General features: G+C 39.8%; 12 protein-coding genes and 2 long non-coding RNA genes across 27 annotated transcripts in view; 7 read left to right on the plus strand and 7 right to left on the minus strand.

Moving 5' to 3' along the window:
• The first annotated feature begins 2,148 nt into the window (after nt 1-2,148).
• On the plus strand, nt 2,149-22,455 carry SSX2IP (SSX family member 2 interacting protein). Its single transcript, XM_059478223.1, has 14 exons — nt 2,149-2,294; nt 8,671-8,804; nt 9,527-9,690; nt 9,938-10,138; nt 11,768-11,878; nt 13,116-13,251; nt 14,845-14,920; nt 14,998-15,169; nt 15,934-16,084; nt 17,272-17,408; nt 17,813-17,980; nt 20,106-20,214; nt 21,071-21,191; nt 21,373-22,455. Exons 2-14 carry the CDS (start codon nt 8,762-8,764, stop codon nt 21,521-21,523), a joined length of 1,740 nt encoding a protein of 579 aa, XP_059334206.1. The 5' UTR covers nt 2,149-2,294; nt 8,671-8,761; the 3' UTR covers nt 21,524-22,455.
• Nucleotides 22,456-26,468: 4,013 nt separating this feature from the next.
• Nucleotides 26,469-48,709, plus strand: LOC132076910 (vitellogenin-2-like). Its single transcript, XM_059478322.1, has 35 exons — nt 26,469-26,538; nt 26,653-26,673; nt 26,779-26,930; nt 28,228-28,479; nt 28,994-29,155; nt 29,247-29,395; nt 29,992-30,142; nt 30,271-30,428; nt 30,517-30,682; nt 31,519-31,644; nt 31,994-32,212; nt 33,124-33,341; nt 33,475-33,572; nt 33,850-33,974; nt 34,085-34,186; nt 34,821-34,940; nt 35,024-35,213; nt 35,944-36,037; nt 36,149-36,334; nt 36,867-37,011; nt 37,128-37,350; nt 37,429-37,604; nt 37,987-38,766; nt 39,148-39,201; nt 40,046-40,132; nt 41,167-41,379; nt 41,469-41,611; nt 42,010-42,148; nt 42,628-42,763; nt 43,200-43,386; nt 43,703-43,791; nt 44,845-44,942; nt 45,687-45,846; nt 47,332-47,493; nt 48,369-48,709. The coding sequence occupies exons 1-35, from the start codon at nt 26,469-26,471 to the stop codon at nt 48,482-48,484; spliced, it is 5,667 nt and encodes a 1,888-aa protein (XP_059334305.1). The 3' UTR covers nt 48,485-48,709.
• A 3,441-nt stretch (nt 48,710-52,150) lies between these two features.
• On the plus strand, nt 52,151-73,785 carry LOC132076930 (vitellogenin-2-like). Its single transcript, XM_059478351.1, has 35 exons — nt 52,151-52,196; nt 52,547-52,567; nt 52,742-52,893; nt 54,543-54,794; nt 54,932-55,093; nt 55,197-55,345; nt 55,768-55,918; nt 56,024-56,181; nt 56,261-56,426; nt 56,915-57,040; nt 58,033-58,251; nt 58,658-58,875; nt 58,994-59,091; nt 59,517-59,641; nt 60,249-60,350; nt 60,945-61,064; nt 61,155-61,344; nt 61,682-61,775; nt 62,580-62,765; nt 62,971-63,109; nt 63,892-64,120; nt 64,203-64,378; nt 64,586-64,912; nt 65,194-65,241; nt 65,392-65,475; nt 66,004-66,216; nt 66,309-66,451; nt 67,790-67,928; nt 68,651-68,786; nt 69,997-70,183; nt 71,419-71,510; nt 71,979-72,076; nt 72,156-72,315; nt 73,398-73,559; nt 73,673-73,785. The coding sequence occupies exons 1-35, from the start codon at nt 52,157-52,159 to the stop codon at nt 73,783-73,785; spliced, it is 5,175 nt and encodes a 1,724-aa protein (XP_059334334.1). The 5' UTR covers nt 52,151-52,156.
• Nucleotides 73,786-73,971: 186 nt separating this feature from the next.
• Nucleotides 73,972-80,244, plus strand: CTBS (chitobiase). The gene is made up of 7 exons (XM_059478629.1): nt 73,972-74,168; nt 74,505-74,643; nt 75,576-75,784; nt 76,414-76,585; nt 77,135-77,232; nt 77,904-78,065; nt 79,030-80,244. Exons 1-7 carry the CDS (start codon nt 74,043-74,045, stop codon nt 79,213-79,215), a joined length of 1,092 nt encoding a protein of 363 aa, XP_059334612.1. The 5' UTR covers nt 73,972-74,042; the 3' UTR covers nt 79,216-80,244.
• Nucleotides 80,245-81,652: 1,408 nt separating this feature from the next.
• Nucleotides 81,653-95,519, minus strand: SPATA1 (spermatogenesis associated 1). The gene is made up of 13 exons (XM_059478550.1): nt 95,330-95,519; nt 94,373-94,479; nt 91,289-91,406; nt 89,240-89,293; nt 88,824-89,148; nt 88,488-88,694; nt 87,880-88,006; nt 87,676-87,736; nt 86,971-87,088; nt 86,056-86,181; nt 84,105-84,274; nt 83,070-83,168; nt 81,653-82,204 (listed from the first exon to the last, which is right to left on the minus strand). Exons 1-13 carry the CDS (start codon nt 95,363-95,365, stop codon nt 82,100-82,102), a joined length of 1,653 nt encoding a protein of 550 aa, XP_059334533.1. The 5' UTR covers nt 95,366-95,519; the 3' UTR covers nt 81,653-82,099.
• A 1,417-nt stretch (nt 95,520-96,936) lies between these two features.
• Nucleotides 96,937-101,341, plus strand: GNG5 (G protein subunit gamma 5). The gene is made up of 3 exons (XM_059478129.1): nt 96,937-97,097; nt 98,182-98,337; nt 100,315-101,341. The coding sequence occupies exons 1-2, from the start codon at nt 97,017-97,019 to the stop codon at nt 98,305-98,307; spliced, it is 207 nt and encodes a 68-aa protein (XP_059334112.1). The 5' UTR covers nt 96,937-97,016; the 3' UTR covers nt 98,308-98,337; nt 100,315-101,341.
• Nucleotides 101,342-101,500: 159 nt separating this feature from the next.
• Nucleotides 101,501-164,546, minus strand: RPF1 (ribosome production factor 1 homolog). The gene is made up of 10 exons (XM_059478128.1): nt 164,538-164,546; nt 106,772-106,940; nt 106,633-106,689; nt 105,443-105,523; nt 104,984-105,079; nt 104,140-104,293; nt 103,531-103,613; nt 102,489-102,670; nt 102,276-102,402; nt 101,501-101,925 (listed from the first exon to the last, which is right to left on the minus strand). Exons 2-10 carry the CDS (start codon nt 106,925-106,927, stop codon nt 101,884-101,886), a joined length of 978 nt encoding a protein of 325 aa, XP_059334111.1. The 5' UTR covers nt 106,928-106,940; nt 164,538-164,546; the 3' UTR covers nt 101,501-101,883.
• LOC132076675 (uncharacterized) lies at nt 119,987-125,256 on the minus strand. Its single transcript, XR_009418953.1, has 4 exons — nt 124,806-125,256; nt 121,389-121,452; nt 120,729-120,893; nt 119,987-120,640 (listed from the first exon to the last, which is right to left on the minus strand). It is a non-coding gene; the product is annotated as an uncharacterized LOC132076675 (long non-coding RNA).
• LOC132076672 (uricase-like) lies at nt 121,035-145,999 on the plus strand. The gene is made up of 8 exons (XM_059477920.1): nt 121,035-121,090; nt 138,020-138,238; nt 138,988-139,104; nt 139,233-139,311; nt 142,425-142,611; nt 143,085-143,208; nt 143,538-143,621; nt 144,378-145,999. Exons 1-8 carry the CDS (start codon nt 121,076-121,078, stop codon nt 144,513-144,515), a joined length of 963 nt encoding a protein of 320 aa, XP_059333903.1. The 5' UTR covers nt 121,035-121,075; the 3' UTR covers nt 144,516-145,999.
• Nucleotides 126,933-162,369, minus strand: DNASE2B (deoxyribonuclease 2 beta). 6 transcript variants are annotated; one of them, XM_059477919.1, is made up of 10 exons: nt 162,307-162,359; nt 158,233-158,344; nt 152,856-152,912; nt 139,213-139,356; nt 136,580-136,731; nt 132,742-132,919; nt 131,431-131,512; nt 130,265-130,426; nt 128,565-128,762; nt 126,933-128,005 (listed from the first exon to the last, which is right to left on the minus strand). In XM_059477919.1, the coding sequence occupies exons 5-10, from the start codon at nt 136,690-136,692 to the stop codon at nt 127,650-127,652; spliced, it is 1,089 nt and encodes a 362-aa protein (XP_059333902.1). In that variant the 5' UTR covers nt 136,693-136,731; nt 139,213-139,356; nt 152,856-152,912; nt 158,233-158,344; nt 162,307-162,359; the 3' UTR covers nt 126,933-127,649. The 6 variants fall into 6 exon arrangements, with proteins under 6 accessions (XP_059333902.1, XP_059333899.1, XP_059333900.1 ...); XM_059477916.1 differs by having other exon boundaries at nt 136,580-136,924; XM_059477917.1 differs by lacking the exon at nt 152,856-152,912 and having other exon boundaries at nt 136,580-136,924; nt 162,307-162,369.
• SAMD13 (sterile alpha motif domain containing 13) lies at nt 151,902-163,855 on the minus strand. Of its 2 annotated transcripts, XM_059477922.1 has the most exons (6): nt 163,740-163,855; nt 162,307-162,387; nt 158,233-158,344; nt 153,179-153,277; nt 152,856-152,912; nt 151,902-151,924 (listed from the first exon to the last, which is right to left on the minus strand). In XM_059477922.1, the coding sequence occupies exons 2-5, from the start codon at nt 162,357-162,359 to the stop codon at nt 152,886-152,888; spliced, it is 291 nt and encodes a 96-aa protein (XP_059333905.1). In that variant the 5' UTR covers nt 162,360-162,387; nt 163,740-163,855; the 3' UTR covers nt 151,902-151,924; nt 152,856-152,885. The 2 variants fall into 2 exon arrangements, with proteins under 2 accessions (XP_059333905.1, XP_059333904.1); XM_059477921.1 differs by lacking the exon at nt 151,902-151,924 and having other exon boundaries at nt 152,030-153,277.
• A 9,967-nt stretch (nt 164,547-174,513) lies between the features above and the next one.
• On the minus strand, nt 174,514-239,112 carry PRKACB (protein kinase cAMP-activated catalytic subunit beta). 3 transcript variants are annotated; one of them, XM_059478240.1, is made up of 10 exons: nt 238,936-239,112; nt 191,143-191,204; nt 190,095-190,223; nt 187,611-187,709; nt 186,527-186,609; nt 185,889-186,015; nt 183,662-183,757; nt 182,056-182,178; nt 179,869-180,033; nt 174,514-176,800 (listed from the first exon to the last, which is right to left on the minus strand). In XM_059478240.1, the coding sequence occupies exons 1-10, from the start codon at nt 238,979-238,981 to the stop codon at nt 176,675-176,677; spliced, it is 1,056 nt and encodes a 351-aa protein (XP_059334223.1). In that variant the 5' UTR covers nt 238,982-239,112; the 3' UTR covers nt 174,514-176,674. The 3 variants fall into 3 exon arrangements, with proteins under 3 accessions (XP_059334223.1, XP_059334222.1, XP_059334224.1); XM_059478239.1 differs by lacking the exon at nt 238,936-239,112 and adding an exon at nt 207,747-207,965; XM_059478241.1 differs by lacking the exon at nt 238,936-239,112 and adding an exon at nt 204,175-204,479.
• Nucleotides 239,113-243,936: 4,824 nt separating this feature from the next.
• On the minus strand, nt 243,937-254,277 carry LOC132076905 (uncharacterized). The gene is made up of 4 exons (XR_009418979.1): nt 254,202-254,277; nt 248,012-248,153; nt 245,714-245,947; nt 243,937-245,034 (listed from the first exon to the last, which is right to left on the minus strand). It is a non-coding gene; the product is annotated as an uncharacterized LOC132076905 (long non-coding RNA).
• Nucleotides 254,278-254,373: 96 nt separating this feature from the next.
• The window catches only part of TTLL7 (tubulin tyrosine ligase like 7), a 65,213-nt gene continuing 32,953 nt past the window's right edge, over nt 254,374-286,633 (plus strand). The window contains exons 1-10 of one of the 6 annotated variants that reach the window (XM_059478319.1): nt 254,374-254,458; nt 255,955-256,078; nt 274,122-274,297; nt 274,451-274,585; nt 275,489-275,610; nt 276,314-276,381; nt 280,358-280,516; nt 282,037-282,253; nt 284,662-284,826; nt 285,641-285,799. In XM_059478319.1, the coding sequence (XP_059334302.1) occupies nt 274,273-274,297; nt 274,451-274,585; nt 275,489-275,610; nt 276,314-276,381; nt 280,358-280,516; nt 282,037-282,253; nt 284,662-284,826; nt 285,641-285,799 (1,050 nt within the window). In that variant the 5' untranslated portion in view covers nt 254,374-254,458; nt 255,955-256,078; nt 274,122-274,272. Of the gene's footprint in view, nt 254,459-255,180; nt 255,200-255,954; nt 256,079-274,121; nt 274,298-274,450; nt 274,586-275,488; nt 275,611-276,313; nt 276,382-280,357; nt 280,517-282,036; nt 282,254-284,661; nt 284,827-285,640; nt 285,800-286,633 lie in introns of those variants that run through there. The other 5 variants (XM_059478318.1, XR_009418980.1, XM_059478315.1 and 2 more) reach the window with 5 other exon arrangements.

Below are 286,633 nucleotides of genomic sequence, written 5' to 3' on the forward strand. Positions count from 1 at the left end.
TACTCAGCATTTTTCCATTCTTAAGCTGACTTTTGAAAACAAGAAATGCTGAATGAAAGAGAATCTGGAAGCAGGGCAAGCAGTGTGAGAGAGACGTAGGGAGGTTTATCACAGCGGTGTTTGTGGCACGAAAACCTACAAGGTCCATTTGCTTTTGCAGCTCCATCCCTTGTTGCACACAGAGCATTGTTCTGTTTACATGGTGACCCTAACAGTGAAAATGCTAATGGTACTACTTGTGTCCTGTTACTACTTTCTTATACTGAAAATACTCAGAAAATAAGCAAAATTTGCCAACTTGGCTGGACAACTGAATTTAGGAAAATGTATGTAACTACAATCTATTAAAAATAAATATTTTATATCCTAATCACAGCTATTTCTCTGTGGTGGTGTCTTTGCAGTCACAATAGTCATTCTGTCTACTGCATTCTAAGTCTCTTTTCTGTAATTTTTTTTTCCTTTTTTTTAGTGTCTTGATCTGGTCTATAACACCCTAGCTTTTGAAGAAAAAATAGCAAGAACAATCATCAATCTCTTCCTGTCACCAAAACCCAGGAAATAAAGTCTCCCAATAAATTTACTAGGTTAGAAAGCTGGCAGTAGTTTATTAGCAGTGCTTGATGCATGGGGATTTCTCCTCAAAGCATTAATGAAGAGCAACCTAACAGGCCAGGTTATATCCATGGAACTAATGCATATTCATCAGATTTCTACTACATATTCATTACACTTCCTGAATACATATGTAGATGATAATTAATTCCATTAACTTATTTGAATATGAGGTCTTTTGAGCGTCTTTGGTGGTTGTTTGTGAACACCCCATGCCTCAAAATTTCCCTTTTATGGTCCTGGATTTTCTGATGAATCTCCTTTCCTTGAAATAGCTTTGTTTAATGCTTGTGATTACTTGCACCTAATCTTCCAACAAAGTGCTCTCCTCAAAACTAAATGTAAAGAGAATATTGGACGTGTTCTGGTGACCTCATCCTAATTAAAAAAATACCACAACAGGTTAAGGTTGATAATAACGAAAATTGTTGTTTATTAACTTAGAAATACATTAGGATGAAAACTTCCAATTTTGAAAGGCAACATGTCACATGTTTAATGGTGAGACATTGGAAAGTTTAATTGATGTTCTCTGGGGAATAAATCATGTGCCACGCTGAGTATCTTGGCGCTCCCACAGCATCACTCCCAGCCACAGAGAAGGCTGTCAGGTCTTCCAGAGGGACGCATTTTCGTGACATGGGACTGGGAGAAGAACCCATTGAGAGGAGCTGTGGAGAAGGACTTGGGGGTTCTTGTGGAGGAAAAGGTGGACACGAGTCAACCCAGAAAGCCAGCCCCGTCCTGGGCGGTATCCAAAGAGCCATGGCCAACAGGTCAGGGAGGGGATTCTCCCTCTCTGCTCCCGCGAGAGCCTGCCCGGAGCACTGCACCCAGCCCCGGTGTGCTCAGCACAAGAACGGTGCTGCCCTGGGACAGCGGGTCCTGAGGAGAGCACGAAGATGCTCAGAGCTGGAGCAGCTCTGCCCCTCAGGCTGAGAGTTGGACTTGTTGAGAGCCTGGAGATGGCTCAGGGCAAACCTCACCACACCTTCCCGCTCCTGAAGAGAGCTTTTCAAAGAGACAGAACGCCTTTGACACGGGCAGGGAGCGATGTCTCCAGCGGGCCGGGTTTCAGGGGGCCGGGTTTCCGCCGCCCGAGGAGCCGGGCCTGGCAGCGGCCGGGGCAGGTGGCGGAGGCACCGCTGGGCCCGCGGGGGGCGGCAGGTGCCGTTCAAGGTCTCCCGGCAACCGCGCGGCCAATGGCGGCGGGGCGGGGCGGGGCGCGGCGCGGGTTTAACCCCGCGGGGCCCGGCCGGGGCCGTGCCGGCCGCGGGGCTCGCTCGGGAGCCGCTTCCCTCCGCCTCCCTCCGCCTCCCTGCGGCCGCAGCAGGTGGGGGGTGCGCGGGCGGGCGGGGCGTTGGGCGCGGCGGGTAACGGCGGCCGGAGCGGAGGTAGCGGCGCTAGCGGCGCTGCTCTGCCGGGCTCCGCTGCCGAGCCCGGGGCTTGCGGCGCTCCCGTGGGCTGGGCTCGCCCCGGGCCGGGCAGGGCCCCGTGCGGGGGCGCAGGAGCCGCCGGCCCGGGCGGGTTGTGGGTGACATGTGCTCCGTTCTCTCAGGCTCCGGCTGATCCCCGGGACGCGGGAGAGCCGCGGCGGGGCTGGGGCTGCCGGCGCTCCCGGCGCTGTAAGGCCCAGCGTTTGCTATCTCTGTGAGGCTACAAGCGGCTGATGCTCGGAGGTGAGAGCCGTAAAGCTTTCTACTGAGTCAGGGAATCTGTGGCTGCTCGGGCTGAGCTGGGCTCACGTGATGTAGGAGTGTAGGTTTCGTGACTTGGTTTGTTTTTTTTTTTTTTTAAATTTTATTTATTCATAGCAAAGCTACTTTAAATTTGAAGATCAGATCGTAATGCGGGACTAGTTTGTAGTGTTCCTGCATCCCCAGATTGTGTAGAACGCTCAGCTGCTAGCGGTGGTGAGTGAAATAGTTAAGCCGAGCTCCATAGGCTGCCAAGGTATGATAGGAATTTCAGGGCAATGGCTTAAAATACGAAATATTGGAAGTGTAGTGTGAACGTATTAGGTGAATTTTAATAGTGAACTTGGAAAGGAGACCTAGAGGAAATTATTTGATACAATGAATGGGGATTTCAGATTATAGGTGTTTATGGAGGAAGATGTTGTTTCTAGGGTTTGTTTTTTTGGGGGGGGGGGATGGGGGGAGAAAGCTGTGATGCCAATATCAGTTATAATTTGGACTATAAAGATCACAGGAGAGGGTAACAGCAGACTCATGGGGCTCAGTATCTTGGTTCTGAAGCTGGCAGCAGATGCTAAGGAAAAGCTGTTAAGTACAGTTGGGTTGTACAGCAATGCTTTTATCTGTGTATCCTCCCAAGATGCTGCAGTCTGGAGTTGAAGGCTGCATCTGTCTTTTAAAATGTAATAGATGCTGATGGAGGCTTTTCAAAACATTGGAGGCAGTTTATGTATTAAGTATTCACAGCAGCTCGGGGTGATGCAAGTCCACAGTTTGTGTTTTATGTGGAAAAAATGCTCTTATTTCCCAGCTTGTGCACTGAATGTTTCATTGCGTTCTTTATAACTGCTGTGTTAAAAGAAGCAAAGAATATTTGTTTTCTGTATGTTGGTCCTGTTTCTCCAGCTGTTTCCTCTTCTCGTTGAAAAGTCACAGCTTATTAGTTTCTTGCACGAATGTATTGCTTGGTCTTTGTTGCACCATATTTAGGTATATTCTGTCTGTTTTTTTTTTCAGGGCAGGTTGTATCTCTGTGAGATGTTTAAGGTGTAGGAGCTTAGTATTCATCAGGAGACATTATGGTGGTCTGTTCTGTCCTCTGCCCCAGGGTTCTGCTAACAGCCTGGGAGCTGTTATTTCCAGAGACCAGTCATAGGGACTGGGATCTCTTCCTGCATGACAATGCCTAACTAGAGCCTGTTGGTTTAAGTGCATGGCAGAGTTGTCTTTTTCATTGTGCTTGTGTTTATGAACAAGGAATTTCAGCTGCTGGTTTTTATTATCCATGTGTTCAGTTTGAGGACAACCTTCTGCAGTTTGTCCTTCAGCCTGTGTTTATTTTTGTGAATAACTCTGTGTAGTACATGAGTATATCATGTGTTATGGAGAGATGCTTGCACAGACCCCTTTGGAGCTCTAATTTTTCTCTTTGTCACTTTCATACTCTGCTCAGCCATCTATAACTTGTTTGTACACTTTGCCCTTTCCATTTATAATTGGTCATTAATAAATTCCTTAACACCTTAATTTAAGAGCTTTTGGAGGGAACATTGTGAGAAGCTTTTTGAAAATCCAGTTATGCTGTCTTGCCCAGGTGTGTTGGATGATTCATTCTTCCAGAGCACTGTGGCTGACTGGTTAGTGTTCCTTGCTTCCACAGAAGGTATGCTGACACTTCACCAGTCCCATTTGTTTGTCAAGTCTTTTCTGTAACATGTTTTGATTAACAGAAACCTAGATTTTACAGGAGAGTTATTCCTTGAGTTCCCTGGTAATCTCTAGAGAAATTATGTAGTTATCTTCTTGCATTCCATGCCTGATTTAGCTTTCAGGTAACATGCTGCTGAAACATGTAAGTTTCCTAATTTCTGGTATTTGGACTACTAGTTGTGGCTCTGCCCAGTAAATATCTCACCAACTTTAGGAATTAATAAGACAGCAGTTTGCTTTTCTTTTAAAAACTTGTCCGCTTGCAGAGACAGCCAGCTGTAAAGTTTGGCTCAAGCTGACCTCAGGGAGAAGAGGAGAACATGCAGAAGATGGTTTCTGAGGTTCTCTTGTCTGTAACAAAATGTTCTGCTCTGGTTACATATAGTAAATGGGTTGTGAATGCAAAGGGAGAAATGCAGTTTTGAAGATTAACAATAGAGTAATTGTTTAGTGATAGGAAAATGCTAATGTGAAATCCATCGTGTTAGTTCAAAATGGGGTAGGAATTTGGGAGCCAGATAAAATGTTTCCATGTGTTTCAATTTTTCAGTGATTGAAGTAACAGAATTTCAGTCATCTCTGTATGTAGCATGTAGAGTTGAATCTTGAGGCAGTACATCAGATTATATTCCTTGTAACCTGAGTGTTTGAGGCAAAGACCATGGCAGATCAGACACTGAACACTGAATTTTATCAGATATAAGAGTATATTCTTGTGTAATTATGTGTGTTGAGAAGATTGAATACTTCTTTTCTTAAAGCCCTTGGTAATTTTAATTTGCTTTCCTGTGTGTTTTTTTTAAGTAAAATGGAGGAGAGAAATGAGTTGGGATTTTTGAGTATGATGTATTCAGAATGAATGGAGACTTCATACCCACAGGCTGGGTGGTTTGACTTGATTGTTTATGCTACTGGAAAATTCACCTGAAAATCTGATATTACTTAAAGTTTTCATGGAATGTGGATAAGTTGAGGGATTTCTTCACCCTCATTTTGAAGCTAATAGATTAATGATTAAATTGCCACAATTTTGTAAATGTGGGAAGAAAAATCTGGGCTCAGATTTAATTACAAGAGCCATCATTAAAATTACATTTTAAAATAAAGGTCACTAGAATGAATAGATTTTTAGGGAAAGGTATTCTCTTTACTGTACCATTGTCACTGGATATAATACATATATTAGTGCTAATGATAAACTGTTTTTAGGAATTGTGTAGAGAGACAATGAATGTCAAAACTCTAGGAAGGAAATGCAGGCACTTTTGTGGCACTTACATGAATTAAAGCAAGTATATATCATGGCATTATCAGGGATGTATTTGTGAACCTTCAGTGTCATGTCTAGAGTTTACATCCTAAATTTACCTAGAGTTCTCTGTCTCTTTGTCAATCCAGATAAAAGCCCTCTGTGTGACATCTGTGGATTACACTTAGACAAGTGTAAAAGCTTTAAGCAGCTCCATAGCTCCCTTTGGTATTATTTTGATAGAAAAGAAGCACATTGGTCTTCAAGTAAATGCTAAGTACCCCCACAGTTTTACAAGTTGAAACACATGCATGTCACAAGTTGTATTTGAAATATACAGAGAAGGAATGGTAGACTATTTCTGGTTGGTGATGACTTTCTTCTGAGGCACTGCACCTCTCCAGAGGTGCTTTTCCATCTCCTCCCTACCTTGGCAGGGGTAGAAGTTTTCTGTGTTAGCAGATACTGCATTTCCCACTTGTGTCACACCCTGTCTGGGTTGGGGATGACCAGATGGTGCAATATGATCACAGCTCAGCACTGTGGCAATTCTCTGCTGGTTGTTTGAGTGTGTTTTACAAACCCAGTTACGACTCCTTTTCAAGTTTAAACATGATATTTAGAAATTTTAAGTGTGCTTTTATGTTAAGTTTATAATTCTACTTCTTGTTGCTTATGACTTTCAAGTTTTTATATGGCCTGCACTCAGGCTTAAATTATCAGATTTCTATCTTAAATCTTGGCACATTTGTCAGTTCCTCTCCTGCCCCCAAAACACAAGCCAGTACTTTTATGAACAGCTTCTTTGAGCTCTTTGAACTTATGAAATATACTAATTTTGAACTTTAGTCGTGTTCTTGAAAAGAAAGATGTATTTATTAATGAATTATCTAGATGTTTCTGGAAATACTTGTGGTTTTTTTTCCAAAATTTCCCAAGGTGACTTTCAAAGAAGTTCTGGTATGTTATTACCGTGACAGTGCTTTTTTTAAAGTTCCTTGGGGTTTTTGTACTTCACTTGTTCCAACTAGCACTTAAATGCCTTTGTTTGATTACTACTTCCTTGGTGTAATCAAACCCTCTGTGATTTTAGTGGGGTGTATGTTTGGGTCTTTTTGTTGTATATAAGATTTCTTTTTTTCAGTGAGATGGCTCTGCTCTTGTATTCACACTTTGGAAGCTGGGTCCCAGAGGCTCATTCTTGCACAATCCATCTGTGTCTTGGCCTCCAGGAATTCCTTGCTTGGGAGAGGAAGTGACAATCCCAGCTGGGGCAGTTACCTCTAGAGAGCAGTGGGTGGTTGCAGGGTTTTGGGCAAGTCATTGAACCTCGTAGGGAATTAACTCTAAAAAATCCCTGTGCACAGGGTAGTCTTGCTAGGGCATCTGCTCTGAATGAGTCTGTGTGTGACTTGCAGGGTGCAAATTTAGAGAATCATTGCATTCCTACACCTGGATTAGTGCTGCTTCCAGTCAGACATTGTTTAGGGTGGCAGATGCTGTGTCAGAACAGTTCTGTCAGTGCAGAGAGACCTGGGGGTTGATAATTCTGTGTGTGCAGGGAGTGTGGGTGCAGTCTGTTAAAGAATAAAAGCCAGTTGGTTTGGAAGTAGCACCATATCTAAAATGAGATAAGTATTTTTGTGGATTTTCCAACAGTCCTTGATGGAACTTGTATACTTGTATCTTAAGATTCTTAATATTTTGGAGAATGTTATAAGATTGCAGGGTTGTGATGTCAGTAATGAAAACGTACTTGCATATTTATTTGCTGCCTTTTTTCTCTTGTGTTTGTGCATTTATCTGTCTGATGCATCCAGCAGAAATAAAGTAGAATGTAAGAGGTGTCTTCTCTTAATACTTACTGACTTTGAATTTTGTTTTAAAGGCACTGTTGTCTAGTTAATTTGTGAGCATCTTGCGTTTATGGGGGGGGGGGAAATTGAAAAATATGCATAAATCAAACGTAGAGAGAAAGCAGAACAAAATTTCTTTAACAAGAACAGCAACTAGATCATTACATTGACTGTTTTCTTGCTGGCTTGTGTGTACTTTCTGATCTGAAAAAGTTTTCAGGAGCTACTAAATTACAGCACATGAGGAATAACTGTTTACCTTTTTTCCCATGTCCGTTTATGAACCTGGGGAAAAAAATGTTCATTCACCTGGATAATTACTTAGAGGGTTTTTTAATGCTGAGCATTCTGTGACTGTGCACCAGTATGATCTCTTAAACTTGGTGTTTCTTTGGACACTGTATGTTGTGCTTTGTCATTTGATAAGCATTTTTACTGTCTTTGTCTGTTCTCAAGAGACCTTAGGGGTAACAAAACACTCCCCCCTGTCCTTTCCCTTCTTTGCCCACCCAAATGATATTTTTTCCACAGTGATAAAAATACAAGGTTTTGGTGTCAGAAATTTAGAAGTTGCTTAGCCAAAGTGTGTGTATTGGAACATTAGCAAGGGGTTAGAGAAGAACATGCATGTGCTCTAAAATCTACTGAATCCATCTAAAACAGACTTTAGACTTTGTTCCAAATTGTTGGTGGAAACAAAGGGGCCTTCTTTTCTGTCAGGTGGAAAGTTTGTTTCCCTGAAGTATCTTTGTTCCCCTGACAGCTGATGGGTTGTGCTGTCCAAATCTTTAGCATCCAAGCTGGATTTAAAGTTTCCAGCAGTGAGAGATAACTAATGCTATTATGTGCCTTCTGTGTGGTGGAGGTGGGGTGAGGGGACAATCAGTTTGTTCTTTCTTTAGAGTGGGTGGCTTCCCTTTGGTTTCCAGAGGGACAATGCTGTACTGAGCCTGTGCCAGCAAGGCAAGGCTTCTCCTGTTTGTTTCCTTCGACAGTTTTGGGGTTTCTGCAAGGAAGCAAGCAACTTGCTAGGGAAAGACAATATTAATAAATGTGTAAGTTAATTTAAATGGTTAAATATTTATTAAAAGCTCCTTTGTCCCCTGCTGATATATCCTCTCTGGAGCCTTTGTAATACCTCTCTTTAAGTAACAATGGGACAGACATATGTTAAAACTTCATGCAAGTTTACAGAAATAAAATTGCTTCCTGGTTATATATGGCAGGAAAAAATATTTGTCTTGCTCTGTGTTTTATGATGTACATCAACAGAAACAACTAGTTATCTGTGAGTCTTAATTTTCATGTGTGCCTGGCATTTTGGCTTTAGTTAATGGTTTACAAGACAGTTAAGGATAAATATAGATAGATGCATCATTTTTTACAGTATACTATTTGCTGTGCTTACTGTGTTCCAAATTTAGTGTAAAGAAGTAGAGAAATTTCACGTGGTTCAAGTTCAGTAGTCACTCTCCTGTGCTGCCTTTAACCTTCTAGCTGTATTAGCTGCTTTTGTTAATCTGAAATGCTCTTGCTATTTTAGGAGATGCCTACGTAACACACATTGCCAGCAATTGTACTGAATACTTTGCTGCTGAACCAGTTGCTCAGGTACCCAGCCTGTCTCTGTTGCTATGGGAGATTGGAGGACTGTTACTGTGCCGCTGCTGTCGTCAGGTAAACTGGGAATATTCTGAATTTAGTTGATTTCCTGACTTTACCAGCAATGTTATAGTAGCTAGAGAGAGGCTATAATTGTGCATGACATATTTGAGTAGTTAAACAGTGTGGTAAATAATACAAACAGTGCTTTGTCTTGGATTGAATCCTTACAGAAATGCTAATGTAAAATACTGTACTTGCACATGTATAGAAAGGCTAAGAGCTTGCAGTCACATTTTATTTTTTATAATCATGCCTATCAACGTGTCTTGTGTTTTCACAGATTTCTTTACTTGTTCTATATTCTTTTGCTTAATAAATTTGTTACAAATTTGTTAAAGGAGTAAATATTTTCTTGCCTATTTCTGCCTAGTGGAAGAGTAAATTTCAGCATATACTTAATAAGTGTAATAATACCATACATTCTATAAGAGTTTTACTGAATGCACATCTCTTCACCTGTGTTGTAGCAAGTCAATAAAAAGGAAGTGTGCTCAGTTTTTTCTTGGTGGATGAGTAAAATTTGAAAGGTAAAACACTTTAAAGTGTTGAGTCTAAATCTTCAGTGGAAATTTCTTTTTTTATATGTATCTTGTGAATGGTTTAATGTCATTCTAGATCAAATTCTCAGTTCTAGAATCTAAATTTCTGTAAATAACAACTTGAATACATAAGGGTTTGATTTTATGTGATGTGTTAAAATAATAGCTGATTTCTTCTTAATGTTTAACTTTTAGATAGCAAAAATATATTTCCATATACCTCAGAAAGGAAATCTCCTGCAAGCATGAGCTCAGAAGTGCTACGCTTGTCACTGCCTTCAGCCAAAAGCATGCACAGCTTTTTCAGTGCCTTCTGCACAGAAGAGAATATTGAACAGAGTATATCCTATATTGATAGGGTAAGCCAGATCTTTCTGTTTATTGGGGATTGTCACCTGCACACAATCAATTGTGGTAAAAAAGATTGACTGAATTAAGAATGCTTCTTCCTCAGTGCCCAGAAGCTGAAGTTGGTGGGAAGTAGAGTCACGTTTTCCCCCTTTATACAGGATTTCACCTGAAACTGTTTGTTTTTTAGAGAATGGTGGGAGATTGATCCAGTTATTGATCTCATTTCCCCCCTTCTCTCCCCTTGTCTTTTACCAGGAATTAACAACGATGGGGTTTCCCTCTATTTATGCGGAGTCCAAAGGAAAAGAATTAGATTTAGTGTCTATGGTCAATTGTATGAATGAATTGCTTGTACTGCAGCACAAGAACCTCCGAGCTCAGGAAGAAATAGAAATACAGCATCTCAAACTGGGAAGTGATATGGATCACTTGCAGAACTGCTATACTAAGTTAAAGGTAGAAAAAAAAGATCATTCCACTAGAATTATGTAGCTCTTCTTTTTTTGTTTTTTTTTTTTGTTTTTTTTTTCTACCCAGTACTAATTTACAGTTGTATTTTCATGTGTATTTTGGGGAATTTTGGAAGTCTTTTTTTCCAAATGAAAATGCCTTGGTGTTAATGAATTATGAGCTAACAAGAGAACTTCTAATTACTTGGAATTTTAGCCTGCTTAATCAAGGAAGGGGGAAGACTGTTTGAACTGGGAGTGTTAATGTACACTTAGAGTGAAAACATTAAACACTTCAGTTCCCATCACTTAGTATTGCTTATAAGGGTATGCCCAGCTCTTAAGGATAAATTCCCAATGTAATTGTAGCAAGTAAAAGCATGCATAACTCTTCTAGTGTGGAGTTTTTTAGTCTTTTTCCATATAAGTTTTTTAGCTTTTTCCATGTGTTATTTTTTGTTATTGGATGCCTCGAACATCCAACTACAAAGTCTCTTTGTTAGAATTGCTCAGAAACTGTTGTCAAACCACAAGTTACTAAGCTTCATTTTATCACAGGATAAACACATGCTCAAGGCCAGTCCCTGTGGAGTAGCTGATATATTGGAAGTTCCTGGGTGCACTTGTATGTGCAGTCATATTAGAAAAGACTTTCTCTTAATTCTGTCAAGAAAATAAAATATAAAAAAAGAGAAAATATTTCAGTGCATGATTCAGTGCTTTTTTAGGTTTGCTTTTCACTTGGGCTGGTCAGCACTGTCTCCTTGAAAAATACTGCTGTAGATTTTCAAAATCCCAGTAGCCCTCTTGCTGAGATTGGTCATTCATGTAGAAGGATTTTGATTACAGATTCAAAGTAATCTGTAACTGCACTGATTTTTATACAAACACTGTAAAATGCTAGGTTCTAGAACACTCCAGTTGCTTTCCCTAGATGAATAGCTGTAAGAGGAGAGAGGCAAATAATCTTAGTATTGCATGAATCCCAGGGCATCTAATTGGCTGTCAGATTGTGGAGTTCCTCATGTAGATTCTTTCAGCTACCATACAGCAATCCTCTTGACTTCCACTATTGTTACCTGTATTTCACTGTGGTGTGTTTAGAAGTTCTTGTTGCTTAAATATATCTACACATTTGTACCTCAGTAGGCATAGGAAGGAAAAGTTTGTATTTGGCTTGTCATTTAAGTTGCCAATTTTAGGTCTGAGTCTCATTCATGGACAAAACTGTTAAAAATGCTAGTTTGCATTGTCTGTTGTAACGAGATCATCTGTCTAGCCTTCTCTGTATATGTGAAATGTTCCATTTGCATTGTTATGGTCACAGTCTGTATTATCTGTGTAAATTGTACCCTTAATTATTCAACAGAAATGCTCCATTAAAACTGTAGTTCCAAACTCATCCAGGTTGCTTAATATCCACCTCACTCTCACAGTACAGATATGCTTACAGAATCCTGACTTAAGGAAAAAGTCCTAACTGTAAAAGATAATACCTGTTAAATACTAAGCCATATCTCATGTGAGGTGGTTTGGCAGTTTGGTTAATATGGCTTGTTTGTTTTGGTTGGTTGGGGTTTTTTAAAATCTTTGCTTTTAATTCCTATTGATACTGAACTATCAACACTTTTTCTAGGAACAGTTGGAATTATCTAAAAGGGAAATAGTTGGGCTTCAGGAAAGAGACAGACAACTGCAAAGCAAGAACAGAAATTTGCACCAGTTACTTAAAAATGAAAAGGATGAAGTGAGTTGTTTTGTACATTAACACAAGTCATTTATAGATATTGAAGAATATTTTTTATTATGCACGGAGTCTTGTAATTGCTCATTTTGAATGTGGTTTTTTGTTTGGTAAATGTTGTCTTTAAGTTGACTGGCTTGTTGCATATGGATAAATAGGTTCTATAAGGGATAGGTCCAAGTTACAACAATAGTAGAGAATAATGCAGAAATGCAGATGTGCAGTTTTCTGGGATTTTCTGTACAACTTTAGCTTAGAATGTTCAGATATATCAAAAAGTAGGAGGGGCAACAGGATTCAGTCACTTAAACATTTGTGTATAGAGGCTTTTTGGGTTTTCTTATTATATTATAGAGGGGAGCAAAAGACCAATAAGAAGGGAGGTGGAGAGAAACCCAGCTCAAAAACACCATCTCATTAAACTTAAATATCTTGAAGCAATTAAGATCAGAAAACACTGACATCCATGACACTTCTTAGTTTGGCATTTGTTTCCTTTATGCTCCTTCCCTAGCATTGTACTTTACATGGCTCCTGTGTTTTTGTGAATGTGGCTCCTCTAAGTTTCTGTGCATGTTCTGTGTTCATAAACATGTTCATACAGTTGGGAATAAAGTACTAACTGTTCATAATGAACTTCCTGGAATTCCAGTTTAAAATATTGAATGTGCTGTGTGTTTGTAAGGTTAAATCATAAAATTAGAAAAACCCAAACAATACAACCATAGGAATTAATAGTATATGTCAAAAATTTGCTTTATGATCTTTTAATGTTCTTTTAGACCAAATGTAATAATCGTTCTTTCAATGTTTTGCTGCCCCAAGGAAGAGGAGTTTATTTTTTAGTGTAAGCCTAACAGGCATGCTTTAGGATTGGAGTAAACCTAGATCCTGAATATGAATTACTGAAAGTAAAGATACATCTTTCTCTGCTCTCAATAAAGGCATTAAAGGCTATGTAACTTATCAGAACATGAATTCAGCTGTACTTCAGAGAAATTATAGTATTATAATCTGCTGTTTATGATATGGGTTTCTGCTGAGAACCTACCTCTCATGAGATAAGTCTGAGTTCAGAATCCATGGGGTGGGAGAGCTCTTCTCATTCCTTTTGTCACTTCCTTTCCCCAGAAGAACAGTTTAAAAGAAGTTTTGTTTTGCCTCATGTGTTTTGGTTTTTTGAAGAAATTTATGTTTATACTTTAGTAGAAGAAACATGCTTTTGTGGCATTGCTTTTAGGTTCAGAAGTTACAGAATGTAATTTCAAGTAGAGCTACACAATACAATCATGATATGAAGAGGAAAGAGAGAGAATATAACAAATTAAAGGAGCGCTTACATCAGTTAGTCATGAATAAAAAGGATAAAAAGTTAGGTAAGTAGCTCTTTGAATTTTACCACAGCAAAATTAGCATATTCTGTGTGTTAACCATAGCCATTTTTAAGTATTTTAATCATTAAAGGCAATGTGGCCCTCTTGCATATTTTAGTTGGATATTAGAATGTTAAAGAGAAGATGCAATATTTCATGTTAACTGACTGCGTAAGACTTTTCTACATTGTGTTCCATAAGATTTCTTACCAAGCATAAACCAAATGCTGATCTTTACCTAATGAGGTAGGGGGTTTTTTTGGGTTTTTTTTTTGCCCTTACTAAGTAAAATTTATTCCTAGGGTTCCATAGGAATCAATGCCTATGCCAGAGCCATCTTGCCTCCATTTTCTTGCTACTGTTGCTATCATAAGATTTTGGATAATGTCATAAAATGTGTTGTTCCAAGCATTTGCCATCAGGAAGGCACACTGCATAGGATTTTACTCTGGAGATGCTTTGCTTGTGGTTAGCACAAGTGATGAGAGGTTTGAGAGGAAGTAACACAAGGCAGATGTTCCATCCTGTACTATGTGAAATGAGGAGAAACCAGATCTCCTTTATCATGAGTACTTGTATGTTGTACTGCCCAAAATTTGTGTTCAAGACATTCATCAGTGCTATTTACCATAAATACATGGGTAACCATGTAGGTATTGTTAGGTATTAAAAAAAAATTTACCTTTTGGTTCATATATCTGCCCTTAAAGTATTTCTAGAATGTATCTCCAGTGGAAGGGACTCCTGCTCTTGTCCACCTGCTGCCCCCAAACTCAGCTGTTTGCCAGCTGTAGTCCATGTTTTAGTGAGCTCATTGAGGTCACGAAACCAGAAGAAAACTATTCCTGTTGTTGCAAAGATGGTTCTCTGCTTATTTAGTTTGCTGTAAGTCCTTCTGCTTAAGCAAAACCAGGTTAGGACACAGTGGGAGAATCACCTATTTTGGCTGCAGAAAATCTTAAGCTATCGTTTCAGTAAGCTCTAGAAACTTTGCCCTGAGGTCTGCAAAACTTAAACATTCTTGACTTCTGGTGGCCAGTACTAGTTCAAGTGTCAGTGAGGTAAAAATAGCAGGGGTTTAAAACTAGTTACTGTTTGGTTGATAGCTAACTAGCTTGGACCACCAATCTGTAGTCTTACATTGGGTTTGGGTTTCTGTTGTTGGTGTGGTAGGGGTTTTTTGATTTTGTTTTTATTCAAATGTGGACAGAAGTTTTGAGGAATGCCTCAAGAAACAATCTTAAGTTCCTTACCCTAAACAGGAGATAAAATGGCATTATTGTCAGAATGAGCATAGACTTGATACATTGATATAAAGGGTGAAATAGGGATGAAGGTGTTGTTAAAAAATGCATTAAAAAGACAGGATGAGAATATATCCTTCTGAGTTTCAGAACTCAAAAACTTTACCTTTTTTCCTTTGACTGTGTTATTTTTGCTTTAAGCAGGGCCATGTGATTTAATGAGTCTGAAGTTTGAGGGGGATATTTGAGTTATATGATCTTTTTATAATAACTACATACAAATGAAATGTCATCTAAATTTTGATATATTTGCATATTGTTTCACACTTTGAACTATCCTTTTCATTTGTAGCTATGGAAGTTCTAAATTATGTTGGTAGAGCTGATGGGAAGAGAGGTGCATGGAGGACTGATAAGACAGAAGCCAGGTAGTTGTCTTAGAACAACATTAATTGAAGCATGTATGAGGGCTGGTATGTTGTTACTGTGAGATTATTTCTTCCAGAAACGAGGAAGAAATGTACAAAGTTCTGTTAAGTGATTATGAACAACGCCAAAAACAGCTTTTACTGGAAAATACTGAGCTAAAGAAAGTTCTTCAGCAAATGAAGAAAGATATTATTTCACTTCTTCCACCACAGAAACAAAAACCTAAAGAAAGGTCTGAAGATGGGCCGGTAAGTATTCTTCAGTTAAAATTTAGTCTCCATGGTAGTTTGGTATAGTGCTGGAGTAATTTGATAGTTATTAAAACGAAAGTAAACTTCTTCTGAGAGTTGCAATGGATTGCACATCATGTACTTTGTGTGAAATTCATCCAATATAAATATTCTGCTCTCTGTGAACAATACACAGTGTATTCTTTCCAGTAAGTAAATTAAAAGCTTGAAAATCTTCTTTGAATGAATGTAAATCTAGTAGCTACTGGTATGTAATTCTGTGTTGCAAAATACTGGATTTTTGGTGCCTAGGGGCTTTTGTTTGTTTGTTTCCAGATCTTAAATATTTCTTTACACAGGATATTTTTATTGAAGAGCTTACTGCCATGGCTGTGTAGAACAGCCATGTAGGTTCTCTGTCACCTTCTTTATAAGGTGTGAGTACTGTTCTTGACTGGATGACTTCCCCCATACTGGGGCAGCTGCTGCCTAAGTCTGACAGCAGAACTCGGCAGTGTGACCCTGTCTGGGTTGGAGATGTGAGTGACTGAGCCTTGCTAGCTGTGATGGGGCTCTGGTATCTGCCTGCTCCCTTGCCTCCTCAGCATTATGCTGTCAGGGAGCTGAACTCCCTGAGAGTCAAATTTCCCTGGATGGAAAAATCCTTATGTAAGGATTTTCTTTCTCTTCAGTAAATTGAATCTATGCACGTATTTATATAAACAAATACACATATTTGGAGGGATGAAATTGTTTGCAGCTTCTTATTTCTGCTTCTACAGGTGCTGTCAGACCAGGAGGAAGATATTGGAGAATTAAACAAAGAGAATATGTGGGAATTATCTTGTGAAACTGTGCGAGAGCAGCTTACCAACAGCATTAGAAAGCAGTGGCGAATGTTGAAAAATCACGTTGAAAAGCTGGATAACCAAGGTTGGTGTTCAACTGCATTATGTGTACATCTAAAATATATTTTAGAAAACGTATTGCAGATGTGGCACTTTGAAATAATTAGATGCAAAATATATAATTCCCTCTAAAGATCCTAGTCATGTCACATCCTCTGGGACTTCTTGTGGCATTCTAAAACAAACCGACTGATGGTATGGTGCTGGACTCTCCTCATTTCCAGCTGTTAAACAGCATTAAGACAGCTAAAAATACATAAAATTCTTTCCTAGTATTATTTTTCCATGCAAGTAAATGCAGCTACTACCACAGTTTGCTGTCAAGAGTAAGATTGAGAAGGTCATGCATGCCCTTGCAAATAAAACAGCAGATGGCCTCTGAGAGTATGTTTACACCCTAGAAAGGATTTCAAGAATTCTTGTAATACTTTATTTGGTGTTACTAACTGAAAAGTAAGCATGAGAAAAAATGTTTGTTCTTTTTTTGGAGTCATCTTCTAGGTTTTTTTTTTTTAGTTTATAGGGGGTGACCATAGTATAGCCCTTCAGGATTCTATTAATGTTCAAATACTGGCTTTAGGGGACCAAAACTTGTCTTATTAATCATTGTGATTTAGCATGCATTGAGCTAAATAAGCCGGTGTGTAATTGTACAAAATACAACCATTTCTGTAATTCATTCCCTTACTGGAATGAAAACATGCTTTCAGTGTTGGTTAGCTCCATTTCTCCTTCACAAGACTTGAAGGAAAAGGCTTTCTTTTTATATCTGTGATAAATATAGTTACTGTCATATTTTTATGAACACATAAGCCCTTCAAAAATGGGCTCAGAAGAATGGGCTAACAGTATGTCAGTGAAAAAAAAATCTTTAGTTGTCTTGAGTTTTTCTTTTAAATGACTGCTGAAGCAATTGTGGATTTTGTGTAGCACTTCCTGCAGTGTAGATGGTTGGTTATCCTTGGGGAATGTGAAACAGCCATGTTTTCATTGCTTTTTCTTTTTTTTTTTTTTCACTGGATTTGATGCATAATTACTCTTGTAGCACCAATTTTGGAACTCTTGTCTCTGATAGAAATGCTTTTGAGTACGCTGTGTATCTGTCTTTCATGCTGAAACAAAGTCCAAAACCTTTTGCTCTTCCAAGCTGTCTCTGATATGAGGTGTTGTGTTTTTATAACTTGCTTTAAAGATGCTCTTTTTCTCCCTTAGTGTCACGTGGACATTCAGGAGCTTTGAATGAAAAAGATGTCATTTCAAGAGAAGACCATGAGCTAGAAACTGGAAAGTTAGAGTTAGAGATTCAGCAATGTAAAGAAATGATCAGAACTCAGCAACAGCTCTTACAGGTAGTAGGCTTTATTTTTTATTTTTCTTAATTGAATCAAAGTTTATTTTATTTAATTGTCCATTCTTCTTGCCTCTGAGCCTTTCTCCATTCCTTGATTGTACTTTTAAAATAAAACAACTTAGTGGGTGGTCTGAGTATAACTGTGCTAGTGGCTTGGTTAATAATATAAGGACTCTTTACTCCTGGTAGGAATAATTTTGGAGGCTAAACAAAGGTGAGGCTGTCTGAACAGGGACATTTTGATTGCTATCTGAAATCTGCCCCCCCATCCACCAACTTGATATGCATTATTTCCATATTAGACTTTCACCATTTTTCTGGTAAAACTGAAACTGTGGAAATACTGTACCTCTTAAGTCACTCCCAAATTAACATTTGTCTTTTGTTGCTTTATATCTACAGCAACAGCTTACCTGTGATGATGACACCACTCTGTTACTACAAGACTGCTATTTGTTGGAAGAAAGAGAGCGTCTCCAGGAAGAATGGAGGCTGTTTCGAGAGCAAAAAAGGAATTTTGAGAAGGAACGAAAAAGTTTTACAGAAGCTGCTATTAGATTAGGACTTGAGGTATTGGGAAAGGGAGCTCTTATGGAAGATGAATTACAAGTCCTTCTTTTATGTGTGACAAAGTGCAGCCATCCAGCAATGTCTGTTTATGATGTCTGTAGAGAAAGATCATTGCCATACTGTAAAAAACATATCTTTAGTTGTTCTGGAAGATCATTCTCTGGGCAATTGGAAAAGCCAAAGTTTTTGTGTATATTGGAAAATACAGTTTCTGCAACTGGAACCAAGCCATTTTTATTTCAGGTTTTGAAATATTTTAAGTGCTTCCAAAATTTATTACCTAAATCCCTTGGATACTTGTAAAGTTTGGTTTCCTACAAAAGTAAGGCCTATGCAAATTTCAGTCAAATTTGGCCTCAGGGTTGAATCTCAACGGTACTTGATTTCTAAGATTTGGTGAAAACCAGTTTTTTTGCAAAAACACCAAGTAATTATTATGCTTCCCTTAGCAGGGTCATTATCTGTTGGGGTTTTGTAGTTAAGCTGGCCAGTAAGCACAGGTACTGGCAGTCAGGGTAGATGTGTCTGTGAATGAGCTCTAGCACATGTCCTTTGGTCCAGCCCATAGTTTGGGTCAAAAATGTGAAGGGGCTTACAAGCTTGTCAGGGAAAGGTCATTATGATGTGATTGTGGAACTAGGATGGTGCAGATATGACAGGAAAAGAGAAATGGACTTCATTGCTTACAGAACAGCTTGCTTTGATGTGCAGAGCAGAAAGTTGGAGTGGGATGTGATTAAAATTTATAAAGCTGTGGATTCAGTTTGAGCAGATGAAAGCCCTACTGTTGTTCACCAAATCCCTCAAGTCTTGGACTAGAGGAGACTCTTAATTTTGAAATTAAATCAAAAACATACCCAAAAAGGTAGTTTTTTTATAGTTAGGTAGTTGATTTCTGGTTTTTTTGGAAGGAGATTGTAAAGGCACTGTGTACCATCAAGTTCAAAAAGCACTTTTCTGAGCTTATGGGCAGCACAGTCACAGATACTGAAAGGCACCCCCTTGTGCCCCATTTTTATTATCTATAATCAAATGGCTTTTGGGAATGGGAACCTGTGAGGGAATGTACTGCAGAAAGTGACTGTGCTCATAAATACCATCTCTTGTGGCCATGTTGGAGATAGAATACAGAGCTGACTGGCCAACCTGTCTGACCCAGAATATAAAATACTCCAGATTTTACTTAAGCTGCTGGGATAGCAGTAGTTCACATGGTAACAAATACAAATTATGACTAATTTAATTTTATTTGTGTTTTAGTGTGTGGGTTAATTTCATGTTGCACACTGAATTCAGCTTTAAAAGTAATGAGTGATAAAACACAATAATTGTTTGTCTGGAAATGTTTAGGACTCCATTGCAGCCTAAGTATAACTGCTCATGCTTCAGCTTGTCAGAATGCTGAGGTATGACATGAGATGCAATGCTGTGAGCTTTGTAGGTGTTTGTGAAAGTTTGCGTTGGAGTTCAGCTTCCTCTGTTTTTGTAGGTGTTTGTGAAAGTTTGCGTTGGAGTTCAGCTTCCTCTGTTTTTCTACTGACACAGAATAGGAGCATCCTGTTTCACTGATGGTTTTTGGAGATGAAATAGCTTGTTGCTTGATTCCAGAGCTGTTGGATCTCTTGGAGGTTGTCTGTTAGGCATTATTTTCTTTTTCTGTGCTTAGAGGGGTTGGAAAGGGAAACAACCTCTTTTTCTTGCCCCAGTTTTAGACAGAAGCAGTCAGGGATATTTTCAGTGTAATTTTTCCCTGTTTAGAAGGTTTAAGAAGTAATTGTTGCTGGTAGCTGCCTTGGATGAGAGCTGCTCCAAGAGGTGGTGGTGCTCTGGGGGAATGGGGAGCACAGGAGATGCTGTCACTGGGGGGGGTAGAGCAGTGAAGTGAAAGGATTACTGTGACCTCTGTGGAACAAACTGTGGGATTTGGCTGTAAGTGCCTCCTCAGCCAATCCTCCTTGGGCTAAAAGCTTGCTCACAGGCAGTATTTGCTGTGTTAATCTGCTGGCTCTCCTTGGTGACATGGACGTGCTGCAACTTTGGCTTTCTGAAATAGAATAGCATCAATTTAATGTGGGCTAGGTTTTTTCCTGTTGTCATAAGTGTAAACTGTCATTTCTTTTCCTAGAGAAAGGCATTTGAAGAAGATAGAGGAGCATGGCTGAAGCACCAGTTCTTAACTATGACTGCTGATTGCAAGTCTGAAAATTCAGCAACTCCAAGTGCCTTCTTAAGAAGCAAGTATTTGGTTCAGATTATGTTCTTGCACAGTTTCTTTCTCTTCCTTTCAAGAAGTCACAACTATGAACAAAACAATTAAAAAACCAAAAGGTCTCAAAAAAAATTTTACCATGCATCTGTATACCTCCACATATCAGGGCAACTGATGGTTCAAAATTTCCTTTGCAAAAAGGAATTGTAACTCCCTTCCTCATAATTACTTATGTAATGAATTTATATTTGTGAAACAATCTGGTGAATATCAAATACCTGACAGCACAGCAGGTAACTTTTCAGGTGCTTTCATAAATACTGAAGAACATGTAATAATTCTGGTTTTCCACTTCATATAAAAACTTTGAAATATAAATGTGAGAAGGGATTGATCTGGCCCTGCTAAGTTTGCCATGTCTTTCCATTGACTTGAGTGAAGGTTAGTTTCATGTAAACAGTAAGACATCTAACTTCATTTTGGTTTTGTTTTCAATATTCTGACCAGCTTGCAGGTTTCATGTTGGTGTTATGTCTGTGCATGCTGGAGAGGCCTTTACTTAAGGAATACAAAAGGTTTATTAATTGTAAAGTGAGAAATTACACTTGAGTGACTTCGTATGACTACCTTCAGTAGTAGCTATATATGCAAATGCTGCATTTTCAAATTTAGAGTCCTAATTTTAACGTAACTTCATTCAATAGCATTACAAATACTTTAAAAATGTTATCCCAGGTCTATATCAATGACAGTTTTATTACAGCTCTGCTTTAAGGTCTTTGTGTTTTTTTGTTTTTTTCTTTAAAGCAGAGGACACAAACCCTTGAAGGACTTGCTTATTTTCAGTGGGCTGCAGTTTAACTGGTGTGTGTCTCTCCTAGGTGCTGACACAGACCTTCGTTTAGTGAGATCTGCATCTCAGCAAAAGAGACCTCCCTCTGTGTTGAGTACTACTGCTTCACCAGAGCCTTGCCAGATATCCCAGTACATTACCCAAAACAGGTTTGTGAAACAGTGTTGTGGGTGGTTTGTGGAGTGCTGAACTCCATGCAGAGTGCAGCATAATCTAAAGCTTATGCTTGGTATATAACCAAGGCTATTAAACATTATATCATAAAAGCAATCCTCTGTTTCCATTCAAAGCATTATTTATTTGCATTGTAACTTCGTTTTCTGCTTCCAGTGTTGCATCAGAAAAACCTGCTGCAGATTACTTGCCAAATCTGTGGGTGGGAAGTGATGGCAAAGAAGAAACTGAAGAATGCACAAAGACATGGGAAGACTCTGGACTCGACACTCTATGTAGAAACTTGCACATGGAACAGCTGCCTTAGACTTCTAGGGTTGCCTGCTGGGATTTTTGTTAGAGACTTGTTCATAAACTTATCATTCTAAATGAAACAGAATGCTGTGAGTTTGATCATTCTTCTGGAGGATTATGTGGTGATCTGAATCGTGGTGTGTTTCTATGTGTGTGCACATGGCTTTTATTTTTTAGATAATTTTTTGCCTCTTTCTTGCAAGTCTTGAAAGAAAATTTAAGAATATATAAAAGCTTTGATATTTTTCTAGTAACAGAAGCTCTAATTCTGTGAATAAAGCAATGGTCTGAAACTTTGACTGTAATGAAATACTGGATCTTAATGTTACCTTTCATCACAAGCCGAGATAGCACTTTTAGAAATTGTTTAATTATTGGAAACATTCATTTAAGTCTCAAGTGTAACTGGCATTAAATCCTTTTTTGCCTCAACTTGAATGTACAGTATACTGTAGATTTTTAACAAAACAGGTTCTATATTTATTGTGTGATTTGAAAATACCTCTTTGATATCTCAATGATTTAAAGTGCAAATCTTTATATATGTGTAAATAGAACACGTGGTCATGCTGAGAAACCATGAAATGAGACACATGCATACATAAATATTATTTTACATGGCATTTTAAATTGTTTTCTAGTGATACTCAGTTTACAGATCCATTAGGACTTTCAGTGGTTCAGTCAGGAACCAAAGTATTTCAAATGTGAACAATAAACGTGAAATTCTATTCTAAAAAACCCTGGTTCTATGATTTGTGTGCAGTAAACTTTTAAGCTACCATGGTTATAGGGCTATATACAATGTATACAAATCTGGTGCTGGTTTTGTATTTTGTTTGTTTTTTTGTTTTAATTGACTCCAGAATGTTATTTTTTGTGTAGCCTTGAGGAAGTCTCTTGTTTATAATGTAATAAAAATAGCCAAGTTAGAGGCAAGATGTTTCAAGGTCTCCTTCACCTTACTCAGTGTGTGTGATTTTCCTTGCCCAGTACAGATCTATCTTCTCTTCTTGGGTTTTTGTGCATATGTGATCATACATAGCTCTGATCCTTGTGTAATTGGCCTTTTGGAAGATGTCTGAGTTTAAACTGCCTTTCTTGGGGTCAGAGGTGGGAAATTAACTCAAGTTTAGAATCCTTCACTGAAGGATATTGGTGCTCTGCCCATTCACTTCAGAGTTGGATGGAGTGTAGTGATTGGATTATCTGGAAAAATAGCAGTAGGATCATACAGGGAGAAGAAACTGCATTTCTCAAAGAAACTGATGTAAAAAGCTGCAGTTTCTGCTGCAGTGAATTCAGTCCATTGAGTTCCAGCTTGAGATGAAGTAATAGCCAATGTAAACTGCAGAGGATGATACTTGTGTGGTTTTCATGTAGCACCTGTAAGGGAGCAGAAGTGGATATAATGATAAACCAATACTATTGTCTTGGTGGGCTTTTTGCTGCATGGGTAGTCAGGTTGGAAAGACAGCATCATATTTCTGTTTCTCCTGTTCTTGCGCAATAAATGGGTGTTCAGAATCCTGTCATGCATTGCTTTTTAGCAGGGTACAGTTCCTGTTTGGTTTCCTATTTCCCAGCTATTGGGCAGCTCTTGCCTGAATTTTACTTGTGGAAGAATAAATACGCTTGCAAAAAACTTCAGTGAAAATTTAATATATTAAGGAGAGCAGGACTCTGCAAGCCGGATTATTTCCAAGCCAGTAGTGGCTGGAGATCTCCATGGCTGAGGCAGGATCCAGGTGCCACCAGGGGCTGCTGCTGCTCCATTGTGTGCTCATGGGTGCCCTGCTGGGACTGTCAATTGTGTTTGCTTTACTTGGGCTTTCCTGCTTCAGCCTGGTTTTCTTTAACTTTTGGGATAATAATGCCTTGAAGAACAAAATAACTAAAATATTTAAACTCTTGTTTCTATCTACTGAGTGGTTAGCAATTAATAAAGATTTTGTACTAATTTTTTGCTTTAGAGTTGTGTAACCTGTCTTGCAGAAGTGGAAATGTGTGACAGTCTCCATGGAAGAGCTAACTGTGCTAGAAGGGTGTATGCAGTTGAGTCCTGAGCTGGCCTCACTTGGTCTGGAAGTCTGGAGTACAGATTGGGTCCTGTCTGTGTAAAGAAGTAAAATATGGCTAGAGTTATGGATTTCTCTATATTCAGTATCTGGGAAGATTTTAAATCTGAAACTACTGCAAATAATGGTGTGAGCTCTGCAGAGGGTGACATTGTGGTACTTAGAGCTGTTTGAAACAACTACAGGATCTTACTCAGACTTGAAGAGCAAAAGGAGGGAGACTTCCTGCAGGAGTGTGATACAGGTGTGTCACTTCACATAGGTGTATATTTGAAATAATGTATTGAGTGCTCTTCTCAAGGAACAAGAAGTAGAGACTCCAGCAAATGAAGACAATACAGCTATTGTTAGCTACTCATGCATGATATTGAGAAGATGAGTGGCTCTCTTAAACTGTGGTGTTTCACAAGAATCTTTAGCTACAACATTCATTGCTGCTTTTTCAGGCTGTGATGAGTGTGCTTTTACCCTAAATATCAGTCTGATTAGGTCTGAGTACTTACTTTCCAGGATTATGTTGAAGATGTTAATTTTTTTCCCTTTCATCCCCAGTGGCTAATATATAGCTCCTGCAACACAAACTGTATAGCAGAAAAACCTAATAAATGGAAATTTTTCTTAAGAGAACCTTCTCCCTACAAAACAGCTGTTTTCTTCCTACTTTGAAGAGATCCTTCCACCAGATTCTGCAGGCATGCACTACTTCACTTGTAGCAGGACAAAAGAAAAAACAGACTGAATTTTAACTTATTTTCTGGGGCTTGTTTTGTGTCCAGGTAGGTTTCAACCAGGTCAAGGTAACTGATATATGTAGATAATACCAATACAATCACATTATTCTTGAAAGGAAAATGGAAGGATATGCAGAATAATGGCAATACTGTGCGTGTAGAATTAATTTAGTTATTATACAGGTTTATTTTTTTTTTAATTTGTAGTTATCACTAAGCCTTATGAGATATCTTGGTTTTAGATTTTTTCTGATTTGCAAGAGAATTTGATGAGAAGAAATGAAATGTTGACATAGCTGTATCAAAAAGCTGACCTCACAAGAAGTGTTCAGATTATCCAATGATTTATTTATTGCTTTCAGAAAATACATCTGATATCTAATGTTCACTATGCCCTACAAAGCTGCACTGCAATGAAAACCTAAGCTCCCATGGTGTGCATTTTGTTGTAGTTTTCATATTTTGTTGTCGTTTTCACGCTTGTCAGTGTTGGTTTCTTTATTCACATTTTGAGTTGTACAAGACGTACAACTATTTGGTACACATAACAGGTAAGTTTGTTTTAAATAAGTATTTACTAATAAAAATTTATTTATGACTGTATAAAAGAGCTTGTCACCTGAGGCACAAAACATGCTTGTTCCCTTGGACATAGATAATCGTGAGAAATGAGACATTTCTTGCAAGTGTCCACCCTTCATCCCTCAAATGTCTTCTGCAGTGAGCTGGGTGACGGTTCCCAAAATAGTTCATACAGCCTGAGGTGGATTTTCAGTCCATGTGGAATCTGAAATAGTCAAGGCCTATGGGACAGACAACCCAGGAACAGTACTTGCTAATGGAAGGCTGTAGAACTGTGAAATAGAAAATAAATGTTCATTGTGGGTGTTCAAATAACATTTGCCACAAAGCACACTCCTGTGGTTAATCATGTAACTATAGGAGTTGTGGGAGTAGAATAAAGTGTCTGATTAACCAGTTTGTCATAGATGTTGAATTTGAATGGGATTCATGACTTTTGTGTCACTTCAGGCAACACAATAAACTGTAGGCTTTGAGGTGCTCCTTCAGAAACATCCTCCAACTCAGAAGCCCCTGTGCATTTTTATTTCTGATTCAGATGCCACCTAGCTGGCTTTGGAAGACTGTGTCACTTGTGGGAGGAATGAGTCTGGTCAATCCCCCAGTCCCTCACCATGCTCAACCAGGCCAAGAGTGTTTTGTGCATCTCCACTTGCCTCTGTGGCCCTGAGGTTTCTAGAAGAGAACACCTGTGTGAATGTGTGCCTGGGCTCTCACTGTAAATCCATGGTGAAGCTGGCTGCAAGCCTGCAACTGTTCAGGTGATTCAGCTGCATTTTGGGATTGACTCCTTAGGAAATGCAAAAGTTCTAGCTGACCTGCACTCCCATTCCCCCTGCTTTGCTTGGAGGAGTCTGTGGCTTTTAATTGTTCAGATTTGGCTGTCATTTACCTTGAAAGATAAAATATTTACTGATGGCTTATGAAATCTTTGTTCATTTAAAAATATTCCTGGTCATTGTGACCAGAGTTGAAAGGACACACTGTTCCTCTGATTTATTTGAATAAAAATATTTATATGCCATATATATAGGTTTTCATTAGATTGTTAATGGGCTTTGGTGCACATAGGAGTATAATGGCAAGGGGATATCTGTCCGGATCTGCTGTCTGCAGGGGCAGCTGGAACCAGTGCTGAGGGAAGGGGAGGGACAGTGTCAGTGTGTGATACTGACTCTGCTAATTGGGCTGCTATCAGCTAGATAACAGTTTGGGTCAGGTGCCAGGTCAGCATAACCTGGGCAAATTCAACCTAGTCTATGGCAAGACCAAATATCAGCAGCCAGCAGTGACACAACCTAGGAAATGAAGTAATGTGTTTATTGTAAAATTATTGTAAGTGATCTAGTAAAAACTTATTAGGATAAGTTGAAACTTTTAAACAATTCAGCCAAGGGCTTATGAGATAATCAGTGATGTGCCAAGGTATGACTTGATTTCTGTTATTGAATCTGAAGAGAAAGTATGATTGCAAAAAGGGAAGTGTTTACATTAACTGATAAAAAACTTGAGAATTCAGCAGAACACAGCCACGTGTTCCTGAGCTTCCTTCCATAAAAGTCTCACCATGTCTGCCACAGCCCCATTCACCTTCACTATGAGGGGGATCATCCTTGCACTAGCGCTCACCCTTGTAGGTAAGGCTACATATCCCTGCTTCACCTTTCTTTTCCAAATTTTCCTTAAGTTCAGTGGCAGTGATTGGATCTAGATTGAACATTACTTACCTGGTTTTTCATCTCTTTTTGTAGGTAGTCAGAAGTTTGATATCGGTAAGTAAATTTCCTTCTATAACCTGTTTTCAGTGAATTTGCTGTTATTTCTATTTATTAGAACATGCTTACAAGTACTGTGAAAATGGCTATTATTTCCCTCAGAGCCTGGATTCAGTAGCAAAAAGACCTACGTGTACAGTTATGAAGGCTGGGTGTTGAATGGGCTTCAAGAAAAGAATTTGGCCAAAGCTGGCGTGCGCCTGAGCTGCAAACTGGAGATCAGTGGGCTGTCAGAGAACAGCTACCTCCTCAAGGTACTGCACCTCCTAAATGTGCAACAGTGAGCTAAAATCACAGCTTTAATTGCATCTGCCTGATGTGGGGTGTAGGAAAGCTGCAGGAAACACAACTGGAGGCTTATCACTGTAAGTGTCAGAGAATGAGAGGCAAGCTGCTGTTTCAGAGGGATGGGTCACTTACCTGTGCTCCTTGTGGAAGTTGTTGGTAGCAGCTGTTCCTCAAAACTTATTGTAAATACAGCTGCTGGGGGTTTGCTAGAAAATGGAAAACTAAAGACATTTAAACTTGCTCTAAGATTTGATTCTAGTCTTAGCACACATTTCCCACTCCTGTGGGAAGCCAGGACTTTGGTATGTAAAATCATTGTCATGAAGGCAACTAATAAAAATAGACTTAAAAAGTGATAAAAGCTAATGATAAAAAGTGATTCATTATAAAGGAAAGATTAAAAAGTGAATGTTGTGAAAAAGGAGTGTGTAATAATGTTTGGTGTTTGAATAATGCAGTAAAAGATCTATACATGTGAAATCATGTCTCTGCTGATGTCAGCAGTGATAGGAACTGGCTCAATTCAAAATAAATATGCTTCAGAAATGTACTTTTACCCCTTTAATTCAGTTACAAATCAGAGGTTCTTTGTCACTGATACTCAATTCAGTGACAGCTGTCACCAGTTGTATTGAACTGTAGATCTTTCAAAACTGCGGGCTAGGGATTGCATTTCACACTATAGACTGTCCTGAAATTCTTGTATGGTTTGTACCAGCCTGTGCTCTGAGGCACTTAAGCTGGCAGTAACTTTACCAAAGTTACTGAAATTGCTTCTTATTGACATTGTATCTCAGTGTTTATAAATATATTGTTCATTGCTTAAGTATTTTGGTTGATTTAAATAAGTAAAAAATAGGAAACAAATGTAGTAATTAGTTTAGTCCAAAAAAAGTTGTATAGGAATAAGTTAAAATGAAACATTCTAAAACTGCAAATTTTTTTACATTTAGAATGGTATAAGCTTTTTAAATGCTAAATATAAAGCAGAATATTTATTATAAGGCTGACAAAAAGGGAGACTTTATTTGATATGTTAACTGCTTCTGTAAGATAAAACAGTACTATTGAGCAGACAGGATTTGCACTGGTTTTACAATAGTGTAAACACAAGGCAAAAGAATAAACTGCTCTATGATTTTCTAAGCCTACATTTGGAAGAAAAGAGTATCTCACTAGTGGTTATATTAATTTCTTCCAATATGTTTGCATATTTAGTACCAAAGGGGTTTTATTCACCTAAGTATCTTGATTTCCTCCCAGATCCGCTCCCCACAGCTGGAGGAATACAATGGCATCTGGCCCAGGGACCCATTCACTCGATCTTCCAAAATCACCCAGATGGTTTCCTCATGCCTTACCCAGCCCTTCAAGTTTGAATACAGCAGTGGACGGGTTGGAAACATTTATGGCCCAGAAAACTGCCCTGATACTTGCATTAACATTGTGAGAGGAATACTGAACATGATACAAATAACCATTAAGAAGTCACAGAATGTGTATGAATTGCAAGAGGTGTGTTTCTTTCCATTCTAAAACTGTTTTGCTGAAAGAATGTGGTTTTTTTTCTCTTTAGCTGGTCTTCCTCTGAGTTTCTGTCTATCTGCATCTACTTTTGTGTGATTGCAGTAAGAAAAAGGTGATTTTTATTCATATAGAAGTAAATGTGTGCATGTGTGTTCAACAAATTACCTGGGCTGAATTCTTTTTAAGTCATATGTCTTTAAGTCTTAACATGCAGTTCTTTGGAGGAAAAGAATTATTATCCATTAGTTTATTTGTTATATGGCTTCCATAATACAGCTATTTGATCAATTTTATTTGTTAATTGTTGATATAAAGTGATTACTTTTCAAGTTCAAACTCCATCCCCTGACCGAGTATTGGTCACATACCTATTATTTAGTTCAGTAGGAATGATTGTATGTAATAGTAGCAGATTCATTGAGAATCTTCATGAAGTAAAACTTCTCACACAGTGAAATCCTGACATAATTGGGAAGTCTCATTTTCTGCATTCATCTGCCAGGCTGGGATTGGAGGTGTTTGCCATACAAGGTATGTCATCCAGGAAGACAAGAAGAACAACCGAGTCTCTGTGACCAAAACCGTAGACCAAAATAATTGCCAGGAAAAAGTGGTGAAGAGTCTTGGAATGGCTTACATCTACCCCTGCCCTGTTGACATGATGGTACGTGAGATGTGGAAAGATCTTCCTAATTACAAACACGGCCACTGTGTTCCCATTTATTCACTCTTTGGATCTCCCTGTTGTCCTACAGAAAGAAAGGATCATCAAGGGGACTGCAGCTTTCTCCTACAAGCTGAAGCAGTCGGACAGTGGTGCCCTGATCACAGAGGCTGTCTCTCAGCAGGTGTATCAGATCTCACCCTTCAGTGAACCCACCGGGGTCGCTGTCACGGAAGCAAAGTAGGTGGGACGTGGGCTTGCTTCACAAAGTGAGAATAATTAGAGGTTCTATCAGTTCCCTTCACCCCCAGCTGAAGTGAAATGAGAATTGGGCTCCACAACAGTTAAATGGAGATGTGTAATCACACTTGGAGTTTCCACAGTCCAAAAAGTTCAGCAAACCATTTTCTATTTGTACCCTGGTCAAACTGGCATTACAATTGCATGGAAGAAAAGGGGAAAAGCTGTTTTGTTCACTTATACCATAAGAATGCTGCTTTGCTGCTCTGTTTGTTCTGACCAGGGGCTAATTTGTAGTGTCAGGAGGAAGATAGTGTCTGTAGAAATATGATCATTCCTAACACCAGGTCAGTAGCTCTCATTCAGCAGACAGTGGTTTTGCTTCTCCTCGGAAACAATTTCATTGTAGATAACTCCAATGCCATTTTGTTCTAGATAGAAAGCTTTATTCATTAGCAAAAGGTTTTCTTTTGATAAGAAATTTTTTAAAGAGTGAGACAGTTACCATCTTAGTATCACTGAACAAACAAACAAGAGTTGGCACATGGGTGAAGAGAGATAATGCCTTGCTCCTGTGACTCTTGTCTCTTTGACAGACAACAACTCACCTTGCTGGAGGTGAAGAGTGAATGGGGGAGCTCCCCAGACATCTCCATGCAGAGCTATGGAAGCCTTCAATACCAGTTTCCAGCAGTACTGCCACAGATGTCAGTGCAGCTCATCAAGACCAAAAACCCTGAGCAACGGGTATTTTTTTCCAAATTGCTTTCCTAATTAAAAAAAAAAAAAAAAACAAACCAAAAAACAAACCAAACCTGATCATAAATTCCAAAGACTGTAATTATGCATGCCCTCTGTCTTGTGTTCTGTACTAGATAATTGAAACACTGCAACACATAGTCCTGAATAACCAGCAAGACTTCCATGATGATCTCCCATACCGCTTCCTGGAGCTCGTCCAGCTCTGCAAGCTGACAAGCGCTGACACCCTTGAGTCCATCTGGAGACAATGCTCAGACAAGCCCCGCTACAGGTATTTCATTGTACCAACCTATAAGAAACTCTTTTGGTTTTGTGACAACTGGGAGCTAAAATGAAGGATTTTAAAAATCTCTCTGCAGGCGGTGGCTGCTGAGCGCAGTCTCTGCGACGGGCACCCCAGAAGCTCTGAAATTCATCAAGAGCAGAATCCGCAGTGACGACCTCAGCTACCTTCAGGCTCTTCTCAGTGTTCCCTTTGCTCTCCATTTCACAAAAGCTGATGAACACACTGTTCCAATAGCAGCAGTGAGTAAAGCCACGTGAATCTTTCCTGTCTCACAACGAAAGGAATGATAATCAGCAACTGTGATTAAGTACATTAGAGGCTGGATTCTCCTCTTGTGAACACTAATTTTGTGGAAACATTGACCCGTGAATTTTTTTTGGCATAGCATTTATTAGAGGATAGTTCCATATCTTCATTTCTCTATATTGATGTAAAGTCCTTTTCGTATAAGAGCTTCTGTGAATAATTCCCATTTTAGTTTTCTGGGCTCACATGGCATGCCTTCTACAGACAAAACTTTGTCCCTTTAATCTCTTACTTCTGAAACAAATTATGATTGCTGTGTTATGTCACTTGAGCAGCTCTTTCGATTACAAACTAGTCCATGAAGTGGAAAATGCTGCAGGAAAGGTATTAGTGCAAGCATCAAATATGTTGACACAATAAAGAACCATTAATTCTGAACAGGATTTTTGCCATCTCTAGCCAATATTCTGAAGCAGAAAAAGCAGAAATTATGGGAAAGTGCATCATTAATATTATTGAGTTGCACATTTTGCTGGAGGTATTCCATTTATACATTGATGTTTATCCATAATCTTAATGTTTTCAGTGTTCAGTTGACAAAAATCAAAATGTAACTAGGTCAACTTATATGTGTATAAACTAGCGGGGAATTAAGCTTCTAACTAAAGCTTCCAAATATAATGTCTACAACCTACTTTAATTTGTTTAGATAAGAAGAGTAATCATTCTGAAATTGATCCCTTTAAATAAGATCTGATGGTTTTCCTGCTCTGAGAGCTTTGTGAAGCACTGTGTTAAATGACAATTTTTTTTTTTTTCTTCTTCACAGGATTTAGTGACAAGTTCTCGAGTCCAGAAAAATCCCTTACTTCAACAACTTGCCAGCTTGGGATACAGTTCTGTGGTGAATAGATACTGTTCTCAGACCTCAGCTTGTCCTAAAGAAGCTCTCCAGGTAGGCAACTTTTTGCCAAGCTTTTTTTTTTAATAGCTTAGTAATGTTCATCATATTAGCTTAATTCTTTGATATACAGTATAAAAAGGATGACTGGAAGTATAAATACACATTTTGTAGGTTTTCTTCAGAACAAAGGCATCAAATAATTTTGCAAATGTAATCATTTTCTTCATCATTGAAAACACAGTTTTCACATTGCAAGGGTGAAATCCTGAGAGAAACCAGCATTAAATTATTTTTATCAAAGCCAGTTGCTTTATTGTGACGGGCTTTTCAGTGGGTAAGGGGGACACTGTGGACAGTCTATAGATTAGAGTGAGAAGACTGAACTGTGCTTTGTTTGCAGCCCATCCATGACCTGGCAGACGAAGCACTCAGCAGGGGCCGTGAGGACAAAATGAAATTGGCTCTGAAGTGCATTGGCAACATGGGAGAACCAGCCAGCATCAAGCGCATCCTCAAGTTCCTCCCCATCTTTTCATCCAGTGCTTCTGATATCCCCATCCACATTCAGATTGATGCCATAATGGCCTTGAGAAAAATTGCTTGGAAGGACTGCAAAACAGTATGTAGGATCTGGTAGATTTTCTTAACTTAGTGAATTAGATATGTACCCTAAGTGTAATGGTTTTAATGGCACTGTGTGTGGATTCAGTTTTTTCAAAAAAAGATTATTTTTAAGAACAATACTACACAGTTTTATATTTAGCTGATGTTTTCTGCCAAGATGTAAGGATAATTAGTCAGTAGGAATCTTCCAGCAGTGTTGTTTTTCTCGTCTGTTGTAACCAAGTCCTGTGTTAGTTATAGTGAACACTTAGCCACCTAAAAGTCAGACTTATAATTTAAATTGCCTCTGTAATCAGGAGGAGAGACACTTTCTGTTAAACTCGTAGGCCAAATGTCAGCATTACTCTGCCTCTTTTAGACCCTTCCCTTGAGGCTGGGTGAGTCACCACTGACCCCACACCGAGGTTGCTGTCACAGAAAGTGTAGCAAGACTCCCGCCTTTCAGATGGTTTAGGTATAGGACCTATATAAGAAACCATTCACTCAGACTGTTTTTGGTGAACTGCTGAACCCTTTTAAAATGGTCTAAAATAATTAAGCATACTCACTGAGTCAGTGGAGTTGTTTCAAACAATGAATCTGTCTTATTATCTACATTTTTTTCTTCCATAGATGTTCACTGATGTTTGAATATCAGTAATGTACAAAGCAATGCTGGTGCCATTTGGATTGTCATGGGTTGATAGATGGACATTTATTTCCATTTCAGTGGTTTCATGGGGCTGTTCCACCATGGCCCCTTCAGTTATATTAGTAGTTATGTGGAACCCTGCAGTAAAAAAGATCAGGAAACTTTTCTGCAGGGATAATGATCCCCTTTCCCTATTTTCTGTGGGTTAGATGTGGATCCAGATTGCAGAATGGTTTCAGTTATTGTTAATTCCAGACCCTGTTTTGTCTGTGCAGGTGCAGGGATATCTCATCCAGATCCTGGCTGACGAGTCGCTTTCCCCCGAAGTGCGGATGATGGCTTGTGCTGTTATCTTTGAGACAAGGCCTGCCCTTCCCTTGATAACAACCATTGCCAACGTGGCCATGAAGGAGAGCAATTTGCAAGTGGCCAGTTTTGTGTATTCCCACATGAAGGCTTTGTCCAAGAGCAGGTTGCCATACACCTACAACATGTGAGTAGAGACAGCAACAAAGCAGGTGCTCTTGAGCAAATTATGATCTTCTGCATGTGCTGACAACTGAGGTCAGTTGATTTACTGACAGGAGCTTGTTTCTGGATGTTATTACCTTTTTCATTTTGTTTAGATCTTCAGCTTGCAATATTGCCCTTAAGCTGCTGGCCCCCAAATTGGACAGGCTGAGCTATCGCTACAGCAAGGTCATACGTGTTGGTGGCTACTTTGGTGAGTAAGTGTTTCAGGGATCAGGAAACTTTCACTTCAGAAATCCATTCCAAAAATATTAAGTCCTTTGCAGAAATATTGCATTCTTTTTTTCAGTGAGAAATTAAATTGAGATTCATATGTTTAGAGTAGCCATTTAATAATTTCTGCCTAAACAGTTAGAGTTTATGTAATGATATATCTTAAAGTTGGCGGTAGAAAAAGCAGCAGAAATATGATCTTGAATGGTAAACAGAATGGTTAGAAAAAAGATGTCTCTTGTTTTCTTCTGCCACAGATAACTATAAAGTTGGTGCTGCTGGAGAAGTCCTTGTTATGAACAGCCCAGGAACAATGTTCCCATCAGCAATCATTTCCAAGCTGATGGCATATTCTGCAGGGTCAGTGGCTGATTTGGTGGAGGTAAATATTTACCTAAGTCAATAATAAATCAAATTAAAATTAAAACTCCTCACAAAGTTTCCTCTCTGTAAGCATGTTTCAGACTGCTCCTTCTCGTGCTGTTTTGGTAGGCTGGTGTCCGTGTGGAAGGCCTCACAGATGTCATCATGAAACGAAATATCCCATTTGCTGAATATTCCACATACAAAAAGATAAAGGAGATTGGAAAAGCTGTAGGTATTTTCAGTAATACATGTGGGTTATGTGAAAAGGCATTGGTGATGCTTCTCACTCTAGCTAAGCCTTGTATCAGGAAGTTGAAGGAGTCAGCTCAAGTATTTCTGTGAATGAGAAATGTGCAGTGGAGACTGCAGGGGACATTTGCCATGGCTGCAATGGCTTCTGCCAGTTTTTGCTCTGGCTCTGCCTCTTCCCCACCTCAGAGATGGCTGCAGGAGGAGCACAGGAGGGAAGGGCATAGCAGGCATTGCAGCACAGTGTGTCACATGCCTGGCAGGCTTCCTACTCTCTCTCTTCACCTACCTCACCTAGTTTACAAGAATATGCCTTTGTCTCTAAGAGAAAAGACTTTTTTTTTTGCAGTGCTTTCAAACTGGGTTTAATGGTACTAATGGCTCAGACCCTGTGTGTGAATGTTACTGTATTGGGATACCAAACATTTGTGGGCATCTCAATGGTGGGAGAAAGTGTGAATTAGTGCCACAATGCTATTTACAATTGGAAATCTTACAAAGGAAAAGGGCAGCTTGGCCAGTGATGGGTTTAGTTATGGGTGGTTTAGGACGAGTTATCATTTATGAAGTGTTCTGTTAAGAAACTTTGCTTGTGTCTTTATCTGTTCCCCAGCTGCTGGGATGGAAGGAGCTGCCAACAGAAACCCCCTTGATATCAGCCTACTTTAAACTCTTTGGCCAAGAGCTGGCCTACATCAACATCAACAAGGAGGTGCTGCAGCAGGCCGTGAAGGTACCAGGGCCCCTGCTCTCTGTGCAGCACTGGCCAGCGTTCCAGCCCCCCGTGCCCACATTCTGCTCTCTGTTTTCCCACAGGCCGTGCTGGAGCCCGCAGGCCGGAGCACGCTGCTGAGGAGGGCGGCGGCCCAGCTGCGCGCCGGCACCGCGGCCCAGTGGGCGCAGCCGCTGTGGCTGGGAGAGCTGCGCTACATCGTCCCCACGGCCCCCGGGCTGCCCCTGGAGTACAGCTCCTACAGCACGGCCCTGGCCAGGGCTGCTGCCAGCGGTGAGCCCGGAGCGGGCACGGGGGGACAGCGCCTGGGAGAGCATGGAGAAAGGAGGGGAGAGCCAGGAGGTTAGAAATAGAGCTGGCTTGGGGATTGGAGAGTGGGCAGTGAAGGTGTTTGAAGAGAAGGTGGGTGCACTGGTTTGTGCATTGAGTTTGAAGGGAATGAAGACAGAAGAGGTGAGATGAGAACCTGGGAAACCAGAGAGAGAGAGGCCACAGCATTCAAAGCCAAAAAACCACAAGAGCTGCCTGGGGAGCTGATGCAGACATGGGTAGAAGGGGGTGGTTCCTGAGCGGTGCTCACACAAGCTAAGGAGGAATCAATGTTGATTTAAAAAGAGAAGAAAATAGAAAACAATCAAAAGTGCACTGTTAGTAACATTAAGAAGGAGGAAGAGAAGAGGGTCTTCTGACTCCCCATGTTTCTGAAATTTTAGTGTCACACCAATTATCAAACTTTCAATTTGGGTCAGCTCTTCATTTTCTTAGTATATTTTTATTTTCATTTTCAGTATGTTGCATCAGAACCTTTGCCTACATAACAAGCTTCCTCTGCATTTTCAGTTTTCTTCAGAATCATGAAAGGTTTCATGTACCCCAAAGTCTGTCTTGTTTTCCATCTGTATTTACTGTACTAACAAAAACACTTCCTCCTACTGGAAACTGCTTATGTTTGACTCCTTTCTTTCATTTTTACAATGTTTAAATATTGTTCTTGCATTTGCAGTTGATGGAAAGATATCTCCCCCTTTAACTGGAGATTTTAGACCTTCACAGTTGCTCGAATCCACTGTGCAGATTCGTTCTGACATAAACCCCAGGTATGGCAGGTTTTTGAGGCTTTCCCTATGAAGGAGGTTTTCAAGGGAAGGCAGAACCTCATGGGTGAAAAGAGCACCTTCCTTACACCTGACTGCTGCACTCTGTTTCAGTCTATACATACAGAAATTTGCAACAATGGGTGTCAACACAGAATACTTCCAGCAAGCTGTGGAAATTCAAGGCAAGGTCCTGACAAGAGTGCCAATCAAGTTTGATGCTAAGATAGACATGAAGCTGAAAAATATTAAGATTGAAACAAATCCATGCCATGAGGAAACTGAGCTAGTGGTTGGAAGGTATGGTAGCATTACTTCAGAATATTTTGTGTTGCTGAAGCCCCACAAAGTTCACTATTGACTGACCTCCCACAGAGGTCTCTAGAGAGGCAGAGTGACTCTTCAGTGTGTAGCAAAACCTTTGGGATAAAGCACAAAGAAGACAAATACAGGAGCTAAAAATCAGAAGATAACTGAATTATTTAGCAGTGTGATTTTTATATTAAATTGTTTATTATTTTGTGTTCTTATTATTTTTTATTATTTTATTGTCTTTTAAGGATTTTGATTTATGTGTTTGAAGGAATATTTTTGATGTTTTGGAACTTTTGTTGAAATTTATCTAGACTTTGAGAATTCCTGCAATATAAGAAAATTATATTTGTCATGTACTCTTTTTTTGTTTTCAATAATATTTATATTTCTAAATTCATATATAATCCCTATGTTCAAATATCTTACCTTTGTGCTGTCAAATGATACTCAGAAGGATGTATGAATCCAAAGACAAGGGGTTGGAATAATTTACTGTTTTTTGCATATATCTCAACAGACATAAGGCTTTTGCTGTATCAAGAAATTTAGGAGAGCTAGGTGTTGAAAAGAGAACTGCAATTCTCCCAGGAGATGCTTCATCAAATATTGTGGAAGAACCTTTCAAACCATCAGATAAAGCTTCCAGTGAAGACTTCACAAAGGTAACCTATTTTTTTGGCTTACACAGTAATATTCACCCTCTGTGCACTGGATGTCTGTAGTTTCACTCTTGCCTGTGACAGTCCCAGTGGCACTCACACCCTCATCTCTAACGCAGCCAGCAGCTGACAGCGCCCCAAGGAAACGTGCCCATGGCTCTCAAGAGGATCTTGGCCCCGTCGCAGAAAGGAAAGCTCATAAACGAGACATTTGTGTCAAGCTGCAGCACCTTGGCTGCCAGCTCTGCTTTGCCAGCAGGTCACGAGATGCCAGCTTCCTGAAGAACACCTATTTGCACAGGCTGATCGGAGAGCACGAGGCTAAAATAGTCTTGATCCCAGGTAAAATACTGAGCATCTTGGGCTCGTCAGTGCTGTCTGAAGCAGTATAACTCCCTAACATGTGCAATTGTTGTGTAGTTGAAACAGATGCTGATATTGACAAAATTCAGCTGGAGATTCAAGCAGGATCCAGAGCAGCTTCCAAAATAATTAATGAAGTAAACGCAGAGTCGGAGGAAGAGGGTGAATCATCTCTGTATGGGGACATTCAAGCTAAACTGAAGAAGATTCTGGGCATTGACAATGTGTTCAAGGCAAGTGACTGGGTATGGCAGTGGGGAACGTTTTCCCCTAAATGAGGGCAGGAATTAGAGGTACAGTGTGGGGAGCTGGCATGGCAAAGAAAGGCTGAGGCTGCTTTGGAAGGTGCCAGTGCCCCAGGCTGAGGTATTGCTCCTATGGCGTGCATCCAGCAGGGTGGGCTGGGCTGGGCTGGGCTGGATTTCAGCTGGATGGAGTGGATCTGAGGGAATTCTGCAGTTTCTGCTGTGAGTGAGGCAGGGAGATGGAGGTGGTTTTTTTCCTTGAAAAGCTGGTGTGAGAACCCAGCTTTGTCCAACACCCACAGAAGTTTTACTTTGCAAAAGCAGGACCAGATGTATTCTCTCTTTTGCACCTCTTGGATTGTGTTTGCAGATTGCAAATAAAACACGACACCCGAAGAAACAACCTTCAAAGAAAGAAAACACTGTGCTTACAGAGCTTGGGGCAGACCCTGACACAAAACATCCCTCCAGCTCATCTTCTGCCTCCTCAGCTGCCTCCTCTTCCTCATCGTCTGCTGTTTCTCCTCGTCGTAAAGAGGCTGGCGATGAAGATGAGAATAATCAAGAAGAGCAAGCGAAAAACAAAGATGCAAGCAGCAAGAGCAGCAGCAGCAGTGGCAGAAGCAACAGCAAGAGTAGCAGCAGTGAGAGCAGTAGCAAGAGCAGCAGCAGTGGCAAAAGCAGCAAGAGTAGCAGCAGTGACAGAAGTAGCAAGAGCAGCAGCAGCAGTAGTGACAGAAGTAGCAAGAGTAGTAGCAGTAGCAGCAGAAGCAGCAAGAGCAGCAGTAATAGTAGCAGCAGCAGTAGCAAAAGCAGTAGCAGCAGCAGCAGTAGCAAGAGCAGTAGCAGCAGTGACAGAAGTAGCAAGAGCAGCAGCAGTAGAAGCAGCAGCAAAAGCAGTAGCAGCAGCAGCAAAAGCAGTAGTAGTAGCAGTAGTAGTAGCAGCAAAAGCAGCAGCAGCAGTAGTAGTAGCAGAAGCAGCAGCAGCAGGAAGTCATCAAGTCATCACAGCCATGGGCATCACTCGAGGCATGTGAATGGCAGCAGCAGCAGCAGCAGTGAGTCACTGAGCCACCACAGCCATGAGCATCATTCAGGACATCTGGAAGGTGGCAGCAGCAGCAGCAGCAGTGCATATTCCAAAATATGGGTAAATCAACTGATGCTACTAATCACGCCCCTGGCTTTGCATGACAAGTCAGGACATTAGGAGATGACCAGTAGATTTTAGCAACATAAAATTGAAGAATTTATTCTACAAACACACCTGCAATCATTGGCACAGATGTCTGCTTCATCTCAAAAGTTTTCACAAGTTTGTTGAAAATTTTGCTACTGTCAGGAAATGGTGTTTTTGACAATTTGCTGTCCATAAACATTGCATATTTCTGTCTTAATAAGCATACAGGACTATGTATGAATGATAATCAGTAAATTTCTTATTTAATTTCCAGTTCTTAGATTTTCATACAATTGCAGCATTTCTTTTCCTCTGAGACTTCTAATCTTCTTGTTGTTGTCATTTTCAAAGGAAGCTCATGAGATTTATCAGTACCGCTTTAAATCAGCACACAGACAAGAAGAGGTGAGTTTTTCTTTCCTCACTAAAAGAAGTATGGAATCTGTCAAGAGTCAAATGGAGATTTTAATGGCAACATGTTATCTTTGTTGAGAAAAATTACAGTACTGATAACATTAGAACCATGGTAGTTCTTCTGAGATGGGTAAAGACAGTGAGCTGTGTTCCCTTTTGTGCTGTGCACATGAAGCCACTTGTGGCTCTGCAAAGGAGCTACAAAGCCTCTTCCAAAACAATAAAACAGATTGGAGCTGCACACTTTGAAGGAACCATGAGAAGCTTGATTCACTTGGTTGGCTTTGATCACCTGGTTTCTTGGGTTGGAATCACTGAGGTACACGAGGATAGTGATGGTGACAAATGTAGAAAGATACCTTATTTTATAGTATTTTGGTTGAGCAGATTCTTACTAGGGCATGAGCCAGCCAGAGCAGTGTACTTGGCACTGGTGCTCCTCAAAAGGTAACATTTGAGCAGTGTGTGTCCACTCAGATGCTCCTTTCCATTCAGTTAGTCCATTCAGTTCATCAGGCCTGTGCAGAATTTCTGGTCTGTCACATTGAGTGAGAAGCTGATTAAATCTGACTTGCTTTGGTCCATTGTTTTTTTCATATAGGGAATTCTCATCTACATATGGTCCTTATGGACTGTGAAGAGACAGATACGTTTGGGGAAACAAGATTTTTCAGAGTTAGATCCTATATAGTAAGCAGGACAAAGCCAAGTGCCATGAGAGAGAGCATTGTTCAGGACTGCCTCGTGCAATTTCTTCATGCATTCTTTAAAGTTACCCTCTTAAGCCTGTTGTGGTTTGATTTTTTGGGGAGTTTTTTGGATTTTTTTTTTGCAGGTCCCGAAAGGAAAACTCCCAGATGACCAAATTGACAGCTCACATTCCTCTGCCAGATCCAGTCATGCCACATCTCGAGCTTCATGGGTTAGTTGCATCATTTTTAGGGGGTTTTGACAGCTTGGAATTATCTCAGAGTGGCTGTGCACTGACAGTAATTGTATATAGTAATAATTACAATAATCATGGGAAGGGAGAAATGCCAACCTCTTGAGTCTCAGGTATCAGTCAAGACGTGCACCATAGCTCCCACATGCATTTTCCCCAGCAGTGAGGACCCTTCTTTCTTTCATCACAACCCTTCCCTCATGGAAAGCCCACCCAACAGATGCCTGCAGAGACTCATTTTGTGACCTCTGCATCCTGGAGGGAGATTGATTGAGCACTGCAGTGCCAGTGTGAGGACATTGATGGTAGCAAAAGGCATGTTCCAGAGGGGCATGGAGCACCTGGGCTCCTCACCACCAGGCAGAGGAGTGCAGGCTTGAGAACGAAGGAGAGAAGATATTGAAGGTCATGATGCACTTCAGGCTGTTCTCCAAGGGAAGGGGTTCTTGATGTTGGAGAGAATGTCCTGGGTTATATTCTGTGCTGAGTTGCTGTGCAAACACAGAACCTGACTGCTCCACAGAGCTCATAGCCCAAGTGTGAGCAGAAAGCCAGCACAGGACCCAGACAGATAAACAAGAGGAGATGAGTGGGGATGTTTCTGCTGTGGCAATGAGTGACGCATACCACTGACAGCTGATGTTCAAACTGAACCGCTTGCTTTTATTCACAGGCTGGATACTAACAATGAGGCCCCAATCATATAGTCATTACAGTGTTTTAATTATATGACTATTTCCATGGTATCAGCTGTAGCTCAGGAAATGGCACAAATTTTGGCTCATAAAAACACAGTGCTAAAAGCCATCTGGCATGCAGAGGCACGTGCACATTAGAGACATATGCATGAGGTTTTATAGGCATGTGTATGTGTGTAATACATATGCTGGTATATATTTGTGGTTCAGTTGTTTATTTTTTCCATTTATCCATCTAGATCTTGCATCTAAAATGTTCCATGGTAACTCTTCTATAATTATATGTTTTGCATACCTTCTCCCTCTTCCTCTTAGCCCAAGTTTTTGGGAGATGTTGAAGCCCCAGTGTTAGCAGTTTTCCTGCATGGCATCCGTGATGATAAGAAGATAGGAGGCCTCCAGCTCGTGGTGTATGCTGATATTGACTCCATCAAGCCTAGGATGCAGGTATTTGTGTCCAACCTCACAGATTCAAGCAAGTGGAAGCTCTGTGCTGATGCTTCAGTCCACAATGCTCACAAGGCAAAGGTAAGGCTCAAAACTGGCTTGTACAGCTCTGTATGCATCACAGGAATGCTCCAGGCACTAAAAAAGGAACCATTGTCCCTCCATCACAGGCCTACCTGAAATGGGGACGTAATTGCCAGGACTACAAGGTTTCATCTGAGCTGGTAACTGGGCAGTTTGCTGCCCACCCTGCTGTACAAGTGAAACTGGAGTGGCCTAAAGTTCCTTCCAGCATCAGATCCGTGGCAGAATGGTGAGAATTGAGTCTGCCGTGACACTTGTTAACAATGCTGGTCAACTGGGAAAAATCAGCATCTGCACACAAGGTTCTAGTGGCTTAAGTGCTGACTGATACTTTATTCTCTGATCTGTCCAAGTACTGCCTTTGGACATAAAAGCTGAGTGGGATTACATCTCATTTTAACGTACAGTAACTCTTGATATTTGCCATAATTACTGAAAACTGAGGAACAGATCCTTCCTTTCACTGAACACTTGATCAGTAGAGCAGAGAGTGGGTGTGAGGACATAACCAGGGATCCTGCAGACTATTATGCTGCTTACACACAGGTGTGAGACAATCTAGCTGGGATGTGTGCAGCCTTTTTTTTTCTCCATCTCACTAAATCTTTCTGATTTGAACTTTTGAAGGTTTTACAAGTTCGTCCCTGGGGCTGCATTTATGCTGGGATTCTCTGAAAAAGAGGACAAGAATCCTTCTCGACAAGCCAGGGTGATCGTGGCTCTAACTTCTCCAAGGACTTGTGATGTTGTTATCAAGCTTCCTGATGTAATTATGAAATATTTTTATCACTCTTCTATCTTATTCCTAGTAGAAAAATGTAACTGTTTAATTACAGTGGGTCAATTCTGAGAAAGAAAAATTAAGTTAGCATCAGCTTGGGTGCAAATGATGAAAATTGCTTTTATATATTTCGATCATTATATTTCATAGATGTCCATATAGTGATTCTTTTTATGGAGAGAGACGTGGGTACTCATAATGACATGAGTTTCCATCTGTAGTATCTCCCTAAGTGTTCACCTCCTCAGCTTTAAAAGGGAGCAATTCATTCTCTCCCAAACAATACCTGAATGACTTCTCTCACACCATGAGAGAAAACTGAGCAAAAGCAAAAACCTCATGGACAACGAGTCAGATGATTTATGCTCATGTAAATTCTTTGTAATGAAAGTAGAATAGGAAAAAAATCCTAGCTGTTTGCTGGCATGGGTACATTTTGAATGTGCTTTTGAATTCCTTTTCAGATTACCCTCTATGAAAAAGCCATGAGGCTTCCCCTGTCACTCCCTGTAGGGCCAAGGACATCAACGTCAGAGCTGCAGCCCCCCAGCTGGAATGTCTTTGCTAAAGCCCCTTCTGCAGTGCTCGAGAATTTGAAAGGTCAGATCTAACTGGGTTCAGAAGCATGACAACTTCAGTTTCACAATTCATTTGGGCACCTTGTAAATTTTTCTGGCATTGTTTATCTGAGTTAATTAGGAAATATTCTGTAATAATGTGAGGATGGTTCAACTGAGATAAAATACTGTGCATGTAGAACAGAAATCATCAGCATTTCAGGGATCAAGATACCAATTATCCAAATTGATAAGATTTTAAATTTCTGTCAATTATTTTTCTGTTAGATAGAAGAACACATTTTATATGCCTTTATGGGTGCTTACTAGCCAAAAGTCCCTGTGAACCATATGAAAATATCACATAATGAAACAAATACAAAGCTAAAATACTATGGCACTAAAAACAAACCACACAATTTAGTGGCTTTCTCTCATGGAAAACAAGAATAACACTTTTTTTTTTTTTTTTTAACCAGCTCAATGTTCAGTTTCCTACAACAAGGTCTCAACTTTCAATGAAGTTCGGTTTAACTACACAATGCCAGCAGACTGCTACCACATCTTGGCTCAGGACTGCAGCTCTGACCTGAAGTTCCTGGTGATGATGAAGAATGGAGATGAATCTGTGAACTTGAAAGTGATCAACATCAAGATTGGCAATCAGTAAGTAACTTCTGCCAGATGCTGGGAGCATGAGGGACCTCCCTGCCCACATCTAGCATGAGAGGAGCTCCAATCTGAGCTTTCCTGCAACGGCCAGCAGCCCATGGAGTTTCAGCACTCCCCTTATTTATTTTCCATGCATATTGAACATGACGCTGATTCTCTTATCCAGCATCTTGGGTGACAAGAGTACCCCTGCTGTAATTCAAGCATTTGAAATGAGCTTGTGCTCTGAGCAGTGATGTTGAGTGAGCAGGAAGCACTGTGAGTGTGTGAGGGTGGCACAGGCAGGGTGTGAGCACTCTTGTCCTTGCAGTGAGGTCGACATGCGCCCTGCCGACGGACGCGTGCAGCTGCTGGTGGATGGGGCTGAGAGCCCAGCCAACGTGTCCTTGACATCTGCTGGTGAGTGGTGCAGCACGGGCTGCTCAGTGGTCACATGTGCTTTGGGAGAAAGGAGGAAAGAGACGGAATCTGTGAAGGAGATTTGATCAGTTTGTATTCAATCCGTGTTTCTTTTGTTTTAAGGAAATATTTAAGAATATGTACTTTACTCATTTGCAGAGGGACACTTAGAAAGATTGGTTAGAGTGTGAAGCTCTTGAAGTAGCCTAAATAAGCAAGATATAATTAGCAGGAAGATCCCACCTTTTTGTACAACATTGCAGGTCCTGTTGTAGTTCCAAATTTGAGAAGGGTTTTGGCTATGCTATCAAATTTTGCTTGATTAAAAAAGTAGAGCTTTTCTAAAATCCACTACACGTGACTTGATTGATATTGATGTTTTTCCTGATTTGATTTGTAGGTATAAATTTGGCTTGCATTCTGCCAGGGATAGGTATGGAGAGCTGGTGAAACAGCCTGCTTGATTCTCCCAAAATAAGAATAGTTTGTTTCTGTGAAAAGTACAGGAGGACCTTGTTTCTTCCTGTGTAGTCAGGGGCTATATACAGTGTGGGTATTCTGACTGAAGAGCTGTAATATATGAATTGGGCTAAATCTTGCTGAAATTGGGTTAGCATGTACCAGTGCTGAGCTCTGTCCTATTTGTTATGTACTTGGGAAGTGATAACTGTGCCAGAAATGGCTCCAGTGGCAGTCAAGGTGTTCCTCATATTTCCATATTCCAATGCAGTGCACTTGGGGCCTTGTTGATCTGCACAACTACAGAGCTACTACAGACAGCTCAGTAATAATTTATAGATATAAATGTGATTATGTTAATAACCCCAAAAAACTTAATAAGTCTGTGACCATTAACATTCTCTTCCATCCTTTTGCAAGCACCCATTTTCTATATTTGCCCATTTCTACATTGCTTTCTTTTATATTTGTGTTTCTTGAATAGGGTAAGTGTGGAATTTTGAAGAAAAGAACATTTTAGAAACATGACAGTTGCTTTTTTTCTCTCCTGAAGAAGCGAAGTTTGGTCTGGTTTTGTTTTGTTTTTTCTTCTAGGTGCTTCTCTGTGGATCCACAGTGAAAATCAAGGGCTTGCACTCCTCGCCCCAGCCTATGGCATTGACAAACTGTACTTTGATGGATACACATTCAGGGTATCGTTCTCCCTCTTCATAAGATTAAGAAATTTCCATAGAATTCCCTTAAATCTGTGTGTATGGGGGCAAGGGTGTACAGTGGCAAAGGCAAGTGTGTGCAGGCACAAAAAACCCCAAAGGGCAGATGATGCTACAGGATTGCACAGTCCTGCTCTTTATTTCTGGGTGTGAGAAATAAGAACCTTTGATGAACACAAGTATTCTGTTCTTGCAGTACAGATGTGTGTTGGGAAGTGGGTCTGTGAGTGTACACACACTGAGTCAGCAGTGCCTTTGCAAGAAAAATTAGTTTTCAGCTCCTGACGCTGTTCTTGCAGCTGTATAATTCTTCAAAACAGCAAAAATGCAGCCATTCTTCCTAGATAAATGAGTGGTTTAAAGTGTGCACAGAAGTTAACATGAAGCTGGAACGTAAGGGGTTGGTAAACAGTTTCATGTCTGTCTCTTGTACCATCAAAATAACAACCAGAAAAAAGCTTCAGCATATTAATAATAGTCTACAGCATGAATAACTCAACATCCTAGACTGGCACAGTGGGTTATGAAGGCTGTATCAGTTACAGATTCTGCAGCCCCACAGGAGTTTGGCATCTGACTGTCAGACCCTTTTAAATTCTTATCAAAGAGATTTTAAATGTTTGTGCATTAACTTGCACTGGAAGGGACCTGCATAGCAAAAATGTGCTCCACAGGTATTACATTTTTTTAACTTGAAATCTCTCCTCTTCTTTTTCCTCCAAGATCCAAGTTGCTCTATGGATGGCAGGGAAAATGTGTGGACTGTGTGGAAAATACGATGCAGAATGCGAACAGGAATATCGGATGCCCAATGGATATGTAGCTAAAGATGCAGTGAGCTTTGGGCATTCTTGGATTTTGGAAGAAAGACCTTGTAGAGGAGGTATGCAAGCTCTAATAAATTTAATATAATATTACTGCAGTTGTTCCGGAATAGTGGGTTCTGTTCAGAAAATTTAAAATCCATATATATTTTGGGAGGAAAAAGCATATTAGGAGATTCATTATTAAGGTGATATATTAAGTTTTAAAATTACTTGCAAGTTGAGAAAGAAATAAGAAATCACAGGTTAAACAAGTCAAAATATACAACTTAGTTAAGTTCAAAAAATAATATGAATCAAAATCTTTATTTCAGTTTTGAAGTATTTTAAATGAGGATCAGAAAGAGGATAAGCTTCACACACAATGCTTTTATTTAAGCACAATTCCATTTTCTGGACATCAATTTTCAGCAATTAGTCCATCAAAAATCGGATGGGGATTAGTAGTTATTACCAGGGCTGACCACCTGGTTTTTGAACCAGTGCAACCTGTCAGACAAAGCATTCATGTTTGGTATGTACAAAGTAGATGAGCAGTCCAGGGATTTAATTACATGGTTGAAATTAAAAAGCTGCATTTTAAGTCTTTCATAGATTAGGATCTTTTGGTGTGCAGCTCTCACTGAGGTTATGATGCAACCTCACACCACAGTGCTTGAGGAGAGCAGGCACGTTGCATCTGCAGAGACTTGTCCTGTGGGAAGAACATCCTCAGTCCCTGCAGATGGCTCGTGCATGTCTAGCTCAGCATTAGCTGTTACCCTTCCATGTTTTTGTCACAAATTCTGGACAACAAACTTGCTTTAGATGGATATGGAGTCCACACGCACATCCACAAAAATATTCCTGTGGCTGGTGGTGAGCACATTCTGCTTCCATTTAACATATGGTGGAAGCTGCTGAAATTTGAAGACATAAAGCTTATATCTAGGAATAAATTGTGGTCTGTTTAGCTTCTCACATGTAACTGCTTGTCCTGGGAATCCAAAATGAGATCAATATTCCTTGTTGGCAGCAATGACTGTTGCTCTCTCTCTGACTAGTTCTGTGTCTGAATGACATCGTATTTGGTCAGAAATCTCCTCTTTAGTTCCACTGCTGAATATTCAACATTTTAAAATGTGGTTTGACAGCTATTCAGTAAAGAAAGTTATTGGTCACAGTTTTGATGTATGTAGTAATGGAGTGAGGAATAGAATGAGGTTTGAGGCAGCTAGGGCTAGTACGCCTCCTAGTTTGTTCGGAATGGATCGATGGATTTTGGAAGGATTTTCAGTTTACCTTGAAAAATGTTTATTAGAAAGTACTGTGTTTCTATATCCTGATCTAGAAGCAGACCAGTTGCATTTGAAATTAGCTTTCCAGGGCTCCATATCCAACAAGCTGATTTGAAAGATTGATCAGCCAGTAAAGCTTCTTCATTTATCACCAAAGCACAGTTTTCACAGAGGGGAGTTTGCAGACGGGCGGTGTGGGCAGACGGGTCCTTTGGGGGGGTCTGGAGCTGTGTCCCGTTGTCACAAGGCTGTCCCCGCCCGTTGCAGCCTGCAAGCTGCGGCACGCCTTCGTGAAGCTGGAGCGGGCGGTGCAGCTGGCCGGGGTCGAGTCGCGCTGCCTCTCCACGGAGCCCGTGCTGCGCTGCAACAAGGGCTGCGCCCCCACCCGCACCGCCCCGGTCACCGTGGGCTTCCACTGCGTCCCGGCAGGTAAGGCAACACCCGTCCCGCTGCCCAGGAGCTGGGCAGGAGCAGCAATACATTGTCACTTAGTTGTTCCACTTGAAAAACATCAATGCGGCACGGCCGTAGGTAGGCATGGACTTACTGCCCTATTGACTGAAGCCCTTTCCCTGTTTTGTTAATAGGCAAACATTCCTTCAGTGAGGGAGATGGTTCTCTGTCGTACATTTAATGGTTTTCATTGTGCTGGGATGTAAAATCTAAACTGAATTCTCCTTCGTGGTGCTTAGGGCTGGCAAAGTAAGGGCAGCACAACAGCGCAGTCAGCCCTGGGATTCGGCTGAAAAGCTGTGTGCAGGCTGAGCCATGGAGGAACAAGCACAGCACCCCAAAATGGGGATCCTTGCCTTGCATTTTTTATAAATCACTGCCTTTGGGTGTGATCCTACTTCACTGAGCTGATTTAAGTACTAGAAGAGCAGGTGTGGACAGGATTGTACTAGAAGGGCAGGTGTGCATACAGGTCCAGTGATATAGGAGGATTTATTTTCTATACATGTATTGTAGATTATAAGACACTAGATAAAATAGATATAGATTATATAGAGAATAGAGTTGTATCTGTTTTCCAAGTTTTTTTTCTTAAAGATTGTAATACCCTTTCCTAAGTGTATCATTAATAAAATTCTTCATGGAAGTAGTAGCTTTCAATGTAGAATTGACTTATTAATGAAGTGGATTTCCTGGAACATCTCTGTGTGACTTAGACAAATATGAATATGTAAATCAGTGAGGAACAGCCAAGCCTGCTGTAATTAATAACTAGTGCATGGTAAATGCTGTAGCTTGCAGAACTACTTGTCAAGTAAACTGTTTAATTTTCATTTCTTGTTCCCCATCAGATTCAGCCACCAGCCTGACAGACAAGCAGATGAAGTTTGACCAGAAGTCAGAGGATATGAAGGACACTGTTGATGCACACATAGCATGTACTTGTGAGAATGAAAACTGCATATGAAGCTGTACCTGTGCAGCATAGGAGAAAACAGAAACACTTTCATATTTTTATTGTGTAGTGTAAAAAACCTTGTCTTAAGGAATAATAGATACTAAATTAAGTACTTAAGGATCTTGTATGGGGAATCTTTCCAAGTAATTTAAAGTATTAAACTTTATTATTGTAGAAACTGTTATGATTGCCCATAAATATCTGATTTCATAATAAATCCATGCATGGAAAAAATTGTGAAGGTTTCCTTATTTCACTGGTGGTGGAAAGAGGTCTGCATAGGTTCTCCTTATCCCCCATTTTGTAGACTTCTTGAGTTCTGTGCACCGGGGTTCTGTTCAGGGCCACTGGGAATTGGGTCAGCAGGACCTGATCACCTTGGTGTGATGCTGCACCTCTGCAGCAGCCACACAGCTGTGGGGCTTGGCCAGAGCTCTGGGATGGGCCAGTGCTGCTGCAGGGAGCAGCAGGCTCAGGGAATAAACCTGAATCTCGTGTCCCTGGGCAGGGCTGCTCTGAGGGAGCCAGGAACACGTTAAGTTTCTGGTGTGCCACGTGCAGAAGCTACGGTGAATTGGTGTCCTGGAGCAGGACAGGGTGGGGCACACCAAGAATCATCAAGCACATCAAGCACAGCACCTGCCAAAGGCTCTGAACTGAGCCAGACCTCTGCACTCAGGGGGAGATGCCCCAACCTCTGTGCCCAGCAAGAGTCGTGGCTGCAGCCCCCCCCAGGTGGGCTCTGCCCCAGGTCAGTGTGGGCATGGCCAGGGACGAGCTCATCTGCCCTGAGCAGTGCAGCCAAAGGATCCCAGCAGACCTGGAGGGTGTTTTCTGCTTGCCTTGAGGCTCTGTTTGCAGGCTGGCTATGCACACTGGGTGAATGGGATTTTGAGAACACTTGAGAACATTCTGTAAAAATTGTGTTGTTTTGCTCTCCCCAGCAGCTTTTGCACATTCAATGGATGCACATACCTGAGTTTTCTCATTTGGGTATCAGTTTTATAGTTCAGAAAGGTACAGTCCTTAGTACCAAAAGAAATCTGTTTGAAAGGTCTAAATATACCATTCTATGCAGTTTAGATGCTGCCATGGTAACCTGCACTGCAGAATGCTGGGGAGCTGGCAGCAGCAGCAAAGCCATGAGCTGGTGGTTTGCTGCGTGCCTGGAACTCACACAGGGCGGTGATGGAAAGCACAGATTTCCAGGTAACCTCAGGCTGAATCCAGCAGAATCCAGGGCTTTATGTGGCCCCTGTGGGCAATGCTGGCACAAACTTCCAGCTCCAGTTGGGGCAGCCCGTGAGGCTCTTCTCTTCCCAACGTGCCAAGGCTGGAGCAGAGTTTTGGGGGAATTGTTTTCCAGCAGCCTCAGCATGCAGGTGTGCTGAACCCCAGCAGCACTGCCCTGGCAGGAGAGCCTGGGTGAGCATCAGCCAGGGCAGCCAGAGCCTCTGTGGGACTGCAGGCCAGGTGGGTGTAGGTGTCCATCTCATGAGAGCCTGTGGAGAGCCCTCAGCAGCCTCTGCTCCTCTCTCCACTGCCACAGCTCGAGGGAAATGGGCTCAGCCAAACTGTTTGTCACCCTCACAATTTTCTTAGTTTGGGGATTTTTTTTTCTCTCTTCTTTTTAATTCAGGTCATATCCTTCTGAGAAATACTAGTGCAAAAGGGCTGTGAATATATGGGGGCAAAGACTGGGATTTGAAATTGTTATTGAGGTACTGAAGAAGTGACCCAGAAAAGGAGAGGTTTCAGTTTCATAGAGAAGTCACTAGAGACAAAGCCCTTGCCAGCGGGTTTAGGTGACCCTTGAAGCAGAAGAACAGATGTCCCTGTGGCAGCAGCATGGCTGGGATGACCAGGGATGCAGCATGTGCTGCCCAGAGGGAGGGATGGGGACAAAATTCTGCAGTGCTGGTGATTCTGGGGAGACCCTGCCCTTGCAGCTGGGTGCAGCCTGTACAGCTGCCAGTGAGGACCTTTATTGAATGCTGTTTGACCTTTATTTTGAGAAGTCACTGTTAGAGTGTGATGTTGCAGTGATATAATGTTATAATTTTGAGAATACAAGCATTGTTGCATTTAATATTGCCATCACAGCAGCTTTCTACTTGCACTGCCACTGACCTCAAGTCCTTGCTTCTTGCAAGATGTTTTTTTTTTTTTAAACCCAAACCTGTGCAGCTGCTATAGCTATGCCATAATGGCTTTTGAGCCTTGAGTACCAGTGGCCAGTAGCTGTATACTCAAACCCTTAAGTACATTTACCAAATCTCCAAAGACATGACAAAACTCTCCAGTGGATAGCTTGGCTTTCTATCATGTGCTACCAGTTTTACAAGGGAAGGGGTTAAAAAAAACAGGACCTGAATACAGAGTCAGTAAAAACACGGTGAGGGATTTGTCATGCTTCAAATTTCTTTGTTTTTTTTTTCCCTGCAGATGTGGTCTTTGATCTAGGAAAAAAATCCACTGTTTGTCAGACATTATAAATTATGTCCCAAAGGCTAATTATAAAACCCCATTAGCTAAAGAACATTACAAAAACTAAGCTGTCTTGGAGAGGAGCCGCTGGTCTGTGGATGAGAAAATGAATCCAGTCCCTCCCCACAGAGAGGTGGGCTGCAGCGGCTTTGTTCCCACCCAGAGAGGAGAAGGGTGGTGGGGAAACAGTGGCCACACGGTGCCAAGGTGAACCCCCCAGCCCTGGGCTGCCTCAGCCCTCCCTGTGCTGATTCCTGATGGAGCACTCCATGACCTGACTGCAGGGAACTGGTGGGCTTGGGAACAGAGCCAAACCTGGAGCCCAGAGCAGCCTGAGAGATCTGTGGGTTTCCCTACACAGGGAAAATGCCTTCTGATGAGAGAAGGGGGCTCCACCATGGGCTGAAGATGTTCTCTTGTTGTGGGATGTGAAGAGTTTGGGTGGCCTGCACGTTGTCCACCTTTGTTAAGCCAAGAGGTCTGATCTGTAACACCTGTCAGCCTCTCTCTGTCCCCCTTGCCAGGCAGCCCCCACCAACACCTCTCTGTGCCTAAACACACCAGTGGAAGGGCTGGCACATCAGCCCTGGAAGAGAAGGCAGGAGAGGGAAGCGTGGACATCAGCAGCATTTAGCCATGGCCCTCGTGACAATGACAGCAGGTTTGTGTCACTGGGTGAAGTCCCTGCCCCAGAGAGCAGCTCTGTGCTGACAGCCTGTCCCACCCACAGCAGGGCAGGGGTGGGCACGGTGTCACAGGAGAGCTGGCCAGGGTTTGCACAATCCTGCTGGGGCACTATCACTTAGATAAGCTGTGTGTCTTATGGTCAGGTCAGGACAACCCAGACAGAGTCAGCACAGACTGCAATAGCACCAGGTGCTCTCAGGGAGTAAGGATAATTAGTAGTTTTGTTTACATAATAAAAATTTTGGCTTTAACTATGTTTTAATACTTCTAGGTAGTTGTTTCTAAAGGTACTTTCAAGACATTCAGTTGGTGAAGTGAGAACAACAGAACTTGTGATGGTTTTGGTTCAGCAAAAATATCCATTTCCCTGACCCCAACCCCCTCTCCCTCAAAGGGTTTGTTGGGTGGTTGATAAGAAGTTGATAATTCAACAAAATTCACTGTGCCTGTTAATAATTCTTCTATAAAAGCCACAGGTTTCCCCTGTGTGCTTCAGTCACTTTTAGCATGAAGGGACTCATCCTGGCCCTGGTGCTGGCCCTCGTGGGTAAGTAGAAGCTTTACCATCACTGCCGAGCTGTGACAGCCACTGTGATCCTGAGCAAATTGCATCTCCTTGGGGCTTTTCAGGGATATTTACAACTTCATTTGCTGAAGCCCTTAAACAGCTTCAGCTGTAAACTGTTAGATTTCTGTGCTAAGCTCAGCAGCAGAGAAAAGCCAAGCAAGCAGCAGCTAGTGAGCAGGGCTGGTATGGGCTTGGTGTCCTGGGGGTGTGGGGTGAGCCCCATTTCTGGTGGTTTGCCAACCATTAGCACGCTGACTTAATGAATAATGCATTAAAGGATCTACAGAAAAGTTTTTTTTTCATTAACACTTCTCTTTCCTTCCTCACAGAGGGCCAGAAGCAGGACCTTGGTAAGTGGCTCCCTGCCATGCAGCAGCTCCCTCGCTGCCTTCCCTCATAGCCTTGCCTTGCCCGCTGCTCACCCCTGCTTTGTGGCAGTGGCAGCTTCATCTTTCTTTGCTGGGCTGTTCAAGTAACATCACAACAGTCATGGAAGTGTTTGTCTTATATTTTTTCCCTGACAGAGCCTGTTTTTCACATGGGCAAGACCTACCTGTACAGCTATGAGAGCATCATTATGCATGGGTTCCCTGACAGGAGCATGGCCACGGCAGGGCTGAGGCTGGCCAGCAAGGTGGAGATCAGCCGCGTGTCCCTCAGTGAGCACCTTCTGCAGGTAAATCACCATGGCCATGGAAGCCCTCCCACCCTCCCACTGAGATCATGCAGCTAAAGATGCTTCCTTCACTCCTCCAGGCTGGCAGAACAAGTGACAAAAATATGTAGAACTCTCACAAAAGCTGTGGGCCCTACCCACTGCTGAGATGGGCCTCCAGGCCCCAGCAGTTTCCCTGAGGCAGTGAAGATTCCCCAGCAGGGACAGAGGTGTGGACATGGGCACTGAGCTCTGCACCCTGCACACCAGGTTATGGTGGGGAGAGCTGGGGGCACTGCTGAAGGGTCTGCAGCTCATCCAGAATGCTTTGGTCACTGGCAGGGACCTACAGAGAGCACCACAGGCTTGCTCACAGCCTCCTCCTTTGCAGGAAGGAGCTGGAGCTGCTTCTCTCTGCTGCCATCAGGGTCTGGGCCCCCTGGCTAAAGCTGCCTCAGGTTCACCTCCATACAAAATATGGTTGGCAGCTCTTTAAACAAATGTCCTAACATGATTTTACTAAGGCAACACTAAGATTGGGTATGAACATGAGCATTCTAGAATGAAATGTCCATGTTTTTTAACCTGGTCCATTGCCTAAAAAAGCTCAGCACTGGAATTCAGATATCACATGAGAAAGACCCAACTGTCTCCATTATCCCCCTTTTGATATTGTTACTCATCAAAAAGATTAAACCAAACAGTTTAAAATACTGGCATGGCACAAAAGACCACAGACTAGGGACTGAGAAGACAGCACATGGAGAAAAAGCTGTGGGAGCTGCCCTTAGCACTCACCTAGGAGTTTTCTCAGTCTGTAATCCTGCACATATGTAAGTGAAACAGTGAAGGAATACCTATTGTCAAACTTTGCACAGGGCTGCCGTTGCAGGCTCTGTGTAACCTCACTGGAGTTGAGACAGGAGCCTTGAGTAGGATTTAATTTGAGAAAATGTGACAAGAGGCAAGCCACCCTTACAGTATCGATTATAAATGCCTAAAATAAAACAGAGCACTGAGCCCACACCTTTTCCCTATGCAGGAACATGTACTTTAATGCACGAGGGTGGGAGGTGTGTGTGTGAGGGACTGGATGGGTCTGTGCTTGCAGGCACACACTTCCACTAGGTAGCAGTCAAGGACTTGAGCACAGGCTTTACAGCCAGAGGAGCTCAAGGGGTGTCAGCCACTTCCAAAGGTGTGAGCTCTGCTCCCTCATCAGCTCTGCTGTGCCTTTGGTGCTCGGGGACGTGCTGGACCTGGAGCAGCAGCCAGAACAGTCCCTGTGTGCTCAGGCAGGCAGCTTGGGCAGTAATGGCTTGGCTGCCTTGCAGACTGAAGGGAGATGTCACTTGTCATCTGTGGGAAAGGAGTGAGTATCCTGCTTGTACTGATTGTTGGTAGCTGGTGTTTCACTCAGTCTACAAACTTAATCAGACTTGCTGAACTTTTGAATTCTGCTCACATAATCTTATTTTTCTGGCAGAAATCCTTCATGGAAGTTTGCATTTCCTAGGCTGAGCACAGGAGTCCAAACTGGAAATTGTTTCCTGCAATGTTAGACAAGTGACTTTTGTCTTGCCATGGAAGAGGAGTGTCCAGTTTCTGTATGATAGACTATTTCAATCTGATGGTGAAAAATATGGTTGTTCTCCTATTTTTGTTCACAGATTCGATCTCCAAAGCTGGAGGAACACAATGGCTTCTGGCCCACTGACTCCTTCACTCCGTCTTCGAGGCTCTCAGAAACCATTGCTGCCTGTCTCAGCCAGCCCTTTAAGTTTGAATACACTGAAGGAAGGGTTGGGAGTATTTTTGCCCCTGAGGACTGTCCTGTTCTGTGCACTAACCTAGCGAGAGGGGTTCTGAACATGCTGCAGATAACCATCAAAAAGACACAAAATGTGTATGAGCTACAGGAGGTTTGTTTTTTCCATTCTGATTTTACTTTTAGTCTAATTTCAAATTAAAGAGTAAGTTATACTTCCCAGACCATTTTCTTTGACCTTTTTATTGCTGTTTCAAGTGGGCATTCACTGTGTTTAACCCACACTTGCAGGCTGGGATTGAAGGCATCTGTCAAACCAGATACGTTATCCAGGACGACAGCACGAATAAACGTGCCACAGTTTCCAAAAGCAAGGACCTGACAGACTGCCAGGACAAAGCAGTGAGGAACCTGGGGATGGCCTACGTGCGGCCCTGCCCCACCTGCGCCCTGGTACGAGGGCAGGAGCCACCCCTGCACTGCTGCTCGTGGGGCTTTGGCTCCTCTGGGCTCACCAGCCCACTCCTATTTCTGAGTGGTCTCTTTGCACTTCTAGAAAGCCAGAAACATTAAGGGCACGGTGACATCCACCTACAAGATCAGGTATGACGACAGCGGGGCATCGTTGACGTCCGCTATGTCGGACCAGGTGTACCAGATCTCTCCTTTCAATGAACCCAACGGGGCAGCAGTCGTGGAGGTGAGGTAGGCACTGTGCGTGTCCTTACATTATCACAGCCAGGAGGAGATGCTTAAAACTGATTATATATTTGCTGTTGATTTGTGAGAGAACAAGAAGTGTCTGGCCTGTGGCTGCCAAGGGCCAAAACACTGTACAGCTCCTGGGATGCCCAGCCCAGGATGCCCGGGGTGTTTCAGCTGGCCTGTGCTCTACTGTTTAGGCCACCCAAAACATCTGTCCAACCTCTCAGAGACTTTAACAAGCTCTCACAAAAGCTTTTGCAGTCTATGGCTTTTCCAGATAATCCTGAGCTATGGATGAACAGGGAAGTGCCCCTCCATTTGCAGTCCTGCTGGGTAGCCCTCAGTCTGCTCCAACGCTGTGCAAGCCCTTCATGCACAGTGTGCTTGCTGTCTACTGATGCATTTCCCTCTTTCCCTTGAAGACAAGAGCTATCCCTGGTCGGCACTAAAAGGCCTCCTCTCAGTGAACCAACAGTTCAGCTGCATAAACAGGGGAGTCTTCGTTACCATTTCTCAGGAGAGCTACTCCAGATGCCAATTCCTCTATTAAGGATAAAAAATCCAGATTTACAGGTATTAGAGGCTTACTTTCATCCACTTTCACTATTTATAAGATTAACAGGTCATCACATAATTACTTTAGACATGAATATTTCCAGCTGTCTGTTTTTCCCCCAGCTAACAGAGACGCTGCGGCAATTAGTTGAGAATAATGAGAAAGGAGCCACCAAAGAAGCTATAGCCAAGTTCTTACAAGTGATACAGCTTTTTCGTGTAGCAACCCTTGATCAAATCGAGTCTTTGTGGCTGCAGTTTGTCAAGGAACTCCCCTACAGGTAACTATGGCCTTCAGCCCGGGATTCTGACCAGAGGCACACTGGGCAGTGAGGTGATGAGTGCTCCTTTCCCTGGCAGGCCCTGGTTCCTGAGTGCCATCTGTGCTGCTGGAGCCACTGACACATTCAGATTCCTGAAGCAAAAAATCCATGACAAGAAGCTGAACATCTGGGAAGAAGCAGTGACTCTCCCTCTCGCCTTCCATTTTGTTACGCCAAACATAAAGACCCTGGAAATTGCCTCAGTGAGTACAGATCATTCGTCCTTTTGTTTTCCCTCTCACTCCTTTTTAAAGGTCAATTCATAGGATTATAAGTGAAAGATACAACACATTTCCATCTAAACTTATAAAATGCAATGTAGTAACAAAAATGGGAAATGCTTCAGAAAATGTTCCCAAACACTTGTTTCCAAAAGTTTGTACTTATATTTTATATTAAACACCACAAACTATAAAAAAACTACTGTTGATTCTTTTTGCCAAATCAGAAGTTAAAAAGAAAAAAGACAAACTCAAGAAAATAATATGTAATCAGTATCTAAAGAGCATACAGCATAACTGGGGCAAATCTACTTAATTTTCTTGTAGCTGAATGTCTAGCATTCAATTTAATTCCTGAAATTATTTAGAAACAGCACAAATCAATTTTATCTATTTCTCACATCCATTTATTGATAAATACAGCTCTAATTACTAGAAACAGTAAAAAATGATACTTCTCCCTTCTGCAGAGTTTTTTGACCTGTCCCCAAATCCAGAAAGTACTGATGCATAGGATAATTGTCTACCTAGGATATGGTAGCATGGTGAATAAATACTGTGCTCACGCTTTACTGTGTCCAAATGAACTTCTTCAGGTATGTGACTCTCATTTCTTACTCATAAAAGGTGAAAAATTTTTAAAAGTGCCTTTAATTTAGCTCTCACAATGCTGACAATTAGGTAACTCACTATTTGCATGCCTCACTCAGCAATGCAAAGGCAGAATGAAACACTGAGCTGATGCCTTTGAGAGAACAGGCTGGAATAGTTCAGAATTTCAAATGTAATACTAGAAGCCCATTGTGATAATGGATCCTGTAACCAGCCTGAAACTGAGTTAAGTTGTGACAAAACTCGGATTAAAGCAAAATAATCATGATTCTATGATTCCACTTTGACATTAGGTAGAATATACTTAAAAAGACAGTGAAGTGTGAATATAAGCAAAGCTCTAGGTATGTCATAGGTTAGGGCTTCCAAGGAAGCCCTGCTACACAATTGCAGAAATATTCAGGACATTGTTCTTGGACCGTGCAGTCCCAGCTCCTTGTTCAGCAGGATCACAGCACTGAGAAGGCCTTGCTGTGTTTGACATGTGTTTCAGTCTTCCAAAATAAAGTGAAATAAAGCCACGCCACCAGAATTGTAATTCTGCTTCTCAGAACAGCAGAACTGTTCAAGTAAACTTGAAATTATTGTAGAAGTGAAAAATGCAAGTGCAATTTGGCAGGGCTGGCAGAGGTGGCCCTGGGAACAACTGAGCTTGGCATGAGCTCAGCACTGCCTTTGGACTTGCAAAAGGCTCTTTGGTGCAGGCACCCACCTGGGATTGTCTCCTACACTCAGGCTCAGGCACAATTCAAAATCAACTACAACACCGTGCAAGGAGAAAACCAAGTTTATTTGTATGGTCCATGTTTAGCGTCCTGAAAAGGATGGGATTTTCCTGGGAGAAAAGCCTGAAGAGCTCAGTTCTGGGATTTGCAGCAGTAATTGTTCTGCTTGCTATGGAAAGCACATTTTATGCACTACTACAAGATCATTGACCATTACCTGGTGAGGTTAACAGTGTCTGCTTCATTTTCAGCCACTCCATGACCTTGCTACTGAAGCCACCAGCAGAGGTGATGCCAAAGACATGTCCTTGGCCCTGAAAGCCATGGGCAATGCAGGAGAGCCAGCCAGTATCAAACGCATCCTGAAGTTTTTGCCAACGTTTTCTGCAGCTGCAGCTTCATTACCAAACAGAATTCATGTTGATGCTGTTTTGGCTTTAAGGAAAATTGCAAGAAAAGACCCTGCAAAAGTAACTGCAATTATTATTTAAACAAACATCTTAAAGGGTATGGATTGGGTTTGCTTAGTGATTCAGGAATAACCAAGCCATCAGGTAACGTTAGCAACTCTGGACGGGCTTCTCAGTTACTGGTCTTCCTCCTGCCCATGCTGTAAACTCCTGACATCATCCCATCCTTGCTGATATCCTGGGAAAGAGTGCTTTAGTCCCTGTAATGCTCATCCTAATGGCTGTTTCTCCCAGCCCTGCTCACTGTGCACCCAGCAATATCTTCACTTTTGGTGACAGCTGCCGTGCCCACATCTCTTGTTTAGGGTTCTGTTCTCCATCCTCTGCAGAGCACATATGCACTGTTCTGGAAGCACTGCTCACAGGAAGTTATGGGCTTCTCAGAGGTTCTCTCTCCCCCCTGTAGGTAAGGGAGCTCACCCTGCAGGTGTTTATGGACAGCACGCTTGCTCCCAATGTCCGAATGGTGGCTTGTGTCGTTCTCTTCGAAACCAAGCCTGCTCTTCCAACAGTAACAGCTCTGGCCACCTCGCTGCTGACAGAGCCCAGCCTGCAAGTAGCCAGTTTTGCATATTCACACATGAAGGCTTTGGCAGCAGGCAGGATCCCACAGCTCCATAAACTGTAAGTAGAGGAAGAAGTATATTTTTAGTAGAAAACTGAGATTTTTTTTTTCCATGCAGTTTTCTAAGAATTTGGTCACAGTCGACTCTCTTCATATGATTTTAATTCTCTTACTCAGATCTGCTGCCTGCAACGTTGCCATTAAACTCCTGGGCCCCAGGCTTGACAGGCTGAGCTATCGCTACAGCAAGGTCATTCAGATCAGTGACTATTCCTGTGAGTACCAGCTGCCCTGTGCACTTCCTCAGCTTAGGTAGCCAAATGCCTCTATTGTGTTCTGTGATTTTCATCCAAAATCCAATGATAAACTGTGAATTTAGTGCACTCTTGAAATAGAAAAAGCAGAAGAACTTCCTAACATGCAAAATTTCCTGTGACTCTTCCAAATCCAAATCTCTGGTATCTGCTGGGGAAAGTGGTGCTTGCACACGGATTTAGGCCTCCTTTTTCAGTCCCTGGGGTTGTGTTGACTCTGCCCTAGAATAAAGTCCTCCTCTTGAGGTTGCAAGCTTGAGGACCTATGGGACTGAACCCTGACAGAGCCCCTTGTGATCTTGATCCCCCAGCACATAGCTGAGGTGGCTTATGTGCACCAGAACCTTGGAGACCCTAATTTCTGCTGTGCTTTATTCCTGTAACAGTTCAGTATCAGGCTGGTGCCATTTGGAGGGTCTATCTAATGAACAGTCCCAGCACCATGTTTCCATCTGACATAATCACAAAAGTAAGAGGCTATTATGCAAACACTGCAATGGATATTATCGAGGTAAGTATTGCATTAAGGCAGCCAGCTTTTGGACTGTGATGTAGTGTTTAACTCCAGTTCTGGCTGTGAGGACGGACGTGGAAGGGAAAATTTAGATAATGATTATGATTTTACTTCTTTTATTTGGGCTTCTTGACACACACATTCATCAATGAACACATCCAGTATAGGCATGTAAGTCTAGGAGTGGAGGAAAGCTTATGCAGCAGAACATCCATCTGCCCACCTAAAGTCACATGGGATCCAGGGTATTTTGCATAAGTACAGGGAAATTAAATTTCAGCCAGCAGCACAGCCAGGGCAGCACAAAGCTTCATGTAACAGCATGCAGGAATTCACACAGCTTCTTGAGCAAGCTTTGTAGCCTGGGCTGAGTTCTGCCCTACCCTAAAATTATCCCTGCTGACTAATTTAAGGCTGGCTGGCTCAGCACGTCCTCAGCATCTGCAGCCATAGCCTGCAGCCACCCACCAGGTACACATGTCCTTATAATGCAATGGCTTAATGAAACAAGTATTTCATGTGGCCTCAGTGAGTTAATCCCAGGCACATGAGTTTTCCTGAGCTCTCTTGTACTGGGGCTGTGCTGCCTGACTCTTTCCTACAGGTGGCTTTCCGGTCACAAGGCCTCACCAAGCTCCTGAGGAAGCAGAACATTCCCTTTGCTGACTATGACACGTACAAGACCCTGAAGGAGCTGGGTAAATCGGTATGTCTGGGCACCTTTCTGACCTGTCTGCATCAGACAGCTCCTCACAGCACCAGGGTTGCATCACTCACCCACTGAGCCATCCCTTTGATGTTTCTGGAAGAAAGGAGTCCGTCATCCTGCCCAGTCATGGAAAGCTGCACTTACATTGTACTTACTCTCTCAACAGATGCCACCTTTTCGCTCAACATGTGTTAGCTCTTAATGTATAGAACAAAAGATGAGGCTGCTGCTGAGAGCCAAAATGTTTTAAAGTGTATGTTAGAACACACTAAGTGGTTGTTCTTCTATTTTGAAATTATAATTGAATAAGGTTTTTCCTTCATGACTCCTTGGGTGTCACCTACTACTTACAGCAGCAGAAATTACCTTGCCCTTACCTCATCCTTACATGGGGAAACTCTTTCTGAAATCAGCTATGCAATTAAGAAAGGCCACATTTGTTCAGACCCATAACATGCCTATTGGGTTTTTGGCTAAGGAACCACAGTTCTCATCCTTCAGATGGGATCTACTCTTTGTTAATACATTGCTTCACTTTAAATGATATTTTCTGCTCCTTCCCTTTCTCCCCATGTCTCCTAAACACCACAGTTTCTGGGATGGAAAGAACTGCCGCCAGAAGACCCCCTGGTATCTGCTTACATCAAAGTATTTGGTCAAGAGATTGCCTTTGCTGACATTGACAAAGAGGCCATTCAACAGACTATGATGGTACTGACAAGGCTGTTGACTTTTTGTCTGCAATTCTGAATAACTTCCCTTCCGTGTCTCCTCTTACCTAACCTATTTCTCTGTTTCCAGAGTCTAACTGGATCATCAGACTGGCAGCCAGTAGTGAAAAAAGTGGTGGAGGAGGTCCAGAGAGGCATTTCAGGGCGATGGACCCTGCCAGTGCTGGTGGCTGAGATGAGGCACATCGTCCCCACCGTCACTGGGCTGCCCCTGGAGCTCGGGCTGTGCGGGGCCACAGTGGCCCAGGCTGCAGCTGATGGTGAGTGTGGGAAGCCAAACTGAGCAGGTTCCACACACAACTGTGGGTCCAATCCCTCTGCTCAAACTGAATCCTCTATAATCTTGAAAGATACCCCAGTAATGTTGAAACCTTAGTGACCATTTGCCTCCAAAGCGTTTGAGAAGTAATTAGGATATTTCACTTGAGATATATTTGTATAACTCTGGTTTGGTATTAGCAACCTTTAAATAACCATGTAAAGTATTTCAAAAAGTAAAAGCACTGCTCTTGCCTTAACTATTATGCTTACTGAAAGTATTTTTTCCCCAGAATTTATTGTTTCTCTGTTCATATAATTTTTGTCTGTCTTTTTCAGTGGATGTAAAGTTATCACCCCCAGTATCTGACAATTTTAAACCCTCACAGTTGTGGGAATCCAAGACGGATATTCATGCTGACATCAGGCCAAAGTAAATATTACATATATATTCACATACACACACAAACATTAATATTTATAGTTATAGTTATATCTGACATAGATATGTCGTGACACAGATATATGTCAGTCACATCTGACATAGATATGTATAGCTATGTGTAGCTATACAGGAATCTTACTTGTCCCAGATTTTGGACAAATCTGCTAGTCTAGAGAAAGTAACACAATCCCCCGATGCTTTACAACCCTGCAAATCCAGCAACGTGCATAGTATCCCACAAGATACTGTGCTATTCTGCCACTGCAAGAAATGCTTGCATTTGTACCTGTTCAATGACTAAAGATACTAAGATGTGAAAATACATTATCTTATGTATCAAGTTTTTTACAATTTCAGCATAGAATGGCATCATCACCTGGCATAAGCCAGAAGAATTTGAGGGAGCAAGGAGAAATGCTTCTGGATCTGCAAAAACAACAGTACTAATAATGATAATAGTAACAATGATGATAATAATTGGAGTGATAATATTATAAAAATAGGCAGAATCTGAAGCTATGAGATTCTGGAGTTAGCTTGTCCTCAAGCAATGACAATGACAATACCAGTGACAATGCAGTCAGAAGGTTCGTGTTAGCTTTGTTTTTCAGACAAACCACGTTTTCCAGTGGCATATTAGCTTTTTTCTTATCCGGTTGTGATAAATCTCTTCATCCATCTGTAGTGGGTCTTACAATAAAAGAACAGCATGAAAATGTACTTTTGCATTTCAAAGTTAAATTTTTGCATATTGATATATAATTATGCCTGGTTTTATTTCCAATTTTTCAGAGCATATTTTCATATGATTGCAATGATGGGGATTAATACACAGTACTTTCAGAGTGGTTTTGAATATCATGCAGAGTTCAGTGCCAACACTACAATGAAATTTGATGCCAGGATAAATATGAAAGAGAAAAATTTGAAGATTGAAACCCTTCCCTGCCATCAAGAGGTTGAGCTCGCAGCTGCGAGGTACAGGAGAGCTTTTTTCATTTTGCTTGCTCTGTGTTACTGATTTTGAGTTCCCTGTTATAAAATAACAAGTATACAACTACTTGTTAAGGTCTGCCATACCTCAGCAGTCAAACAAAGCTTTGTAATGTCTTTTTTGCACCAGGAAAGATGGGTAGAGTGAAATCAGAAGGTGTTATTTGTGTGCCATTTATCACCTCCACAGGAGTGAAGTTTATGCTATTTCAAGGAACATGGAAGAGGTAGATTCTGAAAAGAAATCCCAGATTTTCCCCAAAGGAGAAATACCAAGTATCTCTGACCAGGAGTCAACAGAAGGATCATCAAAACCTGGTGGCTGGAAGGTAAGGAGGCCTCTTGCCACCTGTACTGCAGACAGGCAGAGAGCAGCGAGCTCCCCTGAAGGGCTGGGCACCCCTGACATGGGAGCTGGCCAACCAGATCACAAACACAGGAATGGTGAAATTCAACAGGGGCCTGATACTTCCCACACCAAGCCTAAAACCCAATGGGTTCATTACATGATCCTTCACAGACCACTGACTTTCTTCACTGCATGCAGGCAGGGCTGCTTCGACAGCATGTCTTCCTATTTCTTTACAGTCATGGGAAGGTGTCTGAAATTCACATCCTCTGTACAATATCTCTTTTTTAAAATTATTTTTTCCTGAATCAGACTAATGTGAAAAATATGGTTCTTGGGCAGGATATAGATTTTTCTTCACAAATCCTGAGATAACTCTTAGTGGGTTGCAGGAGCACATTCTGTCATGTGCTCTTCAGAAGTTGGCATGGTAAGGCTGCACTGGCTTCCAGCAGGAGGACCAGAAGCCTGAAAGGGATGCAGAGGGACTGCCCCTGCAAAGAGCCCTGCAGGTTCTCACTGGAAGTGTGTTCGTGAAGCACTGCCTGAGAAAGGGTGGGCAGGAGAGATGTCCTCTTCCACAGAGCATTTTGGAGGAAACCCCATTGCTTTCAGTGCCTGGATCTCTAATTCTAAGCATTGCTTCCTTCTTTAAGCAGGACTGTCAGCATTCTCTTCATTAACTGGAGGGATTATTTTAAGAGCTGGGACAATTTTATTTTTTTATGGAAAATTAATATGCCTTATTTTTGTTTAATACAGCAAAGCAGCATGCCTAATGTGATATCCAAAGGATACCAGAAAGGTCCAGAAGAGATACGTCACAACAATGCAGGAAGAAGATTTCACATACGCAGGTTCTGTAAAAAATTTGAAAGTTTGGGATGTTCTACTTGTCTCAGCCTTAAATCACAAAATTCAGCTTCCTTAAGAAATACCTATCTGCATGAATTATATGAAGAATTTGAAGCCAAAATAATTTTAAAGCCAGGTAAAATCATAAAAACAAGTTTTTCTGACAGTCACTGTAGATAATGCTCAAGCAGCAAACCCTGGAATGCTTTTGCCTTTAGTTCGTACAGATGCTGACATTGACAAAATACAGCTGGAGGTTCAAGCAGGACCCAAAGCAGCTTCAAAAATAATTGAGGTATCAAGCTCAGGATCAAAGGAAGAGGGAGAGGCAGCTCCATACGAAGACATTCAAGCTAAACTGAAGAAGATTCTAGGCATTGAAGAGGTGCTCATGGTAAGAGACTTTGAGCATCAGGGAGGGAAATATTTCCTATAATGAAGCCAAGGGTTTCCATTGTGGGAAACTGGCATGGCAAAGCAAGGAGCTGGGCTGGGAGGAATTCTATTTCCTTGAAAGCCTGTGGTGAGCATCTTATCTGACAGCCAGGGAAATGTAACAGAACAAGCAATGAATTCATAATGCTTTCAACTGTTTTTGGAGGCTGCAAATAAGACACGGCGCCGCACAAAACGGATTAACCGAGAGTACAACACTGAACACACAGGCCTGTGGGCAGAGCCCAGCACACCCCACCTCTCCAGCTCATCCTCCTCCTCTGCTGCTTCCTCTGCTGATGGCAGAGAGCCTGGAGATCATCACAGGAAGGATGAGAGAAGGCAGTCTGGGCAGAAGCGTGGCAGCAGGAGCGGCAGCAGGAGCAGCAGTGGGAGCTCTGCTGGCAGCACAGCATGCAGCAGCAGCAGCAGCCAGGAGGACCACTCTGGGGACAGGCACTGCAGTGGGGACAGGGAATATTCCAACCAACAGGTAATTCACTCTGGCTGGACCCTTTATATTTCTTATAGTGACTGCTTTTGTACATCAGAAAATTGAGCTCATAGACTGTGGACAAAAGAAAGAGTAACCCTGGTTCTCTGAAGCATTTCAGATCAGAATTTTGACATTTCAGAATTTTTCACCATAAAATGCTTAAAAAATGTAATTTTCTGCCTTTTTTTTTCCATACTCAGAACTGAAATTTTTAATGCATTTTTCAAAAATTAGTTCTTTATTTTCCCTTGGATCTTACATACTATCTATTTTCACAGGCAAACCCACCTGTTTACCAGCTTTTGTTTAAGCCAGCGGATGAACAGGTACATCTACTGCATGCAGCATGTACAACTAGTCTTGCTGTCTTTCTGCAATTAGATCCTAGTTCTCTGGGAGTGAAAATATGATAAATTGATTCTGCAACACCTTCCAGTGGTAGGCACCTGCTTCAAGGTGATTCTTTCTTTTTGCAGGACACAGGAGGGGAAATCCTGAACATCAGCATCAGCTCTTCTTCCTCAGCTAGTGATGAAGATTTCTCCAGAGCCATATCTCAGGTGAATGTCTTAATCTGCAAGAAACCCAAACATTTACTTTGCATTTCCAGTTTTTGTATATTTGTAACAGATAGGAAAATTACAGTGATTTAGCATAAAAGGTATATAGAAAGAAATTGAACTGTTTCTTATTTTATAAAGGTGAGCACGTTGGATAATCACTGACTGTAATTTAATATTCATTTAATACAGGTTACTTTTTTGAATGAAACCGGAATGTATTGCTGTATATGTTGAAATTTGTCTTGATCAGCAAATAATTCACTATAAAAACCAGAACACTTTAGAAGTGCTGACCTGCTGGATCAGAAGCTGGTTTCAGGGATATTTTCCTTGTGTATCTTTCTATAAAAGTTTAGGAGTTGACTCTGCCACTCTTTTGTTCATTAGGCATTGAAACTACAAAAAAATTTACAAAAAAATTCCCATCATAGTCTTAGTTGCATTGGTCATGCCAGTGGTTTTACTATGGTAATTCTAATGCCTTCTTTGTGTCTTTGGTCTCTGTTTCCTCTCTACTCACCAAAGCCTGAATTCCTGGGAGACAGAAAGCCACCAATACTGGCTGCAGTTCTTCGTGCCATCTACAGAAACAAGCAGCCAACAGGATTTCAGCTTGTCCTGTACACTGACACACAGCCCAAGAGGTGGAGAATACAGATGTTTGGTTCAAGCATCACAGGACCAAGCCGATGGAAACTCTGTGCTGATGCTTCAGTAATAAATTACCGAAAAATATCAGTAAGTTTAAAATATCAATCGGCCCAAATTTAAATGAAACATAATGATCTTGCTATGTTTTATGTAAAAATTTATTTATTTTCTTTTACTAGGGCTCTCTTAAATGGGGTAAAAATTGCCAGGACTACCAGATTGCTACTCAGATTGCAACAGGGCAATTTGCTGCTTACCCAGCTATGCAGATGAAGCTGGAGTGGCTAAAAGTGCCTTCAATAATCCGAACTACTGCAAGATGGTGAGATTTCACTTTAGTCTTTGAAAAATATATCTCAGTGCTCCAAATAATTGCAGGTTCAGTTCTGCAATTTCCAAGCTAGAAAAAAATCCCTTCAATCAGTAGGATTTCATAAAATCAGATTACAAATGTTTGCTTTCTCTGTATTCATTCCCTCAAAGCATAATTACTGCATTTTTGTATGCAAGAAAACCACAAGGGATGATGGGATTTTACCTAATCTATTGCAGACTTGTAATTTTAAGTGCCTGAATTAGGAGATGGCTCTTGTCATGCTTCCTGATTCATGGAGGCTCAGAGCAGAAGCCTGACCGTGGGTCTCTGATGAAATCAGTCTCTTACTTAATTTCCTAATGCAGACACTTGCCTCTGGCTTCTAAAGCAGGCGATACAAATACTTCTCATAAAACTTATGCACATTAAATAACAAATATTTTATGACAGTTAATGTAAGAAAACTGAAAACTGTACATTCTGGGGTCCATTCATGTGTTTCACCTTTTTAATGAAATATCTGTTGCATTCATTCATTGTATCCCTCCATGCATCTGCCTGCAATAACATATAGATACACATTGAGGCCTCTTTTCTTGCATAGTGCTACTAAAATACAGTCATGTACAGCAACTCGGTTAACTAAATACACTTACAACACAAGTTTTCACATTAAAGGCATACAGGTGATTTGATTTAAAGTCTCCTGAAGAAGGTAGCTTTTTACATTAGATTGAATTACCTAAAGCTGTTATCTACTCTTATTAGAGGAGATTAAACCATCCAATTGACAATACTGGAGCAAAGCCACAGAACTAACCTTTTCTTTTCTGCTCAGAGATTAAGCCATTTTATAAAGGAACATTTTCTGTATTTCTCTATTTCAGTCCCAAGCTTATTTGGAAACTCATTCATAGAGATCCTTCCATCAGCTTGTTGAAAGCCTTAGTGGGCAAAGGATCCTTGCCTAAAGTTACCACTACATGACTGACCTACTAAAGTGAAATACTAATTTAGCATATTTTTAGCATGTTAGTATTTGGTGGCTTATGTAATTGATGCCTATTTTCAAGTCTGAATGTGGTTAAAACAAATTTGCCACACTTTTCTTCTCATATTACTCTCCCATCCAGAGTCTTTTGTACCAATTTTATACCAATTAAAAAATAAAATTGCTGCCTCTCCTTCAATATAAACATCATGTATCACCAAACCCTGATGCAAAACATGCCCTGATGCCAACACATATGCATATTACTTTACGGAGGTATTTTAGTGTGAACAAATAATAATAATTTCTTTCAAAGACAATTCATTTTAATAACTTCCTTTTTTTTCCCCCAGGTTTTACTCATTTCTCCCAGGAGCTGCCTATTTGCTTGGGTTTTCCCAAAGGCAACAGCTTAGTCCCTCTCACCAGGCAACCTTGGTTATGGCTTTGACATCTCCAAGAACCTGTGATGTTGTCTTTAAGTTGCCAGAGGTAACAATTTCCATCATCTTTTATCCTGAAGCAATCAATACCTAGGAAATGGATTATTAAGGGGTTTTTAACCTGCTGATTAAAAAAAAAAAAACAAAACTATAAAGAAGCTGCCTTCAGAAGACATTATATTCATGCAGTTGGTTTTAGTATGAAAATATCTTACAACATATTTGTCTTTTGCATGTATGCTTATTTCATTTGCTTACAAGCATATGAAATAAACAGGTTAGAAAATAATCATCATGATTGACAGCAAGTTAAAAAATAACTTATGAAAAAGCCCACTCCTCCCAAAATCTTAAGAAAGATGACAGGTGTTCCTGTGTTCTGGAAAAGACAGCAAAACCAGGCTGTTGAGACAGCCAAACAGCAGCACTTGATGTACAGGCAGAAAGAATGTGTGTATCTCAGGTGAGCAAACTGTTCAGCCTGAGAACAAATGTGATGTACAGGTACCCAAAAAGCTGCAAATTGGTGACTATCCAAATTCATTTCTAGCACTGCTGTTCCACTGGTTGAAGATGTGTCACACTGTACAACTCTTTCATGCTGTAGACAGAGGACTTGATTTCTTTTTCTCTCTGACAGAAATCCAGATGTTAATTTAGATTTCAGTCAGCACAGTTGTCTTGGAAAATTAGAGGAAAATGCTACCTCATCTCTATACTGTACTTTGCATTTTCATTCCCATTCATGCTTGTTTCCTGCCTGATTTTCAGCTCACAATTTACGACACAGCCATCAGTCTGCCCCTGCCAGTCCCTTCACATCCGGGCACAGCCATCTCAGCATCACCATCCTCTGGCTGGAAGGGCTTTTCCCAAGCAACACTTTCACTCATTGAAAGTCTTAAAGGTCAGCAAGTAACTATCTGCACAGCCATTGACTGACTCTGTAAATTTTGTAAACATGATTTACACTTTTGATGTAAGTTTTTTTACTTATCTATTCGCTTAAAAATCAGTTGGATGTCAGATAAAAACAAAACATCTCTATGAAAATCTGTGAAGCAGCAAAGATATAAAGAAATGGAGACATACTAGGAAGATTAAACATTCAGTTCCATGCCAAATAATACTTTCAAATACTTCCATTCCCAAATGCATCCATTTCAGCTTCACTGCAAAAATTGTTTGTGATGAAAATACAAAATGAAATCTGTGAGAGGAACATCTAAGTGACCGCTGATTTAGGGTGCTCTGCTTGATTAGCACTGTTATGTTGAAGCTGAAACAGCTCCAAAAGTGTATTCATTAATTTCAAATCCTGCACTTTGAGTTTGAAGGGATTATTGTTTTATTAATGCTGTATTAACAGCTAATCACATTATACTTACTTAGGGTAAGTTTTAAAATGAAAAGCTTTATGTAATCCTGCAATAAGGAGTCACATTTTGCATGGAATCAGTGGGATAATATCATACCATGCATATTTATAAGGTGTCCTTGTCCATAGCAAGGGGATTGGAATTAGATGATCTTTAAAGTTCCTTCTAGTCTGAGCCATTCTATGGTATTTCTTAGGTAAACACCAGAACTAATCTGTATTAACTACAATTGTTGCAAAATAGTTTCTAGTCAGGGCTGGTAGGATTTCCCACAAAATGCCATCACAGTGAAAAAGACAAAAATGTAGTATGGTATTTTTTCCTTCCCAACTTCTATTTCTAATCCTGGTTATGACTCCATAAAGGTATCTGCATTTCAGTAAACTTTCTATAGTGGTAATGGTATGTGAATTGTTATCAACCCTTGTGAAATTCTTTTGATTACAACAAAGTTAGAAAAGCCAAAATGCCACAAACTGAGAGTTGCACCAGCTGTGAGCACAATTTATCTCACACAATGCCTGAATCACAGGGGTGTTGTCCTGCTGCCTGGGGACTGGAAAAGTTTTACTTTTAAATTACTAAAAATCTAAAATTTCATCTGACAGAATTAATTCATTTCTACATCAGAACATGCAGAATCAGATGATTTTTTTTTCCTTTAATTACAAAACTAGAATAAAATATCTGTCTCATATAAATTATAAAATGCTTACTTTTTACTGTTTTTTTTTCCAGGTCATTGTACAGTTTTCCAAAATAAGATCACAACTTTCAATGGTGTTGAATTTAACTATTCAATGCCTGTAAAGTGCTACCATGTCTTGGTGCAGGACTGTAGTCCAGAGCTTAAATTCCTGGTGATGGTGAAAAGACTTGAAGAGGCTGCTGACCTTATAGCAGTAAATGTTAGAGTTGCCAGCCAGTAAGTAATTGAAAACTTAATAAAAAATAGATGCCAAGCTGAATATGCTATAAATGAAGATCAGATTGGCAGGGCAGCATTAGATTCATGCAGAAAGTACCGATGTCAATGGAAAGATATCTAGGAGTGTCACTGAAATTTGGGACTTTGTCTTTTAAAAGTGCTTCTGAGATATATCTGAGGTTCATAGCAACCTCAAGGCTTTAATGCCACAAATTCTTCATTAATTTGTTAGAACTTAACCATCTCATTTCAGTACTTAGTAGTTAGGCAGACACATAAATTGTAATCATTAGTCTGGCCTTCTACACTAAGCTAATAATTAGAACAAATTAGAACCCACAGTCATTACACAGAGTTGCTGAAAAGTGGACATAGCTAAAAAGGGCATTACTTATCCCCGATTAGAGGCACTCTCTTAGGACATCTCTCAGTTGGTACATAATATTCTAATCTATTTGAAATTCATTTAAGATACACTTTGTTTCAGCCTGGAGCAATCACCCCTAAATTGTATGGGATTATGCATACTAAAATCATTGCAGGGAGTGTTCTTCAAAGCACATAAATAGACTTTGATCTGTAAGGTTTCATTACAAGTAATTGTTTATTTCTGAAAAATGTGTGCCTAACTGTGCCATAGTGTTAGAGAAACAGAGGGAATCCAGTATTCCCTGCGCCTGTTTTATGGAAGAACACAAAGAAGCTTGTTTTATAGACTGTATCTTTTGTAGATAAAGACATTCCTCATCACTGAATCATTCCTGATTGTTTCATGCAATTGTATGGATGTGCTTTTGATGTGCTTGAGCTTCATATTTCTTCTATTAGAGCAAACACTGCTCTGAAGAAAATACTACAATACACAGCCTGTTCAGGCTGTAAGAGAACTGCCCTAGGAAACCCAATCTTCCTTTGAAATGTAAAGCACCTTCCATTTATGTGAAGGTAATAGCAATTGGGTGGCTCTGCAGCAAGGCTCCCGCAGCCTGGTGTCTCCCTGCCTGTGCCATGGCCATGAGCAGCCCCCCAGAGATGGGTACAGCCAGGGGAGGGGCACTGGGAGCCCTCCTGCTGGCACACTCACCTGGGCCCCCCAGCCTTCCCCCTAAAGGGCAGATTCATGCCAGGATGATACGAGCATCCTGCAGTGATGGTTCTGCCAGAACAGCAAATTATAAGCTGAGTAGGGCAAAGGAAAAGCATTTGTTTACGCTAATTTCCTTTATTTAAAGTGAGATTGACATGTATGTTTCCAATGGACTCATCCAGTTGAAGATTAATGGTGTCCAAGCCCCAAAAGATTTTCCATACACATCTAATACTGGTAAGAGACTCATCTTTAGATTTTGTTTAATCTTTGATGAAGGAGAGGACATGATCCTGCAGACACATCACAAGATAAAAGAGTTAGGACACTAATTTGAGAAAGAGTTAGGAGACTTTAACATGCCTTCATGCAAGATTTTCTCATGGGTGGCAAGAAAGAGGAGCAAAGAATGGGATGCTGGTCCTGTGCATCTTTGCACAGACCGAAAATGCAGGCCTGCAGTATGTTTTGCTGATTCCAGAGACCCACAGAATAGGCATTAGATGACCTCTGTCACAGCCACCCCTGTGAGCGGCTTCAGCTCTTCCCAGGGCAGGGAGCAGTAGTCTTCTTACTTCCCACCATCTCTTTTGGGATTCTGTAGAGTGTGCACTATGTCCCCAGGAAATTAACAAAAGGTTCAGGGTGGATCCTAAAACAGTAACTTCATTTTAGGAAAGATCACATTGCTCTTTTCTGTTGCAGCTGCAAGCATGCTGCTCAGCAGTGAAAAGAAAGGACTGACACTAAAGGCCCCAGATTATGGCATAGATAAAATATACTATGATGGGCACAGACTTGAGGTAATTTTTAAGTTACTTTCAGTGGGTTTAGTTTTAGAAGAAAAGCATTTACATGCAACTTTTCTGTATTTCCACAAAGATTCAAGTTGCTTTCTGGATGGCTGGAAAAACATGTGGCATTTGTGGAAAATATGATGCTGAGATAGAAAGAGAATATCAAACACCCAGTGGATATTTAGCTAAAGATGCTGTGAGTTTTGGTCACTCTTGGATTGTCTCAGAAGACCCCTGTACTGGAGGTACTAAGATCCCAACATATATTAATGTAATTGCCTTCATATAATTAATCAGTCAATCAATCAATCACATGAATACTTGGTTTCTATTAATTGTAGCACAGTCATCTCATTTTTTGCTAATTTTGTGATTAGTGGCCACAGACAAAATGAAGAAAAAAAATCTGTTTTTCCTGAGTTTGGTAGTTCACTGCAAGTTCTAGTTTTGTTGGGCTTTTATATCAACATCTTATGCACTGTATAGTTACCTGGAGTTTGTGTGTTCAACTTAAAACTCTCTAAGTTGATAATTTAGTATGAAAAGGAGGAAGTTTGACTGTTGACAAAAATAATTTTATGTTATTTTCAGCAGTTTCATTCTTTATTTTAATTCTGTTATTTACAGACTTTTAGTTTAGATTTAAAATATCATATCTAGCCCTGACTATCAAACTTAGAGGGCATTTGAGGTGGGAAAAACTTGGTTTAATTTCCTCAGGCTGAAGATTAACACAGTCTGAAAACTTCAGCCTGGGAATGACTGATTGTTCTTGCCATCCAGGTCCTACATAAAAACATTAATGTGTTGGTTACATTAGGGTGCACCACACATTTTGTGTGGAACACAACCCTGTGGGCATGTGTTGGCCTTTCTGTAATGTTTTCTTAGATCAAGCTTCTCTGGGGTGGCTGGATTATAGACTTAAGGACTAAGCTACTCAGCCACGGCAAAGCAGGTGTGGTGCTGCTCACAGTACAGAGAGGATATGCCTGGGAGCCACTGCTGCTCCAAAATGAAGTGCTGTCTCAGTTTCAGTAAAGTTGAGTGTCAGCTGACCAAGGTTTTCACATGTATCTTTTCGGATTTGGACATCAGTGTCCCACCCAGGTCCCATCTCTGTCCTTGCAACTGTGCTCCACGTGCCTCATTTTCTCACAGCCTGAGCCTTTGACAAAAAATTTATTCACTTCAACCTGATTAACTTCATCTAGCTGTGTCACACTGTTCATCCATTGGTCTTAGTGTTTGCCAGTTCTACAAATTAACTACTGAAAGCTATTTGTCTAAACTCTGTGCATGCTTTAAGAGGGTTCATGTTTTGTAGCTTGTAAACTGCAGCACAAACTTGTCAAAAGTGAGAAGCCACTTTCATTTGAGAAGGCAGCAGAAAAATGTTTCTCCGTGGAGCCAGTCCTTCGCTGTGTGAAAGGCTGCTCAGCCACCCAGTCTGTTTCCGTGTCCGTGGGCTTCCACTGCGTTCCAGCCGGTGAGTCTGGTGAGCTGTGCACGCCACGCTGCGTCACCGGGGTTCTGTGAAAATCCGCACTGACACAGGAGCGCCCCGATGTAAAACCAACCCCGCTCTCCTTTCTCCTCCAGACTCCGCTCTCAGCTTGGACGGGCAGCTTCGGCTGGACCAGAAATCCGAGGATGTCGTGAGCTCGGTGTCCGCTCACACGGCGTGTTCGTGCCAGCAGCAGTGCCCGGCCTGAGCCCCGCTCCGGCCCCGCTCAGCTCGGGCGGCGGGGATCGGCCCCGTGTCCTCGGGGAGGCCGCTCTGCTCTGCTTCTTCTCCCGGGGATCCTGGAAACAACCCGGGCACCCGGCCCCGGGGTGACCTTTCAATAAACAGCTGCTCTCTGAACGCTGGCCGAGCTCATTTGTCTCTGCACAGGCGGCGCGCTGGGCCCGGCTCCGCCCGGGCCCGCCCCGGGGCCGAGGCTGCGCGGCCGAGCCGACACAGGCGGCCATGGGGCGGCCGTGGGGCGGGTGGCTGCTGCCCGTCGGTCTCCTGCAGCTGCTGGGCCCTGCCGGCGCCTGTCCCTGCCGGGACCCGCGGCTGTGCCAGCCCGTCACGGGCCCCGCCGGCTTCGAGGTGCGCGGCCCCGGCCCGGGCGGGCGCTGGCGGCGCAGGCGGGGCCGGGCCCGGCGGCAGCGCCGCTCGCAGCAAGTGCCGCGCCCCGGGCGCCGCTCTCGAACGGGGGCCCTGCGCTTGGCCCAGGCCGGGCAGGGTCCCCGGGCAGGGTCCCCAGGCAGTGTCCCCGGGCCGAGCAGTGTCTCCGGGCAGTGCCTGGGTCGGTGCTGCCCCGCACTCGGCCCCGGCTGCCATCCGTGCCCAGCGGGGATGTGCCGCTGCGGGAGCCGCGGGAGAATGCTGCTCCTGCTGAGAAGCGCTCAGAGATAACCAGGGTGCTTTTTACCCCTTTTCCAGGTATTCGTGTTTGATGTGGGGAAGGAAGCCTGGAAATCCTATGACTGGTCCAAAATTACCACTGTGGCGGCTTTTGGGAAGTACGATCCTGAGCTCATGTGCTATGCCCACTCCAAAGGCTCGAGGGTAGTACTGAAAGGTTGGTTACACTGGAGAAACATGGGAGTTTATGATACGTGAATAAGATAAGGTACACAGGGCTATATTACCTTGACATTTTACATTCAGTTGTATGCAGAGTATTAAAATCATTAAGAGAATTAATTAATAAGGCTTTAATGAACCCTTGACATTTTGCACGTGCTGGTATGCAGGGTATTGAAACCAACAGTGGATTGTGCCACAGTAGTAACCAAACCATCCCAGTGGCATCTTAATGAAAGTTCTCTTAACAGGGAACATCATTGCTGTGGGGAAAGAGGGAGGAAAGAAAAAGCCGGATATTTGGGTCTGTATTCTAGATCTTATGTGGAGTACACAAAAGACAATGTAAGGAAAGGGATTTTAAGTAATTAGTATTTTGCACTTAAATTAATCCCTCTGTATTAGGAAGTGGTTGAGTTTTAAAACATGCTTACTCAGGAACTCTGTGCAGGTACAAATGTTGATTAGAAAGACAAAGTTCATTAGCTTACATGTTGTAAATACCTTTTGGCTCTGTTGAGAAAAAGCAGAATCCAGGACTACATTGTGGAAAACAGCAAATGTTAAACACAAAAGTAGCTTTCCTCTAAATATGACCAGTTAAAATGCTAAAAGTACTTTGATTTCAAGAAAGGTAATTTACAATAGCTAAAAGAATATTAAGCAGAAGCAAGAAGATTAAAATTATAGAAAAAGAAAGGAACTTAATTTTAACACCACTCTCTCAAAGAACCTTGGTAATCTTTTTTGGGGTGGTTTCTCAAAATTATGCTCCAGGAAAAAATGAACTCCTTTGTATTTTACCAGTATTGATATGGGCATTTTTAATGTTGTGTTTAAATTTGTTGGTTAACTAAAGACAAACTTTTCCTTCCTACTATTACTGTGGTGCAAATGCATGTTAACTCCTGAAGGCCTCTTGTCCAGGTGATGTACCTCTTCAGGAAATTGTTGATCCTGCTAAAAGAGCAGCATGGATATCCCAACAGGTGGATCTTGCAAAAAAGCAGTATATGGATGGAATTAACTTAGATATAGAGCAAGAAGTTAATGAAACCTCCCCTGAGTATTATGCATTGACAGAGCTTGTTAAAGAAACTACAGATGCTTTTCACAGAGAAATAGCTGGATCACAGGTAATAATAATGTACTTTATGCAAACATTAAATTTATTCTTATGAAATGTAAGGACTTTTGGCAGTGCTGTTTAGCAGATGAAAAAGTTTATGCAGATCTAAATATAATATTCTAGTGAATGCTTAATTATGGATGTTAGCTGTGATATAATCTTGTAAGAATCACTCTTTTTGACCTGTGTGAATTTCAATGAGAGATGGGCTTTGCTGAGATTTGTACATACAATGTTACTGCTATGTGTGAGCTGGCAGTTTTTAGTGTCCCTTAATGAATTGTTGAAAGTAGGGCAAATACAGCCTGCTGGGGCAAAACCTTGATAGATTTTTGGTAAACCTATCATGCAAGTTTTCAAGATTTGCACCATGCTTCATATTTTGGGGGGTTTTCATATTATATTGTAATTTCTTTGGTGGTATATGTTCACTAATGAGGTACTCACTTTATTATCTTCTGTTTGTTTGATCAGATGAGCAGCTTCTTCTATAGTTCATTATTATCAAGATGTGTTAAACTGTACCATTTGGGAAATACTGTGTTTAAAAGTCATAGCTTTTTTGGGTTTTTTTTAAGAGATAACAAGGGCACCTAAGTGCCATACTTGGTACTAAATTGTGCATTTTTCCTTCAGGTAACCTTTGATGTGGCTTGGTCTCCAGCATGCATAGATAAAAGGTGCTACAACTACACTGGGATTGCAGATGCCTGTGACTTCTTATTTGTGATGTCATATGATGAACAGAGCCAGATCTGGACAGACTGTGTTGCAAAAGCCAATGCTCCTTACCTGCAGACTTTAGTTGGTGAGGACAGAACACCTCCCCAGGAGTCAGAACATTGCCATTTGCTCACATGAGTAGATAGAAAAGAGGGCTTTTTCTCAGACAGGTTTATTTTGCTATTGTTGCAGTAAGGCTTGGAGTGTGCTCAGATGTGTGTTGTCAGGGTATGAAGACAGTGTCCCTGGTCCTTATGAGCCTGCAGACAGACAGACCTTCAGCCTTGTGTGTTGGTCCCTGTAACCTCAGGAGTGCAAAGAATGCTTTTGGAATGACAAATGGCAGCCAGAGCAGTGGTGTCTGCCTGGGATTGCAGAGAACCTGAAACATTTCTCTCATCTTTTGAACCTCTGCTCAGGGCAGATGGTTTAGAGTGTGAGAAACTGGAGCAGTTACTGGGATCTCAGTAGAGCAAGCCTCTCACTCACTGGAGAGTGCAGGTGAAGGCAAAGGACAGCTTGCACCTTGGCTTCTGGGTATCATGCAGTGGCTCTGGCCCTAAATTAATTGTAAGAATAAAAAGCATAGGAAAAGTAAATGATGCATGTTAATTTTTGTTTCCCTCAAAACTAGGATATGAAGAGTACATTGCTATGGGCATTGATCCTAAGAAGCTTGTGATGGGTGTCCCCTGGTATGGCTATGACTATGTCTGCCAAAACCTATCCACGGTAAGGTGAAGATTATTTGTTTGCAATCAAACTGTTAATTTTTTTCCCTGGAAAGATGTAACTAGATTTTGGTAATCTTGTTTTTGGACTGGGAAATACTGTGGTCTGATGGATAAGGGCATCAAGCTGGGACACAAACCAGAATCTTTTGCTTGGCTGATAACTCATGAGCAGTGTGTTACCAGACATTTTAGCTCCTTAGGCAGCCTGAACCCCATGACATCCAAGCCCTGTGTTTGGGTAAGGAGCTATAAATGTTATCTCTATGAGAAGAGATGAAGTCCAAAGGCCCTACAACACTTGTATGTGCCTTCTGAACACCACTGTAAAGACAGGTGCAACAACCTGTAGCAAACCTACAACTGTTACAGCATAGCAGTTTATGAGGTCTCAAATATTACTTATGAAAAATGTAAGGGTCAATTAAAGGTGGAAAAGATAAGACAACTGTTTAAGCTGAAGGGTATCCATCCAGTCCTGCATTACTGCAGAAAAAAGAAAATGTAGCTGCTTTAATTTACTTTTTTCTACAAATAGTATCTGCTAGATTTGCTTGAAGACTTGGAATTTTTGCGGCCCTCACGCTTCTTGTGAATTGTTCTTGGCTGTACTCCTATTCTGGAGTTGAGGGTATCTCACCTGACACTCGTGGCTCCCTGTTTGTTTTCCAGGAGCATGTTTGTTCCCTCCCCAAGGTGCCTTTCCGTGGGGCTCCCTGCAGTGATGCTGCGGGGAGCCAGGTGCCCTACGCAGCCATCATGAAGCAGGTGAACAGTTCTCTCTCAGGGCTGCTGTGGGATCAGGTGCAGAAGGCTCCATTTTATGAGTACAAGGTAAGAGTCTTTTTCCAAGCCACTGAGGTGTGGAGTAAACATTCATGAACCACAGATCTTTGACTATAAAGTTATTTGGGTTAGATTCTTCCTTTTATGTTTTCTACGTTTTGGTTTGGTTTGGTTTTTTGGGTACCGTAAAGGATCGCTGCAAATTTGTCTTGAATTCCTAGTCTGAGAGAGGGATGCAGTGCCTGAAGACTACAGGAATAATAACAATCTCTATTACTTTCTAGTCTTCTTGAAATACTGTATCATGTCAAAAAGGACATTTTGGCACAAAGACATCCTATAGCTCCATCCTTCACTGTTAGAGTTACTTTCATGAGTTGATAAATGATTTAAACTAAAAATGATTCTGAGATTCTCTTAATTTTGTCTAGCTTGATGCCTTGCATGCATGTTCTCTTCTGCATTTGTTTTCTACATGGACACAGTGAAAGAGTCCATAAATGACTGTGCTTACAAGAACACCACAGTGTGTCCATTTTGTCTTGTTTCTTTAAACATTATTTAAGTTTCACATGTTGGTGATAAAAAGATGTTGTAAGCAATGACCAGGTAAAAGCAGCATAACCTTGATAAAATTTTATACCCTCCTCTAAAACCGCTTATTGCTTAAAAAACCCACAATCTCAAACTAAGTTCACCTGTTATCTTAGATACTGTATCTGAAATTTTAGCTGTATTTTTAAAAAATATTAAAATACAAATTAGATAAGCCTTTTTATCTAAATAGATTCAGTTAAATTGTGTCACTGTTCTATAACTAATATTCTACAATTTTAAAAAATCCAAATATTTGGCTTAGAATTTTTAATTGTCCCATGTGACAAAGAATTGATAAATCAGGAAAATATTAAATAAATCTACCTAGCTTGTTTCTCTCAGTTTTTAGTTGTACTTTTAACTGTGTTCAAGAGAAAATGTGATCACTGAGACTGGTATTTAAATGTTTTTCTAGGATTCTGTTGGTCAGTTCCACCAGGTATGGTTTGATGACCCTCACAGCATCTCTCTAAAAGCAGCATATGTGAAGAGTCGAGGCTTAAGGGGCATTGGCATGTGGAATGGAAATAGTCTTGACTATTCCAGGGAAGCTGCAGCAGAACAACAAACTCAAGCAATGTGGCAAGCTCTGACACCATAAGAACTGTGTAAACCCTTGATTTAGAATGATGAAAATTGGTAATTTTTTTATTTTGGCTTACACTATCACAGATTTTAACTTTATATAAATATATTGTGATTAAAAAAAAACTTTAAAAACGAGGCAAATCAATCTTGTTTTATATGCAAAGCTGTATTTTCATTCTTCAGAAAGTTCCATTGTTGCTTTGGAACAACAATCCTTGTATCAGTAGGTTTTTTTAAGACTGCTCATCTTTTTAATTTTTCACAGTTACTGTAAGTTGGTTAATGCTTGCACCCAGTGTGTGTCTGGAAACAAGACCAATTGATGGATTTACAGGGCAGTCTCATAATGATGCTTTGCAAAAGCTGCCAGGTGCAGCAAATACTTATTCCTGTGTTACATGGTGCAGTCTCAGCCTTCTGACTTCCCAACCCAAACAGTATTTTAGCTAAGTCACTCTAGAATCAGATTAAACAGAATACTGGAGAGACAGATTATTGATTATATCCAGCTTGGTTATTCTTCTAGATGAAAAGATTTTTATGGACTGAAGAAATTACATAACATGAACTAGTTGCTGTTAAGATTTATATCAAAGTTGTTGTTAGAAAGGAATATTCAATAAACTCCAGTTTCACTGTGCTTATGTATCACATAAATTCCGCAGTTTCAAAAACTGAAAATCTCTGACCTTAGCTTGAAGAAGAAGCATTAATATGAAGGTGACTTGGATGATGTTTCCTTCCATTTCAAACTACTTTACTTCCTGAAAACTAGAATTCAGAAGCTCATTTAATAAACTGCATATCTATTTTCCCACACACCCTAAGATTTATTCAGTAGCTTGTTTTTTGTTTTTATGGGGTGTTGCCTCTGAGATAACAGGAGATTATGGTTTTTTTCTAGTTCATATTTTCATAAAATCATTTCCCTTAAGAAGTTGTATAACTTTTTAAAATACACATAGTGATGTAAAGATTAGCTGGTATTTACAGGATTTTTTTTGTTGAATAAAATGCTGCTCTTGGTAGGGCTTGTAAACAAGGCTTGTTCTGTGTCTGTGCTTTACTTGTTTTACAGCTTACAGCCCACACTGCTTGTCTGCTTCTCAGAACTGTTTCACAACCAGATTAAAGTGCAACTGGGCCCTGCTTAAGTGACTCCATTAATTAAAAAAATTATTTCATTAGGTAGATGTAGTCATTTGTGGGCTTGGTGGGATTTTTGGTTTGGTTTGGCTGGGGGGCTTGGGGTTTTTTTGTCTGGTTGGTTGGGTTTTTTTGCTTGCTAAAGAGTTACCACAGTATGGCAGCATTACCATAATGGCTACTGGGGCCAAGACTGGAAGACTTCATCTGAAGTGTCTGCTTGATATTACAGGGGATGGAAAGCAGAAGGTGAAGCCTGCTGCTCTTACAGAAACTAAAAAATTCCCTTGACAAATCAGGTGGCTTTTCACTAGAACACCACTCTATAAGTCTTAAGAGAAACTCCTACATTTTATACATATATATATATATATATATATATATATATATATATATACACAACTTCAGAACCTTAAATGCTTAAATACCGTGCAATGGATATTTGCTGAACTGAGAGTCTTCTGCTATGAATATCTGACCTGCAAAATTCTGAGGGCCAGCTGACTTAATTACAAAACTCTCCTTCCTGTAGCAGTCAAGAATCATGAATTGACAATACTATACTTTAAATTTAGGTGCTGATTTTCCAGTAGCTGGTAGCCTGCTTTCATATCTTAAATAAGACACAATTCTTAAATAGAGAATGTGAGCTTCAACCCTGAATTAGGCAAAAGTGGGTGTAGTTTTAATAATTTATTCAATCCTTTAGCACTAAAATCTTTGTTAAGTCCTATCTTTAAGAAAATAAATTGGATAATGGGTGGTTTGACTCAAGACATTTCTAACTTAGTTCTTCTGAGAGCTGCATAATTTTCTTATCCCATAACTTATTTCCCATGAGTGTTTCACTTCCAGTTATAAATACAGCCTTGATAGCTTTTTAGCTGAGATTAATTTCTAGCATGTTATTCTTCTGCTCAATATAATAACATCTGGTTTGCAAAGAGGCAAACAGCAGAGCTAGAAAAAATTCCTATGAAGAGGATTCTAATTCCTCTTTCAGAGAATTGTTAATCTCAGGGCAGGCGTGATCTTGGAATTAAGGAAAGGCAGAACATGCAGGAGTGTAAATTGGACCAGGATCATCATTTAACTGGCCCAAGAGAAAGCTTGCAGGCAAGCTTTCAAACTACAGAATACACTTAATGTTTTTGTGCCTTTCCTAATAAGAGAGGGAACAAAACCCGCGAGATATGGAAAAAAGTTAGATTATCTGAGATTTTGTTTATGCTTCATAATTATACAGTAATGATACATTGGTAATTTATAGATAGATGTATTTATAATGACAAAAACATGCTCCAGTAAATAGCCAAATAAAGTGTTGCTGTATTTCTACAGAAACTATATTTTAATAATGTCTAAAAAATAGAATGTGTGAGCCTGAAAAAAAGGACAGGAGGTTATAGATTTTAGGTTTATTTCTTGGTAGGTATGTAGTTAATCAAAGAACATCAGCATGCCACTGGCATGTTACACAATTAACTAATTTGCACTTTAAAAATAACAGCTTAGTTTCAGCTGTTACTAGCTTAAACTGTATGTTTAAGTAGTTGACTGATCTTACAGTGAGATTTAAAAAGAAGTGAGCTGCATTACCTCAGTAGCCTAGTATACAAATTCCACAACATTTATATAGTTAATGTCTTTTTACAAAATTACTTCAAGAACATACAAATTAATGCTCTGAAACTCTCTTTCCCATACACTAGAGAGCTGTACATTTCACAGATGTTACTCATGTCATCTTCTTAAATTCCTGATTTTCTGGACTGGAGAATTAAAGCTGAATGAATCTTCTTCTGGGTCAGTTCTGCTCCCAGTGCTTGTAAATCAGATGTTGCTTGCTTTCTCATCTGCAAAAGAACCCATCATTTAAGGAATGCCAATTTAAGAAGGCTTTTTTTGGAGGTGACATGCATATAGGTTTATATAACTAAGACTGAATTTTATACAGGATGGCTGAATACAGAATGCATCTTTCATCTGTGAAATTTTATGTGTCCTAGCACCACTTTGTTCTGTAATTTGCCTTGATGTTTTGGAAACAACTGCAAAAATAATTGTTCTTTCCACTCCTTGCTAGACAATGGAGGAGTCATAATAATTCCAACCACCCTGGAGTAGCCAGTAAACAGGAGCATGGGCAATCTCTGTGATGTAGAACACTCCTACTTCAAGCTTTCAGAGCTGGAAAGATGTACAGGGTGAAGGCCTATACCACCTCTTCCCTCCAAAAAGTGTCATAGGCAACACTGATATGGAATAAAGCAGATGAAGAGGTCTGCAATCTTCTTAGACAGCTTTTTCTCTTTCTTAATTTTTTTGGGGGACTTTTTTCATTTTTTTTTCCCTTTATACCATTTTTCTTTTTTTAGCCATGGTCTATTTATTATTGCTCAGTGCCTCACCACACCAGGTGTATTTCTTCAATTACCTTTTGAATGAAATGGGAATTTCATGAACAAGATTGTGAACCTTAGCTTACATAGTACACTGAGTATCTAAGTTGCTTGGATGCCATACATTCCAAATCATCTGATAACCTGTGTCCTGGAGTAATTTAGCTCAAATGCTAAAGTCACAACACCTAACACCTTAATACTAACAGCATAAAACAAGAACTGTTTAGCAAATGTTTACATCATCTAATAATTGAGAAGTTCTAATTTTTTTCTATACATTTTCACATTTTGACTGTTCTAATAAAAGGCACAGTACCTTAATTTCTATGAGGAGTCTCATTTTTGTATCCTCTAGCTTCCTCCTCAGTTGATGGAGTTCGTGCTGCACTGTGGCAATCCGGATGATTGTGTAATTCTGTGTGAAACAACAACAAACCTCGAGGTGCAGCATTAGTGCATCTGTCCCTCACTGGGTGTTCCTTCACCACTCAGAAACAATCCTCTAACAACCTCTTTCCAAATTCCCTGTCTGCCCAGCTGGCTGGTGCCTGCCTGGCTGCACGTCGCCCTTGAGGGCTGGGGAGAACCCTTTGCTCAGCCTCACCGCTCTGCAAATCCCAGCTCCCTTCTCAGGGGGCTGCCCACTACAGAAAAGGACCAATAATGTATCTGAGCATAGCCACAACGCAATGTCAACCCTACTCCTATTTTTATTTCGTAGATATTTCAAGATAGCTCCAACAATACATGTTTGTATATAATATACACTCTTAGATTGTACATGCACACCTTTCAGATGCAAGAAAGGGACATCTATTTTTCCTAGGCTAGCTCCAGTTTTGTTCTCAACAGCCTTGCTTCCATTAATGCATATAGAAAATTAGCAGACACAAGTGTTGGAAAGGGTGTTTCCTCCTTTTCTTTTATCTTTTTTCTTTTTAATCCCTCTGAACTTCCTGTGAAACTCACAGTTGCACAATAGTTGAAGTGCAACCACTTCAAAAGCTACAGATGTGTTTTCTGTGCTCCAAACATTCACTGCCTCCTTGTATGAAATCTTGCATGATAGAAACAAAGTAGAACTGAACAATCCATTAACTACACTTAACAGAAGGGGATTTTGTTAAAAAAAGGTACCAACAGAAAGCAGAAAGAAACAAATGCTCAAACTCAAGCACTTCTGCAGTCTTTTGGAGACAAATGGCCTGAAGGAACTCTGTCCCTCAGATCATTGAGCTAAAGGTAGTTTACAAGTTATTGGTTGGTGATAAATCTGTTATTTTAATTTATGTTTTATACAAAAAACCCTCAGACTGTGAAAAAAGAGATAATAAATAATACAAGCAAATACCTTGGAGGTTGTTGTTTTGTTTGGTCGTTTTTGGCTATTTCTGGCTTCCAGTTGCAAGAGCAATTTCTGGTGGCAAAGCTCTAAATCTTGTTGCAGTTTGTTTAAAGTGTCCTCCAGTGAAACTGTAGCTTTCTTGGTTTCAAAGTACTTCTTCTTCCATTCCTCACGCACTGCACAGGAGAACAGTAACAGGGTTTGGTCTTGTTCACCTTATCATAAGGTCTGCTGAAGGCAGTCATGACAGCTCATCCCACAAGCTTCAGCTGGCCAATGCACCCACTGAAACATGGCAGGAGGTTTCTTTAAAATAAACATGTAGTGAAAAAAATCTTCATTCAAGTTACATTCTCTCTAAATGCAATTGAATTTTCACATAAACCTGCAACAAAGGGCTCTGTCTGTCCACTGAGATAAAACACAGGGTCCAAACCCAAAGTTTATTCAGCCTGGCTGTTCTGCAGCACCTAGGTGCTCCTGTGAAGAGTGGTATGCCCAGCACAGTCTGAATTCCACTGCTCTACTGTACCAGAAAATGTAGCATTGTAGATTTAATCAAAATTTATGCTCCTCATGGACAGAGATTTGGAACAGCTTCAGTTTGACATCCCAAATTATAGGGAACAGTCAGTTACCTTTACACTTCACTATGATTCTCCCTGTGTTGTCAGTGTGCTATCAAGAGGTGGCACATCAATGCCCCTGACTGTGGCAGTCTTATGGCCGCTGCAAATCTGCAGTGTCTTAAATGAATCCCTTCTTTCAAGGCATAGTTTATGGGAGCAGGACAAGTGAAACTTACCCAAAACAGCTCAGCTGTTGGAGGATGACTCTGTGCCAGGTAACTGAGAGTGCCTGTCAGCATGGCACTCTTAGGAGGCTATTAAATACAGGCTTGGATGGCTGTTACTGCAGAAAATGCTCTTTCCTTAATATCTTGTAAAGAAACATGCTTGCTATGTGCCCTTACTTACAAAACTCTTCAGGTCTGATTAAAAAATAAATTCAGAGGTACAGATGCTTGTTGCACAACCTGCAGAAGCTGTTTGAATCCTTGTGAAATAACCTTTATTTTACCTAACTGGATAACATAATTTAAGGCAATGCAGGTGCCATTTAGGGCTTATCTCTACCTTGAATTGCAGCTCCATGCTATTACAGAGTTACTGCTTCACACACCCAAGTGTGGGGTTTTTAAATACAAATTCCCCAGGCTGTGCAGCCATGTCCTTAGAGAATAACTGAAAGAATGATCTCTCCTTTCAATGAGCTACAAGTAATATTTGAGACTAGTAATGACTTAGTGACATTTAAGCACAAAGAGAAAGCTCTCAAAACATCAAAATTATTAAATCTCATTTCTGTATAACTGGGATGTGACTTAGGGAAGATAGTTTTAAGTATAAACTTGAAAATAATTTTATGAAGAATATTTATGCAAAATTTCAATGAGATTTGACCTTGTTAAAAACCAAAGTTTGTCCAGCTTGTCACAACAGGCTTGGAACTTCCATGTCATAAGCTGAATACCATTGGATAGGAAGAACAAAAATTATTATGCTGCAATTTACCTGAAGCCCTATCAACACAGTACAAGCCTCTTGTAAGCTAAAGGCAGGATTAGAAAATGCCAGGCTGCCCTGGGCCTCAGAGAAAAGCCTGCAGTAGTTCTCTGAGCACTGCACATACATGAGACATAACTTGAATAGTTTAGGAAAGCCAGAACAACCTTAACTTTATAAGACATGCCACAAAGAAAAAAAAAGTGTAAGGAAACATTGCAACCTTGAATATTTCTAGCATGCTATTACACAAAATGAGTCTTCTTGGAGCTATTGGTTAGCAGACTGATCTCTCTGTAATTAAGCTCACTGACAAGGAGACAAATATTTTCACATTGGTTTCACTGTAATTTCTCAATCAATCCAAATTCCAAAATAAATTAAAAGTGTACCATGGTATCCCCTCAGCTTATTTTGCTCCAGTAGCCCTTTAGCTTTTTTTCTCAGTTCTTCTCTAGTTTTTTCCATGCGCCTTCTGTCTTCCTTCATTTGTTGCAGTTGTTCTGCCATCCTGTTTTCTAAAGATATTACAATTATATTTAGCAAGCATTTGAATACTCTAAGGACAAAGGATCAGTCAAGACTTTTGTAATGCACTCATCACAAATAATGCCAAAAGCTCTGCCAGAACAAGCAATAGAAACAATTTCATTTTAATCAGGTTTAATTTTAAGCTAACTTTTCAGAATGGCTGGTGCTTTAGAAAAAGGGGGAAATCCAGCATGCATCCAGGCATGCACACACACATGCAAACAAACATTTCTGTATGTTTAGACAATGTATCACTAAAACTATGTAAGCAAGAAATATATTCACTCCATACATTGCAAACTCTTCTCAATGAAGCCTAAAAAGCCTCCAAAAGACTATTTCCTGCTTAAAATACATTGCAATAGAAACTGTACAGAAATCTTGCCTGAAACTCCAGCTTGCAGGACAATATCTGAGACTTTCACTAGTCTGCAACAATAGGTCTAACACTTAACTTCTCACTATCCTCCCCCTCAGCAACACCACTTGTGGTTTTCTTTGCTACATTCTCACTTGAGACTGCAGCATTTAATCTGATCTCCCTCCTTTTCTCCTTCCATCCACTTGACAAGTTGGGTTTTCTAGTGCTGGGAACCTGCAAAGCTCTAGGACAGCCCATGCAATCATAAATACCTGGAATTTTCCATTAATAAATTAAAATTTGTAACAATACTGTGAATTAATGCATGTATAGTATAGGTATTTATGTCTTCATTGAGTCTTCAGTCTTGATTAAAAGTTCACTTCCTTGTAATTTCTTGGAATCATGTACTCACTTGCTGCTTGAATTACAGGAACTTGAGCTGGATTTACAGTAAATGCCAAAAAAGGTGAACTAGGAGCAGAAATACACTCTTTTGGACAAGTAAGATGATTTTGCTTGTTTTCATCTGCCTATAGAGTCAAAAGACACAACTATAAGTACATCACCATAATCCTGAATAGTTACATTAGACACATGCCCTGAAAGTGGCCTGAGTGAAGGAGAGGGCTGAATTTGACTTCAGGCAGGATTTTTTAGTCTGTTACCAATATCCATGACCACTAAATTACAAACAGCTGGATCTCTGCAAACAAAATGAGAGTACTGAACACTTCATCACACAGAACACACAGACAAAACTACAGATTATTGCTACTGGTTCTTGTCCATGCCCATAACCCCCAAGTTACTGATAGTCCCATGCAAGACCAGGAGCTAAGGGCCTTAAAATGGCCACCTGGTTTGTTAATTATGAAATCAAAACCTGCCAATTTCTAAACTAAAATCTGTAATTGTAGATTTTAATTGTTTAGAAAGATAGTTGATATTCATTACAAAATCTAAGCTAAGTAGCACAGCATGAATAAACTTTTCTCAATTATTCTCAAATCTTTCATATTTATAATGAGTCACCAGTCTTACAAAATGAGACTGTTTCTAGGTGGAGGACTTTATTTATTGCTCAAGATTACTAGGAATGTTACCTTGAAAAACATACCTGATTATCCAGTTTTTCACCAAGAACAACTCCAGTCTTCTTAGTTCTGTTTTGCTGCAAGCTAAGATAAAATCAAAAAAACAAGTGAAAGTTCACCAAAATGTTTTTCCCTGCTTTTCTTTCATTTATTTGAAGTCTATAAAGTAAGTTTGTATTGGTGAATTAATATTATCCATTATTTTAGGAGATGTATTATTTGCTAACCTTTGTTTTTTGTGGACATAATCTGTAGTTTGGTCTTCCCTTATTTTAAGATTTTCAGCACCCTGTATTCTGTCTCTTCTTAATTTGGTATCTTTTTGGTGCTCATTATTTTCCATGTTTGCTAGTTCTGTGACAGGATAGTGATGACAAAAACACATAGATTACACTTGCAAAAATCAGGCTGGTTTGACTGTCAATGACTGGGCTTTCCAACCTGTATTGGAAATTCAGTGAATCAACACAGCAAGTGGTGTTATCTCTAGGATTTGGAAATGCTCCATAAATAACAGAAGAAAGAAATCAAGGGGGAAAAAAGGTATTTTTGTTATTAGAATTTATATCTGACTGATTCCAGTGATTAGGCAAATGTATCAACTACAGTAAAGTGTTTCTCTATATCAGCACACAGTGCTAATGAAGGACCACATCTCTCTGAAACACATCATCATTATTTTAAAAAAATGGAATATTGCTCTCATAGTGCTATTCCAACTTACACTTTAATTACAGATTTCTTAAAACTTAGCTTTACTTTGCTTTAGCATAAAGGCAATAACAAACATGTGTACCCTTTTGATATTTAATGCAATTTTGGGGTCTTTGGTTACCCTGGCCTTGTTCATCACTGTGGTTTACATGAGTAAGAGCAGTTCCTTTGGCTTTGTCATTCCACCTAGGAGCATTGCAGTCTTCTTCCTCTTGGCTGAGATGATTCTGCTCAGAGGTCTGTAATACCAGGTCCCACTTTCCAGACTCCTGGTCTGCAGGATTGGAATGACTTGGTGTGAAGAGAGATCCATCAGATCCACTTGGATCTGTATAGTAATTGATAATACGTCAGAGATATTATTTACTGTGTGGTTAACATTTACTGTAAATGTTAACCATAATATTTGTTTTTCTTCTCATTCATCACCCTCCTTCACCACACTGGTTAAGCTTACCTTTTTCTTCAAACTGTTTTTCTGGAATCCTGTTGTTATTGTCTTGCTTATTGTTTGTGTGTGAAACTGGAACAGGCTCTTTCTCACCCCATTTCACAGGACTGGGCACTTCCACATTTTCTACCTGATGCCTGCTTTGTATTCTTTCTAAAAATGGTTTGCCTTTTTTAGGTTTCTGTTGGGAAAGGCTGGATAATCTTGATCCATGACCAAACCTATTAACTTTTTCACTAATGTGATGTTTCTGTTGAGGTGATGATAGCAATGGATAAACATCTTCAAAATAATCCACTCCAGGTAGTAAATATAATTCAGGATAAAGTGCCTGAAATTGCAGATTATATCCATCAGACACAAAGAAAATGTGCAATGTAAAGTTTTAGAAAATGGTACCTTACAAGCCACTCAGTACTTACATAAGGAGGAGCAAATGACTTCAGTTCCAGTTCTGTTTCCTGCTTTGCTTTCACCTCAGAAGATAAAGTATGGAAACATAACAAATAAAATACTTTTTTCATCAATAGTGTTGCATGTGACATATGCACTCTATTGTCATTTTTTACATACTGCATTCTTTTATAACCATCACCATAATCTGTAGTGGCTTTATGGAGTAAAAGTATTTCAGAGTACATTTGTATTTTCTGACAGAGTTCTGCAACTTTGTCTATTTTTCAAAATCTTAATCAGACCCACAAGATTACATGCACGTACTGAATGGTTTTTTATCCTTTGCATCTGATCCAACAATCCCAGGAAAAGAAAATTTGCAACTTTCTTTATCAAAAGTTGCTTCAAGCTGAATCTGGACAGAAATGCTGAGTCTCACGTAATTTTCTCTATTTCCCTAATACAGGAATGCAAAATATGGAATGTATATGGGAAAAAAAGTCAAATATTATCCTATGTCTTCTTGTATTTATCATTTTCCTTCATATTCTTTTTGTGACATACACTTTCACATTTAAACAGTTGTCCTGAAAACAAAGTCTAAAATAGTCAATATATATTTGAAATATGTGCTCCAACGTAAGGAAAAGAAATCTGAGCTTACATTCAAATAATTATATTGAATTAAACACAAAGGTTCTATATAAAAAAGGAAGAGCAAATGAACATGATTTTAGTTTATGTTTATCTTTTCATTTAAGAGACCCCTGCTTGCAAGTAGGGCACAGCTCTTAGTTCTGCTTACATTGTTAGAGTTGTGAAACAGAAGACTAAGGGGAGAGAACACTCAACAAATATTTGATCATGGAGATGTAATTCAATGAGGTTACCATGACCCTAAACAACAAATAAAGCAGTTGGTTTATTGCTTTACACTTTGCTATAAAGTTAAACATCAAGCAACAGTAAATATCTCAAAGAGAAACTGTATCTTTCATTTGTCTCTATAAATCCTCATGTAGGTTGCCAGTACCTTTAATTCTCTATTAACATAAAATATTTTATTCATTTGCTGACATTATAAAGGCAGGAAAATTTCTCCATTTATCTGTGAACTATGTGGGGATGAAAATGAATCATCTTACTTATTGTCATCCAGTTAAGAAGACCTCAATTCACTGAAACATATGAATACTTTCCAATTTAGATTGTATCACACTCTTTTAAGTTTCTTTTCATGTATTTCCACCTAGTTTTGCAAATCACTTAGTATTTATTCTAGTCTCTGTGAGAGTGATTTTAGTGATAATTCAACTAGAAATGAAATAAAGAATGGCACCGAATTTCCTGCTTGTAGTTAGTTTCCAAATTCATGAGAAAGAGGTGAAATGAGACATGGAAAAGGTATTCTATACTTACATAAATGACTTATATCTTTGTGTGTTACATGAACAAACTTTCAGTTGGACTAATTTTGAAGTTTATTTAATCTTTAGCTATATTTTGTAAGATATATATTTAGAACTGATGGAGGAACAGTTATGATTCACACATGTAGGGGTTTCATTACTGATATCTCAGGCTGTATTATTGGACTAAACAGTGGAACTTCCAGAGAAGCTTTCATTCAGAGAATATCTTAAATGCTTTTGACAGGTCACAGCAGGAGCCATTACAGGAACTCTGACTGACCTTCCATTGCACTTTGTCAACTGAATAATCCCCAACCTTGTACAGGTAGTAATGGCCTTATGGGTTTGGATTTTTTTTAATGCAACCAGATTTGTCATATTTAACCCATGGACTCACCAAAACCATTATATTTTCACTGGATGGTGACTAATTACACCTGTTGCTTTAAAGGGTACTTGTAATACAACTGTCCAGCTTTGGCCTTGCACTCGGGGAAGCAGATATGCTCTGACAAGAGCTTAGGCTGCAGCATGTTTAAAAGAAATGCTAACAGTGCCCCTAAAATTATCTCTACTTTATGTAATATTATTTCATCTGCAGGAATGAAATCTCTGCTTTACATTATATAACAGAAAAGCATTAAAGAAAAAAAATTAACTTACCACTGCTAGTTTTTTCCCAATGCATTTTAAAAATCTGAATTTATCTGCGACTGTCACTCCACCCAGGTACTCTCCAAGCCTCTCCCGCAGCACTCTTAATGTGATGTGAGGAGACACCCTAGAATGTTGTCATTCATTAATACATCTGTAAGACCAAATAATGATGGCTAGTTAGTAGGAGGGGGAAGATAAAGGTCTGTGCATGCTGGCTTGCACAGCCAGAATGACCCAAACTGGGAGCTGTGTCCTAGAACTGAAGCCAGTTACAGACAGGCCAGAGGGTTTTGGGGTGGCACTCAGAACACTGCACCCTAAGGGCTGTCCTAACATTAACCAGCAAGACTCACCTTGTACACACAAAGGGAACACATGGAAGCTGACAAAATATGAAATTTACTTCTTCAGAATGCTGTTGCTCATCTGCAGATGAATAACAACACCACTGGAAGCTACAGTCATGCACTTCCATACAAGTGACACAGTTTCTTGGGCTGGACCAGGACTGTTGAACATTCCCTTCAAGCATCCAGGGCCAGAGGAGCCTTCAGCACTGTTCACTTCAAGCAGCAGGCACATTCCTTTGCTTTGTCTTTTCCAGCACAAATTCACAGTTGGGTGTGTGCATGTGTGCATGCAAATGTATTTTAAATAAAAACCAAACACTGCAGTGTGAACATTTCCACCATGATTTGAGGATGAGAATGTTGACACAAATATGAATTACATCATTTAATGTACTACTTGAAAGTATGCAAATATTTAGGTAATGAGCTCAGTAGAAAGATCACTACAGAATAAAAAGCATCTCTGCACAATAAATCCAAATGTGCCAGAGGCATACCAAAGCACTGCAGCACAGCACAAGCAATTCTAATTGTTCTAAGCTGCCATATAAGAAACCAGGGAACAAATGCAGGCCTGACACTGTTAATCACCCACTCTGATTAAGTGGCAGGATGATTTTGGCCCAGGCAGCTCTGACTCCTCAAGCAATGCACAGACACAGCTTGGGGGACAGCACATGGCATTCTCAGCAAACAGTACAGACAAGGACCTGCCAGGTCTTCAGCATTATCCTGTCAAGGTTTGTTTGCACTTGCAAGCAGCCCTTTAGGCCTTCAGCTCACAGCTCAAGCATGTAGTAAAAACACTGCCATTTTCATGTCATGAACACCATGCTTGCCTTGTATTATTTCAAATACCCTGGACTTAGAGGACCCTCCTCAAGATCATAAAACGTCTGCAGAGTGGACACATCTACAATTTATAATGGGGGAAAAGTATCTAGGTATCCAGATCCTGAGATATAGGGCAGAAATTTAGCTCAAAATTGTTTGCCAGTGCAGCTGCTAGGAAAATGCAATAATATTAGTCTGTCACTTGCTGCCACTGGCTGGCACAAAACAGTCACATACAAGTCACTTGCTTCAGGGTGTCCCTTTAAAAGCAATGCAAACTAGAGCTCATGGCAGGCATCTCATCCAGAAAAAATAAAAGTTTGGCTTCTGTGGTGAGGAATGAGGAATGGAAAAAAAAGCTCACAGAGGCTAAGAAATCAAGTTCATGGGAACAAGAACTCAGGGCCATAGAAAATTACACCCTTAACATCTTCGTCTAATTTCACAGCTAATGGAAGTGGCCTGTACTTTGACCTAGGAATCCTTTGGAAAGCTGACTCAGACAGCACTGGGATTGTCAAGCTGACTGAACAACAGAGCTATCAACAGGTCCAAGTCACAGGAGTACCAGTAATTCCCTCTCCTGGATTATAATAAAAGAAGTTTTTTAAAATATTTTTTGTTTCTAAAGACAGTGATTCACTGGCCAGGTACGAGTTATGTTAATGGTAATGTCCTTTATCATTGCATAGTACCCCTAGAAGAATTAATTAGCAATTATCTAAGAGTCACTAGCAAGCAACACTATCCAGGTAGATACAAACCCACTGAAATCAGTGAGAATCCTAGTTTAATTTCATGCCTCAGTGAAATAAATTTTCACTAGAAAATATAGGGCAGTGGCAGATGTCTATGACATGAAATTAAGTTACCACTTCACACCTGTATTCTGCACCGCTGCTGCAGACTAGAACAGCAAACAAAATGAGTTTATGCTCTTATTTTCTCTGGTTTTGAGCAGCCTTTCAACAGAAGCAGCTGTGAGAATGAATGCATTCTGCCCTACCTGATTGCTGTCAGTCTTTTCAGCTACACTGTATATTGTCTCAAGTGGACAATACAAGACTCAATTTAAACTAATTAAAACCTCTATTCCCTGCACTTTTAGCTGAATTGACAGGTTTTGCACAGATGTAGACAAGGTGTATGTAAAATCTCAGTTTCAATACACATCTTTACATTATTTGATTTTTCTACAACTTGTCACCACACTAGACACTGAATTTTGTGAGCAAAGTGTTTTAGGAGTATTAAAAAAAAATTCAAAGTTTTGACAGATGAAAAATACAACTCCTTGTGCCAGGTTTGAGCCTAGCACTGGGAACCAGGGTATTCTTTCACTAAGTCCTTTAAACAGCTACCTGAGAGCACACACAGCGCACAGCGTTGTGCACAGCCTTTCACTTTCTTCTTTCAAGATGAAAGAGGAAATGCTGCTGGTTCATGGGCTGTAAGGCTTTCCCTTGAGAAACAAGGCTTCAGCTCTTTCTCTGGACTGAGAAAGCTCAGATCAGCCTACCCCTCTTCCTGGGAACTGAAAGGCTATCCAATCTTCATCAAGCCATTCTCTTGAAGGCTGGCCCATTGCCCAGAAGAATTCCAGCTTTTGATAATCAGACTCAAGGAGACAGAAAGAATGTAAGATATGATTTTACAATATAAATCTTTCTACAGAAATACTAGCACTGCTCTGGAAGTGCTTTTCAATGTCTACACCATGCCTGACACAGTACAAATTAACATAATGCTGGTTATGGTCACCACTTACACTCCAGACATTTCATTAGACAACAAGTTTCTGCTGCAGATGTAATTGTGCTCTCTAGAGCAACAGTCGGACTAAAAGTTGGACTGAAGGACAGTGTGAAGGACCTACCATGTACATGAAACCTAAAACCACACTCACCTTATAAATCCAGCTGAGACAAATTTGCTAGTAAGAGCTACAGGAACTGTATTCAGCTTGAAGTTCCACACTTCTGCTGGGACACAAAAAACATGAAGTTCCAACAGCTAGAAAAAAGAGCAGATGTAAATGTATTATCATCCTCTTCCTATACACTTTGGTTTTTTTAGGTGGACTTCCAATTTGTGTAGCAGGAATGGTTCCTTTGGTACTAGCACAGGGACTAGAACAGTGAGGCCCTGTCTCACAGTGATGACTAGATTGTGACAACAGTGACAGCAGAGCAATTTGTGACTGAGTGCCAGCTGAAATAAGTCACATTAGAACAAGCTCCCCAATGGAAGTGAGATAATGGAGAGCCTGTGCTACTGCTGTGTATCACTGTGACAGCAATGGAGAGATCTTACCAAAACCAGTTGATACTCTGGAGTGTCATGACTACAAGAATCCCTCAGCTGAAATCATACCTTTGTTCATCTCATAAAAAATGCAAAGCCCTGAAAGTTTGATTCAAATAGCACCACAGCTTGACTGTGTAATCAAGAAAAAAAATTTTAAAATATTTCTGACTGTTTTAAATAATATTAGCTACCTTGGAAACACAAAAATATTCCTGCTAATGTCTGCAAAAAGAATAACTAAGCTGGCTCTGACCAAGGTTCACTTGGGCTGTGTTGAGACCTGTGGCAGTTGTTGCACTGCTAATTTCCAGCTCTTGGTATTTTTAGTAAAACTCAGATAGTATTGACAAGGGTGATATACTTCCATTTAACTAAAAACGATGCAAATAATCTATATTAAATACTTCCACAAGTGTTGAGTTACTTAATATGAACTAGAAAATAATTCTTTCTACATATACTATTTTAAAATCAGGTATTCTAGAACCTTAATGTATTCTTACATTTTGTTTGTGAAATCTAAAAAATCTGTGTGGAAAAGCACAAAATCTCTCACCTGTGAAGTTCGAGGTCTCATTTGATTCAATGACATGTTGGTCCCTCTGTGTGACCACAGCAAATGCCAGGAAGGCTTTCTAATTTTCTTTTTGATTGAAGCATTCTTTAAGAATGAGTTTCATGATAATCTGTTGTGACAGAAGTTACTCCATAAATATCCTTTTTTCATTTACTGATCTTCATTCCACTTATGAAAACGGAAGTCGTGTGCTGAGGCAGAAAGCTTCCAGCTAACTGCAAACAGAACCAACCACACCTTCTACACAAGTGAGTGTCACCTAAGTAACTGGGGGAATTGCTAAATCATAGCCCTGAGCCTCTGAGATCTGCCCTAGAGCATTTCCTCTTAACATTTCCTCCCCTTTCATAAAAATATGAATTTGGTAGTATACAATTTTCTATACAATTCCACTGTTTTCCTAAAGACAAAGACCTAAATCCCCATAAAACAAGATTCTTGCAGGACCTGGATCTGATAAAGTGATGATTATTGTGCACTGCAGCAAACACATTGTGCCAGCCAAATGCAGTGTTCTGAGGAAATGTGACTGTGCTGGGCAACCATGGCAGAAAAATACTTCCATAAATTATAACTGTGGTTCTGTCCTAACATGTTATAGAATCAGGGAACAGTTTGGGTTGGAGGGGACCTTGGAAGGCCAGCTAGTCCAAGCCCTGCAGTGAGCAGGGACATCTCCCACTGAGCCAGGTTGCCCAGACCCCCACGTCCAATCTTGAATGTTTCCAGGGGTGGGGCATCTCCCACCTCTCTGGTTAATCTGTTCCAAGCTTTTACCACCTTTAGTGTAAAAAACTTCTTCCTTTCACCTCTCATCAACCCTCTCTTAGTTTAAACTCATTCACGTGGTACTATTGCAACAGACCCTGCTAAAATGCTCGTTTCTGTCTTTCTCTTTTTGTTAGGAGTTTCCTTGGTGTTCTCTTTGAAGGCTCTTCCAGCCCCTCTGAGGTTACAAACCTCCTCTGGATTTTCACCTACTGAACTCAGGCGCTGTTCTCCTGCTCTCAACAGGAGATTTCTCCACTCCTCCCGCCTCTACCCCAGCTACTTCTAATTCACCTGCTTTTGAGCACGAGTGACCAGACCTTCCAAGTCTCACCCTGGTGCTGTGGAATTAAGATTTCCTCATGTCAGTGGGAAATACCTGCTTAACAGGGTCAGCGTCTTTACTTGCGAGCTCCCTCAAATGGCCCGGGTGTGACACCCACCACTGCCCCGGTCACTGCCCGCCACAGGCAGGCACAGCACGGGCTGCTGCCATTGCTCCCGCCGACAGGGAAGATGCTGTACCTGATGTCACCCCGTGCCCCGCTTCACTGCCGCTCCCGGGCACTTCCTGCAATGAACAGCACCAGAAAACTGATCCTCCAGGCTACAGTCAACACTCAAACTGCTAGCACGAACTAAGTTAGGAACTTCATTCATTGCACCTCAAAATGGCCCCCAGATTGGAACCCAGTGGGTCTAACCACCAAGACTCGCCGCCTTGGTGCGAGAGCAGCCCCCCGGCAGTCCCCACGATGAGTGTGTGAGGGCGGGCCCGTCCCGGCACACGGCCCGGCCCCGGCTGCGCAGGCGCCGCGCTCCGGGCACTTGTGGCCGCGCCGGGAAGTTGAGCTGGGAGTGCTGCGAGTGCCGAGCCGAGCCCGCCGCCGATCCCGCCATGTCGGGCTCCTCCAACGTGGCGGCCATGAAGAAGGTGGTGCAGCAGCTGCGCCTAGAGGCCAGCGTGACCCGCGTGAAGGTGAGTACGGAGCCGCGACGGGACGGGACGGGGCGGACGCGCCGCCATTTCACCGCCCCGGGGCCGCGCCCGCCGCGCCGGGGCCGGGCCGGGCCGGGGCCGCCGGCTCCCACCTGCCCCGCCCCGCCGATCCGGCTGGGCGGCGGCCACCGTGCTTCTCTCGGGGCTCCGTCGGGGTTCCCCGGCCGAGGCGAGCCCGGATCGGCAGCGGAGCCGCGTCCGCTCCGCCGCCATCCCTGCCGGGGCTCGGGCGCTCGCTCCCCGCCGCCCCTCGGGGCCGCTCCCGGCCGAAGCGCTCCCCGGGGCGATGGACGCGGCCCGGCCGTGCCCTCGGAGCGAGGAGCGCCCTTCCCTCGGGCTCTGCGGGGAGCCCGCCCGGGCGGGGCGCGCAACGGGCTGGGCTGGCCCGGCACGGCAAGATGGAGATGTCGCTGCCAGGCACACCGAGTGCATTGAACTCGTGCCGCGCCGGGGCCAGACCGCGCCTGGCACGGCAGAGAAACCGGGCAAACTGCAGATACCTACCGCGTGTCAGCGGAAGATGCAACTTTTTGAAACTTCGATCGCTCTATTGTAGGAGTTCAGAGTTACAGCAAAGAAAAGCAAGAGAAAGATTTTTTTTCACTGATCAGTTATTAACAAGGCACAGCATGCCAAAAACCCCTTATAAGGGTGCTCAGAACCCCGTTATCTCATCGTAAGGATGGCTTTCCAAGGGAGCCTGAAATGCAAGTTCAGTGGAGTAGAACATGTTAAACATAGACAGTATTTTTGAATTGCTTATGCCAGAACAAGGATCTTCATAGATTTAATAAAGTCATCTCCAAGATCTTGCTCATCTGTCACTCTTCATACTTAAAAGTTTACTGTGGAAATTAAAACTTCCAAATCAGTTCTCATTCTTACATTGTTCATCTTCTTGTCTTTAAGAAACAAAAAAACTACAATGAAATTATTGCATAAAATCTACATAAACTGTATTGCAGAATAATTTAGTAGTATTCTTTGTACTTTTCAATGTAAAAACCACATCCTAAGTAAAGAGTGTTCAGTGAATTCTAATGCCAGCTTTCATTATAACTAGGTTTCTCAAGCTGCAGCTGACTTGAAGCAATTCTGCCTGCAGAATGCACAACACGATCCCCTACTGACGGGAGTATCATCAAGTACAAATCCATTCAGACCCCAGAAAGTTTGTTCCTTTTTGTAATTATGTGAACTACTTCAGTATCTTTCAGTGGTAAGTTCTTGAATTACAATTCATAAACTCTTTTGTCATTTAAATGAGACAGGCTCTATGAAAGGCACTCAGAAACATCTGACTTGTGCAGGTGGTGTTGGTCTACATCCCATTTTTGGTCCCTTCTCCCTTTTTCTGGTCACAGCTCTGCACTGGACACGTGCTGGCCATTGCTATTATGAGCAGCACATTGCTGGTGCAGCTTCCACCAGTTTGTGTAGCAGAATGGTGGGACCAGCTACTACTGAGTTGCTCTTTGGACTAACCCAGCTGAACAGTAATTGTGCTGTATCTTCCTCTCTATAAGGGTATTATTTCCCTTTTCTCACTTAGAATTAATGTGGTGAATCCTAATTGTGGCAGATAAAACAGACTTCAGTTCTTAAACTTCTAATGAACAGTTCCAAAAACAGATTAGTGGTGGTGGTCCCCAAGAAGAGCACTGACCACTGTGGAAAGGAGATGCCCTCTCTGCCAAAAGAAAAAAGTATATACTTTTTAAGATGTATATACTTTTAAAAGCCCACATGCCACTCAAGTAAGCTACTACAGGGGTAGCAGTTTAAATAACTAGAAACAGTGGAATACTCATGTGGATTTTCATTCCTGAGCTTTCATAGGCTCATTAGCACTGCTGCTATCACCAGGAAGACTACTCACTCACCTGCCGTTTTGGTGACTAGATTTTAGGCTAACCTCTTTAGCAAGGTGGGTTTTAGATGCACAATAGTTTCACCAAAATTCAGAGTCCAAATAACTTGGTTATTTTGACCACAGTAAATGAATGATTTTACCATGTTCCCTCTTCCTGTTGCCCCTTGACGTGGATCTGTTGGAGATGAGAGCACAGACGTTATTTCAAAGCACCTGATACACAGTTAAGCATAGTTCACAATCCTTACATATCTCATGGTGAGTCTTAACCTTGAAAAATTCTGGTTGTGTAGGTGACTTCTATCATCCAAAGAACTGTAGTTTGCTAGATTTAAATTGTGCTGTTAGGCAGCTTTATAGAAGGGTGACCACAGTCAGATTGGATTGATAAAATTATTCTCCCCTCAAGCAGACTGTAGAAAAGGTACAGATGTGTGTACTAGCAGAATAACCACGTTTAAAGGCTAGAATAGTAACAGTATAGAAGTTGATCCTTAACTATTTAACAAGCAAAACCACAGCCCACATTGTTTTGAGCCGTGAAATACAACAGTATAACTGAAATGTGCTTTACAGTTCTTGTAGCTTTTACAATTATTTCTGTTGTGAATTTTTGCCAATTACTGCTATTTAAAAAAAAACTCTTGGACCCTACCCTAGTGTGGCTTCAGCTGTAAACACTAATCCAAGGAAGACATCAGATCATCTGTAAGCATTGTAAACTGAAAACTTACACAAAGCCAAATAAACTCTACTTAATCCATGACAGGTACAATTCCCCACCGAGGTTTGCCAAGGTTAGGAAATTCCTGGATGTGGACGTAGGGAAACAATGTTTCCTATCTCTATGTGAAACTCCTTCACTTTGCTGTATCTGTTGCAGGCACTTCCTGAAAAGAGGTGATTCTTTGTGTTTTCTTGATGAGCCAGTAGTGTTTGTGTTTGCACAGTCAGCACCACCTCACTGAGGAGGAAGTGTAATTTGTTAGTTACGCAACAAATTCCCTGCTTTTCAAAGACAAAGTAGAAACCTGGTGTTTTGGTGAGCAGAAAGTGACTGGGAACAGCTGCTTCTTCCACTCAGCAGTTTGGTTTCAAGGAGACACTAAGCTTCAGTTCTTCTGTAAGAGCTTTGATTATCTTATTGTATCTTTGAGCATGACTTCATTTAAAGTTTATTTTTTAAACTAATAAAACAGCTGTGGAAAAAGAGGATATTTTTTCCTAAACAGTTGTCCATGGCATACTCTGAAATATGCATTCTTTGATTTGCTTCATTCAGCAGTGATACCTTTCTAACTAGATTTTGGTTTTGTTTTTCAGATCTTTTAGCATCTTTTCCTACCTGCTGATGTGTGTATGGGCAGAGTGCCTCAAGGAGTGGCCTGGTTTGAAGTCTGTAAAAAAGCTTAGCTTTAACGTGCCAAATCTAACTCTAAAAGTGCTACTGTCGTCAAACTTCTTACCATCTACCTCTCCAGATGAACTGTATGCTAGTTACGTACTTCTGTTTCATACGGGAATCACTTTTATACGCCAAGCAAAAAATAAAAGTGTCTTGACTTAGTCTGGTCTTGAAATTACTGTAAGAATTGGATTAACTTCTGGGCATGGTGGCACCTCACAGTCAGTGCATCACTGTAGCAGCTGGAGAGCAGAGAGAGGAGTGTAAATATTCTCTGCTGCTGCAAGTCTGCCTGGGGTTAACAGTCCTTCAGAACAATGAGGCTCCAGCAGGACCATACTTAGAAGCATAACAGAAATAGAACAGAAAAAAATTTGAGCCTGTTTATAATTCAGCTATACAGCTGTGCCATATCATAGACATCACATTAAGACAGAGTAAATTAAGATTCATCTTAATGAGTAATTCTACCCTAGGAGATAACTTACTCTATGTGCCTTCTTATTCATTAGGTAAATATGAAAAAGCACTTACAGCTGTATGTGGAAAGTAGCTCAAAGAAAACTTGACCTTTTAGCTGTCAGTGAATGTGCCAACTGAAGGCAAAACAGTAGTTTATGTGCAGATAATACAAACTCAAGTGTTGCTGTGAGGCTGAAGAAGAATTTTTAAAATTTTAATGGGGAAAACCCTGCTCAGAGACCTCACATAGTCACTGAGCAGCATTTTTAGATGATAGCTTTACAAATGTCTGTCCTGTAAGGGTGTTTTATGAATTCTTTCTCATCCTTTCAACTGCTTTGGGTATACAGACCTCTTGTCAATGTGATACTTACAGAAGAGACGGCTGTAGGAATTATGTGTATTGTTTTTGTAACTTCAGCAACATGCCTATTTTATGCAAAATGCTAATGAAATAAAAGACCATGGACTTCATGGATTGCATACTGCCTTCTCCGTGTTCTCTGGATAGGAGAACCTTTTTGGAAAACTCCCCATACTGTCAGGGAACAGCAAACTGTAAGTTAGAAATAAGCTTCAAATATTTATCTCTTACCTGATTAACTGAAGATGTCTGGGTTAACAGAAAAAATAAAACGGAACTGTAAAACTAGAAATATTTTATTTTGAAAATTTCTTTAACCAACATATTTGCTGTTTTTGATGTTGTGAAGCATAATCTGTTTCTACACCACAGCAGCACTTCTGGCAAATCCTTAGTGATGGCTAAATGACAAGTTGCTCAAATACAGCCATAGTTTTTTCCTGCTAAACTGGAAAAAGTCACTGTCCTTGTCACATTGGCTACAAATAGGAAGAGAGTCACATCCTACTTGATCTGCTGCTGTAGAAAGTTTTAATGTTTCCTGTTTGTCTTTCTGCAGACAGATACTGTTCAGTATCATTATCATTAGTTAGTAGTCCAGATCATCCATAGTTCAAAGCAGCTGCTGTATTCCTGGTCACCAGCAATTGGCAGATTTCACTTACAAATGGAATTTTCTTCTACTTGTGTCCATTTCTCGACGCTGAAATTGAAAAGGGAAGTTGTTTACCAGCAAGTTCATGCAACAGGATGAAACAAACAAGGAGGACCACTCCACTTTATAGCAGGGCAGACAGTGAAATGCAGAGTAGTAAACAGAGTTGTAAATAAGTAGTTACGGTATATTGACATTCATTGTCCTTGCTATTTTTATTTTTTATTTGAAATAGGATGTTTCTGCTTTGCATGACTCTCAAAATACACCTCTAAATACTTAAGTGCTTCCCCACTGAGACCTGCATTTATACCACTTTTCTAGGGTAAGATTTTTGGTTACATTTCATGTCAGATTTAGCCTCCCCAGGCAAGACTATTATCATTACTAAGACATACCTTATGAATCCACTCATATTCTCCAAATTTGGAATCAAAGGTTCCTTTTTGAAGTGACCTCAGCTTCAATGTAAAACGTGGCCCAAGTTCTTGAATTCCCACTTTCTTTTCACTCTTGAAGATATATCTTGGGGAAGAAAAGAATTAAAATTAGGAATTAAGTTACAAGAGCATTCTCTCTCACTTGTAAATGGGTATTGTGGAAAATGTCACCTGTGGAATCTGAAAAAGATGTAGTCTCTCTGGTTGTGAAATGTAGCTACTTGTCTTCCAATGAACTGAGGATCGTGTGGGAAGAGCGCAGCAAACATGCGGCCGATGGAGTGGCCGAGGCGCGTGGTGAAGTTATTCAGGATCACTTCGGGGACGTGTTCTGTGGGCTCCTTCCCCTTCCGCTGAAATCAGAGCGATAACAATGCAAAGAACAGACTGAATGCAAAAGGATTTTAATGTATTGCCTAAGAAGTGTTTGAAATAGAAGGACAGGGCCAAAACCACGCCCTAATCATTCCTTCAAACACAACCTAAGTTTATAAACATGTAAAGGAGCAGCTGGTAACATAAGGATCTTTGGTTCAACAATATAAATTCAATGAAAAAGCAGAAATAATTTTATATTTTCTCCTGCACCATTTTTTACTCTTAGCAGAACCTGTTATAGTAGACAATGCACTCTACCTATCACAGGAGTATTCCCCCTGTACTCATACCAACTAGGGATATATGGGACTGAGAGCATATGGGCTTCTTTATTAAAAACTAATTAGAGATTACTTATTTCAAAGAAGAAAACCCATTTTACTGCAAATTACTTAGGGCTAGGTAGGCAATACTAAGAAGAGGTGACAGGGCTATAGGAACAAGAAGACCTAGGTTTTATTCAAGACAAGCTACATCTAATGAAACCTTTTACGCTGCTGATTTCATATACCCTATTGTGTGTATTCTAGACATGTGGTATTTCCTACTGATGTAGGTTATCATCTGCTATTTAATGATATGATTTTAAAAATACTTGTCAGATTATAAAATACTTGGCAGTTAAAGAAATACAGCAAATAAGCTTGAAAATGGAAATATGCTGCTTATGAAGTAGAATACACTAGTCCTTAGCCTCCTGTTAGCTTGCAAAAAAAACACATTTACAAGATCAAGCTGAATCATTTCAAAATGCAGTTTTGACAGTTGAAGTAGACTGGATGTATTTGTAATTAACCAACAGATAACCCATTTTTCAAATATTTTTGAGTCTCACCTTTATTTCTTTACGCAAACGCACACTACTCATTCTAAAATGAGCAGTTGGACCATCAGGCAGGTGACTTAAAACAAGACCGTCTGTGCACCAAGTTAAAAAAAAGGCTGGTAAAATCGAGCATGTAACTTACAGAGGAACATTCAATGCAAAATGCAGTATTATACTGGAGGTTTAGATTCATAATCTATTCCCAAGGTTTTGTTGTATGTTCAAACATACATTCCCAAACTGGTTAACTAGCTTTCTGAAGGATGTCCATTACATGCTAACAAGGGTTATCCTCTACTGTTTTCACATTTAATGAATTCATAATGTTTTATCTAGCCAGAAAAAAGAGATGGATCTTCCTGGTCAGAAAAACTTGTTAATTAATCAAACTGTTATATTTACTGAAATAAGTGCTTAACCACGCATTACAAACAACAAAAAAGTGCCAACACTTTCTTTACTAAGTCCAAGTTCCATTAGCTATCAGACACTCAAGTTGGCACAGTGATTTTTAACTCTGTAATTTGCACTGTGAAGAGAAAGAAAACAGAATAAAGTAAATCTCTGATGCACACGACAGAATTGTTTCCTTTCCCTGATAAACACACAAAAGGATACTTGGTATTTTGCGATCTTCATTAATGACAATTAAATCTGTGAAGTCCCTTGCAATGCACTGTGGAATGATTCTTTTCAAAGCCAGCCCTCTTCGGTAGAAGACGTGTGAGTTGGGTATAACAGTGGCCAGCTGCTCACAGAATCTCACTGTTCTCTGCAAAACAGGGCAGATAAATTGCAGTGGGCAGAATTCAGCTGTTAGGAGAACAGAGGGTTGGTCATTCCAACTACACTCCTTGAGCATGCATCACTTCCATATCTCTATAAAGATTTGAAGATAAGCTATTAAATTACTTCATTCAGTTAGTGCAAAAAAAAATTATTTGCAGTAAAGAATGCAGCACACCAGAGATTTTTTTAAGGATTTTTTCCCCTTCCTCCATCACGGAAAAGTGGGAAAATGCAAAAAGCATACTCTGCACACTCATTATTTATAAAGCACACTGGTTTATAAAAAATTCACAGCATCTCAAAATACAATATAACAATTTCTTCATTAACTCATGTCTGAGTTTTCAGACAAACTGTTTGAGGTGTATTTTTTCTTATTTTTAAAGCAATTTCTGTTATGGTTTTAAAAAATGTCAGTAATCTCTTTAATCAGGCAATGCTGATCATTTCAATACAAGAACACATGCACAAGGTTGGGTTTTTTTATGGAGGAAACAAACAGTGCTGAAGAAACCAATGGATTACATACACATACAAGGTTACTGTTGGGCACTAAATAAAATGACAGAAAAAATCCATGTGAATGCTATTATCTTCAGTTTTAATGTAACAATCATAGGATGAAAACCCTGGTATCTTATAACCATTTGGTTTCCAAGTAAAAGATACGTACCCCACGAGGTCGGTCTGATGTTGTAATAAGAATTTTGGGAACAGTCTGTCTATTAAAGTACGGTGCAAATTCATCAGTTGCTTCATCAAAAGCAACCTGAAAGAACAGAAGTTTTGTTAAATCCACCCTGTACAAAATACCTGAGGAACAATTGTTCAATGTGATCAAAATTTTAATTCACAAGATCTATTCTGTAATTAATCACCCAAAGGCACATGGTTTTCATGTTTTTAAGAATCTAGTGTGATGAACATGGGCAGCTTTTACTACCAATATCAGTATGGCAATTATTTAATATAGATAATGAAACAATGACATCACCTCTTAGTAAACCCATCATGTGTCAAATATAATTCATCAACAGATTAACAGGAAAGTGGGGATTATTCAGTTTCATCAATCAGTTTATGTCCCTTGTTAGAAAAAAAAAAAGGTTAACTTATTAGGACATGCAGTTACCTCTTCATCATTGGGATCTACAGTGGTTTCATCATACACTCGCTGATTTTCAATAGTCTTTGGTACAGCTTTTGGAGGTGCCTAAAATACATAAAGTTTATTAACATAACATATTGTTGTCATTATTAAATGCATTGCAAATACCACATTCATACCACCCCAATATTGTTTGTATTTCTACACAGAACTGCAAGTATTATTTATTTGATGCCACTTTTAATTAAAATATGCACAGCTATTGGGACATCAGAGAGCAGATGCAGAGAAGCACCACTGGAACAATGTCCCTTTTCAAAACAAAACAAAACAAACAGGGGAACTTTCTTTCCATTTTTATTTCTTCTGTGGAAGAAAAGGATTCTGCTTTCAACTGCAACATATTTTAACCCTGATATCTAGAAATTAATGACTAATAGCTTTTAATGTTTACCCTGTAAACTTACTACTCTGGTGAGACTATTGTAATACAGGAATACAGATATTCACATCCGAATATCTTCAATCAGTCCAGTAAGGAAGCAAAACCTTTCCTCACAGCTGGGCTTGGAATCCAGCAGATAACTGGCCTGGGCATGATTTGGTCAGTTCTGATTGTTTTAATCTACACAAAAATTAAAATTGCAGTACAATTCCTAATAACAGCAACACAAATACCACAGCAATCACACCAGAGACAACTTTTCAGGAGTGGTGATATGTCATTAAGTTTAAAACTCATCCTGCCTGTTTACAGCATCATTTAACACAGGAGCAACAAGGTTTCTGAAGTCAGCTGTTTGATACCTCTGCTAGACAACAGTGTCTCTGAAGGCTACCACAGCCAGCGAGCACAAAGAGCATACAACTGCAGAATGGTTTGTCTGGAAGGGACCTTTAAAGGCCATTTATTCCAGTGCAGTGAGCAAGGACGTCTTGGACCAGACCAGGCTGCTCTGGGCCGCTCCAACCTGGCCTTGAACGTTTCCAGGGATAGGGCACTCTGGGCATCCCATTGCAATGTTTTATCACCCTCACTGTATTCACTGCTCCGCTTCCCTGAAGTCTGCGGAGAAACCCTTTGGCTCAGGAAGCTGAGGAGCCCCAGCTCCGGGCAGAGCTGCAGGACCCTCACCCTGGCGAGCAGCGCCCCGTTTGCAGGGGGGAAGGAGCGGCCTCGCCGCCACACCGGCTCCTGCGGCCGGAACCCTTACTTTGTCTCCGAGAGCCTCTCGCTCCTTCCTCCGCTTCTTCTTGAGGGCCAACTTCTCCTGCGGGCAGAGGAACAGCGCTCCGTTAGCCAGACCCGCCAGGCCCGGGCCTCCCCCGCCCCGCGGCAACAGCCCGCCCCACCTTCCTCTGCTGCTGCTTCCAGCGAAGGAACATGAAGTGCCGACGCTGCTTGTTCTTGATCTCGGACACGCTGAAGGTGGGCGGGAAGAGCACCCGCTCCGGGGCGGGCGGGCCGGCGCCATCCCCCGGCGCGGGCCCGCTGCCCTCACCCGCCATGGCGCTGCTGCCGCTGCGGGGCGGGGCCGGCCCCTCACCCTTGGCCTCTGCCCCGCCGGGCGGCGCCGCGCATGCGCTGCACGGGGCTCAGGGCGGGTTCGCGCAGGGCGGGGCGGAGCGCGGGCATGCCGCGCCCACCCTCACAGAGTGTTCCGAATTGGAGGGGGCCGGGGGGCGTCATCAGTCCCGCTCTTCGTCCTGCACGGCCCCCAGGAGTCACACCATGTGCACACACCATGTGCCAAACGCTTCTTGAACCCCTCAGGCTGGTGCGGTGACCACTGCCCTGGGGAGCTGTTCAGTGCCCAAACACCTGGAAGGAGAAACTTCTCCTGATAACCAACCTAAACCTGCCCTGCCTGCGCTCCAGGCCATTCCCTCGGGCGCTGTCCCTGTCACTGAGCGGAGATCAGTGCCTGCCCCTCCTGTTCCCCTCTCGAGGAAGCTGTGACTGCAGTGAGCTCTGCCCTCAGGCTCCTCCAGGCTGAACAGACCCAGTGCCCTCAGCTGCTCCTCACGGCTTCCCCTCGATGCCCTTCACCATCTTTGTTACCCTCCTCTGGACACTCTCATAGTTCAGTGTCTTTCTAACATTGTGGTGCCCAAAATTGCACACAATACTCGAGGCTGAGTGCAGAGCACAGTCACCTCTCTCGACCCACGACGTGTCAGGGCTCATTGCTCAGCAGACAGTGAACCTGGAGATAAAATCAGTGTATTTCATAGGGGTTATTGCTGCAGTGTTTTTTATAAACCAAGTTAGCTGTCAAAGTGGGAAGCTCTGAGCGAACGTGACACATTGATGGGTTTACATTACTGCAGGTAACATCATGGCCCAGCAGTGCCTGCCCATGTGCACGCTTTCAGACCCTTGCTCAAAGTGATTTAAGTTTTGGGGAGCACCTGTTTATTAGGAACCATAGGGGTTTTGATGATAATGTTCCCAAAAGTTATTTTTATTCCATTAAAGTCTGTTAAAACTTGATGTTAAAATGAAACAAGAACTCCTACAGCAAATTAGAGATTCAATTTACATAAAGTCATTTCTATTCCTGAGCTGATTTTCATGCTTGGAGATGTGCAAATGCGTCTGCACAGCAAAGACTACACAGTGTTTTATAGAAATTGAGTACTCAGGGACTGGGGGGACCTGTTTAAATTGGAGACATTTTTAATTTCAGACTGCAAAATTCTGAGCCTCAATGGGACTGCTTAGTTCCATTTGTCTCAAGCATTTTTTCAAAGCTCGATGTCTACTAATTTTATATACAAGTACTATTTGTCTTTGTTATGTCTTTCTCTCACTAGAAAAGGGAAAAAGAAATCTGTTAACATGAATATAGGAAGATAATAAAAAATACCTAGAAATAACCAGAATAATAAAGAATGTCTTAAGCCTTGTTCTGTCCTATAAACAAATTTTGTTCTGCAACTCAACTTGCTTCACTGAGATTACTTCTGCTTAACACAGAAATCAAAGATCAAAGGCCTCATGCACAATCCCATATATTTCTGGCCTCGCTCCCATTTTTGTCAAGAGAAAATATTTCAGCTATCCTTACTGCCTTAAGGATAAGTAGTTTCCATGGTAATTGAGGCTGAGAGGATTTTGTTGAGAATATGTTAACCAAGGACTGCTGTAACTTTATCTCTCTAGCTGATGCAGATGTCAGAGATTGCAAGGTTATTTCTCAAAGTCATTAGCAGAGATTTTCATCACTGCTATTAGCAGAGCATACAGGGAACTCTGTTGTTTGTAGTTCCAGTTTGCAATGCTGTTTTTGCTGGGATCACTGAGTGCATACAAGAGGAAAAAACATATCATCTTTCTCCCTCCTAGCAAGAGGGATGACAACCTCCTAATATTATTCAAATACCTTTCTTCCAAGGACTCAGAGGAACAAAATAATGATACACAATAATACAAGAACTTCCTAGGGCAGGGGAGGGACAACGAAAGACACCCGAAGCACACTGAGGATTTGGTAGAGATCACTGACAACTTACAATTAAACTTCAATAGAAGGCTCAACTAATAAATGCATGCATAGTATTACTTTGGTTTTTTCACAGAAGTTCCAAGGTCTTTCTTAGCTATGAACTCAGTTCTATGCAAATAACATTTTTACCAGGATACTCTTATTTCACAACTTAAGTAGCATTGTAAAAAACCTTTTGGAAGGTAAAAAATATTTTGGAAGAAACTGCTTGGTTAAAAACAAAACAACTGGGAAAAAAAACACCAAAACCCAAACAATCCCCCACCCACCCATACAAAACCTCCCAACAAGCAAGTTCTCTATAGAAAAGTGATGAATGAAAACATTGATTCCATGTCAGCACTTAGAAATTTTGGAGGAAAATTTCTGTAAATTCAGTCATGAAGCATCATTTAAAGTTGTATCAATAGAGTACTGTTTTGGTTTTTTCTGTTCTGTCATTTCAAAAAATTGAAAAAACCACTTTGAGATCAAGTCAAAATGATAAAAATTCATCTGGGGAAAGGAAATTAAGTAAGAAAATATAGAAAGAGGCGAGAAAAGAGGGTAAGGTACCTTTGGATTCAGTAATTCAGAGAACTGTTTTGGAGGTGAGGAGTTTTCTTCTTTGTCCTTTTTGTTGGGTTTTTTTTGGGAGTGTTGTTGGTTGTTTGGTTGGTTTGGGTTTTGTTTGATTGTTTTTATGTAATAACCAATATTTTGCTATTTTCCTATTTTGTTGTTTGGGTTTTTTTATTTGTTTTCCTGAAGGTTGAGAGCACATACTACTTGTCTCTTTCCCTCCACAATGCTGTGTAGATAATGAAGTGGTACCCCAAAGGTCTGGTTTTGTTATGCCTGTAAACACCTCAGAGCAGCTTTGATCACATCTGACCCCTCAGCAGGCCCCTCATGCTCACAGCTTCTCTCTGGTAGGTGTTCCAGGGGCTGCTGAACACCATGGAATGTGTAGCAGAGTCAGTGATAGTGGCTTTGCTTAACTGGTAGTTGAAGGATACAGAAGACAAGACTTTCCAGCCTCTGGAGATTATCATCTTACCTGTCAATGGAACACTGAAACCACAAGCCTGATGGTTTTCTGAGGTGAGAAGTGTCTTCATTCTTCCAGCTGAAGCTACTGCTGTGTGTCAAATAAGATCTAGAAAATGCTGAATCAAATAGCCAGGCTGGGCACTCTCCTTCTGAAGGGAAACAAGATTTGACTACTGGCCAGATCTCAGTATTCTCCCTGTAGTTTACTTTAAAAGTTACACAGCAAAAAACAAGTTGTAGAGCAGCTTCAGTTTCTCTGTGTATGCTCTCACCTCTGAGTTGAAGAATCTGGTTCCTTCTACGCTGCTGGCCCGGTGCTCTGCTGGGCTTTTTGCACAGTGAAGAACGGACAGCGTGGCCTCACCAGGGTGGAACAGTCAGAGTGGTGGGAGATGCTCCTGTGGCAGGAGAATCTGTCTTTGAGCCCACTTCTCTTCAGCTGAGGAAAGTTGGGCATGGGCCCATCACAATATGCTGTCCTATTAAAGATGGACATCCACACCACCATTTTCTGAGAGAAAGGCTGCAATTGTGTTTTGCAGAGAGCCTAAGCCACTGGTGCTTAGTTTGCATATTGTACCAAGCCATCTGGGGCTTCCACTGTAGAATAGTCTCTTGTTTACCCAGCTAGGAATAAGCACAAAATAAATGCTGAACTGCTTAGCTCTTTCCACATTGTTCCCAGACTCAGGCGTACCCAGAGCTGTTTCTCCAGGAGTGCATTTCATTAAATTACCAGGTGACTATGCAGGAAGTGTGTGGGTAGTTTTTCAAGATCATCTGTTTGAGACTTACAGGCTTGCATTCCTTAGTGGATCTTGTCTACAGTCTTTTAATTTCAGTGTTTTCAGTCACCCAGGGCAATCTCTCTAATGGATAAAATGGGTATCATGCACAATGAGGTTGGGTATTGTTTATTATTTCAGGATGAACACTAGATCTAACCATGTGCTCTCAATGCCCTGTCCTCATCCCATAACATAACACCAAAAAAATTATTTTTGTATGCTTTTCTGGGTTGCTCTTTTTTACAGTACCTGAGCTGTGTACAAGCATTAAGATGCTTATTGGAAAGAAGGCATGATGTCCATTATACAGATGGGAAAATTAAACTAGTCTGTCAAAACAAAATTTATCAAACACACTTAGAATGCCCAGTGTAAGACATCTAAAGGTTATTTTACAAACATTTAGCACCATGTGTTCAAACCACAGCTATATTAAATTAGATTCACAATTAATGTCTGCATGCTCAGGATCATTCTAGACACCAGATTTCAGGTACATCACTGACCAAATGAGGAATGCAGACTGAGTGTTTAAAAAAGTTTGGTGTACTATGGGTCAATAAGGAGACCAAATTAATTTTTTTAGTTTTTATTCTGTAGTGCTCTTTCTTTTTAAAGCTTCTTTACAATCTTCACACTTTTGTGTAAGCAGTCCTAGGTTTAAGAAAGAAAACAATGGTAAAAAAGAACTAAGACCTCTCTGAATAGCAGCTTTATCTTCCTGAGTATTGACAACCCTGCTCACAAAAAGTATCACATCTGAACATGCTGAGAATGCCATTAAAAAGGACATTAAGAGTTTTAGCCCCTGTACAGGTCCCTGAGGAACACCATTAGTAACCAGCCTCCTTTTATGTGGAATTAGCACTGCTGATCAACACCTGTTTCACTGCACAGCCCAGCTGATCACCCATCCACCTTGCACATTTTCCCACTCCCTATTCCACCCATTTCACTGCAGGGAGACTGTGGGAGTCCATGCTGCAGATCTCCCTAAAGTCAGGGTAAACAGCAAGCACTACTCTTCCTCTTGAGCCAGTCTTCCCATCAAAGGTTTGCCCTTGGCAAGGCCACATTGCACCATCAGTTCTCAGCCACCTTCGTGTCCCTCAAGCGCTAGGCAATGTGTCCCAGCAGTGTTTGCTCCACACTAGGCAATGTGTCCCATGTCCCATGTCATGCTGGGGACAGAGCAGACCTGTAGCTCCCTGGCTCTCCCCTCCTGCTCTTCTTGCAGCTGCAGCAGCTCCTGGTGCAGCCTTCTACTGAAACACTGTGCAAGGAGTAGGGATGTGTCCAAGTGCTCTGTGTCAAACGTCTCAGAGTGTGTCTGTGGTTATGTGCATATAAGAAAGAAAAAGAAGCAAAGCTTTTGGAAGCCTGACTGAGCAAGATTTGCATAATCTAAGGAATAATTAAGCAAAGGAGAGGATTTTAAAAAGAAGGCATTTTATAAGGAATTCTTGCCAAAAAACCTTGCAAATGTATTATTTAAAATTTATGGAAATTCCATATTCTGCTGTATATGAGTGTCCAGTTTTCAACTCACTTGAGTTCAAAAAAAATGACTTTATGTATGGATGTCAACAGAGTAGTAAACATGTGGTTATAACCAACATAATAATTTTTTCCCCACAAGACTTATCAAGATGGCATAGCTGGTCATTATCTTAATCTGGACAGATTGGCCTGGCTAATATTGGGTGTTTGATTTACTACAAGTGTGTCAGCACTTCTGGTTAGTAGATTATAAATATTAGATAATGCATTAATTGTATATAAGCTGGAAAAAAAAAAAGATAATGGCGGTTGCTAGAGTTTCAAGTGTCCAGTGTAGAAAACTGGAATACTTCCCCAAATAGAAATTCTATGGACAATAAAGTTGAATTTTGACACAATTAGACCTTTTGAGAAGTTTATCCAATAGTTACCCATGGCAAAGTACTGAAGAAGCATCTACTCTTTCCAACCTGGTATTTTGCTGAATTCATTGTGCTGCTTCTGGAGATCCCTACCCTTTGCTAAAGAATTATCCTGTAAAAGAGAAGATAGTCAATGGCAACATTTCATCAGCCTTGTGGGTATGTAGAAAAACTTGTGTTTCTTGGGAGGTGTGGTTCTCTTTGCAGAAAGTGATGCTTGGATCTTTCTGCTGGTGCAATTACACATAGCTTGGGCTGCCTTAATAAAACACTCCTTTATGTATGGAAAAAGGAGTTAATCCAAGATTAGAGTATGACTTATTTCTAGGCAGATATTTATCAGAATATGCTACCTTGTGTTTTAATTTTATTTATTAAATTTCTGTTATTTTATATTAAGGCATATTTGTGCAGTAGTGGAATAGTTTTGCTGAAATAAATCGAGTTGGTATAACCAATAATTTTGCTTCTTTTTCTGCATGCAGTTTGCCCACAGAGAAGGATTTTCTCTTTGTTCAAAATTATTGCAACATAATTTGTAGGTGCTACTACAGAAATAAGGTGATTATTTTATTATAAAGTAAAAGGTGTCAACTGAAATGTCATTCCCTTCCCCTTGAAGACTGCTCTTAACTCCATGGTATCAACACACATTTTATTGAGAATAAGCAAAATACTACTTAAATATTCCTCTGTTTCAATACATTTCAGTGTCTGGCTATATTACACTAGGCTCTTACTATATACTTTACATTTTAAATTGAGAAAAATAGTCAGGATCATTTTTTTACTTGGCATTATTAATAAGTGAGAAGTATTTATAAATAGCTAGTGACAGTTACTAGTTATTTTACAAATTTTAAGATAATCTTTTGTAAGAAACAGAAGCTGTAAAGTGATACATGATGAGAAATTAGTCCACATTGCTCCCAGAATCTAGGTGAGTTAACCTGAACAATGTGCATTATAGGATAGTTAAGTGCAGGTTTATATTGCTAGGAAAGAAAAATGTAATTTATTTACCTGAGGGAGGGCTGCATCATGAAAAGGAGTGATGCAGAAATGCAGTTAGGGACACACAGAAATGCCATCCTTGTGAACAAATGTGGGGAGCACTGCTGCAATGGGGATTTTGTTGTTGGAACAGTAGGACTTGCCCTGATACTGAGACAAAAACTGAGAAACTGGTTAAGCAAAACTATGTGATTCCTTTGGGATCTAGAAACCCTTTTTACAAAAGAGACTTAAAAAGCTTCATCTCTTTGGCCCATCAATGAATCAGGGAAGAACTAACTCACCTGAAATTACATAAAAAAAAGAGAATAATCATAGAAATCTTCAGTTTAACAGACAAATCTTTTAGAAGATGCAACATTTAAAAACTGAGTCAAGAGATCTTTTTTGATTGAAACCAAAATCAAAACAAACAGAAAACCCCTTGGATTAACTAAGCCCTAGGAAAAAAATTGATAGATAGGCCTGTGAAGTATTCTTTTTCACATGAAAACTTTAAACCAAGGTGGTGGATTTTTTCCCAAAGGATACATCCCTCAATCCAATTATCACCTGTACCATGCAAAAGGTCAGGCTGGAGACTTGTGGTGCTTTCTTCTGGCCTGAAAACCCATGATGCTATAAAAACTCAAAATGAAGTAGAAAAAGCCCTTTCAAATGTTTTATAAGAATGGTAGAATATCTTCCATAATATTCATATGGTAGGGGGTTAGACACTGCAATGAATGGACTTTAAAATCATTTAACAGGCTACATTTTAGCTACATTAAAGTTGGGGTTTTTTTCCTGTCTTTATTTCTATATTTTGATTAATAGTCATTAGAATTGCAGTATTTCTTTTATTTAAGCTACCAAGCCCCTTTCCCCCTGATAAGGTTTTCTTTCTTTATTGGTTTATCAAATCATTTAAGACTGATAATTCAATGTTGTGTGTTCACCTCAGGATAACTTTCTGGAAAGCATATTTTGTATTTGGCAGTGATCATAAAAAACATCAAAAGCAAAATTATTGAAGCTAATAAAAACAAATGCTAGTGCAAGTAGTAGTTCCAAAATGTGTAGACAGACTGGTGGGCTAATGTGAAGATTTACGAGATTTCTTTCTCTATTATGTTACAAACTCTCACTAACTGTATTTTTTATTTATGTGCTGATAAATTATGCACATTCTTTTGGACATTTAAAAGTGCTAATCACAAAACAGCAAAGATAAAAGCAATGTAAGACATTTATCTTGGAACGTATAATCCCAGTGTAAGATAAACTCTTTTTTTCCAGCATGCATATGTAGCTCTTATTACTGAAACTCAAGCTGCACATAATTATTGGTAACAGAAAAACACTGGCGTTTACCTCCCACACACAGAGCCACACCTTACCCTCCAGGAAATCCAGAGAGCTTCCTAAGAATTATTTCTAGCTGTGGCCTAGATTTCAGCCTCTTTTGTATAATTTTGCAGTGGAAGCTTGTGAGAGCCAATCCTGACTGGTGCACAGGGTTTGACTGAACAAAGAAATGAAACTCATAATGAGATTTGGCCTTACATTGGACCTTTTATCACAGGATTTCTTCTGCTTGGTCTGCACGGTTCAACAAGTTTGATGCTTTACCCAGCACAGACTGATGCTGGAGACAATCTCTGTTCTCTGCAGTAAGAGACAGAGGACAGAATTAAAAGCACATTTCAGTAAAAGTTACATACAAATTGACAAGGAAGGATTAACTAAAATAATATTTCCTTTGTCTGTATTTCCAAATTGATCACTTTTTTTCTCCTGTTTGGAAAAATACTTTATTTCCTAAGCTTGCATGGAATTATTTATGAAAGAGAAGGCATGGCAGGAGAGAGTTAGACTCAGTGGTTCAAACCCTGTTTTTTTATTTCATCAGGTGACTTTTAGATACATCTGGAAAGAAATGGCAGCATTCAATCTGATCCCAGAATTGTATCCATCAGCTGACAATGCATCTGGCCATGGCCTCTGTCCTTCAGCCTCACATGGAAATGTGCAGTACTGTAGTGCCAGTATGGGACTCAGGAGATCTGTCCTGTCCCCAGTCTCTTTCTTCACAAATACTTTGTGGTAATCTCTGATACATCCCTTTGAACCTTATTCTTCTACAAAATCACTGAGAGAGCCTTTTTGCCATATACAAATAAAGAAGCAGAATATATATTTCAGAAAGAACAAAGGCCCAGCAAATCTCCTAGGAAGTCCTCTGCTGGGAAGGAATTTTATCAGATCACAATTGCTGCTTCTCTGCCATGGTGATCAGAATATGGAAAGTAACTCTTGATTGCCCAAGGAAGTAAATATTGAGAAAGGATAAAGAGATTTATACTTCATCTTTATCTGGTACCAATGCAAGGAAAGGTGGAATGTTGTTCAGGATCTGGGTCCTAGATTCAAAAGAGTGATGAAAAATTAGAAGGATTTCATAGAGTAGAGATGAGACATGATTAAAGGATACTCTCCTTCGAATGTGGGGTTCAAGAAGTTCCACCTAGTTAGTTTATCAAAGAGAAAGTTAATGGGGGCCCTTTATGTACCATTCTATGGTGTAAATATTCATTTAAAAATCCATGCCTTAGCTCAGGCAGACAAAGATCCAAGACCTGCAATCTTAATTTATAGTTACCCATAATTAACCATTGAGAGGGTTACTAAGAATTATAGTAAATTTCCTGTTGATATTTATATCAAGATATATGTGCCCCCCTTAGATGATACAATCTAGTTGGGACAGGATGAGTTCAGGAAAATCTGTTCTCCATTATGCCAGAAGTCAGACTAGAAGATCACACAGGTCATATCAGGTTTTCTAATCTGTTAATTAGATAGTTTATATAAATTCAGTTTAGTTGGGTCTGTGTTTTTAATAAGCAGTGTCTTTAATGGTTCATGCTTGATTGCAGCCTCACGTAATCTCAGTTGGTTCTTACTGTTTGTGTGTGGTGGGACTCTGTCATTCTAGCAGCACCTCCACCTTCATCCTCAAGTGTTGCATCATTAGCTTGTTACACAGCCTGCAGGCTTGATACTGCTGATATGACACCAACCTCAAAATCATTTAGAGATGGAGTGATGGCATTGCTGGAGATCCAAACAAAACTGCTCCAGATCCTGCACACAAGTTATTTATCAAGACCAAATTCTGTTGTACATTTTTTAAATCTTAAGTAGAATATACTGCTCAGATGATTGTAGTCTCTTTACAGGTCTTTGATGAGGATTTTTAGCATGTCATTCAAGATTTTTTTTAAATAAATAAATGTATAATTTTTCAAGTTTTTATCCAGGCTGAAGCTAATATTTAATTAAAAGTTCTGTTCTCACTTGTTCTTTCAGCCGTATTTTGCTCAGTAGTTCTGGGAAGAGCCTGCTTCCCTGACAAGGATTAACCACACCTGTTGGACATGCTGTTGTTTCTCTGGGCACCCCTTCAGCTTTGCACAGAAAGCAGCACATCTTTAGCTCTTTCTCATCAGGAAGCAGTCCATCCTTTAGGGGACACTAAAATTTCCTTTCCTTTGGGCTCAGGATCTTTCATTCCATCAAGTGTGTTGGCAGAAATTAAAAGGGATACCTCTGTTGTTTCAGGTGAGATGTCAGTGCAATGCCCTCACCCACTGGCTGAGTTTCTAGGTATTATTCTGCTTTGGGAAGAAGCAGGCACTCCACAGCTCTGCAGTTCAAAACTCTTTGAAAAGTGCTGTTCCCTTCCTGTTTACATTCATAAATTGTTTCCGTTTTTCTCATTTCAAAAAGCAAGCTGCAGAAGAATATCCTCTTCACTCTTTTTGTTGTGCCATGGTTTGATGCCAGTTAAGCTCCTGCTAACTTCCTGAACCCTCTGACCTTTAAGTACTTCTTGCTTTTCCAAGAACTTTTAACAGCCACTGCCTAAAATGTCAATGCTACTGGATGTTCCAGTGTAGTCTCAAAGCAGGCTTCCACCTGCTGTGATTTGGAAAAGACATTGCATATGTCCATTACATATCCACAGCACAACACTGTGTGCAGAAACCAAGCTATGTACTGAGGGTGAAAAGCATTTCACCAGGTTTTGAGAAAACCCTTGTAACTAAGCCTAGGTAAAGGCTCAGCATGAAGCTGGGATAATCTTGTGACTAATAACAGGTCAAACTCAGAAAAATTGTTCAGCAGCAGAACTGCTGTAGTGTACTGGAAGGGCACCCACAGAAGGAAGGAAAGGAACCATTTGAGTCTGTTAATATAAGATACTCTTTATCCCTCCACCTGTAGGCACACATCTTATCTGTAGCACTCCTGCATATCCTAGATCAAATGAAGAGCCATCATACTTCAGGGAGCGAAGCACTTTTGAATGCTGTATTTCACAATACCAGAGCTCTGCAGGTGTACATTTCTTTTTATATATAGTGTGTTCATACATCCATGTACAAGACTTACTGGAACCCTTTTCTGTATTAAGCTATCTGGGACAGGGAGCTATATAGAAGTACTCCTTCTGGGAGTATCCAAATCAGGAAATTCAAAGCACTAACAGATACAAACCCGTATCAGCAGTGAAATAAATAGCAGGGGTGGTTTTCTTTAAGAACAAAAGCATGTATTCTAATTGAGAATATTGGCTAACTGTCTATGTGTGAAATACTTTAAAGGCTTGTGCCTTTGAATGTATTAGGTCCAATTTCTAAGGCTATTGAGAATTTGCCAACTGTGTAATTTTCATCTGTAATTATGACAGATTACTGTCAGAAAAGCTGACTTTCATTTTTGAAGGCAATTCCTGAGAAGATACTGAAAAAACCAGACTCACCCTCAGTGATGAACCTTTCACAGATTCTTCTGACAAAGTAATGCTGGTAAGATAATAGCTTTGCTAGAGAGCTTTTGAAAACTGGTCTCTCAAGCTTAGAAAATCTGTGTGAAGAAAGTAATAGTTATCATTCAAACCTGACGCCAGACTCTAATTAATACTTCAAACACAACACAACAACAGGATTTTTTTTTAATCTCCTTGGTACACTGCAGTAGCCACACCTACATCCTTTTAGAGGAAACATATTTTTCTTCTCCTGGCTACTTTGCACAAATATGTATTAATTTGTTCAGCGCACTCATAAATTTGTTAGGAGTTTGGCTCTTCTAATTTTTACTCTGTTCATCTTATTACTTTATGCAGTACTACATTTAAATTAAACTGGACTTCAAATGCTGTGGGCCCTTGCAACTTCCCCTGCTTAGGAAAGACACCTTGTTTATGGTAGAAGTGGTAAGGGCCACAAAGCTGCTCAGTGTCACTTTGCCTTTACCACACTGCTCTAACTAAGCCAATCAGACCAGCTGCGCTCAGCAGTGTTGTGTTCAGGGGTGTCACTCGATCCCACAAAGCCCTGGCCTCATATTCCCAGAGGAGACAGGGACCATGAAATACAGATGAGTTTCTTATCTGAAATACAGTGTTTCACCTTTCCTGTACTATCTGTCTCACTGAGAGTCATTTCAGATGGACTACCAAGCTAAACCCACAGACTCAAATAGCATTGTTCTATGATTCTCAAAGCAGCCAAACCACATGCTCTGCTCCTCCTTTCTTAGGCTGATTATATATGTGCTGGTAGTGAACAATAAGGGCACTGAAACCCAGAGGAATTTAGCATTAAACAAATATTACATTTTATTATAAAAAAAGTATTGAAATCCCAAGTTCTCTGTACCTGCAGGATCCTGAGGAGTGCTTGCTCTTTCAAAAAACCCCAGCTGTATATTTTGACATATAATATGGGTCTGACTTGTAAAGAGCACAAGTTTTGAAATGTTCTTATAGTTTTGCAGGAGAGGCTTCAGATTCCTTAAGAAATTTAATGTATGGAAAACATGCATAAACTTGTATTTTGTAGTCATATTTGTGGCTTTAATAAAGGTTGTCCACAGAACTCTTTACACTCAGAAACACAAAATCACTGCTGTATGGAACACAGACAAGCAAACGTGCTAAACACATCTCTTTTAAAGGGGCTTTTCTGAAAGTGCTTGCCATTGCTTTCCTGATATGGCTGCAGTGGTCTGGGGGTGCAGACACCATACAAAACATGAAATATAATTAGAAATTGATGGAGGGGGCTTAGTTAGGGTACACACTCCCATGGAACATTTTCCTACTGTTCTTTGGAATCTGGTTTATTTGAAAGAGTCTATATAGTCAGACTTACTTTGGTGACCAGTAAATAATGAAGCACAGAGGGGGACTTTTTCTCACAGAGCTAAAATATGACTGTGAGGAGCAAATAAACTTATCAAGAGTGTAGCAACCTCCCCAGGTTGTACATTATACGTATTTTCATCCAGCAACTTGATACCATGTCATATTATGCATTCCCAGGAATGGAAGAAGCACTGGGAGTCATCTAAAGGAAGGACAGGAAAACTAATTCTGTTGTTAGTACACCTGTTCTTTGAATTTTTACTTGCTGTATGGTGTGAGTACCAAAACAAGACCTGCAGAGATGCCCAGGAAGGAGTTCCCTCATCCTGGCTTTCCCTCATTCCCAGCATTTAGCAGGCCATGTGCACTTAAATATGTTCTTAGTCTTCAGGGGAGATCTTAAATCTTCCTAGAGAAGAAAGTATTCTTTATATCCACACCACTCGTCTTCCTCAGTTCAAACAACACAAATCAGGACTGAGGAGATAGAGCTTTCATTCTGCCAGAGACAGGCTTTGAAAGAATATCTTAAGCTACTGAGACATAAAAAACGTACCAATAAAGGTGGGGATATCACTTCATCCTGATTTGGACACTGAAAGTACAGCCATGAGCAAAGAGAGAGGAGCTTCACCTGTGCCCAGCTCATGGGCCTCAGGGAGGTTCTTCTGTCAAGGAATGAGCTCTCTGAGGTCTGTCCTAACAACACCACATGCCAGTGCCAGGGACAAGGTCACAGCCAGGCCAAGGTCATGCAACTCCTGCTGGGGATATTTTCATGGTGTCAGGGCTACCCCACCACCCTCAAACACAGCTTGTGTCAGAGAGTATGGAAGGTTCAGATTTTACCCTTCAGGTTGTATGGGTGATTCCCATGTCTTTGAAGTTCTGTTCCCACTGAAGATGAAGGCAAATTCCTGCTGATATTAATGGGGCTAGGATGTGTCCTTGTCTCTGTTTCTTGCTGTTGTTTCCTTTGTTGCAGTAGACCTATTCCTTTATTAAAGTTTTTGCCTGGGGGAAAAAGCAAAGCCACGTTGCTAAATAAATTATGAAATATTTACATTTGTGAAGCCAACCCCTTATGCCTAGCTCCTCCTCTGATATTAAGCTGACACTTTTTATAGAGCTTCAGCTTCTATGCTGCCATTATTCCTCTGTGGGATCCGAGACCAGGAGGTGACAAAACAGCCACCATGAGCCAAGTGACAGTAAGTAATACCCAGGAATGATTGCTGATTTTGACTCAGTACAGTAAGAAACTACTATAGTAGACCAGTGGTGGTTTGTTTAGTGCAGGAGAGCAAAGTAGGATCAGAGATGAAACTGAAAAAACCATAAAACTGGGGGAGGTTTCTAAACAAAGCTTGATTTTTAAGCTGACAATAAAAGGTCATATATTGTACAAAATACCCATAATAATACTGATCCCAGGAGCAAAGTCTTAAAGGCATCATTTTGCTACTCCCTATCTATATTCTGTTTACTTTCTTTTGTATTTGTATTTACCTCTTTTTGCCTGTGGTACTCTCAATGATGCAAGAATGAATGCAGCTCACGTTAGTGTCACCAGCTCTAATGAAATGATCTGCAGTTACTCTTGTGAACATTTTGCATCTCTTGTTTTTATTGTATTTGTACATTGGCTTTATACCTTAATAGTAGCTTCCTTCTTTTAAAAAATGGTTTAGCATGTTGTTCAAATATGTATGGTTCAAACAGGTTAGCCTAGCTTACAAATTTCTCCCTCCTACTTTTACCTGTTTAATGCATTTGACTTTACCTTACCCCACCTCTTGCAGGTTTGGAAACAGAGGTAATGACTTTCTCAGGTGTTGGTTTGCACTGTGGTTTTTTACCACTTGGCTAAGTCACTTCAGTTTATGCGTTTTGCTTTTATCTCTGTGATGCAGCCTGTGGAGAGTGAATCTGTAAAATGCTTAAGTGTTAGGTAACTACCATAGCAAATGAAACATCCTGTTAACTGGATTTTTGCACAGCTAACTCCAAAAGTTTCTCTGTCCCAACACACAAGGTCTCTAACTGCCTTGGTGTTGACCATTATAATGTTCCTTCTGCTCTTCCCTTGCTTCCCCTTTCTTGCTTGCCTCCAGTTGTTTTGTTCTCTCTTCTTCCTTTGTCCTGCAAACAATTTTTGCTGCCATTTCTCTTTCTATTCCCATCTTTTGGCAGGTTGGTGAGCAGCTGGGAATACAACTGCACAAATTGTCCCTATCTGCTGGGAAGTGTTTCTTTCTTTGCAAAATGTTCTGTGCAAAATTTTCAGTTCCCTCATTCTCACCTTGACCTTCCTAAAAAAATATTTGGAGTAGTTAGAAAGCAAGAGATTAAAATATGAGATTTTCCTTGCACAGTGCCTAGGAATAACAAGGTCAGGATGTGAAATGGAGCAGCTTTCAGAGCAGGGAAGAGTTTCTGAAATTGTGCTGAAGTGGGGGACAGTGGTGCTTACCATGTTCCTACTAGTTAAAAAATACATTTTTAAACTGCGTTACAGCAAAGAGAAATATTGATATTTGGCTGACAGAACATTAACCCAAAAAAGAACCCTGGAAAATGGCAGACACAAAAGTGCCCTGGAGCTAAATACTCTCACTCTTTAGAAAGTCAGCAAGCAACAAGAAGAAAACACTCAGTGACACAGCTTTTAGTGCTTTTGGCACATTTTGGAATGTAATGGAGAAACCATGCAGTGCTATAATGTGCTAAATTTGTGGGCATTAATACATGTGAAGACAGATTTTTTCATTACTGTATTATGATGCACAACTCTCTGGCTAATTTGCATGCAACATTTCTATGATTAATAAATGAGGCAATGCTGGAAACTACTGTACTACAGTGAACCACTTGTAGCAATTGCCAGCACTCCAGCATGCAACATTAAATACTATGCTCTGCTTCTGTAAGCTTTGAATATTTGAACATCAGTTGGCAGTTCCCAGGCTGCAAAGTGATCAAAGGAGGGGAAGAATGTTCCTTACTTTTATCCCTCTTACAGAGAACCAGAATAGTCAGCAGATACCTTGTGTAGAAATGTCAAGCAAACACAAATGGAAAAAAATAAAATCAAAAGGACTTACTAAAATAACTTGAGTAAAAGTGTAACACAGCTCTTTATAAAAAGCAAGATATATTTTTCAAGTCCTAATGTTTTGTAGTTAACAGTTTTAATAAAATGAACATATATCATATTTGCATAGAATAGCATACTCTCAAAACTGCGATAAATCATTTAAAGACCATGAAGATAAGCATGCAATGGGTCTGCGTTAAAAATTTTTTGTTGTCTGAATCCAAGATCTGAAAATACTACAACTGATTGCTTGGTTCAAATACCACTTATTTTACAGCATTCATGCCAAATTTGTGAGGATTATGTGAAAATTTAGAAGGTTAGATCTATAATCTGGTATCTTCCGTCTAAATAAAAAAGTGTCAGATATGTGACATATACGGCTAGCAACTCAGGGTGTCAGGATATCTATAATACATTGATATTGCTATCCTAGCTTGGAATTTCAAATCAGGCTCTCTGCCTTTTACTATGAAGAATTTTTTCCCTGCTACAAAGGGTTTTTTCTGACACTAACAGAATTTTTTCTCAGCCTGACACAAATTTCTTCCTCTCCATTCTCATTTTTTAATTCCTGTCTTTTTAAGAAACCTCTTGTGAAATTAAAGAGGTGCATCATATTCTTGCATCACTCCCTGAGCAGAGTTAGGCTTTGGCTTCCTGAGCTTTCAGATGACGCTGCCAGCACCACTCTGCCTCCTGAACATTTTACTGCAGGCATGGGCAGCTTACATCTTCTGAAGCAATGACTATATTAAGTACCCAGTGATGTATCCTTCCCAGAAACTGAAAATAAAGGTATAAAAGAAATCTGCACAATAATTTATGGGCGTTAACATATGGGTGTAAGTTTCTCTGTGGGTAATTATGTGGCTATGCTAATAATGCCAAGGATCCTTTGATACATTAAAAAAAATTCTCACAATGATGTTATTGAGCATTTCATTAGTCAGAAGTACGCCTGCAGACCCCTATGACAAGACAAAGCACCAGGCTGCATTAGCATGCCTTGAAGAAGGTTCCCAGCTCAGAGAAATTGCTCCCAAAGCTTCCTTTGACTTGCTGGCAGGCAGCTGGCATGGAGCCCCAGAGTCCTTGAGAAATTCTCCAATACATTGCTCATCACTCCCATCATGAGAGCTCAGGGTATGTTCAGTTGCTGTGGAGACACCAGAAGCAATTCCACCACAAAGGCTGTCCTGTGAAGTGGGCTCAGGCTGCCATGCCTCTGCCTGTTTTCCAGTATTGTCATTGCTCAGCTGGAATTAAACTTCACACAGTTTAAATTTTTAAGCCTTCAAGTTTTTTTTCTATTTTTAGCTTTTCTTCAATGTCTAATCCTTTGACGTCTTGCATTAACTTTGTGTAAAACTGCACTGTTCAAACCACTGCCCTACTGACACACAATTACCAGCACTGGGGAAGGATCCTCAGGGATGCAGGGGTTTACAGAAGAACCAGCCAGGTTTTTTGAGCAGTGTCAGGGAGGCAGAGTCCTGCCCTTGCTCTGGCTGTGGGGAGGGCAGGAAATGCCCTGGTGGGGGGTTGGATCAGGGGAAGCTGTGTCTGCATTTCCTCCACCCCGCCAGCGTGTCAGGCGTGCTGGGACCGAGCCTCAGCTTGTGGAAATGATTGCAGGGCAATTTATAGCAAACAACCACCTCTACTGCTGTGTTTGTTACAAACTTGGCTGCAGTACAGTAATGTTTAGTGGATTAATAATGTTTGTTTTTAGCCTCTCCTACTCCCTCGGCAAACAATTTTCATGTATAATAAATGTTCTTATTTAGTCTAACTAGAACAGAGCCCAAGGGTCAGAATAGCCAAACCTGCATGCTGAGAAGAGACTCCAGGTTTCCACACCAGGCAGCAGCTTTCTTCTCTCTCCAAGCCAGGGTCCAGTGTTTGGGCACTTCTGCAGAGTCAATTTTGCTGAGCAGATCTCCCTGAAACTGCAGAGGGGCCATGCCATGTGTCCCGTTTGGCAGGAACCAGTCTGTCCAGTCAAAAGGGTTGCAGTGGGCAGCAGAGGCAGCACAGAATCACTGGAATAGGCAGATATTTCTTGAGTGTTTGGCATCTTAAAATAGAACAGCATATTTTAAATTTAAAAACCTTATTTATATATATAATAGGCAAAAAGTAAACATCTCACATAGGGCATGCTGTGAGGGTGAGTAAGTGGCTTATGGTCTTGCATTTTTGAAGAAATTCCTAAGACTTTTAGAGTTACAAACCCTTTAAAAATCTATACTGTTTATTTTGTTGACTATTAGTCTCTTCAGGGAAACAAAGAGTCTGGCCCTGTTTCATAACATGTAGGAGAAATACACAGATATGCAAATACAGAAGTTACACAACGAAAGCAAAACCGAATTAAAGCTGTTTACAGTCAAAAAATGAGAACCAGATCTGCAGCCTTTTTATTGCTACACCACTGAAATGAGTGTGTGCACAGCCAGGCTGCTGAGGTGCTCATAGGGCTGAATGGTACAGCTGTTTCTCTGCATCTTCCCACTGCTCTTTTTGCCTCCTCAGTTATAGCTCAAATGGAGGCAACCAGTCTTAGGTATAATGAAAGACAAATGTTTAAGTAGTCCTGTAAAACTTTATGACAGCTATTACTTGACCAAGTAATTAAGAACAGCAATCAGCACTTATTTCAAGTGATGCACTGATGACTGCTGGCCTGGGGAGCAGAAGGCTGGCAACACTTCTGTGACAAGCAGTGGGACCGAGACTCTTGGCTATTGAACCCTGTGACCCAAGTGCTGTGGCTTAGTATTTGAAAATACTACAAGAAATACAGGTTGTTACACAGATCCAGGAGCTCCCTGACACACATGGTGAGCTTGCCAGCACTGTCTCCAGCAGAGGATTCCTTGCCAGTCCTGTACACTGAAGTTGTGCTTACACAAAGCTGTGGGCAAGATACAAGAGCTCAGACAGGCAGGTTAGGTCAGTGTCTGCCATGAAAAGATAGGCAAGATAAATTAATTTTGTCTTGGCTTATCTGAGCAAAGCCCTACCATGCCACGGCGCAGTGTTCTGTGTCACTGGCAATTTTCGCTGCCACAGAAGGTGTTGCTTGACCACAGCTAGCAAAACAAGAAGTAAATATATAAAACAGTTTGAGAGGCATCAGAGAAAGAACATTATCAAACAAATTATTTATCTAATGTTATTGGGTCATATGCATGGAAAATAAAATAAAAAATTTCTTGCAGGATATCTAAGCAACAAAACTATTTTCACTGAGCCATGAGACTCAAGCTACGAGCTACCTTCAATCCAGAGTGGCTAATTATGAAACCTATTCCTGTACAATTCCCTTCATTACACATCACATAGATTATTTCTATCTCTTCAAGTAATATGCACAAGTGTTTTCTGAAATTAATTAGTTTGACACTTTTTACACTTCGTTGTTTGGCTGATTGTTCAGGGTGAAAAGGGAAAGAAATCTTTGGCAACCTCTTGTGGTTGTGGGGCATTTCTTCATACCTACTTCCGTGGAGGATCAGTAGCCGGGACTACAAACACAGCAAAACAGAAATATCAGTGGGACAGCCAGATCAGATCTTCAGACTGGAGTTTATATTAGCAATTCAGGAAAAGAAGAGACAGAAACATATAAATATATTTAGGAACATATTAAACACAGATACACTTCTGAAATCTGAACACAAGAGTGTATTGGGAGTTTGCAAATCAGCTTTGTCTTTATAGCAAGACCATGCAAACTTCAGCTCCTAAGCCTGAGAGTAGAGATATTGAAAATTACAGCCATCTTTGATGTAATGTGAAAATGTAGATTAAATAACATCTTTCTTCAAATATATTCTTCTCTTTATAATTTTTCCTGTCTTCATTTTTCCTTTGGCAGCCATAAAACATTTTAAGCAAATAACTATACAGATGGGAGAGGGAGAATGTAAACAGACTATTGTTACTCCTTGTTTTGCTTATTCATATTTTGAACATGTTTATTTGTTTATAAAATTGCTGTACATTAATAGAAGCGCTAGAAACATTTCCAAGCTATTAGTTACAGATAATTTAAAGATGATTTAAAGTTCATTAATTCTCTAAAAATGAATCATGTAAAAATGAGGCCTTCCTGTCCTCAGATCTACTTATCTCCCTGTCTGGATCTAATTTTCTCAGTTCTTTTAGAGATTCAGCCCAAGCTGAGCAGAAATGCTGTGATTTATCTCAACAGTGCCAGAAATCCAGGGCAGTTCTGAAGCACTTGGGGGTGCTTATCCCTGGCTACCTGCCAGTGCTGACAGCCCAGTTCAAGGGAGAGTTTCCTGTTGTCCCTCCCATCCCAGGTCCAGCCCCACCCCCAAGGTGCCCAGGGATGCCCGTCAGGGTGTGCACACAGATGTGCTTTGGTGCAGCCCCGTGCAGCAGTGTCCCTGCCATGCCATGCCATGGGGAATGGTGACAGGAGCCAGGGAGCACAGCAGGGCCCAGCACACAGCCCCTGAGGGCCCCACAGCACAGGAAAGCAGCTGCCCTTCACCTGCTCCTACAGCTAACAAGGGGATGGCCTAGCACATCTGGGAACTCACAGAGCTGCTTTTCAGAGTGAAAATACAGTTCAGAGAGAGAGAGATTTCCTACACTTCCCATGTAACAAGGGCTGTGCTGGTTGGGAGGAATGTTTGTTAGAGCTCTCTGGGAGCAGAAGTGCAGCTTTCATAGTGGATTATCAAATGCCTGAAGGCTTTGTAGATCTGTTCATTCTGGGTACAGATGAACCCACCACTTCTCCAAGCTTGCTCGGCAGCACGGTTCAAGTCCCCAATGCATGTCCACTGATCTTTGTATTTCCTTGAAACAGCCCATTTGGAATGATCATTAATGGAATGGAAGGTGGAGTTCAAAGGCATCCCTATTATATTTATGTTGTAGACGTGGTAGTCAAGAGAGCAATTTGAGTAAAGCTTTTCGCCAGAACGCTGCCAGGATTCAGCCAACAAATCAGTCTTCAGTTCCTGAGCCATCCAGGCCACATAGATATCTGTGGAATAACACAGGGTGTGGGCAATTAGTGTTTCATGTTCCTTCATTTAAGAACAGACTGAAAAGCATAATCTAAATTGTGCTAGTTGCATTGTAAAGCATGAAGCTGGCCAGAGGGAATTTTGCCCCCTCCCCTTATTTTGAGCTTTTCAGAAGTTCATTTCTACTTTTTCTCCTTCTAGAAAACCTGTTACAAACAAACAGCACGAAAAAAGGGGACAGAAAAATTGCAAGTCCTCTTCATAACAAAATCTCCCAGATGATTCAATGATTCAATCCCCCTATTTCTTCTTCTTTATTACTGTTGAATAATGGAACATAATTTTCCTGAAAATCTGATTGTTCGATATTTTAGGATGGACCAGACAGCTTTTTGCTTTGTGAGGCTATGAGAACATTAGGATAGGACAGCACACCTTGGCCTCTGTTACACTTATTGCTGAAGCTGAACTTCCTTTTTCTCCCTCAGAGAGAATATGAATTTTAAAAGAATTTATTAATTCATATTTTAAGAATTAATTGAGAATGTATAATATAGAGAGCAAAAGTTCTCTTACCATCTATGAACAAGTGTGACTTTGCAAAGTGGAGAAAGGTTTCCCCCTGAGCTGACTGGAGCTTGGAGAGGTGGTGCAAGGGGGGCGAGGGCAGCCTGGACTTTGCACAGAGTTTCTGGAGATTTGGGAGATCAGCTTGGAAGATGTCAGGGATGGAACAGCTGTAGATTCCTGGATTATAACTCAACATCTGTTGGTCTGAGAAAAACCCACAAAAATGAACACATGCAGAATTAAAATGGGTTAAAGAAAAGCAATCAAGAGAGGAAAGTTCTGTCTTGGACAGAAAACCTAAATCCTTCTTAATCTTCACAGCCTACCTCCTAGATGAGTTAAGTGTCAAAGTATCTTATTTTAGCAACCAAGAATTTGTGTATTGCTTTGTATTCTGACTGGCCCTGCAGCACAAAGACTGGCTGGGAGAGTACACTCAGGCTTTCCACTTAGAGCCCATTATTTCTAGCAGAACTGTTAACTGGTGGTTTTGGTCCCTGCCACTTCCACCCATGCCCATCTTGGAGCCTCTCTGCAGTCAGGAGCCCTCAGACATCACATGTAAATCCAAACCTGGCTGTATTTACAGGACTAGTCTCCAGCCAGTTACAGCTGCCAAGCCAAATGCAAACAGAGGAGCTGCCAAAGGGTCTAGTTTGGTTTTAGGGAGAACAGAACTTGACTTTCAGCATCTGGATTGAATCTGCAGGAGAAATCTCCTTTTCTGAACAGTGCTCAGTTGTAGAAGTCCTTGCCATGGATAGCATAAACAGCTAGGGAACAAATGGGCTCATTAGGTGAGTTCATGGAATACCAGTCCATCAGAAACATTCCAAGTCTTTCTGGCTCAGGAAATCCCTGAACCACAGATTAGCAGAAGCTGGGAGGATGAGCATTAGCATATGCATCTAATTTTTTGTCCTCTTCTGCTAAACACATGCATAGATGTGTTTCCACAAACAGGAACCTGGGTTAGATAGCTCTGAGGTGTGGCCAGCCTAGCAATTTGCACAGCATGTGCTGTTCATTAACTTGATTTGAGATCTGTAAGTGAGAGAACAGGGGAAAAACAGTGTGAAAAGAGTTGAAGAACATGCCAACATGACTTCTTGTGCTGTCTTTCAATAGTCCCTTTTCAGGATTCCAGTACCAGTTATCACTGCCAGATAGTTCTGAATCTTGCAGCTGTATTTTGTTGGGTTATGGAGTTTTTAATATATTTAGTATTGGCAATTTTTGTGGCAAAGAAATACCTGGGAAAATTCTAGGTGATATTTATTCCATACTTAATTTCTGATGAGTCAAGGCTACTACTCCAGCTCAAGCAGTGGTTGCCTTACATTTGTAGAAGTGCAGATGACTGATGCTGACTGAGCTATTACTGTTAAAAGTGATTAATCATCCTACTTTGTATTTCCAAAGCATTTGTTTGCATGGGCTGAGTTTACTCTTGATATGCACTTGTGACTATTATTATCCTGATAGTCCCCACAGGGAGATGAAAACAGAGCAGAAGAGTGAATTTCCCACATTCACACAGGAAATCACTGGATAAACACAACTGAAGCCAAGAATGCTTTTTCCAGGCCCCACCTGGTTTCCCAATGTCACAAAAAAAACTCAAGAACAAGGAATTTTTGAGGGGAAACCTCAAGGAAAGCATTCAGAGAGGTGTGGTGGGACTTTCTTAGGGAAGCTTTTCGTACCTATTTCTGTGAACTGATCATATTTGAAGGTTATACAGATGGCTGTCTGTCCAAAGGACTCCCCAGTAGATGGATATCCATAACCATCCTCAGGGCTGGGAGGGAACAGGGGCACACTGTGAATCACCCAGAAGCCTTGTGATTTATCCAAGAGCAGAAATCCTGTCAAAATAAAAGTTACTGCAAATGAATAAAGGAGGAAAAAACCCTGAGATGATAGAGCTGTGCCCCACTTTGGTTTTGCTGCTGCAGATCCCACATTTCAGTGTGTTAATGTCTACAGTAAGCTGTTCTAGAGTAGATTATTAGGCCATAGGAAACACTAATATTGTATTAAAATTGCATCAATTCTTTCCTGCATAACTCAAACTGTCATCATGTTTTATTTGAATGAAATCCTTTCACACCCCCATCCTCTGCTCAAATTTTGCCTTCAAGAGTTCTGACAATAGAAGGTCACAGGTTGTGACCCTCTCTCCATCACTCATCTTTCTTCACTTCAAATATTCACTGGACAAAGGGAAACAGGTTCTGTCAACACTGTGGTTCTTTCCCAGACCAAAATGTCTCCCATGGGGAAGCAGGAGAGAGACAGGCTATGCTCCTCCCCTCCAGGGGGAATCATGCTCCTGAGCTGTGCCCATTGCTGCAGCCTGGAAATACAGCCCTGCAAAATGTGCTCATTTCCACCTCAGGCTGGGCAAACCCCATCTGCTTCCTCAGGGGAACATTTAAACTCCACTGAAGTTTACACTCATTTAAAGTCTTGATTTTCTGTAACTACATCCTACAGTGCTTCCATGATCTTGGCAGCAGTTTCTTGTCCCAGAGAATTTGCAGAGGTTTCTGTTGAGGGAATGTTTCCCTTCACATCTTGTACTGCTTTGCCATCAGGCACAGGATGGTGCTCAAAGGGTTTGTATTAGTTTCAACTCTTGAAACAAAGAATCCATAAGCCCCAGGATCCTTCACACAGCACAGGCACAGCAAAACCAAAACAAGCTGCAGCGTAGGTAACTATACAAAAACCACGCATCATGCAAATCACTCTTCAGTTTTGCTTTAGGCAGGAATTTTAGATATGCAGATAGGCAAACAGACAGACAAGCAGATGCTATCTGCAACTTTAGAAAGAAGAAAATGGTAGTTTGGGACTCTCCCTGTACCTTTGGTGTGTCCACATTTTGATCCTTTGGAGTCTGATTCAGGGATCTCATCGTTGTATATTGCATATGCAGTGGTGTTCCTCTGCAGGGAAACACACATTTCTGAAACATGACATTCAGTAAGAGAAAGGCACTTAAGCAAACATCTGCTGGGAACAGAAGAAAGAATTCAGGATTCCTCTGTGTGAACATCATGAGCCTAATCCTGCTCCCAGTTCCGCTGACACAGTCTGCACAGAGCTTACAGTACAATAAACCTGAAGACTCAGCATTAGACCTCAGCTGACATGAAGTGGAAGCTCTCTCAATCACTGCAGTTGCCCTTTCCCAAGGGTTGAAAATGCTTACTAAGCCAGTTTACATGGGTTTAGTGGCCCCTTGCTTGCAAAGAACTTCCACTGTCTGTTTTTTGGGCCTCTCTCTGATTTAGCAATCAGATCTGGTAAAAAATATTTGCTGAGTAAAAATAAACATGAAAACTGTTGTTATTAAGGGCAAGCAATTAAAGCTTTTTTGCAAAAAATTTGCATACAGCCACACCTTATTTCCCCTGAACAGAGAACTTCAAAGGAGTTAGGACATGCCTCCCCTCCCAATGTACATTGTAAACAGTTTATTACAGCTGCAGTAAGACCTGGGATTTGACAGTTTTCTGGACTGCCAATATTTGAGTGACTTTTGGGAGTCTCTTCTACATACAAATTAATTGCACCCTACCACAAACCCACTGGAGAAATGTGAGGACACACCCAGACTCCCAACAATACCACATGGATGGGAAAAAAATAATTATAGGGAAATCTTATGATATTTTACAGTCACTTCACACAAATGTACGTGAGGTGTCTGAGGGTGGGAGCAAAAAAAAAGGTCACAGTCATTTCAGGAGGACAATGAAAACCCAGATTGGATTTGAGTCAGAGTATGAAACACATGCATATAGCAGGGCTTAGGACAAGTGTCTGTAACAATTACCACTGACCTTGGTCAGATATTGCTTTAGATATTGCTCAACATGAATTGTCAATTCATGTTGGCATGAAAAGAAGCCAAAGGGAGAATGCATGAACACTCTTTTTTTGATGGACAATAACTATATTAAAAGCTTAACGAGAAATTAGAAGTTTGAGGATTATCCCTAATTGTAGCCAAAATTGCAAATAATCTGCCCAGCTGTCGAGGTGCTCCTCTCCTATGTGTTTTAGCAGATCCATTGGTCAGGCCTGGCCTTATATGCTTATTTTGGCTGCTTTCATGTCATCTGCACAAAATATCGAGTAACCACACTAACAAAAACAAAATGTCACTTGCCTTGGATTCATATGTCTCATAGAGCTGCTGCAGTGTTTGTCCCAGAGCACCCTGGCTCATGTTGATGAGGTGTTTACCAAGCTGCCACTGTGGAGTCAGAGCATCCATGTACAGGTATTCCAGGCCCAGCAGGGGAATCTGTCCTTTGGCATGCTTTGGCAGCTTGTAAAGAGCAAACCTGCAACAGTGAAGAACAATTGGTTTTTCACCACCACCCTGTTGGAATGTGTAAATGAGTACCTCCTTCCCTGAGGAAAAGGAGGGTGAGCCCAGGGATGCCTGGGCTGGAGGGGGAGCAGAGGGGCCATCTCAGCCTCAAAGCAATGACCCAGCCCAGGGACCAGCTGCAGTTTGGCAGCACAGTCCCTGCTGCAGACAAATTTGTGCTGCTTCTTAGCAAGCAAGGGAGGCAGTTTCAGCACCAAACTCCTGTTGCTGTGGCCAGACTGCTGTTGGTATCCCTGAAGAATCTGAGGTAGCCTTGGCTGAGTCCATGAAATCCCTACTGCTCCTGGTTATGGTAAAGAACCTCAGGTCCCAAACCCAGTCTAACATTCTCCCATGTCAAACAATTTCCATATTATATAAATATGGCTTTATATTAAATAGATAAAAGGTATTGAAATAAAAAGTGCATTATATTATGTTTATATGTATCACAATCACAAAATAGGTATAAAGCAAAGTGATAAAGTGTAGTTCCAATCATACTTTCCATAATAGACTTGCACTATGATGAACTGTTGCAGACTGGAAATTTTCAAACCATTAGCCAGGAATACAAATCTCTTCAAAACTGTAAAGTACTCAATATTGTCAGTAAAGAGAGTAAATGGCTCAGTTCATACTAAGGTTCCTGATAAAGTAAACAGGTTTTCCCAGTGCACAAGTCCATGGGATTAATCACAATGTAATTAACTCAGCCACTTTCTCTAAGGGCTGTAATTGAGTAATTTGCTATTAATGTCAACAGTAAGGACTGAGTGGCATTATTTTCAATCTGTTTAACAAAAATGCAGCCTGTACTTAACCCCTCAAGTATATGAGGAGGAGAAAACCTTGCCCAGTTGATTTAGAGGCTCAAGTTGGTCACAAAAGATATCTCCAAATACAGGTAAGAAGTGGCAGGAAAACATTTTGCTAGAGAAGAACATTTAATCCACAGGCAGAAGAAAAACACACACCAGTGGTGGTCCTGGTAATCTACCTGCATTGCCACTGACTGAATGATCTCCTCAAAGTATCTCAGGAGAAATAACTTCTGATGACAGATCACAGAGAAGGAAGTGATTTATACAACTAGGCTGGGGAGAGTGGTCTGTGCCTACACATGCACCAGGAGTCACAACAATCCCTTTATTTTAAATAAAGATTTGAAATGAAGACTCGGAAAGGAGAGGAATAGCAGTAGTTACAGTAGTCAGAGCTGATGCAGGAATTAGTAGATGAAGCCTTTCCAAACTACTCTGACACCTACTGAAAGGTTTATGCTCTGGAAGTGTTTACAGCCTTGCATCTGACAAACCCACCTTGTCAGACATGCTTATGAAATGCTAGTCATTGAACTATCAGGAAACTGCCTGCCAATTCCCAGTGGATACATGTTTTGGCTCTTCCCAGAAAGCCAGCTCAGTGTATTACCAATTAAAGTTGTATAAAATTTTTAGTGCTGTTCGTGCACAGGAAATTTCTCAAGAACTTAGGCATTGGTGGGAGCAGAGTAAAAGTTATTTTCCTGAGAACCAAGAAAGAGCAAATCCGCTCAAACGGGATTAGCATTGTCACATTGTTTTCTTGGGACTGAACACAACTTACAAGCAAGAATCACATCTTTACTTCTTCCCTTCCTCCCCACCCCACCAAAGAAGCCCAAACAAACAATGTGCATGGCGGCTTCAGTCCTTGACTCAGCATTTCTCAGAAAGCATAGTTCTGGCTTTTATCTGCAGGGAAGGCTTCCCACAGAAAGCAGTGAGTTTAGATGAATAAAGGGAAGTCTCTGCCCTGCTCACACAGCCGGTCCTGCGAGGATTGTGGGATGAGATCCCCCATGTGCTCCGGCAGCCCCTGCGGGAGGGCAGCGAGGATTGCGGGATGAGATCCCGAGTGAAGGGAAAACACGGGAGCGATTTCTGCCCGCCCAGTGCTGCGTGCAGGGAGGAGCTGCCAGCCCAGCTGAGGAGCACAGATGGGATCAGGTCAGACACAGCAAGTGATCCCTCTGGTTCAGCGGCAAATGAAAGGGTGTGTGAGCACTGAGGAGTTATGGAATACTGCAGGGTGAAACCACTGCATAGCAGGAACTCACACAAACCTGCTGCTAACTGAAAATAATGCAGTGTTGTTTGTTTAAAAGGACATTGACATATTTTGTTTAAGAGGAGGCTTTTCTCAGCAGTTTCAGTTCTGCTTCTCCTGTCAGCTTCATAGCAACCAATGCAGAATCCAAAGGCTGACTCTTTTTAGTAAAGCAGAATGACCCCAGCTGACAGGCAAGTTTCTCTTCTTTTGATCAGGGCATATTGAAAAGGTAACCCCCTGTCCTAGCTGCTAAATTTGTGAAAGGGAACATGGATTTGCCTCTGCAGACCCACAAGTTCTCTCCTGGAACAGGCCCCATGTCACTGGCATTGACACTGAGGCACAGGTGAATTACTCCTAGCCCCTTTAAAGAATTTCTCAGAAAATTTTAATACAAAAATGGTCTTCATCTAATAAATTCACAGATTGTATATATATTGGTCTTTGGGGTTTGTTTTGTTTGTTTGGGTTTCTGTGTTCATTTGTTTTTCACAAAAAACGTCATTCTGCAAGGAATAAATCCAGTTTAGGGAGAAATAAAATATCTCATACCTTAAAGTTCCTGGGCAGCTGCACCAACTATGAGTCTGATTCCTGAAAAAATTACATTATCCAGAAGTGCCTTGGCAAAGGTGACAAGTCACAGGGATGGATTAGACCCTCATACATTTGATACTATGCCAACAGAGCAAAGCCAGCCTTGTGCTCCTGCCTGTGGTGCAGGACCGCCTGCCTTCCCTGCAGCTAGCTCTGTGTGCAAGGAAAGGGATGGGCCTACTTCTTTAGCACTTGTATCCAAACTAATCGTTGTTCACAAGAAAAACATTTTTCTTTTGATATTTATCTTCAGGAAGCTTTTTAAAGAGCCCTCATTTAACTTTTAAAATCTGAGCTGGATATTATGCAATTTTACTTTGCATCTTTTCATCTTGAAAGCTCATTAATCCAATTAATCATGTAACGTCCGAAGTTGGGCTCGCAGCTGGCACTGGGAAGGCACCGGCGGTGCCGTGACGGCAGCTCCGGGCAGGGAGCGACTCCTGCTCCAGGCACGGGCACTGGAGCTCGGCCAGCCCGGGGCGGCTCAGCCTGCGCTACCCTCGGTGCCCTCAGCAGGGCCAGAGCTCCGCTGCTGTCAGGGCCAGCCGAGGGACACCCGGGCGCCTTTCCCGCCGCCGTTCCCGGGCCCGGCCGTGCCCCCGGGGCGGCCGCTGGCGGGCGCAGCCCTGGCACCGCAACACAGGTTGTGCTCCCTTTGATCATGAGACATGAACGCTGTGTAAAACCGTGCTTATTTGATTGTTCTGCAGTTAGTCATGGTGCTGCACGGTGGTTGGTTGAGGGAAATGAAATCCGATTTCAGTGACTTATCCCAGGTTTTTCAAACGCAGCATTCCGCCACTACTCTCGTGCCAACAGCGCTGAACCAGCGATTGTTTTTGCATTGCTCCTCGGTGACCCAGCCACTTCCCGCAGTTTAATCTCAATGTATTTATTTACTCTCCCAGCGTTTCTCTCCAGCACGGTATTTACTCACCAGTCCACCGTCTCCCCATCTTCATTCCTGCAGGAAATCCCAGCGGCCCACAGGGGAACGCAGGAGAGGAGTAAGAGCAGAGCAGGCTGGCACCAAGCAGATCCCGCCGGCATTTTGCTTTCCCGGCTGCGCAGGGCGAGTCGCGAGCGGCTCTGAAAGGAGAAGTTGCGCTGCCGGAGCCGTCAGCTCCTGCCCACGGAGCGGGGAGCGCACCCCGCCTGGGAAACAGGGCTCCAGGGCAGGGCCGGCCATGCACAGCGGGGCAGGGGCTCCTGGGAGCCGCCGGAAACTGCTCCCGGCTTCTTTGGGCAACAGAATGACAGTGGACAAGCTATGTTTTTGACACTAAACAGAAAAAAAGTATTTTGACTATTTAGAATATTCATGGTATTCTGCTTTAAATAAAGCTCCAGCCTGCAGATACCGAAACCCTTTTTGTTTTCCTTTCGGTTCTCCATGACTGACGTACAAATTTTTCACAACTATCTGAAAAAACCCTGGTGTTCAGACAAGCAAAACAACATGACTGCAGCTCACTGCTTCTCCGCCCAGCCCTTGCCCCGTGCCCGCAGAAAGGGCTCCCGGTGAGCGCCCGATGCCGGCTCCGGCGCTGGGCACCTCCAGTCACCCCTGGGGACGGAGCCCTTAGGGACCGAGCTGGAGAAACGCTCTGATCTCTGAACCAAATGAATTTACTTACAATTACCTAATGCTTTTTTCAACTATTTTAAGAGTGCATTTAAGAACAAACGTGTCTGAATGGAGCGATTTCACAGCTGATAATCTTTTAGCAACTCACACATAAAAAGCTTCAATTTATATTTTGGTGCGGAAAGTGCTCTTTCTCCATTCTCATTATGCCTACATGAAAAGGGGCTGATTTACATAACAAGTTGTTGATATGGGATATTTCAGCCTCATGGAAAGTCTAGTGCAATGAGCTCTGGGTATTTTAGCACAACAGAAATCCTCACAACCTTTGCAGAATTTTGTCACCTTGCTAGTACAGCCTGTCCAACACTGTAAGAGATGTGTAAATGGGGTGTGTTTGACAGAAGCAGGGTAAAACTTAATAACAGGGCTTAATGCAAACAAAACCAATGATCCCAGAGAAGGGACTCAGTGAAGGTCTATATAGGCAGGATTAATTCACAGATGACAAATGAGAGATTAGTTCACTGTGACTCTTGTTCTATAATCTGTTCCTCAGAAAATTTTAGAATTTCATCACAGCTGCTACTAATACAATAATAGTCTCCTAAAGCATTTTTTCTTCCTGTCAGGACTCTGCAATTTATAATGAAAATATTCTCATTATCATGAATAACTACAAAAATAAAGGCCATAAGCACTGTTTATGTTTCACTGACATTGTTTCATGACTGCATAAGTCAGGCTTCCACTGCATTTTTTTACTACTGCCACGTGTTTTCTTTGCAGATCAAGGACCTTGAAGTCCTCAACTGTGAATATGGCAAGAATACAATTAAGTTCCTTCGCCTTCATAAAGAAGGAAAGAAGCAGTTTGTTAAAGAAGTGGAAGTGTGTGCACATCTCCGCCTGACTTCTCCTCAGGAGTACCTGGAAGGAAACAATTCTCTTGTGATACCTACAGACACCATAAAAAATATTGTCCTTGTGCTGGCCAAAAAAAATGGGGTATTTTTTTATTTTTTAACTAGCCTTGCTGCTTCTTACAACTTCATTTGGAAGTATTTGTTATGCTAACTTTTTATTTTCAATTTGCATATCAGACCAGTACCAAAGTAATTTTCAGTGATTTTAGTTTTCGTCCTCCACTGCTTGTTCTGTGGATTCTTAGTTTTCCAAAGCCTTTCTTCTCAAGATATAGCACTGGTTTTTGTGGATTTATCATATAAAAGCCATCTTTTTTTTTTTTAATTTAATAGCCCATAATCCCGCATTATTCCTGTATAGTATTTTTAAACAGAAGGTCTCAAAGTATGAGACGCCTCTTAAGTCTTCTATGCTCTTCCTGCCATCAATTGCATGTATCATAATGACAATCTGTAGCACTATATTTCTCCATAATGGAATCCCATCTTTACCCTGTAAAACTTAATTACGGTATCACCATATCAATCAGAATAATTGCGATAAATTATTATTTCAGCATTATATCCACAAAGCATAACACTCATGCAGCAGTTTCTCTCAGTCCAAGAACTGCAGCTCATTGTACCAGAATGGAAGATTTTTGACACAACTATAGTTGCTATTTGCAGCACACACTGCAAGCTGGTCAAATGACTGGGAACAGTGAGCCAACCTAGAAATAAGAGAAATGTGTTTTTAACCACACTGATTCTTATATACAACAACCAGAAAAATCTACTTTTGTACATGAAGTTATTGCTTCTTTCTAATAATACTGTTTTCTGCCTTAGATCTCAAGTTTAGAACAATTTGCTATAGATATCTGCAATCACTTCATGACAACATTTTGCCAAGTGGCGTACGTCAAAGCCTACGTTCAAGAAGTACCATGGCAACGTCTGCATGAGGTATCTAAAATACTAATACATTCCATTTGTTTATGCTGTAGTCATTCCTCACTCTCTTAGCTCCTGTTTTCAAATTAACATAATAATATTTATGGCACTTTTACTTACATGTCTGCTCTAAATTGCAGGATGGCGTTCCCCACATCCACTCATTCATATGTGTTCCTGACGGGATCCGCTTTTGTGAAGCTGAGCAGTGCCGGAATGGTGAGAAAAGAACTGGCAGCATCCCCTACTTCTCTGTAAATATTTCTGCCAATGAGAGATGAAATGGCTTTAGAGATAGCTAAGGGTGTTACAGGGCTTAGGGCACAGCCAAACTGCTCCAGAGGTCTAAACCAAAGAAGATTTTTATAGTGTAATTTTGACGTTCTTGATCTCTGCGACATGGCTGAGGAACTAACATAGCTCACATTTGTATGTATATCCCAAACATGGAATGGTTACAACAGCACATCCAGCAGAACTGTTACATCCTGCCACAGGATTTAACGGCCTTCTGAGAACAGGCTGCTTCCTTTTCTACCTTATACTACAACCTGTGGTCTCCTATGATCCTTACCTGATACCAAACTGCTGCAGGCCAATTGCCTGCTTTGCAGTAATTTCCAAACTCCTGTCAGCATGCCCTGATTTTATTTCTAGGAAAGCAATTTCACTGCTGCAAGCCAGACTAGCTTGCACATCGTGAGCACTCTGGTCTACCTGTGAACCATTTTTCACATGAAAATACTTCAGAGTCTGCTTACTATTTTTGCACACCATGCATAAACAAAGCAGTATTTGGCTGGACCAAGAGTTTTGTGATACTTAAAAGACAAGTTTTCAAGCTCAGCTGTCTGTCCATGAATTGGCATTCCAAAGGGAGTGTAAAAATTATCTCTACTTGCTGTAGCTTGCATCAAAAGCCCAAGTTCAGTCTCACTGTGATGGTGTTTTGTTTAATGCATCTCCTGGATTACTGGGAACTGAGCTGAGGCCACTCTATCATTTCACATCATGGCTTTAGAGGGCTTAGGTTTAGTTCAGTACCTGGCTATACTACATTAATGTAACTTAGAACTATTTCCCATCCTATCCGGAACCAGTGGCAAGACCAGTTTCACTTGCAGACAGGACACAAGTTTTGAAAGGTCCATCTGAGCATTGTTCCTGTGGTCCTGCTGAAAGAACACAGAAAGTCTCCAGTGCCTCTTGGCCTCATCTTTTTAATGTCTCTAGTATTAACTACTGCTGTACTTTTGGCAGCCTCAACAGTATTGACTGTATTTTTTGGAAAATGTTAAAAAAGACTTCTGAATTTTAAAAAAAAGAAACAAACAAAAAAAGTCTATACATTTTTGAAAAGCTGTTGCTCTTAATATAGAGCAATCTTAATATAGATTGTATTAAATTTTTCATCATCATGAAAATTTAACAAGCAATTCTGCAACTTCAGATTCTACACAAACAGAAAGCTTTTACAGCTTACTGAAGAAACCACCTTTTCTTCTTAGACTTCCCTTCATGTAGCCTTTTAGTTGTTTCTTTAGAATTCCTTGCCTAGGTGAACAATAACCAAAGTGATGATTTTCAAATCACTTTTATTTTTCTTCTAAGAGAATGTTCTCTATATTTAGCATCCTCCTATGCACCTATCAGCCAGACACGGGAGTTCATTTCTCAGTTAATCCTATTGTTTAATAATTTTCTTATCATGAAAAAGAAAACCCTAGTGAAGTTTAATAGAATTATGTTTTGCCATTGTATCAGCTGATAAAAGGCTCAGAGTTTTTTGGAAACTCAAAACATTGTAAGTAACTTAACCGAATCAAAATTTGTCAACTGAAGACAGCTCGAGCACAAAGCCCCCTGAAAGCACAGCATGAGCTGTTCACCTTGGAAACTCTCCCTTTGGAGCTAGTTTCAGGCTGATTGCTGTACAGTCAGCCAGCCTTTCAGTCAATCTTTTGCTGCAAGGAGCTCTTTCAAATAACTCTAAGTATTTGAATATAAGAAAAATATTTCTCCAGGTTCACTGATAGTACCTGCACTACATTAATACCTGTGTGTCACAGTCTTATACCCAAGTGCTGAATTATTCAAGAACTGTAAAAACCCCAAAATATCCTGTCCAAGGTCAGTCTCTTCTTTAGATTTTTTTACAGTTTTAGTAAATAACAGGGGGACATAGGCAGAATGATAGATACACCTCCTTAGACTAATTCAAAAACAATACTGCATGTAAACAAGAAAAGAAATAGATAAGATACAGTGTCAATAATATCCAGTCACAGAGCAGTTTAAAAACACCCAAACCTCTAAACAACCATGCAATATAGAAATGCCTACCACGGTGGAATTATTTCCGGTATAAATTCCTTCAAAGACATCATTTAAAGACAAAATTTGTGAGTCTTCCAAATCCAAGGCAGGATTACTATGCACTTGACATATTCAAGGATGAATTTTGAACTAGCTAGTGTGAGCACCAAGAGCTGCACAAAACCAGCAGCTTGGACTTCAGGCCCTGACTATCTGCACAGGCCCTGAATGAGCCTGCATGCTGTGAAGTTTCTCTTTTCTGAATAAGCTCTTTGGCAGCTCTGGTCAGTGAAATTTTCAGTTACCATCTTGGTGTGCTCTAAATAACTGACTGCTTGAAATTAAAATAGCTGCCGTTCAAAAGGTGTCTGCAGAAAAAGTTCACAACTGCTTGGTGTTTGGAAGACAAAGATCCACCCATGCAGCAGTGATCCTCGACAGCTTGTTTTATAAATAGTGGCTAAGAGCAAAGCCACTGTCAGTTTGAACCTGTGGGTGGCATCTGTATCAGTGCCAGTTCCTGCTCATTAGCTGAACTGCAGGGATTTGCACTGGCTCCTGGCTCTCATTCTCAGAGATGCAAAACTCTCAACAGGATGGGTATCTAAAGCAAATTACTGACTGAGTCTCTGTGTTTATACCGAGAATTTTTACATTCGTCTGTGTTCTTGGAACAGGCACCATCACAGCACTGGTAGCCTATTTCATTTCCCTTTAGAGCCATTCCTAAATTGACATCAGCATGAGCCAACCCAACATGTCCCAATTCCAAGCGAGATAAAAAAGTCTATCCTCAATTCTCCTTAATGGCATATCACTTGATGGGATTCTCCATTTTCTAGATTGAGCCTGACTTCAGTAGTTTCTGTCTTGTTTCTTCCCTTTCTGCCAATATCAGTATGCAGAAAGTTATTGTCTGCTTTCTGGCTCTGGAGCTTTCAATGCAAGTATGCACCCAAAGATTTCTTTCTTTGTGTAAAAAGAAGCTCATATTTTCTTGTAATTTTCAATCACAGGTCCTCTGATTGTCTTTGCTGGAATTAAGGACCTGAAACTTATGAAGACAACACAGTCTGGATTTGAAGGCTTCTATAAGAATGAACACACCACACTTCCTGAAAGACATGACAGGATTCTGTGTGGAGAGTTCTTCTGCAAATGGTCATACGGCGAATGCAAGGATTTTGACTTTAACTGCATATGGTATATGTTATATCAAGTAATATTAATTTCCCAATCTCTACTCACAAAGTCCCTCTGTACAATACAGAAGGTGTAAGGGCCAGATCCACAGCTGCTGTGCACCAGCCACTCACAGCAATAAGCTCTTGCTACAAGGGGTGAGAGGCATCTCTTAGGGTACTTCCCTCTCTAAGGGTACATTATTGGGCAGGATTCAAATGAACAGTTCAGTGTACAGTACAGAAGACTTTAGGAAAATAAAATAACTATTTGCTAAATAGTTTTAACAAAACCTTTTTGTGAATTATATATCTGGTGGGCATGGGGAGAATTTGGATGAAAGTACAACTTGTTCTTGCATAAAATCCCATGGGCTATATATTTGTCAGAAAAGACATGCAAAATATAAACAAAAAACACCCCACAGCAGAGCATTACAGATCTAAGCAGAGACAGCTGATACAAGGTTTTGTAAGAACCTGTGTTACCTCTAGGAAAAAAATCCGTGAATGTATCCTTGAAGCCTTTGCTGGACCACCTGACTGTGGGGAATATTCACCCTCTTACCAGAAAACTGTCAACTGTATCCAGATGCTTGTCCTTTCCAGAGTGCCACAGGTATCTTCTTTCCTCCTAATGATGTTTTACTTCAACAATAGTGAATGTTAATTGCACCACTGAGAAGACCAACATGAGGCTGTTATTTCCTCTGTCAGTTCTAAGAGTGGAAACTCACCAGCTGGAAACACAATGGGGGAGAACATCACTCAGTTCTTGGCAGCACTTGAATAAAAGTGAAAGGTGTGCCACACATGTTCACTAGATTGCATTTGATCAACTGTACTGAGGGGGTGGCATTGTTCTTTTTTACACAGAGTGAAAAGCCTGCCAGCTGTTGACTGAAAAGGTGCCCTAATTCATTGTCTCATCCATTTTCATGGTTTCAGGTACAGGTCATAGAAGTCGTCTTGAACAACACCTTTTATAATGTTGTAGACATGAAGAATCTAGGCTTGACCAATGACAAAGAAGTAAGTAAATGCTTCAAATACAACTTGACTGCCCTCTTTAGAAATACTCAGCCTCAAAGCATAGCAGCAGTTCTACATAAAACAGAGTTAAAGTGAGCAAACTTTCTCCCAGCCCCAGTAAAAGCTCTACATTACCTCTAAAAGAGACTTAAACTGATTACAAAAGGAGGATAAATAATTGTCTTTTTGTGTTATTGATAAAACTTAAATGGCAAGTGGAATACTCTGGACATCAAAAGGATCTGTAACAGAGACTATCTCTGAAAAACTATTCCTGCTTTCTCCACTGAATTTGACTCTCAATTATAATGCCAACCTGTGCATTTTCCCCAAGCAGAATGCATTGTGGCATCCCAGATTGGTCAAACAGTGGATAAGATACAAGCCTGGGATCAGGCAGAGAGCAAGAGGTACGGGGTGAGATGTATTTGCTCCTCCCTCCACAGCCGGTGTAGCTGCCAGCTAGGTCTAGCTGAAAGTCTGTCACATGAAAGAGAAAAATTGGGCTATTCCATTGACCTTGATGGTCTATTGACTGTTTATGCTCTAGTCTCCCTCTAAAGTCCTGTGGTTCTGCTACTGTGCTCTCGTATCCTTCCCCTCCTTCAGGTGGACATTATAGATCCACTCTTACTTGTGATAATGTCAGCATCTACCACTGTTGTTCCGAAGAGGGAGAAAAGGTCTGGGCATGATTTTCTGCTGGTCTATCCCTGTCTCAAACATAACCTTTGTGTTTGTGCTCATCCCCCTCAGGTTTTGGTTCCAGTGGAAACTCCTTATGGCTCCTGTGCTTGCACACTTGGCCGGAAGACGTTTTTTGAAGCACAAAGCCAAATGCTGAGAGATGAGAGGAGATGTCAGTTTGGACTGGCAGCTGCCCAGGGAAACTAAACCTCTTGGCTCTACTCAACCTTCCTGATAAACTTAACAGCATGGCTTTCTTATCAATGTTTACTCCTTATTGGCCTCTTCCATTACTGACTGCTTTTCCCTCTATGAACTCCTGAACATGGGATTTATGAAGGACCCTCAGGAAATTGGAAATCAAAGTCTGTCCCTGACTTCCAGTGTGATTTGCAGACTGAAGTGCCCTAAGCTCTTTGGAAAATCCCAGCTGGAAACATTAGGTAATTTAATTTTTAAACTAGCTATTCCTAGACCTTTTAATGAAACAAATAATTTGATGTCTGTAATAATTTGATGTTTTTGACATGTAAAATTAGGAAATCTCTATATTCTCTTTATTAATATTTCTTCAGTAAGTTGAATATACAGGCATAAGACCTGCTGTTTCATTGACATAACCTTTCATGACCCCTTGACACCACACTGATCTACAGAGCTGATGTTCTGACCGAGTGACTGAACAGGGAATCAGAATCAGGATTTCTTTAAGCAGAAGATGAGAAAGAAAAAAACAAACATCTCTCATATCTCCTTTGTGTTGTAATAGTTACAACTTTCTCTGCATGTAATCTGACTGCATGACTGCTGCTGCTACTCATCAGACTGTAGTTACTATAGTACTTTTACATTAATCACTGAGGTGATTTGAGGGTTTGGGCTATCTCTGTAGGTTTAATTAAATAGTTTTCTTTATTCTAATAATCTTATCATGACTTCTGAGCAGGTAGGAGTCAACCTACGTAGCCCTATTACATTTGGGAGGGGTAGGGAGAAAACTAGACAGACAGATAATGCATATTTTACTTTAGTTAGCCCAGGGGAAAGCTTTGAACATTAAGATAAAACAATACAGTCAATGATTCTCGTCTCACAAACTGGCTACCACATTTGCAACAGGAATCATCCTGATCTTCCAACAGCTTCAAACTCTTTCTCTTGTTATCTCAGAGTGTCATTTTCACAGACTCCATGTGACAGAGTACAAAACAAGTGGGAATTGCCCAAAGTAAAAACTGCAGTTAAGTTGCCTTTGTGCCTCCTGAGTTTGCAGACATGCAGCACTGCTCTGGTACAATCATTAAATTCATAGGCACCAAAAATAGGGGAGATGTCCTGCTCTGTGTGATATTTTGAGGTGCTTTGAAAGATAGAAACTTGCCTTGATGAGCAGGGCATAAGAAATGCAAGAGGAGAACACTCCACCAGCCTGGGCTATGCCCTGAACAGCAGGAAAAATGACACCATGGAGTGAGGCTGTCCCAGCTGTGATGTTCTCTGGTCACCAGCCAATTCTGAAAGCTTTATTCACAACACTTCCAGCTTTTCCTGGGGATGTTCTTGCTTACCTTCTTAGATTGTGTTGTACTGTACTTGCGGGCTTATGTCTTGCTACTTCTGTCACTTCTAGGTGCTTTTAATTTATTAATGTATCTTTTAAAGGCAAATAAAGAGCAACATCAAAAAACAAAGTAGCTTTTGACTATTTACTACCTATATATAAATGTGAACATTTTAAGTAAAAGAACTATTTTAATTCATCCAATTTCACCTCAAAAAGTCACCAATCTTCTTCCAAATGACACTTCACTACCAACAGATGAAAAAGAATCTTACTGAACATTTCAGCATTTGCCTCTCTCTGAAACAAGGCAGATCTGCACAACCAACTTCCTTTCTACCTTATAAGAAATTTACTGCATTAGGCACAAGGTTTCTTTCACTACTTTTTGTGCTTCATTTGTGGCCCTGCAAGGTAGTGGTGGACTAACCTCTATGGTAGAATGAGGACACAAAGCAGCGAGCAGTTGTTTACTGAGCCAACAAACACACACACTCAGTCAGTGTAGTTTGTATAAACCTCCACAGACAGGCAGACACTGACTGTCTTTGGAGCATGTCAGTGCTGCTCCATCCAGCACTGCAAACCTGAGTCACTTACGTGGGCAGATTGCTTCTAAAGAAAGCACTCAGGCAATCGGAAGCAGCCCCAGTTTCCCATATGGCAACAAGATTAGGGTAACAGTGGCATAAATCAGTCTTGAAAATGTGAGTTAGCCAGACTCACTTGGGCCTGAAATCTGACCAAATTCCCATTGGCTTCATTAGATTCAGTCTCCACAAGGACTTGCATTAATTTCATTCAGACAGATGTTTTTTCAGTTCCTGTCCTAAGGAGTTGCTCAAGTTGCTTACTGTGTTTTACTCAGAAGCAGCTGTGATGCTTTGCTGACGCCATCACACTTGATGAAAATGAGCAGCAGCTAGCAGGTTGTAAAATTGCTGTTTAAAATACAACTTCTGGCTGATAACATGAACCTTGCTGGTCTTGGGCTAAATCCCAGTATTCATAGGGGATGAAGTCTCCTACCAACAAACAGAATATTTCAAGTGCACAAACACTTTATCTTTTTAATCTTTGATTCTTTTCCATCCTGTTTCTGTTCAATTCTGATAACTGCCCAGGACAGTCCAACACAGCCTGCCTCAGCTGCTCACCATGCTCCATGCACAACCAATGGCACACAGATAAAATGTACCAGCTAAACTCATCAGCCAGTACCTAAAACAGAGAACAGATGTCACTGTCAGGGTCAGGACAAGTCATCTGTCTTCCCTGACTGTATTATTCTATATATATTGTTACCTGCTTTCCAGTATACATTTAAACCTGCCATTTTTTATTAACTATCACAGCTACTTTTTTTTCCTTCCTGAGAGTTGTCTTTTTCCTTTCTTAATTTAACTTTGCTTTTATCAAGAGTACATAATCCTGACTCTAAGTTAAGCTGAGCTACTTAAAGTGACCAAAAAACTGTTTCTGGCTAAAAATCTCAAAAGAAATACTTCTGAATTTAGAATTACACTATTTTTATATATACAGCAGCCAACCATATCCCTCCTGTAAAGTGCACAGCTGTATCTAGAAAGGAAACATATGAAATGTTTCCAGTTACTGGATCAAAAATATCAGCTCACATGTCAGCTACAATATAAAATGTTTTTTGAGAGCTTCACCATTCATAGCAGCCTGAGAAGGACACACACAAGTACCTGAGTGCATGCACACACACACGTATGTGTATAAAACATGAGTATAAATGACACCTACTAGATCAGCTGATGTATGTAGGACTCATCTATGTTAATCACATCATAAAAAATGATGATCTGGGGTTAGTTGTTGCTAAAACAAAAAAATAGCCCAAACAATACTGGAGGGATTCAAAATTAGATAAATGAGGGGGTAGAGCAACCTTTGATTCAGAGGGAAGTACAACAGAAATTCAGAGTGCCTGAGTACTGTGGAGGGTTTCTGCCTCAAGTGTGGCATTAGGAATGAATTTCTACATTACATCTGACTGAAAAAGACAAGAGTTCAAGTTTTCATGACCTTATACTCCTGCAATGTTTTTAAATCCTCTAGACACACATATTTCCAGGCAGGAAGGCCCAGGCAAACTGGAGTGGGTTATTTATGCAGAAGGGAGGAGGGAATTTGAAGAGTGTCCTTGTGAAACAGGGTTGCTACACCCAGGCACACACCCATTTCCACATTTCTCTCCCCACAGTTTGGCCACCAGCTTGTGAACAAACTCACCCACAAGTTCCTTACTTTGACTTCCTTCCTCCTTCCCCAATCCACCAAGATCCACTAAGACAAGACAAAGCAATGTTCCTCTTGAATCCAAAAGATCGGTGCAAATGATAAGCCTTCCCTCCCTTGTCTGATAAAATTTAGCTGCTAAAATCAGAGGCACCCTCAATATAGTAAGTACCAAAGAGTGCACTCTATAGAGGGGCAGCTGGATTATAGCAATCATCCAAAAAAGGGAAGAGAACATCCTGAGATGAATGCAAGTCTGCCAATGCCAAGACATGTGCTGCTGCCTTATCAGCAGATCAGCTGATAATAGAGCAGTTGTAACTGCTGACTGCTCCTTCAGCAAGGATGCTCACAAGAGCAGCATATAAATACAACACTGGTCTCCAGTACTCACCAGCAGCCTTCAGCAGCAATGAAACCCTCACATGGAGACCAACAACCACTTACAGTCTTCAAGGTGCTCCCCTTGGCCTCTCCAGGTGCCTGAAGTTGCATTTCCCAAATTTATAGCAACTACAGACCAATGTTATTCTGGGAATTGAACACACATTGAAGATCCAAATGAACATCACTGAATCAACTCCCTAATTATAGGGGCTAAGCAAAAAGTAATTTAATGACCTTGTTACACTATCAAAAAGAAGACAGACTTTCCCAATAGGAATGAAAGTTATTTATTAAATCAGTCTGCCCATTCTTCCAATGGAGACTGCCCCTGCCAGAGGGCTAATGACAGCCACTGTCTTCAGCACTTCCCCTGGGCAAACTGCTGTCCAAACTGAGCAACACAGAGGTGATGGAATGGGACATGGCTGAGATCTCCTGGATCACATCTCCATGTACTAAGTCCTTTCATTTGATGAAGAAGCCAATCCATTGCCTGTGTAAATTGCCCAAGGTGAAGGAGAGAGTAAAGCAGACCCTCCTCTGCAGTGCTCCACTCACCCTGCTGCTTATGAGCCAGTGATTGTTACACCCTCCATCATGCACATTTACAATCATTTCATTTCCCACACGACTTTTGGGCCAAAAGCCATTCCTGGAAGAGAAGGAACTGCTGTTCTGACTTGGAAGTAGAAAACCAGAATGAAGACAAAGTAAGGTAATATTTTTCTGGTCCTACCCAGACTCAGCCTTTAAATGTTGTACAATATTGCCATTTAAAAAATGAGAAATAAATTTGCAGCCACTGTCAGACTCACAAAAAATAAGACCCTCTGATTTTAAAACAACTGTCACTGTAACTTAAGTGTGTGACACTGGAAAGAGGATTGCTGAAGACAAAAGATCAATTAAATGCTGATTTTTTAAAAGAGGAAGAGTGAAAGGATTTGGCAGAATTTGAACATGCTGGAAAAAGTAGGGAGAAGAAGGAAGAGTTCATTTAGCAATTAATGCCTGACATTGACAGCCTAATGAGACATTTTGCCAGGGTCATTTCTAACCAGGAGTGATGCATGGGAGCCTCCCCCACCTTGTTACAGCTGTTGAATCTTGTCTTATAATTATATGGGCAAAGAATCTTCTACAACATGAACAAGTGCAGCACATCAGAACAAACTGTGACCAATAACATGTAGGCATGGGAGACAGCAGCAAGTAGCAAGAACCATTTTTTCTGGGCTGAGAAAGTGGTCCTGGTGGACAGGTACTGCCACACATCCCATACTTTGCTGACAGGTGCCTTACACATGCTTTACGTGTGCTACTTGGCTCTGTTCGGATGCAAAGAGAATGTACCATGTTGTGTATCCACAGCTTTAGAGGAAAGTGACCAGAGCTGATGAACAATTCCTATATATTTCACATCCATCATACCAGAACAGACAAATTGTAATGCTCTGAAATAGTTTTAAAAGTGTATGAAAGATTCTGAATGATAAGCACTTCTGATATTAGGAGAGAGGAAGGACAGGGAAGACCTTGGCTGCAGCATGACACTTCTTGTGCTGACCAACAGCAGGGCAGGGGAGCTCAGTGCTGCTTTATTCCTTAAAGCTGCCTCCAGGAGAAGGGCACTCTCTAAACTGTGATTCAGTGTGAAAGCCACGACCTTCATCACACTCACCCCTGGATCAGCTGAGCAGCCAGAGGCTGGCAGCTTAACCATCACCAGGGCACAGGCAGGGCTTTTAAGGAAGAGGGACTCTCCCAGCTGCAGGCACATATAAGGGCAGGATTTAAATTGGATTCCTGCATAGCTCTGCAACTCAGAGCTGCAGTACTGACATGGTATCCAGTAATGCCTATCAGTTGCTTCCTCATCTCAACAGCAGCTGTGTTTTCTGCAAGAGGAATGGTAACTAAAAATAATCTGGCTTTGACTTCCTCTTTTAAACACTTCAGTGTCTTAGAAAGATTTTTTTGTTCTCCCAGAAATGGCAAAGAGAATGTAAGAGAAAAAACCAAACAGTCAACTGCACAAAGAGCAGCATTAGAAAGCTCAGAGAACAGTAGGAAACTACAATAAAAATCAGAGACAGTAAAAAAATTGTCACAGTTTTGACCAATATTTTCCAAATTCCTTTTTGCACTTGCAATAAGATTTCTGTTATGCCTTTACTTGTATGACTCAGTGGTGCTGAGCAAAGGGGAAATAAAATCTGGATGTTTCTGACTGCAATTCATTTGTTCATTAAACATACTAAAAGAAAGAACTTTGTTCAGTAGTCATCAAATGCACTCTCATGTCTGCACAGTGGAGATTTTTACTGCCTCTTGGAATAAGTACATTTTACTTCAAATTCTGTCTTCCATAGGACCACAAAATGTAAATCCCATACCAAACATGCAAATGGAGAAAAAAAAGATTATTCAATTAATCCTTCCATAACACAGCACCATGTATTCTCATCCAAAATAATTCTACACATACAGTGCTGGTTAGCATGTCCAGGCTACTTTCATGATCCTTTTCATAAACACACCTAATTCTATATTAAAATATTTAGGAGTTTCATGTATAATTTTTAAATTGCAATCCAAAATTAGCCAGATAGAGACTATAGCTCAAAATTCCCCAAGGCAGGGTTGATGATCTCTATTTGAATCTAGTCTTCCAGCAGAGCTCTACTCCCAGCAGGTATCTCTGGACATGACAAACTATAAATAAAATCATAAACAGAATTCAGACCATGACTTACAAACCTGCTGCTAACGGACCAATGCCTGAAGTAAGGTCAGTACAAGGGACAGTCAAAGAAATGATGGATTGTCTGTCCTATTGTCTCAAATTCCAAATAAATACACTGTACCATGTAAAGGTTAGGAAGAATCCAAGAAAGCATGCTGCTGTATATATTTATGTTACATAGCATATACCATGAGATTCACCCATGGCATAGGTATTAGCATGGCTTTGTCCCTTCTCTCTCCTCTCTCCCTTTAGCCACAAGCATGAACAGCCACCTCACACTTGGCCAAGTCAAAGTGAAGACAGGGCCACTACCCAGGCAGGAAATTGCAGGAGTTTCTCCTTCCTCTCCCTGAATCTTGTCCCCACTTTCACCACACTCTCATGCTTAATTCCTCCCTCCTTGTTCCTCTGCTCAGCATCACCAATGCAAGCCCACATTCCCCATTTCAGGGCTCATGGCAAAGCTCTCTGGGCCAGAGATGATGGTGAGCCCAGACAGGGTTTAGCAGCATCCTTGGGTGTCTCCAGACATTCTGGGGTAAATGGACCCACCCTGTGTACCAGAGCCAGCACAGCAGCTCCACAGCACTGACAGCTCCAGACACGGGTAAGGGAAACACAGATGTTATTGGTGAACTGTGGCCAGGGCTTCTCCTTCAGCAGTATGTGATACCAGAGAAGAAAGAACAAAAATAATTAAATCTTTAAATATTATGGTAGGTAGTGTTGCAAGTAATCACAAGAACATAGAATAGTAAGTAGATTTTGATAGCTTTTTAATAGGAAAATGGAGGAAAGGAGCTCCAGTATAACACAACAGAGAAAGTAAAAGATCTGTAAAGTAAACTGAATCCAAACATAAGCAATGTTTTATTGGGATATAGCAAGCAACCTATCAAATAGGGAACCAGTACAAACAGATTGAACATGACTCTCTTTTAACAGAGATGTATGGTGACAAGACAGCTTCTTTCAGTTCTTAAAACAAGTATTCAAAGTGTTAAGTAAAGCATTAAAAAAAATCAATCATTACAACACCAAAGACAGACAATATTAAAAATGTGCAGAATTTTACTTTTTACAAATTTCTGCATAATGTTAGAAAACAATCATAAATTAAAAAAGGAATAAAATGAAGCTTTTTTGTTTGCAAAGCAACACAAACCTTTAAAAACCAACTATATTTTACATAGGACTACTATTAAAAACAGGTGAAAAGCTGAAAATTCAAAGGACAGCAAAAAATACACAACTCAGTTTCACCTGTCAGCAACACCTTCTGCTATCGAAGGAGTTATGTTAGTTCTATGTACAGCTTTAAACATTGCAGCATACCACAAGTAAACCTTAATAAGGTCAAAATAGGACCCTCTGCAAAAAAGGGTGACTTGGCAAGTGTCAGTCCCATCCTGAAATTATAAGCAGTAATAATTTTAGTAGGTCTTTAGTGTAAACCAAAACCTACTTTAATTGGTTCCTCTCTCTAAAGATGCATGTAAACGTTGGGGTTCTTTTTGTTTAATTTTTTGGTATCTTAATTAATGAAATCAAGAACATGTCTGGCTCAAAAATGAGAATGACATACCTCCCTTTTGTTCTGGATACAGTGATGTAGCTATCTCAACATGCGCATTGACACTTCCTAAAAGAGAAAATCATTATGTACTATGTAAAAAATACACACCACCTCTCTCAGTTCAGACTCAGCATATAGTATATTGCCAGCTCTATCCAATAGGATATATATTCTAATTTGGTTTAAACTCTTAATAGATATATTCTCTCTTTACAAAGTTCCATCACATGAAACCAAATTGCTTATTTTTCCCTTGAGGCACAGCATGACCCCAATTAGACAATTAGCTATAAAGAGTTGTTCTTTAGATGTTGTGTCTGTAGAGGTTTTACGTGATATTCATAGATTTTCAGCGCAGGCCCCAGTTTTAATGAAAGTCCAGTCAGTACATCATTTCTTGTCATCAACAGTAATGATTTGCCATCAATTTCCTATAAGAAGAATTAAAGAGTTGATAAAGACAAATATACAAATCTAATAGAGGAGAACAGTCATGCAACAAATGGAATACTACTATAGAGGATCAGTGAGGAAAACAGTAGCCTTGATTTTCCTGAAACCATGTTCACAGCTGCTGAATTCTGCTTGCTGTCTGTTTTTCAAGTGCTCACCTGTGCTGACTAAGGCATAAATACTATTTAGTCAAGCACAAAATCCAAATGAGCCTAATTTCAAAATTCCCTCCTTGTAAACCTTTTTCTAATTAATAGGTACAAGTGAAGAATGCCTAATTATCAGCCATTTAGGGAAGGATACTCCTAAGAATGCAGCTTATGAAGTGCATTTCAGAAGAATTACTATTTGACGGCAATATGCAAGTTTAAACTAGTGAATATCTGCTAATAACTTCAGGTGCCTTCTTTAAAAGGCCAACCTTCCCATGCATCCTGTGGGGGGGAAAAAAGGAAAAGACTCTTGCAATCAGAAATTTTGGAAGGGCTTAACTAGAGCTTGACACACTGAGAAAACTTCTCTTCCTCTACTTTTAAGGGAAAATGAGAAAAGCAGCAACTTGTCAGCTTAAGTTTCAACAGCCCCGACACTTTCCTGCTTAAAATACCTCTTGTAAATCACAGATATGGTGGGATTTTTTTTTTCCTTTCAGACCTGTTTAGGTTAGAAATCCTGTAGGCTTTGGATTTTTGTTTTCCATCTTAAAACCTTGACATATGCTTGAAAACTCCCTCTAAATCATTTTTAAACTCAAAATGGAAGAGCAAGAATCCACATCTCTTCACTCCCTTCTATTATCTTGGAAATATCAGAGATCCAATCCTTGATTACAATGCAAGATGAAAAGAAGACTTCTATTAGAGCTCAGCAGGAATTTGTCAAGATGGATCTCTCTTAAAATTTAATAAATTTTATAAATACAAAATACATGGACAAACCACAACACAGTCAAAGATCAGCTGAAAGTGGCATTTTTAAAAAATATCCCCAAGATGTATACAACTACTAATCCCTCAGGGGAGCATAAAGTAACAGTAACTCTAAAAGAAAAAAAGTTTCCAATAACTTTTTACCCAATTATAGCAGGTGCCTCTTTCCAATTACTGTTGAGAATGTTAATGGAAAAAACCAGTTTCTATCCTCTCTTTTCCATTCGTCACAATTCTTTCTGTGGGAATTTTGACACCAGTGAGTGTTTTGCTCATTGCTATGACCGATCTGAAGTTGCCTTTTCTGCTGCTGTTCAACGATGCTATGGAGGAAGAACAGCCTCCAGCTTGGTAGGATCCAAATGGAGTAAATCCAGTACCTGGAATAGGAGAAACTCCAAGAATAGGAAAAAAGCATCTATTCCTTTCCCTTCTTCTTCCACAGGGTACCCTGTGTTTTATAGAAATGCTGGTAACTACTAAGACTTTCACTGAATAGGAAACTGATTCTTTAAACACATCTGTGTAGGAAGGAGTGATTACATATTCAGAGTTCAAGCGTTTTATATCTTTGTGTGAATTGTAAGCTTTACCTTTTTCACTTCCTTTAAGTTTTCCACATTTACCTGATCCTGCAGAATTGCCACACCCTTTTTTTGCACCAGGTAAGATTTCGTATGCTCTGGTGACTTCTCTGATCTCTTCTCCGCTACTTCTCTATTTTCTGGATATTTTTCAGGATGCAATTTCAATGCTAGCTCTCAGTATGTCTTTAAATGTTAATTGCAGAGAAATTTCTCTGCACAACTCAAGCTATCAGTAATTACCCAGGTGCCAGGATGACCTTAACACCAATATCACACTGTCTTCAACAAATAACCAGGGGACTGCTTAAGCTTCAAGTCCCCCCACCATCCCTTCTAAGTGACTGAGAAATGCAAAGTTTTACAGTAAGCCAGCACACTCACGTACTTCTCCCTACTGTGGCTCTGCCAGAAAGCAGCAGTGGACCCCAGCTGATGTCAAACCCCAGTTTCCCTTCTGGTAAGGCATTGCAGTGAGGCCAGCAAACCAGCACTGGGTCACCTGGGCGTGTCTGGCTATCACAACACAATGCTCAAGAAGCCACATGGGCCACAACAAAGGTCAGAGCACAAGCACATCTTGAGACCTTATAAACAGCTTCAGTCTTGGAGTGAGCCACAGTCCCCTGTGCTTCCAGGGCTGCTACAGAAATCTCAGCCACAAATTGGCAGGCTGTATTTTTCTGGAAGTGTCCACACCCTCGTCCTGCAACTGCTACTCCTCCCTCTTCAGGTATCCTGTGTCCTCAACTTCTTGGCTTGTCTGATTTGCTTGCTGATGTTATGGATTTTTGTTATTGGGCAACATCCTTCAGCTGAATCTGTTTTCATCAGCGAGCTCTTGATTTGCTGACATCAGTGGAACTCCAAGAAGGAATAACAGATAATCATCATACAAGCATCACTTCCTACCAGCACTTACAATAGAGGTTAATAAAACATTCTGCAGCCCCATAAAATGTCTCCTAATTATCCTTGAAGTATTGTACAAAAAATTCAGGTCTTAAAGATCTTTTGAGACACTTGTTTCAGGTGAGTCCAGATGTATTCAGATTCATCAAAGGAAAGTGTGGACCCAGTTATTGCTGTGTAAAAGCTCAGTGTAATAAAAGATGTCATGATTACATTCTGGGCTAAGGATATTTTCTAAGGAAACCATTGTGTTACCCCTACTGAAGCAGTTCAGTGGAAAACAATTTCCCAGTGTTGTAGGTGAAACTGAATACTTTCCTTTACTGCTTACAATCTCATTCCTCTTCCAGTACATATTCAGGGCAGTAGATCAAATTAAACTGGGTTTCTGGGGCTCAGGCAACTGCAAATGACAGAGGAAAATAGAGATGGCCAGAATTGCAGCTGCATGCCTGGTGCTCTACAGACAGAGGATGGCTAAGGTTTCAAAATGAATCTGTCTGCACTGCCATACCTGGGAGATCCTGACAAAAATACTGTAAGAACACAGGTCAAGTTAGTGGTAGCAGATAGTGTAGAAGAAACTGAACAGCACCACTGATAAGAAGTTAACAACCCTCTTTGTTTATGGGGCTGTTCTTGATGCAGACAGGGAACAGGCTGGCAAACCTGGCACGTAGAACCAGGCACTTGCTGCTCCTCATGCTGCTAATGGAGAGGAAGAAGGAAGTGGCAATGACTTCTGCTGCAATTAGCCATCCCTCAGCTCCTGGCCACATTCTGGTGGCAGCTGTCAGCCTCTCTTTCCAAGGTTTTAGCATAAGGTGAAGTTGGCAGTGGAATCACAGCCACATTTCTGCACATGGCTGTCCCAGCAGAGTCCTCAGTTACCCTACTGAAACCACTTATCCCCATTGCAAAATACTAATAGAACCTACACGGCTGCTGTTGCAGGCTGATTTGCCAAAACTCAGAAATCAGCCTCACCTTTCTGCAGCAAAATCAGTAGTAATTATTTCAATATTATTGACAATAATTGCCAGCTGTGAGGCAAAGAGGTCAAGATATTTGATGGAAGCCAGAGGTATCTGGTTCAAAAAAAGACTGGATGTGGCACTTGCTGCCATGATCTAGTTGAATTGTTAGAACATGGGTTGGACTTGATGATCTTATAGGTCTCTTCCAGCCTTGAATTTCTGTGATTCTGTGTGATTCTGTGATCTGTCAGTATAAGGAAAAGACTCGCAGAGACCACAATTACTTTGCCTGTGTAGTTTTTAAGCCACATTTCCAGGGCTTTTTGACATGGATGCTAGAATTAAGGACTGGACACACTCAAACATTTTCCTTTTTAGCCTGTTCACTCATCTTCAAATTCTGAAAAATTAGCAGCAGCTGCAGAAAGAACCTTCTCTGCAACCTGCTAGAGAATCACCCAACACCAGGCTTTTCACCCTCAAGAACAAAGAACTGAATTTAGATACTTTGTTATATGTATCAGTTACATTCAGACTGGATTTCACAGACGTGGTGCTGAAGGTCAGCAACATTACCCTGACCAACCACGATGTTATTTCATGGACAATGAAATGGACAGTCTCCCTGCAAAGCTGCCAGTAACTTGCACCAGCTCAGTACCTTGGAAGGTCGAGCCATCTATTTTGATAACCAATTACAAGTGTGGGTGACAAATTTGCTGGTAGTCACACAAGCCTACAGACTTATCTGGGGAGGTGCTGAACTGCCAGTCTGATGTAAGTTACTTCTCTATGGAACAGGTGGGCTGTAGGCCAAGCAAGCTGACTTCCCAAGCCTGCCCCACTAGCACACAGCCCCAGCTGCTGGCAGGTGAGTCCCAATGGGCCACCTGACTGTTTAAGCTCTGACCTAATCTACCAAAAGAAGCCTCCCATTAGTATCAGCAGTTACAGGGCCCAGAAACAAAGACCCAACTTTTTCTCAGACTGAGTCCTACAAAAATGCTGCTCCTCTGCCAACTTAGTGCCAATCTGTCCTTTCCATATTCACTTGTACTGCCAAGTTCAGGGCAACACAGCAGCCCCTTTGTCACCCTATGCCTTCACACTCACATTGTTGCTTAGAAGCCCCAGGTTTTATAAATACTCATGAGTGTAATTACACAATACACTAAGAAAGAAGGGAATTCACATTTTAAACACCATTCACATTTTAAATAACAAGACGGTGAAACTGAGTGGGTTGTATAGGGAGACTGAGTTCAAGCCAGAAAATTTATTTAGATTTCTCACCTTTCTGAATCCTATCTTAAACAAACTCCAACTCATTATCCACAGCTTGCAGAACAAGAGAGATTATTACATTACTCAGAGATCACAGTCCCATGCATTGTCACCCAATAACAGACTTAAATCCCTCTATTAATGTGGGATTTTCTCTCCCATTTTACAGTATATAACCAGGCTCACACCAAAAATTTGCAATGTGAGAAACTGGTGGCAGTCAAAAGGTGTTTGCTAAGAGATTTACCTGCTCCTGAAAAGCACTGGCTTGTTCTTCAAATCCAGCTGTTCTGAAATAATTCACAACATCAGTAACAGCCCAGTCAGCAGGATCCAGAGGTCTCCCATTCTCTAGTGAACTGCAAAGTGCAAATGCAGACAAGTAATCACTAAAGGTGTGCAGAACATCTGCTGCTGCTTTGTGCACGCCTCATGTATGTCCCCCTCCTTCCTTGCTTCTGCAGGAAAAGTGTTCTTTGATACATCTCCCCCACTCCAATACAGAACAGTGTATCCTGTTCTTTCACATTCCACCTGATGCTGGGGAAAACTGAGACCCCTCTCCTTTCAGAAAAGAAGAAAGTATATGAATCTTCACGTCAGCCAAAGGCAATCAGTTAGGATCTTCATACAAGTGTGCTGTCTTTGCTGCTGGAGCATGAGAACTGCCATACCTGGGGTACCAAACTCCTGCCTTTCGAGCCTGCAGCTTGCTTTCAGCTACCAAGTACTTAAAGAATTACATGTGGATTATTTACACAGATGAGACTGTCCTTGTAACATGGGTAGAAATTACTGCTAGGCATCTTTACCTTGCAAAATAACAAACAGAACTTCCTAACCAAAACAAAAAAAAAGGCACCAAATGATTGAACTAATTCTCAATATAGAAAATTTCACAAAACTGTTGTTAGATTCATCTTTGGACAAATCTATGGACTTTTTAAATAGCTGTGCATCTGAGAAAACATCTGTTAAACACAATCAGAATTAATTCCTTCTGTGATTAACCTCAGGCAATTGTTTTCCACAAAACATTCATATTATTATCTTTATCCTGCATTTCTTTTCCTCAAACTACAATCACCCTGTCATAAAGATAACGGTGTATCTGAAAATTTTTGGTAAAAAAAAAACACATAGTGAGCTTGACTTCCTGTTCTACTGCAATTTATGAGGATGAAGAGCAAGACATCAAAGAGAGAGCTTCTTTAACATGTTTCCTCAACCAGAAGTCCTGAAGTTCATGCCAAATATTCCCATCATTATACTTGCTTAACCATAATGCTAATGAAGCAATATTGAAAATGTACAGATTAGGGCAGGTGTCAGAATCCTGTCCATTTTCTTGTCTGAAGCTTAGAGGCAGGACTTTGATTTCAACAGCACCAGCTGGAAAAGAAACACAGATTATACTCTCCTGACAATACTTTTGCTCTGTCCTTCAATTTTTTCTTTTCCAACTGTCAGTATCTCTGCCTTGCCAAGACTTGTCTGTTTTTCAGCAAAATAACTGGGTGAATCAAGGGCAGACCATTTTTCAAAGCAGCCAGATGCAATCCATACATAGAGTGCCTCCCATCACCATTTCTATAACATTCTTATTCCTACAACTATCTGAGTCCTGGGAAGGAGGACTCATGGAAACAATGATTTTTGCAAGTCCCCAAACTCTTGAAATGTGTCTGTCAATATGGCAACAAATTCTGACCACAGGGACCATCTGCAGCCTGTGTTACATTGGGCCTTCTAAAAGCAGTTTCTTTCATTTATCACAGATCTCTGAGCAATGAGGAACAGTTTCTTACTTTTGCTCATCACATGATGACTTACTTCATGAATTGCTTCACTGATTGTGATTACACAGAAAGCAATACTCAGCAAAATTGAAAATGAGACTATATGGCCTTATCAGAGCGGCACTTTCTTAATTTTTTTTTTTTTTTTTCAAAGAATGCCTTTCAAATAAGATTTTTTGGTGTTGTGCACATTCTGAGGCTTAAGAAGTAAAATGTGAAAACTGCCACACAAAATCTGTATGTATTTATAAAAGCAGCATTAGAGGAATTATATTTAAATCTTTGCATTTTCCTTAAGACACGGACTGTCACTTTCAATTACTCATTTTCTACTAAAAAAAAATAAACTAAATGTGAACCACTCAGTTAAAAAACCAAACAAATTGAATTTAACCCTTCCTAAACAGCAAATAAAAGGTTCAGTCTGTAAAAATATCACCTAACTGTAATTAACTTACTTCTCCAAACACTTTAATTTTCAATTAAATATGGCCCCAAACCCTCCTTCCACAATTTTTTATCTCAGCCCAAGTGCTCCAGTTTTTCTTGTAGCTTCTCTTTTATCACTAGGGAGCTGCAGCTTGGTCTGGGTCCAGCCCCATCCAAGGCTCAACTGCAGTGACTTCAGGGGCTCTACCTCAGTCATTAACCAATCACAGGAATTAATTGCAAGTTCCTGCCTCAAGGAACAGCATCATGCTGGACCTCAAGTGGAGCCAAATTCCACAGCTACAGCTGCAGAAGACTGGAAGGCATGTGGCAGACTGCTGGAGGCTGGCTGGATTTTAACCCATCTACCCACACAGAGGCTCATTCTGCTTGTAGACTTTGTCAGTCTCCTCCTCACACTGCTGCTGACATGGCTCTATTCTTCAGTCAAGACAAGGGAATATATAACATCCATGGCTTAGCCATACACTGGCTCATGCCTCACATCCTGGATGCTTTAAAATCTTACAAGGACTGGCATTTGAGGCTTTGAAGCTACTAGATGCACTAACAAATAAAAAATAGGCTTGTCTGTTTTTCACCACTGTCCCTGTGCCTTTATTGCCATCATGTGGCAGAAGCAGCAAGGTCTGAAAGGATATAGCTGAGAACAAACAGATTTTATCCAGCTTATTTATAGGCACTTCAAGAAAGTGTCAAATACTTCCTTTGTAGATATGCCCACATACATACAATATACATTCATCTAGAAACCACAGTCCCACAGTTTAAATACAATTTCCATCCACTCTAAAAGGCCAACTTAGCAATCAGTGGTTGAGTCTTTATCACCCAAGCCTTGGGGAAAATGATTAAACATAAACTGTCTCTGCTTTGACTGTCTCCTTTCTCCTCCCACCCCAGAGGGCTCATTGTAGAAACCAGCCTGCCAAAGGGAAGGTGGTTTCTAAGGGACACACGATAATTATTCATAGTCACTGAATAGGAAAATGCTCTTTATTTGGTGTGGTGTAGCCAGCATCTCAAGTGAAGGGGGAGGATGCTGATTTTAATGGCTGCCATCAGATCTTTTGATGCTTTTGATAATCAGGTGTTTTATCAGTAGCCTGAAGTGACCATTATGATTTACATTACTCTAATGCCTGGTAGCCTACGCATTGTCACGTTTTCTTGGACAGCTTATGTAAGAGAGATCTGAAAGAGAATAATGAGGTGCAGCTGCACAAAGTGTTGCAGCTTGTCAGAACAGACTAAGAGCTTACTCTAGTATCTTTCCTTATGGTCTTTTTTTCCTTTAATATATACACATATGTGTACATCTCTCTCACCATGGCTTCTGTAATCCTAAAGCAGCAAGGCCAGATTTTTCCACACAGAATGTCACTTCTCAGTCCATAATGTCATTCAGAATTTCTAGTCCTAATTAAAGAATTTCTGATCTTAAATAAATGCTTACAAAAAACTTCTACGCCTTAGCTTGTAGTTTACCACACAAAAGAAAGCTGTAGAGCAATGAACACCATGTCTCTGCCTTATTCCTGCTCTAGGTCTGAAATAAAACCCCAGCAACTTCAGGCTTTTCCAATAAACAGCTTAAAGTATCTGTTTCAGAAGGAAACTGACACCTAAGTGATATCCTGCTACTCCTCAGCCCCAGACAGGTGGGCTGTCAGCAGAGAAGGGCACAGAGAGGTAACTTCCACACAGGACACATCTCCCATTAGGCACTGGCTCTGCAAAAGCCACTGACAGGTGAGCAGAGACACAGTATTGGCTACAGTGCTACCACTTGCTTTAGTGTCTGGTTGAGAGGAAAAGAAAAAACATACTCCTGACTTAAGTTACTATCTTCTACATCTCTTCATTGCTATACAGTCCTACCACATATCACTTTTAATGAGCTCAGTGCCCTGGACTCTTCTATTTCAAAGCTGAAATACAACAGAAGTCATTAAGAACAGGGAGGATTTGAAATGTGCAAAGATGGAGATGGGCACTGTTGCCAACCACATTAGTTCAAAGGAAAACCACATTCAAAATCCATGTGCTGTTTATGTAAAAGAAACACTTACTTTTTGACATCCAGAGAGCCATTTTCCTTGTTTTCCATGTCAACAGTTAGCATGGGGAGGATAGAAGTTTTACTTCAGCAACTGATTGATAGGGAGGAAAAAAAAAAGCCGTGTTTAATAACTGGTAGTAAGACCAGTGCAGCGTAACGTAACAGAAACAAGCATTCTACAGGGACACATGCATGTTTCTACTTGAGAGCAACAGTGCTGTCAAAGACTGATTTCCCTGGAAGCCTGGCAAAGCTGATAGTAGCTAATGAACTAGAAAAGAAAGTTGATCTGTGCTTCAAACACAAGAAATAATTCTTGCCTGAAAATCAAGGAAGGTAATACTACATTTAATCCTTTTCGCAAGTGTTAAAATTTTGACCAAACTGTATGTATTCAAATACATGGAGATTGATGTGCAATATATAGCTGTGTATCAAGAGCTTGATGGGTCTTCAGTCATCCTGTGATACAGAGGATCCAAACAGATGGAGGATCTTTAGAAAGATTTGGAAATCCATAGCCTTGTTTTACAAATGTGGACTTGGATACAGATGAGCATGTCACTTATGCCCATTGTACAAATAAAGCTGGTAAGCAGAGTTACTAATTGAGCCTCAAACTCCTGAGGCCTAAATCATAAGACCTCCCTTCCTGCACTAGAGCAGCTTCTTCTATAGGTATGCTACACTGAACTCCAAAAAGGAAAGGAGCACATGAAGGGCACAGGAGAAAATCCAGTTCGTTTCCTTCCTTGCAGCATGCTGGAGTACTTGCACCACACAGCTTTTTCCATCGCTCCACGGAACATGCAGAAATAACCCAAGCCTTTCTTTTCTGTCCTCAAGTAAGCCATTTCTATTTCAGAAAGCACCAGAGAACAGACCAAGGACTCAGGATGTTCTTGCTGTAGCATTAATGGATGCCAGTGAAATGTCTCAAAGCTCTGGGATACGGAATAGGGAAATCATGCTCTTCAGCTAAAACTTTGCAAAAATAGAGAATAGCAATTAATATTGCTGTGGGGGGAAAAAAAAAGGAAAAAAAGGGGAAAAAAAGAAGACGACCCTTTATTATACACGTAGAAGCGCGTAAAGCACCAAGAACACAGTAACAAACTAATCGAAAAGATGCTTCTTCCTGCACCGCTGACCAAACAACTCCACGAATTCCCTGAAATCACTTCTCGGTTCACCTGAGGTGACTGCAGACGACACCCGCACCAGCCTACCTGCGGAACGCCCCGCGCACGGCCCGCAGCCCCCGGGCTCGGGGCGGGCACTCCCGCGGAGCCGCGGGCCCGGCCGGCGGGGGCTCCCGGGGCTCCGCTCCCGCGGCTGCGCCGGGGCTGCCACACGCGTTCAGCATCTCCCGGGCACCCGCTCGCACTGCACCACATTGTCACTCCTGGCTGGGGGCGAGGGAAGCAAGGCAGAAAAACCTACCTACGAGCAACTAAACCGGCGCATGGCTACCGGCTGCTGCGGAGCGGCGGAGCCCGCGGCCCCCGCCCCCCGGCGGCAGCGGGCGCTCCGCGGCGGCTCCGAGTGACACCGGGAGCGGCCCCGCCCGGCCCCGTGACGCGCCCGCCACACACGGACCGCCCGCGTCATGGCCGCCGCGTTAAAGGCGCCGCGCCGCGCCGCGCCGCGGGACCCCCGCCCGGCGGGGAGGGCACCCGGGGCCGGCGGGCTGGGGACGGCACGGCCCGGCCCGGCCCGGCCCGGAGCGGCGCCTCCGCCGAGCGGATCACCCCGCAGCGCTTACCTGCTGGGGAGCCGCGGGCAGCGCCGGGGCCGGTATGGGCGGGCACGGACCTGCCGGCGGCACACGGCCGGAGAGCAGCGATCGGAGCTCGGTTCTTGACTTGAGGTTCTTGGGGCCTCCTTGTGGACATTTCTGCTCCTCCTAACAAGCAGGGTGTTACAGGTAACGGAAAGGAAACACATCCCTAGTTGTTGAAGGATGCAGTACCAAGCCGAAGACATTTTATACAAGGTACGAAGTAGGAGTCGCCAGATGTTGGCAGATTAATAAAGTTACAAAAATTCATTCCTAGAATGACTTCGTCAACACGCTTGTGAGTAGCAGACACTTGGTTTTCTGTGGAACTCCTGCAAACTGCAGGCTCGGGGTGATGGGAAAGAGGAGCGACCCAGGACAGCACCACCGAGTCACCCCCACCGTGCCACCGCCGGCACTGGGGAAAGGGGAGATGGAGGCACTGAGTCTGCAGATCTTACTCGTCTGAACTCCAGGCTTCATTTCACAAGGAGACCATGTACAGAAAGAATCAACTCAAAGAACTTACAAATTACTAAGTGTCCCACTGGCAATAAAATTGTCACAGAGCTTAATACAATCACCCACAGAATTTAATACAAAAGTTGTCGCGTTTTTCTGGCAACAGTACTTCTTTTTTTCTTTTTACACTATTTTTTTCTCTTAAGTATTTCCTTGCTTGGTGATGTTTTCTAGTGGCAGGTAGGCATTACCTAGATGCACTGTCAGTGCAACGGAAATCAAGCAAGAACTATCAACACACCCTGTTCCCACACATGGGCTTTGTAGCCAGGGCTGCATCCCAGCCACTAATCAGGTGCTGTGACCTTTTGATTATCCATAACAGGCTGGGTTACTTCAAACTGGTGGGATGTTTTACTTGAAAAATTTCCTTCCAAGTCAAGGCACTCAAATTACACACCTGCTCTTTGCTGGAAGGTAAGGGGGACATTACAAATTACCTGGGGATTTGCACAGAACCTACTGGTGACTTTGGCCTGATTTCTGCAGGGCTCTGACACGAGTGCCCAGCTGGCACAGACAGAGCTTTCTCAGCCACCAGAGTGGGCACCTGGGACTGTCCCAGGCACTTTGCATCCATCTCACTCCCAGACAAAGCTTACTGCACCCAGACTGCATGGAGATCCAGGTCACCTAACTGCTAACTGGGCACACTTACAAGCACTAAAACTACCAGCAAAGTGGACTTTTGGGCAAAGGACTGCAAACATGACTTCCCAAACCACTTCATTTTGTCTTACTTATGTGTTGTCAGATAAATAACCAGAGCTTGCAGGAGCTTTGCAAGTAATGGCACTCAAATATCGACAGAAGCATTGAGAACAGAGGGCAGTAAGAGTTCTCACTGCTTTGGGATTTAAATAAATGCAGATAAACAAAATAAATAGAGGATTAAGTGTATGGTGCCCTAAACAAAATCCTCTTTACTTCCCATCTTAAAGTGCACTGTAAAACGTGGCATATTTGTGTTGGACAAGTTAGCCAAGCAAGGCAATTCTTTTCTGTCTCTAAAGAAATAAACATTCTAAATGAAGCCATAATGAGTTTTCTGGTTTCTAACTTTGGTTTTCAGCTGGTTTCTAACTTTGGTAATGAACTGACATTTGAGGATACAAATATAAACGAGCTATTTTACTCACACTCTCCCTTTCATCATGTTCTTCAGTTAATCCTTTGAGTATTTGAAGTGAGGCTCACACAGTGCATGCATTCCTTCTAGAGGACCTTGAACAGAAAAGAGAGGAATTTTAAGAAAATGGGTTGTGGAAAAATTCAGTGTGGAATATGATCTGTGGCCTGTATTTTCATTCATTGGGGTAAGGTAATTTAATTATAATGAAATTATGTCTGGAGGGAGATAAAGCAGAGAAGTGAATTAGCCTTTTGTTTGACTATTTGCATCCCCCTTATGGCCAAAAGGAAAAAGTTTCCAAGCCATGCAGGGAACCAAGTGAGACCAGGGTTGGCAGATCCAAGTCAAGGGGTCTGTCCTCTGTGTGTGTCTGAACTTCTGCTATCACATGAGGGGAAACACACAAAGGTCAGTGCAGGTATTGGACACCGTTGGACCCTGTTTTCTGGGTATTGAAAAATGTCAGTTTCCTACTGGAATCCTTCCTATCCTTTTGTTTTATCCCTGGCAGTTAAAGAGTAGAAGACAAAATGCACGGCACATGTGGCAAAGGGAGAGCACAGCACCCTGCTAGCTGTGCAGAGAGTACTGAATTTCAGCTCCCCAGAGCTAAATAAAGCCCTTGGAACCTTCTTTTCAGTGCCCTTGGTAAAAAAACCATTGGGGAAGCTGAGTGAGAAAATAACACAGGAAATTGAGGGGAAACCCCTCTCAATAAGGCGGCATTATTCAGAGTAGAATGAATCTAGCCCCGTGCAAAACACGTATTTCTTCGCCAACAACGACCGAATGTTTCAGAGCCCTCGGGCCGCGAGGGAAGCCCTGCGCCCTCAGCAGCAGACGCCAGGCAGGCCGCGTGCGCCGGCGCCGCGGGGGCTGCTGGGAGTTGTAGTCCCACGGGGGCCGCGCCTTCCCCTCACGGCCCCGGCTCTGGGAGCTGCTGGTGCCGCCGGTACCCGAACCGCGGCGTGGAAGGTGCCTGCTGCTCCTCTGGGTTCTCAGGGAGACATTTCGGGGCTGGCTGCGATCGTTTGTGGTTCCTGCTGCTCATTGTGAGGAAGAAAGTAAACCAAAGAAATTTCATCCAGATGTGGCTGGCGGTCAAAAAATCATCAAGTCCATATAATGCTCAGGACTGGCAGCATGGGAGTCCAATGGGGGCACAGGCTGTTTCTAAGTGACTTTTGTCATGAGTGTGGAAGTGGCATGGGTGTAAAATGCCAGGTTGCCCAGCAAACTGAATAAATGTATAGCTATGTCCAATCAATTACTAACAACAGTCTAAAAATCCCTTTTGCATCATTTCCCTCCTAGCAATACAAGACTGGAAAGGGACCAAAGGGACCGTCCAGGCCATGGGCTTTGATCTCCTGGCATGACAGCCAAGCCCTCACACAAGCACATTCACACCCAGTGCTGGCTTGGGGCTCCTCATGGGGAATCTCAGCCCACTCTGCCCTGCAGAAAGGCTCTGTCCAGCTCCTCTTTGCAGGGGATTAAGAAATTTTAATCTATAACTTAAAAAATATAGAAACAGTTTATACTTGTTTGTTCCTCTAGTAATAATCTTTAGTTTAATATTCTTAAGTGCAATATTTGATTTCTCTGTTTCTCTGGTATTAACATTCTTATATAGACTCAAACATCTGAATGACCACAGCCCTTTTGTGGTCTGCATTTTCTGATCTTGTTCCCCTTTCTCCTTTCTGTACATTCACCTTCCAGGAGAGGACATTTGGAGCTGCACCCTGGGCTGCAGTAGGGTTTTGGCAGTACCTTCTCCCCCTCCAGTCTGCTCTGAATGGCCCCTTATCCCACACTACATTTTTATCACACCTATATGGTACTGATGATTTGAGGCATCCTTGCACTAATAAGTAACTAAGGATATTCTTCACAGTTCCTGGCAACTCCTATCTACCCAGAAAGAGGAAAAATCCCTCTTACTTGTCCAGTTGCAGCTTTTCAGCACTTTAGTCTCAGAAAATTCTCCTTCTTCACTTAAGGTATTTTCCATCCCTGTCCATAGTATTTCTAGTTTGCTTGAATTGAATTTTGCCACTTACCTTTCTCCACGGTATCAACAGTTTACTACCTGTTGTCCTGCTGTCCCTTCCCTACTTCAGCACTCCACAGAGCAATGAGAGACAGTTCCCAGCCCATGGAGTCCAGCAATGAAGTGCCTCTCTTCAATTCGTGTCTTGGCCAGGAAGATCCTCCAGAAACCAAGCTGTGTCTTCTTCACAGTTCTCTTCTGGCCTGCCAATGTGTTCTGCATGGCTGGGTATTGTCATGTTGCTCTGAAGTTCTGCATAAAGCCTAGACAAAAGCCTAAAGATCACAATGGTGTTAAGCAAGTGAGGAGGGAAGGGAGGCAGAAAACCCCTGGCCAGAATGCAGCAGTGACTTGGTACCAGCTGGCAATCATTTTGGAGGCAGTTATGTTACTGCGTGTGTTAAACACCAAATCAGAGCACAGCAGGCAGTGGGCCTGAACTTACCCTCCCTGCAGTTCCCAGGGTGTTTTCCCACAAGGTAAAGAACAGGGTCTGTAGATGTGCACAACCTCCTGTGACAGCTCCTGGCTGCCAGGCTGGATCAGTGACAGCTCCTGGCTGCAGGCTGGGGGGAGCAGCACTGCTCAGACTCACTGACCAGGCAGGGGGCAAAGATCTGGCTTCTGTCCTGCTGGGGAGCCCCTGAAACCTTTGCTTTAGTATCCTAAGGTATGCATTACCTGACCTTTTTCTCATAATCATATGAATCTCCAGCAAGATGACTGAAGTTGCACCCTCTTCATACAGCCTAAAAATGAATGTGTACAGTAGCTAACTAGAATGCAAGGCCAGTGACACCTTTATGCTTTTACTTCCTCTTTTTTCCAAGACTGAATTGCTTAAATAAATCTTCCTGCACCTGAATTATATACACTTCACTGAGAATTTCCTGCCCTACTTATTTTGTTGTGCAACTCCTTATTGTAGTAGTTGCTCATATTTAATAAAGCTTCTGTCTAGACTTAAACTTTTGTTATTTTAAAGCTTATACTTCATATTAAAAAACCACTGTATAAAACACAGCTCATTGCGCCCATACTAGCAGTAATACCTGCCACATATTTGCCCAACTTGTAATAATGTAGCAAGAAGCTTATAAAAAGTATTCATTTGAAATACCAACAGTGTTAAAAGGAATCCAGCCTGATAAAAACATTTTATATAAACATGGCTCACCCATCTCAGTGAAATAGCTACTACCTCTCTAGGAAATCTAAAATGTAGCACTTGGTTGCAGGAAGTGAGGAAAATGAAAGAGCACAACATGGTGATGCACTCAGAAAAAGTTACAGACAGAAATGTGTCAGCAAAACTCAAGCAGAAATTTCAACTATATTTCAAACAATACATTGAAAAATGAGTGCTAGTTTTTTCCCCCCACTTTGCTGGGAAGCCCTTCTCCTGGGAGTGAAGAACTGACTGTCAGAAATATCCAGATTTTTAAGATTTGTAAAGCAACCATGTCTCCGCAAATACTGGCATTTTCTCTCCACGTTGTTATTTGGGTGTAACTTTCATTCTTTGCTCAGCCTTGCAGGATGCTGCTCCTCAGCCCTGGGAAAGCACCCCAGAGCCAGGGAAGGGTCTCACTCACTGCTTCTCTTTGGGGGACTTACAGGTGCTCTGGGTGCTCTCAGGCACTGAACTGTGAGCAGAGCAGAAGGAATGGCATCCCTATGATTTGTGCATCAATGTGCAAGCTCAAAGCATGCACACAGTGCTTTGGTAGGACAGTGGTTGCCAAAACAGACTGCAAGAAAGGAAGCTCTGTTACAGGGGGCAAATGTTCCAGTCACACATTGGATGACCCTGTTTCCCCCTCTACTCTCTCCTTTGATATAAACCAAACCCAGATGCATCTGAATATGAGCAGACATGACATTCAACAGTTCTGCTTTAAGATTGTAACAGTTAAACTGATCATTTAAAAACTTACTCAGCTCTTAAATTGGTTGATGATGCTCTGATCACGGGTGCTCTCAAGAGCACATTTGCTGTAACTTGTTCTCCAACTGCTCTGGTGATCACATAATTCAGAAAAATATAAACAGTTGTTATTTTGCCTGTAAACATAATTAGTAGAGATATACCTAAATTTGATTACCATCCAACACAAAGTTTTATATCCAACTACTATCAATACTATTTACTTAACAAATAATCATAGGAACACTTTCCAATTTTTATTGGTGACCATCTTTGGTTAAAACAGTGTATTTCTGAAATTTTAATTGCACATAAAATAGAAATGTAATTGTGGGCTATGAGTACACACACCTCTACTTCTAGCTTCAAATGATAATAGGAACTATCAATCAGGGATTTTTAGTGAAATTTTTATATAGTCCATGCAATAATACATATTATGAAAAAATACTTTTGTTCAAATTAGTGTCAAAACCTACTTTTTTTGCTCATGCTGATGTGAAAACCAGTAAAAAATATTGCAGCTGTTAACTCAAAAAGGATTTAAAGGCAAAATCTACTAATACACAAAGAACAAATACTCATGATTGGTATTGCATGTATTATTCCCTGACATATTATGTGACTGGTACAATCTAAATTTTTCATTCCCTATTGCTCTTAAATACTTTCCAAGTCTCTTATTCTTACTATGCTCTGCAGCTGACATGTCTTACACAGCATTCCACACCATGTAAATGTGACATCTACTGGCAAATAAATGTAACTAGAGCAATTGGCTATGGAAAGCTCCTGAAGATGCAATCATAGAATACTTTGGGTTGGAAGGGACCTTAAAGACCATCTCCTTTCATGATTTTAGTTGACAGGATTTTGCAGTAACCTGAAACATTAAAAAAAACTTCAAGAAAAGTCAGAGTTGAGTTCTGTTAGTCAATAGGTAGTAGCAGAATGAAGACGAGTTTAGTAACTTCAGACACAACACTAGGTATGCCCTAAAGCAGAGGTTTGTGTTGCACAAATCCCAAGTGAAAAAGAATTTGTGCTGATAGTTCAAGTTTCCTTGAGTGGCTTTAAAAAAGATCAAATAAGTTTATGAGACTTGAGGGAGTTATTTTCCTCCCAGCACTCCCTGCAATACTTCTCTTGGCAGGAAATACCCCTTGCAGCAAACTCAGTCTTGCTCTGAAATTCCTTTCCAGAATCCATGAGCTGTGGGTGCTGTGGCCTCGGGAGGTGGCACTCTGGAGTGGTTCTGGGGAAGCAGAACCACTCTGGAGATGAACTCATGTGCTTGCACTAACAAACTGTATCACCACATGCAGGTTACATCACATGTTCTGCCACTGGGATCCTCTTTCTGCTTCCATGGGATGTTTTTACTCAGGCTGCCTGCTCAGTTCCTCTCTTAGTTTTGCCACTGGTAAGCAAGCCTGCCAGATGCACACTTCCCAATGCCAGAGAATGCCACTTCCCAATATGGCCAGAGAAAAAGGGAAATAAAGATAATATATTAACTGAGGACACACAGTGCCTTTTTTTAGGGGGGCAGTTGAAAACAGATACTTGATAAACACTGGGCATTTATAAAAGGATTACATATTGGTTGCTTACCCTGAATTAACATGTCTATGAGATGGGTGAATCATGTTTTACTTGTCCAGGGTGTTACCTATCATTACCAGAGTCCTGACACTCAGATCCCCAGTTCATGCAAGCATCAAGTAGAAGGATGGCAAAGACAGGAGAAAGTGAAAGGACATCCCAATCAAGCATTCATTTTGTTGAACTGTTATTTAGATAACTACATACACATTCAAAGTAGCAATGTAGGTACAAATTAAAAAGAGCAATACTTTTGGTATTCTTGTGATATTGCTGTGTAGACCAAAGCATTAATACACCACTAAATCTAAGTGAGGTCTTGAATTTTTTTTTTTTTTGCCTTCAATTGAATTAAAACACCTTGGTTGGGGAAGAATTCAGTTAACCAAGACTTTCCAGCACTCCAATTTTCTCTTTGTTGCCCTAGTCAGCAGTAATTTTTCCTGGAACTTACTGAACACACTCAGAAGATATCACACTGCTTGCCAGGCTGTTGAGACCTTGCTCCATTTGTGTTAACATAGCTACAGCTGTGTCCTCTCTGATCTTCCACAGCACCTTGGAAGCAAAGGCGAAGGAAGAAGTTTCTGATAACAACCTCCCAGCAAAGGAAAACACCTGTTACTGTGGTTGCATACAGATGGAACAGATCACTGACCTCCCTCCTCAAACTCCACCCTTTCATCCTGAAGAGTTTTTGTGCTGCAGCCTTGCCATCAGACTACTGTGTTTCCACTGTGTGCTCCATCACAATCTAGACCTGTGAGCTTGGCAGCAGTAAGAAATGTGCAAGTTTGCCACTGGCTCTTCCATTCACGCTTAGTGACAGCAGCTCATGTCAATGAACTCCACAACTATGTTTCTTTAAAGCTTCAAAGCAAAGAGCCGTACACACACAATTCTTAGGAATATGTTTTTGCAAAGACATTGGTACTTGACCCTCCAAGGGAGGGAACAGCACAATGAAGCTGTAAGGATTCTAAAGGAATCTTTACTGGCTTCGAAACACTGGTGGGAACTGATCCTAATGATGTCATAGAAACCTCAAGCTGTTTTTATCCCTCTGAGGGACTACACTCTTTGTACTAGTCAATTACAAAAATAAAATACATTTTCAGTATATGCAAAGTTCCTTCAGGCATCCCTTTTTGTCATACAATACCCCTTCCCAAATCCAAACAATAAAGAGGTAAAAATGTGACTAGATCTCAGATTTAATTAATACTTTTATTCATCATCAAATTCAGAAGTTAGAAAGATTTCATGAGATCCTGTCTTGCCTCTAGGTACCCATCTTACACTTCTAAAAAAGATCCAACACTTCACATAATCCCTACGTAAGATGACAAACACTTACTATCTCTAAGGCATTTAAACACCCTTGGGGAGTTCTAACCCTTTTGCTGCCCAGCATGAAGCTAAGGGCTCATATTTTACCTATCTGTTAAAGAACTTAAATCAGTCAATACCTCGTGAAAATACCTTTCCATTAAAAACATTTTTAAAATGTATGCAAGACCCACACTTGTAAAACTGTGGTGGTCAAACTCTTTTTTTTTTTTTTTTTTTAATATCAAACAGATCCAGATCAGCTATATGCACCTCAGCTAGAGAATGGAAGTGGTTTTTTACCATTTTCTTATGGAATGGCTCTTCAATTCTGATCTGGGGTAAGTCCTCCTTATGCAGGAAATCAGAACAGATTTGAATGACACCTTCAAATCTGTGGCTCAGCATGCTGTGCTTGTTTAGGAGTTGTAGTAAAAGCAGAAGACAGTATTTTCACAGTTTTTTTTAGCTGAGCTTTAGAAAAAGTACAAAGGTCTTTAAAACGTAATGTAGCAGTGGTACCAGGAAACCAAGAACACAAGACCGCAGTCGCAGGCGCACAGCAGCAGAAGCACAGAGGCCACAGCTCGGCTCAGACAGTGGGAAGAGGAGGAGCTGCATTACAGAGCAGGCACCAGAACCTCTCCAAACACCACTTGCAGAAAAAGCCTCAAGACAAACAATGCCAAGACCATGAACAGTCTTTACTTCTATCAGTTGTTTCACAGCACAATGAGACACAGCACAAAGTTTGTACAGCGGGATCTGCAGACAGTTTAAAAACAGGCAATTATCTTTAATAAAAAGCATTGAGTCTGAATGAAAATAAAATGAAGACAAACAATACTGAAGCTAATGATCACCTTGCTTGCTTTTGATTGTCTAAGAAGTCCAAGACTTCTCATAGTGCCTTTAATGTTCTCCACATCACCTTCTCCAGACACCCTAGTTAGTGTAAAGCTTACTGTGCCCCAACTCATATGTGTAGTAGGTTTCACAACCTCTTCCTCTTGCTCTCAAACTCTGCTCACACGTGGGGAGGTGCAACAACTGTCATCATACAACATTCTGATTCACAAAGAAGCAGCACAAGTGTTGTACATAATTTAATTTGCACTTCTGTATATAAATGTTTACTATTGCACACTATTGCAGCACTTAAAAACATCTAATTATTTGCAAAAATTAGTAAAATACTTTAAAGGATTTAAAAATAAGGGTTTTAATGCAACTGACAAGATAATAAAAAAAGCAATTTACTTAATGAGATACAATCCTTTATGTTGGAAATGAAAGTTACATACAACTAGAGTACAATTAAAATATACCATATAGTTCAACACTTAATTCCTCAAATGTGTAAAATTAACAAGCTTCTACTGTCATAGATATACAATTTTTCCATATTGTGAAAAGGATTTTTCAAATTAAATACAGGTAACATAATATTCTGTAGTTATATTTCATGACTGTGTTTAAATGAGAGGGTTGTATAATACTCACATTGTCAAATGTACTCACTAATGCCTTGGAAATTGCACACTTCCCCTCCTTTTCCAAAATAGAATCTCATTTCCATACTGAAGTCTATTATGCCATATTGGAAAAGTGTTTTACTTTCTAACAGGATTTTCATAAAATTAAAAAATAGCATAATATCATGGCATTATGATGACTTTTCCACTTATGCCCGTGTAGAATTTAATCTGGATATCAGACAGACATATCAGAACCAATTTCCTAGACTTTTGTCTTATTGTACACGCAAGATGAATGATTACAGTATTTTACAGAACAGAAAAATCTTTGAACCTTTCTAGAACTATAAATGTAATGATTAAAAATTAAAATCATAACAGAATCAAATTGTGATCTTCAACATTTATTAAAATCTTTTAAAGTTCATAAACGACAACAAAGTTACTGTAGAATTTATCGCATACAGCTAGCATACAGCAGCATGTCCTTGGTCTAAATGAAATACAAAAGATTTTAACATTTTCATACAAAGGATTTCTTTAAATTTATTAATGTGACGATATATCTTTGTTACATAAAATTTGCTACAGCAAAGTATCTTATACTTTTCTTGCATGTATGTAAATATGGGTGGACAAAGACTGCATTCAGTGTCAGCCTCCTAATGACGTTGTGCAAAAATGCTCAACAACCTAAACAGACAGAACATTGGGTGGTATGTTTCATACTCTTTTGTAAAATGTCTACAAAGGCCTTTCTTTTAGGAGCGTCGTACAGATTAAAAGGAAGGAACGCCAGCTGTTTATTTGCACTGGCATTCAAACAAATCCAATGGCTATGTATCAATATAGCTCATTTTTTAAAAAAACAATTCATCCTTGTATGCATGTAAATTTATCATAAAACATGAGTCTAGTTTAAACTTTTAGATGTGCTGTTTTAAGACAGGTCACTGAGACAGCCAGAACCAAGTGTTCAAATAAAACTACTATGAATAAGTTTAAAAGCAACCCCGAAAAAAGTGCTGAGCCGCTGATTATTAACATTGAAATAAATGTGTAAAAGTGCCCAAAGCTAGCACATGGTAGCAATACCTTTTAAGTCAGTTGGTGAGAGTATACAAAACATAATTAAACCCAAATACTTGTATCTGTGTGACCATACATTCTGATTGATTGAAAGAAAGTAGGTTAGAAATGAAGACACAACGCAACTAAAATAAACTCAGCTGTTGCAGTTTTTAAACTTGATCTCTTTTCTTCATGAATGAAGTGCTGTAATTAAAAAGAAAATGATTGTAGCAGTACTCCATCCTCAGTTTACTAATATAGTATACCAGAATAAAAACTTGGCAATAACCTCTTATTCTTAACAGCTAACAAAAAATAACCGTGTTCATCCAGCGATGCATCTAGAACATTATTTTGCATTTGCTAAACCATTTGTTTTTCATAGCTAATGGCAGAGCGCATTTTGCTGTCTGTGGCATGATGGTTTTTATTCTAATGGATGCCTTTTTTAATCAAAAAAGGCTTGAAGCAAGGAATACTTTGGGAGCCGAAACATTGGCTACTTTAAAAAAAATAAGAAAAAAACAGAAGAAGAAAAGGTGAATCAAAATTAATTCTCTACAGTACTGACCAAAACTTCCTTTAAGAGTTTAGGGTTCTTGATCTTAAACAAGCCATTTCACACCTGCCAACTGAAATGCTGGTAAGTTGACTTGGTTTAATATGGTCCAAAGTCCAGACCAGGTGGAATTACTCCCTCTGATGAGACTGCAAGCTTTCCATGGTACAGTCTGGTTATGGCAACCTGCCTACTGCCTAGGTGGGAAATACAAAGGAAGGAGGCAGTGACGAAAACTGCAGGGATGTAGAAAACCAAGGCACGGGGTCTAGCTACTGTCCCCTACTTAAGCCATCCAATTGATTCTACTGAATTTTGGTCAGCCTCCAAGAAGAAATGTTTTTAAGTTAATTTAGCAGACATTTATATGGCGATAAATACTACCTTCAAAAATGCTAAAAATGTTGGCTAGGTTTAGTCTGAGCTACTAAAAAATTATTATAAATTGTAGCATCAGACACAAGACAGACATGAATTATTGGCTGGCACAGACTAGAAGCAACATTTATCTTTCACTTCAGTCTAAATCACACTAGCCGCAACACCTTCCATTTCACTCACACAAATAATACATTATTCAAAATAAAATGGAGCATTCTTGGGTAAAAAACTACTTCATTTCAAAGGGGGAAAATGAACAATACACAGAAACAAAGAACGACAGAAACCAAAGTTAAGTAGGAAAGTGGTCTATTATTCTGTGTTACTGCACAAACAGTGCTTGCTTAATTGTGCCTAGTTAGAAGGGTTGGTGCAAACTGCACACATGGAAGATGGCAATAAAGACCTCAGTCAGCTTTGTGGAATGAAGTAACTAGGTAACTGTTTTGACATATGATGGTCTCAGCTCCACCTCATCTGTTAACAGAGTGCAAAGATCCCAATGTGAGCCCTGATGTCATCTTGTCCTCTTACTCTACTAAAAATCAGCAAATTCTTTTGCACATTTTTCTGTTAGAGAAGCACGAATATCTTCTTCTTCATAGTCATCAAAGTTGCTGGTATCTCCAGGACCTCTGCACTTTGGTATGAATGGAGCTTCTACCTGTATTGGTAGGAAATACAAAAAGGCAAATGAAATGTTACTGCCCAAATACCAATAGATTTAACATGGTAATAATGAGCACAGTAATACTCCCATTACTTCTCACATCCTGCCAAGAAATCAGGTATTACAGATTTAAGTCGTGGCACAAACAAAACCAACCTAGGAAGGTGGAGGCCTAGATGTGTGAATCTAAATTGGAAAAGATTAGTCTCTTGCTGACAGACTCAAAACAAAGATTAGTCCCCTCATTGCAGAGGTGATCCTGCTCCTTCCAGCTCATTAGCACAGGACATGGAGTACATTGATTGCCACCACCACCACACAAAAATCTTAGCGAAGGTTGGAATGCCTCTCCCTCCTACTTGAAAACAATCTTCTATTCCCAAATAAAAACTAACCTAATTCAAGTGGAAAAGAATTTGTTCTGCATATTTTATGAAGTTTCTCCTAGGAGCCAAGTGAGAAGTGAAAGCCTTCTAAAAACTAGGCCACAATGAGACACAAGCAATGACTTGAAGGAGTCACTCAAAGACTGCACTATAAGGTAAGCAAAATTACAAAAAATTATGCAGGTGATGCAAACCTGGAAACACAAAGTAATCAGTATCTTTCTCCCAAACATCTCAAGGAGTAGGTGTGCCAGAGGCAGAATGGTGGGGAGACAATGAAACGGGGCAGGCACATCTCCAGCTGAGGCAGAGGATCACACCACGCTGTGCCCCCAGGTAGATGCTGATGGTGGGGACGTGTTGCATGTTTAAATCAGTAAATTAAAGAGGTACAGCACAGACTAACAAAATTAAACTCCAGACTGTGGGCAATACCATTATACACTGCCAAGAAATAACAGTAACTTGTGCATTTGTGTGTGCAATTGTCACAGGTATATCCTCTTATTCTTAAAACAAGATACATGTTTCAGTGATTTAGCCTGAGTGAACACAGTCTGTGTACATATCCAGCCTACAAAGGCACACATTACCAGTATCTGAATCCTGTCTCTGTGTCTTCTTAAATTGATTTTCAGTTACTTTATTACAGCAAAACTCAGAGCACAGAAAATATCTCATTTACTGCTTGAACTTTAGAACACTTTCAAATGAGAGACAGCATCACCAGCTGGGCAAGGGAGGGGATTGTCCCTCTCTGCTCTGCACTGGGGCAGCCTCACGTCAGTGCTGGGGGCAGTTTTGGGTGCCATGATGTAAGAAAGACACTGAATTATTAGAGTGTCCAGAGGAGGGCAACAAAGATGGTGAAGGGCATTGAGGGGAAGCCGTGAGGAGCAGCTGAGGGCACTGGGTCTGTTCAGCCTGGAGGAGCCTGAGGGCAGAGCTCACTGCAGTCACAGCTTCCTCGAGAGGGGAACAGGAGGGGCAGGCACTGATCTCTGCTCAGTGACAGGGACAGCGCCCGAGGGAATGGCCTGGAGCTGAGGCAGGGCAGGTTTAGGTTGGATGTCAGGAGAAGTTTCTCCACCCAGAGGGTGTTTGGGCACTGAGCAGCTCCCCAGGGCAGTGGTGACCACACCAGCCTGAGAGGTTCAACAAGTGTTTGGATAATGCTCTCTGGTACATGGTGTGACTTCTGGGGTCCTGTGCAGGACCAGGAGTTGGACTGGATGATCCTTGTGGGTCCCTTCCAAATCAGCAAATTTTGTGATTCTGTATCCAAAATATGAAGTAATTGACTGGTTTATTTATGACAATAGCATAAAAAAACCCCCCTCAAAACAAAAACCCCAAAAAACAAAACAAAAAAAAAACCAAACCCCCAAACAAAACAAACAAACAAACAACAACAAAAACAACAACAACAAAAAAAACCCCAAAAAACCCCAAAACCATTCACATGACATTAGCTGCTAATGGAACACTAGGTTTATTCAAGAGAATACATGCTGTGGTAACAGCCACTGTGAAAAACTAGTATAAGTCTAAGGTTTATTGCTGTATTTCTGTGACTACTTGAATGACATTACAATCCATGCTGTTGATTCAGATCCTATTACAATATTCTTTATAGTTGGAAGCTTCAAACTTACTCAGTATCAGTTTTCACAACCTTTAAATTTAGTAATAGTTATTCTGACTCTACTACTTCTTAACATTTAAAAATATTTCTTATTTATGTGAAAGTAATTCACTATAGCAGTACACTAGCAATGCTAAGAGTATTTAACACAGTATTAAAACACTGTTAATATTACGGGGCCTGGGTGTTCCCAAACAGCATACTGGCAAATGAATCTTGCTGCATATAATGCCTCCTTGCAAAGAGCCATTAAGAAAGTGAAGAGCAGATAATTAGAATTCCACAATGGGGAATATTTTCTTAAAAATATCTATACTTAATGCAAGGAATACAGGATGCATTAATTGTACCCTGTCTTCTAGTAATTACTACATTAGTGAATAATTCAACAATTGTACTGTCAGTTTGTGTAGCCAAACAACCAGTTTCCTTTTATAAACTATTGTTAGTATTCAGGTTTGGCCCTTAAAATACTGCTGTTACAGCAGCAAGTTCATGCCTCTATAGTCAAGACTGTTCGCATTTCAAATCCAAACCAATTTCTTTAAATATTATCACTTATCTCTAGCTTTTTTTACAGAAAGAGCAGGTTGCTTTAGGAGAAAAGAAAAAGCTCTAGCTTTGGCATGAGCTTCTCCACACTGAAGTTCAGTCTGAGTGCTGGCTGGAAAGGAAAACAAATTCATTTCTACTGTGGAGGAGTATTTATAGATGCCACTATAGCAGGGGTTAAATAAAAAGTGAGAGAGGCAGGTGATGCCTTGTCCTGAGATAATCCAGAAATAGACTAATGCACAACATGTGTGTTAAAGAGAACGTGAATGTACACAGAGGTCCAGGCTAGAATACACAGAAAAAGAAACATAATTCAACATATACATATCCTTTGGAACCTTAAAAGATTAAACTACTTTCACCCTTTCTCAATTAAGAAGTCACAGATCTAGGGAATGGAAATTAAACACAACAATTAGAAATTTTTCTTCAATCCTTTAAAGACTTGTAGTAGTTTTGATCAGGAAGGGTCTTACCTTTCTCTGATAAATGGCAATCCAATCTGTAGTTGCAAACCACTTGTGATTCTTTATGTCATTTACACCATTCTTGAGATTTCCATATCGTTTGGTCAAATCTACCTGGAGTAAATTTCTTAGAAGATCCTTTAGGTCTGAACTGAAGTGTGATGGGAACCTCACCTAAAATTATACACCCATAGCATTAAAAAACATGATACAAATTTGATTCTTTCCCCTGTGAAGGGAAACAACTTGAAATAAAGGGAAACAGTAGGGCAATTTTCTATCTTCCTTCTAAAACCAAATCAAGCAGGAATGCATGAAGAGAGAGATGATTATTGTTGCACAGGCATTTCTGTTTCACAAAGCCTTCATCAGTAGCATTACATTGCCCATTTATGATTTCTTGAACTGGAAGTTTCTAGAGGGCAAGATATTAATTTAATTTAACAGTGATCTAAAAGCTAAGTTGAACTTGGTGTTTTAACAACACATCATCTCAAGAGAGTCTCAGCTATTTTCTAGGTATATATTTTTAGATTATATTATATATGTATACATCCAGAGGAGACACAGTATATAGCATATATATAGCATATAAATACATAGATATGCTCTGAAATAACTGTACATTCAGCAATCATATATGAAAAGTCAATCTGGAACTTCATGCTGTACTGCAATCTGTTTCTCATAACTAAATGCACCAACATCAGAAGCCTTACATAACAGCACTATTTGAAGACAGCACACTAGTGACTTGCAATTCATTCAAACCTGGCTAAAGGATATTTGAGGATGATTCGTGGGATGTAATTACAAAGGGTTTTTCTAACAAATGATCTACTGACACCATTTGAGTTGGCAGAGAGAAGGAAGGGGAAAAGAACAGGCAGAAAGCTGTATTTGTCATCCTCATAGTCTCAGTGTTTGACACTCCCGATACTGAGCTGATCAGTTATGATGTAAATATAGATCATGGAATTACTTAACATAAAAACTTTTTAAAAAATCAAGAAGTCCAGTTATTAAGAACCTTGCTTCAGTTTACCTACCAATATAGTTCTATTGTAGATTATGAGAAATTCACAGGTTTAATGACTATACTATCTAGTCCACTGAGAAGTAAGGAAATATTAACTCAAATTTTTATGTAGAGAACTATGCAAATGAGGTAGAATAAATGAAAGACCCTAGGTTGTAAACAACTGCTAGCTGAGGACTGAATTACGATCTCCAGAGCTGATGTCCAGTACTATTTCTGCTGTAGTCCATCCATGGACTCAGTAAAAAAGGTAGATAACCTTTTACAGATGTCAAGCCAATTAGATAAAACTACAAAAACTGCCTAACATTTTGTTTTTAGTTTAGAAGAAAAAGATTTCTTTAAAAATATGTCCTGGTAAATTAATTCCCATATATTCATGGACACAGCTGAAGCTTCACAACATTAAACCTTTCAAAGAGCAACCACCAATCACCTTCTTTATTAAATAAGAATCAACCTCAGTGCAGGGCACCACAGGCCTACTGAGGTACTGCCCTTGATTGGAATTACAGAGGCACCTGAGATACAGCATGTGTCTGTGTAGGGAGGCAAGGAAGGGAACAACTGTAACAAATCAAGTGAGCACAAAGAATCAACACTGGCTGGCAGGGGAAACAACAGAATGACTACATTCTGCTGCTATCCAGCACTAAGAGATATTAATGAAAAATAAACTGGAAACATTGGATACACTTTTCAAAAATTTTATATAACAATGAAAGCCAAACAACACTAAACATGTCTACCTATAAGACTGTGGAAGTAAAGAGACCTAGGAGTGATGGAAACTATACAGGGCTTCTCAAAAATTGCAAAAAAAAATTATTGAAAATAGCTAGGCAAATTAAGCACACAGCTAAGCAGTTGTTAACAGTCGTTGGATCACTTTAATCCAAGCATAAAAGGATATAATACCACAATGTCTGCAAATTTAGTAACTTGCATTTTAAATTTGAAGGCAGGGAACAGATTTTTATAACTTTGCTTTTCAAGTAACAATGTCTGTACTTATGAAACGTACATTACATACTTCTCCTAGGCCCTTTTCAAATTGCTCACTGTCTAGAGGCCAGTGAATTCTGCATCTCCTCCACCAAAATCCAGGTTCTATAAAAACAACTGTGTTTGTGAAAACACCCAGAGCCTTAACCCACCTTGCCAGACACAATCTTCTCGTAAATTTGAATGGGCTGATCTGCAAAGAATGGGGGATATCCAGCTGCCATTTCATAGATTAACACTCCTAGTGCCCACCAATCCACTGCCTTGTTGTAACCCTGAATGAAATGAAACATGCCACTGTTAGTACAGGTTCTAACACAGCTTAGGATTTTCACTATAGATCTATGTATTTATGCAATACAAAGAAAACAAATACATTTTTGTTCATTTAATGCAGAACTTACAACCTGCAATGACACCAACCAAATTGGCATTCATAGATTCCAACAGCAATACACTTAAAACCTAACACAGCAATGACAGTGAAATAGTGATGGAAATAAAGCATTTTGCACACATTCCTGTGATGAGTGTCAGTGATTTCTTTACACTCCTGGGTAAATGGGCACAGCTTATTTATTTAAAATCAAAACAATTTTTTACAGACTGGGAAATCTTCAAAGCTTAAGGAAATTTCATTACAACAAAATACATAACATTTCCTATATTGTACACTGTCACCATTTTGCTTGATTATCCACATTTTGGAACATTCAGTTTCATATGTAGTTAACCAGCTACAAGAGCTTAGAAGTTTAGTTAATTAGCTGTTAGAGTCATTTATGATCTGATCTTAAAAGCCTGATCCTTAAACCATTAGTAGGTCCTATTCAATGTTATGAAAGGCAAAGAAACCACCAAACCCATTAATTTCATATATGTTCTTTGAGATTTTTTACAAAGCTCAGGGCTGAGACTCAGTCTTTCAGGAAAATCCATTGTGAAGACATTGCAGTAGATGCATTGTAATTTTTTCTGCTGTTTTAGCTGCACAGGGGGAAAACATACAAACAACAAACATTTTTTCCCCAAACAAAGTATTTTTTTTCACTTTTGATGATCTGTAAAGGGTATTTAATTAAAGCACATGTTAAATGTGTACTTTAGCATTATGCACTACGACTGTTTTATAGCATAAGCAGTTCTATATTTTCCATTTGCAAAGCAAACAGTGCTGCAGTTGAACAGCTATAGGATAAATATTTTTTTTTTTAATGTTGGAATGCAATGCAAGTAATGGACACACAGATCTACAGTCAGCTTAGACTGCATGTGCTTTACATGTAAAACCAGTGGATTGTCATGTTTGATTTGATGTCAAATGCCTTAAACCTGAAACTCTGCAACTAGTTATGTAATGACTACTGATTCATCCCATCACAGTTCTTGTTACCTCTGGAGTTCTTGTTCTAGTGTGTTAACACTTCAGAATGTAATCATTCAGATCTGTTCTTCTGATAAGGATGTTAGTTAAATAACCTAATGACAGTTTCTCTAAATCTCTTTCCTCACAAGTTACGTGGCAAGCATATGTAGAAAGTTTGGTACAGTTATGTGAAAATTCCTTATCTGGCATAAGTTTTGGCATACTAAACCAATATTTACAATGCAATGACTGCATTTTGTGTCATCTTGTCAATTAACTAATCAAGATTTAATTTTTGGAAGTATCAGCAACTTTTTATCCCTCAGAGCTTGATAACTGGGTGAGAAGCTTTAACTACATCAAATGCATGGCTGAGTAACAAGACAAAGTACCTTGCTGAGAATTATTTCAGGCGCCAGGTATTCTGGAGTCCCACATAACGTCCAAGTTCTGCCTTTTACTCTTTTTGCAAAGCCGAAGTCCGTGACCTGTCACCAGAAGAAATAAATTGATTGTAAGTGCATTGCTACAAAGAAATTTAAAAGGAAGTACTTTAGAAATATTTTGGAAAGCCATTTTTTTTACAGGGGAAAAATTTATTTCTCAAAGCACATAGTATCATATACTTTATTAGTCAGTCTTCCTGGAACTTCTAAGTCAGATAAATAGGGCTCATGATGAAATTCATAAAGAACACAAAATATGTATTATCACCCTGACATCAGCTTCTATTTATAATTTAAAAATCACTAGAAACTATGGTTTTCTAATCTTCCACATGTACTGCAATTACATTATTTTTTTTTTATATTTTAACATCAGACTGTTTGTCATGCTGAAAATTTGAAGAATATAAACAAGATATTTATCTTTTCCTTTCGTTAACAAATAGATGAATCACAAAAAGGGTCAATATATTCTCCAGTCTTGTAAATTTTGAATTTTATTGCATAAGTGTATAAAGGTCATATGTAAAACTAGTGTGGGAATAAGACAACATAGAAGAGGTCTTCCAGTAACTTCTGATTCTGAGTATCTTTGAAAGCATCATCAGAGTCATGTTTGTTTATTTGAGGCCCGGGGGGGAAAATGCAGCAATAACTGCATTCACAAATGGCAAGTACTTGAACATTATAAATTCCTCATTTCACTTGTCATGTTTTCTACAGTAAGTTTTCAGAACTCTGTATGCAATATCATACTGTCTGTGTTTTTACCTGGACCATATTGTGGAATACATACAGAACCCAGGTAATTACATGTGGAATTCTGGGATCAGTTTCAAGCTACTAAGTCTGTGCTTGTTTCTTTTGTTTCCTCCTTCTTGGTTTCAATTTCAACCCATTCCTTGAGCAAACATACTGCACCAAATGAGAATCACTACTAATTACACAACAACCTGTGCTGATGTTACTGTACATTAATGTCACAACTAAAGAAGCCAAACTATCAAGGCAGCTTTTTTTCATTTTTGGTAGAAACAACAGCATCAGCAGCTGGAACTGAATGGAGTGGGTGACATGCTGACTGGAGAGACCTGCTTCAGTCAGCAAAGAATCATTTCTGTGTTTGGGAATGCACATCAGTCTACGTGTGAAGAATACACTGCAGACATGGGATGAACAGTAATGGCTTTAAAACACAAAAAGAAAATGAATTTGGAGCTGCAGCATCAACATATGAACACAAGCCTCCTTCTGCCACCATCACAGAAACATGCTGTTGCACAGAGAGAGCTGCCAGTGCTGGAGTAAAGCAGTCACAGTAAATGGAGTAAACCAGCCATACACTAATGGTGCTCCCCAGCTACGTTAAGCTTGTACTGATCTTTTTCCTACAGTATTATCTTAGACTCCAAAATTATCTTACAGTTATAAACAACATAAGATATGAATCCTTTACACTTCTCTCAAACATGTTTATTATGTATTTGCTTGTTTAGATTCTGCTGTGGCAAAAGGTGACACAATGAGGGAAGAAGAACTTCCTTTTAAGTTTAAGGACTGCACAGCATTACAGAGCGCTTGTTGCTGCACTCTGCCTTCCCATTTGCCATTTAGCTAAAAGCATAAGAGATAAGAGGAAGATGAGAAGGTGCCATGAGAGGCTGTTGTAAAACAAAGGCTGTTATTTGAGCACTGCAGTGCAGACCTCAACTCAGCTCCCACCCCAGCTGTGCTGGGAAGGCTCAGACTCTCCAAGGGTGGGAGTACATGATTAAGTACTATCATGTCAGGGCTAATATCTAAGCTGGTTTTCCTAAACTCCTTATACAGACAGTGCAGAGAAACAGACATTTTAGGGCATCCTTCATCTTGTTCTAGGGCAGACATATAAAATAGGTCAGATGAACAGAGCCATGTAATCACCTACTTCTCACCACAGACCCCAAGGGAAATCCTGACAACTGGCTCAACTGCAGACAGCTCTACTGTGCATACTTAATTTTAGTCAGAGGAAGTACAACCCAAGGGTTTTAACCATTACTAGACTGTATGGCATTTGAATGCTCCACACAAACATACTAACAGACCATTTATTCTCAACACATTTTCTCAAATTACCTAAATCTACACTGCAAGACAAAACTTCATCCCTAAATATATGAAAATATCATACCTGGATGTATCCTTGCTGATCAATTAAAAGATTTTCAGGCTTTAGATCTCTGTAGATGAGGTCTAATGAATGGAGGTACTCAAATGTTAGCACTATCTGAGCTGCATAAAACCGTGCATGTGGTTCACTGCGAAGAATTAAAAGAATATTAAGTACCCCAGTGCTATGCAAAGGTACCAAAACAACCACCTTACTGTCAGGCACAGACAAAGTAAGTATCTTTTAACTGGTTCTTTTACTGTGCAACAAGAAAGAGCAAAACCAAACATTTTCAGAATTGATACATACATTACCTAAATTAAAGTTTTGCAGCTAAAATACACAAGCAAATCAAGGTAAATGTATCCCACAGTGCAGAGCTTTGACTTCAAATTTTACTTTTAGAAACTACCATGAATTTCAGTGACAATATGCATAGGAATTCCAAGATTCTATCATGCACAGATCACAAATGCCTGTATTAACTAAATGAAAAATAAATAGGAGTTCTTCATTGCCTAATTTAAGTCCACTGAACAAGGGGTAAATGCACTTAACCCTTCAGAATTTTTCCTCAATGCTAACAAATTTTACAAACCCCTCTTCCCAAATCAGCAAATTAGGCTTTTTAAAAGGAATAGTGTCATTAATACTCTTACCTGAACCTTCCGATTCTTCTTAGATGTGAAAACATTTCTCCACCAGGAACATACTCCATTACCATGTATAAATTAGAATTGTCCTAAATAAATTAGGGAGACAAGTAAACACACATAAATGCACATTAGGCATGCTAGAGTCTCTACAACTCCTACGTGAAGCAGATGTTATTAATGAATGAAAATGAAAAATTGTAGCCATCCAATGACATTGGCAAATGTAATGCAACATAGGTAGAAATTCTTGAAAAACTGCAAAAGAAGCATTATATATCTCAGGAAATATATTTTAAAGCAAATCTGATAAAGACATTTAGCGAGGTCCAGATGCAGACTGGTGTGTAAGAGACCTGAGGGAAGAGAGGGTAAGATGTTTACTGCAAGGCAAGACCTTGAACTCTTCAATACTTATAACTGACAACCTGAGGTATTCTTGTCTCCACAGCCCCTGCCCCAAATCTCAAACCTCTAGAGATTAAGGTAGAACATGTGTGCTCATTTAAAATTAAAAAAAAAGAAAAAAGAAAAAAAGAAGGCACACATCACTCCATAAACTAGAAAGCTTCTCAATTTCTTTACAAACTAACTAGTATGTACTGTCATTAAATTAGAAGCTTCATGTTAAAACTGTCCTTCATAGTCAAAACTGTCATTAAGACCTGCCTCAGGTATAAATCTCAAGCAAAAAGATCTGCAGAACAATTACAAATTTACCATTCTATACAGTGGTACAGAAGACACGCTTTGATATCTCTCAAAGGTAAAATGATGCCTTAAAGCTCCCTTGCTGTACAATCCAGCTGCCCTCCAAGAGAAGAGAAAACTCTCAGGAGTTTAACTTAATTTAATTTTAATTTTTTTATTTGGAGATATCCTTTCAAACATTACCTGATGAACGGGGGTATATGAAGTGTACACGAGTGCACTCCACTCCTACTCAAGCCCTGGCAACAGTGCCAAATGAAGCATCTTTGAAAACAAAAATACTTGAACTATTGTACAGTAAAAGTTATATATTTTAATACCTAAAGTGTAAGCATGCACTTCCCTGAAACCCAACAACTACTTTGAATGTAATGAATACCTTAAAAGAATACTCCAGTTTAACAAGGAAAGGAAAGTTCACCGCTTGTAATATCCTCTTCTCATTCAGTGTGTGTTCTATCTGCTTCAGTTTGACAACCTGGGAGAGAAAAAACAATCTTCAGCTTAAGTATGATATTTTATAGCTCTTGATAAACTTTTCCATGTTAAACAATTAGTTGAAAGCAAATTTGTAACTTTACAGAAAATGAAAAACCTTATGGATTCCTAGTACAGTAACAGCACCAAGAAAGGACTTAAAAGTCTAATAACATTTTAAAGAGTAACACTTGTGTAATATGGTTGGCAGACAACACTACAAATAGTGTTTCTTCCTATTTGCTAAATGTATGAGTCAGTAAGGAAAACCTGTCTGCATTTTCTATGAAAGGTTTATGTTTATTATGGCCATACTTTCTCAGCACTTCAATAAAGTCCACTTGATCTTTGGACCCTTTGCTATGAAAGGCAGGAAACTGTGTAGGACACAATTATGAATTTTGTTACCTGTGAACAGAAGTAAACAGGCTTATGTTATACAGCTCACACATTAGTGACAAAACTAAGGAGAATACAAATTCAAAATATCCATTTTTATGAACAAGTTACTTATAATTCATTACAATGTTAGGATACTAACAAGGCAGCAAGCGGCAGGTTTCTGTTCATTCCTCCTCAGCAATTAATAATCAGTTTTCTTGTGTTAGACCCCCATGGTGCATAATGAATTACATCCATTTTACTTAATCCCAATTGCACAATTTATCTATAACCCATTTTCAGAATGGCATGATTTCCAAGTAAAGTTAAGGTTTTTTTCCTCACTCCATAGGAAAAGAGAAGAACATGTACATGAGTGATCAAAACAAGTCTGCTTTTATGTTTGGAAATCAAATCTAACTGCTATAAATAAGAGATAATCAAGATACTCCAACCCTGAATGAAATAGTACTTAAATTTAATTTTAGAAGCAAAAAGTAGTACCTATAAAAAACTCACTACTGTTTTGAAATAAACATCATACAAAGAAAATAATGGAGATCTGGAATTCCAAATGGGTTTCAGGGTACAAATAAAGTTTTGCTCAAATCAACTCATTTGTGGGAAGTATCTCCTTCATCCCTAAAAAGCTACAGTGCTGGAAAGATCTTGTCCATCCAAGCAAGAAAGCCAAGGCTCTTGTCTGGGAGGTGTTCAGCTGCAACGCCAGACCAGACTTCACTCCTGCTCCTGCATCTGCTCCCAGGGAGGTACTGCAGGGGGATGGAGCAACACCACAGGCTGAAGCTGCTGTTTAACACTTCAGAATGTCCAACTGGGCCTTCAGACCCCGCTTGTTCACACTTCAGCACAGACTCAGGGCATGGCCAGTGTCAGCTTCCCATATACCAAATGGTATAATGGCAGATTCTCCAACAGCTTGTTTGTGCCCAGGCTCCTGTTCAGGATTTTTTTCTTTCCAAAAACAATTACCTAATTAAACTAGTCAAGCAGTGGCATGTTACAGCCTTCCTAACTCAAGGCAGACAAAGGAATAACATCCTTACACAGAAAACTCCAGGCTGCATCAACACCCATTACATTTTTTTCATGTTCTATGAATCAAGCATGAGACTGGATAAAAAGACATTCACTGGATGCTTTCCCTTTTTTCAAGCAAAATGGAAATGAAAAATTATAGGCAGCCTGCCCATTGTCTAATTTCAGATAGCTGTATATTTTCTGTCATAAACAAAGAGACAGAAATGTATTCTTTATTTTTCTAACAATTAATGGAAGCTACTAATATATTTCTAATAGAATACATAAAAAATAATTATGCTAAGATAAGTTGAAAAAACAGGTATTTCATAAAGGAACACATCAAGATTTCTTATTATATACAAAACCATCTAATTTATGAAAGAAGACTGATGTCTGGATGCAAACATCTTTGTAATCCTGGGAATCATTTACTGCAAGTCCACTGCAGTTGTTAAAAATGTGACCTTTTTGCTTTTTCCAGATAACTTTCCAATTTTGAGAGGTAGTAATGAATTTAATTAACTTAAAAAAAAAAAAAACTCTTGAAGTATTTTTATGGCAGCTTTCTGAAGTAAGATGTTATTTCTTGAACTCCTCCAGTAATCACAATTCAGCCATTCACAAAAAAAGGGTTCAAAGTAAAAAAAACAGCTGAGACTCTGAAATTTGGTGGTGGACTCTTTGTGCAGCACTGGGATGCTCTGCTGCAGGCTGCCACCAGCCAGGCTGAGGTAATGCTGAGGCACATTTCCACATAGGTGGAAATGGCTGGGCTGCCTCTATTTGTACTATGCTGGAATGTCATTTTAACTTCATTAGATTTTTTAAAAATACAAGTTAGACACCATTATAACAGGAGAATGCTTTAGATGCAAAAAATGGGGTTTTCTATGCAAAAAAAAAAAAAAAAAAAAAAATCAAACTCTTCTGTAGCACAAAACCCCCAATGAATTATACCAACCTTCTGTTTGTCCAGTATCTTCATAGCATAATACTGTTCTGTGGATTTATGTTTCACCATCATTACTCTCCCAAATGATCCTGTTCCAAGGGTTTTTTGCCGCTCAAAATCATCTAGGCCAGCAGTATTCTATATGTAGGATATAATCACATTGTTTACAATAATACCAAAGAGAATTTTAACTGTATGAATTCAGTTATGGAAAAGAGTTGGGAAATACTACATTTAACAAAGATAACTATAGCCAACTATACTGTTATAATTTGATATCAGTCAAATTTTAAAAAAGAGATTTTACATTGCACTAATTGAAACAGAAGAATCAACATTTCTGTAATTTGTCCATACAGCTGTCCATATATGCTTAGTAAGGAACATCTAGCAGTAAACAGATCATGAATATAACATGCAGTTAAATAATCCCTTCATGCTTCATGATCAAGAATATTAGAACATGCAAAAGACCCCAAGCTCTAGAAAGAGTTCTACATGAGAGCTGTCTGAGAAAATGTACTTGGGGATGTGCTCTTCAGACATTCATTTCCATAGCATCTCAAATATTGCATTAGAACAAGAATCTTACCCAAAATTCCAAATTTTACAAGACTTCACTCTAACAAGCTCATTAACCAGCTCCCAAGCACTATGCAGTAGTCTTAATACTCTTAATTCCACTTACTAGCATGGCAGAAATTATTAACATGGTAAATTACAGATGTGCCAATCCTTCTGGGTATTAAAAAAAAAGCCAACTAAAAACATGCCAATAGATTTTGAGTCTTGTCATGTTCATTGTGAACATCATTCTCACAAGAGAAAACGTTGTTCAGTGGGAGCATTTTATGAGCTCAAATCTAGAAAAGACTTGATAATCTCTGTTGATAAACTTTGATGAAAGTGACAAAACTGGCATCAAAACAACCTGAAAATCCTTTACAAATTACACTAAAATTATTTCTGCACTACTCATTACAGGCTGAAAACATATTGATAACATTATCCAAAAAATGCAACACAGAAAATTACTGAATGCTTAAATGACTGATACCTGAGGGGGGCTTTCCCATTTTCTTAAAAAGTCTTCTTTGGCTTTGGCTAGGAACTCTTTCACTGAAAACACACAAAGAAGGTACATTTCAATTAATATAATTCATCATGAGTGCAATGGAGATGGTTTGTTAACAAAATACATAAGCTTCATTATCAACTTCTTTCTTCAATTGATAATATGCTATTTTCACCATGGATGAAAGCAAGCATCAATGCCTCTAGAAGTTCTACTCTATTTCCAGGTGATATCTAAGCTTTCTGGAGTAACTACATCATTCTACACAAATTACTTAAACTTTACCAGCTCTAAGAGCTCAAATACTCTATAGGCAAGCAGGCTTTAAGGTGATGTCAGACATTCTTAATTCAGCTGGGAAAAAACCAAACACCTAACATTTATAAATAGCCATTCCACAAAGATTGACTTCTTATCTCTTTAAATGTTGCATTTTCTTTCAGCTGCTTGAGTGTAATGTCAATCTCATTGCTTTTTCCCCTCATCACCTTTAAATAAAGGCTGTTTGCAAGCTCAAGGACCAAATGGACAGCATTACTGCAAGCAAAGACAAAGCACAGGGCTACAACAACACTGCACATTAGGCATGCCCACAGTCAGAGAATATGCAGTTTTAATATTGATTTTCCATTGAAATTGAAGGAATGTACAATGGCAAAATTCTGGATGACTGTTTAAAATGTGCACCAAAATATTTTGTTCAGATCATCTCTCAGCTGTTCTCTTTTTTTTGAATATCAATGCTCAGCCAGATCAATGTGGATTACTTCATGCACAGTCATTAATGGGAGGTGTTTCAGACATTGCTGTGGTTCTGAAAGAGTCACAGAATCGAGAAAATATCATACTGGTTGTGTGTTCTCTGAATCATTTCACATAATACAACATTAATAACAGTGTTTTTTCTGTACTGTGACGTTCTGCCACAAGCAATTGCTAAAAATACACCACAATATGCCAAGATTATTCTGGTCAATATCTAGCACTCTGTGTTTTTAGCAACTGTATTTTACATTCTGACAGTCAAAAAATTAGGTTTATAACAGGTTGTAAACAAATCACTTGATGAATCAGAACTTCCTTGTACTTTTCAGTGAATACTAATGTTGACAAAGAAAACTTCAAAAATACTCTTCTTATACTGGTACATTTCCAGCAGCAGCCCTGGAGAAGGCTGGTTGTAAATTATTATTTTTCCTTTTTTCCCCCCTTCTTGGATGTGCTATGGGACTTGATTATCACAAAACACTCAAAGGAGGTTTATGGCTCCCACTACCACTGGCTCTGATGGACCACTAAATAAAATGGTAATTTCATAGAAGTTGTCAAAAGTTCTGGCTGACCTCAACATTAGGAAAGTGTCTAAAGCATGATATCCACTCAGCAATGTTATTTGAAGAGAAACAAGCAACATCACAGAGGAGGAACATATTCAGTACTCTAAATTTATGGTTAAGAAGTGCAATAAAAACACAGTTTGTATCAAAGAAACTGGTAAAATGGTATTAAAACAGAGAGTTAAAAATATTTTAGTGGCTAATCAGCAAAAAATGTTAACGTATTTATCCTGTGTGTCGAAAATATTTCCTTTGTTTATAAGTAATAGAGGTTATTCATGTAATGACTTTTAATTATCCTAATTTGAAGATCGGACAGGATTTCCTGTGGCATGAAATAATTTTCAACACAAAAACCGGAAACTAGCAATGTCCAAATTCATGTTTGATGATCCTTTTTCCATTAGGAGAACAGAGATGACTTGATCAAGTGAGGAATACTGATACAGTTATTCAAACATCAATTTATGTCAAAGTAGCACAAATATTTTCTCTTAATGACAAGAAAAAAACCCCAACAAAATCATTAAGATTACCAAAAAGCTGAGCCTTCAAACTTTAGCGACTGTAGCTTAGAAGTGAACATTAACACAAAGTAATTGCTTTTTTCTTTTTTAATGTCATTACAGTACATATGTTTAAATATCCCTCATGCCATCTCTGTTCATATAAATAAATATTTTATGTTGCTACTTATTTCACATTGAAGTATGACTATTCAGTATTTATAAAAATATACAATGACATTTACAGTCATTTTTATCTCTGTTCTACTTATGGAATAAAGAATGCTGTTTATGAACTAAATGTGATCCAGCTGGAAATATTCAAATTGTGGATTCATGAGAAAAATCTCTCATTTCTAGAATACCATTAAGCCACAAGCTCTCCTGCAACAAAACTCCTACATTGTTCTACTTTACTTTGGCCCTCTTTTCAAAGAAAGCAGCATTGAACATAAATTTTCAAAATAAAGCTACCCAAGGGTAACAACGTATCTGAAAATCACTATATTTTAAAAATGTTTTGTTGTCAGTTTTATTAAAATCAGTTTCTTCCTAATGACAGAGTACATTGAATTATGTCTGGTTCTCACTTCCAGAGGTCACCTGGGCTCCTACACCTCAACACAATTCCGCAGGTGCTTTCAAATAGAACTTAGGCAATTTAAGTGCATGCACTTCTGTCATTTCTCAAAACACGACTTGGAATTTGAACTTTTGAAAATTATCTCTCAAGCACAAAACAGCAGCTCTTGCTAGAGGAGAACATATTTAATTTCTACTTTTAAGTGCAGAATCAAAATTTACGCCAACTGGGTAGCAGTGGCCATTGGTATTACTGTGATGATGCAAACAAATAGGTGTAATAGATGATGACTTAGAGGTTTTCCTCAAGTGCACATTTTTAGCCACCTTACATTGTGATGATGTGGCTCTTGTTTGCTTTTCTAGTCTAAACTGTACCTAGCATCTGTGACTTTGGGCACTAATGAAGGAATGAGCATACCAAACGTCTCTATAGGTTCCCCAAGGGTTTGCAGGAACATTCACCCACACAGATGAGATGATGAAGAGAGGAAAGAAAGAGAAGAAGAAAAAAAAGTTTTATGCATTTCCACAACAAACACATAGAAAACACAAATACATTCCACCCTTTCCCCTCCCCACTCAAGAACAGACCCTGTAATAAACCAGCCCTTTCCCACACAGACAGAATGACTCATGTTAAATCACAGAATGTTTGAGCAAAGAAAGAAAAAAAATCACCAAAGGCAGCTAAAATCAGTATGAAAAAAAGATGATGCATCACAGAAATAAGCACAGCCTAGAAAACTTCAGGAGATCAAGTTGGCATCTTTAATTATTAAGCTATTCGAAGACATACACATCCATGGAACTGTTGCTAACAATAGTGTATCTATCTTCATCACAGCATGCTGGATCACAATAAAACCTGTAATCGGGTGATCTTCCCACTACTTAGCACTTTGTTCCAGAAGACAGCATGTGCGAATTGCATGGCATGTGGTAGATAAGTGGCAAGCAGTCTCCAAAACATAAAAAAATCTCAATCAGATTTCAGTCCTATTACCCAAGAACAGCAACTTGAGAAGTCTAATCTGCACAGCTGAAGTTACTGTATGCAAAGTGGAATGTACACAGGGATCTGATAGGGACACCATATGAGCATGATTTAATTTGGTAAAGCTGTCAGAAAAAAGGAGCTAAGGATGTGGACATACAGGTTCCCATAAACACTGAAGAGCAAGGATCACTTGTCTGTGGCTGAGCAAAGTGTAGATGAGAGTGGGGCAAGGAGTGTATGCACAGACCAGCAACAAACACTGCTCAGATGGGGTTTGCTGGCACAGTGGAAGTTGGAGTGCAGGAGGCTGAAAGCAAAGCAGGAGAGCTCCTGCTCAAGAAAGGAAGGTACTAGGAGGAGACAGCAAAGCACAGGTAACAGCACCAGCACAACAAGGACCACAGCAGAAACAACTGAACACGGCAGGAAGGACACCAGCTGGAAGCAGAGAGGATGCACCCACCGGCTGTCCAGGATCAGGCAAGCACAAACAGCACAAACCCAGCCCTTTGTCACCAGCATGAGCAAGCCTTGGCAGGAGAGGCAGGTTCTCTGCAGTGCAAACACCCAAAGCAGGACATTTGGTGAGATTCAGAAGAGGGTGGAAAGAAATGGAATAATGGCCAAGGACCACAAGTGAACGGCTTGAAGCAGTCACACCTTCTGCCTGCTCTGGTTCACCTTGGTCAGAAGCAGTGCTACAACCACTGCAACACGAAGCCTCAGCTACTCCCTTGCATATCACAGGGGGCTTGTGGAGAGCTGTACTTGGAACCAAGGCAACAGGAGGATAAGCAGGAAAGTCTGCTGGAACAGTGTTCTAAGGGAAGAGGAACCCAACATCCAGAGGCTCCTAGGTAATGCCAGCATAGGAGGAATTAAAGAAAACCCCAAGCATACAAACCAACAACACCTGAACAAATGAACAAACTCTGCTACATGCAAAACAGAAACACCCCTGAGCCCACCCCCAAACAAGAGGAAATTGGTCTCTATTGGTATATTCACACAGTTCACAATATGTTTGCTTGTTTTATTGATCAACTTTTCTATGAAAAGTTAACATGCTGATAAAAAACCTGTTAACTAAGGGTATGAGTACTGTAATGAGTACTTTGACCTAAAACACAGTTTAAGGGCAAGTGAATCAGAAGCAAGTTCCTGAAAAAAATCAAGAGGGTGAAGACCTCTTGGTTGCAGGATTGCAATGACAGCAGAGGAAAAGGGGTCACAGATGGAGCAGTCCTGAGAGTTACCATGAGTTACTCTGCCTTTCTCCCACCTCCCACATGCACAGTATTTGTTATTCTCAATCACATCTCCCACAAGAGCCAGCAAGCCAGGATTTTTTTTTTTGTAAGGGGAAAAAAAAAAATATTTGGCTAGGATTCACAGCAAGAAAGCAAGAACTAAACTGATTAAGACTAAACACTGGGCACCACTACAAACCCCCATCTGCTGTGCTAAATGCCAATCTCTGTCTGGTATTTAAAATGCCCTTTATCAAAATACAATTCAAATTTTCTTCCAAAACTGTAATATAATCATTTGAAGTCTGGAGTTAAATGGGCTATTTAATTAAATCATTTAATGGAAAAATGAATATGTATGAAGAGATTCTGGTAAATGTATATGTATATTTCATTTTTATAAAAAGTGTATTTATAGCCTTAAACTTTATCAAGATGTATATAGATATCTGTGGTTTTGGTACCATATTTCAGATGCAAGTGAGAAGCTTCTGATTCCGGTTCTAAGTCCCATTCTTACACTATTAGCCTGTTGTCTAAATTTTTAAATATTTCTCTTTTGATTAGCAGGAGTAATAAAGGCTCAAAAAAAGGTTTCTCTGCCCTGGCAAGTGTTTCAAAATGAACACAGCTAAGTGTTAAGTATTATTATACACTCAGATGAAGCAGTGTGAGCACCAGTTAACAATTTAATAGCTGGAAAATACTTCAAAGCATAAACTAAAATGGTATCATTGAAACAGACTGTCAACAAAACCAAAACACTTTGCTTCTCACAATATAAAAATGGTGGGTGAAAAAAGTCCAGGTGATGCAAGCCTGGTTGAGGGCAAGTCCACCTTTTTGAACACAGCAGAGAGCACAGCCACCAGCCCTCTTGTGAAGAGCTGACCAGCAAGGAGTCTGCCTTGTTTCTGCCAAGGCTGGGTCAATGAACTGCATCAACTGAATATCTCATTTATCAGGTTTTGACTTAAAGAGCAAGGTTTTGACTTCATATTTCTCTATAAACACTAATTATGGTAAACACAGGTGATGCAGAGCAAACCGACTTACCAGCTGAAATGGGTAAGACCCTTTCTTCAGTTAAAAAAACAAACCAAACCAAATCAATCCAATCCAAACCCAAAATCTAACAATCCCCAGAAACAAAGAGCCAAACAAACAGAGCAGTTCTGAAAGGGCCCAATTGCTGAAATACAAAACCAGAAAGTTCTTAGTAGCTACATGATCATGTAAGAATTATGTATCTACTAATTAGTAGATTAACTGAATTAAGCTTGCTTTTCACTGAATATAAGCTTACTATTAAAATAGGAGCACTAATTATCAACTGTACACTGTAAACTTTTCTAAAGAATAGTGGAAAGAATGGGGAAGAAATGGGAAAAGAGACAGGTGTGGGAAAAAGGGAGACAAACAGGAAAAAACAGTAAATTAAGACCAATTACAGCTGTTGTGCCTAAAAACTAGAAGGAGGCACTAAAATCTGATCTTTGTAGGAGCACATTCAGGAATTAATTTAAAGTGTGCAGAAATTGTAAAATACAAATTGATCTTATCCATTACAACTCAATTTTCAAACACGGGCACAAATCTTATTTGAATCCCGTGCATGATTTTCATGTTTAGCTCATGTTTTGAGCTAAACAGTATTTTGTGAATTTCCAAAAAGCAAAGTTAAAAGAGTTAAGAGCTCTGTAAAAAACCCAGTTCACTGCTTTACTTGGCTGGCTACACAGCAACAGCCTGTACAAGAGATGTGACAGATTAAGACACATCAGAACAGGAGCCAGGTTTTCAGCCATCAGAGATAACACTGATCTCTGTTGGATTCTGAGCAGTAGATACTCTACTGCACAAAACTGCCACAGTCAGACTGACTTCCTTCTATTTTTATTATAGACAATATAATTAATTTCATTTTCAAATCCAATGCTCAGTCTTTCTCCCTTGATCTTTTCTTAAATACCAAAGTACTGCTTCAGAGGTGGCAAACCCTGCTAATGCCAAAAATAGAATATAATATAAGGGGGGCACTCTGGGGAGACAGAATCAAACCCAAATAACAGAGTCACTTAGGACACGAATCCCTGAGATTTTGTTTAACCCCCCCCCCCAAAATGTATAATGTAAATCAGTAAAGTCAAATGTTTAATGCAAAGCAGTAGTTTTTCAGTCACAAACACAATCAAATCTTGTACTAGCACTGCTCAGCAGAGCTGCACATGCACCCATGCCCCAGTTGAATAATTTTCCACAAAAAAATATACATATGAGCTAAAGCTCTACTTTCTTAATCTAAAAGATTAAGCTCCTCCAGACCCAATGTTCATCAAAATTTACAAACACATATTTTTATAAGTGACTTCTCCCTCAACAGAAGATATATACCAAAAGCACCATAGCAGGTTAACTTTATGATCCAACCTAGGATCTGTTATTCAAATCCTAAAGAAATAATGATTTGCAAGACTTTCTCAATGCTGACAAGCAGAATATTTTCATCTGAGCATCAATGTATAGGATGTGACAAAGCCTCCTGCAGATTCCTGGTGGCTGAGAGCTGTTCAACCCCACCTTTAGGTATTTTGGTCCTTCAGGCTGCCGCCCCTCTTTACTACCCAAGCTTCCCTTTCAAATTAAAGGGCTAGTAGCAAGCTTTTGCTGATGGATTAAAGTTGAAGTTTTCGTTTCAATTCTCTAAATGGATCAGTTAGAACTAGCATTAAATTAGTTCTGGAATATATTAAAACTAGGATTTGGCTTAATGAACAGTGTCTTACTCATACCTTCTTCCTGCCCTTGAAGCATAAATTGAAGGAGATGACACATTTGTAAATCTGCTTCCTCTCTTGCAACAATCCATGTGATTTGAGGCTTTAAAGTCCAAGAAATAGCAGTTTGGTTTGTCAGGCTACAGTTCAGTGTTCAGCATGGGCTGAAAAAAACCCCACACCAGTCCTGTCCTCCCGCAGTCATTCACTCCTGCATTTCTCTAATGACCTTCCTTGAAAGAGCAAAAGCATTCTCGTGTCTGACTGCAAGCCAGGTCAGGGAACCAGCCCAGACTGAAAAGGAATGGGCAGAAGGCAGGGAATGAGCAGAGAAGCAGTTCCCTCCTCTTCTCTTGAATGGTCCTCCCGAGGTGAGTGGGCAAATATGGGGGACAGAACTGCTCCTTTCTGAAAGGGTATCAGCTTGTGCTACTGTGACAGAACCATGAACACATCACCCTGGACTGCTGAAAAGGCTTCTGAAAAATAATTCTAAATTCAAGTTATTGGTTTTCAATTATTGTATTGAATAATTCAACTATCTTAAAATTTAAAATTAGTAAATTATGTGTTTAACACAATTACTTTCAAATGCAGTACATAACACTCTCCATTTAAAAAATTTGCTCATACAGAAAAAAATCTATGTGAAGAATCTTAACATGTAACTGAAGAATCTTAAGATGTAATATACTCAATTGTCATCCTCTGAGGAACTTAGTAGGCAATTAGGAATTAAGGTGCAGCTGTGCAGTACCATCCTCTATAGTTGTTAAACTTTATCCAGCAAATAATCTAAGATGTTACAACTACCACAGGACCTGTAGTGTAAAAGACCACATTCCTGTGTGAAATATAACAGGTATTAACAATACAACAAAGAAAGCTGAAAACTGTGTGACAATTGTCAAAATTCAAACATCTTTTGTTCCTGCAGCGCATACATTTCCATGGTTACCATGTGGGGAGAAAAAAAAAAAAGAATACAGTTTAAGAATGAGTTCCAAGAACAACATCTTCTAGGGCACTACTATAAAGTATTTTGTAAATGTATCACATTTTTGAGTAAAGGTTTTTAACAAATTCTAGTAGTTGATACAAATACACAAATTAATCAGATTTTCCTATTGCAGTCAAAATCACTTACCAAGAAAAATGTTTTCAGCACCTGCTGTAGATTCCCTCTAGTTAAGCTCTCTGCACCATTAAGATTCTGCCAGTTGGTCAGCACCCACTTCCCTCTCCATATCACTGTCCCACATTTCCTCTCTGCAGCAGTTCAGTGACTACAAAGGATAACGTGCAGCTATCCCTAAGACCAGGCTTTATGGCTAGATCATTAGCAACAGTAAACATAAATCTGCAGGTAGTTGATGTTATCTGCATATTGACTAATGAACTCCCTGCAAGCAGGGAATAATACCACACACACTCATGCACAAATACCCCTTCCTTTTAAAAGTAACCTTTAGAGGTTTTACTAAACTAACTTCTTCCTTATACTCCAAACTAAACAACTGCAGGGGCCGTTCACTGTATGGATGTATTTAAAAAGTTATTTGAGAAGAGAAACTATTTTGTTGCTTTTTCTTTTTTTCAAATATTTAATACAAGGCATAAAAATAATAGTGGATGCAACAATCTTGGTCTGTGGGTACTCATGTCTAAGCCCACTTCCCACAAGCCATCTTGTTCCAGCCCTTGCATTATTAAAACTCCACAAAAATTATCATATAGATACTTTGGGATCAGCAAGACATCTTCACAGCTGTCAGGGTAAATCAGCAAAATAGTTCTTCATCTCCTCACAAGATCTGAGCTTCTGACACATTGCTGCACTGACATATCTCCTGCAGAACATGCTTTCAATATTTACAGGAAAGGGTTGCCTGCAGTAACCAGCCAAGCAGGAGAAGTTCATTTATACCCTTAAATAGCAGAGACTGGCTTCCTGAATAAGGAAGTCTTATGTAAATAAACACATTTCACAATTCAACACACTGGGTGAATAACAAATTTTTGTTTGTCTCAGGCTTAAGGCAAGTAAAAAGTAGGTAAGAAGGTTTATTATCCATTCTGATAAAGAATGAGATTTTAGAAACTGGGTAAATTCAGCACTTATTTGGCATAGAGGCATGCCAAATAGAGGCATACATAGAACTGAACTGGAAACCCTGAAAAAAAAAAGCTGAATAAATTAAACCTATTAAACCAAAGAAATTAATTCTTAATGGGCTGAGCTATCTGTCAGCAGCTAAAGATGAATAAAGAAAAACAGCAAAAACATTGTGCAAGTTACAAAACTACCTCTAAGAACCTCCACAATTAAAGCTGGGGAACTTCTGTGAACTTTGGCCTACAACAGCAGGACTAGCAGAAACTCTCCGAGTAACCAGCAACAAATATATAAACAATTTGAGATGTTAACTCAAAACGAGGGCAAAAACCAAATATTTCTGATAAAAAAATACAAAAGTAATGCAATAGTGACTAGAGTAAGTCAGAGTTCAAGACTACAACATACCAAATATCCTTTCCTTTGGAAGAAATCTCAATTCTGTTACTCTCATTTTTTGCTTCTACCCCAAACCAAGCACTGTGTTCACTTTGTGGATATATTTCATGAATTATGTAAATGCAGCAGCCTTTGTCTTGTCTTTTCAAATATTTTGTACAAGAACTAGAATAAAACACAAACCCAAGTTAACACCAAGAAACTGCTGTAGTTTGCTGTCAGAGGGTAATGAGTAACAGTAGGGAATTTTTGAAAAGAAGAAAGCATTAGTCCCATGAGACATTCATAGGAAGATATATGGTTCTGACACCCAGAAATTCCATGGCATTCTTCCATTTTTTACAATCTTTTGAGCAGTGGGAATAATCAGTTGCTGCTTATTGCCCCTTGCTGTTAGAAATGTTCTCAGTGCACATAACTAATGTATTTATACTATCCCTCTTCACCCTTCACTCCTTACACAAGCCTATGCTCAAGTGTGCACAAAACTGGGCAATATTTCAGCAGAGTCCATCAGCGTGGCTCACGCCCTCTCCATGCACTGCTCCATCTGTCTCCATACACATCCGGTGTCTTTTGAGTGCAAATGTCTGTATCTCCAATTACCTCTATTTGCAGTATTGGAAAGTAGTAGCCCAATCATGTAATTAGTGATACTTCAGAATTTTAAGCCTATTCTTAGTGAAACAGTAGATTTAGCAGACTATACCTTTGACCCCTGGGTGCTGGGGCTATTATTTACTTGACCTTACACTTTTATCTGTTCAAGCTGTTCAAAACAAAAGTCCAACTTTAAAGAAATAGAAAACCACCTTTTCCTTTGAGTCTTTCTAGAAAACAAAAAATCTAAGCATATAACCAGACCTTTTCTGGGGAGGGAAAAAAAGGAAGAAATAAAAGGGGAAAAAAATTAGCCACTTGTACTTGCAATTGAAGAAAATACATAATTTTTTTCATCAAGGTTTCACTTGCATCTTGGCTGTCTTTCTCAAGGAAAGCATCTGATTTTATCCGCTGACAGGGTGTAATGTAACACTGCTGCAGTGAAGCCAGCCACAAAAATGCACTGAAAAGCACAAGTGGTTTAAATAGGGAAATGTTTACAGCAAAGACTTAATCTTGATGGAGCAGGAGATAGCTGCCTTTCCCTTGTCAAAATTAGACTAATTTATAGGTATTTTTGATTGGGAATCGACACCTGTTAAAAGTTGTTCCTATTTATTTCTATGTTTTAATGGAACTGGGAGACTGCATGCAAGATGAATAAAATCTACAGATGCAAATTGCAGAATAAACCCCCAGGGGAAAGAAAAAATCCCCAACCCTAAGAAGAACCACCACCCCCCAAAAAACCCACACCACAAAACAAACAAAAAACCAACATAATTGTTGAGGTTATAAACAACTATAACCTCTTTCTCACCTAGATTGTGTGAAATTTATTCCTTTATGACTCATAAATCATAAGAGAATATTCAAACAAAAACCCAAAACTCAGAATTCACAGAGCTGACTTCCACAAATCTCAATTCCTATGGAGGCTATGACCTAACTGTAAGAGAAACAGAGCTAAATGTGATAGAAAAACCAGTCTGGTACCAGCTGGTGAAAAGTGGAGACTTTCTGACCCCAGGAGAGACCTCTCCATGAGCACAGGAGTGGCTGTGACATGGAGGAAATGCAGAGGCTGACGCCTCCCCCCTCCCGGAGGCTGAGCAGGGCAGGTGGTGCGGGGATGCCGGGACGCCATCGTGTCCCTGCGGGGCAACGTGGCCACAGCAGCTCCATGCTGGCCTCCACCTGCCAGCATCCCTGCAGGGATGTGGGGAGCACACACCCGGGGCTGGGACAGCACTCCCAGGGACAGCCTGCATTTGGGTTTATTCAAACAGCCATGAATGATGCTGTGCCACAAATCTCCATCGTGTAGGTACAAAGTACTGAAACACTGCCTTAATAACTGCATCGGTTTTGACATTTGTACTTTGTACACCAAGGAAATGACAGCCACACTTTCCATTCTGGGCAAGATGACCTCAACACATTTGTATGAGATAAGTATAGATAAGCTGATATTAGATAAGGCAGTGGGATAACACCTCCCTGCCATGCACACAAATGAAATCTTTATAAAAATAGTCCTTTAAATTTGTAATATTAAGCAAAACCACACAGACACACATGCACACAAACACCCCATATATGTGATTAACTGCTCTTTCTTTTCAATAAAATGTGTTTCAAGTCATTTTCCAAAGCTCTAGACTATCTGTTTGAAACAAAAAGGCATCATTTCCATAACTAGCATATTTGGGCTTTTTGAAAACAATTTTCAAAGGATATATTTTTCTAAGAAAACAGATTTACAGTCTACATATTGAGAAAAATATCTTTCAATAATATTACAAGAAGGACTACAGCACTTCATAACTCCATTATATTCAAAGTACCTTATAATAACTAGTCACAGTGGTTTTGGAAAGTAAATACCTGCCTGATAAGTTTACTAGATCTATTACAGTATCTCATTTCAAATGAGACTCCCCTCCCTTACTTCCATGAATGACCTCAACTATTCTGCCATTCCAGCATTTGGAAGACTAAAAATAATAGCAGAATAAGCTGGTTCAGCCGAAAAACAAAAGCCTGTTTAGATTTTCAGGTGATGAATACAATAATTTCAGAAGGCCTCTCTGATTTGTATAAATTCACAGAAAATAATTTATTGTGAGTGACACAGAAAATTAAGTGAACAGACATGTATATATTCAATTACAAAATTGTTCAAATCGGATATGTCCAAAAGAAACCTTTAAAATAATATTTAAAATACTAAATAGCAGTCATGCAAAGCAAGCTGTTTAATAAAAAGCTGCAAATCTTTAAGACTAATAATTTTACAGAGAAACCCACAGTGAGTCGATTACAAAAACAAAGACACCGGCAGTCGATGCAGCTCTGCAGACAAAAAAGGGAAACCTGGTAGATTTTCCCTGATTGTGAAGACGGAACAAAAAACGTCTCAAAAGGGAATAGAAAAGACTTACCATTCATGCTGAAGAGCTAGTTTTCAGAAACATATTGCTCCAAATATTAATCCAACAGTTGATGAAATATGTTAATCTCTACCAAATCAGTGCTTCAATCTCTAAATACACTTACACACTAACCAGAAAGAGAGCACACAGAATCCAGAGAGCTGCTCTTCCTTATGAGCTCCTTGTGATGCAAAAAACTACGAAGCACAAGATACCAGTAGGATATCAAAATCAATATTCAGGACACCGGTATTTGGTTTTGCTCATTAACTACTACTGTTCTGACCAATGCTACCTATTCATGTCTAAAGCAACTCAAAATGGCAGGGGAAAAAAGCATGCAAACACCAGGAGGGTTTAAGATGTTCTCAATTATATCAAGCACTGGTTGTTTCCATGGCAACCTTAGACCAGAATTATCTGTTGACTTGTACCCAACTAGTAGTTATGCTAAAGCTTTAAGCAATTCATACAGTATGCTCTGTACATTATTTCATATTTAACATGCGTTTTTCTCTCTCTACACACACATATACAAGTAACTATTCTGCTAAATCTCTATAAATCATTCTACTGTATTTGGAAGTATACTAGTATTATTTTGAATCAGAGATCAAATCATATTCTTTTGATTGTTTATCACCCATCCACTTTCAATTTAGAGACTATGAAGATGGCAGATGCACTAGTGGTGACCCTTCTGACCATTTCAGGTATCCAAGTTGTTGATATTCTTATGCAGATTTGGAAAACACTTATTGGTTCAAGAATATAAGACACACTGATCTTACTGTCACTACATTCAAAATCAAGCAACCTCGTTCTCCTTTCCTTTCGCATTTCAGTTTTTGAAAGAGCAACAAGCAACTAAGAAAACAAAGCAAAAACCAAAATGTAGGTTCCATATATTTGCAAGTGGCCACAGTCAAGACTTCTAAACAAAGAACGAAATGCATCGTTCTGATAGCTCCCATCATGTCCCTTTCACCCTTGGGCAGTGCAGCACAACTGACTTGGTCACCAGTTCAGGCTGTACCATCACATGTGTGCTCAGGCAACTTTTTAAAACAGATTTCAAGGCCTGTGGTGCCCAGTCACCTCTGCCCTACTGGACTCTGAGGACATTACAAAACACATTAATTTCATGCATCAACCAAGTATCCAAGGTAAGTTGGAGAAACCGTATGCTTATATATCAAAATAACAAAGCAAAGATGTTAAGTTTCAAACCCAACCACTGAAAATCCCCAAAGGCCATAGACCACATGGTAATTTATTCAAATCATAACACTGACAACAGCACTAACAACCAAAGTCCACCCAAACAAGCTCCTTCCCCTTCAGCAACCCCAGAGCTTCTGCAGAAACCACTTGTAAAAGAAACAGACCTGCTATTGTATTTCATTACACCAGAAGATACAAATACATCCACTTCCTTTTCATATGGTTTCTACCTGAAACAAACAAAAACTCTGAGAAGTCGCTTTGCAATTTTTTTTTTCAGGAATGAGAGTGTTTTTGCCTTGAACTTCAATAGTTATTCATGCTGTCTGCTAAGTAGCTTCACCTAAAACTTTACACTAACATTACTAAGTTGCAGTGATATTGAAAGAATAGTTGAGAATATTCAAACATCCTTCTAAGACAAACCACCGGCATGTTTCCAAAACACTGCTTATTAATTAAACTTTCTGGGAAATTAATCTACAAGCTGAATTCAGTGACTCTAGGCAATTCTAAGACAATGCACTCTTGGATATAAAAACCCCCCACAACAAAACAAAACGACCCCCAAACAAACAAACCAACCAAAATGAAATTAACAAAAAAACCCAAACACCTTGTTTCTCTTTCATGTTTTACAAACTATTTTCAGTGATTATGGATTTTTCTGAAGATCTAATTAGAAGTCAGGAGTAGACAGAAATACTTCCTCCACTGTAATCCCTTTTCTTCTCTATCAGTCTGACTTCAGTGGTAGCAAAATGAGAACCTTTAAATGTGAACTCAGTGCATGGGTACCTACAGTAATTTATATTATTACTTTTTAAAAATAATCTAGAGATTGAAGGTAGAGTTTAAGGATGAAGATTCAGAATTTCATCCCAAAACCAAAGCTACATAGTCACCCACCATTCAGTTACCAGCTCAGCAACTTCAGCTCAGAAAACTGCATGCAACTGTTCTGCTTAATTACGACTTAAAATAGCACAGAACAGCCATTTTCTGCATGTTTATCAAGAGACACGACAGTCCATTTCCTCATCAAACATGTCACACTAGGAAGCCTGCCTTATGAAGAGGGGAAGAAAGTAAGAGACTTGTACAAAACAGGTCGCAATTTGTGAGTGTCACTAGGTCATTACCATGTTTTTTTCTTCATGTTATATAAACAAAAATGCTTCAGTGTTTTTTCAAACAGCTATTTACATAAAAAAGAGCTTCTTCATAAACACAAGTATGTGCCTATTTTTACCAAGCTGAAAATATTATGGAGAAGTGAAAGCTCAGAATTTATGCACTTTCATCAGTTATCTTCCCAACAAAACGAGTCAATTCTTCCTGTCTCATTTGGGAGACCTAGATTTAATCTATTTTAGATCACTGCATTAACACCTTTTTGTTTCCATGTTTACGGCTTATCCTCTGAGAATAGATTCACTCCCTACTCATAAAATATTTTAAATTTCAAGTAAGAAGTATAAATGCTGATTTTTTTCATGGCAATACTGTGATGCTGAAAATTTCCAACATGGCCTATCTTCAACTGAAATAATTGTGCTATCTCAAATCCATCAATGAATCTGAAATTTGGAACAAAATTATCATAAATTACCATATTGTAACATTTTAAAATGAGTATTTAACCAGAGACAAGAATTGCTTTGCAAAATACTACACAGCTTTAAAGTTAAAAGGAAAATCAAACGTCAATTTATTTATATTGTGATTTTTTGAAATCTCTTTCATTACTCAAAATACAACCATGGAAAATATGAATCCATACAAATAATACTGTAAACTGTTCACTAATTAAGAAATTAATTAGCTAATCCGTATTCCCACACTAAGCTAATATGTAATAGTTAAAAATCAAACACAATTTTATATTGTTTACCACTACATAGAACATTTCTGATGTATATATCCCTTAAAATACAACTATGAATGATGAAAAATCCCTTTAATTAGAATTTTAATCTGCACAGCAGTGTCTGCCTATTTTGAAGTTTAAATATTCTAGTCTTTAGTTAGTCTTCTACTTCTGCTGAACTCACTGATTTAATTTGAAAATAAGTAATTTAGAAGTAAGAACTGGGGTGGGTGCTTGCCAAAACAAGTCAACTGTGCTTTGAAAGAAAAAGGAATGCGTGATAAATTCTCCTGCCAGCCACCAGTCCATAAACCAGCCCCCATCTTCCCCTGCCTGATGCAATATGCTCTTCTTCCCATTAATACCTTTAGGTAACAAATTACAAAACTGCCCCAGAACCTATCACACAGCAGTGTTCACACTTCATTCACGAGGCAAACTGAAGAGCAACTACCTATAAAAGAAACCAACCCCTCCCCACACTTACTTGATGCATCCCACTGGGCAGTGTACTCAGAGCACTGCTGGCTCTCATTTTCCAGAGCCTCTCTCTGCTCATGCGCACCATTCTTGGAGTGCCTATGGAAGAGGCGGTTAGCAAACCCTTCCAGTCTCTGCAGCGCCGTGGCCGTGCCCTGGCTGCCAGGGACCTCCTTGTGCCCTGCCATCTACCACACCAGGGACTCACAAAAGCAAAAGAGAAAACATCTAAAGGGAGCTGGACGCCCCAGCGCCACTAAGAGCTGTGCATGTGCCGAGCTTCCTGCCTGCAGTGTTTGCTAACCACGACTCTCTTCTACTTCCTGTTAAGGAAAGCTCTATGATGTACTGAGCTCTATGATGTACTGGTTTGTACAGTGAAAAGTTTCTTTTCATGTAAATTGAAAAGTGTTTTGTTTTTTAGAAAACAAACAAGCAATAATTTCTCTAGTATGTATTCTCATTGCTTTTAACGCATTAAACTTCATACTTAAGTATACATTTTATGTTAGAGGACTACAAACAAGCCGTTTAGAAGTAAAGATCAGAAAGTAGATAGGTAATTTTTTCATTTACCACAACCACACGTGAAAAAAACCAAAAGTAACTATTCTGCAGTTCCTCTCCTGTTATTAAGATGGAGTACCACATCATCACAGCAACATATCCAGCTGGAATCTAATCTTGAGTAATCTCATGCTTTCAACTAATCAACTTCCTAAGCAAGGAAGTTACTGAACAAACTTATGTTATTACTGGAGGAAGAAAAACCATATTATTTTCTTCCTTTGTGGATAAAATCAGTGAAGAAGTTGAATTCTATCGCACATTTAAACACAACTGCATTGTACTTTTTCAAACTGGGTTCTACTTATTCTGCGAATGAACCAAACACATTTACATTTTGCTGATAAGATTTCATTCTTTCACAAGAAATCTTAGTATTTTCAACTGTGGAGTAAGTCTAGAAAGTGTAACTTTTAATGGCACAAAATATAAGGAAAAGAAACTGAAAGCTGTATTTAACACTATAATTATTTGCAAGTTATGTAATTTTGCATGCTTACAATGGGTAATACTAAATATTCGTTTTTGTGAAAATGGAAACACATCTATTTCTGCACATCTACAATGTGGCTTTTTAAAACTTTAGGCTATTCTTAAGAAAGACTGAAATATGTTTTCCACAATCTGTCTCCTGTCTTACAGTCAACACGTGTTAAAGACATACCTCTCATTTTTCACCACCATACTTCTCACTGCATAGTTTTCAAATGTCAGCAGATACCCACCCTTGGCCATTATATAACCATTTCATAACAGCCCTGTGTCTCAGAAAAAAACCCCATGCTGACAAACTGCCCATGACAGTGATAAAACAATAAAAATGCCAACAGACAGATTTTACAAATTTGGCTACATTCTTCCTCATGGGCACTGCTACACTTGTGATTTGCCTCAGCCAGCACAACCCATTACATTTCTAGACTCTACACAAAGCCCAGGAATGCCCTGTGCTTGCAGGCTCCAGATACTTTGGAAATGTAACTTCTTTCTCCAGCCCCTGGTCAAAATTTGGAACCAACTGTTGAGGTGCCTACATTCTGCACAGCCATCTGACAATTCGGGTAATCATCAGCTATTGCAGAGGTGCCCAGGCTGCTCCTTCATCAGGGTCTGGCGCTGCAACCTTCCCTGGAGGCCACCTCATGCCTTCCAGCCTTTCACCTGCTCTGTTCCAAGGCCAATTATGACATCCAGAACATCCCATTGGTTCAAGGCTCTCTGCTAGAAACAGGACGTAGTGAAGATCATGAGGATCTGTTTGCCTTACCAGGGGTCACAAACGGGCAGAGGGGATATATTCCATGCCATATATAACCCAACACAGAGCAAGGCCATGCTACTCCCACACAACAATACAGAAATTATTTAAGACAACATCAAGATGCTTATTCCATGCATGGTGATCTTTCTGGAGCTGAAGAGCCTCTCTGGAATTGTACAGATGTGCTCCCCCTGCAGCTCACCACAAGTCCTTGGGCACTGGAAGATTCTTTCCAAGAGACTCATATTCTCTCTAACCTTGGCTGTTTTGTCCAGTAAACAAAGCTACCTGGTATGATGGTGTGCTTGTCTCTCTGCTCTCCCACGGTTCTGAGCCATTACACTGCTGATGTTTTATCATGCACACAGCTCTTCAACTAAACCATTTTGTTTCCCTGATCTGAAAGACAGTAATTTACAAAATTCACATTACTTAAGTTCCAGTCTGCCAGCCATGTCGAGTCTATGGAGAGATGTGGAAACTGCCACAGATCAACTCTGCCCATCAAAATTCAGGGCACTTAATGCACCCAAATGTCTAGCCTGGACACTTGAGGCAGGGATCAAAATAAGAATTGTCAATACTCATACTCTGACATCACAGAAGTGGTTTAAGTGAAAACATGTTACTGAAAAGGAATTCTTAGAAGAAATCCTAAGAGAAAGCCTGAATTTGCCAGAATTTTAAGAACGTCTGCCAGTGTATGGTTACAGAAGTTTCTGCACACATAAAACATGAAAAGAAAGTGCTGGTAACATTTTCACAGATAGTAATACACTTTTCTAATCTAGGAAATTCTTGGCATTGATTGGCATTGCCCAATGACAGTACAAAAAGCTACCACACAAACATCTCATATGGCTTTCAATGTCTCCAAATGAAGTCCATGATTTTTAAAGATGGAACTTCCAATTCCTGTTTACTTAATCTTTCATCTTATTGACACACTGATCTTCCAATTAATTATTACATCAAGTAAATTGTATGCTATATAGGAAGAACAGCATGCAAGAGACAATCTGAAATTCCTGTTCTGTAAGAGATAAACTTCCAATTTCTTGCAGCCAAAGTCAACACTGAAATGTTGATTTTCTTTAGAAATTTTACTTTTGCTATCTTCTGACCACCAAATCTTGGCAAAATTTTAAAACACAGTCAAAAACTCAGAGCAGTAACATTCGACAAGTAACATAAAACTGAGACATGCAACTCTGAATTTGAACATTGCATGTGCAAATTCTGGTATTTTCATAAACAGTATTTCAGCAAAAATGCTCCCCCAATTTTATAAAAAGCAACACCAGGATGTGTTAGCCCAAGTACAAGGGCTAACATAGTGGTCCTCCAAGCTGAAAAAGGCAACAAAGCCATTTACACTTCTCCTGATGGCCAATCTATTGGTTGGGCAGATTTCCCAGGGGCTGATGCCCTGTGGCATGTTACAACACACAGCACTATAACCCAGCCATAGATCTTCCAGCTCCTTGCTGAAAAATAATCGACCAGGTAGCTACATGGACAATTTATTTTTAATAATCCCTGCTAAAACAGTATTTCTCAATTTCTAAGAAGAAACTCTACTGTACCAGTCAAGCCTTAAAAATGAAGGATTAAGAATGAGAGAAGACTCCTCTCCTCAAAGGACCCAGATGGTTGAGTAACAGCATGTTACCATGTGTTGTAACTTTACTTGGAAATCGTCTGAAATATTTTTAAAGGATAATGTGTGCATTTTTCTATGTGCAGGCAAAGCAGGACTGTACAAATAACACCATTCTCTAGTGTTTAATGAAGGTTAACCCTGAGAATCTTGCAATCAAGAAAAAGAGTTTTTAAGACAACTAAATCTATTCCTTAACAGGACTTAGAAAAATGGGTTTACAATACAAACCAAACTTCAGATCACCTACAGCTAAATAAAATTTAGGCTTTAATTCCATATCTTGAAATAATATTTTTCTGGTTCCATCTTCTAGTTCTCAAAATAAAAATACTATTTTCTATCTTCTTTTACATATGAAACATTATTTGAAACGGAAATATTTCTTTTTTTCACAGGAAGCCTCTATCTGTATTAAATAGACATACTGCAACAGTTTCTGCTTTTTTTTTTAATCAATGGAAAAAATAACTTAAACCTTATAAATGACTAATGAAGAACTTATTTTTCCTAGAGGTTAAAGAAAGTTTGCTTATTTGCTTTAAAAATTGATGACTTGATGAAACACATCTTCTCATTTATGCATCAGTTATTTCAAAAATTAAAGAAAAAATCCATCTTCAGCATTTTTTATTTATTACAAAAGGAATGAGCAATTACTTGATACAAAGCATTAGTGAGGATTCCTCCATTTTTAAGAGCTTGGGGATCTTGCCAAATTTTGCTTGTCTCTTACTGACCAATAAAGTATTTCTAAGTTGAAAGACACAGCCAACACATTTCATAAAAAGAAAATAATTTAAGTGATGAATTTTGAATTTGGAAATAAAAAAAGTTTCTAAGTATTGAATTATTCTCAAAATTTTTACATGATTTATACAAAAAAACCTAGAGTGTCTGTGCTATAAGCCTTAGGCAATATGTGTGGTATTTTTCTAGTTGTTAGATAAACCTTGAGAGAAAATGATGTAAAACAAAGTATACAGATAGCCCTTTTGTAACTTAAAAACCCCCTTCATTTTCATCCGAAATTATGTAATTGAACACAATCCATTTTGAGTCTTGCCAGGCATGCATATTTCAGAAGGAATTATGGGTAGAGAGACAAAAAAAGGCTCTTGAAAAAGCAGATGTGTTTTGATTTTCACTGTACATCCAGCACTATTCCACTGGGTTGCATTTCTTCTTAAACACACGGAAGGAGGAGCAGTATTTGCTCACAGCTTACAGCTTTGATGGCTCTCCATTTTGAAACAAAGATTTTTCAAAACGTACATAACGAAAATAAACACAATCAGCAACCTCATTGTTTAATATAACACAAGAAAGCAAACCCATCCCGGTTCAGTGTGCCTGTGTGCCTACATTTTTCCTAACAAGGTTAACCCTTCCTAGAGAGTCCCTGCGAGAGCTGCACCGAGGCTGGGACTGCAGCACCGCTATAAATAGGAGCGCCGGGAGGAAGTTGTTGCTATGGAAACGCCAGTCCGAGTTCTATTTTCACTCCATAGGTCTCTACTGGCATCTACTGTACACCAGTTTAACTGCAGCACACATTCAAAACCTTCTCATCAGGAAGCATTCATTTAAGCTCACAGGGTCAAACAGCATTGTTTGCTTGTTAATCATGATGATACAAAATGAATTAAAAAAATAAGCGAGAACTTGGAGTAAAAAAAGAAATAAAAATGTCAAATTCAGCATCTGATTTTTCATATGTAGGCTAAAAGTTCTTACTTTTCCCATCAGTTTTCTTGTCATAATTTGACGAATTCACCATCTCAGATGTTGTGATTCATGTATGTGCTGTGCACACATACCATGGCAGCAGATTAAGTTTCCTCATTTCTACCAACACATTATCTGGTCTTTTTGGAATCAAATACCTTGTAGTCACAGTCCCACATCTAGCCCTGACAATAAAGGGACAGAGAACTCTCTCAGTACAGAAGGCAGATCTTCAACAAAACTGTCCAGTTTGCCAAAGACAACTGGATTTCTCCCCCAAGAGACCTTGCCCCATGCTTGTCTCACAGCTCCCTTCAAGGTGCTGTGCTCACTGATGCTGGCCAGTACAACAGCAGAGACTGCAAGATGGGTGTTGGCAGAATGTGAATAAAAATTACCCAATTGCTTCACAGTAAAACAAAGGTTAGCCAGCAACCATCTTTGAAACAGCTGCTTTCACATAAGTACAGGAGATCTGAAAGTACTGGCGAGATCTGCTTGGTGTCCATGCCCTTCCAAATCACACACATTGCTCAATAACCTTCTGTAGTTACTTGCTAGCTCAATTTATGATAGCCTGACAGCCAATCAGAAGTTTTGTATTGTTACTTTGCAGCAAAAGAGAAAGTATCTATGTAAGTGGTATTTGTTGTATTTACACAAAATAGTAAGCTACCAGGAGTAAGCTGTTTCTGCTTTTGGATCACTGAGGTCTAGAAAAAAAATGTAAGTATGTGGACTTTTAAAATTAAAACCCAAGGTTAAATTGTCAAGCAATTTAGCATGAACTCAGTTGCTCTCCCTCTCTGAAAAACCTAACAGCAAATAAAGGTTTTGGTCCACCTAATTTACATCAAACTAAGTACTACTGTTGATTAACATTGAGCATTAATGGGTTATTGATCCAAAATGAGTAAGATGAAGTTCTTGAATTAGAAGAACCATGCAGACAGTTTGCTCAGAATCTGACTGGGCCCAAGGAGAAGCTCTCTGCTTCCATCCTGGCCCTTCTCCATCAGAACAAGGACGCTGAAGTTCTGCCTTTCACAGGAACCACAAAGGCTCCTGCAGGTGCAAAGCTGCTGTTGAAAGAATCTTGGCTACAGGAAGCTTTGGGTAGAGGAGCTCTCCTTTTTCCAAAATCTACAGGCTTGGTCTATCCTTCCTTGGTTTAGCTACTGAGCTAAAGGAACTTGTAAGGAATTGCCCCATATGAGGCACACTTAGGTTCAAAAACTCCTTCCTAGGACTCATTAAGCATTATTTGTCATGAATCAGAGTGCCACGCATCATAAATTATTATAAACTCTGAGAGATCTGGAGTCATATTTACAGATAATTTTGATGCAGGATAATGGGAGGAAGTAAGAGAAAGAACAGCAGTAAAATGTTCACCTAAACTGAAGTTTTGTAGGCAAAAATTATTCACAATATTAGCAGCTAGACTTCACTATCAGATCTGTACTGCACAGTAAAAGACCAGAATGCTAAATACTAGAGCAACCAGAGACATTTTAGTAACACTTTCAGGAAGCCAATCTGCATTTTAAATCACCAGCACACTTCCTAGGGGAAAAAAATAACCCAAACCAAATGACTCCACCTTGAGCAAAGTATTTTAAATTCATACCTTTGTTTTCCTTCCAAAACTGGAACGTTCCTTGATTATATGACACTTAGGTTCAATTAGAAAAATATCCAAATAAGGAAGAAAGCTAACCCAAAGTAACTCTATTAAAAGGGATAGTGCTTTTTCATAGACTGAAGGAGCACGGAGTGCAAATTAGAATACAGTAGTGGCTTTCATAAAGTACAGTCTGAAGCACAAAACATTTGGCCAAGTGCTGCAGAGATGCACTCCCCACTACACAGCCCCTGTACTGCAGTGCCCCACCAGACTGCAGGCTGCCCTAGAGGGTCCTGCTCCCTCCTCTCCCACCAGCCTGCTCTGCTTCAGATACCCCAGAGCACAGAGGAACAAGTGAAGCACTCGCTGTCCCCCAGAGCAGCTAGAGTGGAACATGGGCATTAAGCCCTGAAAAGTACAGGGGATGCTGCTGGCCACAGGACAAGAGGCTGCAGAACATCTAAGAGGGCATTTCAGAGCTCACCAAACACACCTTGTGCTAAGTGAGGGGAATCTCAACTACAGCAACTTGCAGGACTGCAGAGGCATCAGAAGCACAGCTCAGAAAACAAGATTTATCTATATACTGAGGTTAATTACACCGTGTTTACAAAATATATGTTAGTCTGCACTTAAATGGAGTAACAAATGCCATCTGCTGGTTTAAGACCAAACAAAGCATGAGGTAAAAAAACTATAACACTGAACAGAAAATTTTAGAAGTACTTGGTCATTAATTTGTAATGTGTTGCACAAGCACAACTGAATATCTCATATTTTTTAGAGGGGAAATAATTCACACACCAACCTTCTAATTACTGGCTATTTTTCTTAGTGAAGCAGCAATGAAGGTTACAGATTGTACTTTTTTCCCTATTTGTGGAGGGTTTTAATTTAAAAATGTTAATTTATATTGCGTTTATTTCACATAAGGTGAATTTGTTTATTATTAGTCTGAATATATTGGTAAATAGTATTTACATTTGAATATAACAGAAATAATTCATGAAGTTAAAAAAAATCTTAAAATTAAACATTTGCCTTTGGCTCTTTATGAAATGTGTTTACCAGTAAGCAACAGGCACTTTGCTTCTCAGTCCACATCACCTTGTGGCATTCCCAAGTTTTACTTTACAACAAATGCCAAAACAACTAAAACTTGGACAGGCAGAGTGGTCAAAAGATATCTTTCACTCTTCTATTTACAAAGAATGAGATAAATATCATGACTACAAGTATATTTAATTTGGTTTTATGTTTGTTTTAAAGCATAGGAAAGTAGGAAGCACGTTCCAGGAAAGAAATACTACAAGATTAAATGCAGTGTTTCTTTTCTTTTTTGTGGATAAATTTCAACAATCTTTGTACTTCTCTGAACAACTGTTTGAACAAAGTCAAACAATTCACACGGCATGCTAGCTCCACATGCAATATGAATATCACAAAGATATAATTCCTTAATATTGTATCCTCAACCTTTCAATTGTATTTTTCCTTTTAAAGCATCATGATCAAAGGTTTTTTTAAAAAAAGATCAAAAGAAACTAGAGGTTCCTTTACCAGCTTAGAGAGAAAAAGTTACAAGCTGTGCTACACATAACATTTTTTCTTATTTTAATGGAAAATGAGTGCTTGATAATACATAACAGTTTTATTCTGAGAAGTTTAACAATTCTGCATTTTGTTTAAAAAGCAAATATTTTCTTTCTAAGAAACAGGTTTTTGTTATGCCGGCTACTTGTAATAGAGCTGACTCCCTTATATTTCACAAAGAATAAACTTTTCCACAGTAACACTATTTAAATAAAGAAATAATTTTAAGTGTAATATAAACTTTTTAGTGACAGGTTAACCTCAGTAAATCACCCTGAAGCTACTTTTTAATTAGATACAAGAACATCCATTAGTTGAAATTGTATTTACCTTTGATTTTCTCTAAAGAGAAATAAGAGCAAAGAGTAATTAAAAACGCATTCTGAAAATCACTGTTTCTACTGTGAATTGCCACTAAAAGCATCTTCTCAAAGCAGTGCCAATCAAGCCCATACCCTCCTGAACAAGGATACTGTGACCCTTCTGTGCCACCGTGTGTTTCAGTGCCCACCTCCACTGCAGACTGCACACAGGGACAGCAGATCCTTTCCAGATCCAGCAGATCCATCTAGGGCCTTCCTGCTAATACCTGGCAGTGGTCACACCATAGGATAGGCCATCTTAATCATGATTACTCCAGAATAAAGAAAATGTTTTGACTATTCCCATTTTGAATGGGTGAAGTCTATCTCATGATAGCATTGTACAGGCCCTTTGTATTTCTGGGAAATAAGAATCTCTCTAATTTAGCAGAGCTTGAAGATATCTTTTGAGTTTTTACCTTAATTTACTTGAACCATTTTGAAAAAAAATGCTTAAAAGTTTGTAACTAGCCAGAGGCTTCATTTCTTCCTGCTGGAAGAACAAACATGTTTCACTGGGAGCCAGTCTCAGATGCTCACAGCTCTTCCTAACAAGCTCAATACAGAATTGTTATTTCTGGGAGTCACATGGCATGTGGGAAGGTTCTGGTTTTCTTCCAATTCCTCTCAAGTTAAAATCTACCCAAGAAAGCTGCCAACTGCCAAAATGAGGTAACAGTTGCACTACATTGGGCAATTTTTCTAAACTTATTTCCACTATAAGATTCACCTTCCTCCACTCTAGGGAGGGTGGGTGGAAGGAAACACATGGCATCCCATTTAAGTGAAGTATCAAAATAATGAACTTCGTAATTGCAGTAACTGAGCCCTCTTCTCACCTTTTTAATACAATAAAAAAAAGAGCCCAGCACTTAAACTACAAGAAATAAAAGCCTAAATGAATAGTTATCTGAAGTGAAAATGAGTGCTTACATATTATTATTAGGTAACATATGACATTTGCATTCCTTTGTCTGTGAAGTTGACACTTTCAGAAGAAAATATCAGCTTCATTTATGAGCCAAATAAGGCAAATATTATTGCAATTTTTGAAAACACTGCTGATACATGATTTTTCTGTAAAGTTGTGCAAGGCTAACAATGCATTTATGCATTGCTGGAAAACTTGCAGCCTCATTGCCATTCATGTTGAAACACCAAGTTTATCTTCCTTCCTTGCTCTGAGGAAAACGGGTACATATATACTCACTCGAAGAAACAGGAAAGAAAGGGTGATATTCTGGGTACAAGTTTTGTTCTACTTAAAGCAACCAGCTCAAGGAATATAGATAAGAAAAGCATACTTTCAGAAGAACTGCAAACAAAACTATAACTAACTACCCTAATAACAAAATGCTTGCACTCACCTAGAATAGGTATGAAAATAGCAGGGCAGGAAACTCAGCATGAACCTTTAACTCTTCTCCTTTTCTACAAAGACAAATTCTTCTCAATACTAATAAAAATGCAATTCATGTCTCTAGGTAAATATTTTAATATTTAAAATATTTACTTAGAAAATCATATATGAACATCATTACATTAATATATATACTACACAGTATTCCAAAAAACTTCCCCTCCTCCTTCCTCTCAGTTGGAGAGTTTTTGTTGAATTATTTGTTTCTCTCCCTTGAAGGAGTGAACACACATCTAGAGATACAATTACCAGACACAAGAATGGACACAGCACCTGCAAGAGAAGAGGCCACTTACTCCTGTCCTGGGCAGTGTGCTGTGGAGCCTGAGCTCAGATGTTCTCTCTGCCTTTCTTCACAGAATTCGTTTGCACCTCTGGTTTTGCAAATACCTCTTTGATATAATTCTGTTCCACATATTATACGTTCAAGTATTTTTCAGTTCAGCCTGACTGCTCAATATGCCAAAATTTCTAATCATACATTCCATCTGTTCTCATTAATTTATGTAGTCTAAAAATAATTGGTAGCCTGAAATTCAACAGAAAACTCAGCCATACACATGGAAACAATTTCAAATAAAATTGTCTGGTTTTTGATTAAATTAAAAATAAGACTTATTTTGATGTTACATGATTAAATTGGCATCCTCAAGTTCAAACACTTGCTTTTAAGGTTTTTTTGCATCAGACAAGAAGATGGATTAATATCACACTTTTAACAGTAAACAACATAAATTGGCTGACATATTAAAAATTAAGAGAATTATAAGTACACATAAAAAAGACACATTTAATAAACTCTGATTCTTGTCCTAAATCAAATAAACCCCAAATTAAGGCCTCCAAAGAAAACATATTGAGTGAAATAGATATTTTCAAGACATATTTACACCAGCAACTTTAATTATTGCTAAAACAGGTTAAAATATGAAAGATAAAGGAAATTAGACTTGCTTCTTTGCTTACAAATAATTAGTGAGCCATTAAAATAGTTTAAAATTAAAATAGTCTTTTCTCTGCCAGTAAGTGTCCCCTTCAGGAACAAGTATGACACAAGCATGGGGAACATAACAATATTAGAACACACCAGAACGTCACCAACACTTGGTCAAAAATTAGAATTTCACAACAGAACTGGGGGGAGGAAAGGCGAAAAAAAAAAAAAAATCAGAGGAAGGGCTAACAGGCAAAGAATTGAGAATTGATGCAAGATTGCATTAGGGAGCTGGCACAAGGCAGAGGTAAAACTGAAACAAGGAGCTAAGGAAGGACAGAGTGAGGGCTCTGCATCTGAAACCACTACAGTGAGTGAAGACAAAACCTGAGCCTGAGGGTATGTTAAAGAACAGGAAAAGGCATCTTCATCTGTGGTCTCTAACAATTAGAAGACTTTTATTCTCTCATATTATTAAAAAATAAAGTTGTACAATGCAAGCCTCCAAGGGTGTAGTGTAGCCAAAACTTTTCTAGATAAAAAGGTCTACCTATCACTGCACATGAAGAAGAAAAATACCCTAACCCCTTGCTGCCAATTTTTCAGCCATTTAAATTTAAAGGACAATACTTTATGTCTCTATACAACTTCACCCTTAATTCTCTTTTAGACATTCATTTTAGAAGGTCAAAGGCCAAAAACTGATTTAACACAATCTTATTATCTCAACTCTTTTCAGTTCTCAAACTGAAATGGAAGCTTAATTTAGTTACTGAGGGCCAACTGGGCATAAAGGAAAGATGAAACACCCACTTCTTCAATATTCTTCAGTATTTTAGCAACTTATAACTTGGCTAGGAAATGAATACCAAACTACAGATACACTTTGGGCATGCTAAAAAAATGAACTCCTCAAACATTAAAGTTTGCTAGATCTTGTTTTGCTAGCCTTCATTTTTATCTGATGGTGCTACAGATGCTGATTGAGACATTTAAGCTGTAAAACTTAGTGGCTGCAGCATCATTAATATGTTCATGTATTCATATGAAATAATAATTAAAAAAATCTGACCTTGGGGTGCGATCTCCTCAGCCAGAGCCAAGACTGCAGCATGAAAAGAGACTTCAGAAAAGCACTTCTGCTCCTTGGCTCACAGGCAAAGCAATCAAAACATCCAAAGTGTATCATGGATTACATGGATCACTTAAGGGTACTCCCCCGGACCCTAAATTATGATGCAGCTCAGACTGCAAAAATAATTAATATTCCTTTATGATGTGGTTAAATACTGGTATCTGTGGTGCTGCTTGTCATTGGTATTTTTGTCTTTGTAACTTTCAGACTAAATTACTACATGTGGTGATTACACACATTTATGCTCAAAAGCCCAACTACAATCAGTGCACAACACCACTGCATGCTCTGACAGAGCCATGGAATCAACAGTTTAGTAACATTTTACCTGCTCTCCTGAGACTCATCTGCTGCATTCTACAGCTGCCTTCAACCTAGAAATGACTAAAATTCTTTATTGCCTTGGCGACTCTCTCTTTATCCATTTTCATGATTGTGATGGTTTGGTGAGATCTAATATTTAACTTGGACCATGTGCAGTGGGGATAAAGAGATCCCCATTGGCCATTACAAAATAAATATTAACCTAAGCATAACTTCTGAGCCATGACTGCAGAGTAAGAAAGGTAAAGACTCTTTGCTTTCCAATAGTTGGCATGTTTTTAATATGAGACTTATTTTTAATAAGAGATTAATAAGTTTTGAAAAGCCTGTCACTTACAGGGAAACAAACATTTTTTTCTTTGCTGTTGAATGTAAGTTCACAGAGAAAATTATTTCAAAATAAAATACTATTAAATATGATTCTGAGCTCATGACTTCCAGCATACATTTAATTTTCCCTTGCAGTATCCGAACATTTTCAGGACTGAAATGAAGAAGATGAAGTTTCCCCAGCTTGCTTATTTTGAAGAAGAATTTACATAATTCACCTGACTTTATTTCAGGGTTTTTAATTAACAAACATAAAGCTTGAAACATGGCCAGAAAGATGAACGGCTATTCCAGGACCCCATTAGGAGGCACTTTACTCAGGAACACATGGGAAACCTGCTCTGCAATAGAAGCCAAAAGTTTGCAAAGTACTTTCCCAGAGTCCATTTAGGTTTAAAAATAGAAATGTAGTATTATGATACAGCAGTCACATGTGGTACATTTGATCTATTTTGAGCTAAAATTAATAAGCGCTTTGAGAACGTGAAGTAAATTGATATTCTAATTGCCATAAAATAAGGTATAGTTTTCTCTCTGTAACAGACTGCCAACTTAGATGTATGACTGTCAAAAAATGAAGATACACATTATTTTAAGTTACTAGAAGTGTTACTACAAGCCTAGGGTAATTATAAGAAGTCTCTTTACTGTATTGCTGTATACTTAAGTCTTCTAAAGAGTTAATTGTTAAATTAATATTTGCAGTTATTTTCCAGTTTACAGATGAAAGGTGCTTAATAGTGCCAATTAATTTAAAAAGCTAATTATTTTCCCAAAACAATTTCCCTGTTATTTTCCCTATACTTTCCCTAACAGAAGTACAGAAATGGTTAAAAGCAATAGGACTGTTAAGCCTGATTGCATTGCCTCTGCCTTGTTTTTCTGGAACATCGCGAATGAGAAGTGAGGATTTAGACAATCATATGACTCCCAAGTTTAACAGCCCAGATTTTCAGTGCATCAAGCCTAAGCAGGAAGGTCAACAAATACTGCAGTTTGACCTCGGATAAGAGCTGAATAGTATCTACAAAGAATTTTCATACCGTGATACCAGAGCACAACACATTTCTGCTATTTGTACAAAACACTGATGGGTGGGCTTCTAATGAGATTTTTAGGAGTACTTCTGAGTTTAGAAAAAAGAACTCCCTAAGAGTTCCAGACGGCAAAGGCTTATCACAATACCTGTTCCTGTCTTATGATCCCAAATTGTCTGTCTTAATATTGATATAATATATATACAGATTGATTTCTTCCCAAAAGTTTTAATAAATTCCTCTAACTTGAACATAAAAATATGCAAATTACAAACTGTGCCACTGAAAAAGCTCCCATATTACCTCTTAGCTTTATTGTGCATTCTAAAAATAATAACCAGGAATTCCAGTGATACTGGATAAAGTCAACTAAAATACTGCCAACCTATTGTCATACTAATTATGAATATTTATGAATAAAGACAATAACTGACTAGTAAAATTTATTGCCTTTTCATAGGGAGACATTTACAAATTAAACCATGTAAACAAGTACTTGTCTACATAACTTAAACAGAAAACTATGTCTTAAAGACATGCTTTATATTTCACATTTTGGCATCCAAAGGCATTAAAAAAGTCAGAATTAGTACTCTTTTTACAACCTCTGCATGGCCCTTGTTTACACATTCTTTGTAACAACAAATACAGGCATGTATTCGATTTTCCAGAAACTGGTACTTCCTGCAGAAGAACGTTTGGAACTATCCTGGCACTCAATCAGGATCAGGCAGTGAAGGAAATGTATCAGTTGAGCTCCTTTGGAAAGACCAACAGAACTCTGGAAGCAGGATGAAGGAGCCTTTAGCAGCATCAGGACAAGCTGCTGCCAAAGGCTAATAAATACCATCCTTGAAGAGTAGACACTATCCTTGTTCTGGGACAAGTTACTTGAACTATATGATTTTGGGCTGTAGCTACTGCTGGATTTTTATCCCCAGGATGATGAAATATTATTTGGGTGCCTATTTCACAAAGAAGAAATAAAAACTATTAGAACAGGAAGAAAACAAACAGGGAGCAAAATGAGGCTTTATTTTATTCTCTACCCACTGCATTAATTAACCTTTAGTAACAAATGAAATAACTTTCATATAGACCTTCAACAGAAAACAGTGTGTGCATGTTTACAATTTTACTATTGTAAAAACTCCAATTTGAACAAAACAATAATGGAGACATAAAGCTAATCTGTCTGAAACAGACAGATTCCTATGTGGAAGGACAGCTTGGGAAAAAGGTGTAATGAAAAAACAGAGGGGCTCTGTGTGTATGTTAATTACAGCTGAAAGAAGTTGTATAGGACTCATAAGAAGTATACATAAAAATGAGGGAAATAAGTTCAACTTCTTAATAAAACCCTTTCCCTCTGCCCCCATTATGAGACTGATTTTAATTTGCCCAAGCAAGGAATTCTTTAATTGTTATAAGAGCTATATAACCATAAAAATTCATTCTAAGATGATTCTTTATTAAGGACAATAGAGGCCTGACAGAACTGGAATTGTTCCACCAGAGTTTTTTTAAAGCTTATAGATTTACACAACAATTGCAAACTTTCTTAGCAGCAAGAAAGCATCAGTTTTGCAAAATAAAGTGGCACACTTCATGTCTGGTGGTGTGTGGTCACAAACCCTGAGAAGCTGTTTCTATAGAGAAAACACATACTGATTTTTAACAGCCCAGGAAAGGAAAATTATGTGTCACCTGAAAAGTCACATCTCAGCCTGTTGATAGAAACACTAAACCATAAAATGAAGGCAAAGAACTAGGTGATACAGCAAAAGAACCTTTGGACAGTACATATCATTACAGCTCTGCCAGTCAAGACAAAACCAAACCCATGCTCCTCACACAAGTGCACATGGTCACCTACATCACCTGGGCAGGTAACCTGCTTCCATCACCCACTCAGCACTTGAACAGAAGTAAGTGAAATGCTGCTCTCTGCAGATTGTCTTGATTCAACCCTGGGTATTTATAAAGAATGTATAAAAATCTACCCATACATAGAAACAAAGGTGAGAAGTCCATAACAAGTTTTCTTTAGCCATGCCCAGTCAAAAAATGCCATGCTGTGCTTTTCAAGGTGCATCTTCCACTATTTACTCAAACTCTTTGATCAAGAACAGGAAAGTTGCATTTCCAGCCTTCATTTTCTCTAGAAATCTACCCAGCCCATAATATCACAAATGTGATAAGAATGGACAGCATAAGAAGTGTTTGAATAATTCTACTCTTACCAAGCAAAGTAAGATACTGAAAATGACCTGAATATACTGATACTGAAAATATATACACTGAAATAATGTAACCTTTACTTCTAAGCAAAGTAAAATTAAACTAATATAAAATAGTTAAAAAATTAAAATGTGTAGTTTTTAATACACCATAGTCATCACTGTTTATTATTTAAAACAACACTATTAATTATCCTTTAAGATGAGATTAAATATATTCTTGGAAATACAAGGTGTTAAAAACCACCCCATGGCACCTTGTTTCAACAAGGTGTACACGTCCTCTCCCTTTTTTAAATATTACCTGAATAGGTGCAGGATTTGAGGGGTAAAGTTCATAAACAATGACAATCTCACTAGCCTCACAATTTCCTTTTATTTAAATGAATCAAATACATTTGCTTAAAAAAGCTCCCCACGACATATTAAAAGACCTTCTCTTGAAACAGGCCTCTTATTCTCTTATTTTGGCTACTTTATCAAAATTGGTGACTAAGATGGGAATGGAACAAAAGTTGGCCACCATCTCCACTCTTTGGTGCCTTTACCAGTAAAAAGATGAATTGATACCTGCTCTTCTGTAGTATGTCACATACAATGTCCACAGAATATTAATATGTTTTACAGAACTTTAAACGACTACCACATGAATGCTTTAAGATGCAACTGTCAATATGTTAACTACTGTTTATTCCCATTTTCCTAACTTCAATTCCAATGTATCTCTCACCAACATCATCACTGTCAAAATACAATAAAATGTTTACAAACAATGATCTTGCCTAGAGCATAATTATATTTGTTGCATTAAAACTGTTATCCTTCTCTTCACTTTCTCCAACCTGAAAAATCATTAAGTGGTAATGGTAGGAAAATATTTTTTTGCCCTTGTTTAGAGCTTTTCTGCCTTCAGTTAAATGAATTCCATCTATATAGCAAGTATGCATACTTCAGTACAAAGCATCTCTAAATGATAGGCTACCGTTAGGACTACATTTTTGCCTTCTTAAATTGTAAAAATTTCAAGGACCAGATTTATATCTGCTTGTAGGTCATCTTTCAAAACTGTTCTAATTTTGCCATCCCTTCTTAAACACTATCACCAGTGAAGAAGCACTTGAACAGAATGATTAGCTGGAAGTACTTTTTAAACAGCAATGATGTCTAAGCATAGTATTTTGGTACTTCAAATTGCAGTCCTCTAAGTTCAGTTCTAAATTACCCAATCTGTGACAATTACTCTATGTTTGGACCACAAAACCATCTCAGTAAGTACACCTATAAAAATGAAATACTGGTTTTGTGGTGGTTACATATTGTCCAATAAAATACTGCAAGGTTGATGCTGCTGCAGCAGGAAAGTAATTCTGATTCAAATAACCCTCCTGCAACTACACGAAGAAATGAGAACCTCCCAAACAATAACAGATGTCAGCAGCATCTGCAGTTTAATTGTTCATGAGAGAATACACTCTGCCATGTGATGAAACACCAGAAAAAATTTAATGCTACCTTTCATTGAGCACTTCTTGATGCAATTACAAATAGGGAGATCTAGTGTTTCGTCATATCCTTGGAGTGCAATAAAGGTCCACTGGGCTCTTTGCAGCAGGGAAAGAAGTGTCCCAAAGAGGAGTAACATCAACAGACATGTCAACAATTCTTTTTTTTTTTTAAACACACAATACTAATATACTTCTCTGTTTCGGAAGAGGAAAATACTCTTCATGCTATAATGCTATAACTGATACCTGTAGCATAAGCAAATACTTAATAGGGACTAATAAATCTATTTCTTAATTTTGTCACATCTTTCCTCTTCAGCATTTACTATTACTTTGACTCAGAAAGTTGCCAGTATTGTGGCTTACACACATATACTGAAGACATTCCATCTTTCACAACTGAAGCATACATTTTCTCCAAACGTATTTCCCTCACTGTCTCCTTTTCACTATTAAATGCACATTCAACAAGAAATCAAAAGCGTTTTTCATATAACTCTTGCCTTCTTGAGACTATCCCACTGTGTTCACACCATTTAAGAGGAATCAAATTCTCATTCTAGCTTTATTTCTTAAAAATGTACCTATCTATTGTCTCCTTCCCAGCTTGTAGTTCACTTCCTACAAACCCCTCTCTAGTGCTGCCCAAGTATCAAACAATCTCAAGCTCAACAAACAGGCTCTGCTACTCAGCCTCTCCGTACCATGTGAGAGAATCACAGAACATCAGCTTGGAAGGGATCTCAAAGCTCATCTGGTCCAAACTTCTTGACAAAAGCATGCCCTAGACAAGACGGCCCAGCACTTTATCCAGCTGAACCTTAAGTGTCCTGCTGTTGGTGAGTCCATCACTTCCCTGGGGAGATCATTCCAGTGGCTGACAGCTCTCCTGGTGAAAAATTTGTGTCCAAGTCTGAAGGGACTGCATTTGAAAGGACTGCACTTTCATGCTTTCCATACTGAACATCTCTGCCAATGTCTCTTGGGCTGGTCCTCTTAACAACTAGACTGGCAGCAGAACAAGTAAAGTTTGTATGTATTAGTAGAAATGAATGAGTCAATTTAGTTGGTGGAGAAAATTATAGTGTTGTGAATAGAACTGTGTAAAACCAGCCAACTACTATTTTCTGTTTGGAATTATTTTCACATAAAGAAAGTCTGAACTACCACAAGTTATTTTTGAACAAAGGGACAGTAAGGCTATGAACTTTATTTTTACTTTAAATGAAAAATACATCCCGCAGAACATCAGTATCTTCACCTCTAAGCAAGAATTCGGTTCAACTGCAGAAAAGATAAATGCAAGAGATGCCTTCATTTTTTTTGCCAAAGATCATACTAAATTTCCAATGCTTACACCTCTGGCTTTACCATACTGTTTAGGTTAACTTTGGTATTGGATTCCTTCACATCTCATTGTGCTGCTGCACAATTCTGTACATCTCTTCTTCCTCCTGCTACTCCCTACTCACACACTCTATCTAAAAGGAATGTGCAGGTTTTAGTCATCTTCCAGTTTTATTGTCCTAACAAATACTTGAGTACATTCTGGAGCAATTGAAATATGAAGAGGAAGGCTTACGATCTTTTTGATACCTTTGACAAAATAAATTGTGCTGACAACCATGAGGGTAATCACATTTAACAGAACTAAAATGATACAAACACTATTTTAGTCTCAGTTGTAAGCAAAAAATGGGGCAACTCTTGCAGATAGTATTTGAGAATGGCATGGTGATGCACAGCACAACAAAGTCAGTGAGCAGCACCTCTGGATGAAGAGAAAGCTCCAAGGAGTCCCTCAAATTAAAAACCATCTCACATTAACATATCCAAAAGGTGATACTGACACCATGCAACAGTAGCATTTTCTCCTCCCCTTCAGTGAAACCTGTGTTTTCTTCAATGGCAAAAGGCACTTTCAACACCATTTCCCCATTTTGGATCTCTCCTTTGTATCAGCCCAACGCAAGGTGGGGTGGTGTTTTAAGACAGGTCCATGAAATAAAGGGTTAAAACAGCAGCACCAGGTGGGAGCAAGGGTCTTAAGCATTGTGGTGAGACACAGAGCAGTCCTTGAACAGCTGTATTAGGACAGGAGGAGCAGTGAATTGTAGCTATGAGCAGAGCAGCAGGGGTGATAAGGGCAGGCATTTTTCAAGTCAGCTTTACTGCCAAGGAAAATTGGTCATGTAAGTACTGCATAAGCAGCAAGTTGAAGAATGTTCATATAATTATAGCCTCAAACCTCAAGCTGAAGACAGTAGAAACATGTTGTTTTTTGTTTTTTTTTTCAAAAATATCATACCAGCAAAAATCAGGTTCTACTCTGAAGACTCTTGCCCAGCAGACACAATAAAATTGCTTCTAAAATAGGTCCTGAAAAAAAACACTAAAGTAACAGTGACAAGCAATGGGGGCTATAACTGGTTTGAAAATTCAACCAGATCATCATACATCACTGTCTTATAGTTGAACAAGTTATTTGACCAAACTATGTTCTATATTTCTGCTGTCAATTACTTAGCAGATGTTTTTCTTTAATAAACTGCGTAGTTTGAAGCATCTACTTTGAGGCAGAAAGCACAAAACAAAACCCAAAAACCATCACCAAAAAAATCCAAACTCTTCTGAAGTGAATAACTAATACCATTTTAGCTCCTGAAAGTACCAAGCTTCTAGACACACCTTCCATTAAAAAACAACCATCCAAAAGAAAAAACCACCAAAAAAACCCATGAAAAACCAACCAACCAAACAAATCCCCAACAACAACAACAAAAAAACCAACAAAAAACCATCAAAACCAAACTAAAAAACCAACAATCCCCAAAAACCCCACAAGAACTGGCTGAAAGTATACAATGTGCCAAGTACACCTGGCACCTCTGGCAGAACAAAACCCCAGAATATCTCCTCAGGCACCTGGCATGAAGGTAGTCAGGGATGTCCTCTGCCTCTGCAGCAAGAGCTGAACTCACCTACAAGACTGAGGCAGGAGTAACCCCAACAGAAGATTGTTGTCCCATGAGACACATGACTTTCCCATGCAGCATTTCAGCAGGCTTCATGGCATCCTGTTCATCTTCACACCTCATCTTGGAAAATTCCATTATGCCCTCATACATCACTTTCTCACCATTTGCCCTGCCTAGACAGCAGGGGATGGGATCTCCTACCATCAGGAGAGGCACCCTGCCAGGTGGATCAGCTTGTACTTTGGGCTAAATCCAGAGCCCAGCCAGGAAAAATGCATTAAAGACATGAGCACATCCATAATGCTCTGCCTGGGGTCCTGAAAGCTCCCTCTGGGATGAGGAGGAATACATGCATGCCATGGCCCAAGTGGGATTAATGGCAAGCTAGACCTCAGCTTCTCCAAAACTTCTCATTAAGAGGCTCTTGGTTCATCTTTACATTTATACATTTCCTCTCTAACTCTCCACACAACGCAGGATCTCTTAATCAGAGACTCTAGTGCTCTGGCCAAGCTGCAACCAGGTGGAAGAAGCTTTCCAGGATGTCCTGACACCTGTGGTACTTTGATCTCCTCAGGCAGAGCATCTGTGGCCAGCATCCATCAGGTCCCTTTTCTGGGATGGGAGTATGTGGACAAGACCCAAACCATATTCTGCTCAGAGCTCCCTTTGTCTCCCTGTTTTTATATTTCTCTACTCACATTCCTTCTTTTACCAGCTGTTGCCTGTTTTTTTCTCCATCCTCATTTTCTGTAGTTTCTCATTCTCAAGGAGAGCTCTAATGTTTTATTAGGAATAAACTGATATCTGTTCCTAAGAAAAAAGCCAATGGAAGCAATGACTCAAAGCAGTTACTTTAAAAAAAGCAAGCATAGGACATTCCTCACTCCTCATGCCACAGTTTTCCAGATCATGCCTTCAAGCTATTCTAGATAGGAGATGTCACTTACATAGCAATTACAGAGTAATTCTTCACATGAACATCATTCCATCCTTGCCAAACTTTTCCTGAGTGTTCACCTGAGATGCAAGGTGTGTGATGTTCATCACCAACACATGGTAGTAAGTATTGCTTAAAAACAAAAATTGTTAATTGAAATTGAAGAATCCCAAAGTCTGAACGCATTCTCTAAAGTTCAACAATGCCCTACCTTGAAGTTCAATATAAAAAACCTAAGTTAATATGCAAATGAAATAACATCTGCATTTGAATATTAAACAAACAGTTGGATTATGAGGTAGGTAGTATCAAAAGAACAATCTTTATGGAAGAAAGCAGGTCATAACAATACACCAAATTTAGATAGAAACTGAACTTTATTAGGTATTAGTGCCATCTGTGTGAAAAGCAGGCTAATTTTTTTAGTGTCAGTTTTGCATCTGGTCATTCATCCTCAAGAACTTCAATGGAAAAAGAAATTGCTAATTTGCAAAAGAACCAGGAAACACCCTGGGAACCACTATAAAGCACTACACACCCTCAATCTCCCAGGCAATTCCACATCCCATGAAGCTGCTGTACACTTAAACAAATTTCAAAACTTGCTTGTTTTGCAATTTGTTATTCAAGCTTGTTAATACAAGCCACTATACTAAGCTAAAAATCTAGCACCTAATTTCTCTCTGAAGTTCAGTTCACTACACAAATACCACTGCAATGTAGATTTTTCAGCCAGTGGAGAGAATGCAGTTTGAACACACGATGCACTGTTGCACTGTCCTGCTTTAGAATGCTTAACCCACAGTTCCCAAAGCAGAGGGCCAGGGCTGGGAGCTGCAGGGTGTGCTCCTCACTGCACGAGTCTTCACAAGGAACAAACATACAACTGAGGTATTGAATTTTTCAAAGCTGCCCAATATAAAATAGTCCTCAACAAGTTCATGAAAACATATCTTCTTTCATCATAGCTGTTAGAGGGAAATACCATGATCTTTCAAATGGCCTTGGCGTGATTTTAGCTATGCTCTTTCTCTCTCTCACCACCTACCCTATTTCTCAATGAGAAACCCTGATCAAAACCTCCATCCTCCACAATAATCTATGGAGCAGTTAATAAAACGCTTAAATATAGATAATTTGCATTAAAAACTTTATCTAATGATAGACTTTGGTGCAGTCAAATCACAATTTTGCCCTGTGCAAAGTAAGGCTAGATTATCATATGCTTAACAATCAATCAACATACACCATAAAACTGTAACTGCTGCTTGCTACAAGACAAAGAACTTCAAACTGCCTAATGTTATAGTAATCAAAACTAACCTTAATCACTATAACAATGCAACTACTGAAGTAGCAGAGTACGTACACCCTTAATTATGTCATTTTGTGAGAGGGAAAAGCAAACTGTTTCTGGGCACAGGCAAAGTAACAGTCTTTTCTATCTTTCAAGTTTCCACCTTCTTGCCAAAAAAGCACTTTCCTTTGTTTTAATTTCTTGAGCCACATGGCAGCTGTGGATGTCTGTGGGTTTACAGACAAGTGCTAGCAGCAAGTGCAGTATGTAAATGAGCACATACTTCCTGGAAGCAGCTTAACCTGAGTGAAACAAAAGAAACAAAAAGTTCTGATGTCCTCTGTTTAAATATTACAGTATTTTAGCAAAAGAACACAAGTTAACAAGAGGCAGAGGAACAACAAACTAACAATAACACTTACAAAGCACTAAGCAGTTGATATATTCACTCACCTAGCAACATTTTAAAGGATTCACAGGTAAGATATCTTGCTGCTTCACAGTTAGTCTATAACAGAAATACTGTCTTCTCTAAAGAAAAAAGGTCAGTGCAAGTACAACAGCACCTCTCCAAGCCCTTCCTAAGGGGAAGATTTGGCTCAAAATGCTCATCAGGCTTTCTCTAGTAAAGATCAGCTATGCCATAGAAAAGACTTTTGCTTTCTCAGAATATGGACATCCATTTAGCTCTTATATGCAGAGTGCATTTATATGCCTCCTTGATTTACTGAGAAGTATTTCTAAAACCACAATTATTGCTCAAAACTACAGACAGATGACATACCAGTGTAGAGAAACTGGTTGTTTATTCAGAAGTCACAAAAACTGTGGCTTTAAAAACCCAGACAAAACAAACACTAAGGTGTTTCCACACCTTTACTGCATAACATAATGCTAAGAAGTTAGCCTAACCCTTGCTACACGTCTAACAAGGAATACATACCAGAAGTCATTCTACCAGAAGCCAGCAAACACCTCTTCCTTCTGGGCAGGAAAAACCAGAAGGTAATTTAATGGAAGAAATAAAAACTTTGTTATGTTTCTTCCTCTGAACAGCAAATTGGAAAAAAAAAAACCAAAACAAACCAACCAAACAAAACAAACACATAGATACAAAATGAAAATCTTAAAAATAAAGACTCCTTCTAAAATATTGTCTTAAAGATCCATATGACAACTGTAGAGATAAAAGCAAGCAATGTTTTGCTCTATTTTTCTCTACCTCCATATAGCTCTAGATGTCCAACTGATAGGTGCTAACATCTCTCATCAAAAAACTTGAAGTCTTGAATTTCTTATAAATATAAACAAATGCAGATGATAAAGTGGTAGTTTGGAGTAATATTTTTTTCAAGAAGTTGGCAGAATGAGATTTTAAAGAGTTTAATGCTAAAAAATATAGACTCCTTTTTCTTGCCACCTAAGCATTTCATCATCAATGGTGCTTTCAATGCTTCCTTTGAATCTGTCTTTTGCCATCTGACACCTCAGTGAATTGATTTGGAGTGCAAAAATAATTATGGACAACCCAAAGAGATAAAACCTGCATTGTTTTCTGCCTATGTAAAATACCTTAACAATGGTCTGGAGAAACACTTGAGTCCTGACTTGTGAAGGGTCTAGGAATAAAACCTGATTTTTCAACAGTGCAAGTCACCAGATGGGCTCAGCTGTTTTGTGAAACCTTACTCTGAGCGGATGTGATTCTGCTGAGATGTGGAAGGAAGAGCAGGGGAGATGCCAAAGAGAGGCTCAAATGAGCCCTGAAGAGACTCCTGTTCAGTGCTGCTCAAAAGGCAGGAGCTCCCTTTAGCTCTCTGCAGAGCAGACCCTCTATACTGCTGCATCCCAATTCTCCTGCCACACAAACCAAGTCTCACCTTCACTTCCCGTCAGCATTTACCTCATTTTCCAAAAGAGTTTCAAAGAAGGTATGTTTGTACAAACAAAATGGGGTTCTAGCTCATGACTAGCCCTCCTGAACACCAGGATAACAAAAAGAAATAAAATGTGTCTAAATCCTTTCCAACCATTGAAGGGGAAGTTTAAAAAGAAAATAAATCGGAAACAAAGTGATTTTATCTTCCAGTTTTGCAACTCTAAGACAACATACTCCTCCCTTCAATTACCTCCTCAGAGCTCCGCTGCTACTTTGTTCTCTTTGCCATTTCCCAGGAAGCACTTCTACCTCACAGCAGAGAAACTGCTTATGGTAGGAAAATACTCACAGTACAGCCTGAAACCACAGCTCTCCTCTTGGCAGCAGCAGCAGGTCAGGCAGCTCCCATTCAGTGCCTGCTATCCACTCTCTTCTCTGTGCCACATCCCACCTGCACTGGTACAACTGCTGTGGCTGCAGCGAACTGCATCGGGAAGCCAAATACAGGTAACTCAAGTCCCTTCTGCTTTCCCTTTTCTGTAGCGTTATTTTTAAGCTAGATCAAGCTCAAATTCAGTTCACCTTGTTGTCTCATAAATAGTTACTCCAGCACACTTGAGGGCACAGAGGCAGAAAAGCAAGTAGCAGGGGACAGAAAAGCAGATCTGCAAATGAAGGAAATGCTTATGAAATAGCACCTTGCACCTGAAACAAAGACAAAGCTTGAGAGCAGCACTGCAGGGTAGACTTTTTACCAAGTTCTAGCCCTAAATTCTACAAGTTTATAAGGAAAATCCCCACTCATTCAAGGTTCCTAACACTGAAAACTTTGCAAGTTTAAATGCTAGAAGCACTGATTAAATAAAACAAAACAAACCAGTTTAGATCCAGTTCTAGATCAGATCTGATCTGGAACTCACCTGCTGTATAGCAGAAACAATATTCTTTATTAAACCAACTGCTGTAGTTTAGGAAAAAAAAGCGTCTGGACAAACAAGTCCTTTATGCTGTCTAGAAAGGATGCAGGCAAACCACAAAATCTGACAGCTGTCCAAAAGCCTTTCCAAAGGAGCTTTGTCCAAAGGAGGGATGTGTCAGCTCCAGGAGAACTTTCACTGTCTGGAGAGGACTCCCTGCCAGCCTGGTGTGGAACAGAGCAGTGCCCTCCACTCGCACCATATCCTGCACTGCTGCACCCTTACATTCTGCTCTCTGTACCAACGAGAGGCTTCATTTCTGCAGCACAGCACAGCCCTAATTAGGCTAAGGAACAAAGTGACTTGAAAGAATATGAGCACTCCCAGCATTATTCAAGATATTACTTTTGATTATGTCACTTCTACAAATGTGGATGGGCAGATGAACAAACAAACCCAGCAAAGAGGGAATGCCAAGTAATTTAAAATACTCTGTCTCTAAAGTAGTCTGAGCCTGTAATAAAGGGCTAACCACAACAGCTAAATACAAATAAATTTATCACTTGGAAGCCCTTCTGACCTTTTGTTATGCCACCACGTGGCTATCTTTAATGAGTGATAACCTCTCTCTTTGCTAATCCAAGTTGTGAATAAGCATTTTGGTTTTAATTAAAGCAGAATTTTCAGATGGCACCTCTCTTCACACGATGCATACTGGTAGTCTAACATTGGTGATTACAGCAGAGGGATTTTCAGGTATTTCTTCAGCAAGTAATTACAACCATTTCTTATTTTCTTATTGCCAAAACCTACCTGATTAATAGAGGATACAACCCCAACATAGTGGGAAAGAAGCATTGCATACAGTGTTCAAAGATGTTATTCATGCTGACCATTCCAGCATCACTCCAATACACATTTTTAATTACTCTTTATACAATACATACTTTAGCTGATGTTCTGATCCAAGAACAAGGCTCCAAAAGATACCCATTTCAAAACTGGAGTGTTAAACATAATGAGCAAAAGAGAAAAAGACAATCTCTGATCAGAAACACTCAAGCAAGAGCCTCTGGAAAAGTGACAGGGAATCAGCTGCCTTGGGATAGCAATGGATACAGAGCTTTTCACCTTTACTTCACCAATTTTAATTTAACCAATGCCAGCAGTGATAAATAAAGCCTTGCCTCATCTAGTCTTAACAAGAAATACAATTGTGGTCTCTTTTGGTCTTCAGCAAGAAAATACAACAGAATGACCCAGCAGTGAATATACATGAAAAATATGAAAAAAAAACCCACCCTCAGTTTTTAAGAAATGTACCCAGAGGAGGTTAAAATCTACTGGGAAAAGAAAAAGTAGAAGGCTGCATCTTCCTGTCAAGTACACTTCAAAGGAGCACTACTTAAACTTTTTACAAATTATAAGAGTTCAAAAGCAAAGAATTGAGTATAATGGGATCTCTCATACTGAAGATACTGTAGGGAACACTTTGAGGAAAAATGGGAGTGAATGAACACAAAACTCACATGCAGAATACACATCACACATGCTGTACTTGGCTATTTAAAGACCACAGAAGTCAAAGTTAGTAAAATCATGCTGGATTAATAGAACCAGAGGTCTGGCTACCAGGTAAGAAGATACATGTACAGAATTATGCTTTAAAAATCATGTATAGTTTCCCTTTAAAATACATTTTGAGAGCAATTCGCTACCACATACTGCCACAGAAAAAGCAGCAAAGACCACCTGAATCCCAGCAAATAAAATGCAGAAGCCAAGCCATGTCATCAAGATCTATTGGAAGAAGAGAAAATTTACAAATCTTCCAGTCCCTAAGTGTGTATTTTAATCACCTGGTGTCTCAGCCAGTCTGGTGGTTACACAGAAACAGACAACATCACACCTAAGTACTCTCGAATCTGTGTGTGTGAGGGGGAAGGGGAATAGGCAATAGGGAAACAAAATAATCCAACAAAAACCACAAACAAAACTACAAGTGGGATTACTAATAATTTATAGCCAAACCTCTTGCTATCATGTATGAAATTCTGTTGCATATCTAATAGGGCAAATAATTCAGAGCTGTACATCATAATTACTTTAAAAAAATCTGTATTATTGTGTTCTCTGAAGTAAAACACACAAAACTTTCTAAGTATATAGTTTTGCAGAAGTGACATACATTCTAGTTTAGAAAGCAGTTCTAGTAAAGTTAAAACCTTCCTGTTTTGTTGAAAATTAACAATGATTTTGAAAGCAACAGATTCACTTGCTGAACTAAAAAGTTATGTGACCTTTTTTAAACCTCAGATGTGTTTTAGTTCTGTTTCATGCTACTTCCACAAATTATTCCAAGATAATGAATAATAATAAAGCTAATATTTTCCCACATTAACTGCAACAAGTTAAGGATTTGGCCTTTTCTAAAAAATGAAATTTACTACATATTGATATTTTAAACTTCTAGGTTGTAAAAGTTCTCAACTACTGTAAATGAAGCAGCTGAAAAAACCAACAAATAATGAAGAGAATAATGAAATGAATATTAGGACGAGGAATCAGAGTAAATTTTATGGCAACTCATAATTGTCTCTCTCCAGATTTCAAATGAAAGACACTTATATTACTATTCTAAAAGGCTCTCAGAATTTGTAGGTTGCTGTGGAAAACCATGAAAACATCTAAAACAAAGCTAAAAATGGAGCTAGAACCCTGATGCTTCTCGTTACCAAAGGACAACTTTTAGTTTTGGTCCTCCAAGTCAAAACCCAACACATCTTAGGAGAATGTGGAACAGCAGCCATAGAAATAATCCCCTAACAGACTCCATCTAAGCTTTCCTTTCCAGCTTCTGTGCACACAATGTATCTTGTCCTCTCTGCTACACAAGCCCCATTCACTCTTGTGATGACCAAGCTTAAGAAACCACCACCACTCAGATTTCATTCACCTGCAACTTCAGCCCAGAAATACTCCAAAACCTTTCCTCTCATCTGCTGCTTGTGTTCACATACTCATGGTTTTACTCCACTTCATTGCCTAAGTGAAGTAACAAGTACTAAAGACATTTGACTATAAATGGAAAGCTACAATAAATGAGAGGGATGCAAGGGCCATAGCAGGGTGAACAGCATTTACCGCGCTGGCCACAGACACTGCAAGAGGTCTCAAATTACACTTCATGAACTAGTAAGTGTAGTTATCAGGGGAAGCTGCGTTACCCTTCATTGTTCTTCCAGGGACCTCAGCATGCCCTTGATCCATTCAATTCCATAAGCTCTATGCATGAATCAAGGCATAACATCACCTTTAGAAATCTAAGCTGGATATTCTTCTGTTGACCCTTCAAACAACTTCATTTTCAGTGTCCTGTCGTCTGGAACACATGCTATTGATGACACTTAATGTGCAAAACTAGAAAACTGGTTCAACAACGCAAATAAAGAATATTAAAGAAATATTCAGAAATATTAAAGCTCCATCTTATATTTCTTTAGTTTTTGGTTGCCATGTATCATATGAATAGATGACAATCAACATTCACTGATAGTAAACCAAATGCTGTTTCTAATAATTAATTAGTTGTATAATAGTCATATCTTATCAATCTTCCATGGTAAGTGAAACCTGGTCTTTCCCAGCAGTATGTCAATGATGACCAATTTTTTCTCCTAGTTACAGGAGTTGTATCATTACAGAATTTTGCTGCTAAATATACTGAGTAATTAAACATATGAGCTTGATGGCTCTAGCAGCATTTCATTTTTAAACACTAACAAAGGGAGAGAGAGGTTCTGAAGGAAACTCCTGCAACCTGAAAAATTATGATATATATATTTTGTAATATGAGAATTCATTAAAATGAAAGTAAACACTGTGTGTTGTAGCGTTTATTTAATTGCACAAACTAATAGCACTACAGTTACCATTAAGTACAAAATGAGGTGTTTTGTCATCTGAAGTACTTCAAACAATCCACCCTCTCCATACTTATCTTTATAGTTAGGCCAAAATACTTCCCATCAAAATTAATGCACTCAAGTAAAAATATAAAACCACTAAACAATAACGGTCAAATACTCGTAACAGATTTGGATTGTGAAGTCTACAATAATAGTGAGCTAAGACAGAAGAACTGCAAGGTGAACCCAACAATCAGAACTGGGTAGGTCAGCCAGAGCCCCTGCTCCACAGCTGGAAGCGCCCACTGCAGATCCCTGGGAAGCCAGAGGAATGCTGTGTGGGCAGGACCTGGCCCATGCAAATCGGGTTACCTGCTCCTACCCCAGACCTCAAGAGTAAATACACAAAAAATACACACACTAAGAAAACCCTAAAAAACAACAACAAAAAAATCCCAAAATAACAAAAAAAACCCCACCACAACTAAAAAAGAAAACCAAAACCAAACCAACAACCCCCCCAACTTCGACGTTTAAAGTTATTTCCATTTCAATGCCCTAGGATTTTCCAGTAACAAAGGGTATTGTTGTCACAACACTGAGCTTGCACAACTACCTGCTCGCTACATCTTGTCTTTACTCTTATCCATCACAAACATACCCAAAGTTTTTCAGTAGAAACGAAGTAAGTCAACATGCAAAAAAATAAAGTCTAGGGTTTTCTTCCCAACAAATGAATCGGCTTTATATTGTTGAAAGTTGTGCTGAAATACTCAGAGGAAAAAAAAAACCAACAAAATAACAAAAACGAAGCAAACAAACGAACAGAAACACCAGCAGAAAGCTCCCTGCCATGACGAGTTCAGATCAATGCTTTTGTCTTCCATTTTACTCAGGGCTCAGGAGAGCAACGCGGTACCGAGGGCTCTCCCAGCGCGCTCCCGAGCGATGTAAACACGCCGCGGGGCTGGGGCTGCGCCGCGGGGCGCGGGCACGGCCGCGGGGTCACCGGGGCTTCACGATCCGGGCGAGCACGGGAGTTTCTGACCTACATTCCCCTCAGCGGGATAAAAACCCTCCCGCCGCAGACGGAGCGCGGCTCGCGGGAGGGAGGCCTCCCCCGCCGGCAGGGTGTGTTCGGGGGTGGGGAAAGCGAGCGGGCCGGGGCGAGGATGAAGGCTGGCGGAGGCGCCGACACCTGCCCGCCGACACCGCGGCCCCGCCGCCGGCTCCTCCTCCACCGGGGACGGACACCTGCTGCGGGACAGCCGCACGCGCGGCCCGGCGGCGGCCTCGGCCCGGCGGCCGCGGGCGGGCTTGTCCCGCTGCTTTCCCGAGAGCCCGCTGAGCCCCGCGGCGGGGCCGGGGTCGGGCGAACTCCCCGCGGCGCCGCGCAGGCCTCGGCCGGGCCTGTAGGGGCGGAGGGCTCGGCCCGAGGCCGCGGGGCCTGCGGCGGCGGCGACGCGGGGCGGGCGCGCCAGGCCCGGCCCCGAGCCCTCCTCCGGGAGCGGAGCCGGGCGGAGGCGGCGGCGGCGGCGCGTCCCCCTCACTCACCGCTCTCGATCTCGTTGCCCTTCTTGGCGGTGGCTGCGTTCCCCATGGCCGGGCCGGGGCGGGGGGCGGGAGGGATGCCGGGCGGGGGCCGGGCCGGGCTCGGCTGGCGGGGCGGCGCGGCCCGCGGGCGCGGCGGCGGCAGCGGCGGCGGAGCTGCCCTGGCCCCGCTCTGGGTCTCTGTGTCTCCGGCCGCCGCGGAGGAGGAGGCGAGCGCTCTGCCCCCTCCCCCGCCCCGCACTCGGCGGAAATGACGGCCGGGGCGGTGCCTCCTCCCGCTGCGCCGCCCGCGGGGGCGCAGCCGACCACGGCCGGGCCGCTGCCGCCGCCTCGGGCGGGGGCTGGCCCGGGGCAGGAACTGGGGGAGCCCCGGGCGGCGCCCCCCGCCCGGCAGCGGCTCAGGGGGGCGGGCGCGGCGGGTGCCCGCGGCCGTCACCCGCGGGGTCTCGGCACCCTCCGCACCCCCGGGCTGGCGGGCGGCGGCCCCCGAGCGCCCCCGCTGCCGCAGGGCAGGCCCGGCCCGGCCCGCCCGCGGGGCCGCGGCCGAAGCGGGGGCGAGGCCGCTCAGCCCAAGGTGACCCCGGGAGGCCGCGCGGGCCGCGGCCCTGCGGCTGCGCCCGCCCCGCGCCCCTGAGCATCCCCCAGGACACCCGGCCGGGCCTGCACCCCGGCGGCCGACGGGAGGAAACTCGCACTTGCCGCCTGTTCAGTGACTGTTTTTACACGGCTCACCAGACTATAGAAAAAAAAAAAGAAAAACCGCAGAAAGTAAGCGGGCTGCCAGGAAAGGTTTTTTTTTTTTTCCTCCCCCCCTTTTGCTGCCACCCATCATAAATAGCTACAGCTACACATTTTCAAGCGGTATTGTGACTTTCAAGTTGATGATAGCTCTCTTTATATATTTATCATGTGAAACACTTCGAGTGTTTTAGCTCTGGAAGGAAATGCTTATCAAAAAAAGCTCTATTTTACATGCTTTAAAGTGGAGAGAGTGGAGAGCAGAAGTGCTAATCTTACGGATCACAAACTGCATATATTCTGCCAGGACAATGTATGTGATACCCAGCCTCTCCTGGCAGCATTCTTTCCCCAAGGCTGCAGGAATTGTTCTGGCTACCATCATTCTCTGGGGTTATCAAAATCCTCTCCCAGCACTGTGGGCTACCTGCTGGTAAAGCACATGCTGTCATAGCCTAATACTGAATTACCTTACTACAAGACAGGATTTTGTACACACACACTAATGCACATTAAAGTAGACACTTCTAGGAAATTCCCAGTTTCCTAGGCCTGTGCAGTGGATACTGTGTATGGGAGCACTGGGCAGATCTACCCAGTGCATGGCCTGCCTTGACAGATGTACAAGCTGCCTGGGTTATATGGCTGCAAAGTTTTGGGAGCACTTACCTGAATTATCTTGATGTTTTGTAAGTTGAGGTTTGATCAATGAACTTTTTGGTTTAAGAGACTTTCTCCTGATTTTCTTCACCTTTTCCATTGCATTATCCTGATGTGTATTATACTGCTTACTTCAGGGGAGTACCTGTGTTTCTATGATTAAAGAAGCTGCCTCTGAGGAAGCCAGGTCTCTATTGCTTTGAAGATAGAAACAAGACTCAAACATCATGAGGAAATAACCTGCAAACCATTAGGGGTAGTGAAGCAGCTACTATTGAAGAGGGCTGTCTCATTTTGCCAAATATACTTTATGCAGTTAAAAAGAGGTTCAGCAAGTTATCAGTAATTCACTTTGCTGAGGAATGGCATGTAGATTGCAATGGCTGGATCTGTAACAGAAGGAGAACTTAAGCACGGGAAAAGGAGAGGGTACTTTTGTCATCGGTCCTCTTGATCACTCATACAATGACAAAAAATAGAACTCAGGTGCTGTAGTATTTAAACAAATATCTGAAAATTATATCTCAGGTAAAGATCTTATCCCAGTTTTAAATGTTTTCTTTGCTCCAGCCACCATAATTTTCATTTTGGCCAGATTGAGTCTGAGTCAGCTGATTTTCATCCAGGTGCTGACAGGCATTTTGATATCCTTGAGAAGACAGCAGTGGCATCGCTAACAAATGAGATTTGCTGCAGCATCTTTAGCATATTCCTGGCATTACAGCTCATCCCTTCGCTAGCAAATTGTGCTGCAAAGGCTGCATATGTGGGAGTCCACCAAGGTCCAGTAGACATTACTGCCCTTTGGGTCTTGGTGGACAAGGATCAGCTGGTCATTGCATGTACTCCAGCAAAATCCTACATATACACGTCCAGACCACATATCTGCATATATTTATATGTGTGTGTGTGTACACCAGTGCAATGACACTGGTTCTCAAATAACCATATGCTCTTAATGCACATGCAGCACTGAGGGATTTGCATAAATGTTTTTACCCAAATGCTCTCTTTAACAGAAACGTAACAAATATAATTCAACAGCGCTGTGAAATATTAAATTAACCATATCCATGGTTCTAGCATTACATGTGTAGGCAAAGATACCAAAAATAAGAGTTAGGGATGAATGTTTGTATTCATGTTTACACTACTCACACATCTTATGCTGTATTAACAAGTTAATAACCATTGATTAATTGCAAAACATACCGATGATTATAGATATTATGTGTATACAATCAGCATTCAGACTCTTGTTCCAGTCCTAATCTTTAGTTTCCCTAATTTTCTTATATAAAATCCTTTTATGCTGAAATACCTCATATCACTACTTATTCACAAGTAGTTTACCTTTTTTCTATCAACACAATTGGTTAAAAAATAAAGTAATGCAAATATGAAAAATGTTCTGTTTGTGTATGTTAATATATTTCACTAAAGGTCCAATCTGAAAATTCAAATTTCATTTGTTTTGCTGATCTATATGAGATTTTAAAAAATATACTCTAAGAAAGTCAACTCAGTTTTAGCAGTATGAATTTGATGATGTTGTTTCAGTGACTCTCAGCAGGTTTTCATCCATTTTTTAACATGTTTCTTGGGAACTATCAGCTAGGAATATCCTAGCAAGACCAATCCTTCACTCTGATAAAGCCTAAAGCTCTGTATCAGATGTATGGCTCCCTCATGAAACTCACATATTTTTCCCTACACAGACTTAGAACTAAAAATGAGAGGGTCATTTCAGGTAAAAAGGATAAATTTCTTCTAGATTAAAGACTCTCAGGTGTTTTTAGTAGAAATCATCTGATCACCTGGTAATTACTTCTGGAGCCACATATCCTTTCACTTCATAACCATTCTGATTTCTAGATGAGATAGTGGCATTTCTGTAGCAACTACAGCAGTTGTTTTCAATACACATTTGAAACAAGTCACTAAATTTAAATCATTACACCTCTTCATTTTTTTCTCTCAAATTTGAGGTGTGCCTGCATTGCAAGGGGTTGGCATAGACAGATTGATGGTTCAGCCCATCCACACTGATCATCCTTAGCCTGAGGGTGTAGGCTCTGCTTGAGCTGTGACCATGAACCTGACTTAGTTGGGGTTCTCATTCTGTGGCCAGCCTGCCTCACAATTGCAGCAGTGCCTGTAAACTTCGGGCTTTGAATACCAAATTAGACTGCTCTTCCCAAAATCCCACACTCCTGCATCTTTGAATACCTCTGGCAGCCTCCTTCTCTCTCCTAAACAGAATGATATATTTGGCATTTAACTCCTTGTTTTCCTTTTGGGTTGTTCCAGGCTACTGGCACATTTCCTGCTCTCAGCTAACCCCTGTTCTGCCAGTGTGGGATGCTTTTCTAGCAGGTTGCTAACGTGCCAAGAAGCATATGTATTTCTTTGTGAATATGGAAGATATTTTCCAAATTTTACAGCTTCTGACCCAGAAACAGGAATATTCATCACTGCAGCATAATTTCAGACCTGCCAAGAATATATCAATTATGTCATGTAGATGTGCTAAGGGAAAGGATGAAAGCAGGAGTACAGCAATTTCCCCTGCTCCCTGTACTAGCTATACAGACAGCAATAAACTACATCCTTCTGCAGGGAAGGCTTAATCCACTGATGCCAAATTCATTCCAGTTGAAGACCCACCCACTCAGAGAGAAGTGAAAGGACTTACATCATATTTCTACAATATCTGAGATGGCAAGGCCCTGAATCCACTATGAAACTAAAGCAACTTGGCCAAGAACTTGCTCTGCCAGTTTCAATGTCCTGAAAAACGTTCTTTGATGCTTTTCAACTGTGAATCCAAAAGGAATCTGGAGCCTCAGGAAGGTGTTTGTCACACCATGGATGTTACAATTTTGAGGGACATTTATTTTGGAAGGAGTCTTAACTAAGGGCAACTTGGGCTTCCTTCAGTGTGACTAGGTAGACTTAAAGTAAAAAACTCCAAAGGAAGTTTACACCAGCAGCTAATACTTCACCACTGCCACCCTTTCTTTCTTGGCATTAGATGTTTCTCAAATATTTCCCAAGATAGCCACTGGTCAAAAACCTCCCATGTAAACAGAAGAAAAGAGTTTGTATATTCCCTTACTGATTTTTAACTATGTTTCATCACAAGCCTCTCAAGAGCCATAAAGCTGCAAGGTGAGGGGTTTTTTTTGATGTTTTAGACCTAATTTAACAAAAAAGGTTCTATGCTTTTGCTGTCAGTATTACCCCCCAGGAAGAGAGTATTTGATCAAATTTTCTATGGATATTGGCTACATAATAATTCACCACAGGAAGTGAGAGGTGCTGTGTTGAGGTCAATGTCCTGCAGAACAGACATGTTTTTTTGAGAGATAAGCTACAGACTGCCTTAATGGGCAAGTCCAGCTGCTCATTTCTTGGCCTTTATCTCTTATGATCATTTGGCAGTGGGTGTAGTCTCTTGCTATCAGCAAAGCAGCACTTTTTTTCAGTTGCTTATAATTGTTCTGCAGATTATTCCATATAAGTTGATTATGTACATATTGAGTAGGGGAAGGTAAACAAAAAAAAAAAAACAACACATTTTTTCTTGTATTTTTAGTAGTTTAGCAACATATTTTTACTGCTGCACATGAACTATAGCAGGAATGAAACCAAAGTCAGAGTTGATGGTATACTTGTCTGATATTTGATTCTAGTTTACTCCCACAGATTTGAATAGAAATACTACTTGTGTAGTCAAAGTTATTAAAAAATGCAAAGCTGTTTAAAAAACTATATAGTAAGCCACTTTCAGGATAACATCTTTAATTACTTAAGTTTACCATAATTGAGAGGTGATCAATATTATACTGTTTGTTTTTACTGTATATTAAGACTCTGAATCACCTTCTACAGAACTGAGAAACAAAAAACAAAAACAGTGGTGTTTTTAATTTATCTTTTTAGGTCTTTTCTACAGAGATCTCTAAGTTAATTACAAAAAACTGTTAATTTAAAGTAGACTAAGCTATATTAAATGCCTCAGTGTCTATTTTTCCTCAGAATTAAAAATGACCTTAATTCAGTTTAGCCTAACTCACTTTGGAAGTGAAATATGCTAGGTTACCTGAAGGTTATTTTAATTCTAGCTGAGAAAGTTCAAACAGTTTAGCAAGTTTTCCTACATACTCTGCACCCAATAAGTAAGGAATGATGAGGAACTAGTAGTCTCACATCTAAATCTAGGCTTCACTGTATTCTGCTCAAATGTATGTCCTGTAAATTGTGTCCCTCTGTCACATATTACTGTATTGGTTAAAGAAGTCTAGCTGGAAATTTTCTTAAAGCATAATAAGCTTTTCTGCTGCAATATCTTTAGCAGTGCCATCTAAAAATAGGAAAACTGTCCAAGATGGTTTTCCTGGTTTTTTCTTTTTTAATTTCTAGAAGCACATTTTAAATAGAAAAAAATCACTTTCATAAACCTGTATTTTTACCCCTTTATATTTCTACAACTTGCTGTTTTTATCTCAGAGTTACAGCACAGTTCCTAGAAAGACTAGGAGCTGTGCATATATGCCTAATGAGAGTAATATGTCCCATTTGCTCTTATGTTTGTTATTTCTTCTGCACACATAACCTTTTGCTGCAAGTGTTTTTATTTTACAGAAAACAATCACCCAAGGTAGCAATATGCAGTTTCTTCATGCTTCAGACCCCTGGCACCTGGAAGACAAATACAAGGTTTTGCTTAATGTTCAGAGTCTTCCATCTGCTTTATTTGTGTTGTTATTCCTTGCTCAGGAATTCCAGCTCAGGGTGTTTTTCTGCCTCTGATATCTCTGTCTTATGGTATTTTCAGCTCTTGGTAATATCTAAGGTTCCAAAGTACAGTCCAGTCCAACACTTGAATATTCAAGTACTAGTTTCTTGGCAGATTCTAAATTGCCTCAGTTGGAGCCTGCTTCTCCCAGGAGTCTATTTCTGTATTATTTGCTCCACTTTCTGTTGAAAACCAGTGGCTCTTTAAAGTTGGAAAGGCTTTACATTTTTTTTTTTAAAATCTAAAAATCTTCAATAGATCTTACCCTATGGCAAGGTAATGCCACACTTTATCATACACTTCTAGCGCCCCATTCTTATATAGTAAATATAATCTTATAATCTTGTCATCCTAATATTATAAAGTAAAATACACTTCTAAACATTCAGGACCAAAGCATATAACTTTAATATGCTTCATTTTTATTTCGAATGCAATACTTCTCATTTTTTGTACCAGCTTCATGAATATCCGTCTTTTCTTAGATTGCTGAGAAGTGTTAAATATGCCAAATGCATCAGCACTTGCTATTTTCAGAAGGAAAACCTCCTTCTGATAGACTTGCTTTTAAATAACACTTACTGTTTCCAGATGTACACTGAAGCGTTCTTGCTTTCTTTTCCAGTAGTTTCTGCTATTTCCAGAGTTTGAGCCTTTAAATGCTTTAATTTCTTCTCAGTGTCTTTTTATTTGTTTAATATTTTCTTATATTGCTAGTGCCATGAATGAGTGGTCATTCCAGCTCAGAGGGTTTCAGCAGATGTTCTTCAGTCAGGTGCCTGCAGTGTCTTTTCCTTACACTAACAAGCCAGGAAGCTAAATTGTTAAAAGAATATTTAGGCCATTAGGAAAAATAATAAACAAAAGCAATAATAATATCATATTCATAGAGGTGAATCTATTGAAAAAAAATCCATGCAAGAAAAAAAGAGTCAAATTTAGCCACTTTCCATATAAAAAAAAAGCAGCCAAAACTGGATTAAAAGTTTATTTACTATTTTTGGATTTCTTTTTGTTTGTCTTTGACTCACAAAGCTAAAAGGAGAAATATCTACAGTGCATGCCAAGAAGAACTTATTAATTCTCATTAGCACAAAGAAGAAGTGGTTATTTCAAGTGGTTGTAATGCAAATATCAATGTAAAACCTTTTTCCCCCTCATCTCCAGAGCCTGAGAAGCCATTGTCAGACTGTACTTTGATATCAGTAGATGTTCTGTATATTTGATAGAGGTATGGCTGATTCACCAAGAAAGAGAAGTTGAGTGTTTTCAAGCATTGTTTTAATCTCATGAAACAGAGAACTTTGACTTCTATTTGCATTTAGCCCAAGACAGATTTTCTCTAAACTCAGTTTCACATCTGAAATATAGAGGTAACTTTCTAATAATAGTTGAAATAAATGTAATGCTTCCAGTGAAGCTTTTATTTTTCAAATTCATTTTAAAAGATGGTAACCATGTGCAGTACAGTTTTTGCACATGAATGTGACAGACAGGGCTTTTAAATTGGTATTAAGTATTATGATTTTAACCATCACATTTACAAGAAAGAAGTCCATTCTTTTTTGCAAAGAGTAGATGCATTCCCAAGTAATATATTAGCCAATAAATATTGACATATAAAAATTATCCTCAAGCATTTCTCATTTCCAATGCTGTAATTCTTTTCAAATAACTTCAGGTAAAAGGAATCAATCAAGGTCTCTAACAGAGGATGTATAGAAATATGTCTTGGGGATAATATCTGCATTTATTTCTTATGCTCAGGTGCAACATTTTAACTCAGACATGATGGTATTATATGTGTACATCACTTGAAGTAGCTAGATATCAAAGCTTCCCTTTGATATTTCTCCTCAGAAATCTTCCCTTCCATCTACTTTATCACAGTAAAAGTTAGTCTGACTTAATCAGATATTTTTTGTCCCTCCTAGTTTTAATTTTTGTTATACTGCTAAAATAAATTATATTTACATTCCTCCCAAAAAATGTTCTTTTCTATCCTCCAAAGACTTTATATGCCTCTATTTTCACACTCTACTTGTTCTTCTTTCCTATCCTTTTTGGCCTCTGTTTGTTTTGTTTGCCATTCTATTCCATTTACTTGGTCTTTCCCTTCACTGTACTGCAGATTTACTACCAGAACTGTTATTTTGTAAGAGTTCACAAAACCAATGGAATTCAGCAGCACAGTCTGGTGGTATTTTGCATCCCTCACCTCCTCCAAATATTTGGTACCTTATATCTTAATTTTTACTGACAGTGTTGAACAAAAATGAAGATATGTTTAAATCAGTCAGGGCCTTTCCTCATCATTACTGAGAAGACAAACCAGATTTCTGATCCCCTGGGCACACACAAGCAGGAGCAAAGGCCATAGAAGCCATTACTGATGAGAAACTATTCTTCTGAAGTCTCAAATGAAATCTTGATTTCTTCATACTCAAATGAAGTTTTGCCATCAGTGACAACAGGATGTTACCTGCAACACTGGGCCTGGCTGTGTTTTCTAGTTTTGTGCCTGTTACTCTTTATAAGCTATCTCAAGGATTGCATCCTCTTTTTCATTTCTGCAATAACATTGCATCAATTTACTGAAGAGACAAGAGTATAATTCGCCATATCCATTCCTCAAAGTTAGCACAGGATAGTATATTGAATAGGCACAAAAGACATGTTAGAAATGGTCCTTGGGTAAATAACTGATTCCTATAATTTCTTAGAAATGTTAAATCCAGGTTTAAAGTTCATTTTCACTCTGGATGACAAGGGAGGAATATTTTTTTCAATTTATTGTCTGTTTGAAGGGGGAGCTAAATGGTTTGTATATGAATCCTTTAACATGCAAATATTAATAACACAATCAATATCAATACTTACCAGTTAGAGAGGGCTTTTTCATCCACAAATTTTAGGGTTATACAGTTAGAAGTAAAAGGCTTCTGAGAGTTCCAGTGGTGTTGGAGAGAAGGATTTCTATGGCAGCTGGGATTTCAAGGAAGGAGGGAAGAGAAAGGCTGGGCTGCAGGACAGAAGAGAGTGTTTGAAAATGGTAGAGAGAAGAAAATGAAGGCAGGACAGCTGGAGCACATACATGTGCAAGAGAGAACAGATAAAATAATTATAGAAGAATTGTAGAACTTGCCTCATGCAACAGGAAAATATGCAACATAGTCTTTTAAGAAAGATAATAGGAGATGGTAGCCTATCTCATTTGGAGAGAAGAAGTTTGCTTTAATTAGGAGAAACTGTGATTTTGTTACAATCTTGGCAATACACACACTGTCCAGGTTCATCCCTGCCTGTGAGTGTTCCATGTGTGCTGATGTCTTTTCCCTGATGACTCTGAGTGCAGTAATTTGCAGACTTCTGGTCCAGACACAGTCTTTTAATATATGTTTGTACAGCTGCATCACAATGGGGGACTAATTTTGAATGGGGTCTCTGTTTTCTACCATAATTGAAATAATTAATCATAGTCATTCAATAATGTTGTCACTGTCACTTCTTGGACATAAAAATCCAATGAGATCATAAGGAAGTGCACATTATGTTAATATTATCTATAATAGTAAAAAAAATTACAATCCATAATCTGAATCAAAACTCACCATGTCTATGTAAGTCTAATTGTAATAGTCTTGTTTCTTTGCTACAGCAAGCAGTTGTAGGAAAGGACGGCCTAAAATCTGGAGGATTCTCCTGCCCCAGGCTGTGTTTCTCTACAGGCAGGGCTCCTTTCCTTGATGTGAGTTTGGAGCCCACAGCACAGACAGGGCAGGTCCCTTTAAATCTCTGTTTTATCTGGTTGCCTAGACAACCCCTGTAAACATCAGTGGAACAACGTGTGGTCTTCAGAAAGCTGGGGACCTTGAGGAAAAGCGAGGTCATTTGGGGACAGACAGATCCAGGGTAGCCTTACCTATATCAGCAGACATAGATTTTTTAACAGACACTTCTTGCACGTTTCTTTTTGAATGCTTCATGCTCTTATAGTCTGTTTTAATTTGTGATATATGGAAAAAATAAACATGTTTTCTGGCAGCAGGTTTTTTCTTGTTTTCTATATTACTTTCTGTTGTGACATAAATATATACTGTTTAAATATTTATACGTAATGAAAGAAGAATATGAGAAAGAGTACTTTGACTATACAAAAGTGACAACTCCACTTACCTTTTTTGATATGACTTTTTTAGATTACATGATTTAAAATTTTTTTTTAAATTTTCATTTTAGAAAGCATTAAAAGTACTAGTGAAATTCAAATAATGGTAAAAAAGTTACCATTTGCAATGTGTTTTGCCATTAAAAATGATAACTAGAGGGGTTAAATATTTGTCAGCTGTTACATGAAAGTAATGAGCCAATCACTTCAGACTTATTTCAACAAACCTATATAAAGAAATTTCCGCTTGTATTTGGTAAGGCATGGATTGAACAGATACTGAGAACTTTTACACTGTGAAAGGACATGCATGGAAAAATCACAACTTTGCTGGGGTGGAAGTCTCATGCCCACTTTCCTCATATTTGACCATATTGCTTAAAATAATGATTTCATTACTGTGTCCAACTGCAAAGGAGGAGCAGCTCACACTCCTCTTTCTACTTGGGCCTGCATGCCAGCAATAGCAGAAGTATTTAGTAACATTATATGAACTTGCCCCAGTTTGTGAATATTTACAAAAACTGGTTTTATTTCCTGGATGACCATGGTAACTTAGTTGACCAACAGATATACGTTTCCATTTTCCTTCAATTTATGCTTCATTTCATCTTACAGCCTTCATACAGGAGAATAATTTTGTTCTCTATGGCTGCTCAACAAAAGGAAATGTTTCTCCAAACTGCTGAAATTCTGGGACTTCCTTTCTTAAACAGAGGCAAACAGCAGATGGAAACTTGAAGATATTTGAAAAAGAACCTCCAAGTTTTGATTACTAAACAGATACAGATGCTCCAAAATGATATTTTGTGTGGCTAAAAATAGAAGTGTTCCTATCTTAAAGCTGTTTAAAATCATTTCTGAACCAAAGGAGCCTCATTAAGCTCGAGGATAATTGGCTGTAGTCTGTGGATAGCCTTGGTGTTACGGTATCTGCTTACATCAGTACTGAGTTTCACCCACAGCATGTTTGGAGTGTTGAGGACTATAAAAAGTTATAGTACATGAAATGCTACATTATGTCAATATCATACTGCTACAGCTTGTAAATTCACATTGATCTCTATAATAAAAGATGTTTACAGCACTAATGAACTCAATCAAGTGCGTATTTGCTGATACATAAAAAAGTAACAAGCCATCTTGCTGGGCATTTGATTTCCAGGAGATAATCCCAGACAGTGCTCTGAAGATTAGAGAGAGAGGAGATAAGAAGCTGTGACAGGCTGGCAATATCTGCCTGAAACACCATCCCCTGTTAGCAGGTGTTGGTGCTGCTGGGAAGCTGGTGCATGGATTTTGCTAACATGCTGAGCAGATGGCTTATAAAAGAAATGGGTGTTGCTTTTTGAAGCAAAAATTATGTATGGCCTGAGAAGTATTGTAGCAAGAATCCCAAGGGAATATAAAGTATAGGGATGGAAGTTGAGCTGAACCTTGCTTCTCCATTGGTAATGTTTTCTAGGCTGACACTAGGAAATGGATGGTTTATGACAGCACAGATTATGTTTGGACATGGCTTTATAGCAAGTGGGAAAATGCACCTGTTTAGAAAAGTGTAATCATCTACTCAGTAAATATATTCTAAGATGAGTGTTGTGCAAACAGAAGAAAACACATATAGCTATTAGCTAATAAAAATAGATATTATTCCTATTACAAATCTTTATGCTGATTCTGTTTCAAAGCTTTTGAACTTCAGGATTGTCACATTTCATATTTTGAAGATCTTTTTGGCATTTGTGAGTACTAACAGCTGCACAAGGATAGAGCCTGTTTCAACAGCAGGGGTAAAATGCAACTTCAAGTGTTCTGGACCACACCAGACTGTGAATTCTACTGCAGGTCTGTAAGCTGGCAGTGGAGTGAGCAGGAGAAACAGGTCTGCATTTCCAAGTCTATTTTGTGGCTTTGTTCAAATACCAGTGTTCTTTAGAGAATTTAATTATCCTCTTTGTAATTTGAGGACACTGTATTTACTGACTTGGAGATGGATTATATACATCAGTACAGTGCTCATAATTATTCAGGGAATATGTTTGTGGTAACAGGAAGGGTGAAATAGGAATTGTGTTCAAGTAAATAATAATTCTTTCTCTTGAAGATAGAACTGATCTGATTGCCCTCACCATTTTTCAACTGTAACAATTAAATTCATGAAGGAATCCAGAACTTCTGTATGGAAAAATTGGAAAAACCTAAGAAAATTCTTAGAAATATGTAGATTTCTGAGAAAACACTTTCTTCTTGATCTGTTTTTCTGTCTTTCCTGTTTGTTCATTTATGAAATTCATAAGATAATCTTCATGCTATGTAAAAGGTATTTTTTTATTACTCTTTCTATTTACAATAATTATCTAGGCACATCTGTTCTCAAGTGCATCAATATACAATATTTAAACTAGCTCAATATAAAAAATATAACTCTATTTAATGCTCCTAATTAAGCATCTGTGTATTTAATGCCTGGCTTTGGTTCCTTACTACATTTTGTAAGCTCTAACGTTTCAACATGGATGTAGCGAGTACCATTTACTCTCAGAGTGATTCAGAACGCAGATCGCATTAAAAAGAGTAAATCTGATCTGCTTCTGGGAAACAACAACTAAAAGCACATTCAGGAAGAGATTAATGCCTCCTGCCTCCCAGGAATGCAGAGGAGAAAAGTGCTTCTGCTGTGAGGCTCTGGCCTTTGCTGGGAAGATGTGTTCCCAGCTGAGAACAGCACCATTGGTACCAGCCCTCTGAAAAGAGGAAGCACTAGCTGCACCTGGAAGGGGAGGCTTATCCTAAAATCCTCCCAGGAGCCAAGCAGGCCACAACTCTATCCCAAACTTCAGGTTTGCCTGTGAATCATAAAGCAACAGCTGGGTATGCTCTCATCACAAAGTCCCTTGTGGTTTGCTGTTGTTCCCAAGCTCCAATTGCTCAGCAGAGGTGTGCACATGGCTTGGGGTGGAGAGGCTGTGGAATGTGGACACACCGCTAAAACAAAGCCGGCAAAGCCGGCAGCCCGAGCTCCGACCCAGAGATAACGTGCAGTGCATGGCAGCCTTGGAAATGGCTTCATCTGCAGCCAGTGGCAGCATTCCAAATGAGTAACGGAAAGAGAATCAAACCTTTCCTCAGGAGCATCCTGGAACACAGCTTTGGCACAGCTTGACAGTGATGACTGTTTACATGGGGACAAGCTTAGGTCCCGCTGCTTTAGCATGGATTTTCTACCACTAAAATTCAGACCTGCTCCTACAAACACACAAACAAGCATGGGAGCTTCTATCAGATTACATGCTTGTGGCTAGAAATTATATCTCTGATTTTTTTTCTTTTTTTTTTGACAAGCCCAACAGAGGTTTTACTGGCAAATAAATCATAATTTCAGCATATCAGTAGAAATCACAACATAGTTTGTTATCCAACCCGATGAAAAATACCATGTCTGTAGAAAGCAAATTCTTCAACTTTACAAGCTACAAATTAATACCACACATGAGAAAACAGTCTGATATCTCTCTAGGATTTCCTAAGGGATTTTTAATGTGGTTTTCTGTCCTGAACAATAATTTTAGCATTTGCAAGAAGCCCACAATCTGTTCCTATTAAAGTATCAGCTTACCTCAAAAGATGTTGAAAGAGAGTAAAAAAAAAAACTTAATGCTGACCAAGTTGCAATTAAATTTTCATTATCATTTAACATTATCAACTTTTTTTCAGTTATTTCTGACCAAGAAATAGAAAACCTGAAGCTAAGCCTACTGAACAGATTTATTTCTAACTGCCTTGAAGATGTAGTTGTAGACATTAATTTGTAGACATAAGGAAGACCTTAATTTAGGCAAGAGATTGTGCAGAAAAGACTAGACTGGAATTGATTTTAAAGGTATGTAGTAGTGAGGAATGTGTGATGTAAGAATGTAATAGGATGAACAATGTAAGATCATTAATTAATAAACCAGAAGTTGATAAAAGATTACTGTTAGTTCCATGACAAACATAATGCAGACAAAATAAAATGCCATGGTGACTTCCACTGCTTATGAACTGGGCTCCTAACCTTGATAAATACAGAGGACACTACATAATCTACTGAGATACTTGACTAAATTTCAGTTGATGTTTTATGATTTATTCTGTAAGTATTCTTTTTTTTGTCAAACTTTTTATTCTTCTGAAAAATTCCTAAAAAAATTTGTTTGGCAAGCGTTTCTCTATTTTTTCAATCTTTATTGCATTTATCTGATTGGGTCACGTGCCTTTATGCGAGGATGCAGTTTCAGGAAAAGCCCGAAATGGCTCTTTCAGAGTGGCAAACAGCGATTGTGCGCACGGGAGCAAAACATTTGGCAACGGTTCCAAAGGGGAAGAGGAAAAAAAACCTGTTCGGAGCCGCGGGCAGGAGGCACGGCTCTGTGGATGGGGCAGGTGCCGGGCCGTGGCCGGGGAACCGCCGGCGGCTCCGGGTCCGCAGGCGCCTCCACCCGCCCCGGCCCCACGCGCCCCGAGGGTGGGGGGGAGGCTCCGCTCCCCGCGCCTCACGGCCCCTGGGGCGCGCTCGGGGCATCCGCGGGCTCAGCGGCCGGGGAGCGCTCCGTAGGATTCCTAAGGCGCTTCCCGGCAGCCGGAGCCGGCCATGGGTCCCGCGGCTCGGCGGGGCCGAAGGGAGACGGCCGCAGCCAGCCTTGAGGCCGGCACGGCCCGCCTCGCTCCTCCCGGCGGCCGCTGGCCGCCCCGGGCGCTGCCCGCGTGGCCGCCGGGTCCGCTCGCGTCCTCGGGCAGCGAGACAGCGCGGGCCGCTCCCATCGCGAGCGGGGGGGCACCGGCGGACCGGCAGCGCCGCCCGCGCCCGCCGCGCCGCTCCGCGTCCGCCGCCCGACGCCCCTCGGGGGCGAACCTCGCACGTACCTGTGTGGGAGGGCCCGCGCTCCCCGCCCCGCCCGGCCGCCCGGCCGCCGGCGGTGCCCCCTCGCAGGGAATGGTTTGTCCCGGAGCGCCGCCGTAACCTCCCGCTCCTCCTCCTGCCCGTGCCCGGCGCGGATGCTGCCGCCCGGGCTCGCCCCGCCCGGCATCGCCCCGCCCGGCATCGCGCCGCCCGTGAGGCGCAGCACGCGCCGCCCGCGAGCACCGGAGCGCTGCAGGACCGCCCGCCCGCGCCCCGGCAGGTGAGGGCAGGGTAAGGGGCCGGCGGGGCGCGACACCTCCTCCTTCGCCTCCTCCTTCTGCGGCGGCGGGGCACAGGCTGCCACCCCCGCGCTCAGGGAGGCGGCGGAGCGGCGGCCCGCCGTGATTCAGCATCGCCGGCGGGGAGGGGAAGCCGTGTCCGGCCGGGGGGTGCGGGGGTGCCGGCGGCTGCCGGAGCGGGACCTGCCGCCGGCTCGGGGCGATGCTGCGGGGCGGGAGCGCGGGGAAGTGCCGGCAGCCCCGCCGCTCCCCCGGTGCCCTGGGCAGACGGGGCAGCGCTGTCCGCCCGGGGCCGCGGGCAGGTGCGGCGGGAGCGCGGGCAGCGGCCCCTCGGGAAGTTTCCCCAGTGCAGCGGGCAGCCCTCGCGCAGGGAGGGAGGATGACTGCGCGTGTTGTCGCAGTGTGAGGAATAGGGAAGCAGGAGGCATTCCAGGATTAAAGGTATTCATTTTCTCTTCTCGCCCCCCTCCCCCCCAATTTTTGCATGCCAAGCCCATCGTCTGTGCGGGTCGTATCGCATGTACGGCCAGGTCTCTTCAGAAGCAGTTAAGGTTAAAACGGGATCGTCTTTTGGCAGTGGTACCCAGTGGAGTCTGAAATGTAGAACAAGTTAAATCTCTGGAGATGCAAGTCAAATATCTTCCTGTGCTTTCTGTGCTTAGCTGGAAGCCCGTAATCTGTGGGATCTTTTTGAATTTCTGCTGCTGAAAGCACACATAATTGTAAGCAAAACGGAAAAGCAATTGATGCTGGAATTTGAACGTACTGCTGAAATCTGTGAAACTGACTTAAGGTCTCAGTATTGATCGCTTTTGTGCCTTTCTTATTTATTTGCAGTTTGAGTACCAAAATTAGACTTTATTCCTTCTTAAGCTCCCTCTAAACCAACAAGACACACACATCCCACCCACCCCTAGTTCAGTATACTTTTCTGTCTAAATCTCTCATTAATTAATTAATTAACCTATCTAAATAATATTCAGAGAAATCCTGCTGGTTCTTTTCACACAGGAATGATTTGAAGTACTTTGCTCTGTGGGAATTGGTTGTCCCCCAAATACTGCAGAGTATCTCAAAATATACAGTGACTTGGCATTTGCAGAAGCTTTTACCCCTATTTTAAGTGCTGCAATGGGGGTTTTTGTAGAAATAAGACATGTTATTGTTTGAACTAATGATAGTTCAAACAAACAAACAAAAACAGAGAAGCAGGTATTTATTATGCCGTGGTTTTCCTGTGTGGTGAGTATATGTAATGTCTATGATGACATATGGAGCTATTACTTCTGAAGCAAGATTCTCTGGAGAAAAATGTTACAAAGCTTCAGAAAACTACATGAGGTATTTATTACAGAATATGTGACTTCTTTTATAATGACAAAGTATGTTTTTACCTGCAGGTATTCACCATATTATGCAAGAAAGTATAGAAAAATAGTTGTCAGGTTTATTTTTTTTTTTTATTTTTTTTCTTTAGAAAAACGCCCCTATTCTAGATTTCTGATGGTTTGGATACATTCCACATATTTCCAAAGGCATCTACCCAGCACTTTTGGAGTGTTAGAAGAGGCCAGGAGATCAAGCCTGTCAGCAGTTATTAGGTAATTATTCCAGTAATCTAGCAGTCATTTTAGTAATATGAAGCTTCGGTTTGCAATCAAAATAAAATTTTGATTCCAAAGCTGATAGTGGTAAATTGGCATCATAGATTTAGTTGTGGACAGTTCTGAAGAACTGGGAGATGAAGTGACCAAGAAGCAGTCAGACACAAAGCCATTTTGCATTTTTTTGTATAGTTAGGATTTTTCTCTGAGATGTTTCTAATGCTGTATGTTGGTTATGAGGGCCATAAATAGAATTTTGAAGGTGAAATGTGGCACACTGATGCTGACTGCTGAATGTGCTCACTCTGAATTGTCAACATCAAAAATGACTGAAGTATGATTTGATTTTGAATCTCCATCCATGGATATTTATTATACATTTTAAAAGTCTCTGTAGGATACATATGGCAAATTTCTTGTACATCCACATTTTCTAAGGTTCTGTGCTTTTTCCCCCTTTCCCCCCATTTTTTCCTTGCCTATATTTTAATGTTGTGTTAAGGAGTATTTTTGCATTTACTAGCTACTTGCAGATGTCTTATACTAATTGAGAACACATTAATCTAAGTCTGTAAATCCTTATGTAACAAGAAATTGAAATGAAACCTTAATGTCTGAAATAGAGAAATAGATAACATCTTCTAAGCTACCCTGCATCTACTTTTGCAAAGCACCTGTCTTAAAAAATTCACATGGCAGCATGTTGCAAGATAATTTTTTTCTATGAGTTACTAATATTTTTTAAATTTTGTGCTACGATTTACCAGTGTGAAGATATCTTGTAGAAATTGACAATGCTAATTTCTCACTTCTATATGTTTCCACAAATCTTCAGAAAATTCCAAGTGTTATTACTGCCTTGAAGTGCTGTGGCTTTTGGGGCAATCCTAAACCATGATGACACAGAATTTTTTTGATAGGCCTTGTATCAGTCCCTGACAAAAAAGATGAACGCTTGCCAGTCTTTTTGACGAGGTATTTCCATCACCATACTTGACACAGTCACTCTACAATGATCTGAGTGGGAAAGGAATAGTTTGGATTTGTTTGAAAGAGGGAGTTCATTTTATTTGGAAAGGTGCATACAAACTGTCAAAGCTAGAATCTCACTGTAAGTGCCACAGCATTCATACTGGAGCATTTTAGCTGGATTTTGTTTTTCCCTTGTGAACTTCAGAACACTTAGCACTCGATTAATTTTTATTTTCTACATACCTAGAAGTTAATTGGGGCCATTTGAATCCTACTGATGGAAGTCAAATGGCCCTTATTAAGCACGAGGAGCTCTTTAGAGCTCCATTAATGCTTACCTAAAGTCCTGCCAGAATGATACTTTGCAACTACTCCTTTTGCAAACATTATGAGCTTCCTGGAAAGTTTACCAGAACAGTGAACCTTTTAAACATTAATATTTAAAATACTAATGTGTTTTTAAATTTAGAATGGAGTTTGTTGATGTCTACTATACTGATGGGTAAAAGAATAATTTGATATTGTATGGATATGTGAGAAAAAATGTGACATTCTGAAGGAGTCAGCCTTGGAACCTGGTGGGCATTAGAGCAAATATTCCTTTTCCAGGGTTGCAACTCCTTGGAGCCAGAATCTTTGACACCATGGAGATTCTATAGTGCCCCAGTCTACTGAATCCTCTTGTTCATGGCAGTGAAGGCAAGAACCTACAGGTTCTGTAGGGGTTAAATAATAGCTTTTTGCTAGGAGCATTTCCCAGTTTCCCTCCCTGCCTTCTCACTGAAGTGTTCATACAACTGTACAATATGGTTTCATAATTCTACCTCATTAGTTTATACTCATTTACCAACATTGAATTCCATATGCCCAAAAACAACCTATAATGTATTAGAATAAATTTTTGGCTTTGTGTTTTGAAAGGTTAAGTAAAGCAGACATAATGGGTCTTGCTTTCAATATCAGTTTTAATCAGAATACAGGATCTCCAAAATTAAGACCACTATATGCAATTGTACTATTTGTTTTCCCAGTGTTCAAGTTCAGAAAATTGAAAATGTTAAAATACAGATCCATATTGTTTCAAAGGCAGTATTAATAAGTATGATCACATGGGGTTTTTATGAACATTCATTTTTGGGGACAGAGGAACAGTACTGCTTTACAGAGAGCCCAAATTAACAATAATGAAAGACAGAAGCAAACATTCTGATTTAGGGATCACTTTTTACTTTCTGGAGTGGAGTGAGTGTCATGCCACTTCCCATTATGCTTGTATTTGGTTTTGGAAAGATTCCAGATTGAAGTTTAATATGCACCACTGTCCAAATGCACCTTAGATGGCTACATTACTGTTAATTGGTAGAAAAACTGACTGCCTAAAAGGATGGAAGTGCTTTACACTGCAGTTCAGGAGCCTTTATGGCCAGGAGTAGTAACAGAGTACTAACAGTCACTCTTCAGAATAAAGAAATGAAGGCTAAATCCACTTTTCATGTATAATAAATGCTGCAGAACGAGTTGAGTAGGGTGTGGGTTTCACAGTTAGACACAGCAATGTGTTGACATGTTTATTTTCATCCTTGCTTAGTAGCAAAATGCTAAATATATTCTTCTTTGGTTACATTAAAGTATGTTTGCTTTCAACTTTGTCCTTGGGTTGACATGTGTTTGTTTTATTTTTAGCACTTGAAAACCAACACAGTTATATCCCTATAGGGTGCAGTGGAAGCACTGGAATATAGCATGAGAAAATGAAATCAGATGCTTAATACTGAATTGTTGCAGGTGAAGGGGCAAAGATCTTGATACTGGTTATGACCACAAAAAACAAGTGGACTGAATATTGATTTGTTGGGGAAATCATGTTTATGTGCTTGCTCAGCATGAACTTCTCTTGAAAAATATAAAATAGAGCTATGTGATAGAAGACTGTGCTTTCTATGCTTTTGTGGGTGGTTGTCAAGTGTTTAGTGTTCATTGAACATGAAATTTCTGTGAATTTGTAATAGTGTTTTATCCTTCCAAGCTTATCTTGGTTTTGTGGAAGGTGAGAGAAACATGCAAAAACACTTCATGTGAATTATTGGCGACAGAAATCTCAAAGGTGTGCAATTTACTCACCCAGAAAAAACTACCCTTTGAATTACATTTTATTTCATGGGGCTTTTTAGAGGGATATAATATTATCCTAACTTTTAATGTCAACTTGAAGTCTTTGAAAGACTATAAATTACTAGTGAGCATTAACAATTAGGCATTAATTTGAATAAAAAGATTTTTTTTTCTAAAAATGAGCAAGAATGATCTGAGAACATGAGTTTGGTACATTTTGTGCCACTTAAGAAATGGGAGCATTTACTGAAAATAATGTTCTGAGGATGAACAGGAGCTACCCAGTGAATAAAATAAAGTATGGAGTTACAGGAACCAGTGCTGTTTCAAGCCAAACTTGTTTCACATGCACAGAGTTGGGAGTCTTGTAGGATATTGTGGTGGTTTTGGCTGGGAAAATGTTAATTTTCTTCACAGTACATAGTTTGGGGCTACATTTTGCATTTGTGCTGAAAATTGTATTGATAAGAGATGTTTTGTTATTGCTGAGCAGGGCTGACATTGAGCCAAGGCCTTTTCTGCTTCTTGTACTGCCATGGAGACTGGGGATGCTTGGGAAACTGAGAGGGGACACAGCTGGGACAGCAGATCCCAGCCCACCAAAGGGGTGTCCCAGAGCATGTGACAGTCATACTTGGCAAATAAAGAGGGGTGAAGAAGGAGCAAGGGAGGGATGTTTGGAGTGGTGCCTTTTGTCTTCCCAAAGAACTGTTACTGGTGATGCAGCCGTGGTTCCTGGGGATGGTTCAGTGCCTGCCTGCCCATGGGAAGTGGTTCATGAATTCCTGGTTTACTTTTCCTGTGCATGCAGCTCTTGCTTTCCCCATAAAACTGTCTTTATCTCAAGCCATGACTTTTCTTATTCTGATTCTGATTCTCTCAGCCATGCTGGGAGATTGAGGTGGTGGGGAAGGGAGCGAGTGGCAGCGTGGTGCTTAGGTGGCAACTCAGCTTAGACAGTGACAAATATTGACCCAGAGCAGCATCCACAAGTGCAGAAATGGAAGACAAGTAAGGGAACAATACAGAGCTAGATTTGAAAGTCTGGACACCAGTTGAGAAATTATGCAGTTAATGACCCCGAGCAGTCAATTAAAAAAGCCTATATATTACTTTGTTCTGTTGCCTCTAGGTATGAAGAGAAAATGAAAGGACATTGTGGCCTTTTTGCCAAAAGCAACACTCAGGAATGCAAGCACATAGAGGAAGCAAGTCTTTGATATTTTATGGGAAAATGAAATAAAATTTATTAGAAATTAAAATAAAAAAGATCTATTCTTGTGAATGTGTGTTTGGGAAGGTTTTACACAGATAGTCAACACACCATTTAGTTTCCTTGATAAATAAAAAGTCTCAGTCCTAGGATATACCTACATAATACAGTTCCAGTTGTTTGAGGGTAACAGATTAATAGTACAGTTGAAGCTGAGTTTCTGCAACAGCTGCATGTATGACACCTGGAACCAAGACAGTGTGAGGAGCCATGGGGAAAAGTCATCTGTGGGAAGAGACTTCAGGAGAGATGTCCAGATTTCACTCCCTGTTCTATTCTTCCACATGAAATTGCATCTCAGGTGGCTGCACTAAGTTTTCTCCTATAATTTCCTAGAGTTTCGAAGTCCTTGAGTAATTTCTTCAATTTTGGAAGGTGTACCTGGCCAGTATGACTGAAGTAGGGGCCTTCATCCTTCTCTAGAATGGGCAAGCAAGAGACATTCTCTGCTGTTCAGAGAGAGCTTCTGTTCCTATCATTTGCAAATTAGGAGGGTGGGAAGTAAGGGGAAATGTCTTTTACATACACTGTAGCCTTTGCACACTCTGCTCCCCAGCTGTATTCTACCTGCATTTGATTTCCAAAGGCTGGCATTTGGCTACTTTATGGGAATATATCCCTTCCCATCTCACTAGACTCTATCATGATACTTCATCTGATGCCTTGAGAGGCTACCTAGAGTGGAGGCTAGACGGTGCCAAAGGAATAAAGTAGGTATTTATTAAAAAGGCCTTCCAAGGATACACCTTGGGCAGTACAAGAGTCTGGCCAAGGCTACACTCAAGAGGGATAACAGATGACACATTTTCACACTTTTATAAGTTTTGGTCCATTCACATATTTGGGCTAATTGTCCAATTACAGCTTTAGGTTATGAAGTCTCATCCTCCCAGATTGTTCTCAATTTGCTGTTGTTTATAATTTTTGGGCTGGAAAAGGATTGTTTTATTTAACTAAGCGGTGAGAACTTGCTAACCCTTTATGTGAAGTTCAGAGTTATATACTAATGCAGCACAGAATCTGGATAATATGAAAGCTAAAACTTAAAGCATCACATCCTTGTAGGGTAGGTATGGCACTAGTGGTGCAGTCAGTCTTGTCTGGCACGTCCCATGGGCCTGACTCCTATAAAACTAATGCAAAACAATGGAGTGCACTTGGTACCTTCAGTTTTCTTCCATGGTTGTTCTTTTTTGGTGGCTGTTGTTTATTTTATTCTGTAAGGGAAGAGTAATCTGTTTGAACAAAGGAACTTTCCAAACCTTTTATTGTCAGATATCCTTTGTGGCCCATGTCCATTAAAGTGTACTGATCTGTCAAATCAGAGCAATCTTTTCTTAATGTAAAAGAATAATATGACAAAGAAAAGCCATCTTTTGAAGTGATGTCAGAAAACAATTTCTTATTGGTATAAATTGACATTGTAAAAGAAAACAACCTCATTTGAGGAGAAGGAATTGTTTCAGAATACTACAGAAACAGCTATTCCAGTAAAGGATGTACCTTTTCTCTTTCCATTACTACACTTAATATTCCATTTGGTTTAAAAATTGATCTATAAGGTTGTAATGCTGGCTTCACTGAAACCAGGTAGGTTTGATTTCAAAGCTCAGATCTCATAGATCCAAGCCTGGAAGAGAATGAGAATCTTTTTTCTTATTGCAAATTATTAACTTCTTTAGCCTTCTATACCAGTGCCTTGTGTTATTGTGGTCTTGACCTCTTAATTCTACGTTTGGAGAAACCACTGTCCTGGTTACAGTAGCTTATATCCCTGTTATATCTCTTTCCAGTCACTGAGTCATTTTCTGTTTTTAGATTGTACTTCTTTTTAGCTTATTGTTATGACTAAATCCTACTGACTTTCTTCCCACAACTCTTGTCACTAAGTAAAGTGGGAAATCATGCATTCTTTTCTTATAGCATATATCGTGCCTTTGTCTTGCCACCCAAAACACAGGGAGAAAATACCTAGAAAGGGTTAAGAAAGAGATCTAAAAAGTGCTAGAGACAGGCTAAATGGGAAGGAGCTGCTGCTGCAGCCGGTCTTTCCCTGGTGTATTACTGCCTGAAACTGTATCTGCTGTCAATTATTGATAGAAAAACCTGTTTCTGGAGAGCTGACTCCTCAGATAGTTCCAGCAATGCAATACTAACGGTAAGTGATTTCATTTTGCTACTTCTACTGCAGAATTATTTAAAATCTGTTTCAATATCAGTGGGAGGTCTTGGTATGACTGTGTATTTTGCAGTATGTAATCTTGTCAGCAAAATCCATGATAAATAAACGTTTTGCACTATCAGTAATTGTATGCAGAAAAATTTGGTATATCACCCTGCCACATGCTGCTGCAAAGGTTCATTTTGTTTGTGGTTGTTTTTTTTCACTATGACTCTACTGCAGACTATGTTAATTGAAATCCATTGCCTTCAGTTTGAACGCTCATGCATTCTGTCCACCACATATATTTGCAATGAATTATTTTTCCAGGATTCTTGTTCCTTTTCTATATTTTTTATGCTTTTTCTGATCCATCCTTGAGAGCTTGCAGTTGATCTTTCCTTATAACAGAGAACTAGATTCAGGAGCATCTACTGAATGCAGTAAATTGTGAGCTGTTAGTTGGACAAAATGTACTTGTGGAGAGCAGCATGAAGCATTTTCTGTGGCAGTGTATCTGTATATCACCTGCACAGGAATCCCGGTTTCTAAACATGTGAATCCTGCATGAGCTGTGGAATATGAAGTCCTACCTCTAGACAGCCAAACAATTCTGAAAGTGATACTTGAAGCTTGTATTCTTTGACAAGAAGGAGAGAAATTTGGAGGCAACTCAGTAAGTTTGAGTTGTAATCTCTACTATGATGAAAGTTTGATTTAAGTGGACTCTAGTTTTGATGTGGATGAGACCAGAGTCTTAATTATAATTCTGAATTGTGTCACCAGCAGGTCTGTCCTGGAACTGAAACATCATGATATAAAGTCCAAAAAACTCAATAGAAATATCTGTATTTACTTGACTAGGTTACAGAGAAAATCCTGTATGCTTGATCTCATTTACATTATGGACTTGAGAAAAATTTTGTCATTTTTCTATGTGTCTTCAGAATGGTGGGACTAGGAAATTTCCTGAAGAAAGCTTTTTCTTCCTTTGAGCAATCAAAGGAGCTAAAAGAATTGGGAAGAAATGTCATATTTGTCAAGTAATATTCAGAGTTCTGCATCAATGGCCAACAATGAATGCCAGTTTATTATCCTTTTTTTTTCTATTTGGATGTCAGTTGTGATCGTCTCCATTCTCATCTGTATTGACACTTTGCATGAAACTTTTTCTGAAAGATTTACTGTTTTAGTTATTAGGTGTGTTGTACTATTTCTATACCTTTAGATTTAAAAATACCTTTGACTCAGTTTGGTGCATTTCCTTTTTCCTTATCTGTGGTTATAAGGCAAGTATGCTACTCTCTGGCTACATAAATTCTTCTATAGTGTGAAGGGCATGATATGTCTGAGAGAGTCAGAAGTACAAAACAATAAACTTCATAATTTTCTGCCTAGGATAATATGATAAAAAAAAAAAAAGTATGTGGCTCAGTTCCCAGTCATGTTTTGTTTTGGCTGGCAGTGATGTATGTTGCTATATCATAATAAGAAATTAAGTTATTCGTTTCTTTTGAATATTTGAAAAGCAGTTAGCTTTGCAGCCAGCATGCATGTGACTATATAAGTTTATGCATTTCTTTTTCATTATGAATGCACCTTTAAGAAATATAAGATTAAAGCAATGGAAAATAAAATTGAGCCTTGCTAAATGAATAGAATATCTCACTCCTCCAGCCTCTAGTTGAGGACTTTAATTTCAGAATACTTTTCAAGTGCAGCTCTTAGCTCTTAATCTTAAACCAACATTTTTTTTTTTTAATTAAAAAAAAAAGGGGAAGAAAAAAAGTAATACACACATGCCAGAATCTCTTACTTTTAAGTGTAGCTTTTTGGACTTGACCAAGATGGATGAGGACAAGACTAACCGTGATATTGTTCCAAACTTGGAACACGGCTTCTGCTGTGATTAAAGCAATGGAGGCAATAGTTGTGCTTAGGGCAGTTCTCTCCTCTGGTTTTGGAACTATTTTAAACTATATTAAAAAGCTCTGGTGCTGTTGTCAGTATGGGCTCTGCAGCTCAGAGGTGGTGCATGATTACTCAATAAATAAACTACTGAATACTACAGGGTTACCTCAGTAATGCTGTACTTATTCAGAAAATACATTATCCTTATCCCATGAGTTCAAGCAAATCACAGGAAATTGCTTTTTTTGTAGGCTATCCTCATGATTTAAGTAAAACTTAAAGCTAGTGTTTATAAAGTCTGGTACACTTCACTTTTCTCTCTTATTTTAGATATTCAAAGTATTACATTCAGGATCAATATTTAAGACATTATTTTTCTAGGCTTTGTGACTACCTACTGTATTTCTCTACAGGTGAGCAGTATTTGCACAAAATATTCCTATAGGAGAATAATGGAGTCTCATCTCACTGCCAATGAGGATAGTTACTCTATTTAGATCCGCTACAATGGATAAAATAGTGTGACACAAAGGGTTTGGAGCCAATCCAGCCTTTTAAGGGAATTTCTATAAATCAGGTCAATTCATTTAAAGAAGCTTCTGAGGGCTCTCATCCTTTTGAAACTGCTTGATGTTCTCCTGTTTATTTATGTGCAAAAATATTTTCAAATCAGTGGTACCCCATTGAGCCCCAAGTACTAAACTGTGGGGAGGAAAGCATGTTTTTGTGAAATGTTTTATAGCTGCTGGCGTTTCTGGTTCATTTATCAGCTGTTTGCAATCTCTTACTAGCACTGAGTGTTGGCTGCAGTAGCCTCAGTGATATTGTAGGCCAGCTGTGAATATTTCTGACTGTCACTTGTTCTTTTCAGAGTAGAAGTACATGACAGTCAATAAAATGTTAGAGATCTACCAACACTCATACAAGCATACAGGTATTGCTGTGGAGCTGAGCAAATGATTTCATAGTTGAAAATGTCAAGATAATGTGATTAAGAACTTGGTGATCATATAAGAGCACCTTTTTTGTACTTTCATGGTCCAGAAAGCTTTGAATAAATGTTTCTTCTGATTGCAAGAAACTTTTTTTTGGTGATTTATTCAAGACCTGATTATTGTCTTAACATTTGCACATCTGATGCTGAAACTACAGGCTAATGTCTGCCAATTTAAATTTCAGACTGCTGTGGGAGTGTCACCCTTGTTGTTAAACTAGAAAACAATGTTATGTGGCAACATGTGAATTAGGATGATGTAATCTTCAATCAGAGTTGTCGTGGGCCGTGTGAGAGGATTGCAGCCCATGTCTAGTGATGCTGAAATGAATCTATGAATTGCAGGCTTGTAAAATATGAGATGAAATTATGCAGACCAGCACAGGGCTGAAGTGTGTCTCTTGTGATACACAGAACTCTGTAGAAATGAATTTAACCATATTTGTGTTCTTGTGTTCCTGAGCTTGAGGTTGTTTTCACACTAAGTCAATGCTGCCAGCTTGAAGCAAGGGAGGGGAGAATATGATGTGTGAGGGGGAATGGTCTAAAGATATCTTTTTCTCTTTTTTTTTTTCTTCCCCAAGATCCTTAGCAAATCTCTCCCCAAGGTCTATTTATAATATAATGAATCACTGCAAACATATCAGCTTCATTAAAGGATCAGTGCTTTTTATGCTAAGACAGCTCTGCTGCTATATGTGAAATGTTAAATTGTTCTATCTTGTAGATCCCTAAGGCCTCTAGCTCTTACTAGAGAAATAAATCTTTTGAGAAGTGAATGATAGAAAAAGAAAGGAGTAGTATAATTCCAGCAGTGATTAGTGTGTGGTGTACACAATTTGAAGCTCTGCCTGGTAGCTGTTGGTGTGTGTTGATGTGCTGTGATGAAGAGCATGGATGGCATACTGCAAAGTCAAAAGAAGAGCAGAGATGCTCCCACAGGTGGCACAACTCAAATTCCTCATTTAACTCTCTCTTGTTTACCTTTTCCCCTACCAAACCCACAATGTTGATGTCACACTTCAATATTACTATGACACAGGATCATTATGGGATGTTGTCATCTCTGTTTCATTCATTCAAGGCCATGGCTCTCTCACCACAGAGAGTGTGAGTCCCTCAGTGAGTGTGGCTTCCTGGCCTCGGTCCTCAGCACAAAGCAAACCAACATCCTTGTGCTGTTTGGTTCAGGGGAATGCTTCATTTGAGGGGACAGGGCTCCAGCCCTCCTGTGGGTATCTGGTTACTCAGCTGTGGCTTGCACAGCTGATGGGGCTGAGGCTCTAATGGTGTGTTGGAAATGCCTAAGCACACCAATGCTGGTTTAAATGAAGGTGGAATGGTTGTATATAATATATTTATATAAAACCATTATATATATATGAAATATTAAAAATGGTTGTATAAAATGGTTCTATAATAAATAGAGATTGGCTTCCATTCAGCAGTGTTCAGTAGAACTTACTGTGATCAGGAGGTAGGAACACTTTATATTCCAGAGTTAGTGAAATGTTCTGCTGTCAGATTTATGGTGCTATTGACACTTAGTGAAGTGGTGAACAAGCTCTATGCATTGTCTCAGCTTTTTGCTGGCAGAGAGTAGAACATGAAAGCTGATTTTTTTTAGCAGCAAGGCAGAGATATGTATTTTCTGAAACTTAGATTTTACTGTATAAAAACATTGTTACACTTGCTTGTTTGAGCTATTTTGTCAATATTTTTCCTTGCCATTTTGAATGCTAAATAATGTTTATTTAAAGTTCACAGCATTTTATTTTTGCATTATTGATTTTTAAGTCATGTAGATTCTTTTCTCTTGCCTTGTCAATTAATATATTTTCAATGTTTTACTGAACAAGTAAAAGATTCAAACCTTGACCTTTCTGTACTTTTCTAATTTGGTCTCACTTTCTTTGATGGTCCTTGTTCAATATATAAACCATAACTATGAAACTCTATAGTACTCAATTTGCTAGCAGTCTGAAATATGTTATCACATTAGAAAGGGCTTTTGAAGGGTGAGAATGAGCTAACAGATAGTCACATTGTGTGCTCTGCTATGAAAGTCACTTTGAAAGTCATTTTTTAAACAGAAAATCAATCTTCAGATTTGAAAGATTTGACACTGATTCAAATTTGGCCAGTGTTTTGAAGTTTCATTTTGGAAAATGGATGAATGAAAAAAGAAGCAATGTTACTTCAAGACAACACTGAAATTTTAAAAATTGCTTCTATGCTCAGTTGTGGTCTCTGTATTTTGTGAGTAGGAAGTGATTAATGCCTGTGAAACTTTGATGTGAAACTTCCACCATTTTAACAGCTTCCAATTAATTTCCTGTTGTCTGAATCAGGCACTCTATACTTATGATTTCACAGATGTTTTGTGATATTAAACAATAAAAAAATTCAATCCAAAGCTGTGAAGTGCTAAGTCAGGAGAAGACCAAAGTAAAATCTGTGAATTAACTCTGCAAAGCTCCTGGGCCTCTGTGCCACTGCATGTTGCAGCCTTGGAGCTGGCACTGAAGGGTCTTTTCCTGGCTGGACTCCAGCCATTTAAAACAATGCTCTGTAGCTTGGCGTGGTCATTTTCCTTGGTGGCTTAGGGAAATGGGAATGCTGGCCATTTGGATAAACTAGTTCAGACAGTTGTTTTACAGGACTGCATGATTTGAAAAAAAGTGTAAATCATGCTGTTTGGATTCCTTTGTAGCTTGTACCTGTCCATTTAGCAAATCAAACACCTGAGAACTCTGTATGATCTGAAAGAGCTGCTTAATAAATGTCATATCTCTTTGGTGGTGGGAATGAAGGATGTTTAAATTAATAGACTTCATTTGACTTCAGAATATTTTGAACCAAGCCCTAATTACATGCAATTTTAAGCCAGCTGACAGATAGCCTTTTAAAAACAAGCTTGTCACTTTGACATATCAAGCCTCAAAATGAAGACTACTTTTTGCATATAGAATTTCTCTGTAAGAGAGAACCTGCCGCCAAATTGTTCTTGTTTGTGGCAGGAACACTTCAACATACATTTTATAAGGCCATATATTAAAAATCATGAAAAGGTAGGAGACTTTTAGTTCTGCAGTTCCATTACTGAAAATTGTTATTATCTTGCCGAGAAGGGTCCTGAAAAAGGCATTTTTCTCTATTAATATCATTTTGAATCTGAATTTTATATCTTAATTCCAGATCAACAGTAGATTATAGGTTTGCATAACTGCAATAAATTGCACACCCCTCACTAGGGTGTGTCCAGACTTCCATACTCTAAGATCTAGGGATAATTGATTTAAATATTAGATTGAAAAATCCCAGAGCTCAGATGTTTTCTAGGTCAATGCTCTGAAGACCATATGTTAACATCTTTCTTTTACCTGTTTCTGTGAAATTTTTGTTAATTTGATTTTCCTGCTAAGTGAAGAGTGGGGATTGCAGCACTGTGATGTTGACCTTCCATCTCTGTGGTCACCTGCCCAGTCCTATAACTGTATCTCCAGTGTGTCTCCATTTCACTGTGAAAGCTCCTTATGTCAGAAGCTTTGTGGGTTTCCTTCCAGCTCCTCTGCATTTGCAGACACTTGTGACAGCACTGAGTAAATTGCACTAATGGGCTCAGAGGAAAGCAGTCTGCTAGTTTGAAAATCTGTTCTAAAATATTCCAGCTCACTGTTGATGAGTGAGTACTTATCTGTACCCAAAGAATTCAGGAAATTACCCTGACAATCCATTTTTGTAGCCTTTCACCTAGGTATGTAGGATGTTAGCTGTCTTTGAGAGGTCTTGTCATATGTACCATGGCTTAAGAGCTGAAGTCTTGTTTTCTGTTCATGTATGTAAAGTTAAACACATGTATAACCCATGGAGCTTTTCAAACTGGGCATCAGTAGTATCACAATTGCTTAGAAGGAAGGAAGTTCTCATTGCAAACAGTACACTAAGTGATGTGTGGAACATAGAGTATTTTGTAGCAGGTGATTCTACCATTCTGAGAGACTAAATATATCAGATTAAATAATTTTAAATGTGCATATGCAATCTAGTCTCTTTTTTTCTTAGGGCACACTGTTGTGATTTCAAAGTTACTGGTGTGATCCAAACTAGGTTGAAGAATCTCACTGTCTTGTTTGGAATAGATTCTCAAATTGCACTACCTTACTTTCAGTTTGAATTTGACTCTCCTTGCTCTTTTTTGATCTGATTTATCAAACCATTTTCTGTGATACTTACTGTTTGGGGGGGAAAAAGGGGGTGGGGTCTAATGACATACAATTACTATTTAGAGATTAAAAACTTTCCAATTGCATCAAGACATAAAGTGAAGGTTCATAAAAGGCAGAGGTCACTTGTGAGCAGTCTGGAGGGGAAAACCAGGGAAATTAGAGAGGGATTTGTTAAAAAATACCTGCATATAATCTAGGCCAGAAGAGTATTTTTCAGGGCAATTTACTAACTTATTATGATACACTTAATTTGTGTAACAGCATGAAATATTTTTAAGTTTTGAGTTTCTAGAATATACAATACACAATATACAATTTGTCAAAGAATCATTGTATTAACTATGAAACCACTTTTTTCCACTGTCCTCTGCTCTTTACCATGGCACTGTTCCTTTAAATGGACTTGAGCTTGAGCATCTGCTATGTTCTCTGTCCATGTGCAACACTTCCCTCTCCAGCAAGAGTATCCTGCCTCTCCTGTCCCTGGAGGAAAAAAGATCCTTTTTTCTTTTTCTTTTTTTTTTTTTCTTCCCTTTTTCTTTTAGTCTTCTGTGCCTTTCTAGGACAGAAATGTATCTTTCCTACTGTCACTCTCACACCTTTGCCAGGCAGCTGTAAAGATAACATCTCATCTTTTTTTTCTCTGTGGAGCACATTTAGTCCAAGTGCTTGTTTATATAAGAGTGTGCTAACCTGATGAAGATGCTTTCATTTCTTCTTCACAAGTCTTTCTCCCTTTATATGTTAACCATTTTTGTTCAGCTACCCTTGAATCTGTATGGTTGAGCATACAACTTCCCTAATTTATGTGTATCAGGATTTCAGGAGGGAAATGGCATATGCAGCAGGAACTGCAATCCTTTTCTGCCTGAGTGTGAATTCAGAGATTTCTGACAGCTGACTTGCTCCAAAAGTCCCAGTTTGAAAATAGAATACTTTTTCCTATGTTATTAAAAGCAATCTCTTGAAAACAGCTCTCTCAGGTAGGTTATGTGCAAGATATGCCTCTGCATTATTGTAGCTGAATGAGGGTTATAGGTTATGCTTATTTTATAAGCAAAAACATGTCACAGGTATGAGAACTGACTCAGAATTTGATGCAGTCATTACCTGACAATGCTGCTGCTGTTACTGTGCATGATCTGGGTGAGTCCTGCAATCAGCTTTGGCCTGTGACTGGCAAAGGCTGCCTGCAGAGCAGTCTGTGCTGCTTTTCCTTCAGCTCTGCTCTGACCTGGGAGTAGGGCTTGGCAATAACAACAAATAAGAGGATGTGAGCTAGAAGACGATACCTGGGGAGAACCTGAGTCAGGGAACGAAGTAACTTTGGGATGATTTCTGTGGTGTAGAATTAAAAAAGAGCTGTAGGAGCTTGTGGCTGCCAGGGCCTGTCCTAGTGAATTCTCCTCCTTCCAGCTCCCTCCCCTCAGCACCTGCCCTTCATGTATTGCTCTGAGAGGTGTACTCCTGTCTCTCACAAGTGATCCATTCCTCTGCTTAGAGAGTTGGTTATCTAAGGGCAGTTAGAGGAACAGTTGCAGTTTACCTGGGAAGGCTGCAGCTTCCTCAGCAGGGTGGTGCTAGGTTTTCTTGCTGCAGAATTGGAGCATCTCATGCTACTGCCCTGGGGATGCACAAAGCAGGGAGGTCTAAACAGGGGTAAGTCTACTGCTCCCATGGCTTAGCCTACAATTCACAGCAGCAATTCACTGCTCTGAGTAATATATCCCTCCAGATGACATGCAATGTCTCTTGACATGTCATGTCATGACTCTTGATCTGTCACTTGACACGGTGGGAAAAAATGCTGAGACTGTCCCATTTCACTGTACCTTATGTGGCCTTTGGAAAGGAGCAAAGGGAAGGACTGCATCCTATGTAAAATATTTTGGAAAACTAATGGTTTAGAACTGCTGGTGCTTTGGTATTCAGTGAAACACTTGGTTGAAGATGGACTACTGAAGAGAAGTCAAGGAGTTGTAAAATAATTTTTAATTATTACATACAAGCTTAAATCAGAATACGAATATTTATTGGTATGGAATTGTGCTTTTGAACAGTAAAATCCTCAACTAAGTTTGAGTACAGAGTACAGTCCCATTACCTTGTTTTCCATATGGCTGAACTACTAATTGTTCTTGGAATACTCCAAAGGTAGCTATAAATCTTTGCCATCCACTCATCTATGTGTACAAAAAACGTGAGTGGTCACAGACCTTGACCCTAAAGAGTATTGTTTTGAGAAGTAAAGAATAGTGTCTATCTAAAGAAAAGCAGTAATTCAGTAGTGTGGTGCAGTTTGGAATTTTATGGTCCACCTTCAGAACACAGTGTGTTACAGTAACTTTGGGCAGATAATTTTCTGTGATACTAAGATGAATGAAAGTTGTATGAGCTGCTCGCTTTTTATTAGCATATCATAGCTTGTAAATCATGCTGTGTTAGTAAAGGGCTGGCGTTTCTCACAAGGCAGTGTTAGTCCACTTAACATTCTTCCAAATTTATTGCAAGTTTTTAGTCAGTACAGCAAAGAAATGACTGCCATGCATTTTTGTACATTCATAGAAGTCCTTAATTGGCTAACAGACGTACTTCAGTATTATTCCCAGGAACTGAACATGTCTTGTACTCTGGTGGTATTCTTAGCCTGAGAAACAGATAACATGCAATAGCCAGTGAGTCACTGTGCCCAGCACTGCTTTTCCTTCACTGTGGTTTTAAGGAGGACAAATGCTTTGCTTTCCCAACTCTGTGTCTAATTTTAGTATGCCAGTGGGCCCAAGGACTTTCAGGCCACCTTCTCAGATAATGTCATCCAAAACATTCAAACTTCAAAATGGCTGGGAGTTACATGCTGTGCTGTCTGACATTGTATCTGTGTATTAAACATCTCCTGTTCTTTGTGGATAAATACTCAGGGGCACTAAATGGACATGAGGGAGATATTTGTCTTGTTACAAAGCAGAATTTGACTCCTGGTATATTTGTGACAGTCATAAAAGAATCATAATCTGTTCTTTTTATGCTTTTGCATTATTGGGCTATTAAGGGTAAATGTCTGTCTTGAAAGGAAGTTAGATCTTGGAGCTCAAAACATCTGCTTTTGTAATTTCTTAAAAGATAGGTGACTTGTCCAGAAAATACATCTCTCTCTCCTCTGTTGTGTGCACACACACAGAGAAAAAGAAAAGGCGTGGACTTGTAAGCAATGTTTTAGTAATTTCCTTAATGCACATCTTGTCCAGTCTTAGGACCACATATATTTTGCATCCTAAGTCATGGCTGAATTTGACTTTGCTGTAATTTTCTGCTATTTATAGTAGAAGAAATCCCTTGTGCTCTCTATAAGTTATTTTAAATAAGTCTTGCAATCACCAAAAGCAGCAATATAAACTGATCTAAAGCTAGTGTGAGGAACTTTAGCTACACATATAACTGCAGAAAAGAAATGAAAGCTTTTAAAGATCAGTAACATCTTAAATATGTTTTGAAAACTCGTAGATTTGTTTGAGGCAGCCTGCCAAAGACAGCATTTATTTCCTTACAGACTTTGGTATAGTAGTTCTGCATGTTCAAAGTCATGTAACAGTGTGTTTAGAAGTGATGGATTCCCAAGGTTTTTTTGCTAATATTTTAACCCATTGTTCTTATGGTGCTTAAGCTGGACCTAAAAAACTTAATATGAGTTATTTTTCATGTAGTGCTGTGTTCATGAGGGAAAAAAGGAAAAGGGAATTTTGTGTGTAGATGTAAAAAATAGCATTTTATGCAAATAAATGTTCGCTTTAAAAACTGAAAATTTAAATGCTTGTCAACCCAAAATGTCTTCAAATCATATCTGTTGTGTCATGAAGTAGTCATGAAACTGCATCCACGTTACCACATGGTTACTGGACAATTGCTTTAAAAAACATTGAAAAGTAAAAGAGAAGAAACAGATTATTACTGTGATTTCAGTTATTTCCCACTTGGTATTGAAAACCTATCACACAGTGTGTCTGATTTTAATTTTTTATTTAAAATATGGGTTTAAAGTATAAACCACTAAATTCATTGAGCTTTATGGAGATAGAAAGTGGCATTATTGATCGAATTCGGTGTTACCTATTTTCATGTCCAAAATGTCCCATACCCAAATGAAAATCAGAAAAAGAGGTAATATAATTTCATTTTGAAAATTATCACCGCAAAATTATTTTTCCAGAAAGAAAAGAATTGAACTGCAATGAATAAAGTTTTATATTTACAATAGCTTGATCAATCTTCTGAAATAAGCAATTCTTTATACATGCAATTAAAAGTGTTTTCATATTTAGTTTCCTGCTATTTACTCTTTTCTTTTCAGGACTTGTCTATGACAAAGTCTCTCTTATATTTTTTTAACACAGGTATCTGTCCATTCCAGAACTAATATTTTCTACAACCAGAGACTGAAATGGCATGGCTGGAGTTTTAAGTAATTTGGCTTTGACAGTTTCAGCCTTTGCTGAGAAGTTGGAACAGAATTTGAACTCCTTTTCTGCACTATCCTAGGTTATAATGCCATCCTTTCCTAATGAGGGAGGTATGCTAATCTTGGATTTTTAATATATCCTATGAATTCCTCAGTATGCTTGTACCTATAAATTGTGATGGAGTACTGTTTGTATTTTTAGTTAATTTGTATATGTTATTTGAGATATAAAAATGTTAATAGTTACAACATTATTTTTCAAAGATAACCGTGGAACTGCTCCTCTGACTTTGAGTTCAGAACTACCCTATCAGAGCACAATTAAAAGAAAAGTCAGAAAGAAGAAGAAGAAGAATGGAGTTATCACTGCCAATATTGCTGGCACGAAATATGAAATTGGTAGGAAGCTGCATATTTTGTTTTCATCCTAATAGCCTTTGATGTGAGAGAGTTACTGATTAATGGCCTGAATTAATGGACTCTGTATCAAGCTGTCAGTGAGACATTTCTGAAGGAGTTTCTTTTATAAGAAACCTGGGGTTTTCTTGTAATTTTTAATTCATAGCTTTGGGTACTGTGCATCTATTAATCCCCATTTGTTACTCATATTGATTCCCACTTGTTACTTTGAAATGTGAAAACTTAAGTAATCGAGAAGGCTGTGGAAGAATCTTCTAAATACCTATGTGTTTGGAAGTTTATTAAAGCCTTGAAAGATTAGCAGTGTAAATTCAATGTTAAATACTCTAATTATTATACAGAGGCATTTCAGTAAAGTCTGTTAAGGTTTTGTATTTTCATGTTTAGTGCTAAAATATTTTTTTCCTATAATCAGAGTTATGCATGGCATGTAATCAGATTTTTTTTTAAATTAAAATAATGCATGCATTTGCTTTTGCAACACTGTACCTTCCTCAAGGAGGTATTTTTGTCCCTATCTGCAGTGACACTTATAGTCATCACTGTTTTAAAATTAACTTATGGCATAACCAAGATTAAGTCTAACTGCTGTACAAGAGGATTTGTGCTGGAGGGTTGGGGAATACCTTGAAGCTCTTGGCAGTTCCCATAAGAGGTTGTGCTGATTCCTGCCTCACTTCAAGGTGCTGAAACATTGTAATGGCAGGTTTGCAATAGACTGATGGAAATACTGCAAGATAAATAGTTTGCCATGCTAACATTGTTCTCTGACAAAGGGTTCTATATTGGAAGTATTTAAAATCTTCATTGATTTTTTAAATGTTGAAAATGAATCTACTTAAGAGATTCAAAATAGTGCCTAAGAGTGTGATTTCTCCACAGTGCGTATAGTAATACAAGAGATGGGATTTGTGAAAACGCGTGATGAGGATGAAACAGCAAATCTCATCTGGAGTGATTGTGCTGTGCAGCAAGAGAAGATTGCTGAGCTGCAGAACTATCAGGTGCAGTGCTAGTTCAGATTTTTGTCATGTTTCCATAAACTGCTTTACTCTGAGATGCGCAGTAATTGTCAATAACTGCTCAGTTCCGTTTGTGTGGAGGGGAAAAAACCCCACACAAACCACAACCAAACAGACTGCATTAAGGCTGTACCACTGCATAGCTTAAAATCCTATTCTCTTCTCCAGAGTTATTTGTTCTTACCACTTGGAATCTGGTGTATAAATATTTGGGGCTGTTCTTTCATGCTTTTTTCTGCCAGTTGAGTGTTGTGAATGATCAATTTATAGAAGATACTAAACATCATTTATAAGTTTCTCATAAGCTTTGAAGCAGTAAGTTAAGAAACAGAGCTCTCTCTCTCCACAGTCCTGTGAATCAATATTTTGGTTTTTTTACCATTATCTTGTGTTTGCATTCTCTGTTTCTAGATAGCTTTGTGAATAAAACTATGATAGTCTCATGTATGAAATTAAATTAAAGTGGGCACTTATATGGATGGAAGAGAATACAACTTGCAGCATCTTCAGCATTGTTAAGAATAGGTAGTGTAGTGTAAGATATTATCTTAAATAATTTAGATTTAACAGTACCTGTGTTTGCCTGAGCATGCAGTTGAATGTTTTAAATGACTGTAATTAGGTATGCCAGAAAAACTAAAAAGTTTCAATTAATTTTCCTTTTTTTTTTTTCCTACTTCCTTAGAGAATCAACCATTTTCCAGGAATGGGAGAGATATGCAGAAAGGATTTTCTGGCAAGAAACATGACTAAGTAATATTTCTTTTAATATTAAGAAGTTTTCCAGCTGTGATATTTAATGCAATAATATACAGAACTATTGCTTTGGAGGCTTGTTTATTTTTACTAAGAAACTAGGAGAGGACTAAGAATAATTTTCAAAGTTCTTTATTAGCTTTAGCTTTGGTCCTGGATCTGAAGCATTGGAGTGGGCTACTTTGTTTCTCCAGTTGATTTCAGTGGAGTGTTATGTGGGTTCACTTCTCTGTCTAAACACTGCAAAACGTAGGTGAGTCTTGAATTATTGTACAATAAACCTAATATATAATGCACCCACGTATGTATCCCATAATAGTAGAACAGAATAAAAGAACTGTATGTGGCTGGATAGTGCATCTGGACTATGCTGTGCAATGTGCTGTAGGATTGCCCTGCTTCACCTGGGACCCTGGACCTGAGAACCCACTGAAATCCCTTCCAACCTCACCAATTCTGTGATAGTACTTGTTTAAAATAATTAATGGTTATATTTTTCTGTATATCACATTTAAAAAATGTGAAGCATCTTACTGTTTATATAAGAAATTAGTCAGTGAGTCTCATTTGTCTAATTAGAAATTAGCCTCACTCTAGTGGATTAACTGTGTTCTCAGGAATTATCCTAGCTGAGAATCTGTGAGTAAAACTTGTAAGAAAACAATACTAAATAATGATCTGATAGCCAGGTAAGGAAAGGTTTGAGGGTAAATATATGTCAATATTTTATTCTAATCTAAATTAGTTTGTAGAGCAATTATTAATGGAGCTAATCTTTTGGCCCAGAACCTGATTTACACAATTTAACTTCTAACAGAACAAATCTACCTTACTTAGAGAGGGAAATACTATTCAGGAGTAATGCACTTCAGGAGTTCTTTTTTCAGGCAATATCCAGGCACTCTGGGTCACAGAACTATGTGGTTTTCACATGCAGAAAGGTGGAAGGGAGCAGTGTAATACATAATGTGTAATATGAAAGAAGACAACTCAGCAAAGAAAGTATAGGAACACAGAATAATGGAACAGATGGAAAGAGGAATGTAATTGAGAAAAAAAGGCAGGCATGAACATCATTTTCAAGGATAATAACAAGAACACAGAAAAGAAAAAAGAAACAATAGAAATGCCATCGTAGGGCCAAGTAGATCTTAAGAGAGCGTTGTGAAGGGTCTCTTAGATGAGAGTTCCTTGTGTGAAGGATAAGTGTGGTTACAGAATTAATTCAGTGAATGGGGGAGAAAGTGCACAGGATGAGTGGGAAGGGGCATGGATTCAGCTATGCAATATTGTCTTTTCCAACACCTTTGTTGATTGTATTTAAAAGGTTCATGAACTGATCTTGGGCCAAGAATGATTCTCATCCATATATATCCACTAAAGTTTCATATGTGAAAAGTCAGAAAAGTCAGTGGAATCTTCTTTATTAGACTGAAGGTTTTGCCTTTAGTGAGCTATGTTTTGTTCAACACCATTGATTCTTTTGTACAGAAAGCGCTCTGAGATCAAAAGCAGTCTGACCACATTTGTGAGCTAAAATAGTACTCAGAAGAACAATAATTTGCTGTTTATTTCTCAGACCTCCTGATAAGGACAGCAAAAGCTAAAGGGTAGAGCAGCACAGTGAAAAAGTGGTTACTCATGATAGTGGACAGCCCATGTGCTGAAAAATAGGGCTATTGTAATGGAATAGGCCCTGATTCCACAGGCTACTTAATGATGTTCCTAAGCCCTTTCTGAATAGGGCTTTGCAGGGAAAGAACAGAGCTGAATTCTTTTCTTGAAAGTTTTAGTGAGCCCCAGAACCTACAAACAATGCTGAAGTATTCCACTTCATAATATTAAGTGTTTGTAATCCCCCAGTTATGCATTAAAAAGATAAGGCATATAGAACTTATGTACTTTCAGTCAAAAAATAATATCAATATGTCAGGAATAGCTTGAAGCTAGAGTAGGCAGTGTGTATATTAAAACCCCTGAGTAAGTTAAACAACAGGTCTCTAGCATGTAACAGGAGGCATATGATAAATAATCTGGAGAGGAATTTAAACTAAAATTGCTTTTTGCCTAAAAATAGGATAATTTCTGCATAGATAAGATACTCAGTTGGCAAAGTAATAATATTCATAAAGACAGAGCAGATGGAGAGTAGTTTAACTATATGAATCAATCAGGAATTCAAATATCTACTTCTGTTTTCAAAAAGTTTTCCTGAATATTTAGTGGCTTTCATTGAACTAGCTTTCTTAGAACAATAGTTACAATGAAGCTGCAGAAGCACAGAACCTCATGCAGTAGTGCTGTAGCCATTGTGGTTTGTACAGAGTGTTTGTTGAGTAGTTGGCTACACAGTTTGGTGACAGTGTATCCATTATACCAGTGGGGCTTGGCTACAGTCCTAGCCCCATGCATGTGGATGAAAAAGAGCTCTGTTTTCTGCATTAGTATTTTAGCCACTTAAAGAAAAAGTATCTGCCCAAGAGTATTACATAAGCTCATAGTAGAAATGAGAAATAGAAATGATATTTCCTTTTTTACACATTATTATGCTGATGCTATTAGTTTTCAATACAAAAGGAGAAATATACCTAAATCTGTATTTAATTAAAAAATATTAAACTTCACCATGGTGGTATTTAAAAAAGAATAAATCTAAGTTGGAGACTTCCTGTATCACCTAATTTCTTTTTAAACTTCCAATTCCTTTCTGTTGTTCTGTGCATATTTGTATTTTAGATGTGTCCATTCTATGCTACAGAGTATTTGTGAGTTACCTGAACTAATTTCATATGAGGTTCTGTATGAAGGGAGTTTCAGGTACTCTGAGTACCTGAAACAAGCTAGCTACAACAGTGTGTAACTCAGCAAAGACTAAATTTATCCTGTTGGGAGCAATGATGCCAGTGTGCATAGTTCTCCCATTGCTCCTTTACCTTGGGTCCTAAGCAGTGTTAAAGGAACTGTGTGTACCTCAGCCATTCTGACAGGTGGAGTGGATGTATCTTCCTGTCATACACAGCTCTGGGTGATGGACACTTCTGCTACCCCAATTCTTTACCATTCTTCTTCTTCCATTTTTCTTCACAGAGGTATAGAATTTTTCTTCACAGAGGTATAGAATGAGATACACTCACTACCTCAGCTGCCACAGCTATTAAAGCAGGGAGATCAGGACCTTGCTGCATCCTTTCCCCAGATTCAGAGTTTGATTCCCTATTTTAATTTTAGTTCTTTTGCTCCACCCCTTCACCCTACTCCCTTCCTGCTTGATCTTGCTTTGAATGTTTTTGCTTTCTTTTGATTAAATTAGGTGCTCTTGGAATCTTAATCCAAATATACTGGGACCAAAGACTAATCCAAACTTGTGTGATTTGTCCTATATATGAAATGAATGAGTTGCTTGGCCTTTGTCAAAGTCTATTTACTACAATTCCTTATTTTAAAAATTCTTTCAAAAGGAACAAAAAACTCCTCCTTAATTGCTTCCAATTGCTTAATATCCCATCTCCTCTTTTTTGTGTCTGTTGATCCTCATAGCTCCCCAGACATCTACCAATATGAAGATTAAAATACTTCCCAAATATCACCACCAACACCCCCCCCCAAAAAAAAAGGTTTGTAAGGAGTTCAATATTTCTAAGAATAGGAATAGCATCAAGTCATTTGAGTAAATGGCCAAAAATTGTAACAGGAGTGAGATGGATGCCAAGAAATGAGATGGATACCAGTAACATAATAAGCACATAAGCAAAAATGCTCAAGATAGTCTGCTTTTGAATATAACACATTCAAACTCATATGAATATGTAATAGAATGCTAACTATTCTTAAAGAAATGCAAAAGTTTGCTTTCATATCACAGAATTTTGCTGAAAAAGCTCCCTTGTCAAATTGTCATGAGTGCTTTTTCATCTTGAGGATTGAAACATCAAAGTAGTCAAAAGATTTTAACTCAATTACCCTTTTTGTGCAGAATGATCAAGAGTCAGCCTCAGGAGTACAGTTTCATTCCTCGAACGTGGATCTTTCCTGCAGAGTACACACAGTTTCAGAACTATGTAAAAGAATTGAAGAAGAAACGTAGACAGAAAACTTTCATAGTCAAACCAGCTAATGGTGCAATGGGACATGGGTGAGTTGTGAGTTAACTTCAGTCTTCTTTCCTGTTAAAGGTGAAATCCAGTGCTACTTACAACATTAACAGAAGCTGTGTGTTAATAAGAAGATTGTATTTTGAGTTGAGTGAAAATCAGTGTATTGGTTTATTGTATTTAAGGCTTCACAAGCCTTAAATAAACTCATAATTTTTATGAACACAGTTATTTTATTGTGATTTTTTTTCTGCTGTGCTTAGATTTATAGGGTGAGATTGTATTGGGCATAAATGGCAGGGTTTTGGTGGCTGGAGGCTGCAGGGATGTGTGTGGGAGGTCAGGATCTTTCACAGCTTTAAAACCAGCTCAGACACCCCATTGTGTTCCCAAACTGCAGCCAGTCAGAGATGCAGAAATGTGTTTGAGAGCAGCAGCCACAAGGTTTAGGAGAGACAGAGGAGATGCTGTTGGGGATGTGGCTGGATGTGCACTCTTGGAAGCAGGGCACAGCCCTGAAGAGACTGCAACCTGCAGTTGAGTTGAAGAAGTTTTATTTGTGACAGGGCCACACAGTAAAAATCCAATGAGATAAATATTGCAATTGTAATTTTAGTTCTTTTTAGTTCTTTTTTTTTTTAGATATTTTGGTTTTAGCTTTTATTGCTTTTAATATCAATATGAATTATACTATATACTAAAACTCTTAGTTTTTCAGCATATGTCAAAATTACTATAAAAGTAAGGCTCCCGAACTTTCAATTTCTTTATTTTTCAGTCTTCTTGATAAGGGCTAAGATAAGCTAAAGGGAAAGGTACTGGCATAGTTCAGAGAAATTTCTGCAAAGTACTTCACTCTATTAGGACTATTCAGTACCAAAACTCTGAAATGTATAATGAATAATAGGGAATAAGGTTAAGGTAGCCTTAAGGTTCTGGGAATTTTAGGTTAATAATTGTATACTGAAAATATTAGCTTTTACAGTTATTTAAAAGCCTATATTATTAGAGATTGTAAGTTCATAGTTCATATGTAAACCTTTTTGCATTCTGGTGTGAGGGAACTGGAAATACAGAAATACTGAGCTTAATCTGTGCCATCCTCAGACATACAGATCAGTGTCCTGCTTTGCAAACTTCATCACCTATGGTTAGCACTGAAAGTTCTTTGCAGTCTGTGCCTCAGGCAGAAGTTGTGACAAAGACTGGAAGTCTATTTTTAGAGCTGCATGAGGAATAATCACTGAAGCTGGAGACTGGTCGTTCTTCCAAACAATTTCTAAGTGTAGAGCAAACCCATTATTACAAATTGTTGAATCAAAGCAAGCAGAAAGTTACTTTGAAATGGCTCGTTGCCTTTTTCCATCTAGTGAACCACAATAAAGGACAGGAAACCAAAAGCCTTGTACGGGAATGGAACTTTTTCTCTGCCCTAAAAATCAGATATCAAAGATATCTCTTTCTCTAGGTAGACTTTAGCCTCCCTACTTGGCTGGGTGACCACGATAATCTATTTCAAAGAGTAATGTCCAAGTTTTAAAATAACTTTTGTTTTTACCAGGATCTCTTTAATAAGAAATGGAGAAAAGTTACAAGCTCAGGATCACTTAATTGTTCAGGAATATCTTGACAAACCATTTCTCATGGAAGGCTACAAGTTCGATTTACGTGTGTATATTCTCGTGACCTCCTGTGATCCATTAAAAATATTTTTATATCATGATGGACTGGTGAGAATGGGCACAGAAAAGTATCACCCCCCCAGTGACTCAAATTTGGTAAGTTGAAGTTCATTCCAATTTATTGCTTATGGTATAGACTTTAACCTGTGTAGTGTTTGCAGGTGGTAAAATTAAATAAACTAGGACTTGATTTCATCTGGGTAAATTTCTACATTGCCATTGAAAAGAAAAAAAATTATATCAAAGACCCTTAACACATGGTTTTCTATCAAAATCACAAGTACAGCCAAATTATTGCTTATATATAAAATTTTATATGACTTTGCATGTAGCATGCTAAAGAATTTAAATATACTCTAGAGGAAAGCAAAAGATAACAATCCAAAAAATAAAATCAAATCACTGCAAGAATGGGCACATTGCTTTTATATTCATCTGAGACTGAGGCTGGGGTGGCAGGTGGTAACAAGCTTTATCTCCTGCTAGATCAATGCTCAGCATCCATGAAGTTTGGAGCCTTTGCTGAGGGTCCTGCCAGGTTTCAGCCATTGTGTTGGGAAGTGAGGCAGAAAGGAGAGAACCAGCACTGCAGGGGCCCAGTGCTCACTGCAGTCCCTGAACATGAGGAATCTCCTGCTGCTGCTGCTGTTTGTCAGTGACTGCTCCAGCAGGGACAGGAGTGTGTACTTGGCAGCTTTAGGGTGATTCAGTAGAGCTGCCTGTAAGCACAGAGAAAACCCAGAAATGCGCTAAGGGTCGTACTAAAGATTTTGCACAATTTTCTGCTCTTGTTCTACTGTATGGCATGTTGCCCTATTGGGGGTGTAAACCCTTCTCTTTTTGCTCAGACCAAAATGCAGATGTCTAAGAAAGAAGTAGATTTGCAGCATTGGAAGGTATTAGTACGTTAGGTTTGTTATACCTCTCTCTGTACTCCATTGCTTTTAGAGCACCTTCCATGTAATTATGTAACAGAAAACACCATAGAGCCTTTTTGCCTATGTGAAATTTAAAATTCTGACTGTCTCTTGCTGTGCCTTTGAAAAACGCAGGTACAATTTGAGGCCCAGTACAAATGCTATATTTGGAAGTGTTCCAGTACTATATTTGGAATAGTTTGCTTTTACAATTTGTGTATTGCTGCTAATCTCGGCATTAGCAGCACTGAAATATGCTCTGAGAGGATAAACAGAGCAGGCAGTTGTTTCTGTGTTCTCAGAACTGTTCATGCTGGAAGTTGTCTATTGTGTGAAATAACGTGCTTGTCACTAATGACTTTGTTCTTTGGAAGACATATTTCCACAGTGACATTGTTCCAAATAACTTTGGACTATCAGTTCAGATGCCCAAACACTTTTTTTTTTTTTTTTGAAGTCTAACACATAATTACTTTTGTCTGAAATAATTTGAATTTCATGGAATGATGACTTAAAACCAATAGATTTCAGAATGATTCTTAAAGGAGTAATGAAGCCATGGGAGAAATTCATTGCTTCTAGTGCTACTACAATATACTGTTAACTCATTTGCAATTAAATTGATTGGTTTTGGTAATTTCATTAATTTTTTTAAAGATAAGGAAGTGTAGTAAGATAAATGGCAGCAGAAGGCTTGTGTTATCTATTAACGATGAATTGGAACAGAAGGCTTATGGTCACCTTAGAATAGCATCTACTCTCATGTATGTAATCAAACATGACAGAGAACTGTCACTGTGATGAGGACAGGCATCACCACAGTGTAAGTGAAAAGCTGAATTAATCTCTGGGAGATAATGTAAATGTACAGATCATGATTTATAAACTGAGCTTGGAAAAGGAATGCTTTCTTTAAATTCAACTGATAACGTGAGTCTATTGCTGCTGACATTTTGCTCCATGAAGGATCTCAGTCATTTATGTAACGTATGTTTTGAAATTTACCTCCCTCTGATATATGGCTACCAGCCAGTTAAAAATGAGCAATTTTGGCAGATATCAGCATGGCAGATGAGTTTATATGTAAAAGATATTTTAAAGTATCACTATCATGAGAACACTTCTCATAAATAAGCTACAGTGAAAACTGAAATGTGGGATTGTCTATGAAGCAGATGTCAGTGTCTTTTAGCATTTTAAAAGTAGCACTTCAAAATACTGACTTTATTGTTTGCTTCTTGTGGAATGTAATAATTCTCTAAGTTATGATAATTGCTCTTTTTTAGGTAGTTGTTTATATAGAGACCTGTAAGATATAGTATCTAACCAGATGTGGATTGGTGGATCAGTTCATTGCAACTGGCTTAAGTAGAAGCCCAGGTTTTGTTGTAAGAAGGCTACAGAGCATTCAGTCATGCAATCTCCCAGAATCAGAAACACTAAATCTGCACGTAGTGTATTTCCAAATACGAGCTGTTTGATTATGTCTTTATTGATTTAATGTCAGTTTTTCTTTACATGATTTTGAATTGACTATTTTATAATTGTTTTTAAAGTTTTTAAAATGTCTTCTCTTCCTTTTTTTAGAGTCAATTGTATATGCATCTGACTAACTACTCTGTCAATAAACATAATGAGCACTTTGAACGGGATGAAACAGAAGACAAAGGAAGCAAACGCTCCATAAAATGGTTTACTGAGTTTCTAGAAACAAATAATCTTGATGTCTCCAAATTCTGGAGTGATATTTCAGTAAGATAGACTAAAGCACTTTATTTTATTTTGTGTATTTTTAGAAAATTAATTGCTTCTGCCATCTGCTTTACTGCAATTCAGAATGATTTTTGAAACTTTATTAACCCAAATTCTCAGCAATGGATGTCACAAAGGACATACTATAAACTATTACTATGTTTTTTAAAATACTAAATTCATAGTCTGATTACAAATTAAATGTTAATGTTTTTTTCTGAGGATCAAAAGTCCTTTCAAGCAGTTATTCACATAAGGAATATGCTATTTAAAGGTACAAAGGAATCATGCCATTTAAACTCTTGGAGACTTTGTTTTAGTGTATAAAGTGAATTTTATGTGTAAATATTTACAAAATTGTAGTCAGTGTTGCATATATCTTTGTACTTAGTCAAGCACCACTGAAGTGGTGTTACAGGTGTCTTTAGATGAGGAATAGGCTTAAGACTGTTAGAGCTTATAGCTGTTTGTATGATTCTGAGAACACTTATCAAAAATTATACTGCAAAATGAAATGGATGAAGATTGGCTATACTATTCAATGTTACCAATTTGCTTTTATTCTTTAACTTATTGCAAGTCTCAAAGTTTGTATGTAGCATGGAAAATGCATCAATAGTCTAGAACTATATAAAGTTATATATGGTACTACATAGGAATAGTTTCTTTACTACACACTATTTATTTGGTATTTTAAATTTTTTTCTAGTAGGTATGTAAATGAAATTTGAGATATTAAAGCAGGAAACACTGTAGTTCAGTATGTGCTGGGGTTTTCTGTGCTGATGAATTTTTCTGAACCGCATCCCTGCAGGAGCTGGTGGTGAAGACTCTGATAGTGGCGGAGCCGCATGTGCTGCACGCCTATCGCATGTGCAGGCCGGGGCAAGCTCCAGGCAGTGACAGTGTCTGCTTTGAAGTCCTGGGATTTGATATTCTGCTGGACAGAAAACTAAAACCATGGCTCCTAGAGGTAAACCTCTTTATACAGATGTAAAGTAAATTTTTAGGCATAAAGTTAACTAAGCCCCAGCTGAATCCATATCTATGTAAGAAAACCCACCAAGAAAATCTGTGCACTGTTGTTGGGTACATAATTGGTGCTTTTTTGCAGTGTCCATACAGAAGTGCAGTATCACCTTGCAGTGATTTTTGATACTGAAAAAAAGATAATTGTTTTCCTAGACTGATGTTGCATTTCAGATGTTTTTGAAAGTTTTAATGGGAAATGTAACATTAATGCAGTTATTATTGTAGCTAGAGGACCTTGATTATGGCAAGTGGGTGCTACATAGATTTCCTTTGTGAGTATGGCTATGTAATATGGCTCTGGTAACTTTTGTGAATGTGTGCCCTTAATCTTTTCCTTTTTGTGGATATGTGTTCTTTTCCTCTCCTGTGCTTTTAAAAGCATGGCCATAAAGAGAGAAAATGAATTTGATATACTGGAAATTCTGCAGACAATTGGTATGATGGGATTGGAAGAAACATTTATTCTCTGATATGTTTGTTAGTGGTACAGCTAAATTGAATGGTGCTCACACACATTTTCAACCAGAAATGTTTGAACTTTGTCTGTTGTTTCTCTTATATTGTTCTATTAATAACATACAGATGACGTTCACTTGTCTTTTTTCAGATTGTCTTATTTCATTCTGTTAACTGGTTGGGGGGCTGTGCAGCTTGGGGGAAAAAAAGCAAAATGTATTCAAAACCCCTGATTGACAGCAAGTCATGAATATGATTTAGCTACTGATGAACAAAATATACACAATTAACTTACTGAATTATAACCTCATTTGCAGGC

The sequence above is a fragment of the Ammospiza nelsoni genome, chromosome 9, assembly GCF_027579445.1.
Source record: "Ammospiza nelsoni isolate bAmmNel1 chromosome 9, bAmmNel1.pri, whole genome shotgun sequence".
In the NCBI taxonomy this organism is placed as follows: Eukaryota; Metazoa; Chordata; class Aves; order Passeriformes; family Passerellidae; genus Ammospiza; species Ammospiza nelsoni.

Coding starts and splice junctions, on each gene's coding strand:
- SSX2IP (XM_059478223.1), top strand. CDS start 8,762: ATGGGAGATTGGAGGACTGTTACTGTGCCGCTGCTGTCGTCAG. Junction 9,691..9,937: donor GTATATCCTATATTGATAGG/GTAAGCCAGATC, acceptor GTCTTTTACCAG/GAATTAACAACGATGGGGTT. Junction 21,192..21,372: donor CAGTACATTACCCAAAACAG/GTTTGTGAAACA, acceptor TTCTGCTTCCAG/TGTTGCATCAGAAAAACCTG.
- LOC132076910 (XM_059478322.1), top strand. CDS start 26,469: ATGTCTGCCACAGCCCCATTCACCTTCACTATGAGGGGGATCATCCTT. Junction 38,767..39,147: donor GTGCATATTCCAAAATATGG/GTAAATCAACTG, acceptor TCATTTTCAAAG/GAAGCTCATGAGATTTATCA. Junction 40,133..41,166: donor CCACATCTCGAGCTTCATGG/GTTAGTTGCATC, acceptor TCTTCCTCTTAG/CCCAAGTTTTTGGGAGATGT.
- LOC132076930 (XM_059478351.1), top strand. CDS start 52,157: ATGAAGGGACTCATCCTGGCCCTGGTGCTGGCCCTCGTGG. Junction 64,379..64,585: donor GCATTGAAGAGGTGCTCATG/GTAAGAGACTTT, acceptor CTGTTTTTGGAG/GCTGCAAATAAGACACGGCG. Junction 68,787..69,996: donor ACTCATTGAAAGTCTTAAAG/GTCAGCAAGTAA, acceptor TTTTTTTTCCAG/GTCATTGTACAGTTTTCCAA.
- CTBS (XM_059478629.1), top strand. CDS start 74,043: ATGGGGCGGCCGTGGGGCGGGTGGCTGCTGCCCGTCGGTCTCCTGCAG. Junction 74,644..75,575: donor CTCGAGGGTAGTACTGAAAG/GTTGGTTACACT, acceptor CCTCTTGTCCAG/GTGATGTACCTCTTCAGGAA. Junction 78,066..79,029: donor CTCCATTTTATGAGTACAAG/GTAAGAGTCTTT, acceptor ATGTTTTTCTAG/GATTCTGTTGGTCAGTTCCA.
- SPATA1 (XM_059478550.1), bottom strand. CDS start 95,365: ATGTCATTGAATCAAATGAGACCTCGAACTTCACAG. Junction 88,695..88,823: donor AAAACAGTTTGAAGAAAAAG/GTAAGCTTAACC, acceptor ATTACTATACAG/ATCCAAGTGGATCTGATGGA. Junction 82,205..83,069: donor GACTCCTCATAGAAATTAAG/GTACTGTGCCTT, acceptor GTTCTTTTGCAG/ATGAGAAAGCAAGCAACATC.
- GNG5 (XM_059478129.1), top strand. CDS start 97,017: ATGTCGGGCTCCTCCAACGTGGCGGCCATGAAGAAGGTGGTGCAGCAG. Junction 97,098..98,181: donor CCAGCGTGACCCGCGTGAAG/GTGAGTACGGAG, acceptor CATTATAACTAG/GTTTCTCAAGCTGCAGCTGA.
- RPF1 (XM_059478128.1), bottom strand. CDS start 106,927: ATGGCGGGTGAGGGCAGCGGGCCCGCGCCGGGGGATGGCGCCGGCCCG. Junction 102,671..103,530: donor GTTTGCGTAAAGAAATAAAG/GTGAGACTCAAA, acceptor CTCTGATTTCAG/CGGAAGGGGAAGGAGCCCAC. Junction 101,926..102,275: donor AATATGAGTGGATTCATAAG/GTATGTCTTAGT, acceptor TTTCAATTTCAG/CGTCGAGAAATGGACACAAG.
- LOC132076672 (XM_059477920.1), top strand. Junction 142,612..143,084: donor TTTGACTTTAACTGCATATG/GTATATGTTATA, acceptor TGTTACCTCTAG/GAAAAAAATCCGTGAATGTA. Junction 143,209..143,537: donor TCCTTTCCAGAGTGCCACAG/GTATCTTCTTTC, acceptor TCATGGTTTCAG/GTACAGGTCATAGAAGTCGT.
- DNASE2B (XM_059477917.1), bottom strand. CDS start 136,692: ATGCCGGCGGGATCTGCTTGGTGCCAGCCTGCTCTGCTCTTACTCCTC. Junction 131,513..132,741: donor ATGAGACATATGAATCCAAG/GCAAGTGACATT, acceptor GTTTCCCTGCAG/AGGAACACCACTGCATATGC. Junction 130,427..131,430: donor AAAATGTGGACACACCAAAG/GTACAGGGAGAG, acceptor TTATTTTGACAG/GATTTCTGCTCTTGGATAAA.
- SAMD13 (XM_059477921.1), bottom strand. CDS start 162,359: ATGCTAACTGTTGACATGGAAAACAAGGAAAATGGCTCTCTGGATGTC. Junction 158,345..162,306: donor GGCTCTCTGGATGTCAAAAA/GTAAGTGTTTCT, acceptor TGCACTTTGCAG/TTCACTAGAGAATGGGAGAC. Junction 153,278..158,232: donor CCAGTGCTTTTCAGGAGCAG/GTAAATCTCTTA, acceptor TTCTTCTTATAG/GAAATTGATGGCAAATCATT.
- PRKACB (XM_059478239.1), bottom strand. CDS start 207,927: ATGGCAGGGCACAAGGAGGTCCCTGGCAGCCAGGGCACGGCCACGGCG. Junction 190,224..191,142: donor AATGGGAAAGCCCCCCTCAG/GTATCAGTCATT, acceptor TCCTACATATAG/AATACTGCTGGCCTAGATGA. Junction 183,758..185,888: donor ATCAGCAAGGATACATCCAG/GTATGATATTTT, acceptor TTCTGGTGACAG/GTCACGGACTTCGGCTTTGC.